General features: G+C 46.3%; 1 protein-coding gene across 1 annotated transcript; it reads right to left on the bottom strand.

The window, feature by feature from the left end:
- Positions 1–143,830: 143,830 nt before the first annotated feature.
- On the bottom strand, positions 143,831–269,345 carry ALDH2 (aldehyde dehydrogenase 2 family member). Its single transcript, XM_063964395.1, has 13 exons — positions 269,136–269,345; positions 245,182–245,286; positions 205,679–205,819; positions 205,106–205,185; positions 201,877–201,988; positions 184,466–184,594; positions 183,462–183,575; positions 163,864–163,966; positions 154,609–154,793; positions 147,352–147,516; positions 146,494–146,651; positions 145,218–145,332; positions 143,831–144,228 (listed from the first exon to the last, which is right to left on the bottom strand). The coding sequence occupies exons 1-13, from the start codon at positions 269,253–269,255 to the stop codon at positions 144,196–144,198; spliced, it is 1,560 nt and encodes a 519-aa protein (XP_063820465.1). The 5' UTR covers positions 269,256–269,345; the 3' UTR covers positions 143,831–144,195.
- Between the last annotated feature and the right edge of the window lie 19,013 nt (positions 269,346–288,358).

The raw sequence follows: 288,358 nt of genomic DNA, 5'->3' as shown, positions 1-288,358 counted from the left end.
TGTCATTACCGTCTCTGTCCCTACTGTCACTCTCTCTCTCCCTGCTGTCACTCTCGTAACTCTCTCCCTGCTGTCACTCTCATCACTCTCTCCCCTTCTGTCACTCTCGTCACTCTCTCTCCCTGTCGTTACTCTCTCTCTCTCCCTGCTGTCACTCTCGTAACTCTTTCCCTGCTGTCACTCTCGTAACTCTCTCCCTGCTGTCACTCTCGTCACTCTCCCTGCTGTCACTCTCATCACTCTCTCTCCCTGTCGTTACTCTCTCTCTCTCCCTGCTGTCACTCTCGTAACTCTCTCCCTGCTGTCACTCTCATCACTCTCTCCCTGCTGTCACTCTCGTCACTCTCCCTGCTGTCACTCTCGTCACTCTCTCTCCCTGTTGTTACTCTCTCTCTCCCTGCTGTCACTGTCGTTACTCTCTCACCCTGTCGTTACTCTCTCTCTCTCCCTGTCGTCACTCTGGCTGTCCCTGCTGTCACAATTTCAGCTCATTCATTGTGCTACAATGTGAATTTCGGCTCATTCAGTGTGCTACAATGTGAATTTCGGCTCATTCAGTGTGCTACAATGTGAGTTTCGGCTCATTCAGTGTGCTACAATGTGAATTTTGGCTCATTCAGTGTGCTACAATGTGAATTTCGGCTCATTCAGTATGCTACAATGTGAGTTTCGGCTCATTCAGTGTGCTACAATGTGAATTTCGGCTCATTCAGTGTGCTAGAATGTGAATTTCGGCTCATTCAGTGTGCTACAATGTGAATTTCGGCTCATTCAGTGTGCTACAATGTGAATTTCGGCTCATTCAGTGTGCTACATTGTGAATTTCGGCTCATTCAGTGTGCTACAATGTAAATTTCGGGTCATTCAGTGTGCTACAATGTGAATTTCGGCTCATTCAGTGTGCTACAATGTGAGTTTCGGCTCATTCAGTGTGCTACAATGTGAGTTTCGGCTCATTCAATGTGCTAGAATGTGAATTTCGGCTCATTCAGTGTGCTAGAATGTGAATTTCGGCTCATTCAGTGTGCTACAATGTGAATTTCGGCTCATTCAGTGTGCTACAATGTGAATTTCGGCTCATTCAGTGTGCTACAAGGTGAATTTTGGCTCATTCAGTGTGCTACAATGTGAATTTCGGGTCATTCTGTGTGCTACAAGGTTAATGTCGGCTCATTCAGTGTGCTACAAGGTGAATTTCGGCTCATTCAGTGTGCTACAATGTGAATTTCGGGTCATTCTGTGTGCTACAAGGTTAATTTCGGCTCATTCAGTGTGCTACAATGTGAATTTCGGCTCATTCAGTGTGCTACAATGTGAGTTTCGGCTCATTCAGTGTGCTACAATGTGAATTTCGGCTCATTCAGTGTGCTACAATGTGAGTTTCGGCTCATTCAGTGTGCTACAATGTGAGTTTCGGCTCATTCAGTGTGCTAGAATGTGAATTTTGGCTCATTCAGTGTGCTAGAATGTGAATTTCGGCTCATTCAGTGTGCTACAATGTGAATTTCAGCTCATTCAGTGTGCTACAATGTGAATTTCGGCTCATTCAGTGTGCTACAATGTGAATTTCAGTTCATTCAGTGTGCTACAATGTGAATTTCGACTCATTCAGTGTGCTACAATGTGAGTTTCGGCTCATTCAGTGTGCTACAATGTGAGTTTCGGCTCATTCAGTGTGCTAGAATGTTTATTTCGGCTCATTCAGTGTGCTAGAATGTGAATTTCGGCTCATTCAGTGTGCTACAAGTGAATGTCAGCTCATTCAGTGTGCTACAATGTGAATTTCGGCTCATTCAGTGTGCTAGAATGTGAAGTTCGGCTCATTCAGTGTGCTACAATGTGAATTTCGGCTCATTCAGTGTGCTACAATGTGAATTTCGGCTCATTCAGTGTGCTACAATGTGAATTTTGGCTCATTCAGTGTGCTACAATGTGAATTTCAGCTCATTCAGTGTGCTACAGAGTGAATTTAGGCTCATTCAGTGTGCTACAATGTGAATTTCGGCTCATTCAGTGTGCTACAATGTGAGTTTCGGCTCATTCAGTGTGCTACAATGTGAGTTTCGGCTCATTCAATGTGCTAGAATGTGAATTTCGGCTCATTCAGTGTGCTAGAATGTGAATTTCGGCTCATTCAGTGTGCTACAATGTGAATTTCGGCTCATTCAGTGTGCTACAAGGTGAATTTCGGCTCATTCAGTGTGCTACAATGTGAATTTCGGGTCATTCTGTGTGCTACAAGGTTAATTTCGGCTCATTCAGTGTGCTACAATGTGAATTTCGGCTCATTCAGTGTGCTACAATGTGAGTTTCGGCTCATTCAGTGTGCTACAATGTGAGTTTCGGCTCATTCAATGTGCTAGAATGTGAGTTTCGGCTCATTCAGTGTGCTAGAATGTGAATTTCGTCTCATTCAATGTGCTAGAATGTGAATTTCGGCTAATTCAGTGTGCTACAATGTGAATTTCGGCTCATTCAGTGTGCTACAATGTGAGTTTCGGCTCATTCAGTGTGCTACAATGTGAGTTTCGGCTCATTCAATGTGCTAGAATGTGAATTTCGGCTCATTCAGTGTGCTAGAATGTGAATTTCGGCTCATTCAGTGTGCTACAATGTGAATTTCGGCTCATTCAGTGTGCTACAAGGTGAATTTCGGCTCATTCAGTGTGCTACAATGTGAATTTCGGGTCATTCTGTGTGCTACAAGGTTAATTTCAGCTCATTCAGTGTGCTACAATGTGAATTTCGGCTCATTCAGTGTGCTACAATGTGAGTTTCGGCTCATTCAGTGTGCTACAATGTGAATTTCGGCTCATTCAGTGTGCTACAATGTGAGTTTCGGCTCATTCAGTGTGCTACAATGTGAGTTTCGGCTCATTCAGTGTGCTAAAATGTGAATTTCGGCTCATTCAGTGTGCTAGAATGTGAATTTCGGCTCATTCAGTGTGCTACAATGTGAATTTCAGCTCATTCAGTGTGCTACAATGTGAATTTCGGCTCATTCAGTGTGCTACAATGTGAATTTCAGCTCATTCAGTGTGCTACAATGTGAATTTCGACTCATTCAGTGTACTACAATGTGAATTTCGGCTCATTCAGTGTGCTACAATGTGAGTTTCGGCTCATTCAGTGTGCTACAATGTGAGTTTCGGCTCATTCAGTGTGCTAGAATGTTTATTTCGGCTCATTCAGTGTGCTAGAATGTGAATTTCGTCTCATTCAGTGTGCTACAAGTGAATGTCAGCTCATTCAGTGTGCTACAATGTGAATTTCGGCTCATTCGGTGTGCTAGAATGTGAAGTTCGGCTCATTCAGTGTGCTACAATGTGAATTTCGGCTCATTCAGTGTGCTACAATGTGAATTTTGGCTCATTCAGTGTGCTACAATGTGAATTTCAGCTCATTCAGTGTGCTACAGAGTGAATTTAGGCTCATTCAGTGTGCTACAATGTGAATTTCGGCTCATTCAGTGTGCTACAATGTGAGTTTCGGCTCATTCAGTGTGCTACAATGTGAGTTTCGGCTCATTCAATGTGCTAGAATGTGAATTTCGGCTCATTCAGTGTGCTAGAATGTGAATTTCGGCTCATTCAGTGTGCTACAATGTGAATTTCGGCTCATTCAGTGTGCTACAAGGTGAATTTCGGCTCATTCAGTGTGCTACAATGTGAATTTCGGGTCATTCTGTGTGCTACAAGGTTAATTTCGGCTCATTCAGTGTGCTACAATGTGAATTTCGGCTCATTCAGTGTGCTACAATGTGAGTTTCGGCTCATTCAGTGTGCTACAATGTGAGTTTCGGCTCATTCAATGTGCTAGAATGTGAGTTTCGGCTCATTCAGTGTGCTAGAATGTGAATTTCGTCTCATTCAATGTGCTAGAATGTGAATTTCGGCTAATTCAGTGTGCTACAATGTGAATTTCGGCTCATTCAGTGTGCTACAATGTGAGTTTCGGCTCATTCAGTGTGCTACAATGTGAGTTTCGGCTCATTCAATGTGCTAGAATGTGAATTTCGGCTCATTCAGTGTGCTAGAATGTGAATTTCGGCTCATTCAGTGTGCTACAATGTGAATTTCGGCTCATTCAGTGTGCTACAAGGTGAATTTCGGCTCATTCAGTGTGCTACAATGTGAATTTCGGGTCATTATGTGTGCTACAAGGTTAATTTCGGCTCATTCAGTGTGCTACAATGTGAATTTCGGCTCATTCAGTGTGCTACAATGTGAGTTTCGGCTCATTCAGTGTGCTACAATGTGAATTTCGGCTCATTCAGTGTGCTACAATGTGAGTTTCGGCTCATTCAGTGTGCTACAATGTGAATTTCAGCTCATTCAGTGTGCTACAGAGTGAATTTAGGCTCATTCAGTGTGCTACAATGTGAATTTCGGCTCATTCAGTGTGCTACAATGTGAGTTTCGGCTCATTCAGTGTGCTACAATGTGAGTTTCGGCTCATTCAATGTGCTAGAATGTGAATTTCGGCTCATTCAGTGTGCTAGAATGTGAATTTCGGCTCATTCAGTGTGCTACAATGTGAATTTCGGCTCATTCAGTGTGCTACAAGGTGAATTTCGGCTCATTCAGTGTGCTACAATGTGAATTTCGGGTCATTCTGTGTGCTACAAGGTTAATTTCGGCTCATTCAGTGTGCTACAATGTGAATTTCGGCTCATTCAGTGTGCTACAATGTGAGTTTCGGCTCATTCAGTGTGCTACAATGTGAGTTTCGGCTCATTCAATGTGCTAGAATGTGAGTTTCGGCTCATTCAGTGTGCTAGAATGTGAATTTCGTCTCATTCAATGTGCTAGAATGTGAATTTCGGCTAATTCAGTGTGCTACAATGTGAATTTCGGCTCATTCAGTGTGCTACAATGTGAGTTTCGGCTCATTCAGTGTGCTACAATGTGAGTTTCGGCTCATTCAATGTGCTAGAATGTGAATTTCGGCTCATTCAGTGTGCTAGAATGTGAATTTCGGCTCATTCAGTGTGCTACAATGTGAATTTCGGCTCATTCAGTGTGCTACAAGGTGAATTTCGGCTCATTCAGTGTGCTACAATGTGAATTTCGGGTCATTATGTGTGCTACAAGGTTAATTTCGGCTCATTCAGTGTGCTACAATGTGAATTTCGGCTCATTCAGTGTGCTACAATGTGAGTTTCGGCTCATTCAGTGTGCTACAATGTGAATTTCGGCTCATTCAGTGTGCTACAATGTGAGTTTCGGCTCATTCAGTGTGCTACAATGTGAGTTTCGGCTCATTCAGTGTGCTAAAATGTGAATTTCGGCTCATTCAGTGTGCTAGAATGTGAATTTCGGCTCATTCAGTGTGCTACAATGTGAATTTCAGCTCATTCAGTGTGCTACAATGTGAATTTCGGCTCATTCAGTGTGCTACAATGTGAATTTCAGCTCATTCAGTGTGCTACAATGTGAATTTCGACTCATTCAGTGTGCTACAATGTGAATTTCGGCTCATTCAGTGTGCTACAATGTGAGTTTCGGCTCATTCAGTGTGCTACAATGTGAGTTTCGGCTCATTCAGTGTGCTAGAATGTTTATTTCGGCTCATTCAGTGTGCTAGAATGTGAATTTCGGCTCATTCAGTGTGCTACAAGTGAATGTCAGCTCATTCAGTATGCTACAATGTGAGTTTCGGCTCATTCAGTGTGCTACAATGTGAATTTCGGCTCATTCAGTGTGCTACAAGTGAATTTCGTCTCATTCAGTGTGCTACAATGTGAATTTTGGCTCATTCAGTGTGCTACAATGTGAATTTCGGCTCATTCAGTGTGCTACAATGTGAATTTCAGCTCATTCAGTGTGCTACAATGTGAATTTCAGCTCATTCAGTGTGCTACAATGTGAATTTTGGCTCATTCATATCACTGACCTGGTTTGGAAGTGTTGTGGACTTGGGGTTTCTTCCGGTGACCGGGAAGAGGAACCACTACTGGGTCGCAGAAGAGAAGGCCGGATGTAGGTCTTCCTCATGCAGGATTCGGACGGCAGGCAGAAGGTACGGGTGGGCGCTTGAAGGACTCCTGAAAGACAAGACTTGTAAATGTGCTGATGAATTGGTGGAGAGTACCAAAAGCTCGCTGTGAGCGGTGTTGTGGTGCTAGAGGCACTGAAATGCAAGAGGTACTGAGGTGTTTTGAAGGCGCTGAGGCGCTTAGAGACGCTGAGGTGCTTGGATGCACAGAGGTGCTGAGGCACGGAGGTGCTGGAGGCACGGAAATGCTGAGGCACGGAGGTGCTGAGGCACGGAGGTGCTGGAGGCACGGAAATGCTGAGGCACGGAGGTGCTGAGGCACGGAGGTGCTGGAGGCACGGAGATGCTGAGGCACGGAGACGCTGAGGCACGGAGATGCTGAGGCACGGAGGTGCTGGAGGCATGGAGATACTGAGGCACGGAGGTGCTGAGGCACGGAGATACTGAGGCACGAAGGTGCTGAGGCACGTAGGTGCTGAGGCACGGAGGTGCTGAGGCACGGAGGTGCTGGAGGCATGGAGATACTGAGGCACGGAAATGCTGAGGCACGGAGGTCTGGAGATCACAGGTACAGCAGTAGTAGCGATGATACTCAGGCGCCGGAGCTCTGCCCGGCGTCTGAATTTGTACTTCCCGCCAGCACCCGATTGGAGAGGCGCTGATGACGTCACCCATCCCCAGTGAGCGTCGGGCGCACCCACGATGTCCTCGCTATGGGCGCCGGACGGAGCGCCGGAAGGCAGAGACTGCCAGCGGGGACGACCGCCCGGGCAGCCAGCAGCCTCGGAGGGACAAGCCCGGCGGCCGCGGCGGTGATATGACAGTACCCCCTCCTCTAGGAGTGGCCCCTGGACACTTTCCTGGTTTCGTAGGATGTCTAGAATGGAAAATCCGGATTAGTCGAGGAGCCGAAACCTCAGAAGCCTTTATCCAACTTCTCTCCTCAGGACCGTACCCTTTCCATTCCACCAGATATTGCAGATTCTTGTGAAGGTAACGAGAGTCTAGAATTGTTTTGATCTCGAAGTCTGTTCCTGTTTCAGCTTCCACTGAGGTGGGGCTAGAGGACTTTGAATGAAAACGATTAAGGACGAGAGGACGAAAAAGAGAAACATGGAAGGCATTTGGAATACGTAGGTGAGAAGGTAAACCCAACTTACAGACCACAGGATTCAGGACTTGTAGCACAGGGTAAGGACCGATGAATCTTGGAGCAAACTTCATAGTGGGTACCTTCAACCGGAGATTACGTGTGGACAGCCATACCCTATCACCAACCTTGTATTGAGGAGTGGCTCGTCGTTTCTTATCAGCGAAGAACTTGTATCGGACAGAAACCTTTTTAAGACTAGCATGAATCCTACACCAAATTTGTCTGAAGTGTAGTAGAGTGGATGTTACAGCTGGAACCTCTTCTGTCGGAAGACTTGGTAACTCCGGAACTCGTGGATGGAACCCATAGTTGACGAAGAACGGAGACTCACCAGTGGAAGAATGAAATGAATGGTTATGGGCAAACTCCGCCCAAGGTAACAACTCCACCCAGTTGTTCTGTGAAGGGGAGATATAAAGGCGAAGGAAAGTCTCTAGATCTTGATTGACTCGTTCCGTTTGTCCATTCGTTTGGGGATGATAAGTGGATGAAAACTTAAGTTTAATCTGTAAGGCCGAGCAGAGGGCTTTCCAAAACCTTGCGGTGAACTGTACCCCTCGATCAGAGACTATTTCCTGAGGTAACCCATGTAACCGGAAATATTCGCGGATGAATAGTAGAGCTAGTTTAGGAGCTGTCGGCAGACCAGTCAATGGAACGAAGTGCGCCATCTTCGAGAAACGGTCGACGATCACCCAGACGGTGTTGCAACCTTTGGAACAGGGCAAGTCAGTGATGAAGTCCATGGAAATGGGAGTCCAGGGTTTCATAGGAATGGGCAGAGGACGAAGCAACCCAGCTGGAGGCAGACGAGGAGATTTATGTTGTGTACACTGTGGACAAGAATTAACGTAATCCTGTACATCCTTCCTCATGGTGTCCCACCAGTAAGATCTTTGCAGAAACTTGTACATCTTCTGGGCGCCAGGATGACCGGAAAACTTGGAGATATGGGCCCACTGTAGTATTCTCGACCGGAATCTAGCTGGTACGGACATTCTTCCAGGAGAAGGAGCTGGAGTAGTTGAAGCAGCAGAGACAGAAATTGGATTTAGAATTAAACTCCGCTCGAAGGAATCATCCTCGTCTGTGGAAATTTGTGAACGGGACAGCGCATCCGCTTTAATATTGAGAGTCCCGGCCCGGTACTTGATAACAAAAGAATATCGAGTAAAGAAAAGTGCCCATCTCGCTTGGCGAGGATTCAAGCATTGTGCGGATTTGATATACAACAAATTTTTGTGATCCGTGTAAATGGTAATCACATGTTTGGCCCCTTCCAAGAGATATCTCCACTCTTCCAAGGCAGATTTAATTGCCAAAAGTTCCTGGTCTCCAATGGTGTAATTTCGTTCGGCCGGAGAGAATTTACGAGAGTGGAAGCCACACGGATGTAATTTCTTATCTGAGGAGTACTGAGAGAGAACGGCCCCAACTCCCACCGAAGATGCGTCAACTTCTAGGAAGAAAGGTTCATCGAAATTTGGTTGTTGGAGAACTGGAGCGGACATGAAAGCTGACTTCAAGTGGGAAAAAGCCTCAATGGCTTCGGAAGGCCACAAACTTGGATTAGAGCCCTTTCTCGTCAAGGCAGTAATGGGCGCAACAATGGTGGAGAAACCCCTAACGAATTTCCTGTAGTAATTCGCAAAGCCCAGGAATCTTTGTATTGCTTTTAAAGAGAGAGGCTGAGTCCAGTCACGAATGGCAGAGAGCTTCTCCGGATCCATGCGAAGCTCCGTCCCCGAGATGATATAACCGAGGAACGGAATTGATGTTACTTCAAAGGTACATTTGGAGAACTTAGCATAGAGATGATTCTCTCGTAAACGGTGGAGCACTTCTTTGACTTGAGTCCTGTGTTCAACAAGATCTTTGGAAAAAATCAGTATGTCATCTAAATATACCACAACACTTTGATATAACATGTCTCGGAAGATTTCGTTGACGAATCCCTGGAAGACAGTAGGAGCATTACTAAGGCCGAACGGCATCATCAGGTATTCGTAATGCCCATCCCGGGTATTGAAGGCGGTCTTCCATTCATCCCCTTCTCGGATGCGTATAAGATTATAAGCTCCCCTCAAGTCGAGTTTGGAGAAAACGCGGGCGCCACGAACCCTATCAAATAATTCTGTGATTAGTGGCAAGGGGTATTTATTCTTGATGGTGATATCGTTTAAACCGCGGTAGTCGATACATGGTCTCAACCCCCCGTCCTTCTTCTTCACGAAAAAGAAGCCCGCTCCAGCAGGGGAGGAAGAGGGGCGAATGAATCCCTTGAGCAGATTGGACTTAATATAGTCCGACATAGCTTGAGTCTCGGGAAGTGACAGAGGATATGTGCGGCCACGGGGTGGCATCTTCCCTGGGATAAGGTCAATAGGGCAGTCCCAAGGCCTATGAGGTGGTAACTGATCAGCCGCCTGTTCCGAAAACACATCCTTGAACCCTTGATACGCCTTCGGAATATGCTCTTCATCCGACTTAGAAGACAAACGGGAGTGAGACAGTTAGCATGACAAAAAGGACTCCAAGACAGAATTTGAGAAGACTTCCAGTCAATGTGGGGATTATGAATTTTGAGCCAAGGCATTCCAAGGACCAGATCGTGATGCATTTCCGGAATCACCAAGAGTTCCAGACATTCTTGATGTAGAGCCCCGACCTGCAGCTTAACTGGCTCCGTGCGCCACGTTATGAGACCCTTGGAAATTCTAGTACCGTTGATAGCCGTCAACGAAATAGGCCGCTTGATAGGCCGTACCTTTAAATCCATGCTTTGGACACAGGAGGAAGAAACGAAATTCCCCGCAGCTCCGGAATCCAACAGGGCCTCGCAAGACTTGGAAACTGAATTGGTGATTAAAGACACAGGAAGCAAACAATCCAAAATAGGAGAAGATTTAGTCGTGACCCCCAACTTGACTCCTCCGGAACAAGCTAGGCCTGCCCGTTTCCCGGACGGGATTTACAAAACTTGAGGAAATGATCTGCGGCTCCACAGTAAAGGCAGAGTTTACCCTCACGACGACGCTGTCGTTCCTCTGGAGACAGTCGGGATCGGTTAACTTGCATGGGTTCGTCCAAGCTGGGCACAGCCGCCGGTCTAGGAGTAGAATGCCGGAGCCTGGGACGATCTGAACGGCTACGTTCTCTTCCACGCTCCTGCATTCGAAGATTCACCTTGACGCAAAGGGAGATCAACTCTTCTAACGGATCAGACAGATCCCTAGTAACCAACTCATCTTTCAGACGGTCAGAAAGACCGTTCCAGAAGGCAGCCCTCAGAGCGTCATTATTCCAGCGAAGTTCAGAGGCAATGGTCTGGAAATGAACCACGTACTGACCCACGGGGCGGGAGCCCTGACGAACACAGAGCAAGTCGGAAGAAGCAGTAGTCATCCTGCCGGGCTCGTCGAAGTTTCTTCAAAAGGACGTGATGAAGTTGGTGTAGTTGGAAACCACGGGATCAGATCGTTCCCATAACGGAGACACCCAATCCAACGCTGACCCTTCAAGCAGGGAAATGATATACGCTACTTTAGAGCGATCCGTAGGGAAATTGTGAGAGAGAAGCTCGAAGTGCACCTCGCACTGATTTAGAAAACCACTGCAATTCTTTGGGTTTCCATTATAGCGGGAGGAGTAGGCAGCTGAAGACGAGACCTGGTACCAGCCGGAGGTTGAGCATTACTGGAAACAGCAACTGGAGCAGTTACGGGAACTGGAACCGGAATTACGGAAGCTAGGGATGCTTGAATTTGATCCAATCGGCCGGACAATTCCTGGAGATATTGCATCACCTGGCCCTGTGTCGCCTCTTGAGTCTGAACTCGGGAAGCCAAACTTTGGATGGCGTTCGACTCTGTGTTCCGATCCCCCGGGTCCATGGGGCCTGAGTATACTATCACTGACCTGGTTTGGAAGTGTTGTGGACTCTGGGTTTCTTCCGGTGACCGGGAAGAGGAACCACTACTGGGTCGCAGAAGAGAAGGCCGGATGTAGGTCTTCCTCATGCAGGATTCGGACGGTAGGCAGAAGGTACGGGTGGGTGCTTGAAGGACTCCTGAAAGACAAGACTTGTAAAGGTGCTGATGAATTGGTGGAGAGTACCAAAAGCTCGCTGTGAGCGGTGTTGTGGTGCTAGAGGCACTGAGGTGCTAGAGGCACTGAAATGCAAGAGGTACTGAGGTGTTTTGAAGGCGCTGAGGCGCTTATAGACGCTGAGGTGCTTGGAGGCACAGAGGTGCTGAGGCATGGAAGTGCTGAGGCACGGAGGTGATGGAGGCACGGAGGTGCTGAGGCACGGAGTTGCTGGAGGCCCGGAGATGCTGAGGCCCGGAGGTGCTGAGGCACGGAGGTGCTGGAGGCACGGAGATGCTGAGGCACGGAGATGCTGAGGCACGGAGGTGCTGGAGGCACGGAGGTGCTGGAGGCATGGAGATACTGAGGCACGGAGGTGCTGAGGCACGGAGATACTGAGGCACGGAGGTGCTGAGGCACGGAGATGCTGAGGCACGGAGGTGCTGAGGCACGGAGGTGCTGAGGCACGGAGGTGCTAATGCACGGAAATGCTGAGGCACGGAGGTGCTGAGGCACGGAGGTGCTGGAAGCACGGAGATACTGAGGCACGGAAATGCTGAGGCACGGAGGTCTGGAGATCACAGGTACAGCAGTAGTAGCGATGATACTCAGGCGCCGGAGCTCTGCCCGGCGTCTGAATTTGTACTTCCCGCCAGCACTCGATTGGAGAGGCGCTGATGACGTCACCCGTCCCCAGTGAGCGTCGGGCGCACCCACGACGTCCTCGCTACGGGCGCCGGATGGAGCACCGGACGGCAGAGACCACCAGCGGGGATGACCGCCCGGGCAGCCAGCAGCCTCGGAGGGACAAGCCCGGCGGCCGCGGCGGTGATATGACAATTCAGTGTGCTACAATGTGAGTTTTGGCTCATTCAGTGTGCTACAATGTGAATTTCGGCTCATTCAGTGTGCTACAATGTGAATTTCGGCTCGTACCGTGTGCTATAATGTGAATTTTGGCTCGTACCGTGTGCTATAAGGTGAAAGGGGCACCAGTACTAGATAGTATAAGGTGTTCTACTACACTGGACATGCCCCCTTTTGGTTGGCCATGCCCCTTTTTGGGGTGACCACGCCCACAAAAGGGGCGCACATCATTGCATCCTTGACTCTTGCATAGCCCCACTTCGAAATTTCCATTTCGACCACTGTGTCGTGTGTGTGTGTGTGTGTGTGTGTGTGTGTGTGTGTGTGTATATGTATATATATATATATATATATATATATATATATATGTGTGTGTGTGTGTGCCTCCCCAGCCAATTACCTCACCGCACATCACTGGTGTGATGCTACTGTAAATATCTGTGGATATCCCCCGAAAATTGGTGTTTTCAGGGAATAAGTTGCAAATATTAAATTATAAATGGGCCCCTTTGTGTCCTTATTAATGTCTGGTTTTGACCCATAGGATAAGCATAGGTGACTGGTCTTGCTGAATTCTACAAGCAAAATACAGGATAGATATCCACTGTACTTGCTCAGGATACAGGACAGATATCCACTCTGGATACAGGATAGATAGCTACGGTAGTTGCTCATGACACATGATAGCATCCTGTCACAACTGAGGGCTGGTGCTGACCAGGGGGAAGCCTCAGTTGTAGGGGCTGAGGTATATGTGTACCTGGGAGGCAGTACAGGGTTCTTGGACATGCAGGGAACCTTTAGAACAAATGCCCGAAGGCGTGACCACGACAACAAGGGAAAGTTCAAAGGTTTTATTAAACACAGTTCAGAGGAATACTGATGACTTGGTACTGGTAATAGGAAACACAGTTCAGAGAAATACTTGGGATCGATGACGGAACACCGATGGTGACTTGGAATCGATGACGGAACACCGATGGTTACTTTGGGATCGTTGGTAAGCTTTGAGTGAAGCTGGGGTTCGCAGATAGAAATGCACTATTGTACTTAGAAGCACAGGTGAAGCATGAAGTGATGCTGGGGAATGGCTGCTGGGAAGCCGGAGTTCAGACACAGGTGAATCAGGGTAGACTGTAGAGGGTTAATCACTGGAGTGTCGGGTTACACTGCAGAGTATAATCACCAGGGAGTCAGGCTGTACTGCAGAGAAAGTCCATGGGAGAACTGCACACTGGAATCACTGAAGACAATTGAAGCACTGACATCTTTCCACCCCAGGAACAGGATATTTATACCTGCTGGGAAGCAGGGATTGGCTGGCTGATTAACCAGAGACCAGAGTGCAGCTGCTGTGTAATCAGGCTGAGAGCAGAGTGCAGCTGATAGGCTGAAAGGTAACATGTGATTAGGAAAACATGGCTGCGCCCATGGTAGCTTTTGGAGGGAAAGATTGTTTGTAACTTGAATGTGAGCTTTAACCATGAAGCTGCCAGAATCACAGTAAAGAGATTTGAAACAATGAGATGCAGCGTGCTGCACACAGACAGTGCAGATGGAATCCAGGCTTGGAACACTGGGACAGTCTCAGGAGGCATTTGGAAGGTAAATAATGATAAGGAATTACCTAGATCGTGACACATCCTCTGTAGTACATGAATACTGAAACATCATTCTATTTTGTGAAACAAAATATTGTGGACTTCTTGAGGTTTTAAAGCGATTTTTTTTTTATTGGGTAATTTTTATTATTTTCAAAACGAAAACAGAAGCTGAATATAGTCACAGTATAATAGCTCATTTGACATACATGAAGTATTGCATAATACAAAGACAATGAAATAACGGGGAAAATAATACATTGGGGGCGGCTTCCAGTACCCAATGGAGCAATTTAATTGTTGATCCATTCATGCGTGAGTACCATGGGGGAACACATTTCTTCTAGCAGCCTACTGAAGCAGCAAGAAGAAATGTGAAAAAAGTCCGGAGTTTGGGCACTCCTGTTAGGGTCTCCTGCCCTGTGCTGCCACGTCGTCATGGCAACCGGGAGACAAGTGCTAGTGGAGTAACCTGAGCGCAGCTGATACTCCGGTTCGGGTCTTTTGCTGTGCAGTGGTTATAGGCTCTGTGCACGGCAGGGGATCCGGTGCTGGTTTTTGTGCTCACAGTCTGTGAGGTCTGAGTGGGGCGTGGACAGCACCTGCTTTATAAGGCCTCTTTTCAGGGTAAGCAGATGCTGCTGAATCTTTGTTGGTTAGTCAGTTCATGAAAGTTAGCCAGTACTGTGTAGCTTTGTATTTGTTTGTTGCTTACTGCAAATAGGCCTGGGGATTTGGTATTACACTCTGCCAATCCAGACCTAGCAGTAAGACTGGAGTCAGTCGTTTAGCTTGCTGGGGTTCTGTTACTACTCTGTGAACTTAGCAAGTTTGCGGCTGTATTCTAAGACTTGCCTGTCTAATCCTGTCTCACTGTGCTAGGTGTCAGGGGTCAGTTTAGTGGCAGTAAGCTAAAACCTGTGCACTGCAAGTGAGAAATAGGATTGTGGAGACTCTCCTTGTGTCTATCATTCCATCTCTGACCAAGGAGTTTACTGCCACACCCGTTGGTAACCCTTTAGGGTTTTGCTGTTGCCCTTAGCAACAGCATTTCAGGTTCTCTACGTATTAAAACACAACATCTTGCTTTTTCCATCTGTGCAGTTCTAATACAAGGGAGATACCCAGTTCCTTAGCCTCTGGGCTTCTCTGTTCACTTTGTGTGTATTTTGTTACCCTATTACCTTCTGTGTACGTTATGTCATATTCCCCAGTTTGTCTGTGAGTCCATTTGTTGTGCATAACAGTTCTGACACCAGTACTTTCCTGCAGGCACTGGTGTGCATAACATATTCAGCAGCCTAATACTCCTGTTGAAATTTTGTGGGAATATGGAGCATACCCCTCAAAATACGTTGCAACAGGTGGTCGATCAGGTGCAGGTCCTGACTCGACAATTTAATGATTTGTCCATTAAAATGCACACCTCCCAGGCTGCTGGCGGAGCTCCCGCAGCAGCAGCACCTGCAGGGGTTAAGGAGCCGAAAGTAAATCTCCCGGATCGTTTTTCTGGAGATCGCTCGCAGTTCTTTTGTTTCAAGGAGAGCTGCAAGCTATACTTCCGGCTTAGGCCTCAGTCTTCTGGGTCGAAGATTCAGCGGGTGGGCATAGTGATTTCCTTGCTACAAGGAGACCCACAGGTCTGGGCATATGGGTTGCAGCCTGACTGTCCGTCGCTTAAAAGTGTTGATGCTTTTTTTACGGCACTGGGCATGTTGTATGATGACCCTGACAAGACGGCCTCAGCCGAGGCTCAGATTTCGATCCTTAAGCAAGGGCGAAGGCCAGTTGAGGTTTACTGTACGGAGTTTCGGAGGTTGGCCCATGATACCCAGTGGAATGACCCAGCCCTGAGACACCAGTACCGAAGAGGTCTTTCTAACCAGATAAAGGACCAACTGGTACAATATCCCTTGCCTGATAGCTTGGATCAGCTCATGCAGTTATCCATCCGGGTGGATAGACGGCTGAGAGAGCGTAGGCTTGAAAGGGAGACTGAGATTTCCTTCCTTCCCAAGGGAACCTCAGACTCTGAGGAATTTTCTGAGGAGCCTATGCAGATTGGGGCTACCCGCCTCTCCTCACGTGAGAAGACGCGGAGGAGACAGCAGGGGTTGTGTTTGTACTGTGGGAATAAAGGTCATGTGGTAGTATCATGCCCAGAAAAGCCGGAAAACTTCAGGGCCTGAGGGTGATGGGAAATATCCTGTCAGGCCAGAAGTCAGAATTTCCCAAGAAGACTTTTATCATTCCGGTGACCTTGAAGATCCTCGGTCAAACTGTCAAGACTGAGGCCTTTGTGGACAGTGGGGCCGACGGGGTTTTTATGGACCGCCAATTCGCCCTGAAACACTCTGTTCCCTTAGTACCCTTGGCATCGGAAATTGAGATTTGTGGGTTAAACGGGGAACCATTATCCCAAGGTAAAATTACCTCTTGCACTAGCCAGATTTCTTTGTTTATTGGAGCCACACACTCTGAAAAATTGTCCTTTTATGTGACTGTCTGTACTTTTGCCCCACTGGTGTTGGGGTTACCCTGGTTAAGGGCCCACAATCCTCAATTTGACTGGGTCTCTGGGGAGATTCTTAGTTGGGGTACTGATTGTTTCAGGAGTTGCTTGAGCCTTCCAGTCAGGCTCTCGCAGCTAAGTTTGCCAGGATTGCCAGGGTGTTATGCAGATTTTGCGGACGTGTTCTCCAAAAAAGTTGCAGAGGTACTACCTCCCCATCGCCCCTATGACTGTGCCATTGATTTGTTGCCAAATGCTAAGCTTCCCAAGAGCAGGTTGTACTCCCTGTCACGTCCTGAGACTCAGGCTATGGCAGAGTACATTCAGGAGAACTTGGCTAAGGGATTTATCAGACCTTCACAGTCTCCAGTTGGGTCGGGGTTCTTCTTCGTGGGTAAAAAGGACGGTTCGTTGCGACCCTGCATCGACTTCAGGGAATTGAACCGTATCACGATTAAAAACTCATACCCACTGCCTCTCATTTCGGTCTTGTTTGACCAGCTTCGTACTGCCACCATTTTTTCTAAGATTGACCTACGCGGTGCGTACAATCTAATCCGAATAAGAGAGGGGGATGAATGGAAGACTGCCTTTAATACCCACTCAGGGCATTATGAATATTTGGTGATGCCTTTTGGGCTCTGTAATGCCCCGGCAGTCTTCCAGGATTTCATGAATGATGTGCTCAGGGAATATTTGGATAGATTCTTAGTTGTATACTTAGATGACATCCTAATCTTCTCCCATTCCCTGGAGGAACATCGGAAGCATGTACGCTTAGTCCTCCAGAAACTCAGAGACCACCGGCTTGGGGCAAAGCTGGAGAAGTGCGAATTTGAAGTTCAGCAAATCGCATTTCTAGGATATATTATCTCCCCAGAAGGTTTCCAAATGGAGGGTTCCAAGGTACAGGCAGTCCTGGATTGGGTGCAGCCCACTAGTTTGAAGGCGCTTCAGCGTTTCCTGGGCTTTGCAAATTTTTATAGACGATTTATCGCTGGATTTTCGTCTATAGTGGCGCCCTTGGTGGCACTCACTAAGAAAGGGGCGGATGTTGCTCACTGGTCTTGTGAGGCTAAAGCGGCTTTTGCCCGTCTCAAAAGGGCATTTGTTTCGGCCAAGGTGCTGCGACACCCAGATCCAGAGCGTCCTTTTGTGGTGGAGGTGGATGCCTCTGAGATGGGTATTGGGGCAGTGCTTTCTCAGATGGGAGTGTCTGATAATCGCCTTCATCCCTGTGCTTACTTTTCCCGTAAATTTTCGCCTGCCGAGATGAATTATGACGTGGGTAACCGGGAATTGTTGGCTATTAAGGATGCACTCGAGGAGTGGAGACACTGGCTTGAGGGGGCTAAGTTTGTGGTCTCAATTCTCACTGACCATAAGAATCTGGCATATTTAGAGTCAGCGAAGCGTCTCAATGCCAGGCAGGCACGATGGGCTTTGTTTTTTGCTCGCTTTAATTTTTTGATAACATATCGCCCTGGGTCAAAAAACATCAAGGCTGATGCGCTCTCGCGGAGTTTTGCTCCAATCCAGGAGACCACCGAGGAGCCGTTGCCCATTGTTTCCCCATCATGTATTAAAGTGGGCATTACCCAGGACCTCTTATCATTAGTCCTTAGAGCACAGGAGCAGGCTCCTCCAGACCTTCCGGTAGGTCTTTTGTTTGTGCCTCCTAGGTTAAGACAGCGAGTGTTCCTGGAATTCCATGCCAAGAAGTCGGCAGGTCACCCGGGTATTGCCAGAACTCGGGAGTTGCTATCTAGGGCGGTGTGGTGGCCCTCGGTGGCTAAGGATGTGGATCAGTGGGTTCGGGCATGTGACATCTGTGCCCGAAATAAGACTCCTAGAGGGGTTCCTGTTGGCCCATTACATCCACTCTCTATCCCATCTAAGCCATGGACCCACATTTCAATGGATTTTGTGGTGGACTTGCCCAAATCCTCGGGGATGACAGCCATCTGGGTTGTCGTTGACAGGTTTTCGAAGATGGCGCACTTCGTTCCACTGGTTGGGCTGCCATCAGCCAGACGCCTGTCTGAATTATTTATGCTGCATGTTGTGCGTCTCCACGGGTTGCCACTTGATGTGGTCTCTGACCGCGGATCCCAGTTTGTGGCCAAATTCTGGAGGGCATTTTGTTCCGATCTCCAGATTTCTGTCAGCTTGTCGTCAGGCTACCATCCGCAGTCTAATGGGCAGACTGAAAGGGTGAACCAGTCCTTGGAGCAGTTCCTCAGGTGTTATGTCTCCAAGTGTCAGACTGACTGGGTTGCTCATCTGTCCATGGCGGAGTTTGCCTATAACAACGCGGCTCACTCTGCTACAGGGATCTCTCCCTTCCTTTGTGTGTATGGGCATCATCCTAAGGCCAATTCTTTTGACCCCCTGGACTCCACGCCTGGTGGTTCCTCTGTGGTTTCGGTCCTTAGAGGTATTTGGCGGAAAGTGAAGAAAGCCCTTGTGTCTGTGTCATTAGTGACCAAAAGGGTTTTTGATAAGCGGAAAAGACCCTGCAGCTTCAAATTAGGAGACTTCGTCTGGTTGTCTACCAAGAATTTGAAGTTGAGACAGCCATCTCATAAGTTAGGGCCCCGGTTCATCGGCCCTTATAAGATCACCAGGGTTATCAATCCGGTGGCATTTCAGTTAGATCTGCCCCGTTCTTTGGGTATCAATAAAACATTTCATTGTTCCCTTTTAAAACGGGCGATTAGTAATCCTTCTTCCAGTGGAAGACCTTCCCCTCTTCTGATACGTGGCCAGAGGGAGTTTGTTGTTGAAAGGATTCTTGACTCCAAGGTGGTTCGGGGTCGGCTGTCATTTTTGGTGCACTGGAAGGGGTATGGCCCGGAGGAGCGGTCGTGGGTGCGCAGTTGTGATCTTCATGCCCCCAGACTGATACGCTCTTTCTTCTCGCAGTTCCCCGATAAACCCGGTGGTAGGGGTTCTTTGACCCCTCGTCAGAGGGGGGGTACTGTTAGGGTCTCCTGCCCTGTGCTGCCACGTCGTCATGGCAACCGGGAGACAAGTGCTAGTGGAGTAACCTGAGCGCAGCTGATACTCCGGTTCGGGTCTTTTGCTGTGCAGTGGTTATAGGCTCTGTGCACGGCAGGGGATCCGGTGCTGGTTTTTGTGCTCACAGTCTGTGAGGTCTGAGTGGGGCGTGGACAGCACCTGCTTTATAAGGCCTCTTTTCAGGGTAAGCAGATGCTGCTGAATCTTTGTTGGTTAGTCAGTTCATGAAAGTTAGCCAGTACTGTGTAGCTTTGTATTTGTTTGTTGCTTACTGCAAATAGGCCTGGGGATTTGGTATTACACTCTGCCAATCCAGACCTAGCAGTAAGACTGGAGTCAGTCGTTTAGCTTGCTGGGGTTCTGTTACTACTCTGTGAACTTAGCAAGTTTGCGGCTGTATTCTAAGACTTGCCTGTCTAATCCTGTCTCACTGTGCTAGGTGTCAGGGGTCAGTTTAGTGGCAGTAAGCTAAAACCTGTGCACTGCAAGTGAGAAATAGGATTGTGGAGACTCTCCTTGTGTCTATCATTCCATCTCTGACCAAGGAGTTTACTGCCACACCCGTTGGTAACCCTTTAGGGTTTTGCTGTTGCCCTTAGCAACAGCATTTCAGGTTCTCTACGTATTAAAACACAACATCTTGCTTTTTCCATCTGTGCAGTTCTAATACAAGGGAGATACCCAGTTCCTTAGCCTCTGGGCTTCTCTGTTCACTTTGTGTGTATTTTGTTACCCTATTACCTTCTGTGTACGTTATGTCATATTCCCCAGTTTGTCTGTGAGTCCATTTGTTGTGCATAACAGTTCTGACACCAGTACTTTCCTGCAGGCACTGGTGTGCATAACAACTCCCTAACTAGGACTTTAGACAAGTTTAGTCACTATATGTGGCCAAGTCTGGTGTTATAGCGATTCTTCATTGGATCCTAAACTTTGTATCTCAATACAACTATTCAAACTGCTCATTTTGTGACAGTAGTACACATTGTATTTGTTTTTGTTTATTCATTTCATAAGTTATATAGACCTTATGAAAAAGTAGAGCACAACATTTTAAGAAAACACAAGGATACAAAAAAAAAAACCATCTACGGAATGTATAGTACAGGTTGAGTATCCCATATCCAAATATTCCGAAATACGGAATATTCCGAAATACGGACGTTTTTGAATGAGAGTGAGATAGTGAAACCTTTGTTTTTTGATGACTCAATGTACACAAACTTTGTTTAATAGACAAAGTTATTTAAAATATTGTATTAAATGACCTTCAGGCTGTGTGTATAAGGTGTATATGAAACATAAATGAATTGTGTGAATGTAGACACACTTTGTATAATGCACAAAGTTATAAAAAATATTGTCTATAATTACCTTCAGGCTGTGTGTATAAGGTGTATATGTAACATAAATACATTCTGTGCTTAGATTTAGGTCCCATCACCATGATATCTCATTATGGTATGCAATTATTCCAAAATACGGAAAAATCTGATATCCAAAATACGTCTGGTCCCAAGCATTTTGGATAAGGGATACTCAACCTGTATTCACTTTAATGTTTGTTTTATTTGATTATATATCTGTACATGGTCTCCATATACTGCCTGTTACTGTGCCATTTTTTTCATACCTTGTTACTTTTCTATTGCTTTTTGGGGGTGTGGTGAAACCCTCTTTTGAATAAAAGTCACTCACCACAGGCTGCTCTGTGTACATTTTGGGAATCTCTACCCCCTTTTTTTTACTTATTTTGTATTTGTGGCCAAGCCCCGTCTATTTTGGCCCAACGAGTGCAATAATTAATGGGCGCCTGGAATAATTGAATTGCTCCATAGGGTACTCATTAATTGTAGCGGCACTCAAAAGAATTGAATTCCCCCTTTAAATCTCAAATATGGCATACATATTGGATTTCAAATAAACTCAAATACAATATACGCAAAGAACAATATAAATGATAGAACTACAGATGGGTCCATGTTTATCTTGACCTTTAATAGGATTAATTGAGACTGGGCAGTCGGACTTAATCCCCTGCTGTAATGATTTAATCCCCTGCTGTATTGTACTCTGTATTGTATTGTATTGCAGCTGAGAACAATAGATGAAGGGTTTATGTTAGTAAACCATGTTGTGCCTACGCTCAGCAAACTAGCCAAAATAACCGTGGACACATCTGTATATAAGCCACACCAGTAAGCAGTGTCTAAAACAGGAAATCCAGGAAACATAGAGAAAGATCCCAGTTAGAAGAGCATCATGGAAATGTGGGCAGAGATGAGGCCAACCCTGGGCATATGATTTAGAGAACCTAGATTGCAGCCATCTTCTCCAAATGCTGTCAAATTTGGTCTCAGCGTTTGAAGGAATATATAAATATTTTTCATGGTTGAGAGTGACATTGACCAGAGACCCAAGTATTGGAGTCAGGGCCAGAAGATGCCATCCAGGAGTGAGCTACACAAACCTTTGCCAGGGTACAAAGATTACAGGTTTTACAGATGTAAGAGGAATATGCCTACACTTTTTTACAAATAACACCCACAACATTATTATACCTCCTGTTGACAGAGGTTATTTTTCTTTCACTTTTACTTGAGGTACTTAAAGGGTGCATGACACAATACTGAGATGATTTCAAAATACAAAGTAAGCTCAGCTTTTTTTTAATCAAAACATTATAAATCAGTGAGACATAGCAAAGCGTGGACGTGACTTCAAAACTACATCTTCATAAGCTATAATAAGACATAACATACATGGCAGAGCCTATCCTTGTGGCAATAAATGAGTAGCAATCCAATGTGTGGGGCCCAGGCAGGATTATACATACTGGTATGGGGTATATGTTGGCGTATTTTGGCACAAGTTATATCATTATGGCATAGCCACCTTTTCTTATTGAGCGTGCACATACATTCTTCTAATCCATGGTGGAACAATAGCATGTAAATACCAAGGAAGATAGCTCTTACGCCACCAGACAACCAATCAGCATTGCAGTTGTTAATAGATCATTTCAGATGCAAGCATGAGGGCAGCATTTCCTCTTTGTGTTGTTAGTCATGTGTCTATGAAACAGGACAAACATCACATTAATGATTTACACTTGTGTCCAAAATCAGACTTTGGAGTTTTAATGGTCCTATGTACAGTGTCGGACTGGGGCATGGAGGGCCCACCAGGGCATTGCGGTGGTAGGGACCCTTGTTTAGATGCTTGGCCAACCATTAGCTAGTACATTGTCTGGACCCCTTGATAGTAAATACTGCTAGCGCATTCATGATAATGTACCAGATTAATAACAATGCACTGTAGAAAATACACCATGTAGTCCTGTGCAGTATAATGTAACATATGTATAATATATGATTCAAGTGCGCAGTCTGGAACCTGTTTCCTAGAAAAAACGGATGCCCCCCACTGGCCTGTACCCCCCAGGCCAGTCTAATCCTGTCTATGGATACATCTCTGTTTGCCAGATTTTATAAAGATCATGTTATGCTGACTGAATTTTTGGCATATATGAGTTTTAAGGCCCATCCATAAAAGGTATGAGTTTCATGTTTTACATATAATCTTATACATTTGAACTCTGTGAAACTTAAAAGCTTATTTCTTGTATTCGTATCATATTCCATGCATTATAAAGCTATGAAGATGATGATATCACTTCCAGTTGTTCTGTGTAGCTTTATGTTCTCTGCTCTTTAGCTATAATTAACATATACAGTGCATGATAAATATAAAGTGTCAAAGTCAGAAAAATATCATGCTACACGTTGCCATATATTCACCTCATGCGCGTGCCTGCTGCACGTGCACATTCTCTCCCGTGCGTGCGGATATACGCAGCCGCGTGATGGCGCTTCGGCCATGCGCTCGAGCGCGTGGTATGTGCATTTACGGTAGAGTTTGTGTGCGTCTAGCGGGCGACTCAATCGTTTAATAATAGAACCAAATAGCATGTTTTATAGATAATGTTCCCCTTAATAATGACTGTAAGTTTGGTTAATGTAAATGGTCGCTGGACAGAGGAATTCCTCTTTGTATGGTACGAAGGGTCAGACAGGGTTTGAACAGCTGTGTCTGGTACCTAACTAAAGAACATTTTAATAGCAACAATCCGGTGTTGGTTAGGTAAAGATTAATCGCTCCTGCGTATAGTTATGGCCATTAGTAGATTCTGGACATTTCATATATTTGCGATTCATTACCCATGCGGCGGGAATCTTCAGATTCCCTCCCACTTGAGCAGTTTGATATAGTCACAGCCCACCTGTTCAAACTAACCTATGACCTTTTGTTATGATGCGAGGAGACATTCCTGTGTCCAATGAACAATGAGATTATAGGTCCCTTTGTAGTATACTGTACTCAGTGTATATAAGATCAGCCAGCCTGGGCAGCTCTCTCTCACTCCACAAACGGTTTTCATATTGACTAACTCGGAGCTGGTACCAGGCTGCGCAGCGATCGTTCCCAGTGTGTGTGAGTAATTCTCTGCGAACCAACTTATTCTCTGTGTGTATTGGCCATTCCCTTTCTCTCTGTTATAGTATAAGTTTGTGACGCTATTGTATATTTTCTGTCTAGATATTCTGTTAGAATTATATGTTAGTCTGTAGTGTATGACTTGTGAACTGTTTACCTTTTTCGATATAACTTAAAAGCTTGTTAGTAAAGGTGTTGGATCCTTAGCACGGTATCGTGTGTTCATTACATTGCAGTGGGTGATAGGAGCGTCTCGATCGCTCAAACAGCTTTAGTGTTAATCAGGTTAAGCAGCGTTATATCGCTACAGTGTTTCAGTACAAGGTTTACAGTATAAGAGTATCATTTCTGTGTGTTACATACAAGGTTTACTGATTGTCATCTTGTGAGCGTCTGCGCCGCTCGTGATCTCCTCGTGGTCTCGAGCGTCCGCTACGCTGGTAGCGTAGCATTACGGTAGTCGCTCGCCTATAGCGTGCTCGACACCACGCATTAAGCTGTGAGCGAGCGTGCCGCATGTGCGTCTCGATCACGGCCGAGCGTATGCTACGCTAAGTGCGTACCCTTACGGTACCCCATACGCCAATTGCGTACTGTGTCTCTTACCCATTATTGCGAAGGTTATAAGGTAATCAAATCAGCATTATCAAAAGTCTGCTGTCTGATAATTCTTTATATTGACTTTCAGCAGTTTAAGAAAGAAAGAAAGAAAGAGAGAAGAAAGAAAGAAAGAAAGAGAGAAAGAGAGAAAGAGAGAAAGAAAGAAAGAAAGAAAGAAAGAAAGAAAGAAAGAAAGAAAGAGAAAGAAGTAAGTGAGGGTGGAATATCACAAATAAGTAAGTAACGTTTACTGAGATGGATAAGTCAGTTCATAATATTACAAGAATTTAAAACAGCAGTTTAGACCAATTCATAGTAGCCTACCCTCCTGCATTCTGCAGGAGACTCCCTGAAATAGCAGCAGCAATCTCCGTCACTCCCTGAATAGACCAGCAGTCTCCCTGATTACACCTTACCCCCCATTATGCAGCTGTTACCTTCTTGGGCGAAAAAATAAATCAGAGATACATACATTCAAAGGAGTTCATCAGTGCCATTTCCCTGCATTGGTTATAAGGCACAATGGGGCAGATGTATTAACCTGGAGACGGCATGAGGAAGTGATAAACCAGTGATCTGTGCAAGGTGACAAAGGCACCAGCCAATCAGATCCTAACTGTTAATTTACATATTGGAGCTGATTGGCTGGTGCCTTTATCACCTTGCACATATCACTGGTATATCACTTCCTTATGCCTTCTCCAGGTTAATACATCTTGATCAATGGTCCCTATGGCTACATGCATTTGTGAATAAGGTTCGTGGCCACTTACAGTATATGGAACCTGAAGTAAAACACAACACACAAACAAATCCTGAAAAATATCAGTGTCTTTTCTTCAACAAGTAGATCTTACTAACTTTGTGGCTCATTTACATTTGGATGTAAGTCATTTTTATCACATGCCTCTCATATGTAGCAGTACACGTCCGCACTGATAGGTGTTACTTTCATAATCTCCCTGAAATGCTTTTTCAAAAGTAGGCAAGTATATACCAAATAGACCAAAACAAGTGTTCAATGACATATAGGAGTATCTCAGTCCATAGGACAGGGAAGAAGGGATTATCATACATCTTAATGCAGGTATAACTTCAGGCTTCACCCACAGATCCCAGTAGAAAGCAGTCTATGAATTGCTCATAATGTGAATTCAGGTAATATATACATAGTTAGAGCCCATCAAGTTCAAGAGCAATTGGCTTATAAGGAAATAATTAAACGTTTACTTTTGCTTTATGTCTGGTTTAAACATTAGCAATATTAAACAGAATTTGCTATGTCTGACATGACGTAATGGATGTTACTTTGGTATGTTTAACTGTCATATCGAACAGCTGTTCAAGCAACCAGTATTAATTCCAGCAATATGTGCATTGATTACATGTGTTCTAGAACTAAGGCCCAGATTTATCAAGCCTTGGAGAGTGATAAATTGCATGGTAATAAAGTACCAACCAACCAGCTCCTAACTGCCATGCTACAGGCTGGGTTTGAAAAATGTCAGTTAGGAGCTGATTGTTTGGTACTTTATCACCGTGCAATTTATCACTCTCCAAGGATTGATAAATCTGGGCCTAAATGTAGAACTTTCCAAGTATAAACAAACCCACATTGCTGTCTTCAGTACAAAAGTGCTATGCCACTTCAACATCATCATCATCATTATCATCAATGTGAGCTCTCAGTGACAAGTCAAAGTTTACTTCTTACATGAATTACAATCCTATCACATCTATAATCAGTGGATAACATGGGGCCTGGAGAGCTAAAACTAAACTCAAACAGAGGCTGACGCGGTTTACTGGTCTGCGCTTATAGCGTCAGGATCATTGTTCCAGTTTTCCACACATGTGGGTGGCCAAATTGGATGAGTTCCCGTTGTTTAATGCTCGGAACAGCAGCTTGCTATCTCTGGCTTCAATACTGCATAATATTGTGTTACTTCATACAGTAGAAATTCTATGTAGCCCTTAATACAGCCTCATCCCTTCACATGTACACACTAATAGGTGATGAGGGAACATAATAATGCCTATTTCCTGTTCTGGAGCTTTGTATGGAAATATAAACTGTGATTATTATTATTATTATTGGTTAGTGACAACCAGTAAAGTGTATGTAGATGTCAATCAGGCACTAGTATAGCCAATACCAACTTGTGTCAAGTTAGCCCTGATTTGTAGAAATAAGAATAGAGTGTGGTAGGCAGGACATGAAACTGTCTTATTGTCCCACATGCCACCCTCTCTCATGCTAGCTACTAGCTGTCTGCTGTACACTGCACTGTCCCGCAACAAAAAATCTTATTTAAGAAACATTCTGCATCCAATACCTGTTCTCATACTGCCAACATATGTTGCACTATAACAGCTAATTTAAACAATTTCTACTACATTGCAACATTTGCCACAGAAAGAAAGAGCCTGATGCTTAAATTAATCAGGTTACTATTGAGCATGTTTTAAATGGGGTTGAAAAGTGGCCATCTTCTGACCCTACTAACAATTTAATGACTTCAGTGGTGGCACTGGTGGAGCTGCTGGGAGGAGTCTCATCTAATACACTTGTGGCTGTATTGCACATGGATGTTGCATTCTGCACTTATGGGGTCATTCCGAGTTGATCACTCGCTATCTATTTTTCTCTAACGTCCTAAGTGGATGCTGGGGACTCCGTAAGGACCATGGGGAATAGCGGCTCCGCAGGAGACTGGGCACAAAGTAAAAAGCTTTAGGACTACCTGGTGTGCACTGGCTCCTCCCCCTATGACCCTCCTCCAAGCCTCAGTTAGGATACTGTGCCCGGACGAGCGTACACAATAAGGAAGGATTTTGAATCCCGGGTAAGACTCAAACCAGCCACACCAATCACACCGTACAACTTGTGATCTGAACCCAGTTAACAGCATGATAACAAAGGAGCCTCTGAAAAGATGGCTCACAACAATAATAACCCGATTTTTGTAACAATAACTATGTACAAGTATTGCAGACAATCCGCACTTGGGATGGGCGCCCAGCATCCACTACGGACTATGAGAAATAGAATTATCGGTAAGTAAATTCTTATTTTGTGCCCGAAACGAGAAGGGTGCAATCTAGGTGGCTCTCCTGAGCTGCTTAGAGAAAAAGTTTAAAGTAGGTTTTTTACTTTCAGTGAGACCTGCTGGCAACAGGCTCACTGCATCGAGGGACTAAGGGGAGAAGAAGCGAACTCACCTGCGTGCAGAGTGGATTGGGCTTCTTAGGCTACTGGACATTAGCTCCAGAGGGACGATCACAGGCCCAGCCATGGATGGGTCCCGGAGCCGCGCCGCCGTCCCCCTTACAGAGCCAGAAGACTGAAGAGTCCGGAAAATCGGCGGCAGAAGACGTCCTGTCTTCATTAAGGTAGCGCACAGCACCGCAGCTGTGCGCCATTGCTCTCAGCACACTTCACACTCCGGTCACTGAGGGTGCAGGGCGCTGGGGGGGGCGCCCTGAGACGCAATAGAAATACCTTTTTTTTGGCTAAAAATACATCACATATAGCTCCTGGGCTATATGGATGTATTTAACCCCTGCCTAAATTACAATAAAAAAGCGGGAGAAAGGCCGCCGTAAAGGGGGCGGAGCCTATCTCCTCAGCACACTGGCGCCATTTTTTCCTCACAGCTCCGTTGGAGGAAGGCTCCCTGACTCTCCCCTGCAGTCCTGCACTACAGAAACAGGGTAAAACAAGAGAGGGGGGGCATAAAATTGGCATATAAAGATATACAGCAGCTATATTAGGGAAAAACACTTATATAAGGTTATCCCTGTATATATATAGCGCTCTGGTGTGTGCTGGCAAACTCTCCCTCTGTCTCCCCAAAGGGCTAGTGGGGTCCTGTCCTCTATCAGAGCATTCCCTGTGTGTGTGCGGTGTGTCGGTACGTTGTGTCGACATGTATGAGGAGGAAAATGGTGTGGAGGCGGAGCAATTGCCTGTGTTAGTGATGTCACCCTCTAGGGAGTCGACACCTGACTGGATGATCTTATGGAAAGAATTACGTGATAGTGTCAGCACTTTACAAAAGTCTGTTGACGACATGAGACAGCCGGATAATCAGTTAATACAGGCGTCTCAAACACCGTCAGGGGCTCTAAAGCGCCCGTTACATCAGGTCGATACAGACACAGACACGGACACTGACTCCAGTGTCGACGGTGAAGAAACAAACGTATTTTCCAGTAGGGCTACACGTTACATGATCACGGCAATGAAGGAGGTTTTGAACATTTCTGATACTACAAGTACCACAAAAAAGGGTATTATGTGGGGTGTGAAAAAACTACCCGTAGTTTTTCCTGAATCAGATGAATTAAATGAGGTGTGATGAAGCGTGGGTTTCCCCCGATAAAAAACTGCTAATTTCTAAAAAATTATTGGCATTATACCCTTTCCCGCCAGAGGTTAGGGCGCGCTGGGAAACACCCCCTAGGGTGGATAAGGCGCTCACACGCTTATCAAAACAAGTGGCGTTACCGTCTCCTGATACGGCCGCCCTCAAGGAACCAGCTGATAGGAAGCTGGAAAATGTCCTAAAAAGTATATACACACATACTGGTATTATACTGCGACCAGCAATCGCCTCAGCCTGGATGTGCAGTGCTGGGGTGGCTTGGTCGGATTCCCTGACTGAAAATATTGATACCCTGGACAGGGACAATATATTATTGACTATAGAGCGTTTAAAAGATGCGTTTCTATATATGCGAGATGCACAGAGGGATATTTGCACTCTGGCATCAAGAGTAAGTGCGATGTCCATTTCTGCCAGAAGAGGATTATGGACGCGACAGTGGTCAGGGGATGCGGATTCCAAACGGCATATGGAAGTATTGCCGTATAAAGGGGAGGAGTTATTTGGGGTCGGTCTATCGGACTTGGTGACCACGGCAACGGCCGGGAAATCCACCTTTCTACCCCAAGTCACCTCGCAGCAGAAAAAGATACCGTCTTCTCAGGCTCAGTCCTTTCGTCCCCATAAGGGCAAGCGGGCAAAAGGCCACTCATATCTGCCCCGGGGCAGAGGAAGGGGAAAAAGACTGCAGCAGACAGCCTCTTCCCACGAACAGAAGCCCTCCCCCGCTTCTGCCAAGTCCTCAGCATGACGCTGGGGCCTTACAAGCGGACTCAGGCACGGTGGGGGCCCGTCTCAAGATTTTCAGCGCGCAGTGGGCTCACTCGCAAGTGGACCCCTGGATCCTGCAGGTAGTATCTCAGGGGTACAAATTGGAATTCGAGACGTCTCCCCCTCGCCGGTTCCTGAAGTCTGCTTTACCAACGTCTCCCCCCGACAGGGAGGCGATATTGGAAGCCATTCACAAGCTGTATTCCCAGCAGGTGATAATCAAGGTACCCCTCCTACAACAGGGAAAGGGGTATTATTCCACGCTGTTTGTGGTACCGAAGCCGGACGGCTCAGTGAGACCCATTTTAAATCTGAAATCCTTGAACACTTACATAAGAAGGTTCAAGTTCAAGATGGAGTCACTCAGAGCAGTGATAGCGAACCTGGAAGAAGGGGACTATATGGTGTCTCTGGACATCAAGGATGCTTACCTCCATGTCCCAATTTGCCCTTCTCACCAAGGGTACCTCAGGTTTGTGGTACAGAACTGTCATTATCAGTTTCAGACGCTGCCGTTTGGATTGTCCACGGCACCCCGGGTCTTTACCAAGGTAATGGCCGAAATGATGATTCTTCTTCGAAGAAAAGGCGTCTTAATTATCCCTTACTTGGATGATCTCCTGATAAGGGCAAGGTCCAGAGAACAGTTAGAGGTCGGAGTAGCACTATCTCAAATAGTACTACGACAGCACGGTTGGATTCTAAATATTCCAAAATCGCAGCTGATTCCGACGACACGTCTGCTGTTCCTAGGGTTGATTCTGGACACAGTACAGAAAAAGGTGTTTCTCCCGGAGGAGAAAGCCAGGGAGTTATCCGACCTAGTCAGGAACCTCCTAAGACCAGGCCAGGTGTCAGTGCATCAATGCACAAAGGTCCTGGGAAATATGGTGGCTTCTTACGAAGCGATTCCATTCGGCAGATTCCACGCAAGAACTTTTCAGTGGGATCTGCTGGACAAATGGTCCGGATCGCATCTTCAAATGCATCAGCGGATAACCCTGTCTGGAAGGACAAGGGTGTCTCTCCTGTGGTGGTTACAGAGTGCTCATCTCCTAGAGGGCCGCAGATTCGGCATTCAGGATTGGGTCCTGGTGACCACGGATGCCAGCCTGAGAGGCTGGGGAGCAGTCACACAGGGAAGAAATTTCCAGGGCTTGTGGTCAAGCATGGAAACGTCACTTCACATAAATATCCTGGAACTAAGGGCCATTTACAATGCCCTAAGTCAGGCAAGGCCTCTGCTTAAGGGTCAGTCGGTGTTGATCCAGTCGGACAACATCACGGCAGTCGCCCACGTAAACAGACAGGGCGGCACAAGAAGCAGGAGGGCAATAACGGAAGTTGCAAGGATTCTTCGCTGGGCGGAAAATCATGTGATAGCACTGTCAGCAGTGTTCATTCCGGGAGTGGACAACTGGGAAGCAGACTTCCTCAGCAGACACGATCTCCACCCGGGGGAGTGGGGACTTCACCCAGAAGTCTTCCACATGATTGTGAACCGTTGGGAAAAACCAAAGGTGGACATGATGGCGTCCCGCCTCAACAAAAAACTGGACAGATATTGCGCCAGGTCAAGGGACCCTCAGGCAATAGCTGTGGACGCTCTGGTAACACCGTGGGTGTACCGATCAGTGTATGTGTTCCCTCCTCTGCCTCTCATACCCAAGGTATTGAGAATCATAAGAAGGAGAGGAGTAAAGACTATACTCGTGGCTCCGGATTGGCCAAGAAGGACTTGGTACCCGGAACTTCAAGAGATGCTCACGGAAGACCCGTGGCCTCTACCTCTAAGAAAGGACCTGCTCCAGCAGGGACCATGTCTGTTTCAAGACTTACCGCGGCTGCGTTTGACGGCATGGCGGTTGAACGCCGGATCCTGAAGGAAAAAGGCATTCCGGATGAAGTCATCCCTACCCTGATCAAAGCCAGGAAGGATGTAACTGTGCAACATTATCACCGTATTTGGCGTAAATATGTTGCGTGGTGTGAGGCCAGGAAGGCCCCTACAGAGGAATTTCAACTGGGTCGTTTCCTGCATTTCCTGCAAACAGGACTGTCTATGGGCCTAAAATTAGGGTCCATTAAGGTTCAAATTTCGGCCCTGTCAATATTCTTCCAAAAAGAACTAGCTTCAGTTCCTGAAGTTCAGACGTTTGTCAAGGGGGTACTGCATATACAGCCTCCTTTTGTGCCTCCAGTGGCACCTTGGGATCTCAATGTAGTTTTGGGATTCCTAAAATCACATTGGTTTGAACCACTCACCACTGTGGACTTAAAATATCTCACATGGAAAGTGGTAATGATGTTAGCCCTGGCTTCAGCCAGGCGTGTATCAGAATTGGCGGCTTTATCCTATAAAAGCCCTTACCTAATTTTTCATACGGATAGGGCAGAATTGAGGACTCGGCCTCAATTTCTTCCTAAGGTGGTTTCAGCATTTCACTTAAACCAGCCTATTGTGGTGCCTGCGGCTACTAGGGACTTGGAGGATTCCAAGTTGCTAGACGTAGTCAGGGCCCTGAAAATATATGTTTCCAGGACGGCTGGAGTCAGAAAATCTGACTCGCTGTTTATCCTGTATGCACCCAACAAGCTGGGTGCTCCTGCTTCTAAGCAGACGATTGCTCGTTGGATTTGTAGTACAATTCAGCTTGCACATTCTGTGGCAGGCCTGCCACAGCCAAAATCTGTAAAAGCCCATTCCACACGGAAAGTGGGCTCATCTTGGGCGGCTGCCCGAGGGGTCTCGGCTTTACAACTTTGCCGAGCAGCTACTTGGTCAGGGGCAAACACGTTTGCTAAATTCTACAAATTTGATACCCTGGCTGAGGAGGACCTGGAGTTCTCTCATTCGGTGCTGCAGAGTCATCCGCACTCTCCCGCCCGTTTGGGAGCTTTGGTATAATCCCCATGGTCCTTACGGAGTCCCCAGCATCCACTTAGGACGTTAGAGAAAATAAGAATTTACTTACCGATAATTCTATTTCTCATAGTCCGTAGTGGATGCTGGGCGCCCATCCCAAGTGCGGATTGTCTGCAATACTTGTACATAGTTATTGTTACAAAAATCGGGTTATTATTGTTGTGAGCCATCTTTTCAGAGGCTCCTTTGTTATCATGCTGTTAACTGGGTTCAGATCACAAGTTGTACGGTGTGATTGGTGTGGCTGGTTTGAGTCTTACCCGGGATTCAAAATCCTTCCTTATTGTGTACGCTCGTCCGGGCACAGTATCCTAACTGAGGCTTGGAGGAGGGTCATAGGGGGAGGAGCCAGTGCACACCAGGTAGTCCTAAAGCTTTTTACTTTGTGCCCAGTCTCCTGCGGAGCCGCTATTCCCCATGGTCCTTACGGAGTCCCCAGCATCCACTACGGACTATGAGAAATAGAATTATCGGTAAGTAAATTCTTATTTTTGCAATCAGATAGTCGCCGCCTATGGGGGAGTGTATTTTCGCAATGCAAGTGTGCGAACGCTTGTGCAGCTGAGCGGTACAAATTTTTTTTGTGCATTTCTGAGTAGGTCTGAACTTACTCGGCCGCTGTGATCACTTCAGCCTGTCCGGTCCCGGAATTGACGTCAGACACTCACCCTGCAAACGTTTGGACACGCCTATGTTTTTCCAACCACTCCCTGAAAATGGTCAGTTGACACCCATAAACGCCTTCTACCTGTCAATCTTCTTGCGATCGGCTGTGCGAATGGATTCTTCGTTAAATCCATCGCCCAGCACCGATCCGCTTTGTACTCGTACAACGCGCCTGCGCATTGCGGTGCATACGCACGTGCAGTTTTGCCGAGTTTTTACCTGATCGCAGCGCTACAAAAAAATAGCTAGCGTGCGATCAGGTCGGAATGACCCCCTTAGACCATCTTTATTTCTATCACATTTCTCTTATACAGTATGTCAAGGACCCTGATTTGCCATTCTATCACTATACTTTTATATGTATATTTTATACTAATATATGTTGAAGCTACAGTATGGGGGACATTTTGAAAACTAGAACACAGCAAACTGTGGTGTTGAATAAAAACCAGTCAGTTGTTTGCATTTATTTTCTAAACTGCACAACAAAAAGTAACAACTAGCACCTGATTGGTTGATAGGTTTCCTATGCATCGATTTGACCAGCAGTTATCCATGTTGTGTATCTTACATAACTGTACTATAGGGGAATTGAAAGTGGTGTGTCATAGCAACATATTTCATACTTTTGGATTTTTTTATTAATTAGTGATTAGCATAAGACCCTCCATCATTTTTTAAATTTTGTTCTAGCTGACTCACAATTGGATAACACATGGACATTTCAGAATGAGAAAGAGACGAGTGCCAAGGGTCTCATCAATGACGTATGTCCACATTTTACTTTTGTTTCCTCTCCTCAGAATACTTAAATCTTATGTAAAGAAGCATTATTATTTACTGCTTTTACCTGCTGCTAAAAATAACAGTTTTTAATGTCGGAAATTGTGTGCTATTTTATTTAGTGTTTATTTTATATTAACAGTCAATACATCAGAAGTGCTTTTAGAGGGGGTTTAAGCAGTATCACAACCTGGCACCAGTTTACGATAATATATATATTTAGTCAGGTACATAGAAGTAATTATGCTATTAATCAGAAACATTTGTAATCAGTATTGTTGTGATGATACAAGGCTTGAAAACAACTGTGTAGCCCTGTTTAGTATGCAGTACTATAGAAGGCTAAAGTTATCCAATGAGTCATCTTGTTGGCTTACAAATAAATAATGACACCAATTAATCTCCTGGTACCTGATGCGTAGGTTAAATGACTGGCACATATTTGTGCATTAGGTGTTTAACTCTGCACTCCCTTTACTATGCAGTGCTGTACATTAGTCATGTCTTTGTTTTACAATGAGCATTCCATCATTAGTGTCCTCAGCTACAGGTAGCAATTGGGCAAAACCATGTTGCACTGCAGGTGGGGCAGATGTAACATGTGCAGAGACATTTAGAGCTGGATGGGTTATATTGATTCTGTGCATGGTAAAGACTGGCTACTATATTTTTACACTGCAATTTAGATTTCAGTTTGAACACACCCCACCCAAATCTAACTCTTTCTGCAAATGTTACATCTGTCCCCCTGCAGTGCAATATGGTTTTTCCCAATTGCTAACTTTTTTGGTTTGCTAACAACTCTGAATAACCCCCGTAGTGCAGAGTACAGCACTTCTTGAAGAAGCTGCAGACCTCTCGTTACACAGGGATCATTAAATGTAATCCTGCACTTTTCCTAAGATTGACAGATAAGCTACTAACCATTTTTTCTTCTTGTATATGCAATATTTGTTATGTTTAAAATCAAGTTTATGTTTTTAAGTAATATAATTCTTTCTAGATATTCCTTATTTACTTTTATGTATTACTTTTTTTTTTTTTTTATGTGAGCATTGAAGAAACCTGCAGTGGAGGATTCCTTACTACTATCAGTGTATATAAGTGATGTATACTATAAGCTATTGCATTTCTTATTTTTGGTACGCTGCCATTTTTGCTGCACTCTGCACTTTATATTTGGTACGCAGTTGTTCCACACATTAAGGACTTGTCTCTATTTAATTTTAAAATGACTAAATAATTGTAGTTCCACCTTGTGCTCTAATCCTTGGAATCTGATATCATCAGCAAGAACATCTTCCATTCCCTTTGAGGTTTGGGACAACCATTATTCCAGATGCATTAAGCTGATTCACAGTTTAATTTTGTACACATATTTATTTATTTTTGTTGCATCACAACTATTTATTCCCTGTACTGCATATGTATACACAGGGCCAGTGCTACGGTGTTCTGCACCCACCTGAAAACCTATACATTTGCACCCTCCCATACTTTATATAGGGACAGCACACTTTTGGAGTGCACTGAAAAAAAGGGTGTGTGATCTCATAAGGAAGGGGCGTTGCCACACAATAGTACCGCCATTTCAAAATATGCCACACAGTAGAACAATCTTATTCACATTACACCGCACGTAGTAGTGCTGCTTGTACACATAATGACCACAGTAGTATTGCCACTTATACACATAATGACCCTAGCAGTAGTGCCCCTTATACATATAATGCCTCAGTAGTAGTGCCGCTTATACACATAATGCCCCCAGTCAGGGGCAAATGCAGGATTTCTAGAGGGAGGGTTCCAAATGCAATCCACAATATCTCACTCTGCGTAACATTGGAGCAAGTACAGGAATCTGGTGAAGCTGTAGAAGAACATAGTACAGACTCAAAACATATTTGTCTTTTTATACGCTGTATAGTGTATGGAATACACTATTAATAATTAACACTATAGATGGTCTATTGCATGGGTCTTCAACCTGCGTCCCTCCAGCTGCTGTGGAACTACACATCCCAGCATACCCTGCCTCAGTTTTAGCATGCCTTAATAGGAAAACTGTGGCAGGGTATGCTGGGATCTGTAGTTCCACAGCAGCTGGAGGGCCGCAGGTTGAAGACCCATGCAATAGACTATCTATGGTGTTTATTATTAATACATAAGTAGTCAGGGAAAAGTTAACCATCCCAAAGAAATAAAAATAAATAAGTAAACATAATAGAACCAGTACGAGACAGAACTGCACTTTCTAAGCACACATTCCCACCTCATGGTAAGGCACCTGTCTCTTCTTCCTGGCAGCTACTCTCTGGTCCAGTGCACTGATTGAGCTCAGGCACGCACGCACGCACGCACGCACACACACACACACACACACACACACACACACACACTTGGTAGAAGAAGCTGCCACCACTCTGTCCCTTAAACTGCATGTTGTGCTGGCTGCTCTAGTAATCGTATTATATATTATTGCTACTGTGGTTATAATTTGAGCTGCTGGCCAGGTGGAGGGGGGTTTCCAGGCAACTTACCTAACAAAGTCTGGCTGACCAGATCTGTAGCAACTCATCCTCCTCAGTAACAGCCTGGTCCTGTGTAGCTCCAACCCTCATTCCTCTGTAGCTCCACCACCTTTTCAGGTCCTGCACACTGCCGCTTTCACAGGGGTAGGAGGATGCTTAAAGCTGCCGGTGCCACTGCCTGTGATAGCTGCCCAGATGTTACTTAACTGCTGCCACCGATGTTAATTTATTTATTTATTAACAGTTTCTTATATAGCGCAGCATATTCTGTTGCGCTTTACAATTAGAACAACAGTAATAAAACAAAACTGAGTAAAAACAGACAGACATAGAGGTAGGAAGGCCCTGCTTGCAAACTTACAATCTATAGGGAAATAGGCATTGATACACAAGGATAGATGCTACCTATTGCATATTAGCCCACCAGATTGCTAGGTTCTTAATGGGTTGTATGATATGATCACCCAGCAATGTTAGCCAAGGGTCAGGAGGGTGTGAGAGTAAAGAAAGACAAGATATGTGAGGTTATGTGTACTGTACAAAGAGGATGTAATTAGACAGGGAAGCACTGGAGGTTATGTGGGTGAGTCTGGAATTTGATAGGTTTGTCTGAAGAGGTGAGTTTTCAGGGAACGTTCAAAGGTTTGGAGACTAGAGGTGAGTCTTATTGTGTGTGGGAGGGCATTCCACAGAGTGGGTGAAGCCCGGATAAAGTCCTGTAATTTTGAGTGTAAACAAGTGATACGTGTGGATGAGAGACGCAGATCTTGTGCAGAGCGGAGAGGTCGGGTAGGGAGATATTTTGAGATGGTGCAGTTTGGTTAATAGCCTTGTATGTAAGTAAAAGTACTTTATATTTAATACGGTAGAATACCGGTAACCAATGGAGGGACTGACAGAGCGGATCTGCAGACAATGAACGTCTAGTGAGGAAGATTAGCCTCGCAGCTGCATTCAAAATGGATTGTAGTGGTGAGAACCTATGTTTGGGAAGACCAGTCAGGAGACTATTACAATAATCAATGCAGGAGATAATGAGAGTAAGGATTAGAGTTTTTGCTGTGTCTTGTGTAAGATATGGTCATATTTTGGATATGTTTCTTAGATGTATGTAACATGATCTTGAGACAGATTGAATGTGGGGAACAAAGTACAGTTCAGAGTCAGGAATGACACCTAGGCAGCGAGCTTGTGGGGTAGGTATGATTGCGGAGTTATCAACAGTGATAGAGATATCAGGTTGGTAACTACTATTGGCCGGTGGAAATATAATTAATTCTGGTTTGGAAATATTAAGTTGAGGTGACGAGATGTCATCCAAGATGAAGTGGCAGATGATAATGGCAAATCTGTGGAGGAGAGGTAGATTTGAGTATCATCTGCATACAGATGGTACTGAAATCCGAAAGAGTTGATTAGTTTGCCAAGAGATGTGGTATAGATAGATAAAAGCAGAGGACCTAAGACTGAGCCTTGCGGTACTCCAACTGAGAGAGGTAGCAAAGAGGAGGTGGAATCCGAGAAACGAACACTGAAGGAGTGATTAGATACTGTAAGTAGGATGAGAAACAAGAAAGAGCTGTGTCCTGAAGACCTAGGGATTGTAGTGTTTGTGAGAAGAGGGTGGTCAACAGTGTCAAAAGCAGCAGAGAGATCAAGGAGAATAAGTAGTGAGTAATGGCCTTTAGATTTAGCAGTGACCAAATCATTCACTACCTTAGTCAGTGCTGTTTCTATGGAGTGTTGGGCATGAAATCCTGACTGAAGTGGGTCCAATAAGCTGTGTGAGTTAAGAAAGTGTGTGAGGCGAGTGTAGGCAAGTCTCTCAAGTAGGGTAAGGTGAAGTAAGACCAGATGTCGTGCGCTTATAAGATTAATGAAAAAAGGGGTACTTTCCTCACAAGTCTTCTGCTAAATACTTCATATAAATAGGATCCATATGTGGGGAAAAAAACAGAATTCCAAATATAGTGTAGTATATTCTAAATTTGAAAAATAAGTATATACGGATGATGTCAATAAAAATAGATGGGGGATTACCAGAACTAAGTGCAATACAAGCCACGATATATGCCTTTCAAAAGTATTCCGCAGCTAGGATGATCGTGTATCAATCCCCTCACAGGTCCTCTGTCGTCAACCGTTACCACAAACGCTCCCCAGAAACGAAATTCATATAGGGAAAACAGAATTCCAGATATAGTGTAGTAGGTTCAGAGAAAAGTAATTTTAATATATACAAATAAAAATTGCCAATACATAAAAGGTAATAGATGGAGAATTACCACAAATAATAATAAAATCAGCGTTGAATAATGAGTCTCACTGGAAAGAATACAGCTCAAATATCCCCTGATATAAAAAGGTAAAGTTGGAGGTTTACCGGATTTTCAAGAAATATGTGCCTTTGATGTTACGAGGAAGCTGGCTCCGGAACCCGTCTCCCAAAGTGACACACAGTTCCGTCCGTCCGGTGAAGCTCTTTGCCACACAAGTTTCTCCTGTCATGCAGTGCCGACCGGTTTCGGGATCTCTCCCTTCATCAAGGCTGTATGACAGGAGTTATGCTAAGTCTGGGCTATTTATGCTCTGTATGTAAATCACTTCCGGGTCAACAAGGTCACCTTGTTGATGTAAATCACTTCCGGGTCAACAAGGTCACCTTGTTGTATGTAAATCACTTCCGGGTCAACAAGGTCACCTATATATTCTTACATCAAGTTTTCCCTCCACAGATTCAAAATTGTTGTGTAGTCTAAACATAGCAGCTTTGCATAATAAAAACTATAAAACACAACCTATCTAAACTCAACTTTTAGTGCGAGGACCTAGCCTCCATATTTCCGTACTTCCGATACACAAAATTTTAATAATACTGGGGATCTCATAATTTTATGTTAATATCACGTTGGTGGTACTCGTGGATTATTTACTTAAAAAAATAGATAGGTATGGGAGCGGCCGCGTGCTTCCGGTCCATGGAACGCACCGCGGACCGCATCCCAGCTTTGACTCGTGCACTTCCTGTGTCGCGGCCGCGTGCATCCAGTCCATGGAACGCACGTGGACCGCATGACGGTCTACTTTAGATTATCTCCCTCCGCTGTGTGGTCGCGTGCTTCCAGGATATGGAACGCACAGCAGACCACGTCTTGACTTCCTGCTTTTGAGACGTCCATATACACCCAGTTTGACCTTGTTGACCCGGAAGTGATTTACATACAACAAGGTGACCTTGTTGACCCGGATGTGATTTACATACAGAGCATAAATAGCCCAGACTTAGCATAGCTCCTGTCATACAGCCTTGATGAAGGGAGAGATCCCGAAACCGGTCGGCACTGCATGGCAGGAGAAACTTGTGTGGCAAAGAGCTTCACCGGACGGACGGAACTGTGTGTCACTTTGGGAGACAGGTTCCGGAGCCAGCTTCCTCGTAACATCAAAGGCACATATTTCTTGAAAATCCGGTAAACCTCCAACTTTACCTTTTTATATCAGGGGATATTTGAGCTGTATTCTTTCCAGTGAGACTCATTATTCAACGCTGATTTTATTATTATTTGTGGTAATTCTCCATCTATTACCTTTTATGTATTGGCAATTTTTATTTGTATATATTAAAATTACTTTTCTCTGAACCTACTACACTATATCTGGAATTCTGTTTTCCCTATATGAATTTCGTTTCTGGGGAGCGTTTGTGGTAAAGGTTGACGACAGAGGACCTGTGAGGGGATTGACACACGATCATCCTAGCTGCGGAATACTTTTGAAAGGCATATATCGTGGCTTGTATTGCACTTAGTTCTGGTAATCCCCCATCTATTTTCATTGACATCATCCGTATATACTCATTTTTCAAATTTAGAATATACTACACTATATTTGGAATTCTGTTTTTTTCCCCACATATGGATCCTATTTATATGAAGTATTTAGCAGAAGACTTGTGAGGAAAGTACCCCTTTTTTAATTAATATTATAAGCGCACGACATCTGGTCTTACTTCACCTTACCCATTTTATCCTTGGTATTGGGGAAACCTTTTAGACCAGCCTGTGTGCAGCTGATTTTTTGTTGGCACCAAGGTACTTTTCTGTTATCCAAGCCTCTCAAGTAGCTTGAAGGGGCATTGGAGTTGAGAGATGGGACGATAGTTAGAGAGAGTTAGGGTCAGAGTTTTGTTTTTTCAGAATGGGAGTAATCAGTGCATGCTTGTACAGAGAAGGAAAGATACCAGTAGAAAGAGAGAGATTACAGATTTTAGTTAAGGTTGGGATGAGCACAGCAGACAGAGCTTTACTAATTTGTGACGGTATAGAGTCAAGAGGACAGGTAGAAGAGTAGGCAGATGAGAAGAATGCAATTACTTCATCTTCATTTGTGGGATCAAATGAAGAGAAGGTGTTAGAGAGTTCAGGAAGGGAATTGAGCAGGTCACTGGCTGTGGAAGAGCATACCATTTCATTTTGGATATTATCAATCTTGTCATTGAAATAGGAAGCAAGATCTTGCGCACTGATAGTGGTTGGTGGTTTGGGTGAGGGAGGGAGGGACAAGAAGTGATTTAAATGTATTAAAAAGTCGCTTGGGGTTAGAGGCTTGAGCAGAGATGAGAGATTGGAAATATGTTTGTTAGGCAGTGTCCAGAGCATTACGATAAGAGTGGTACACTGTCTAATATGTGAGAAAGTCACTTGAACTAGGAAATTTACGCCACTGGCGTACTTTACGTGAGAGTTGTTGTAGGTGTGTAGTGTATTTAGAGTGCCACGGTTGACATCTAAGTCTACGTGGAGTGTGATGGGTAGCCTGAGCCACTTCATCGAGTGCTGTTTCTAGAGTTTGGTTAAGGTGTGATACAGCAGTCTCAGGAGAGGTGAATGTAGAAGTTGGGGAGAGCAGTGATTGCAGTGAGGTAGATAGTTGTTGAAAATTAATAGCGTTAATGTTTCTGCAGGTTAGAGGAGCCTTGGTAGACTTCAGGGAGATTGAGTTTGAAGTAATGGAGAAGAGAATGCAGGTAATAAGATTGCGATCTGAGAAAGATATTAATGGATAAGTCTTGACAAATATCTTATTCTTGACCAAAATGTCGACATTATGTACATTGCCTGTGCAGCTACTGATGAATAAATTGGGTTGGATTGTTACCCAGTCTGGTGAGTGCCCTTATCTTTGCTTAATGTGAATGATAGAGGATATGTATGAAGCAGAAGCAGATATCGTTTTGTGTCTTATATAAATTAAACAAACCACACAGGTTTTTCTCCTCACAAGAAACCTTAAGCTTCTCACCTACCTATGAAGTCCAGATGATCATGTTTTGCCCTAAACTTCTAATTGGGTCAGGAGCATTTCAACAGAGGAGGGGGCCCGTGTGCACCTCCAGGTGGGCTCCCTCCTCTGTACAGTGCTGTGGACGCCGGCATTGTGCCAGAGTCTACTGCCCATGCGCAGGTCTCCGGAAACATGGCGCCCACCATGATCCAGAGACCAATTTAGCAACCTTGCATGCATGGCGGGCATTTTGGTTGCAATTTTTGCCGCGACCGCAGCACCCGACGCTGGACTCCGGAAAGAAAAGTATTAAAATGGGTGCAGTGTGTGCGGTGTGGGCACCCCCCTGGACTCAGGGGCCCATGTGCCCAACCCACATTGCACCCATTATAGAAACGCCAATGAATTGGGTATATTTGACACCATGTAGCTGCACTACAGTGGGAAAATTAATTATTAAAACAAGTAGGCACTTTTGTGATACGTATCCAAAGCACTCCTTAAATGAGGTATGCAGTAGTGAAACTAAGTCCAAAAATAAAGTTTAATACATAATTTGAGCATTTGCAAACCATCATACAAATGTACTGAGGTCTAGCTCGCTTAGAGGTTTAGATTGAAAAACATTCATAATATCAGTGATGAATAGACACTGTGGACCAGCAAGAGACATACATCCTATATGATAATAGTAATGCAGAAATCTCAGTTACATACAGCACGTTTGCAAAGATATAGTAAGACACCAATTACAGCAAGGTGTCTCTGCTCTGGTGGCCCTACGCTACATGATAATATACCACCTACTTTGGGTTATACATGTATGTATTTCTAAATTGAGAGCCAACACACCTGGGTGTACACCAAGATGGCGCTACAAGGATAATTTAAAAATAGTGTTTAGTTTTACATATTTTTTATAAGCAGATTTCTGATTATTTAAAAAAAAATCTTATGACTCCAAAAGTTATTATATACCTTTTTTTCTCTTAATATTTTTCTGCTGATTTTATTTGTAATTTTTATTATTGATTTTTATAGTACAAAGAATCCCTGTATTTTTTTTATCCTGTCTATAATTATTTGTCTATTTTACAATCAGTATATGGTTCACTTTTTAGAGATATAGTAGTGTTTGTATCAACATATATTTCAATATTGACACCATTGGTCGCTTACACCCCTATCCATTTATATATATGCTCAACGAGTCTCCTGTTAGTGAAAACATCCGTAAAAAAGACACTGGGAGGGTGCACAGAATTGGAGTGTTTGATTTATTGCTAGATAGTAAAAAATTAACTAAAAGTACTATTTATTACTATTAACTGTATTCATTGTCTCGTTATTATTCATTGTATTGTTTGTCTAAAACCAATGCCTATATTCTTCAGACTGTTATAAGGGTTCTGAACCTGAACTCCTGTATCATATACCAACACACAATATAGTTAGACCAAAGGCAACACAGGATAAATTACTATAAAAATAAAAAAAAGTATTAAACGATACAGATTTATTACCATGCGCATCTTACCCTTACAGTTTATTAGCCTACGTATTTCGTCTTGTAACGCAACTTCATCAGGAGCATATCTTACAAGTGATACAAAATTTTGAAATTATGATTTATCAAAAAAGGTGAGTCAAACTGGTTGTCCACCAGGCGGATTAGAACTTAATAGCATATCGAGGAAACATTGCACCTTAAAAGATGTATGCAATTGCAAATAAAAAGTCTATGGATGAATCAGAATGATGACCACCAAGCAAGCAAAATTATTGATGTCCACTAAATCCAATAGGATGGTCTGTGCCTCTGTCTATTCGCACAGATCATTGTTATACAGACCAGTGTCCTTTTAGGTTTCTATGGGGCTGCTAAACTGTCAGATCTCTGAAGATGGCGTTAGCTCATAGTTGCCTATGGGCTACTCTTTTGCAGATTTCATTGTTTCTGTTGGCCCCCACAGTAAGCATCAGAGCCTGTGTCCTGGTAAGAGAAAGATAATAAATTCTAGTAAAAATGTACATTTTCACTACGAGAATTTAGTCAATACAGGTTGAGTATCCCTTATCCAAAACGCTTGGGACCGGAAGAATTTTGGATATCGGATTTTTCCGTATTTTGGAATAATTGCATACCATCATGAGATATCATGGTGATGGGACCTAAGTCTAAGCACAGAATGCACTTATGTTTCATATACACCTTATACACACAGCCTGAAGGTCATTTTAGCCAATATTTTTAATAACTTTGTGCATTAAACAAAGTTTGTGGACATTGAGCTTCAGAAAACAAAGGTTTCACTATCTCACTCTCACGAAAAAAATCCGTAATTCGGAATATTCCGTATTTCGGAATATTTGGATATGGGATACTTAACCTGTACTATCATATTCACTCAGCATTTCAAATGTAACTATGATAAAAGGTGCCCCGTAGTATTGATATCTTTATGATTTTATTTGTTTTCTAATTATATGTTTTGAGAATCTGAACAGAGTCTGCAGCACTGGAACATGACTCTTTATGTGAGCAATCACCAGGACAGTAGGAAGGATGAAAAGAAACTGGTAGAACAGGAGCTAAAGAAAGTTCAGCATCAATTTAGGAATGTTGAAGTAATGAGAAGGACTTCTAATGAAATGTTTCAACATTTAATCCTGCATCAACAATAGTGCCTCATACTGTGTAACTCACCAGTGCAGCTTTAAAGGGGCGTAGCCAGAACATTGTGGGCCCAAAGCAACATTTTGAAGGAGCCCCTGTCCCAGTGCTTCTAAAGTGACACCTCTGTGCAGCAGTTGTTAATTTTATGCCCCATAGTAGTGCCCTAGTTCATTTTCTGAACCACATTAGTGTATTGGTTACGGTTAAGCTCCATAGTAGTGCCCTAGTTTATTTTATGCCCCATAGTAGCGCCCTAGATTATTTTATGAACCATAGTAGTGCCCTAGTTCACATTATGCCATATTGTAGGGCTGCCAATACACATTATGCAACACAGCATCCCCAGTTCACATTATAAAATACAGTGCCCCCAGTTCATATTGTGCCACAATACAGTGCCCCAGTTCATATTATATAACATTATAGTATCCTCCAGTTCATTTTATACCACATTATAATGAGCAGGTCCAGGGACATAGACAGATATATTGTAAGCCCCATGGCAAAAGATTGTAAGGGCCCCTAGGTAGCACCCAATGGTAAAAAATGTATAAAACACATGTAACTTTGACAGGGAAGGTGGGACCCTCACAGCTCTGGGCCCCATAGCAGTTGCACTCCCTGCACCTATGGTAGCTATGCTCTTGCAGCTTTATAGTAAAACATTTCTCTAATTATGTAGGCAACATTTATATTCCATTCATGCTACATAGGAAGGTGAAATGTCAATATTGTCTAGGCTAGGGTTAGGCTCTAGAAGGAGGGTTAGGGGTAGAGATTAGGGTTATGGATAGAGGAAATATACTTACCTGAGGGCCTAACCTTAAAGGCACAGTCACATTGCTGCTGGGACCTGGAAGACACAGCTGAAGACACTGCAGTTGCCTAGAGAAGGTAAGTCGCCGCTGGGCAACAAGGGATGGTATGTTGACATTCTAAAATGTCGACATTTCATCAGAGACTACATGGTAAATGTCAACATGTCCAACGGCGACATTTGAACTATATGCTTGTCTCTTTCTGGAACCACATTCATTATCATCACTCTCACCATGCCAATACATACGGTATAAAATTATAAAATTACAATTCATCTTAATAAATGGGCATATTTCTTTTTGCTATACTTAAACTGATGTCAGGTTTAGGGCTGTATATTACCAGGCTAGTCTATAAAATTTAGACATAGTGCCAATGTATTTAATAGGCAGAAAAACAACAGTGATAGTAAAGCAAGTATTATTTTCCACAAACAGATGGCAGCAATAGTTGGAATCATGGAACATTTTTTTAAATACATCACTATAAGGCAGTTTAATAATATTGCATATTTTAAAAAGCAACTGAAAACTTAGAATTTTGACCACCAACCCATCAATTTTAATGTACACTGATGTAGCCCCAACATAACTTTGGTGTGGGCCCCTTCACCTACCTCTCCAAGCATTGTGTAGTGGTATTAGTATGTCTTGCCTATATCCAGGGCCAGATTAACAATGGGGCGGATGGATCTACAAGTCCAGGCCTCCACATAAAGATAGGCCCATCATCATGACAGTATGATAACAAGCCGTCTAGCTGGCCACACGGTTGTCCATAAATCATAAGTGTTAAAATTGTATTTCTAGTTTTCTCACAAAATTATGCAATTTATCTATGTTTATGTATTTTGTGAGACAGTGGGTTTGATAGTGTAGGGGTGTACACACCCACATGGCGATGACCACACCCACACAGCACTGACCACAACCACACTGCACTGGTTACACCCACATGGAACTGACCACACCCACACAGCACTGGTCACAGCTCCTCCCCTTCTCAGTATAGGCCTGGAAAACATTTTCAGCCCCAGGCCCATGTGGTCCTTCATCCTGCCCTACCTATATCTTTTCTATGTACATTTTTCTTTGGTCTCTATTTATTGTACTGTACTTTTGAACTTCAATACAAATATATATACTGTATATACAGTTGTGCTCATAAGTTTACATACCCTAGCAGAATTGTGATTTCCTGGCCATTTGTCAGAGAATATGAATGATAACTCACAAACTTTTCTTTCACTCATGGTTAGTGGTTGGGTGAAGCCATTTATTGGCAAACAACTGTGTTTACTCTTTTTAAATAATAATGACAACAGAAACTACCCAAATGACCCTGATCAAAAGTTTACATACCCCAGTTCTTAATACCGTGTATTGCCCCCTTTAACATCAATGACAGCTTGAAGTCTTTTGTGGTAGTTGTGGATGAGGCTCTTTATTTTCTCAGATGGTAAAGCTGCCCATTCTTCTTGGCAAAAAGCCTCCAGTTCCTGTAAATTCTTGGGCTGTCTTGTTGGAACGTCCAAGTATGTCCCATGCGCAAATTCCGGGCTGATGAGTGCAAATTTTCCTCCAGTATTTTCTGATAACATGCTGCATTCATCTTGCCATCAATTTTTAACAACTTTCCAGTACCTTTGTAGCTCACACATCCCCAAAACATCAGTAATCCACCTCAGTGTTTCACAGTAGGAATGGTGTACCTTTCATCATAGGCCTTGTTAACTCCTCTCCAAATGTAACGTTTATGGTTGTGGCCAAAAAGTTCAATTTTGGTCTCATCACTCCAAAGGACTTTGTTCCAGAAGTTTTGAGGCTTGTCTCTGTGCTGTTTGGAGTATTGTAAGCGGGATGCTTTGTGGCATTTGTGTAGTAATGGCTTTCTTCTGGCGACTCGATCATGCAGCCCATTTTTCTTCAAATGCCTCCTTATTGTGCATCTTGAAACAACCACACCACTTTTTTTCCAAAGAGTCCTGTATTTCAGCTGAAGTTATTTGTGGATTTTTCTTTGCATCCCGAACAATTTTCCTGGCAGTTGTGGCTGAAATTTTTGTTGGTCTACCTGACCGTGATTTAGTTTCCACAGAATCCCTCATTTTCCACTTCTTAATTAGAGTTTGAACACTGCTGATTGGCATTCTCAATTGCTTGGATATCTTTTTATATCCCTTTCCTGTTTTATACAGTTCAATTACCTTTTCCCGCAGATCCTTTGACAATTCTTTTGCTTTCCCCATGACTCAGAATCCAGACACGTCAGTGTAGCACTGGATGAAAGATGCAAGGGTCTTTCAGGAGTCCAGAAACTCACTGACCTTTTATACACACACACTGATTACAAGCAAACAGATCACAGGTGAGGATGGTTACCTTTAGTAGCCATTCAAACCCGTTTGTGTCAACTTGTGTGCATGTTATCAGGCCAAAATCTCCAGGGTATGTAAACTGTTGATCAGGGTCATTTGGGTAGTTTCTGTTGTCATTATGATTTAAAAAGAGTAAACACAGTTGTTTGAAAATAAATGGCTTCACCCAACCACTAACCATGAGTGAAAGAAAAGTTTGTGAGTTATCATTCATATTCTCTGACAAATGGCCAGAAAATCACAAATTCTGCTAGGGTATGTAAACTTATGAGCACAACTGTATATGTGTATGTATGTATATATATATATATATATATATAAACTGCTAAAAGTGAGTCCTGTTTCTTAGGTACTATAGCCTGATAATCCCACTTATGTATATTTTATGGATATTTTGTTGCTGACAAAATATCTGATTCCCCTTAGTCTCCAACAAAACCTGCATAGATACAGCATATTATAAAACATGTAACTATGCATGTACACTATCGGTATGGTTCAGCAGTGTGTGTGCTCTCTCTCTCTCTCTCTCTCTCTCTCTCACACACACACACACACACACACACACACACACTTTAGACATGCAGGGATGTATTACAAGGGATAACATCTGCAGTTGTGCTGACTACCAGTAGATACTCACTGAATGCCATGTGTTTATGGTGCATTTGGACAAGCATCATGGGCAATAAGTGGGTCACAGGGCGATTAGCACAGAACAGAAGATTAGGGTGTGTTAGATATCAAATGTCCTTACACTGAATGCAACAAATAAATCATTTTACAAGCAGAGGCATAGGCAAATGAGGTCAAATATTCTGTCTAAGCATATTAGCTGTTTCTAAAGCCCTGGTACACTTCATATTCACTTATGACTCATGCACACATCGCTTTACATTCCAGCGTTCTCATTGTAAGCACAGCATCATGTTCTCTTGCCATGAAAACAGAAGCAGAGCCTAATTTCTAGAATTAACCCTGCATCGTTGGTAGAACTAACGGGGAGTAAGCATGAGTGGAGGTCCTGTACAAATAATTTCCCTAATAGGACCATTAAACCTAGAAAATGAATTGCCTTATTTAAATGAGTTAAAAGTAATATTCCCAAATCATGTCAAGAACTGATCAGCACAATCAAGTTTTCGTTGGTAACCATATTAAGAATAAATAAAAATATCTTTCATCGGGAGGCAATTAATCCCAACAGCCGGTAATGCTGCCAGCCGGAATACCAGTTCATGACACCGATAGAGCGGGAATAGATCGTGTGGTGAGCGTAGTTAGCCACCAGGCCCGCAAGAGGACTCGTACCGCTTGCCCCGTTGACGGCATTCTGGCGGACAGATTGCCGCTGTCGGGATACTGACAGCCGGCATCCCGTCTGCTGGGAATATATATGTATTCCCTTTCATAGACCCCTAATGGCTGATAGTGGGCAAGAATGTACAATGTTGCATAAAAGCGTATATTACGCTTTATAAACTTTTATGCATTGTATTTATTTATTTATTTTACTTTAATGTTAGTTGATTTACATAATAGTTTATTTTAGATCTGTATATCATATGCTACTGTCTTACTATATTTACTCCAACTCGGGGCATATTAATATTTTCTTTGGCATTCTTTTTCTTAATTTATGCTGCCGCTGTTTGTCATTTGTTGACGTACTGACGTGCCATATTGTTGTAGCTAACTTTTAGAGTTTGTTCTTTTGATCTGTAAATGAATAAAAATGATTTGCACTAAACGTGTATGCACTTATTAGTAATTGTTACACACTTCCTTAACTGGTGTGATTCCAGTAGTTAGCCTGTGTTTTTAAAGTTGCAATTTTTGAAATGGCAAATTTAGGTTGGTTTTCCTTTTAAATTATTGCTTTAAAAATTAGCTAACTCGCCGGATTCACGCCGGTGCCTGCATGTCGCAGGCTATTACAGAAGACATAATGTGTTCATTTAGAAAAGCATACTGTATTGCGTGCATCTAAAGATGGACCGCTCATATTAGTTTGCTGATATTAGACAGCTCATAAAAACTCTCTATAAATAATAAAGATGATGCTCTTTAAAATAAAACTTGGGGGTTTTATTAAATCCCAGGTGGCCATTTCTATATATTTAATCTGAGCACATTTTTTATCTGTTTGAACGGCTCTTATGCATTTGTTGCATAATAAGACAGTTCTAATAGTGAATTTGGCAATGAAAATATAAATATAGTAAGTGTGTGCTCTAAAAGCTCCACTTTAGTGCGGTTTGGTGGCTTTTCCCAAAATCAATTGGTTCCAAAATAGGGACAGATGGAGACGGTTATATAAGAAGGCCTTTGTCTTAAAGTGCATCAGTATTGTATATAATAATGGGAAAAATAAACCTAATTTGACTACAAGAGGGGTAATGGGTGGGGATAAGGCTACTGGGATGCTATGTGTGATAAGTGGTCATGCCAATGGTATATCTGCAATGGGTGCAGGGTGTGCAGTGCACAGAGGTCACTGACCCACAATGCACAGCCGGCACCCATTTCTTCAATACTTAACTCTCTGGAGTCCCACGTCGGTAGCATTACACAAATCATTGGGAAAATGGTGTCGCAGACATTTTCCTGGTATTTTACGCATGCACAGTGGGTTATTCTCCAAGAAAATGGCCACTGCGTCAACACTAGTGCCACAGTAGACACTAGTGCAGTGCTAGAGTCTACTAGTGTTCAGCGCTTCTGGCTAGAGATGAGGGGGCCTGGCTAGAGACTGCATTTAGCAAAAAGCTCTTCCTGGGGCATGTGCTCCTAAAAGAATCCATCTCAGCACAGAGCTGGAAGCTGAGTGATAGCTCAGCCATACTGCACCGTCAGCCTGCGTGTGCATCAGTGGGGGCAGATGGAAATGGAGTTGAAGGATCCCTCCTTTGTAAAATCGGTGATGGAGTAGCCCATACTAGTAAATCTGACAGCTTAGTATCCCTAGAGAAACCTATAGGGGCTGTTCTAAAGGGACAGCAGCAGATATCAGAGATTCCTGCTGAAATTCCTCCTTCTCGAATCCTTAATTCCTTTATATTTGCCCCACCTCCTACCCTGAAAATATGTGTTTTCCAGGGATATCCCATAAATAATGTTGAATAAATATGCCCCAAAATGAGAACATTGAGCAATTGTGTTTCCAAAAGATCAATTTTCACTTTGATTATCAGAGGATACTAAAAAACAAAATTTCACCAGCAGAAGACTGCCGTACACCAAGCTAGTGGTTCCCAAACTTTTTTGAGTCACGGAGCCATAGATTATCAGAATTTTTTTCATGGCACCCCTAGGCCAAAATTTTCTTACTGAGAAAATTTTAAAGAAATATTAAATTAAGTAAATTGTGTTTATATGTCATCCTTAGGTTCAGTTATGTGGTGAGGGACAAGATTTGCTTCTGTTTGTCCACATAGTTTATGATTAGAAGCCACCAGCACTAGTTTTGCCTATTACATTGACCATAAATAATTTTAATTGGTCCTGAACCACCAATCCAAGGCACCCCTGCAAGTGTCCCGAGGCACCCCAGGGTGCCATGGCACACAGTTTGAGAACCACTGCACCAAGCAACAAAACCTTCAGTTTTCTAATGTGAGCATAGGTGAGTGACTTCTATTCCATCAGAGGCAATGGCTTACAAGCAGTATTTTGGAGTAATAATCTACATTCTTTAAAAAAATAGTTTTTCATTATATAAATTACATCTCACCCCAGGGGGGTTTTAAGAGAGGGGGGGACCTACATACAGGCTCCATTGCGGGCCCCCTCTCCTCCGGCAGCTAGTAGACTCTGGCATAAAGCCAGAGTCTACTGCGCATGTGCAGGTCTCTAATCAGTGCGCATGCGCAAATCACTCAGAAATGGCCTGCAGTGCGGGCCAAGTGATTTGTTCCTGCACTGCAGGGCCACCGCCGTGGAACTCCAGAGAGATCAATATAATATATGGGTGCAGTGTGTGTGGTGTGGCACCCCCAGAACCTAGGGGCCTGTGTGCACCACACACACTACACCCATTATAGAAATGCCTATGTCTCACCCTAAGCTAATGTGTTTGCTAAATTAATTATGTGACTAACATTAATATTAGCCAAAAGCATTTTATACTTTTGGCTAAATTATTATCCTAATAATTTATAATATATATGTACATGTTCAGTTGTAAGTAGTCCACACATGCTCTCAAGGTTTAAACAGGTGAAATGTTCTCTCAAATGATATATACAAACACAGGGTGGAGTTAATGGCATAAGGGAAGGGAAGAACAACTCATTGTTGCTAGTAAAAGCAGTAATGAATCATCAGATTAAAGCCTAAAATGTTCTAAACAAAAAAAAAAAAAAATTTTTAAATCTCAATCCAGTCTGAAAAAAGGAGAGAAATGAAAAACTCAAAGGCATAGAACCTAAAGAACGTGTTCACTGAGGACCACGTAGCCGCCTTGCACAATTGTTCTGCGGACGTGCCACGGTGGACCGCCCAAGAAGGTCCAACAGACCGACTAGAATGGGCTTTAATAGCAGCAGGAGCTGGGAGTCCAGCCTGCGCATAAACTTGTGCAATAACCTTTCTAATCCATCTGGCCAAGGTTTGCTTATTCGCAGGCCAGACACACTTGTGAAAACCAAACAAGACAAAAAGGGAGTGATGCTTCAAGAGCCACGCCGTCAAAGCTAGTCTGACCAGGTCCGGGTTAAGACAAGGGCCCTGTACGAGAAGGTCTGCGTGCTGAGGAAGTAAAAGGGGACACTCTGTCGATAGACCTTGCTGGTCTGAGAACCAGTGCCATCTGGGCCACGCTGGAGCGACGAGAAGTAGTATTCCTCCTTTTTGTTTGAACTTCCGCAGGACCCTATGCAGGAGGGACACTGGAGGGAACACGTAGGGCAGCCGAAAGTTCCATGGAATTGTTAGTGCATCCACGAACGCTGCTTGAGGATCACTGGGCCTTGATCTGAAGACCGGAACCTTGTGATTGTGTCGAGACACCATCAGGTCTACATCTGGTAGGCCCCACTTGTCCACTAGGAGTTGAAAGACTTCCGGATGAAGACTCTGCTCTCTGGCGTGCACATCCTAGCGACTGAGGAAGTCCGCTTCCCAGTTTAGAACGCCTGGAGTGAACACTGCCAATTTTGCTGGCAGATGGCGGTCCGTCCAATGTAGCCATGCAGCTTCAAGTTCCGCCTTGATGGTTTATGCATGCTACCATGGTGGCATTGTCTGACCGTACTTGAACCGGCCTATTCTGTACCAGAGGCAGGGCGAGAGTCAATGCATTGAACACCATCCGCAACTCCGGTATGTTTATTGAGAGGAGTGATTCCTCCTTAGTCCATCGACCCTGAAAAGAGTGTTGTTTCAAAACCGCACCCCATCCCCTCAGACTGGTGTCCATTGTCAGCAGGACCCAGTCAGGGATCCAAAAGGGATGGCCCCTGCTCAATTGCTGGTCCTGGAGCCATCAGGAGAGTGACAGACGAACCTCCGGAGTCATATGAGATCTGATCCGATGAGGTAGGCTGTCCCACTTGGAAAGAATTAGCCTCTGCAGAGGGCGGGAATGAAATTGAGCGTACTCTACCATGTCGAATACCGACACCATCAGGCCAAGTACTTGCATCGCCAAGTGTGTCGACACTCTGGGGTGACAAAGGAAGCACCTTCTCCTGTCCTGAAGCTTCAGGACTTTTTCTTGAGACAGAAAGAGTCGCTGACTGTGTGTGTCCAGGAGTGACCCTAGGTGCACCATGCTCTGAGCTGGGACCAACGAGGATTTCTTCCAATTGATGAGCCACCCGTGGGCTTGTAGGAGGCTTACCGTCAGTTGCAGATTACTGAGGAGGACATCGTGGAAGTTTGCCAGAATCAGCAAGTCGTCCAGATACGGCAGGATTCTGACTCCCTGGTGACAGAGATGGGCTGTCATTATGGCCATGACCTTGGTTAAGATCCAAGGAGCCATAGCCAGTCCAAATGGCAGAGCCTGGAACCGATAGTGGAGGTCGCCAATAGCAAACCACAGATACTGCTGATGCGACATGGCAATAGGTATATGTCAGGGCCGAGTGTTTTTGTGAATCCATTAACCCTGGACCAATCAAAGGTGTGGGTGCGGTTGTATGATGAAAGCAGGGAGGACGAAGAAAGTTCTGTTTCATGTATTTATTAAAGGCAGCAATTCCAGTAAGGAGTTAAATGACAATTATTAGTCACCATATATATACTGACGTATTGCAATGAATGGTATAATGATAAGCAGGAACAGTCTTAAAGATGCATTGAAGAAATGTTCATACAACTGAATTTAAACAGGCTTGTGAAGAATTGTCCAAATGAAGCAATGACTGGTGCCAAACTGTAAGGAGTGTTAACTGGATATTGCAGACATAAATTAATAAACTGTAGAGACTTGTACTGAAGCTTAAAGGTTAAACTTGAAGGCTGTGAAGAATTGTCCTTGATTGCAGCAACAATGAAAATACAATACTGAATAGAATACTTGTAAATCGTGAAGAAGCACTGTGAAACTGCAGCAGACGATAATGGTGAAGAATGAGTTAAACTGAGAGCTGATTAAATGAGCACCTGAGTTTAGTAGAATCTTCCAAAGGCTGTGTGATTGAAGCAGGCAGACAGGGTAACCTCTCACAAGACTCTGGAAATCCACTTGTTTGCCACTGGCAGAGCAATTGACTGACAGCACAGCAGGGAGCTGGTGGATCGGAGGCGATATATGGACCATATCTGGACCACTGGAATCACACGGAAAACCACAGAGAGAGCACAGAGCTAGGGTACCGAGTAGCTACAACAAAGCACTGGCTCAGAATAACATAATCCCAGCCTACTTAAAGGAAGCACAGGCACAGGATTGGCTAACACTTACCCACAGGTGCTCTCAGGTGCTCATTTGGTCTCCAACATGGCCGCCCCCTATACTGCAACCACTCATCGGTGCCTTTGGCCATTTGGTCCCCGCACTCCCGGCTCCCAGAACCTGCATCACCTCTGCCGCTGACCACACCACATCCCCACATGGCCGCATAGAACCGCAAGCAACTGCGTCGGCAACGGACAGACCCCAGAACCCACAGAGGTGAGTGATCGGTTCGTGATAGTGCCCCCCCTTTAAGGGTGGACCCCGGACACCTTTGAGCTTTATCAGGATTCTTGGAATAGAATTTTTATACCAGTCTTGGAGCATGAACATCTTCGGCAAAAACCCAGGACCTCTCCTCTGGACCATAACCCTTCCAATCAACCAGAAACTGCAGACGTCCATATCGACAACGTGAGTCCACAAGCTCCTTAACCTCAAATTCCTCATCCTGCAAAGAGTGAACTATAGGAGGTTTGGACAGGGCAGTACGAAACTTATTGAGAATCAAAGGTTTCAACAACGATGTATGAAAGGTGTTAGGAATTTTCAAAGAAGGTGGCAACTTGACTTTGTATGACACAGGATTGAGTTGAAGCACTTGATCTGCTGCTGGAACCTCTTGAGCTGGCAACCGATGGAACTCTGGCACACGAGGATGAAAACCAAAGTTAGTATAAAACGGCATAGATTCTGAAGACGAATGAAAGAGATTATTATGAGCAAATTCTGCCAATGGAATGTAGTCAATCCAATCATCCTGTGAGGAAGATATGTATAACCGGAGAAAGGTTTCAAGATCTTGATTTACTCTCTCAGTTTGTCCATCTGTCTGGGGATAATATGCCGAAGAAAAATTCTACTTAATGTTTAAAGATGGACAAAGCGACCTCCAAAACTTGGCTACAAACTGTGTTCCCCGATCAGAGATGATCTCTTGAGGAAGGCCATGCAACTTAAAGATCTCAGAAATGAACAATCTGGCTAGTGAAGGGGCTGATGGTAATCCAGTTAATGGAATGAAATGTGCCATTTTTGAAAATCGATCCACTATCACCCAAATGGTATTCCACCCTTTTGATGGAGGTAAATCGGTTACGAAATCCATTAAGATATGAGTTAACGGTTGTTTGGGTATAGATAACGGATTTAACAAACCAGGAGGAGAAGCCCTTGGACTCTTATGTTGGGCACATTTAGGACATGCTGCTATAAACTCTTGAACATTGGCTTTGAGATGTGGCCACCAGTAAGACTGTTGAATAAAGTTGAGAGTCTTTAGGACCTCAGGATGACCCATGAAAGATGAAGAGTGAGCCCAAGTAAGTAGTCGTTTTCGAAGGTTTGTGGCGACAAAGGTTTTGCCAGGCGGAGGAATTGGGACCGGAGAAGTTCGGTCGTTAGAAAGGACGTAGGACTCCCAATGGCTTGATACGTGGTAGCATCATTTGATTCAGAAGAATTGAAAGACCGAGAAAGGGCATCTGCTTTTTTGTTTTGAGACCCTGGACGATAGGTGAGCTTAAAATTAAATTGGGTGAAGAAAAGAGCCCATCGAGCTTGTTATGGATTCAAACACTGAGCCGACTGCAGATACAGAAGATTCTTATGATCAGTATATACTGTAATGGGGTGTTGTGCTCCCTCTAAAAGGTATCTCCACTCCTCAAATGCCAATTTAATGGCAAATAATTCCTGCTCCCCAATTGCATAATTATGTTCGGCCGGTAAGAATTTACGGGAGAAATATCCACAGGGATGGACTTTTTTGTCTTCAAAGACTTGTGACAACACAGCTCCCACTGCTTCCATAGATGCGTCTACCTCCACTAGAAAGGGACGGTTCAAATCCGGCTGTCGAAGAATGGGGGCTGACACAAAGGCTTGCTTTAAATCGGCGAAGGCTCTGATTGCTTCAGAAGACCAGTTCGTAGGATTTGCTCCCTTGCAAGTCAGGGCTGTAATGGGAGCAGCCAACATAGAGTAATTCTTAATGCATTTCCTATAAAATTAGCAAAGCCAAGGAATCGCTGAATCCCCTTGAGAGTTGTAGGAGTGGACCGCTCTCGGATAGCTTGTACCTTTACAGGATCCATACATAGCTCTGATCCGGAAATAATGTAACCAAGGAACGGTATAGAAGATACTTCAAATGTACACTTCTCCAACTTACAATATAGTCGATTTTTTCTCAGGCGGGTCAGTACCTCTTTAACTTGGTGATGGTGAGACTTCAGATCCTGGGAGAATATTAAGATATCATCCAAGTATACTACTAAACACTTGTAGAGAAGATCTCAAAAAAGTTAATTCACATAGCTTTGGAAAACTGCAAGAGCATTGCAAAGACCAAAAGGCATTACAAGGTATTCGTAATGCCCATCCCGGGTATTAAAGGCAGTCTTCCATTCGTCCCCTGCACGGATGCGGATTAAATTGTAGGCTCCACGAAGATCTAATTTTGTAAACACAGTAGCTCCCTTTACCCGGTCAAATAATTCTGGAATTAATGGCAATGGGTACTTGTTCTTCACAGTGATCTCATTAAGTCTGCGATAATCTGTGCATGGTCGTAAACCACCGTCTTTATTCTTAACGAAGAAGAATCCGGCTCCTGCAGGTGAGGAAGATGGTCTAATAAATCCTTTGGTTAAATGCACTTGTATATAATCAGACATAGCTTGAGTCTCTGGGATGGACAGCGGATAAATTGGCCCCCTAGGAGGTGTTTTGCCTGGCCTCAAAACGATTGGGCAGTCCCATTCACAATGATGGGGTAAGGAGTCTGCCGCTTGTTTACTGAAGACATCCACAAAAGATTGATAGACTGAAGGTAACTCGGGAAGACTGACTGACTGGAGGGGTATAATTGAAGCTAAACAGTCCTTGGTACAAGATTCACCCCACAAAATAATTTCCATGGTTTGCCAGTTGAATTGTGGATTATGTTTCTGCAGCCAAGGTAATCCAAGTATCACATCATGAGAGGCTTTGGGAAACACGAGGAAGGAAATATATTCGGAATGGAGCACACCAACTTTCATCTTGAGACATACGGTTCGATGAGTAATTATACCGTCTGGAATATGAATTCCATCCACTGCTGTAACAGCAACTGCTACTTCCAGAGGCACAGTTTCAACTTTAGATCATATGACAAAGGATGAGGTGATGAAGTTCTCGGCTGCACCGGAATCTAGGAGAGCTGAAACTTTAACTGTAGAACTCGGAGATTCTAAATGAATAGGCAAAGTTGGCTCTTTCCCGGAACGTGATTCCAAGGTAACTCCTAGCTTAATCTCTCTTGAATAAGCTAGGAGCGAGAGTTTCTCGGCCGGAATTTGCAAGACTTAACGAAATGTTTGGAGGACCCGCAGTACATGCAGAGGTTACCCTGTCAACGACTAATTCGTTCCACCTCTGTGAGGCGAGAGCGCCTGATCTGCATAGGTTCTTCTGTCGTTACAGGAGACTGAGATTGTTGAGGTCTAGGACGATAGCACGGAGTAGATCGATTTGCCTTGGATTTCTCTAAACATCGCTCTCTGTAGCGTATATCAAGTTTATTACAGATAGAAATTAATTCATCCAGCTTAGTTGGCACATCACGAATGGTTAAATCATCCTTGATTCTTTCTGAGAGTCCATTCCAAAATGCTGCAACCAGGGCCTCCTCCTTCCAGTTTAACTCTGAAGACAACGTGCGAAACTGAATAATATATTGACTAACAGGACATAAACCTTGACGTAGACGGAGAATCTCCAAAGATGCAGAGGTGGTTCTAATTGGTTCATCGAAGATTTTCCAGAAGGATGATACAAACTCTTTATAATTAGAGAGAATAGGATCTCCCCTCTCCGATAGTGGCAACGCCTACTCCAAGGCCTGACCGGACAGGAGGGCAATAATATATGCAATCTTAGAACGGGCTGATGGAAAACTAGCAGACAACAGTCCGAACTGGATCTCGCATTGGTTCAGAAATCCTCTGCAAAGCTTTGGGGTTTCATCAAACTTACTTGGCAAAGGTAACTGCAGACGAGACATAGGCACCATCACTGGAGAAACCGTCTTGGGAGCTGAGACAACCGGAGCTGGAACTTGAACTTGTGGTGTCTTTATAGCCTTATGAAGAGCCTCCAAATGATCTGCCATAGTTTACATAAACTGAACTATTTGTGTTTGTATGGACTCCTGATTTTCCAGTCGGGAAAGGATGTTTGCCGTAGCACCGCATCCTGCGAATTGGTCACCCGACGGATCCATGTGGCCAGTGCTTACTGCATACCTTCCAACATGACCCTCTCCAGGAGGGTAGATGCCCTGAGGAAGGATTGGCTTATCCGAAACGCGTTGGCACCAGTGTTTTTAACCTTGGGTGGTAAGGTTTTCCTACACCTATAATTCTATTTTAAGGATCATTGATTGGAGGGATTTTAAAATTCCCCCTTTTTGCACCATTGGGAGGTATTTCTCCTGTTTGTCTCCTAGGGGAGTATTGGAGGAAAAACCCAGGCTGCCTTTTGGTGGGATTCCATTTGTTTTTGTTGTTTATTTTTATTGTGCTGCTATATGGTTACGGTGTTTTATTTGGAATAAATTTTTTAAATACTACCATTTTTTGATGGACTTTCTGATATCCACCTCATAAATATTTGAGGATCACTTGTTCTGAGGAAAGACGTGACGGTTCTACAGGAGGGGTCCAAGGAAGGATACGTTGGAAAGAAACCTTTCAAGGAATATAGGGCCTGACTCTAAGGTGAGCGTCACGTTGAAGGGGGAGGGTAATCCCTTGTTGTGTGAATAGAAAGTGATATGAGAAGATCTGAATAAAGAAACCTTTCAAGGCACATAGGGCTCTGTATTAAGGTGAGCGTCCGTACTAAGGGAGAGAGTAATCTCATATGAAACTAGAGGTGGTGTGAAAGAAACCTTTTGATGTACGTTCCCCGTTAAGAGGAGGTCAGTCCAGAGGTGCGAACCTGTTGGAAGAGTTTACTGTCTGAACATCAAAGAAGTACCTGAGGAGCTTTTGGCTATATTGTAGCGCTTGTGAACTACTCCACAGTGTTGTACCATATATATACTGACCTATTGCAATGAATGGTATAATGATAAGCAGGAACAGTCTTAAAGATGCATTGAAGAAATCAGTAGCGGATCTTGCCACGGGCAAGCAGGACTTTTGCCCGGGGCGCCGCCTTCCGGAGGGCGCCGCACCATGGCAAGATCCGCTACTGTGCCCCCCGCTGTGTCCCGCTGTGTCCCCCGCTGTGTCCCCCGCTGTGAAGGGAATCAGACGCTACGCCTCTAGTTTCCCTTCGTGGAGAGGACCTTTGCTGTGCAGTGCGTGATGATGTCATTACGCACCGCACAGCATTGTGGGACTGACACAGATGCTAGGGGTCATATTTGACTTCTAGTGTCTGTGTATGCTGTGCTATGGGAGAGATGTCATGACGTCTCTCACATAGATCCGAGGAGAGGAGCGGCACTGGTGGAGGTCTGCAGCAGTCAGGAATCAGGAGCGGGGATTGTAAGTATTATTTTTGTGTGTGTAAGTGGCGCTACTCTACAGGGGGCACAAATGGGGGCACAACTCTACAGGGGGCATAACTGACCATGCCCCCTGTATGAGGCCACGCCCCTATGTTCTGCCCGGGGTGCCAAAAGAGCTAGAACCGGACCTGGAAGAAATGTTCATACAACTGAGTTTACAACATGCTTGTGAAGAATTGTCCAAATGAAGCAATGACTGGTGCCAAACTGTAAGGAGTGTTAACTGGATATTGCAGACATAAATGAATAATTGTAGAGACTTGTACTGAAGCTTAAAGGTTAAACTGGAAGGCTGTGAAGAATTGTCCTTGATTGCAGCAACAATGAAAATACAATACTGAATAGAATACTTGTAAATCATGAAGAAGCACTGTGAAACTGCAGCAGATGATAATGGTGAAGAATGAGTTAAACTGAGAGCTGATAAAACGAGCACCTGAGTTTAGTAGAATCTTCCAAAGGCTGTGTGATTGAAGCAGACAGACAGGGTAACCTCTCACTAGACTCTGGAAATCCACTTGTTTGCCACTGGGAGAGCGATTGACTGACAGCACAGCAGGGAGCTGGTGGATCTTTTGCAGTGAAGGCTGCAGGCAGACCTCTGGGAGCGGAGGCGATATCTAGACCACTGGAATCACACGGAAAACCACAGACAGAGCACAGAGCTAGGGTACCGAGTAGCTACAACAAAGCACTGGCTCAGAATAACATAATCCCAGCCTACTTAAGGGAGCACAAGCACGGGATTGGCTAACACTTACCCACAGGTGTTTCACAAGTGCTCTCAGGTGCTCATTTGGTCTCCAACATGGCCGCCCCCTATACTGCAGACACCTCAGCGGTGCCTTTGGCCATTTGGTTCCCGCACTCCCGGCTCCCAGAACCTGCATCACCTCTGCTGCTGACCACGCCGCATCCCCACACGGCTGCACAGCACCGCGAGCAACCGCGCCGGAAACAGATGGATCCCAGAACCCGCAGAGGGGAGTGATCGGTTTGTGACTGTATATGCAGGTACGCATCCTGTATATCCAGGGATACCATATAGTCTCCGGGTTCCATAGCCAGTACAATTGAGCACAGTGTTTCCATACGGAACTTGGACACTCTCACAAACTTGTTCAGTGATTTGAGGTTGAGTATAGGCCGGAAAGACTCATTGGGTTTCAGAACTAGAAACAGGGTAGAGTAGTAACCTCTGCCTTTGTGGGACAGAGGTACCAGCACTACCACTCCTGTATTCAGGAGGGAACTCACAACCTTTTGCAGAGCTTGCGCCTTTAACAGATCCGAAGAGATAACTGTGGTGCAAAACTGGTGAGGGGGACATCTCTTGAATGAGACTGGGTACCCGTGAGAGACAACTTCCCGCACCCATGCATCTGAAGTGGTCTTTAACCAGACCTAGGTGAACTGCAGAAGTCTGCCTCACACCCTGAGGTTCCCCAGGGGGAGGCCCGCCCCATCATGAGACAGGCTTGTCTTGTTTAGCAGCAGGCTGATGGGCCACCCAGGATTGTTTAGCCTTGGGCTTTGTGGTTTTGGGAGCATGAGTATGCCTGTCCTTTTGCTTTCCCTTGAGGCCAAAAGGAACGAAAAGTGGTACCTTTTGCCTTCTGTGCAGAAGGATTAGTATTTGGGAGAAAAGCAGTCTTAGCAGCTGCTAACTCAGACACAATTTTATTAAGGTCTTCCCCAAACAAAATGTCCCCTTTAAAGGGGAGTACCTCCAAGGTCTTTTTGGAGTCTTGGTCCACCTTCCATGACCTCAACCACAGAATACGGCGAGCCAGGACAGACGTAGTCGACGCCTTGACTGCCAACACATCCGCCTCAGAGGACGCCTCCTGAATGTAATAGGTGGCAGTGGTAATGTGAGACAGGTATTGTCTAGCATTGTCAGATATATCCTCGGGCAGCTCTTCCTCTAATGCCTGAACCCATGCTTCAATACCTTTTGCAGCCCAAGAGGCTGCAATAGTGGGTCTATGTACAGCACCTGCAAGGGAGTAAATAGAATTCAGGCATCCCTCCACACGCTTATCTGCCGGTTCCTTCAGTGAAGTGACAGTGGTGACAGGCAGAGTGGATGACACCACTAGGCGGGTGACATGAGAATTCACCGGCGGTGGATTTTCCCACTTGTTACATAACTCTGCAGGGAGAGGATAGCGATCCAAGGCCCGTTTAGACAGAGGGAACTTATTCCCTGGATTAGACAAGGGTTCCTGCCTGATGTCCACCAAATTGTCAGAATGGGGTAATAGATTTTTAACCACCTTCTTCCGTTTAAACATATCAGTTTTCTTAGACACAGTAGTGGAATCCTCATCATCAGTGATTTGTAGGATTTGCTTAATAGCAACCACCAGGGCAGGGACATCAATTTGCAATGGAGAATCCTCATCAGAAACACCTGATTCAGTGTCTGACAGGACAGTATGCTCCCCCTCCTCTTCCGATGAAACATGTGAGAGATTTGTGGATTGTGAGGAGGAAGCAGCCTGCTTAGATGACACAGAGACACATGAGTGACCTGGAGTCGATTTTTGTCTGACCAAGGATTGATTTAATTGCTGCAACTGGTTAGACAAATTTTACGCCCAAGGCGGATTAACCATAGGGACAATTTGTGGCTGTAGTGGCACAGGCGGTCCGATAGGGGGAGTAAGGCATTCCACCAGAGTACCTAGTAGGTTTGTGTACTCAACCCAGAAGGGCTCCTGATTGGTTACAGGAGCTGTGGACTGACTGGGAGATGTAAGACACATAGTACCAGGGACGTGCAGTCAGGGGAGGCAGGGGAGGCAGTGCCTCCCCTGTCATTAATGATTAAAATAATGCAAAGAAGATACTTATGACACATATACTGTTTCATAAGTATCTGCTTTAGTCTGTGTTTTATTTTAATAATTCTACCCTATAAAAAACTGTTTTAAATGTGTTCGGAGGCACCGTTCTCTGTGCCTCCCGCCGTCAGTGAGAAAGATCCAAAAGCGGGGGGCGGGGCCAAGCATGGGACAGTGAAAGCCAATTGAAAAAAGCCCTATAAGCGGCACCTACTAGCAGTGCCACTTTGACAGGGGCGTGATTTCAGCTCATATGAAAGCACGCCCCTGTCACTGAAGAAGATAGGATTGGGCAGTGGGAGGTCCGGCCTGATCATTACTCCTGGACCTGGTATGAGGCTGAGACGAGTTTAGGAGGGTGCCGCAGCGCTGCCCGACATATCCTGCCGCAGTGAGTGTCTACTGGTGTCCCCACTGCTATCACAGCCTGTATACAGACGGAGCGCACAGACCCCTGTGTTTCTCCTTCCTCCTGGTGTCTCCTTGTTTCACGCTGCCGGCGCCTGTGTGTTCTCCAGTCCCTCCTTCACCCTAGTGTCCCCACTGCCAGGAGCGCTTAACAGTCCCCTATGTTCTGTTTTCTCTCCCCCCCCCCCCCCCTTCCCTGTGTGACCCAGCAGACGGCGCGCAGACTACTTTTTTTTTTTGTTCAGAGACGGAGACAACCTTATCTCCGTCTCTGTACCAACTGCGCACCCACACCCCATTGCTGCTGCCCGGCGGTTCAGCTGTTAGCGCTAGGTGGCTTTCATATCCATACCACCTGACGCGGAGCGCAGGCAGCTGAATCGCCAGTGGCCGTGCAGCACGCCGCAAGCACTCCATGACAGCTGAACATAGACACAACCCAGCCCTGACAGTGAGGAGGAAGAGGTTCTGCGCCGCCAAGACATGCCAGCAGTCATGGAAGAGATCCTGACGCAGCAGCAGTCTGCATGTAAAGTATGGGGGAAAGGAAGGGAGGGGGGGGGGGTGCGTGTGCATGCCCTGTGTTTTTATAACGTGTGTGTGTACTTTGTATGTATGTATGCCCTGTGTTTTGTTATTGCCGCCACCTCCCACATACACCTATTTTAACATATTACTTATTGGATTATTAGTAGTAACATGCAGGCCACACTGACACTTTGCTGCTGTAAATTAATGTCCCCCTGAGGCTGTGAGCGGCGCCACCGGTGTGGGCGCTTGCTGCTCTCTCCTCCTCTGCAGGCGCTCTGCTGTTAATGCCCCCCCCCCCCTGAGGCTGTGGGCGGTGCTGTTGGTGCGGGGCAGGCACTCGCTGCTATCTCATCCTCTCCTCTGATGTCATTGTCAGTTCGATTTGCTACAGTGGCGAATTGACAGCAGAGAAGAGGAGAGAGTGGCGAACGCCGCCACAGCCACTGCGGCTCACAGCCTCAGGGGGACATTAACAGCAGAGGAGGAGAGAGCAGAGCAGCGAGCGGCGCCGCTCACAGCCAGGCGGACATTATCACTAATTTATCAGGAACCAGGGCTGCGCTGCCAGGAGTTGCCAGTGGGATATCAGCTAGACTAATGGGGGGGGGGGTGGAAATTAGCATGCCGCCCCCAGCAGGTGCCCAGTGGGAAATCTGGCTCTGGGGACCTTATAAGGCAGATACAGACTGCTGCTGCTGGGTCTGCCTAGTGGGATGAGAAGGCCTCTATGGCAGGAGGATTACTGCAGCAATGGACAGTCACAGAGCTGAGAAATCGGTGGGGAGACCGCAGGGAGGGATCTGAAAAGATCCCTCACCTGCACAAGCTGTCGCATCAGTGACGGCGGCAGTAACTGGCAATGGCTTGGGGGTAATAGCGGGCATCAGCACGGCGGCGGTATGGGTCATCGGCGGGACTCAGCAAACATTATGGCTGCAGTGCCTCACCAGCTACTGACTTCACCGCACGCCACTGACACAGACCATCATTCAAAACTTTCCCCTCTAGTAAATCCTTGGCGCATGCTCTGCATGATGCATGAGCGTCCACCGACTTACTGTCCTCCTTGTTAGACATTGTACACAAATGCAACAACAGAGCGCTTTAGTACGATAAAGCCAGAGTACAATACCTGCGCATAAATCCGTTAGTATGTGACTGAATACACAGTACACAGCACCTGCAAATAAATCCAGTATTATTTGACTGAGTACGCAGTAAAATACACGTAATGGGTAAATACTGTGACGCACTATATATATATATCTGGGAAACACTGAAAGTGAAACCACACAGCAGATACAGACACACACAGTCACAGGCAAAACAGATAATTATTATGACAATAAAACTTTACTGGGCTAGTATATGTACAGATATATATATATATATATATATATATATATATATATATATATATATAAAACACAGCGCGGTCCTAGACCAGAGGTATATATGAGAATACTCGTACAATATATCCTGTAATAGGTACACTCCTTTTTAACTAATGCGGTCTGTATAAAGACATGTAGGATACTCAAGTGTTTGTAAAGTCACAGCGCTGTATACAGGCGGCTTTACAAAGGAGACCTTGCCCTGCAGTCCCGGAGACCATCCGCAGCTATGCTTAGAAGATGGTGCCCAGCGTCTCAGTCAGGGATTGAGGGAGAGTGTGAGGCATCTCCAGGGCAGTAAAATCCGCAGTAGATGGCGCCCTGGGCCGGGGGAGGGGCTACAGGTCAAGCGTCGGCTCCCCTATGCTGGTCCTCACCGCCGGTACTACGGTGTCTTATTATATGCCCTGGTGGTCTAGTGGGGTTCCTGCTTGGTGACAGTGTCCATGCCAGTGTCGCGGTCCATCTCCCTAGACCGCAACAGGAATGCGATTTAATGGCATGTCCCGCCTGGGGGACCCTCTTACCTCCTCCCCGTTGCAGCCATGCGATCCAGGAGAGCATCTGCGACCATGTGCCCTAAAGCCAGAGCGTCTCCGCCGCAAGTACCAGGGAACAGGCTGCGGGAGTATGTGACTCCGCTTGGGAGGTGATGGAGCCGCAGCACAGAATGTTACACTGACATATCAGTGCTGCAGCCCTTGAAGTCTTCATAGAAAGCTTTTCAGGGCTGCCCAGTGCAGCACCAGGGCCGCTTCTACCCCTTGTGGCGCCCAGTGCGAGAGTTTCCACTGGCGCCCCCCCCCCCTCTCCGTGGCAAAACAGTTAGTGTGCGGGGGCGTGGCTTCATAGGGGAGGGGCGTGGCCAGTTATGCTCACAGTAGCTGTGCCCCCCAGTTGATTTGCCCCCTCTTTATTTGCCCCCAGTAGTTGTGCCCCCTCTTTATTTGCTCCCAGTATTTGTGCCTCCTCTTTATTTGCCCCCAGTAGTTGTGCCCCCTCTTTATTTGCACCTCCTCTTTATTTGCCCCCAGTAGTTGTGTCCCCAGTATTTGTGCCTCCTCTTTATTTGCCCCCAGTAATTGTGCCCTCTCTTTATTTGCCCCCAGTATTTGTGCCTCCTCTTTATTTGCCCCCAGTTGTTGTGCCCCCTCTTTATTTGCCCCCTGTCGCTGTGCCCCCGCTTACAAACACACACACACACACACACAAAATAATAAAAACAATACTTACCACTGCCCCGCTCCTGCTTCTTCTGCTGCTGCTGCTCCGTCAGTCTGGCCGCCCGCTCCTCTCTATGGGAGAGACGTCAATGACGTCTCTCCCATAGCGCCGCACAGACACTAGAGGTCAATAACGACCTCTAGTGTCTGTGCCTGGAGCCGGCTGCAGCGGACGCCCACACAGCCCACGGCGTCTGCTGCAGCCGTGGAGCGGGGAGCTGAGTGCGGGCAGGCGGCGGTGCCTCCGGGGTGACTGCGGCCGCGCCCCCAGGCCGCAGCGCCCCGGGCAAAGGCACTGCTTGCCCGCACCAAGGACCGCTCCTGTGCAGCACCCCTGTTAAGTGACCTGCTGCTGCTCGAAACTGGGCTCCAGTGCCTGGAGGCGGGGTTTATAGAGGAGGCCCCAATGCATCCATGGACAGCCTAAACCTTTAGCCTGTTAGTGTCTCTGGATCAAGATCACTTTACACCCCAAGATGTTTCCCTGTGGAACACAATGTACCCTGCTGCAGAAATTAAGTTTGTGAGTGCCCACAAATGTCAACATTTGTATATTTTTCACATTTTCAAACCCTTTTGAAATAAAAAACTACATGAGATAAAATATATATTTGAAGAACTGTATTCTGCTTTAATGTCTCATTTATTACACAGAGGTGCAATGGAAAAAAAATTGTGATGCAGTTCAGTTTTTTAGGCATTCTGCATTCTAAAAAATAAGCTTAGAATTGAATAGGCAATGGGAATTTCAGTTTCATTTGCTCACAGGCAACTGGTACATCTAGGATAAGTGGTATATAGTGGAAGTAGAGGAGATAAATATATATATTTTTTAATAATAGACAAATCACTAATTCACAGGAAGCATATGATTCCCCAGTGGCCAAACTGAATGCCCTTTCTGCCATAGAAATGTTCTTGTCTTATAAATCATTATAATTAAATTGCTGGTTAGAACATAGTTACAAACAATGACTACATTATAGAACTGCAGCAGAGAACATGAAATACTTGTGTGCTTGATATCTGCCTCAAAACATATATTTGCCAAAGAGAACTACAGTAGTAACTAGTAGTGACCTAAGGGGAGATGTATCAAGTCTTGGAGGGAAATGAGGTGAAGAAGTTGCCCACATCAACCATCGGCTTCTGGGGGTAATTCTGAGTTGATCGCAGCAGGACATTTTTTATCAGTTGGCCAAAACCATGGCCCTCATTCCGAGTTGTTCGCTCAGTAATTTTCTTCGCATCGCAGCAATTTTCCGCTAATTGCGCATGCGCAATGTTCGCACTGCGACTGCGCCAAGTAAATTTGCTAAGAAGTTTGGTATTTTACTCACGGCATTACAAGGTTTTTTCTTCGTTCTGGTGATCGGAGTGTGATTGACAGGAAGTGGGTGTTTCTGGGCAGAAACTGGCCGTTTTATGGGTGTGTGTGAAAAAACGCTGCAGTTTCTGGGAAAAACGCGGGAGTGGCTGGAGAAACGGGGGAGTGTCTGGGCGAACGCTGGGTGTGTTTGTGACGTCAAACCAGGAACGACAAGCACTGAACTGATTGTACTGGAAGAGTAAGTCTCGAGCTACTCAGAAACAGCACAGAAAAATCTTTTCGCAATATTGCGAATACTTCGTTCGCAATTCTGCTAAGATACACTCCCAGAGGGCGGCGGCTTAGCGTGTGTAATGCTGCGAAAAGCGGCTAGCGAGCAAACAACTCGGAATGAGGGCCCATATGCACTGCAGGGGGGGCAGATATAACATTTGCAGAGAGAGTTAGATTTGGGTGGGTTATATTGTTTCTGTGCAGGGTAAATACTGGCTGCTTTATTTTTACACTGCAATTTAGATTGCAGATTGAACACACCACACCCAAATCTATCTCTCTCTGCACATGTTATATCTGCCTCCCCTGCAGTGCACATGGATTTGCCCAAATACTAAAAAATTTCCTGCTGCGATCAGCTTGTGTTAGGATCTCCTGCTCTGTGCTGCCACGTCGCCATGGCAACCGGGAGGCAAGTGTTGGCGAAGTAACCTGAGCGCAGCTGATACTCCGGTCCGGGTTTTTACTGTGTAGTGGTTACAGGCTCTGTGCACGGCAGGGAATCCAGCGCTGGTTTTGTGCTCACAGTCTGTGAGGTCTGAGTGGGGCGTGGACAGCACCTGCTATATAAACCATCCTCTCAGGCTAGGCAAATGCTGCTGAATCTTTGTTTGTTAGTCAGTTCCAGAGAGTTAGCTAGTACTGTGTGACTTTGTATTTACTTGTTGCTTACTGCGAATAGGCCTTGGGATTCGGTACTTCATTCTGCCAATCCGGACCTAGCAGTAAGACTGGAGTCAGTTGTTTGACCTGCTGGGGTTCTTTTGCTATTCTGTGAACCCAGCAGGTTTGCGGCTGTACTCTCAGACCTGCTTGCTTAATCCTCCCTCACTGTGCAGGGCGTCCAGGTGTCAGTTTAGTGGCAGTAAGCTGAACCTGTGCCCTGCAAGTGGGGGTTAGGATTGTGGATACTCTCCTTGTGTCTATATTTCTATCTCTGACCAAGGAGTTTATTCCCACACCCGTTGGTAACCCTTTGGGGTTTTTTCTGTTGCTCTTAGCAACATCATTTCAGGTGCTCCACATGTTAAATCACAACACCTCGCTTCATTGTCCGCTCTATTCCATCTGAGTATTCCTGACACTAGGGAGACACCCAATTCATGAGCCTTTGGGCTTCTCCGTTCACTTTGTGTTTATTAGTTATTCCATCACCTCCTGTGTATGTTATGTTATACTGTCTGTGAGTTCGTTTGCTTCGCTTCCCTCTCTGTTCATACACCGGTATACTCCTGTTAGCACTGGTGTGCGTAACATATTCAGCAGCCCTACTCCTGTTGAAATTTTGTGGGAATATGGAGCATACCCCTCAAAATACTTTGCAACGGGGCGTGGTCTGGGGTCTGAAGGAGGCAGACGTGTTGGAATAGAGCTCCTTAGACCCATAGCCCAAATTAACTATCCCCCTTGTGTCTACGCCTACTAGGCCACCCCACTTCTTCTGCTGCCCTCCTGGTGCCCCCCAGCTGAGACCCCTGAGGTACCGCGGAATCGGGGAGCAGTTTTAACTGCTCCCGCGGATTGCGGCCTGCGGGGTCGGAAGAAGCCGGGGCCTCGATTTTAGCAGTAGGCCGGGGACGGCTCCGGGACCCGCTGATCGGGCCGCGAACATCAAAAAAGAACTTCAAACACCCACCTGCCGCCGGCCGCTTGCTGCGGCTAGTCGTTTTCTCCCTGCCTCCGGCTTCCACAGTGACAGGGACCCGGCAACTCGGCAGACGGGAGGAGGACGGAGGACGCCCGGCGGCCATCTTGGATTCAGTGAAAGGCACTGTACTGTGCTTTCACTGCAGCTGCAACTCCGTGCAGAAAAGAAATAAGGGAGACCCACAAAGCTGGGCCATATAGGCTTGCCCACACTACAAAATACTACAAAAACAATCATAGTTCTACCCCCACCCATCTATCCATCCATCCATCCATCCACCTATCCATTTAATTACTCTTTATAATTGCTGGCTGACTCCTTAAGCGGTGGCCTGGGGTCCTGTATATACACCCCGATCGAGATATATCAGAGGCACCACCATTACAAGTGAAAATATGGGCCCCTAGCCTCGTGCATGCCTGCCTGATGCCACCCTAAGACCACGAGGGGGGTTCTTGCACGATGACGGCCCTCATACTACATAATACCGAGGAAATGTGAAAGTGTAATTCTAATCTGCTCTATCTAAAGACCGATCATCGGTTCATCGGCCCTTTTAAGATCACCAGGGTTATCAATCCGGTGGCATTTCAGTTAGATCAATAAAACATTTCATTGTTCCCTTTTAAAACTGGCGGTTAGTAATCCTTCTTCCAGTGGAAGACCTTCTCCTCTTCTGATACGGGGTCAGAGGGAGTTTGTGGTTGAAAGGATTCTTGACTCCAAGATGGTTCGGGGTCGGCTGTCATTTTTGGTGCACTGGAAGGGGTATGGCCCGGAGGAGCGGTCGTGGGTGCGCAGTTGTGATCTTCATGCCCCCAGACTGATACGCTCTTTCTTCTCGCAGTTCCCCGATAAACCCGGTGGTAGGGGTTCTTTGACCCCTCGTCAGAGGGGGGGTACTGTTAGGATCTCCTGCTCTGTGCTGCCACGTCGCCATGGCAACCGGGAGGCAAGTGTTAGCGAAGTAACCTGAGCGCAGCTGATACTCCGGTCCGGGTTTTTACTGTGTAGTGGTTACAGGCTCTGTTATACTCCTGTTAGCACTGGTGTGCGTAACAGCTTGGAATTACCCCCTCTGTCGTTTCAAGACTGTGCTACATAAATGACAGTTAGAAGCTGACTGATTGGTTGTTTTGGGCAACGAATCCACTTTATCTCTCTCCAAGGCTTAATACATCTGCCCCATTCGGAGAACCATGAGTCAACGTCTGGACTATCGGGTACTTTTATGTCCATGTTCTGCAATTTATAGATTTCTACTAGAATTATTTTTGTCCCTACTACATTCCATCCAAATGAAAGTGTATATTGTATGTCACCTAAACAAAATGATGACATTAACAACCATTTTAATTGATGAATTCATTAGGAACTAATGACATCACCAAAGTAGTGATATCACTATAAGGAAGATTCATGAATGAAAACTTGGAGAGAGAGAGAGAGATAAAGTAGCAACCAATCATTGACAGCAGCTGACTGGTTAGTACTTTAACCTCGCCACTTTATCTGATTATCTCTCTGAAAGTTTTCAAGCGGTACCATATTAAATGGCAGAAAAATGTATGCACATTGTTATCATGAGCAGTCCTTAACACGTTTCCCCGCTTTGACTAATGTTCAGCAGCTTCCTCAGCAGCTTCCTCAGAAGGCGGGGAAACGCATTAAGGACTGCTCAGGCCAGCGCTGCTGTCCCTTCTGAGGATGACTTACGTGTACAAGGATTGGGGATAACTCCGGATAAGGCTGCATCATCTTCGCTAAAGCACTAACAGCCAGGAGACCCAAAACCTGGCCATCTGGATCAGAGGAACCAGCTACACTGGCGTATCTATAATGGGTGCAGTGTGTGCAGTGTACACGGGCCCCTTGGTCCAGAGGGGGCCCACACCGCAAACACTGCACCCATTTCTTCTATACTCACCTTTCCGGCGTCTATTGGTGACTGTGTGTGGGTCCCCTGCTTTCCCGTAGCCATCACCACCGCTGCTAGCGCACTGAGCGCTAGAGACTCTGGCACAGTGCATGCGCAGGACTCCGGAAAAATGGTGCAGCAGGTATTTTTTCAGAGTCCTGCGCATGCACTGTACACTCTGGCACTGTGCCAGAGTCTCGGTGCTGAGAGCGCTGACAGTGGCTGTGACGGCTACATGAGAGGAGGGGGCCCACACACGAAGTCTGCACACGGGTCCCCTCCTCTCTAGAAACGCCTCTGCCCAGCTATATGCCTGTTTGTTCCTTAAAGGAAGTTTAAAGTTTCTGGCCAGGACTCAAAAACTACAACAGGTAATATTACTCTAAAATTAACATCAGAGACAGTTTGTTCCTCTAATTACTACCAGACGAAACATGTTATTGCTACTCACCTGGACTGTCTAACACTGCTTGCTTAGTGACAGAATACCAATATAAATCTATGTATACATGTATATGTAACACTATGTATAGACACCGGCCGGCTACAGTATTTTATATATTATTACCATACAATATTGTGTTTGATAATAATGCAAAAAATATTTTTTAATGTTCTGATCTGTCAGCGCTGTCTTTTTCTGAAATATTCAGGGGTTTTTTAACTGAGGGTTGATGGTGTCTCTCTGAGAAGGCTGCAGACAGGTCCGTTTATCTAATTGTAGGCAGCAGCGCTGAGTATCCCATCCACTATTGATACACTTGCAAACAAGGGCTGGCTTAGGGTGTAACACAGAAACCGTATGGCCCATCTAGGCTGCCCGTTAGGGTATTAGGGTTAGGGATTGGGTTATGGTATTAGGATAGGATATTGCAGTTGGTTTATCAGTTTAGCTTAAGGTATTAGCGTTAGGGTTTATGATTAGGTAGAGGTTTGGGGTTAGGTTAGGGTCAGAGGTTAGTGTATTAGGGCCAGGGATAGGGTATTAGGGTTAATGTTTGGGGTGAGTAGGCAACACACAATGGTGCAGATGTATTAAGCCTCAGAGAGAGACAAAGCACCAATCACCTCTAGGATGGAGGTAAAGTGGACGGAGATAAAGTACCAGTCAGTCAGCTCCTAACTCTCTTTCTCTTACGTCCTAGAGGATGCTGGGGACTCCGTAAGGACCATGGGGTATAGACGGGCTCCACAGGAGATAGGGCACCTAAAAAGAACTTTGACTATGGGTGTGCACTGGCTCCTCCCTCTATGCCCCTCCTCCAGACCTCAGTTAGATCTTGTGCCCAGAGGAGAAAGGGTACAATGCAGAGAGCTCTCCAGAGTTTTCTGTTTTAAAGAATTTTGTTAGGTTTTTTATTTTCAGGGAGTCCTGTTGGCAACAGGCTCCCTGCATCGTGGGACTGAGGAGAGAGAAACAGAGCTGGCTTGTCAAGTTGGCCACTGTTTCTAAGGCTACTGGACACCATTAGCTTCAGAGGGAGTCGGAACACAGGTCTCACCTGGGGTTCGTCCCGGAGCCGCGCCGCCGCCGTCCTCCTCACAGATGCCGAAGATAGAAGCCAGGTGAGTATGAGAAGGCAAGAAGACATCAGGCGGCAGAAGACATTAGATTTTCATGAGGTAAGCATGCAGCGGTAAGCTGCGCGCCATTGCTCCCAGTACACACACACAAGCAGGCACTGAAGGGTACAGGGCGCAGGGGGGGGGGGGGCGCCCTGCGCAGCAATATTCCTCTTTTTGTGGCAATATAAGCAGGATTAGGCTGTGGCACAGTAAATCCACAAATCCCCCGCCATTTTTTTATATAAGTTTACTGGGACCGAAGCCCGTCGTCAGGTGGGCGGAGCTTGATCCTCAGCACTAACCAGCGCCATTTTCTCCACAGAAACTGCACGAGGAAAAGCTGGCTCCCTGATCTCTCCCCTGCTGAACCTTCACAGGCTGGAAAAAAGAGGAGGGGGGCACTTTGGACGCAGTGAGTGGGAATTGTGATGAGCGGATTCGGTTTTACTCGGTTGTACTCGGTTCTCAAAACCGAATCTTATTGGCTATCCAAAACACGTGACATCAGTGAGCCAATAAGATTCGGTTTTGAGAACCGAGTAAAACCGATAAGGCTATATATATAAAAAGCGCTATCTGGTATATATATTCCAGTGTTTTTAAGAGATGAGCGGGTTCGGATTTAACGCCAGAATTAACGCCAGTTCGGTTTTATCCGGATTTTTTCTATTGGCTATCCAAAACACGTGACACCCGTGAGCCAATAAGATGCCGTTTTGAGAACCGAGTAAATCCAAGTAAAACCGAGTAAAACCGAACCCGCTCATCTCTAGGACTGGCATACTCTCTCTCTGTCTCTCTTAAGGGCCTGGTTGGGGTTTTGTCCTCTTATAGGTTTATCCCTGTGTGTGTGGGGTGTCGGTACGTGTGTGTCGACATGTCTGAGGCGGAAGGCTTCTCCAAGGAGGAGGTGGAGCAAATGAGTGGTGTGTCCCCGTCGGTTGTGCCGACTCCGGGTTGGATGGACATGTTGCATATGTTGAATGCAAGTGTGGCATCTTTACATAAAAGGCTTGATAAGGCTGAATTAGGGGGGACATCAGGGGGTCAATCCTCGGATTGGACCGACTCACAGGGCCCGTCGGGGTCTCAAAAGCGTCCCTTAACACAAGACACTACTACCGACACGGATTCTGACTCCAGTGTCGACTACGACGAAGTAAAAATGCACCCGAGGGTGAATAAAACCATTCAGTGTATGATTGTGGCAATAAGGGATGTGTTACATATTGAGGATGAACCCTTGGTCCCCGACACAAGGTTACACATGTTTAAGGAAAAGAAACAGATTATTAATTTTCCCACATCTCATGAATTAAATGATTTCTTTGGAAAAGCTTGGGAGACTCCGGAAAAGAGACCGCAGATCCCCAAAAGTATTTATATGGCATACCCCTTCCCTAAGCAGGACAGGGAGATTTGGGAATCATCCCCCACTGTCGACAAGGCCCTGACGCGCTTGTCCAAGAAAGTGGCGCTACCGTCTCCTGACACAGCGGCCCTTAAGGACCCTGCAGATCGCAGGCAAGAAACTACCTTAAAGTGTATTTATTCTCATATGGGTGCTGTGCTAAGACCGACAATTGCGTTGGCATGGGTGTGTAGCGCAATTGCAGCTTGGACAGATGAGCTGACAGATCACTTTGATAATATGGATAAGGATACTATATTCTTAACTCTAGCCCATATAAAAGACGCAGTATTATTTATGAGGGATGCTCAAAGGGACATTGGATTGCTGGCTTCTAGGGCCAATGCCATGTCTATCTCAGCGAGAAGATCCTTATGGACTCGCCAATGGACGGGTGATGCGGATTCCATAAAACATATGGAAGTACTACCCTATAAGGGTGATGTATTGTTTGGGGGTGGGCTGACGGACCTGGTTTCCACAGCTACAGCGGGTAAATCAAATTTTTTACCATATATTCCCCAACAGCAAAAGAAAGTAACACCCTATCAGATGCAGTCCTTTCGGTCGCACAAGTCCAAAAGAAGTCGGGGATCCTCTTTCCTCGTCAGAGGTAAGGGCAGAGGCAAAAGAGCACCTGCTTCGGCAGGTGCCCAGGAACAAAAGTCCTCCCCGGCTGCTCCAAAACCCACAGCATGACGCTGGGGCTCCCCCGAGGGAGTCCGCACCGGTGGGGGCACGTCTTCGACTTTCAGTCAGGCCTGGGTCAGATCAGACCTGAATCCCTGGGTGTTGGAAATAGTTTCCCAGGGGTACAAACTGGAATTCGACGAGGTGCCCCCGCGCCGATTTTTCAAATCGGCCCTACCAGCTTCCACATCAGAAAGGGATGTAGTGTTAGCTGCAATTCAAACGCTGTGTATACATCAAGTGATAATCAAGGTTCCCCTGCACCAGCAGGGAAGAGGTTACTACTCAACCCTATTTGTGGTCCCGAAACCGGACGGTTCGGTCAGACCTATTTTGAATCTGAAATCCCTAAACCTGTACATAAAAAGATTCAAATTCAAAATGGAATCACTCAGAGCGATAATAGCCAACATGGAGGAGGGGGAGTTTATGGTGTCTCTGGACATAAAGGATGCGTACCTTCATGTCCCCATATATGCCCCCCATCAGGAATACCTGAGATTCGCTGTACAGGATTGTCATTACCAATTTCAGACGTTGCCGTTTGGACTTTCCACGGCCCCGAGGATTTTCACCAAGATAATGGCGGAAATGATGGTGGGCCTGCGCAAGCATGGAGTCACAATTATCCCATACTTGGACGATCTCCTGATAAAAGCGAGATCAAGGGAGAAATTGCTGAGCAGTGTGGCACTCTCTCTGAGAGTGCTCCAGCAACATGTTTGGATTCTAAATCTACCGAAGTCACAGTTGATTCCGACAACTCGACTACCGTTCCTAGGTATGATACTGGATACGGAACAAATGAAGGTCTTCCTCCCAATAGCCCAGGACATCCAGAACATGGTCAGAGACCTGCTAAAACCGAAAAGGGTGTCAGTTCACCAATGCACTCGAGTTCTGGGAAAAATGGTGGCGGCCTACGAGGCCATTCCCTTCGGAAGGTTCCATGCAAGGACTTTTCAATTGGACCTTCTGGACAAGTGGTCCGGGTCCCATCTGCACTTACATCGGAAAATAACTCTGTCCCCAGGGGCCAGAGTGTCTCTCCTGTGGTGGTTGCAAAGTGCTCACCTGCTGGAGGGTCGCCGGTTCGGAATTCAGGACTGGATCCTGGTTACCACGGACGCGAGCCTCCGAGGATGGGGAGCGGTCACACAGGGAAAAAAATTTCAGGGACTTTGGTCAGACCAGGAGTCCTGTCTACACATCAATGTGTTGGAACTCAGGGCCATTTACAACGGCCTTCGACAAGCGGAGAGTCTTCTTCGAAACCTACCGGTTCTGATTCAATCAGACAATGTCACAGCAGTGGCTCATGTGAACTGCCAAGGCGGGACAAGAAGCAGAGTCGCGATGGCGGAAGCCACCAGGATTCTTCGCTGGGCGGAAAATCATGTAAGCGCTCTGTCGGCTGTCTTCATTCCGGGAGTGGACAACTGGGAAGCAGACTTCCTCAGCAGACACGATCTCCATCCAGGAGAGTGGGGACTTCATCAAGAAGTCTTTACAGACATAACACGTCTTTGGGGAACTCCTCAAATAGACATGATGGCGTCACGCCTCAACAAAAAGCTTCGGAGGTATTGTGCCAGGTCTCGGGACCCTCAGGCAGTGGCAGTAGACGCTCTGATAACACCGTGGGTGTTCAAATCGGTCTACGTGTTTCCTCCTCTTCCTCTCATCACAAAAGTGTTGAGGATCATAAGGCAAAGAAGAGTACAGACGATACTCGTTGTCCCAGACTGGCCTCGAAGGGCCTGGTACTCAGATCTACAAGAGATGCTTACAGGAGATCCCTGGCCTCTTCCTCTGAGGGAAGACCTGTTGCAACAGGGGCCCTGTGTATTTCAGGACTTACCGCGGTTACGTTTGACGGCATGGCGGTTGAACGCCGAATCCTAGCGAAAAAGGGGATTCCGGAAGAGGTCATCCCTACTTTAATAAAGGCTAGGAAGGAGGTGACGGTTAAGCATTATCACCGTATCTGGCGAAAGTATGTGGCTTGGTGTGAGACCAAGAATGCACCTACGGAAGATTTTCATCTGGGTCGTTTACTCCACTTCCTACAGACAGGACTGGATATGGGCCTGAAATTAGGCTCTGTTAAGGTTCAGATTTCGGCCCTCTCGATTTTCTTTCAGAAGGAATTGGCTTCTTTTCCAGAAGTCCAGACGTTTGTAAAGGGAGTGCTACACATCCAGCCTCCTTTTGTGCCTCCAGTGGCACCGTGGGACCTCAACGTGGTGTTGCAGTTCCTAAAATCACACTGGTTTGAACCACTTAACAAGGTTGAGTTGAAATTTCTTACTTGGAAGGTGGTCATGTTGTTGGCCTTGGCATCAGCAAGGCGAGTATCAGAATTGGCGGCTTTGTCACACAAAAGCCCCTACTTGATTTTTCATGTGGATCGAGCTGAATTGAGGACACGTCCTCAATTTTTGCCTAAGGTGGTTTCTTCATTCCATGTGAATCAACCTATTGTGGTGCCTGTGGCTACAAGTGACCTGGAGGATTCCAGATCCCTGGACGTAGTCAGGGCCTTAAAGATTTATGTAGCCAGGACGGCTACAATTAGGAAAACAGAGGCTCTGTTTGTCCTGTATGCGGCCAATAAGATTGGCGCACCTGCTTCAAAGCAGACTATTGCTCGCTGGATCTGTAATACGATTCAGCAGGCTCACTCTACGGCTGGATTGCCGGTACCAAATTCGGTTAAGGCCCATTCCACTAGGAAGGTGGGCTCTTCTTGGGCGGCTGCCCGAGGCGTCTCGGCATTACAACTTTGCCGAGCGGCGACTTGGTCAGGGTCAAACACTTTTGCTAAATTCTACAAGTTTGATACCCTGGCTGATGAGGACCTAGTGTTTGCTCAGTCGGTGCTGCAGAGTCATACGCACTCTCCCGCCCGATTGGATGCTTTGGTATAAACCCCATGGTCCTTACGGAGTCCCCAGCATCCTCTAGGACGTAAGAGAAAATAAGATTTTAAACCTACCGGTAAATCTATTTCTCCTAGTCCGTAGAGGATGCTGGGCGTCCGTCCCAGTGCGGAAACTCTGCAAGACTTGTATATAGTTGTTGCTTACATAAGGGTTATGTTACAGTTGAAATCGGTCTTGGACCGTTACTTTTGTTGTTCATACGGTTAACTGGTTATGTATGATCCAGGTTACATGGTATGATCGGTGTGGGCTGGTATGAATCTTGACCTTGGATTTCTAAATCCTGCCTTGTATTGTCCATCTCCTCTAGGCACAGTTCTCTAACTGAGGTCTGGAGGAGGGGCATAGAGGGAGGAGCCAGTGCACACCCATAGTCAAAGTTCTTTTTAGGTGCCCTATCTCCTGCGGAGCCCGTCTATACCCCATGGTCCTTACGGAGTCCCCAGCATCCTCTACGGACTAGGAGAAATAGATTTACAGGTAGGTTTAAAATCTTATTTTTTCAAACACATCACTTTATCTCCATCCAAGGCTTGGTAAATAGACCCCACAGTCTGTAACATGACTGTTAGGAGCTGACCAGCTAGCACCTAATCTCTCCCCACTCCATCACTTCCCAAGGCCCAGTACATCTACTACCTCAATGTATTAACAAGCCAGTGCCATACGGGGTAGATATTACAGATACACACAATGGGGGGAATTCAAATCTTATCGCACCCCCCAATCTCCCATCTAAACATCTAAAGTGACGGGAGATAGAGGGGTGATATTCAGATGCCCCCCATTATTGCACTAATCACGCCCATTACAATCGGGTTTAGGCGCGCAAAGCACCTAAACCTGACTAAAATAATAGGTGCGCTTGTGCCCAAACGGGTCTCTTTACGCGCATTTCATTTCGCTACCCCCGGGAAAGCTGAAATTAACTTGTCGCACCTAGAATGCTGCCGGGTGGGCGCAATCACGGCCGAGAGGGGGGGACATTTGAATCCAGCCCACTGTCTTAGTAAGCCAATGTTATGCAGGGTAGGCTACTATAGGTACACACAATGGGTGGTATTCAATTGTTTGTGCTAATGGATGTGAGTGCCCAGGCTCCTATTAATTATTGTGCTTGTTGTGCCCAAGTGCACTGGGATTAGTCACATTAAGTAGCTAAACCCATGCAAAATACTAGACATGCTGAATTTGGGTGCCCAACAGCCCAACTTCAAGAGAGTGTGAGCAGAAATAATGGCCACCTGCAGCACTCGCGCCCATTGGTAAAAACAATTGCATATCACCCTATGTGTCAGTAAGCCAGTGTCATGAAGAGTAGGCTGCTAAAGTTACACACAATGTGTCAGTAAGCCAGTGCCATACAGAGTAAAAGTTACACTGATGGATAGAGTGCAGTGATTCACTCCAGCATTCCGAACTGTTATTAAATAACACACATATAATATTTATTTAGCTGAAAGAATCAACTTTAATTATAACTGTCTCTTTATCCCTATAGTCAGTAGATATATATTTGTTTAGACTGGAGGATCTCTAGTCTTACACTATAGATTAAGTGAGTCAGTATAGCCAATCAGCATTCAGCATCCAGCATCTATCTATTATATGGCTTGCAGGTAACTGTACTATCTAGCTCAACTGACTAACCATCACTCACACCCACTGACTAACCGTCACTCACACCCACTGACTAACCGTCACTCACACACAGTAACATATCACTGTTACCATAACAATACACAGCGGGCAGTCTACCAATACATGTGTCACTGTTATGGATTTATAAAGGCTGCACATGACCAGAAGAGGCATCAGCTCTGATCTTCTGAGCATAGAGGGTGCCCTGGGAGGCTGGAGCAGCATTGCCAGGCCCCTACCCAAACTTTATTATGGTGCTTAGCAATGCCTAATCCACCTTACAGTATTCAGACATGTGATATTAGTCCAAACTAAGCTCCATTCACTTTGGTTAAAAAACAGTATTGCCCCTTTCATGGTGTGTGGATTGCGGCAAATGGGATATATACTATTCTGCCCCTTCTTACTCCTACATAAAAATCATACAAATATTTGCTTGTATGGTGGCTGGTATTGTCTGTGCGATGACATCATAATGGTCCTATGATTAAGTGGTAAGCCAGAGCAACACACTATGGTTTATTCTGTTGCCTGGGCCAAGTGGTTATCTGCCATCAAATTCTATGGGGGAATCCAAATCTTATCGAACTCCCTATCTCCCGTCTAAAGTGACAAGAGATAGAGGGGCGATATTCAAATGGCCCCCGTTATCATGCTGATCGCGTTACAGTTGGGTTTAGGCGCGCAAAGCACCTAAACCGTACGGATGATGTAATGGTTAGCATTAATGCCTCACACACTGAGGTCATGGGTTCAATTCCCACCATGGCCCTAACTGTGTGGAGTTTATATATTCTCCCCGTACTTGCGTGGGTTTCCTCCGGGTACTCCGGTTTCCTCCCACAATCCCAAAATATACTGGTAGGTTAATTGGCTCCCAACAAAAATTAACCCTAGCGTGAATGTGTCTGTGTGTACATGTGATAGGGAATATAGATTGTAAACTCCACTGGGGCAGGGATTGATGTGAATGGACAATTATTCTATGTAAAGCCCTGTGGAATATGTGTGCGCTATATAAATAACTGGTAATAAATAAATAAATAATAATAAATAAACCCAACTAACGTAATAGGCGCGATCATGAAAATACCAATTTGGGTACCCAAATGGGTCTCTTTACGTGCATTTCAGCTCGCAACCCCCGGGAATAGGACGATGTCCACACCCCAACTGCTGGACATCATCCTATCCCTCATGAGGGACACTCACCTCCATTTTGTTCCCCGTGTGCCTTGAATGGTTTATTTTTCAGCGTCACCACCTGGGTTTCATCAGGATTCCGGATATTATCCACCACCGCAGTTATTGAAATGAACAATGTGGGTCGTGATAACAGTTTTATCCAAAAAAGGCCATTTATTCCAAAAAATATAAAAAGATTACAACCTTTAAAAACACAAAATTAAAAACAACCCCTAAAAGTTTGTTGGTTTATTCTACCATATACCCATAGGAAGCCGGTTCTTATAAGACATAGGTCCTCATTTAGGGTAAAAAAAAGGTGAAAAACTTATGACCAGGGGCCCAATTAGTACCAACGCGTTTTCGGATATAGCTATCCTTCCTCAGAGCATATGCATATGCCATGAGGAAGGAGAGCTATATCCGAAACAGGTTGGCATAAATGTCCTTTTTTTGGACAAAACTTTTATCACGACCCACATTGTTCATTTCAATAACTGCGGTGGTGGATAATGGTGGTCATTCCCAGTTGATCGCTGGCTAGCTGTTTTTAGCAGCCGTGCAAACGCTAAGCCGCCGCCCTCTGAGAGTGTATCTTAGCTTAGCAGAAGTGCGATCGAAAGGATCGCAGAGCGGCTACAAAAAAAAATTGTGCAGTTTCAGAGTAGCTCCAGACCTACTCAGCACTTGCGATCACTTCAGACTGTTCAGTTCCAGATTTGACATCACAAACAGGCCCTGCGTTCGGCCAGTCACGCCTGCGTTTTTCCTGGCATGCCTGCGTTTTTTCGAACACTCCCTGAAAACGGTCAGATAACACCCAGAAATGCCCTCTTCCTGTCAATCACTCTGCGGCCAGCAGTGCGACAGAAAAGCTTTGCTAGACCATGTGTAAAACTGCATCGGCCGTTGTGAATATACGTCGCGCGTGCGCATTGCGCTGCATACGCATGCGTATAAGTGCCATTTTTTTGCTTCATCGCTGTGCAGCGAACATTTTCTACTAGCGATTAACTCGGAATGACCACCAATATCCGGAATCCTGATGAAACCCGGGTGGTGATGCTGAAAAAGAAACCTTAGTTTGCTCACAGCGCCTATTCACGATTGACAGAGGGAGAGGGGGCATGCCAGCAGCTCATAGAGCGCTGGCCATGGCCCCTCACTGACGAAAACAGGGTGTGGCTTGCGATCACGGACCCTCCGCAAAGCCACGCCCCTTGCCCATAGGCCACGCCCCTTTCCGCGCCGCAATGTCCCTCTTTCAAGTTCTTAAATGTTGGGAGATATGACTAAGCTAAAAGGTAATTTATCATTATTTATGCCAGTTCTCAGTGGTCACAAATCGTAGGCATTATATGAGCTGAAATTTTTTTTCTAGTCCAGTGGGTTCAACATGCAGCCCTCCAGCCACTGCATAACCGCATATCCCAGCATGCCTTGCCACAGTGCTGCTATTAGGGAAAGCTAAAACTGCAGCAGGGCATGTTGGGATGTGCAGCCCCACAACAGCCCGAGAGCTGCACATTGAACTTCTCTGTTAATCTATCAAATTCTCACCTCATGTACCCATATGCCTGTACCTCACCTCATGTACCCAAAAACCCCACACGGTACGTGTGCTCTTTAATACTCTCGGGTGGTATAATTGCATCTTGCAATGCATTTTTGGGAGTTCATATTGTGACCACATTGCATTGCAAATTTGGTTGTTGATAAATGGGCCCCTTAGACTTTATTATAAGTAGATCACTTCTTGTGAGGACAGCCTAAGGGGATGGTGATGGTGGAAGTCTGTCTAGATGGGATGTTGCATATAACTGAACTTAACTATTTACAGTTTCTGTTCATCTTTATTTAAGGTGAGGCTGAAGGATGTGCCCCAACTGCCACCAGAGAGGCATGAGTCCCTGGCATCCCTGGGTAAGCATGAGCCCCTGGCGCCCCTGGAGAGGCATGAGCCCCTGGCACCTCTGGTCAAGGCAGATGCCCCTTACACCCAGGGCAAAACAGACACACTCTTCCACCCTGGCCAAGACAGGTGCCCCTGCCACCCCATCAAGATAGGTGCCCCCACCACCCCGGGCAAGACAGATGCCCCTGCCACTATGGGCAAGACAGATTCCCTCACCATAGACATGCAACCCCACCACCATCAAAGAGGCATGTGCCCCACCACCACCATCAGAGAGTCATGCACCCCCACCACCACCATCAGGGAGGCATGCACCCCCACCACTGGAGAGGCATGCACCCCCACCACCACCATCAGAGAGGCATGCACCCCCACCACCACCATCGGAGAGGCATGCGTCCCCGCCATCACCGTTGGAGACGCATGAGTCCCCACCATCACCATCGGAGACGCATGCGTCCCATCATCACCATCGGAGAGGTGCTTGAAGACATAATGAATTATTTACAAATGCTATGTTTTTTTATTAACATTATATAATAATACTACACTCTTTCTCTGTTTCCCCCCCCCAATTGGATTGTCTATATGCTGAATAAATTTTTGGGAGCTACTGTGCCATTGGAAGCATCATTAAATGGGTCAGATAAGCATATATTCATTATTACTCAGCATGGGCACACATTGATTTAATATTGGAAATTAAGACGCATTTTGGGGGTTATAGGTAACCAGCCTTATAACTGATAGCCAGTTTTGTGATCTTAAAACCAATTACACAGCCCCCATGGTGTGCGTTCATATAATTATGCCATTGCTGTATTTTTATGTCAGACTTAAACATGTCTCAGTAAGGTTCTACAAGTTGGGCTGCCACCTGAATAAATTGGATAACGTCTTCATGCACACTGAAGGTAAACACATTAAACTGAATGACAAGACTTAGTTTACAGCCCTGAACCATTTCCTATTTTCCAGAAAATAAAAGAAACAACCTACAAACTGCTTTGTGTGGCTCACTTCACATTAAAATATACAGTACAAGGTGTCATGGGTACAAACTGTTTATTTACCACAGTCCTTTCACTGCACATTTTACCCTGGCTACTAAGAGGGCACATACAGTGTCCTTCAGGTGCAAAGTCTGTACTTTTCTGTTATGTATAAGGACCACAGTGCAGAGCCGGATTAAGGGGGGGTGGGGGTGGGGGGTGGCCTGGGGGTATGTACCCTGGGCTCCCCTTTCTAAAAGGGCCCCCCTGTCGCCAGCCACAGATCGGATCTCTGTAACAGATCCGATCTGCAGCACTGGGCTCCCGGACACCACGCGTCTCCCCGTAGGTTGCCCTGCAACCTAACAGCGCTGGCGTTTCATGAAGTAAGGGACAGCTGAGCGACGGCTCAGCTGTCCAATGGGGAGAAGTAGTAGCAGCCTGCGGCTCAGTCACTGGCTGAGGGGTTGCATGGGGGAGCGAGCTGTAGCTGCTCTCCTGTCTCACCAGCAGCCTGCCAGCAGCAGATCAAAAAAGTAAGTTTGTTTGTTTTTTTGTTTTTTTTACCTGCTGCTGTGTTAAATTGTCATTTTTCGCTTTGTGTGTGTGTGTGCGTGTAATGTGTGGGTGTGTTTGTGTATGTATAGGTGTATGTATATATACACATATATATATATATGTGTGTGTGTGTATATATATATATATATGTGTGTGTGTGTGTATGTGTGTGTGTATATATATGTGTGTGTGTGTGTGTGTGTGTGTGTGTGTGTGTGTGTGTGTAAACATATACTGTATATGCAGGTGTATGTATGTATATAGTATCCCAATGGTGCAGCACTCCTGGCGGCTAAGTAATACCACTGTTTTAGGCATAAGTTTGGCAACGTTTCAGTGTTCTTTATTCGTGTGGCACTTTCTTCAAGACCTGATGAAAGTGCCACACTAATAAAGGGCACTGAAACGTTGCCAAACTTATGCCTAAAACAGTGGTATTACTTAGACGCCAGGAGTGCTGCACCATTGGGACAATTGTGGATTTATTTGTGCGGCCACCCAGCGGGCAACCGCTGCTGCATTGTTCATGCAGGAGGAAAGCCAGACATCATGCCTTTTGAGATATATATATATATATATATAAACTGGGGTAGACCTAATGAAAGCGCTAAGTATGGAGCTCAACCTCAAGGCGTACTCCCTGTTAGATGGAGTACAAAAGTGCAGGTAAAAGAAAAGGGGGTGTCTTAAGGGAGCTTAATCAAGGTATTATCTTCCAGCATTTGACCACAGTTCACTTAAAAAACTCCAATTTATTTGTATAAAAGTGTTAGACAGTGAATCACATTGAATAACAAATGGCTGACATATTTAAAATACAGACATCAGATATAAAACAATATAATGCGGACAGTTTGTTAATCTGAAGATGTTCCCTTAATTAATACATATCCGATGCTCTCATATCCGAACCAAAACCCAACGCGTTTCGTCCAACTGGACTTCATCAGGGGCTCATTATCAACAAGGTCGGAAGAACATAAAAGAATGGATGACCGATATATGATCGAATTTATCCCTCAAAAAAAATCAATAAAAACGCTTGCAGTAATGGATGTAATGAAAAGTGTGCTGAATTCACAGCTAAAATGAATGTGCCAACTCAGTGAGGCAAACAATAACACTATAGTGCTGAATTCACTACAAGCCACAATGTCGTTCATGCAGATAATGTGTACATGTGTAGAGAGAGTAAGATTTTGGGTGGGTTATTTTGTTTCTGTGCAGGGTAAATACTGGCTGCTTTATTTTTACACTGCAAATTAGATTGCAGATTGAACTCACCACACCCAAATCTCTCTCTCTCTGCACATGTTATATCTGCCTCCCCTGCAGTGCACATGGTTTTGCCCAATTGCTAACAAAAATCCTGCTGCGATCAACTTGGAATTGCCCCCATAGAGTGCTCCCACCCAGGAAGCACAAAATATGTTAAAATACCCACGAAGACTAATATTGCATTTCACTGTTTTAGATGCATGCCCATCACAGGTAGAGGAAATTATCTCAAAGATACCTGGTTCCCTATGAACTTAGAATGGACAAGACACTGGATTGATGGCTGGGATAGTCCCAGTAGAGATATAACACACATAGAATTTTTGTTTAGGGGAACAGACCGATTAGGGAATCATTCCCCGTAGTGCACAATCCAGATGTCAAACTTTGTAAAATCTTCTTTGTTACTAAACTCTGTGAGTTGTCTTCAAAGTTTCCTCTTCATCTCTGACGTTCACCGACAAGATTACAGCTCAATTGTCACATGCCTACTCGGTCTTTTCAGAGGTCTGCCCAAACCCAGTATATCTCACCAGCATCACTGTGCCTGGCCATGCACAAAGGGTGGAGAGTGGAAATACTGGTGAAGGGAGACTGTGCATAGATACCGATAGACATGATGGTGTGACAGCCTGATGGTGAACACAAATCTGACAAATTTTCTTTTTATTATTTCCTCTCTCTCTTTTTCACTTTCCACGGATGGTTTACTTCACACAACTGATAATACACAACAGTTAAACACATTGTAATGCAAGATTTATGTTCCCTACAGAAAGGTCGCTGTCTCGGAGAGAACATCGTATCACTGGAGTGTCTGTTCCGGGAAGGCTGAGAGGCAGGACTGTTGTCACGGCACCTGAGCGCGGAGAACAACAAGACCAGAGGCGGTTGTCGCACCAGTTTTTTTTTTTCCTTTTTATTATTTTCTCCATCTCCCACTACCCTCCTTTCCTCCCCCTTCTTGTTTCCTTTCTCTTCCCTTAACAAGATGGACTTACCCCAAGAGACTGCGTTCCGGGTGTTCCTGTTAACCCTGTTGTTGACTAGAACAGTCTGTTTCGGTGAGAGTCCCAGAGAGGTCGAGAAAGGATCTGGAATGGGTTCTGATGGCAAGGACGGATTTGTAGAATTCCAAGAGCAACACATCACTCGAGCAAAGGAGAGTATCAGAAAACGATCTGGTAGTCAGGGAGCTCGGAGGCACTGTGAAGGGTTATTGGCTGAGGAAAATTTCATTTGTAAAAATTGTGAGAACATAGTTGAGGATGGGTGCATCCAGAGATGTCAGTGCATGGACCGTCATCCATTGAGTGATTACCACTCACTAGTGGGTAAGGTCTTAAACCAAACAGAATGCTGGGTGTGCTCACAAGTACCTCAAGGTCAGAGCAAGTCAGGATTAGTACCGTACCCTTTAGCAATAGATTAGGTACTCGAATTACGGGGTGGGAGACCGGTGGACAAGAAATTTAATATTTCTAGGCCCCCTAGTTTGAAGCTCCACCAGTATCATGTAGATAGATCCTTGATATGCTTCAACATTTCCAATTACCGAAAACCAGGAAATTGGGAGGTGACATGGAATAACCAAACCATGGCATTTTCGCACAGAGCTGATAAGATACCCATAGACTCTGAACTTATACGCCAAATAGCCAACAGTGGAAGGTATTTTCGGTATAGGTATACTCAAGGAAGCAAGACCATGCAGGTTGGAGAAGTATCACCAGGGTACTGTGCTCATATTGTACAGCCTGATACTTGTACTGAACAGATGAGAGAGTTAGGGATAGGATTTTTCACTTGGAAAGTTTGTAATATGGTAATGTCATATTCTGTCACATATGTTCTCCCCGATGATGCCTATTTCATATGTGGGAGGAAGGCGTATAAGTGGCTTGCCCCAAACTCAGAGGGATTGTGTTACATTGGAAGAGTGTTGCCAGAGGTCATGACCATAACCCATGATAAGATGAAAGATGTTCACCGCAGTGCTCAGGCTCCTTATACTCATACTCATTATAAACACATCGTCAAGAGACACCTCATAGATAGGACAGAGCACGTAGCCTCTGATTTGATCCACGAATCCACCGGGTTTCAATTACTTCTCGCATTAGACATCACCCGTACTGCCAGAGGAATTATAAATTATAGGTACATCCATGCGCTAGCGAACTTGATAGATAATATCACTGAGATGTATGATGACACCTTCAGGTATACAGGAAGGGAGTTGCAAGCTTACAAAACGGAACTGATCCAGCACAGGATGGTCCTCAATTATATCACAACCGTGACGGGTGGGTACTGTGTCACTTTGGCAACTCAATATGGTGTGAAATGCTGCACGTATATTACAAACAGCACTGACGACCCCACAGAGATCATCGATCAAAAGATGGACGATATCTTGCAGTTGAAGTGGGAGTTCCGAAGGAGACACAACCTTACCCTGACTGCTGTGAGTAATGAACTGACCGGCTGGGTCTCATGGTTGAACACACGCAATTGGTTCTCAGGTTTAGGAGAATGGGCTCAAAATGTTATTATGAGTGTAGGGAAGTTTCTCCTTTGTATCCTGGGAGTCGTCATAATTATTGGTTTGATATTTAAGTGTGTTCGAATTTTAATGCGGCGCAAGCACGGCACAAAATTGATGAGTCTAAGGAGCGGGGGCATTGTTACAGCAGCAGATTTATTTTACGACCCATCCATAGAAACAATGTTATGATAAGGATTGCAAATGAATTCCATGGCCAGTTTCATTCATCTGTTTTTCCTTTGTTTCCCCCTCAGCAAAAATACACCCATCCGGAAAAGACTTCGATCAACACCCAAGAATGATTACGAAAATGTCATGTGAATGTATTTTAGATATGTGTCTTATCTTCATCTCTACAACCTTCAGTTAGTGACACACATAATCGACAGGTGATATCCACATATATTAGCACTCACATATGTTCCCCCTCCATGTATCATCAACTAAATGTGCACCCCATTTGTTGGAACAAGAAACCGAAAAGAGCTCGGTAGTGTTTGTTGGCCCACTTACAGACCCTTAATACGGGATAAGAAGGATTTAATGTATACTTCGCAATACCTCAAAGGTTATTTAGAACATATACGGCACGATGATACATGCCCCTCAGACATGGAGTCATACATACATGCTTTTACTATCTCAATAGGTCATACATTTCCCTCCTACACCTCTCCTCCCACCATCCAATCACCTGTAGATATTGTACTGTATATATTTTTCTGTTTAGTGTTTAGATAAGTGGCAGTTATTGTTGACTGCCAAAGGGTGGACTGTCAAAGTCGAAAAATATTGTAATGCATACATCATGTACTAACCACACACACATGCCCGCTGCGTGTGAACTTGTTCCGCCGTGCGTGCACATATCCGCAATTTGCGTATGATCGCTCCCGCGGCCCTGCGCGTGGTGTGGGTATTTACGGCAGAGTTTGTGAGCGCATAGAGGGTTATCAAAACATTACATATCTAACCCAAATAGTGCACTTTGTACACATAGCTCCCCTGCACCACATCAGCAAGTATCAACAGTTTAAATCAGGCATTCCCAACCCCGGTCCTCAAGGCACACCAACAGTGCAGGTTTTAGTGATATCCAGGCTGCAGCACAGATGGTTAAATCAAAATACCTGAGCTACTAATTAAGTCACCTGTGCTGAAGCCTGGATATCACTAAAACCTGCACTGTTGGTGTGCCTTGAGGACCGTGGTTGGGAATGCCTGGTTTAAATGATTCCAGGACTAAGGGATTCACCTTTGCATGATAGGAAGGGACAGACTAAGGTTATAAGGTGATGTCTAGTATCCAGCTGTAGGGTATTTTGAGGGTAACATTCCAGTGTTGGTTAGAGAAAGATTGCATGTTCCTGCGTATAGTTATGTGCAGAAGTAGAATATAGATATAAACTGTATTTACTGTATATTATGTATGCGGCGGGAATCCAGAGGATACCACCCACAAGAGCAGTTGGGAAAGACATCGCCCACCTTTTCAAATCAACCTATGACCTCTCCTGTAATGTAAAGATGCATCTCTGTGTCCAATGAACAAAGGGATTACAGTAACCATTGTATTGTTTATGGAAGTTGTGTATAAAAAGCCTGTTGCTGCCTGGCCGGTCAGAAGACTCTGAACGCTATCTACCTGATGAGCGGAGGACTGGTCCAGATTGCGCAAGCGAACATTCTCACGTATGTACATTGACTGTAGCCATTATTCTGTTGTAGATTTATCTTGTTAGCCTTGTAGTGTATAACTTGTACTGTTATCCCCTTTCAAATAATCCACTGTGGTGCTAGAACCCAGCGGTTAACTACAAATCGGTGTGGTGTCCTCATTTCCCTGCTAGGTTTTAAAGTGTATTTAACTGTATAAGGTTTAAGAGTGTATTGATAAGGTGTGTACGCACAGCGGGTACTTTATACCTTCAGCGCTGCGTAAGGTTTAAGGTGTAACATCATTACAGTGCTTTGCGGCACAAGGATTAGAGTGTAAGAATAACTTTGCATTGCATTACGAATAAGGCTTAAAGTTTATCAAGTGTGTGCGCGCGCTGTGCGTTCTTTGTACACCCAGCGCAGCGTGTGTACGCTAAGTACGTACACGGTACGGGACTCTGTACGCAAATAGCGTGCGAAGTGCGTAGCGTGTGTATTAAAGGTACGGCCGCAGCGGCTCCATGCTAAAAGTGTATTTAGAGGTATAGCTTTATGTTTTAAGATAATATCGACATTGGGGGTCATTCCGAGTTGTTCGCTCGGTAAATTTTTTCGCATTGCAGCGATTTTCCGCTTAGTGCGCATGCGCAATGTCCACAGTGCGACTGCGCCAAGTAAATTTACTATGCAGTTAGGTTTTTTACTCACGGTTTTTTCTTCGTTCTGGTGATCGTAATGTGATTGACAGGAAGTGGGTGTTACTGAGCGGAAACTGCCCGTTTTATGGGTGTGTGCGAAAAAACGCTACCGTTTCTGGGAAAAACGCGGGAGTGGCTGGAGAAACGGAGGAGTGTCTGGGCGAACGCTGGGTGTGTTTATGACGTCAAACCAGGAACGACAAGCACTGAACTGATCGCAGATGCCGAGTAAGTCTCGAGCTACTCAGAAACTGCACAGAGATGTCTTTTCGCTATATTGCGAATCTTTCGTTCGCAATTTTAAGAAGCTAAGATTCACTCCCAGTAGGCGGCGGCTTAGCGTGTGTAAAGCTGCTAAAAGCAGCTTGCGAGCGAACAACTCGGAATGAGGGCCATTATCAGAGGATTGTTCTCACTCCTTTTCTTCTTACTATTCTCAACACCTTGGGTATGAGAGGAAGAGGAGGAAATACATAGATGGACCGGAACACCCACGGTGTCACGAGGGCGTCTACTGCTACTGCCTGAGGGTCTCTGGACCTGGCGCAATACCTCTGTAGCTTTTTGTTGAGTCAGGACGCCATCATGTCTATCTGTGGCAGTTCCCACCGACTCACAATCTGTGCGAAGACTTCTGGATGAAGTCCCCACTCTCCCGGGTGTAGGTCGTGTCTGTTGAGGAAGTCTGCTTCCCAGTTGTCCACTCCCGGAATGAACACTGCTGACAGTGCGCTTACATGATTCTCCGCCCAGCGTAGAATCCTGGTAGCTTCCGCCATTGCCGCTCCGCTCCTTGTGCCGCCTTGGCGGTTTACATGAGCCACTGCGGTGATGTTGTCTGACTGGATCAGAACTGGTTGATCGCGAATTAAGGCCTCCGCTTGACGTAGGGCGTTGTATATGGCCCTTAGTTCCAGAATGTTGATGTGCAGACAAGTCTCTTGACTTGACCAAAGACCCTGGAAATTTCTTCCCTGTGTGACTGCTCCCCAACCTCGGAGGCTTGCGTCCATGGTCACCAGGATCCAATCCTGAATGCCGAATCTGCGGCCCTCAAGAAGGTGAGCACTCTGCAGCCACCACAGGAGCGACACCCTGGCCCTGGGGGACAGGGTGATCAACCGATGCATCTGTAGATGTGATCCGGACCACTTGTCCAACAGATCTCATTGGAAAGTCCTCACATGGAACCTGCCAAAGGGAATGGCCTCGTATGAGGCCACCATCTTTCCCAGGACTCGAGTGCAATGATGCACGGACACCTGTCTTGATTTCAAAAGGTTCCTGACCAGAGTCTTAAGTTCCTGGGCTTTTTCTATCGGAAGATAAACCCTTTTCTGGGTCGTATCCAGAATCATGCCCAAGAAAGGCAGACGAGTCGTAGGAACCATCTGCGACTTTGGGATATTGAGACTCCAGCCGTGTTGTTGTAACACATTCAGTGAAAGAGATACGCTGTTCAGCAACTGCTCTCTTGATCTCGCTTTTATGAGGAGATCGTCCAAGTACGGGATAATTGTGACACCCTGCTTGCGCAGGAGCACCATAATTTCCGCCATTACCTTGGTGAAAATCCTCGGAGCCGTTGAGAGACCACACGGCAATGTCTGAAATTGGTAATGACAGTCCTGTACCGCAAATCTTAGGTACGCTTGATGAGGTGGATAAATGGGGACATGAAGGTACGCATCCTTTATGTCCAGTGACACCATAAAATCCCCCCCTTCCAGGCTGGCGATGACCGTTCTTAGCGATTCCATCTTGAACTTGAACCTCTTCAAGTATAGGTTCAGAGATTTTAAATTCAATATGGGTCTGAACGAACCGTCCGGTTTCGGAACCACAAACATGGTCGAATAATAACCCCTTCCCTGTTGAAGGAGGGGAACTGCATTTAACACTATCTCCCTCTCTAGGGGGGAAGACGGTAGGGCCGATTTGAAAAACCGGCGAGGAGGCACCTCTTCGAATTCCAGCTTGTAACCCTGAGACACAATTTCTATTGCCCAGGGATTCACCTGGGAGTGAACCCACATGTGGCTGAAATTCCGAAGACGCGCCCCCACTGGCCCCGACTCCGCCAGTGGAGCCCCAGCGTCATGCGGTGGATTTTGCAGAGGCCGGGGAGGACTTCTGTTCCTGTGAACTAGCTGCTTCTTTCCTCTGCCCCTCCCTCTGGCAAGAAAGAACGCACCTCAGACTTTCTTGTTTCTTTGTGAACGAAAGGACTGCATTTGATAATGCGGTGCTCTCTTAGGCTGTGAGGGAACATAAGGCAAAAAAATTTGACTTTCCAGCCGTAGCTGTGGAGACCAGGTCCGAGGGACCTTCACCGAACAATTCCTCACCCCTGTAAGGTAAAACCTCCATATGTCGTTTTGAGTCGGCATCACCTGTCCATTGCCGAGTCCACAGGACCCTTCTGGCAGAAATCGACATAGCGTTTATTCTAGAACCCAGCAGACTAATGTCTCTTTGAGCAACTCTCATATAAAGGACAGCGTCTTTAATATGCCCCAGTGTCAATAAAACAGTATCCCTATCTAGGGTATCAAACTCCTCTGATAAGGTATCCGTCCATGCCGCTACTGCACTACAGACCCAGGCCGACGCGATTGCCGGTCTGAGCAAGGTACCTGAATGTGTATAAATGGACTTCAGGGTACCCTCCTGTTTGCGATCAGCAGCATCCTTGAGGGTAGCCGTATCCTGGGACGGCAGGGCTACCTTTTTGGATAAGCGTGTTAAAGCTTTGTCCACCCTAGGGGAGGATTCCCATCGTAACCTGTCCGTTGGCGGGAAAGGATAAGCCATAAGAATCCGTTTGGAAATCTGCAGTTTTTTATCTGGAGATTCCCAAGCTTTTTCACATAACTTATTCAGTTCGTGTGAGGGGGGAAAAGTTACCTCAGGTTTCTTTCCCTTATACATATAAACCCTTGTGTCAGGGACAGGGGTTTCCTCTGTGATGTGCAAAACCTCCTTAATTGCTATAATCATATATCGGAGTGATTTAGCCAACTTTGGCTGTTACTTTGCATCATCGTAATCGACACTGGAGTCAGAATCCATGTCGGTATCTGTCAACAATTTGGGATAGTGGGCGCTTATGAGACCCCGACGGTCCCTGCGACATAGGATCAGGCACGGGTTGAGACCCTGCCTGTCCCAATGCATCAGCCTTGTCTAATCTTTTATGCAAGGAATTTACATTATCATTTAAAACCTTCCACATATCCATCCAATCAGGTGTCGGCGCCGTCCGCGGAGACACCACATTCATTTGCTCCCGCTCTTCTCCCACATAGCCTTCCACATCAGACATGTCGACACAAGCGTACCGACACACCACACACACAGGGAATGTCCTTTCTGAAGACAGTTCCCCCACGAGGCCCTTTGGAGAGACTGAGAGAGAGAGTATGCCAGCACACACCCCAGCGCTATATAACCCAGGAATAACACAGTGACTTAATGTTAACCCAGTAGCTGCTGTTTGTTTATATACTTTTTTGTGCCTAATTATGTGCCCCCCCTCTCTTTTCAACCCTCTTCTACCGTGTATCACCAGGGGAGAGCCTGGGGAACTTCCTCTCAGCGTGCTGTGGAGAAAAAATGGCGCTGGTGAGTGCTGAGGGAGAAGCCCCGCCCCCTCGGCGGCGGGCTTCTGTCCCGCTTAAATTTTATTTCTTTGTCGGGGGCTCCTACATATATACAGTGCCCAGCTGTATATATGTGTTCATTTGCCAGAATGAGGTCCCAAATGCTGCCCAGGGCGCCCCCCCCCCCTGCGCCCTGCACCCTAACAGTGACCGGAGTATGTGTAGGTGTGTGGAGCAATGGCGCACAGCTGCAGTGCTGTGCGTTACCTCCAGTGAAGATCACGAAGTCTTCTGCCGTCTGTGAAGTCTTCTTGCTTCTCATACTCACCCGGCTTCAGTCTTCCGGCTCTGCGAGGGGGACAGCGGCGCGGCTCTGGGACGGACAGCGAGGGTGAGATCCTGCGTACCGATCCCTCTGGAGCTAATGGTGTCCAGTAGCCTAAGAAGCAGGACCTAGCTTCAGAGAGTAGGGCTGCTTCTCTCTCCTCAGTCCCACGATGCAGGGAGTCTGTTGCCAGCAGAGCTCCCTGAAAATAAAAAACCTAACAAAAAACTTTCTATCAGCAAACTCAGGAGAGCTCACTGAAAAGCACCTAGCTCCTCTGGGCACAGAATCAAACTGGAGGAGGGGCAGAGAGGGAGGAGCCAGTGCACACCAGGAACTAAATTCTTTCTTAAAGTGCCCATGTCTCCTGTGGAGCCCGTCTCTCCCCATGGTCCTTACGGAGTCCCCAGCATCCTCTAGGACGTTAGAGAAATGCAGGTGCACACTCCAAGCACCAAGAACACGGACAGTGAAAACAACTTTGATAAACTCTTACAATTAACACGAAGTACAAATGAAGTTCCCATCACAAATTTTACTAAAAATGTGGGTTTCTCTCACATATCAGAAAATGAAATGTAACCATCATTAATCTGAATTTCCTACTCAAAACCACCTAATTAGTTCACAATCCAACACGATATTCCAGAATTCAGAAAAGTACCAATATTATTGACACCTCCTTATTTGGTTATTGAGGCTTACTGCCAGATGTTTATTAAGTTAATATTTATTAACCAATATTTATTTAAACTCAGAGGAATTTTGTACTTGGATCACCAATCATGCTGCTAACAGTATTTGGCAAAATTGGTTTTGAGATGACAAAATTGCCTTTTTGTAATGTTTTGTACACAGTTATTGTTGATCACTTAGGGGGGTATTCAGTTAGCTCCAGTAATCTAGGAGTTGTTGAATTCGCCCCCTGCCTATTCAATAGAGGGCCGTTTTTGCCCGTTTTGAAGGCATTTTTGCCAATGCCTTTTCACTTTTTTTTAGTGAAAAGGCTTTGGCGAAAAATGCCTCAGAATCATCAAAAACGGCCGCGTTTTCACTGATGCAGGTGAGAAAACATGTGGATTCGCCAATCCACATGTTTTTCGCTCCTGCTGCAATTTCACCTAGGTGAAAAAACGACCCTGCGATTGAATAGGGCGAATCCCCATTCATCCTAAACATAGCACAAAAATCTAATTTTTTCACCTAGCAGAACCCCCCCCCCCCCCCAGACCTAATTGAATACCCCCCTTAGATTTTTCACTTCAAATGGATGGGTGTATTATAAAAAAGTGCTTTTAATACAGGTCTTTTTGTTATGTGATCTTGTCTGGATTTGGACATATTTGAGGTTAAGTCCCCCAAAACCAGTGTGTACAGGGCTTAAAGTGGTACTGGAGAGGTGGTGCCACTCATTTACCCAGCCACAGTAGTAGTGCCCCTTACACATAATTCCCACAGTTGTAGTGCCCCTTACACCTAATGCCCACAATAGTAGTGCCCCTTACACATAATTCCCACAGTAGTGCCGCTTATATACAGATTGCCCACAGTAGTGCACCTTATACACGTCTCTGCCTCTGTCACTCCAGCAGCTCATCACCTGTGTCCCTCCAGCAGCTTCCCCACTTCTCTTTTCCCTCCAGCCCTCTCTCATCTTGTATTCAAAATGCACAGAGCCTGCTCCTTTTCTTGGCTCCTCTTCACTTCAGCAGCGGTGATGGCATGACATCACATACACTGTGCTGGAAAATGATGCCACTTGGACCTGATGAGATTAATGCTGTCCAACAGACACAGCGTGTGCGAGTGCCAGGAGGAGTGAGCTGTAAATGGAGAAAGACCATGGAGCCACCAGGACCTGAGGACGGTGGAGGTGACTGCAGCTTATCAGTAACACTAGCACTGTGTGCATTTTATTATCTTTTATTAAAAAAATTATACTTAAACCACATCTACTATCTGTGCTAATCACCTGTGATGTAATAAAGTTTCAAAGTTGAAATATTTACTTATTCACAGGAACATGTGGAGCAATAAATGTGATACTAGGCAATTATCTAAAAAGAAATACAACCAAACATTGTTCTCCCTACCTTATTTTACTTCGATGGTCATCAGGCAAAATACCCCTGGACTGGAGGATGCAGCAGCAGATCACACAAGCATGCAGGAGGCGTCTATTAACCACTTGCCTGGCTCTGTTGTATGTGAAGTGACCATCCAGCAAAATACCCCTGGATTGGAGGATGCAGCAGCGGATCACAAAAGCATGCAGGAGGCATCTATTAACCACTTGCCTGGCTCTGTTACATGTGAAGTGACCATCCAGCAAAATACCCCTGGATTGGAGGATACAGCAGCGGATCACACAAGCATGTAGGAGGCGTCTATTAACCACTTGCCTGGCTCTGTTGCATGTGAAGTGACCATCCAGCAAAATACCCCTGGATTGGAGGATGCAGCAGCGGATCACACAAGCATGCAGGAAGTGTCTATTAAGCACTTGCCTGGCTCTGTTGCATGTGATGTGACTGGAGCCAGGAGTACGTAACCTGGCCAGGTCACATCATATGCGACGTGCTGCCTCGCTGCGTGTCTGGCTTTTAGATTTAAAAATGAGATATCATCTGCTTTCTGGACACCAGCCCTTGTATCAGCTATCCCCTTACTTTTCTATGGGGATAGTATTTAACAATGGCGTCATCCCATTAACTGCAATGGGACAGCCCTGCTGGAGAGTGCTCCTACAATCCTTCTGGTGGCCTGCAGGATATCCTGGTGTGCATCATGGGATTTCCACATTGCACATGCACAACTGGAAACCTGCACATGCGCAGACGCCACCTAGTGTTCAAAGATGGACGTAAATGGTGTATACAATCACATTACATCAGAATGCAGTTAAAACACCACCTGTCAGGATCCCGGCATTCAGAACACCGACATCGAATCCTGACATCCTGTGAAATACCATCGGACAGAATCCCAATCTCCACAGGGTATTCCCACTCGGTTGGTGAAGCGAGCCACCAGGCCCCAAGCGTGCCGAGCGCAGCAAGCCTGCGAGAGGACTTAATGTCTCTCTGCCGGGATTCCGACAGATGGGATGCCACGGTCTGTATACTGACAGCCGTCATCCCATCTGTCAGTAACACATACCAATTCCATTACATCTTACTGATCACTGGGACTCTTACTGGAGCCCTTTTCACAGTGATTTCAATGAATACAGAATCCTTATTGTCGCGATATGGATTCTTACCATATGGAGGCTTGACGCTTGTTATAATATGCTCCTTTGAGAGTATAAGAATGAAATCAGTTATACAACATGGAACATACTGTACTTGCAGCTAAACTATGCACTAGTGTGCAGTGTATATATATAGCAGGATAATGGATTCTACTTTCTATTAGTATAGGATAGAGATTCACAAGAAGAAAAGTCCCTGTATTGGGCACACGCGGACAAATATACTTACTTAAAGTCAAATATCTGTTACGATAGATGACCACTAATTTTAAAATATAACTTTTATTATTATTACTTAAGACATTAGCGAAATATAGTGCATGTGAATTGTGATTAACGTGAATGAATTTATGTGAATAAATTTAATAAAGTGAATTAAAAAGCTTCGCCACTGTAATGATGTATTTCTTCACTGTCTCCAATGTTTTAAACAGTGTTTGAGTGTTAGTAACAACTATAGTTGCCAGATGTCTTGCAATGATACATTTGTATCCAGGAGTAAACAACTCCTACATGTGACTTAATAATACCACCACTTATGTAATTTTGACTTCGTATTTACAGTGTGCGCATCACTGACTATATTTTGCGATAATTAAATGGTGGGCCACAATATCTAGTTGCCTCCTCTGAATAGTGTATTGATTGCTTTGCTGCTAGCGGGATAATATCCCTGTGCCTCTGTCCTAAATGATTATATGATACTTTGTGTGTTATTTTCTCCTTGAAATGCCCTTATAGCTGTCTGACAGAAAATTCTCAGACAGATGGGGCTGGAAATTATTCTCTATACATGTGTATCTTTGATAATAGTCTTTACTATATGGGAGTGGGTCCTATATCGACATCACTTGCACATATGTTTATTATGCATTTACCATACAGTCACTGTTTTTTTATGATTTTACTCAACATCTGTTATGCACATGTGTAGTTTGTTGAACAATTTTTACCAAATACTTGTCCTTAATGTTCAAGCAATTGTGTCTTTAATATCACAGCCAAAGTGCTCATAAGGCAATCACCCCTATATATTATGACATTTCCTTATATCCCATTTACCACTTTCATAATAGGGCAGTTAGTTATTCAATATTGTATGCAGTGCATATGTTTCTAATAATAGATAGTGCCTGTTAATTCATCCACACTATAGCTGGGATTACTATGTGTCCCCTCTATAGTCTGCCACTACTACATAAAGTGTTGTCGGGCCGGCACAGTGGGATTTTATAAACTTTTTTCCAGTGCAGTGAAGACGTCAGTTCCTTCCCGCAGTGTATATCAGCGGGAGCAAGTGACAATATAGTGTCCCCTTAATATTTGGCTGTTTTTGTATTAAGTATTAGGGTCAGCACACTGAGACCTTAATAGAAAGTCCCAGTGTAGCAATGCCCTCAATTCCTTCCCACACGGTATGTCTGCAGGAAGCCGCTAGCCGCGGCTCTCCCGTATGAGACCACCCGTGTGGCTAAGTATACTGTGTAGCGGCCGTCTCCCGTGTAATCAGCACACAGGGGAACCCGCAGCAGCAGCACTGATTCTAGCCACGTGGCCAGGTATACTATGTAGCGGTCGTCTCCCGTGCAATTGTGAAGGGGATTGCAACCTTCCCCTCCACGGAGCGACGGGCGGCGGAGCGACGAGCGGCGACTCGGCGGGCGGTTTCCAGTCTGGAGGGGCTTGCATCCGAAAGGATTCAAGCCCCTCCAATCCCAGCGGCGCATTTCAAACGGCGCGCCAAGCGCGAGCCAATCAGGGCTCGCGCCTTGGCCGCCAATCAGGGCTCGCCGCGTCATAGCTCCGCCCGCTCCCGGCGCCATATAAGAGGCGCTGCGGAGCGGGAACAGTCAGTCGGACGGCGGACGGGAACAGAAGAGGAAGAAGAGCTCCAGCGAAGAGAGACGGCGGCCGAGCAGCGGAAGAAGACGGCGGCCGAGCAGCGGAAGAAGACGTCGGCGGAGCAGAAGACATCGGCAGTGCGGAAGAAGACGTCGGCGGAGTCACGCAGGAAGACAGAAGACGGCGACCAGCGGCGGAAGTCCGGCGGAGAGTGCTGCAGCGTGTGGAGAGCAAAAGAGCTAACGAAGCTCCCCGCTGCAGCCTCTCCCTCCGCGACAGGTAGGCGGCCTTGGGCTACCTCTACCTACCTATAATCCTCCCTAGAGCACCAGGGACAGGCACTAGGCCTGCGGGCAGAGTCAGGCCCTGTCGGCCTGTGCGCACGTTAGGCGGGCTCCGGCCTGTGCCCACTCCAGGCCTCCGGCCTGTGCCCACTCCAGGCCTCCGGCCTGTGCCCACTCCAGGCCTCCGGCCTGTGCCCACTCCAGGCCTCCGGCCTGTGCCCACTCCAGGCCTCCGGCCTGTGCCCACTCCAGGCCCCCGGCCTGTGCCCACTCCAGGCCCCCGGCCTGTGCCCACTCCAGGCCTCCGGCCTGTGCCCACTCCAGGCCTCCGGCCTGTGCCCTCACTCCAGGCTTCGGCCTGTGCCCTCACTCCAGGCTTCGGCCTGTGCCCTCACTCCAGGCTTCGGCCTGTGCCCTCACTCCAGGCTTCGGCCTGTGCCCTCACTCCAGGCTTCGGCCTGCGCCCCTCATTCAGGCTCCTGCCTGCGCCCCTCATTCAGGCTCCTGCCTGCGCCCCTCCGGCTGGAAGTGGGCTGTGTAGCAGCTCTTGAGGGGTCAGTGGCTGTTGTTTGTAGCAGACCGGCCCCACGCGGTGTATGACCCAGGGGATTGGAAGTGTGGAGTAACGTTCCCGTCCCACACGTCGCCATCCCCCGGTCATCGGAAGTGGGCCACCGTCTGTTCCAGACCCCCGTCCTTCATTGTGAGCCAAAGGCACCGGCTGGTGTCCAACATCCGGAAGGTAGGACTGGTAAATCGGGGTATACTGTTAGGCCGGGGAATTGTTCCACTGACTTGCCGGGTAGTGAACATGTTAATTGGTCCAGTCTCCGTTTGATTGGGGTAGAACCAGTAGCCTCCAGTTGTTTAAGTTAGTTTGTTAGGCAGGCGTAGTTGGCTGTATTGTTGTTAGCCGTAGAGTAGCCTGCAGGTAGGGAGGTTGTTCTTCTTGTCCCAACAGGAGCGGAGAGGTGCGACAATCAAGGTGACCCGCAAGTTGGAAGTGAGTATCACCCTGTGTCTGTCTGTCTGTCATCCCCCCTGTATACCGGTCCGGAGGGTTTGCTCGCGGACGCGAGGACCCCCTCTCACCACACAACGTGCGAGAGTGCGAGTGTGTGAGAATTGGGTAGCTGAGGCCTATTGGCCAGTGATGACCTTCCGCCCAGCCGGTGAAGGTCGCGGCTACCCCTGACGTGTCCCGTACTCTAGGCGGAGGTCGGGCGTACGTCTCAACCGACATATTCCTCTCTTTCCAGACCCCCGTCGTCCGCGGTGAGGTGGTGTCCGCCCCGAGGAGTGGTCTCGAGAGTGAAGTCTCTGACGCGTCTGGATATCGTCTGTGGCGGCGTTGCACAGGTGGGTGGAGTGACGACACCTGCACAGCAGCAGGCGGTACATCCTTGTTAGCCGCTCACACTTGGCGTAGTCGGCAGGATGGACGGAGATCGGTCACTACCCACGGCCGAGAAGCCGTGGACAGATGCGCCGAAACCACGCACTCGGAGAGGCTCGACTGCCAGCTCCACTGATGTGGTGGCGAGGGGAACGGACGACGAGCGACGGAGGTCATCGCGTCGACTCAACGTCGGACCAGCCCTCGCCCACCTACCCCGTTACGACGGTCGCAATATGACCTTAGAGGACTGGAAGGCCCGACTAGAGGCGACATTCCTCATCTATCGGGTGCCCGACGACCTGCAGGTGCCCCTCGCCCTGAATTCTCTGGAAGGCGAGGCTCGTAGGACGATTCTCTTGCGGCCCGACGATGAACGCGAGGAGCTGGAGGAGATCTATAATATCCTGGGGGATATTTATGGCGACACCTCTTCGGCGGGGACCCTCCGGCAGCGTCTGTTTGGCCGGTTCCAGAGGGAGGATGAGTCCATCCCCCAGTATGCAAACGCGCTCCAAGAGATGATGGGAGAAGTGCGTCGGAAAGACCCCGATGGGTTTGGGGCGCTCACCAACACCAGCCAAATATTGCGGGACCAGTTCGCCATGGGACTCCGGAACGTGCCCCTGAGGCAGGTGATGCTGGATAAGATATCCCAGGATGACACCCTGACCTTCCATCAGGTGGAGATCGACGCCGTAGCCAGGGACCGCAATGCCAATTACGGGCCACACGCCGTTTTTCCCCAGTGGGTACAGCCGATCTCCGCGCCCGTGGCTAGCCGGGAGACCAATCCCTTAGAGACCTGCGTGCAAGACCTGAAAGAGGCCTTCCTTCGGGTGACTAAGGAAATGAGGGAAGAGGTCTCCCAGCTGAGGGAGGAAGTGTACCGGCGTGACCAGCGGGGCACGGAGTCCCGTGAGCGGGACACCAGGCGGCCCCGTGGGCGAGGCGCGGAACCGGACGGCCGTCCGGGAGAGGGCCGGGGCCCTCGTTGTTACCGATGCCATCGGTATGGGCATATTGCGCGGACCTGTACCGAAGCAATCCCGGAGGCACAGTTAAACTGACCTCCCTCGCGGTAACGGGACCACCCGTGGGGGGGAGCGATGGGGAGAGATCAGCCATTAACGAACAGGCTGAATTGGTAGGAGAGTGTCCCGTGGTAGTCAGCCGCCTCGGTGGGAAAGAGCAGTCTTGCCTGTTGGATACCGGCTCTCAAGTATCCACCATTTCCGAGGCCTGTTTCCTTGAACATTACGCCCATCTTAAAAGTGAGGTGTCCGAGAGCTTCATTACCCTCACGGCAGCTAATAACCTACCCATTCCCGTGGTGGGGGTGGTGTGGATGGAGATGGTAGTTTGTGGCCGAGAGCTGGGTAGGAAGGGGCTGCTGGTAGTCAGCAGCCCGGGGCTGAGCCATGGCCCAGTGATCCTCGGGATGAATGTACTCCGACATCTCGACCAGCTCTTGTTCCAGGAAAATGGGCCACAATATTGGAAGAACCTGGGAGTCCGGCGCCCCGTCCAGCAGGCACTCCAACAAGTGGGACGACGGGGGACCAGGGCCCTAGGGGCAATCGATGAGCACCTGGGTCTTTTGAAGGTCGGTCACCACCAGCGCCTGGAGTTGCCACCTCGCCAAGAAGTCCTGATCCCTCTGGAAGTACGGACTCATCAGAGCCTAAATGGCATGGAGGTGATGGTAGAGCCCACTGATGCGCTGAGGGTGGGGTCTGGAGTGATGGTGGCACGGACCGTGTCGGTGGTGACCGGGGGAAAGGTCTCCGTCCGCTTTTGCAATCTCACCGATCAGCTTTGCCGAGTCCCGGCTGGGACAGTCATCGCTCAGGTGGTGGCGATTCACGAGGATAGCGTTCAGGGTATGCGAAAGCTCTCCCTACAGCCAGAGGCTTCCGAGGCATGGGCATTATCTGTTCAAGTGGAGGAGCAGGAGGGGCCCTGCCCCGAGTGGAACGGCACCATGATCCGTACGCAGATGGACGTGTCGCTGGAAGAGTGTGCGGCCGGGGACGTAGCCAAGCTGGACCAGATGCTCTGGAACCGTCAGAAGGTGTTCTCCCGGCATGAGGAAGACTTCGGGTATACGGAGGACCTGCAGCATGAGATCCGCACCGGAGACGCCCCCCCGGTTCGGGAGCGGTATCGGCCGATACCGCCCCGGTTGTACCAGGAAGTAAAGAGCATGTTGCGTCAGATGCTGGACAACCACGTGATCCAGGAGAGCAAAAGTCCCTGGGCTGCACCCATAGTCTTAGTCCGGAAGAAGGACGGGACTATCCGGTTCTGTGTGGACTACCGGAAGCTGAACAGTTGCACCGTCCGGGACGCTTACCCTCTCCCTAGGATCGAGGAGTCCCTAGCTGCACTGGGCAATGCGAAGTTTTTTTCGACCCTGGACCTGGCCAGTGGATACTGGCAAGTGCCGGTGGCCCCCCAGGATAGGGAGAAGACCGCATTCGTCACTCCCATGGGGTTGTTCGAATTCTGCCGCATGCCGTTTGGGTTAAACAATGCACCCGCCACATTCCAGCGGATGATGGAACGGTGCTTGGGAGACTTGAACTTTGAAGCCTTGCTGATTTACTTGGACGACATCATTGTGTTCGCCCCGACCTTGGAGGAACACTTTGCTCGACTCGACCTGGTTCTTCAGCGGTTGGAAGCATACGGCCTGAAGCTCAAGCCCCGGAAGTGCCACCTGTTGAAATCCAGCTTGGAGTACCTCGGGCATGTAGTGTCACGTGATGGGGTGTACCCAACCCCCAGCAAAGTGGCGGCCGTCCAGGAATGGAAGGTGCCCACCACCGTCACGGAATTGCGGGCATTTCTGGGCTTGGTGGGGTACTACCGGCGCTTCATCAAGGATTTCGCCCGGATCGCGGAACCCCTACATGCCTTGCTTCGGGGGATTGCGACCACTAAGAAAGCTGCCCTGGAGACTTGGGGAGAAGCGCAGAACCTGGCCTTTGACCAACTGAAAGGAAGTCTCACGGAAGCTCCAGTGTTGGGGTACGCAGACTTCGAGAAGCCCTTCGTCCTATACACGGATGGGAGTCTACAGGGGTTGGGCGCGGTCTTGGCCCAGGTCCAGGATGGGCAGGAGCGGGTGATTGCTTACGGCAGTCGTAGCCTGCGAGAGACCGAAAGGAACCCAGACAACTACAGTTCCTTCAAGTTGGAGCTACTGGCAGTGGTGTGGGCCGTGACCGAGAAGTTTGCGGAGTACTTGACCGCCACCCACGTGGATATTTTCACGGATAACAACCCCTTGGCGTACCTGGAGACCGCCAAGTTGGGTGCCTTGGAGCAACGATGGGTGGCCAGGTTGGCCAAGTTCTCCTACAAAATCCGCTATCGACCGGGGAAGAGTAATGCCAACGCAGATGCCCTGTCTCGTTTTCCGGTGGAAACCCCCGAACCTGGTGGGGAAGAAGAGGACTGCGGCGAAGAAATGCCGGATCTCACTCGTGTGCGGCAGGCCACGGCCGGAGGGTTGTACCGACAAAACGCCCAGACTGCCTTGCTTAGGTACACGGAGATGGACTGGGCACAGGAACAGCAGGCTGATGAGGATTTGGACCTCGTTCGACAGTGGGTACAGAGGGGTCATGTGCCATCCCGCCAAGAGCAGGATGGATTGACCGGGTTCTGTAGGAAGGTGGTACGTCGTTGGGACCATTTGCGGGTCTGCGCTGGTACCTTGCGGAGACGCTGCTACTTGGAACAGGAAATGCGTACTGTGGAGCAGATGGTCGTGCCAGAAGCCCGGGTGCGGTCGCTGGTGGAAGAGGCGCACGAGCAAGGGGCCCATTTGGGGCCCTATAAGACATACCATTGGTTGAGACGCCAATATTTCGCCCCCCGGCTGCAAGCGGTCGTGGACCAGGTGTGTCGTGAGTGCAGGCGGTGTGCGGTAGTTAAACCACCGGAACAACACGTGCCCATCCAGACGATCCGGACCAGTCGGCCACTGGAGATGCTGATGATCGACTACGTGTTGGTCGGGGAATCTGTAAGTGGGCACCAGTATGCCTTGGTAATGACTGACCACTTCACTAAATTCACGGTAGTGGTTCCCACCCGAAACCAGACCGCAGAGTCGGCAACACGAGCGATCGTCGAACATTTCATTCGGCAGTACGGTTGTCCTGAGCGGATCCATTCGGACCAGGGTGCCTGTTTCCAGGGGCAGCTGATGGAGCGCCTCTGCCAGCTTTATGGCGTTCAAAAGTCCCGCACGACACCTTACCATCCGCAGGGGAATGGCGCCTGCGAGAGATTCAACCGGACTCTGCTGCAGATGCTCCGCGTGTTGGAGCGTGCCGAGAAGCAGCGATGGCCCGAACGTGTTCAGGAGCTGGTCTGGACTTACAACAACAGAGTTCACCACACCACGGGATTTTCACCTTTTTTCTTGTTGTTCGGCCGACCCGGACGGGAGGCACACGACTTACAACTGTCCGGGACTGAGGAGGTAACGCCCCTCGCCCCTGCCGAATGGGTCGAGGACCATCGCCTACGTCTGAAGGCGGCGCACGAGTTGGCTGGGAGGCTGATCGCAGACCACCAGCATCCACCTGTGAGGTCCCACGAGCCTGGGTCGTTGGCCGTGGGCCAGCGAGTGTTGGTGCGAGAGGTTCGCCCAGGGGGGAAATTGTCTGAACGGTGGGAAGTTACCCCATACCTTGTTCGCCGTCGCTTGGACCCAGGTGGACCAGTGTATCAAGTAGAGTCTACCGATGGGACGGGGCGCCTGCGCACGCTACATCGGAGTAAACTGCGACCTTGTCCGTTCCCAGATCCGGTGAGCAGGGCTGAGTCCCCTGTAGCGGAGGACGGGTTAGGGGCCCCTATCGGGGAAGCTCTGACCCCTCTGTCAGACGAGGAATGGTGGTTGCCGGTTGAGGAGAATCAGCCGGAGGAGGCATCAGAGCCTCAAACCCCAGCCGAAGTAGTGGCCTCTCCCCTGCCAAGACGCTCTCTGCGTTCAAATAGGGGCGTCCCGGGCCCTCGCTACGCGGATCCGAACTTTGTATGGTCGGATTCTTGCTTTGCGGGGACCACAAAGGACAAAGGGGGGGGAAATGTGAAGGGGATTGCAACCTTCCCCTCCACGGAGCGACGGGCGGCGGAGCGACGAGCGGCGACTCGGCGGGCGGTTTCCAGTCTGGAGGGGCTTGCATCCGAAAGGATTCAAGCCCCTCCAATCCCAGCGGCGCATTTCAAACGGCGCGCCAAGCGCGAGCCAATCAGGGCTCGCGCCTTGGCCGCCAATCAGGGCTCGCCGCGTCATAGCTCCGCCCGCTCCCGGCGCCATATAAGAGGCGCTGCGGAGCGGGAACAGTCAGTCGGACGGCGGACGGGAACAGAAGAGGAAGAAGAGCTCCAGCGAAGAGAGACGGCGGCCGAGCAGCGGAAGAAGACGGCGGCCGAGCAGCGGAAGAAGACGTCGGCGGAGCAGAAGACATCGGCAGTGCGGAAGAAGACGTCGGCGGAGTCACGCAGGAAGACAGAAGACGGCGACCAGCGGCGGAAGTCCGGCGGAGAGTGCTGCAGCGTGTGGAGAGCAAAAGAGCTAACGAAGCTCCCCGCTGCAGCCTCTCCCTCCGCGACAGGTAGGCGGCCTTGGGCTACCTCTACCTACCTATAATCCTCCCTAGAGCACCAGGGACAGGCACTAGGCCTGCGGGCAGAGTCAGGCCCTGTCGGCCTGTGCGCACGTTAGGCGGGCTCCGGCCTGTGCCCACTCCAGGCCTCCGGCCTGTGCCCACTCCAGGCCTCCGGCCTGTGCCCACTCCAGGCCTCCGGCCTGTGCCCACTCCAGGCCTCCGGCCTGTGCCCACTCCAGGCCTCCGGCCTGTGCCCACTCCAGGCCCCCGGCCTGTGCCCACTCCAGGCCCCCGGCCTGTGCCCACTCCAGGCCTCCGGCCTGTGCCCACTCCAGGCCTCCGGCCTGTGCCCTCACTCCAGGCTTCGGCCTGTGCCCTCACTCCAGGCTTCGGCCTGTGCCCTCACTCCAGGCTTCGGCCTGTGCCCTCACTCCAGGCTTCGGCCTGTGCCCTCACTCCAGGCTTCGGCCTGCGCCCCTCATTCAGGCTCCTGCCTGCGCCCCTCATTCAGGCTCCTGCCTGCGCCCCTCCGGCTGGAAGTGGGCTGTGTAGCAGCTCTTGAGGGGTCAGTGGCTGTTGTTTGTAGCAGACCGGCCCCACGCGGTGTATGACCCAGGGGATTGGAAGTGTGGAGTAACGTTCCCGTCCCACACGTCGCCATCCCCCGGTCATCGGAAGTGGGCCACCGTCTGTTCCAGACCCCCGTCCTTCATTGTGAGCCAAAGGCACCGGCTGGTGTCCAACATCCGGAAGGTAGGACTGGTAAATCGGGGTATACTGTTAGGCCGGGGAATTGTTCCACTGACTTGCCGGGTAGTGAACATGTTAATTGGTCCAGTCTCCGTTTGATTGGGGTAGAACCAGTAGCCTCCAGTTGTTTAAGTTAGTTTGTTAGGCAGGCGTAGTTGGCTGTATTGTTGTTAGCCGTAGAGTAGCCTGCAGGTAGGGAGGTTGTTCTTCTTGTCCCAACAGGAGCGGAGAGGTGCGACAATCAAGGTGACCCGCAAGTTGGAAGTGAGTATCACCCTGTGTCTGTCTGTCTGTCATCCCCCCTGTATACCGGTCCGGAGGGTTTGCTCGCGGACGCGAGGACCCCCTCTCACCACACAACGTGCGAGAGTGCGAGTGTGTGAGAATTGGGTAGCTGAGGCCTATTGGCCAGTGATGACCTTCCGCCCAGCCGGTGAAGGTCGCGGCTACCCCTGACGTGTCCCGTACTCTAGGCGGAGGTCGGGCGTACGTCTCAACCGACATATTCCTCTCTTTCCAGACCCCCGTCGTCCGCGGTGAGGTGGTGTCCGCCCCGAGGAGTGGTCTCGAGAGTGAAGTCTCTGACGCGTCTGGATATCGTCTGTGGCGGCGTTGCACAGGTGGGTGGAGTGACGACACCTGCACAGCAGCAGGCGGTACATCCTTGTTAGCCGCTCACACAATCAGCACATAGGGGGACCCGCTGCAGCAGCACTAATTTTAGCCGTGTGGCTAAGTACAGTATACAGCGGCCGTCTCCCGTGCAATCAGCACACAGGGGGACCCGCTGCAGCAGCACTAATTTTAGCCGTGTGGCTAAGTACAGTATACAGCGGCCGTCTCCCGTGCAATCAGCACACAGGGGGACCCGCTGCAGCAGCACTAATTTTAGTACATACTGTACTTGCAGCTAAACTATGCACTAGTGTGCAGTGTATATATATAGCAGGATAATGGATTCTACTTTCTATTAGTATAGGATGTAAATGTATGGGTGCAGTATGTGCTGCCAATACAGTTTACTCTTGCTATGCAGGGAAACCAAGGCTGACAATTACAATTTTTATTATCTTAAAAAAATTCCTCTTAACAGAGTTAGTCAAAAGCATATGTCTTATAATAATCCTGTTTTGTAACGTTTAACAAAAAAAATGCAAGTATGCCTATAATTGCTGCAGAGCAATACTAATGTATTGTTCGCTATACCTGATTGAGTATGACCAGGATGCTAAAAATAAACAGCAAAAGAAAATAAAAGGTGGGAATGCCTCTGTCATGTAAATAATAAAGCCAGCAGGAACCAGGTTAGCATCATAGGGCATGGAAAAATTATTTTATTCTATGAACTGCATCGCATTACACTTATGCAGCTTCAAACTGGTTGATGATGCTAAAACTAGATTACATACCTTTTAATGTAACAGTGTAAGTAATGACTATAAAGATAGTGTGAACTGCAGTGCTGTGCTAGATCCTCTGGCAGGGTAGGGGTTAACAGAATACAGGCTTGTCCTTTTCATGCTGACAGAGAGGTGGGTAGGAGGGAAGGGCAGCTGTCGCTTGTGGGTGACTGTGTGCTGCTTTCTAGAGACATCACAGAAAAACGCGCCCACTCAATTTAACTGTGAGCCAATAGCATGATTCACGCTGTATGCAAGAACTATTTTGGGGACCTGTTTGAAGCAGAGTATCACCCATCCTCATGGATCAGCTAAACACAAGTTGATTTTTTATAACTGCATTATTTTAGCCTTATTTTAAAGCATTTTCCACAGCTTTGTACAATCAGTATTATGTTTTATCGTCCTAAAAATAGTACCACTTTCAGACCAAAATCCTAGGTCCGAATCAGGATCATCAACATGGTTTCAGACCCTTTCACACCGAGGCAAGGACACACGATTTAGGCCTGATGCTGCAGAGGCAACTCGAGTCCTGTGTAGACGGTATGGGTCGTCAGGTCGATACAACTTAGGTCGACAGGCATTAGGTTGACATGGGCATTAGGTCAACATGTACTAGGTCGACAGGTCAAAAGGTCAACATAAGTGTTTAACTTTTTGGACTTTTTCATACTTTATGATCTACGTGGACTACAATTGGGAATGGTAACCTTGCCGAACCGCGAGCCATGCGAGGGGACGCGGTGCACTAATTGGGGGTCCCCGTCACTTTACCAGAAAACGACACAAAAAAAAAGTCCAAAAACTCATGTCGACCTTTTCATCTGCCGACCTAGTACATGTCGACATAATACCCGTGTCGACATGCAGTGGCCGACCTAAGTAGAGTCGACCCAACGACCCCTATCCGTGTAGACCTGGGTTAATATTACACAGGCCTTAACCCGGCTTTTCGCATTTCCCACTTGCTTGTAAACATACAGTAGATCCAACTCTGGAAATAGTTCCTTTTATAATTGCTCTCCACAGAATGAGCTGCTGTTGTTCTACTTTGGTCTTCACCAAGTAATTATTCTTACTATCAGCATTAGACTGTTATGAAATATAAACAGAACCAGTGTGGGGCTGAAGTTCTTGTATATATTTAAAAAGTTTATCTAATCCTTAAAGTTGGTTTGGCATAATCACATAAGGTTATTTGTGTATACTGCCGTAGGGAGTCCGTGCTCTGGTGCAATTGCCGACCGGCTGCTAGTGCTTCCTATGTGCAGTGTTTACCTGGAGGATAAATGTTATTTGCGGCCGCCAACGTTTATTCCACTTAGGGGCTATGCATTATTAGAGGAGAATAACAATGTGTCCGGATAGAGACTCCGGTCAGCAGCGTGTCTGTACAGTGTTCGATAAAACTCTTTAGATTAATGTGCTGCTAGCCATTTAAACAGCGTGTCCACCTGGCAATAAACTTTCCTGTATGGCTTAGCAATGTACAATGACGCGTTTCCCCCACCTCTGTCTCGTATCAGCGGCTTCATCAGATTGGTGTGCCCCATATTTGCATTGTGTAATAGCCAGCCTACTTAGCACATCTGGATGGGTCCTCTTGGGGATTGGGGTGGGGGTGTGCACACTTCCTGATGTTTCAATTTTAGAAAATCACAGAGTTTAGAGTAAGTTTAATAATTAAAATAAAAACTGTAGTTTGTCTATTGGGTTATCATCGAAGTAAAATTCTTTTTAAGCATTTGGTTTTTGCTTGTTCACAGAAGAGTATAATCTGAGTTCTTTGTTTGAGCCAGTCAATCACCAAGCCCCTTGTTAAATCACATTTATGGCAAAGGAAGGATGTGGGAGTTCTGCTATAAAAGTACCAAGCCTTTCTCCCCATATATCATGTTATGCAACTGTGGTTGTCATGGTAACCTCATAACTCTAAACAAACTGTAAATTCGCAACATGATACAAATCCCTAAGGAAAATTACATAACTCCATATGTCAGGTAAATAGTTTGATTCATGTTAAAGAAATGTGTAACTTATTAAACGTGGATTTAACATTTAGTGCAATTCTGTAACAATTGACATATTTTACTTTTCTTGATATACTGTATGACATTAAGCAATATATTTACCTGTTTGTTCTGTCCTCTTGCTTTGTTTGCTCATTGCACTTTGTGGGATGCTGCTTCATTGAATGTGAGTAAACAGACATTTATTAAAATCAATGTCTAAATAAATCAATACCTAGCTACGGAAGGTTCTGAGTGGCTGATGCTTTCTGCTCCACTTCGGATTCCAGCGCTTGCCAACCCATGAAATAATGAAACAGGAGACGTTTGTTGTAGAAATTAGGTCACACAATTTTTTTTTTTAAGAATTAAGCAATGTAAACAGAAGAGAAAATTAGGCTATGCAAATATTTTGGCGGAAACTAGCTCTAAATCTGGCAGAGGGGCAGGTTCCTGTCTAGGGGTGAGATTTATCAAAGCTTGGAGAAAGAAAGTGGCGAGAGATAAATTAGGCTACCAACCAATTTTTCAAACACAGTGATTGGTTGGTACTTTCTCTCCAAGCTTTGATAAATGTAGCCTAAGGGGTCTATTCAATTGATGTTGGATCCTTTCCGACAGAAAGGATCAGACATTTCAGTATTTAATTTGCGTCCAAATCCGACAGGGCTAAAACCGGTCAGATTTGGCCGACAAAACACTTGGATCCGAGGCTAACCCGCCAATCCACGCGTTTTCCGACAAGTCAGAATTTCGGTCTTGTCAGATAAATGGCACTTTGATTGAATAGGTCGAATCTGGATTCGACCTTAAATTGTCGGAAACTGCTGTTTTTCCGACAAGTCGGGAATTCTGGCTTGAATTGAAGACTCCTATGTCTGCACCCATTGTGATACATGTGACCTTGACAAGTTCTCACTGATACCCTCACGTGGGATGTTCTATTTTTGTTTTTATAAAGCCAGCTGTAGTGACCTCTTTTGCCTACAATTGTGCCATTTTTCATGGTTGGCTGTAGAACTTACTAAATGTTATATGAGGCAGCAGGGCCGGTGCAAGATCTCTCTGCACCCTAGGCAAAACTTCAGCCCAGCGCCCCCTAACGTACAAACACCCTCAACCTCCCACAGGTGGCCACTAGGGTGGGCAGGGGTGAATTGCATCATTATATATATAAAGTATATTGTAACAAAGTCACCAAATTTTGCTTTCACTTTGAAAGTCCTTGAGTGCCATCTATTTATGTATACACTCTAGCCAGCATGTTAGGGATCATATAGAACAATGAGGCCAATTTCACATTTTTTAATATGTATATTCTATATATGTATATATACTGTGTGTATATATACATATATATATATACATACTGTATATGGGGTCTGGGGATATTTAATTGGGGTTGGGTTTGGAATGCCGACCAACTTATGCGAGCGCCAGGTCTCCCGTCCCCAACCTTTGTTTGCAAATGCAAACCACCCATTGGGCTGTAAGATCTGTACTGTCTGCGGACCCCCAAAACCCCCATGGCTTACTTACCTTAAGTTGTTTTCTTGATTACCTTCAGCATTGGCAGTATTCCCCTTTGAGGATGACAGCAGCATTACAGCGACGCCTCTGGTTCCAGACATGTAGTCAGGTGCTGCTTGCTGCTGGAGATCCAGAGGTCTAGAGGAGGTGCATCAGGGCCATGAGAAGCGGCTGTGTGGGCGCCCCTCGGGAGTCATAGATACATCCGCCTTCACATGACTTGATGTTACATGTGTAGGCATGAAGGATGCGCTGAGGCACTATGTGGTACAGCCTGATAGTGGTGGCTGCACCTGATTAGACCGGCAGCAGCATGCCAGCGCAGTGTAAAAGGAGGAGGCCGCATACAGTTTCAGTTTTCTGCTAGATGAAGTCAGTGGCGCCCTCCAGGGCCCGGCGCCCCTAGGCAGCCGCCTAAAGCTGCCTAGTGGTAGAGCCGGCCCTGTGAGGCAGGGATGTGCAGTGAGGTAAATAGCTTAGGAGGCACAGGCAAATACCATAGCCAGATTGCCACACAATATATGAACTTAAAGCTGGGTACACACTGGAGCGATGTCACTTCAAAACGCCATTTTGGAGCAACATATCGCTTACATCTCTCAGTGAGTATCCAGGACTGTGCACGCTCCAGTCACATATTATAGATCAGACCTGGCCAACATGTGGCTCTCCAGATGTTGTGAAACGAACCATCCCAGCATGCCTTGCCACAGTTTTAGCATTCCCTAATAGCAAAACTGTGGCAAAGCATGATGGGACTTGTAGTTTTACAACAGCTGGAGAGCCACAGGTTGGCCAGGCCTGTTATAGATGCTTGGTTTGATGTGCTGCACGTCAAACCAAGCGTCTGTCGCTAGCATCCTGTGTTATGTTATACATGGTCATTTATGTCCTTCATTAAAGTTACCCCAGTGTGTAGGGGCAATTCGGGCTGAATTCGTTCCTATGTCAGAAAAACCTCCATCGCACCAGTGTGTACCCAGCTTTAGGGTTCAGGTGGGCATTATACACAGGTGCAGCAGTACATACTGCTGGAAATTTGCCGAGATTTGATCACAGATGTGTGGAGAAGGTCGGCAGGGAGGCTCTGCCTCACCTGTCAGACTTTTTACTCCACAGTTTTGACTCTAGGTATTTATAATATATTCTTTGTATTTTTCATATACTTTATATAGTGAAAACTCTGGCGTATACTGGAGTATGACAGGAAAGGCTCGGCCCCACCTCACTGAACGCCACTGATATGAGGCCATTTTGTCAAGAAGTTGATGCCACGTTAATACTGAGCAATGGGGAAGAAATACGTTTTTTCATGAGACTGCTTTTATTTTATTTCTACATAAACACTGTGCTGGTGAAATTTTTGAAAATATTTTAGTTATATATGATGTTTGCAACGCAGTATAAGTATGGCTGTATAAAAGCCTATAAATCACACTACTGTGTGCTTGTTTGTGCTAGAAATGTGAACATATTTTTCTTCATATTATAATTAACCTGGTCTAGAGGCTATACATTTAGATAATAAGCTAGTAACCGGTCTCGATGATCAGACTGATTCATGTTTGCAAGTACAGCATAAACAAAAATTTAAAAAAAGCAAGTAACTTTGTGTCTGGAACAAACCATGTTGCCATGCAAGGGGAGCAAATACATTTATATATTTTTTTTGTGTGCAGGGTGTGCCTGCTTTTGGATGTAACCTACAAATGTTATCTGAATTGTAATGCAAAAATAAAGCTTTCAGTTTGAACACACCCTACCCAAATCTAACTCTTTCTGCAGGTTACGTTTGCCTCACCTGCAGTGCAACATGGTTTTGCCCACTTGCTAGGTTTTTTTTTTTAGATTTACTTGCAAACATGATTCAGGCCCTATGTTACTGTGTCCTGCCTACAGCTTGTCTATGACAGACCTGGCTAACCTGTGGCTCTCCAGCTGTTGTGAAACTATAGCTGCCCTGCCACAGGTTTAGCATTCCCCAATAGCAAAACTGTGGCTGGGCATGCTGGGACTTGTAGTTTTAAAGCAGCTGGAGAGCTACGGGTTGGCCAGGCCTGGTCTAGGATAAAATTGTTAATTTGCAGTCTGAATGTGAACAAATTCATAAAGTTAGAGATTGTCCTCATGTGTAATCATTACCACATATTGCAGTAAGCAGCGGTGTTAACTGTTGCTTTACTAACAGGAAGGGTGTATCCTTAATGTGTTGCAGTCTCCCTGCCAGATAGGTTGCCTGCTTCAATCTTATACCATATAATAATCTTATATGTCACCCAAACAAAAGTGGAGTATAATGTATGACTATATAAAATACATTCATACCGGATGATGAGAATTACGGTTGATGGCATAATGCTCCAATGCAGAGCCAGCCCTAGGCATAAGCAAACGCCTAGGGCATTCGGAATGCCTAGGGGCACAAGCAGCTTCTGCTAATTAAAATGATATGCGTCGGGGGCGTGGCTTAGCTGTGTGAGGGGATAGAAGTGCTGGGCCCGAGCTCCTGCGTGAAACCCACTAATTCACCCATCTCAGCCTCTTCGCCTGTTCCATGAACCCCATCGTTTGACCACTGTAGCTCCCCTGCACTGGGTGGGTGGGTCTGCGGAGCCGGCGGGTACCCCCTGTGCCCGTGCGGGTTGCGGCCTTCCTACCTAGTTGGAGCTGGGGACTCGCGCCGGGCGCTGACCCCAACCGGAAGTGACGCGGCGGGGCCTTTCCAGCACCATCGGATGGCAACGAGCCGGCCCCTGCCTCCCTTGAAGCTCCCTCCACTTGCCTGGGACCTGACCGCCGGGTACGTCAGCCCAACTACCCGTCACGGCACCCGCTGTGTGTATCCGTACGGCGGGAGAGTACACGGCTGCGCCCTCGGCGCCAGACGCTGCCATCTGCCTCCGCTCTTCAGTGACTTACCGTGCGGGGGGGCGCTGGCACTGCCGGGACAATCACCACTGCCACCAATGCACCAGACCGGAAACCAGGTACATGCAATATTCAGACACAGGACGTGAGTCTGACGGCGCCATCTTGCACACTGGCAAAGGGCACACATAGAAATCTCCTGCTGTGCAGTGCATTTTTGGCCCCTACTCTCCAGGCTTTCCAGGCTTAACTGTCTCCCAGCATACCCCACGTTCCTTTAGGATACTATTTTATTCTCCCACCTCGTGGTAGCTATTATACTATTCTACAGGGGACTTTAAGATTTCACTGGCGAGACCCTTATTTCTGGAGGGCGCACTGAACGACCCGGCCGCTCCCTCTGAGAGTTATCCTTCCGGGCATCACTAATAGCCCAGACCAACGGCTCTCCCTGAACCAGTAACCCTGCAACCACACCAGTGGGTCCCAGAGATACCCCGGAGCAAAGTGGCATAGGCCCTGGTGCACTCCCTCCCCCCATCGCACCCACCAGAACGCACACAAGCAGTGTGCAATAGATGAAGGCGGCCATTTTGGGTCTCGTGGAAATCGCTGACCCGGCTGCCTGAGGGATCCCTGGCTTCTCACAGCACCCCACTGTGCTCACCTGCCAGCCCCTTGGATCCCATACTGCTGGCTGACAGCTCCCCTCAACTCAACACAACACAGATACGTGAAACGGAACCCCACCTCACCACCGCAGAGGCCGCGATTCCCTGCTCCCCTGGCTGAAATTCTATACTGTCTGGAGCCTCTTGCCCCCTTAGAGGATATATTTCCCACCATGGAAAAATACGTGGCCAAAACGCTCCGTACGAATAAGAATTCTCAAAACAAAAATAAATCAACGGCCAAAGAGAGGGAACTCAGCCCTATTCTGCAGGGGTCTCCATCCTCACCAGGCAGGCGAATCACTGACGACATGGTGCCTGCTGACGTCCATGCTAGTCCATCCTCAACACAGAGGGCCAGAGAAATATCAGACATCATATCACCTTTACTGGACGCAAAATTAGCACCCCTAATGGAGGCAATTACGTCAGCAGCAGCTCAACTGACCCAACACACCCAACGCCTGGTTGAGGCCGAAGACCGAATATCTACCTTGGAAGATGATTATCAAACGATTCAATCCCAACAACAAACACACGACAACACCCTAATGGCCATGACCGATAAGATCGAAGATTTAGAAAATCGGAATCGCCGGAACAACTTACGCCTGATTGGTCTTCCAGAATCCGTCAGGCAGGCAGACCTACTGGACTTGGTTACTCGCTGGCTCCCCACGACCCTTGACCTGCCCCCCTCCCCCACCTCTTACCTGGTAGAACGAGCCCACCGCATTGGCCCCGACAGGCAGTCTTCACAATCCTCTCAGTCACGTCCTAGACCAGTCATTTTTAAGCTACTAAATTACCTTGACAAAGTGAAGATCATGGAAGCCTACCGCAAACGCTCTGACCTACGATATGAGGAATCCAAGCTTCTCCTGTTCCAGGACTTCTCCTTTCAAGTTTCGACGCAACGACGGTAATTCTCCCCTGTATGCAAGGAACTCTATGCTAAAAACATCAGATTTGCTCTCCTATACCTGGCAAAACTGAGAATCCTCCATGCCGGCAAACCTCATTTCTTCGACACACCAGATTCTGCTCGGAACTTTCTCAAGTCTCTGTCTTCATCACAGTCTAACTCTCGAATGGATGATGCTGATTGACTCTCCTAGACTTAAGTATCTTTCTATGTTATTCTATCTTTTCCTCTTTTCTAATGGATAGCACATGGTTGATTGTTGCTATATGGTTATTACACACAGGGTTAAATGGGAATTCTCCACACCTGCTGCAGATGCAGGCATGGTGGGGCTCCTTTATTCAATTTATTCAATTTTTCCTATCACCCTTTTTCCCCTCCCCTTTTTCTAATCAAACTAGAGTTTCTGTTACAGTTGGACGGTTATTATTACTGTCTTCTTGGGTTCAAAAATGTAAAAAATGTTATGACTGGTGGCCTATGCTACATTGGCTATCGTTTTCTTTTTGCATTGCATTGTTTAGTTACTGTATGTATACTCTAACTCCGTTAGTTTGCCCGACACATTATTCTTGTCCTCCCCTTGCGTGCTGGGACGGGGGATTGGACTTTCGCTTGTGGCTTCTCCTTCTGCGTTCCGCTAGACTGGGTATTGGATAATGCCAGCCCCTAGGGACGCTGAGGCCTCTACGGATGGCTCAAAGACGTCTCTTAAATTGGTCTCGTGGAACGTAGAGGGCCTGAACACACCAATCAAGAGGAAACAGATTTTGACCCACCTCAAAAAATTTCATCCTGACATAGCATTTCTGCAGGAGACGCACTGGCGTCTCAATAACCCCAATACACTTAGAGATACCTGGGTTGGGGACTTCAGAAGCGCTTCCTATACTACTAAAGCACGGGGAGTACTTCTTTTGTTTCGTAGATCTTTGAATTATAAGATCAAGGATGACTGGGTAGACCCTGAGGGCAGGTTTTTGTTTCTAAAGATGGAGATCGAAGGAGAGCTTTTTACTCTAGCATGTATTTACGCCCCTACAGGACCGAATGATTCCTTTTTCTCAGATATCTTTGTTAAATTACAGGACTGGATGGAGGGAGTCTTGATTGTAGGGGGAGACCTTAATATTGTGATGGACCTGCTACTAGATGTATCTGGTGGCCCCAGACAGTTGAACTGCAATAGATCCATGCCACCCTCCCTGTCCCTAATGCAGGACTCTTTACAACTTCTGGACCCATGGAGATTTCTCCACCCTGACTCTAGGGAGTATTCCTTCTTCTCACACCCCCATAAAATATTCTCCAGATTGGATTACTGGCTCATACCTGCCTCTTCAATACATAGAATAATAGACTCCACCATAGCTAGTATACTCATATCCGACCACGCCCCTATCACCCTGACAATAACGTTAAACACACCCCGACAATACTCCTATGTCTGGCGATTCCCTGAATACCTTGCCCATTCTGAGGACTTCAAACTCTTTTTGTCACAATCATATCTCAATTATACACATGATAACTCAGCACATATCAATGACGTAAATCTTTTCTGGCAGGCTTCTAAACCCGTTCTTAGAGGGCAGATTATTTCATATGTTGCCACCAGAAAAAGGCAACTTCGGGAAAGGATGGCAGAGGCATCCCTCCAGGTTGCCTCGGCCTATTCCCAACTGTTGGCTGACCCATCTGAGACTAACAGGAAATTATATAAAGACACCAAATTCATACATGATACCCTCTGTGCTGAACAGGCCAAGCTATTCCTCTCCTTCCAATCTAACAAATATTTTCGCTGGGGCAATCGCCCAGGGAAGTTATTGGCAAACATGGTAAAAACTCATGCAACACCAAAACATATCTCCTCAATTAGAGACACAGGCGGACCCCCCTCAGTGACACAGGAACAGATTAGCGACACTTTTCTGGCTTTCTTTGAGAAATTATACACCGCACCACCCGACCACCCTACTGCTGGCATGGACTTTTTGACACAGGCTAATCTCCCTACGCTTTCTGAGAGCGATAGAGAATTCCTTACCAACCCCGTTACTACAGAGGAATTGGAATCGACCATCAAATCCCTAGCAAATGGGAAAGCCCCAGGCCCCGACGGTATGTCGGCGGCCTATTATAAGCTACTTCTCCCACATTTAAGTGAACACCTTAGGCAATTGTATAATGCGCTCTTGACGGGACACCCTGCCCCGACAGGCTTTAATACGGCCCGAGTCATAGTCCTCCCTAAACCTAATAGGGACCATACTTTAGTTTCATCCTACCGGCCAATCTCACTGCTAAACCAGGATTTTAAAATATTCACAAAGATTCTTGCTACCCGTCTCCAAGTGACTCTACCCAAACTGCTACATCCTGCTCAGACAGGATTCATGCGTAATAGACACTCAGTACATAATGTTCGCTCATTGCTGGCAGCTATGTATAAAACACATGACTCATTGGAGCAGGACAATATGGTATTGAGCTGTGATGCAGACAAAGCCTTTGACAGAGTATCTTGGGCCCACATAGACAGAATACTTAGACTTCAAAATTTTGGTCCTGATTTTATCAAGGTATTTCACATCATCTACCAAACGCCCCAAGCCTTTTTGACGGTAAATGGTCACAACTCGAGACTATTCTCCTTATATCGAGGTACCAGACAGGGATGCCCCTTATCCCCCCTCTTATTTAATTTGGCCTTGGACCCCCTCCTTCGCCATTTCTGTAGAGAAAACAGATGGCACGGTATAAAACTGGCTAATCATGAAATTAAATTCTCAGCATTTGCAGATGACATTTTACTTTACTTCAGCAACCCCCGACAAGCAATACCGCACCTACTTGACATTCTAGACTCATTTGAACTAGTCTCTGGCTTTAAAATGAATCACTCCAAAACAGAAGCCTTGGCCTTCTTTCCCTCAATGAAAACAGGCTGGGGAGACGCGTTCCCATTTCACTGGGCCACAAACAATTGTATTACTTACCTAGGATTTTTATTCCCTGATCACCCATCCAAGCTATACTCACTTAATTTCCCCCCACTATTTACTAGGACATATGCAGACTTTGCCAGATGGACCCACCTTCCTCTCACATACACTGGCAGGAGTCACTTGTATAAAATGATAAGCTTCCCCCGCTTCCTTTATGTATTACAGATGCTCCCGCTGATTCCGCCCAAACACATGCTAGCTCAATTGGACAAAGCACTGTCCAAATTTATTTGGGCGGATAAACACCCTAGATTCTCACTATTAAAATTACGCCAACACCGTTCTCTTGGGGGCTTAAATTTACCATGCCTTCACTCGTATGCCTTGGCAGCCAACTACAGGATCGCTTTGGACTGGATTGGCGGTCGAGACATATATGCCAACACACATCTGGAACAATCTTTTACTCCCTCTCAGACCTTGGTGTCCTTGCTACATACCACCCCTACTTCCATACCGCACTGTGTGGCAGACAATATACTTATCTCCTCTACCTGTGTTGCCTGGCGACAGATTCGCTCACGACTAAAAATATCTCAATATATATCACTGCTCCTACCTCTCTGGGGTAACCCAGACTTCAAGCCTCACACTATCTCCCCCATATTTCAGACTTGGTATGATGGAGGCCTAAAATACATTCATCATTTTCTACATACCGAAACTCTGACCTTACTTACTCACTCCCAACTTATAGCACGTTTTCCATCCTTACGAATCCCATTTTTTTCCTTCCTTCAAGCATGTAGTTATGTACAAAAGGTCACATCTTTGTTATCTATACAAGATACCTCCCATACCCTGGACAAAACATTACGACTCACCCTAAATAGTAATTTTCCCACAGCGCTCATATACACACACTCCCGCACTCTATTAAACGTGGATTCCGGCTCAGTGGGCCTCCTAAAATGGAAACTGGAATTCCCAGATCTCACTATGAAACTGATTCTGGAGGCCAACACCTACTTAGATAAAACACTAAACTCAGTTTCATACTCAGAAATGCACCAGAAAATTCTACATAGAGCATATGTCACCCCCAAGCTACGATATCTCATCGGAGCAGCCCCCTCATCTCACTGTTTCAAGTGCACTGCTCCAGAAGCAGACCTTGTACACTGTCTGTGGTCATGCCCCAAGTACACTTTGGCAGGCACTCCAATCATACATCACGACCGACTTACAGTTACAATTTACTATCACTAAGACATGGGCATTCTGGGGCATATTCCCGAAAACACCCACCACCGGCCTGTCCAATGGACAACGTATTTTATTAATTAAACTGGCGGCTGCTACCAAAAAGACGATCCTTTCACAATGGATCTCCACTGATCCCATCCCCATCTCACTATTACACCCTAGGATCTCTCATCTATTCCATCTAGACTGGACCAATACTGCTTTACAGAAAGACAAACTGACCGAGAAATACTTCCATATATGGCTACCTTATGTCCGGACCCTCCCCCAGGTTACAAAGGAGGCCCTACGGAAATGTTTCAAAGACACTAAATGGTACTTGCTAGAGACCCTGGATTCCGTAGCCCCCTTTTGAACTCAAGGCTCTAAGCCGCTTCCATGTGCCAGCTAGATCTCTTACAGTTTTGATATTGGTATACATCCTCTACTGTTCCAACACTATTATTACCTAGGGCTTACACGGAGTATAATTATAATTATTGTTATTAAATGTATATGCTACAATGGTTATGTAATGCATGCTGTAACATTTTGTTCTATTTACCTCACCGGTCAATAAAAACTTTTGAAAAAAAAAAAAATGATATGCGTCATGCCTATATTCTGTGTGTGACTGCAACTGTATCTGCATACGAAATGCTATGTTACAGTGTATTCCCGGAAATCACTGTAACATAGCATTCCGTATGCAGGTACAGCCACAGTCGCACACAGAATATATGCATGCCATATATACTTTTAATTAGTAGAAGCTGCTTGTGCATCCTAGTTACACAGCAATGCAAATAAGATACATTTTAGTCAAAAAAGGCACCCAACGTTAGCAGAGCTGGTCGGGAGCTGCCAGCTGACCCACTCCATGCATCTCCTGCTGTAGGGCATATTGAGGCAAGATGTACTGTATGATAACACGTGTATCCAAGCAGAGGTCACAGTGTTAGCAGCTGTGTGAGTGCTGTGTGCAGGTGGGCTGGTTGTGCAATTGACATGTGTAAGGGGCACTATGTGATTCATGTGTATAAGTGCATTAATAATGTGCAGCATGCAGTATGTGTAAGGGGCAATGGGGGTCATTCAGAGTTTATCGTAGCTGTGCTAAATTTAGCACAGCTACGATCATGTTCCCAGACATGTGAAGGGACGGCCAGCACAGGGCTAGCCCGTCCCGTATGTCTGTCCGGCACCCCTTCCCCCGCACAAGTACAAAAGCATCGCACTGCGTTTTGTACTTGTTGAGTAACTCACGGCCAGCGCAGCTCCTGCGGCTGACCGGGGGTTGCTCGTCGCTTCCCCTGGTCGCAGCGGCTGCGTGTGACGTCACGCAGTGGCTGTGGCCCACCCCCCACATGGCCCGGCCACACCTGCGTTGGCCGGACCGCGCTTGCAAAATGGTGGCCAAACACCACCGTGCTGCCCCCTCCCACCCAGCAACTGCCTCTGCCTGTCAATCAGGCAGAGGCGATCGCTAGGGAACGATGGCCTTCGGCTGTCCAGCATGCAGCGGCACAGTTCCGGCCCGATCACTGCGAATTGCAGCGTGCAATCGGGTCGGAATGACCCCCAATATGTGTGTCATTATGTGTATAAGGTCATTAATAATGTTGCGGCATATGTTTAAGGGACATTATGTGTATAAGGTCATTAATAATGTTTGGCATATGTGTATAAGGGCATTAATAATGTGTAGCATATGTGTAAGGGACATTATGTGTATAAGGGCATTACTAAAGCGTGGCACATGTGTAAGGGACATTGTGTTTAAGGGCATTAATAATGTGCGCCATGTAGGGGGGCGTGGCTTCGCGGACATGGAGTAGCTGCTTCTGATCGGCGCTCTCCGTCTACACTATCCTGTATAACATCTCCTGATCTCCCACCTACACCCTGTGAGGCATCTAAGCGTGGGGGAACTAGCCCTGCCTGCGGTGATTCTACCCCTGGCTGTGTACGGCGGCTGTAGCGGCCGCACGAACCCGACGAGTGCTGCTGGCATCGCTGCGCGGGAAGGAGCCGGCGCCATCACGAGAGGGAGACGCCGGAACTACAGCTGAGACTCGCACGCAGGACGACGCCGGGACCAGCAGAAGACAGAGTCAGCGGCTCGGAGGGGTAAGCTTAACACTATGATTGGGCCCTGCTGTGCCCCCTCCTGAGCTCCCATCCTGCTGCCGTTAGAGCCCGTGCCCGACGAGCGGAGCGTGACCGAAGGCCGCTGGAAGGGGAGGAGAGCCTCGTGTCCATGTTAGGCCGCGAGGTGCCCTGGCCCCAATAACTCCCGGCTCAGTCGTGACTGCCTTGATCCCCTGCTGGAACCCGCACCCCATAAAGCCTGCAGTGTGGACGACAGCGGGAGGCGCCGCCATTTTACATATACTGTGCCTATGTACCCTTGAGGTGCGGCCGCCTGTCCCCTCCTGGCCGGAGTCTGATCTGGTACATGCCCTGCAACACAGTGCCTGTGTACCATCAAAGCGTGGATGCCTGCTTCCCTGTGACCGGAGCCTGATCTGATATTTACCCTGCGATACAGTGCCTGTGTACCTTTGCAGCATGGCTGCCTGCTCCCTTCTGACCGGAGTCTGATCTGATATATACCCTGCAATACAGTGCCTGTACACCCATAAAGCATGGTTGCCTGCTCCCCTCTGACCAGAGACTGATCTGTTATATACCCTGCAATATAACGTCTGCACACCTGTAAAGTGTGGCTGCCTGCTTCCTTCTGCCCGGAGACTGATCTGGTATATACCCTGCAATACGGTACCTGTGTGCCTCTGAAGTGGGGCTGCCTGCTCACTTCTGACCGGAGTCTGACCCGATATATACCCTGCAATATATCTTAGCTACTTTATTCTATACTATTGACTTTTGCCTAAGTGCTTCCCTTTACAACATAATGGTGAAACCGCAGCAGTCTACCGCTGCTAAGCTAGAGAAATATTCCCGGTCAACTAATCCTACCCGCAAAGAGGTGACCCCTGACCGCACCTCCTCTCCTCCGCCTGAATCCCCGCGGAGCTCGGCCACCCCGGACGCTCCTTCTGATGCTGCCCTGCAGAAGGTTCTGGAAGCCGTAGTGGCTAGTGAGGCTAGGTTGGCGGATAAAATTGGTCAAGTTCAATCTGATCTATCTATTATACATCATGACCTTCAGAAGGTCCGGGAACGGGTAGGAGAAGTGGAGGCTCGCACTTCCTCCCTTGAGGACTCAGTGAAGCCACTGGGAACCAAGATTATTAATATTACTACCCAAATGACGGATGTACAACACAAACTGCTGGATATGGAGGGGCGTTTAAGAAGATGCAACGTGCGATTCGTGGGTCTCCCGGAGCGTGAGGAAGGCCAGGCTCCTGAAAAATTTGTGGAAAAATGGCTCACGGACAACTACGGGATGGAATCCTTCTCACCTTTTTTCACCGTGGAAAGAGCCCACCGGGTCCCCTTCCACCCTCCCCCACCTGGGGCGCCTCCCCGCACCTTGATAGCTAAGCTCCTCAACTACCGTGACAGGGATGCTCTACTGAGGCTGAATCGTATTAAGGGTCCACTGATGTGGAATGGCTCCCGTGTATCCGTATTCCCTGACTTCGCGGTGGAAGTCCAAAAGAATAGGGCCCAATTTACCCCGGTTAAGAGACGTCTTCGAGAACTCAACATATCCTATGCCATGTTGTTCCCTTCTAAATTGAGAGTCGTGGTGGATGGTGAGGCGAAATTCTTTACAACCCCTCGGGAGGCCTCTGCGTGGCTGGACACTGCTAGGCCGGCTAGACGGGCATTGGCAGATGATTAAAGAGGACGCATGCTCACTCTTCTGCTATGAACGCTCTCTTCTACACCTGGACGTTCACTCCTGTCTGCAGCTTATGAGGGAGCTGGGGGGGTACATGCTGTAACTGTGGCACCTATACTTATCACTGCCTTGTAACATTACTGTGCTCGGGAGCTCAGAGTGGGCTTCATAAAGCGCCCCCTTAATAATGGATAGCTGGGAGGGGATGATCGGGGAGTCTGCCTTGAAAGGGTAGACTCCATACTGATTTACTTAGGAGAGTTTTGGAGTGGGGGACAGCCTAAAAGTTGTGCTTCATGCCATGATGCAGTGCCACATGGACTGTTTCTGTGGGGGAGAAATTTTTTCTTGTTTAAGTGGGAGGATGCCTTAAATGTACGGAGGGCGCTGAGCCATGTCTAGTCGCCACTGTATTTTTTGCCTACCGGTTTTCTACTGAATAGTTAGGATTTTAGAGAGTTTTTTTTTTTTTTTTTCCTTTGTAGACGGGGGGGTGGGGATAATTTCTTGTTGTAGGGATCCAAGTATGCCAATGTTCGGGGTGGTATACAGGGAGGGGGGTGTGGGACTCAGGGGTAAAGGTTTCTCAAGGTCTGGGATGATACCTGGGGGATTAGCCTTTAGGATTATTATGCAACTGCTGAACTGTTTTTGTTTTCTCTCCTTAACTGTATTGTGGTATGTGGAAAATGTGTATTGCCATGTTATTGGAAGTGCAATGTGGTGCTTGTTGGATGATGTGTGGGCTGACAGAGTCTTAATTACTCGGTATACAGCGGTCCAATGACAAATAACTTAGTTAAATTTCTCTCCTGGAACGTACGGGGCCTCAACGACAAGGTTAAAAGGACGCTGGTCCTTAGACAGATCAAACAGTTAGGGGTGGACATTGTATGCCTGATGGAGACTCACCTAGTTGGGGCTAGAGTTCTATCGTTAAAGAAACCATGGGTGGGTTGGTCCTATCATTCAACCCATACCTCTTCCTCTCGGGGAGTCTCCATCTTGATCAAGAAGCATGTCCCGTTCGTGATAGAGCAGGTACAGACTGACCCATGGGGTAGGTCGGTTTTTATTAAGTGCCAGATTCATGCAATATCACTTGTGCTGATAGCACTCTATATACCACCTCCATACTCCCCGGAAATCCTTAAAAAGGCTGCAGAGTTTTTGGCCTTGTTTCCTGATGCTCCCGTCATTAGCCTGGGGGACTATAACAACACCCTAGATCCGATCCTAGATAGACTTACGGCTGCTGGGACACCTACCGGATGTGGTGGTGGTTCATTTAGAGCACTGGTGGAGGGCATGGGGCTGGTCGATGTGTGGCGTCAAAGACACCCTGGTACTAAACAATATTCTTGCTTCTCACTTACACACTCTGCTTTTTCCAGAATAGATCTTGCTCTGATTTCTCCTGAATTGCTACCACGGGTGCGCTCGGTGCAGCTCGAAACCAGGGGGATCTCCGACCATTCTCCGGTCTCCCTGGTTCTCGATATGGGAGGGTTGAGAGGTCAGGCATTTTGGAAGCTAAACCCTTTCTGGCTTACTAGGCTGGATGCTGATGAGACGCTGGAGGGGCAGTGGGCGGAATTTCTGCAGTTTAATGAGGGTACTGCTCCTCTATCTATACTCTGGGACGCATTCAAGTCCCATCTACGGGGCACCCTTATACGGGCGGTTTCGATTTTGAAGAAATCATATAGGGAAAAAGAGGCTGCTTTGGAGGCTTCCTGTAGATCCCTGGAACTTGCCTACCTGACTGATAATCTGTCTTCCTCTAAGGAGGCTTGGTTGAGAGCACAGAGGGAATGGACCGACTGCCTGACTGACAAAGCTAAGTACAGTCTACTCTTTACTAAACATTAACTTTATGCTATGGGTGACAGACCGGGCAGTTTCCTCGCCAGACTGGCACGTACTGAGCAACCGTCTAATACTGTGATTAGCCTTATAGATCGTGACGGCATCGTATATGACCATACCCCAGACATAGTCAACCAATTTCTTGACTACTATATTCATTTGTATAATACTAGATTGACCTGCACGGAGGAAGATCTCATGTCATACCTTAACGCTGTCCCTCTGCCGTCACTGACCCCTGATGCGCGAGAATTCCTCGATTCCCCGATCTCTCTAGCCGAGGTGGAAAGGGCCATACAGTCCTTCCCTGGTGGTAAAGCGCCGGGGTTGGATGGTATACCAGCAGAATTCTACAAAAAGCACAGGGAATTCTGCGCGCCTAGATTGCTGGCTCTTTATGAGGGAATGTTTGGGGAGGGAAAGGTACCAGAATCTATGTCTGAGGCACTGATTATTGTTTTGCTGAAGCCCGATAAGGACCCCACCAGAGTGGAATCTTATCGGCCCATATCCCTGCTACCTACTGATATCAAAATCCTAGCTAAAATACTGGCGGTTAGACTTAACTCTGTTATAGCCCAGCTGGTTCATGATGATCAGACCGGGTTCATGCCTGGGAAATCTACGCTAATCAATCTTAGGAGACTGTTTACTCATCTGCAGGTCCCTCATGGGGATGACCACTCCTCGATTATTGTTTCACTGGACGCTGCTAAAGCGCTCGACTCTGTGGAGTGGAAGTTCCTCTGGGGGACCATGGAGAAATTTGGGATAGGTCCTGACTTTATAAAATGGGTCAAATTGTTGTACTCGAGTCCTACGGCTAGAGTATCGATTAATGGCTTTGTCTCCTCCTCATTCCCACTGCAGAGGGGGACCAGGCAGGGCTGCCCCCTGTCCCCTGCCCTATTCGCACTGGTGGTAGAACCGTTGGCGTGTCTCATTAGAAGCGCTGCTACTATACCCGGTTTTAAAATTGGCCCGAGAGAGGACAAAATAGCTTTGTACGCAGATGACATATTGCTTTTTGTCTCCAATTACTCTGTCACCATGCCTATAATCCTTACTATAATTAATGACTTTGGGGTATACTCGGGCCTTTTGATTAACTGGGATAAATCATGTATAATGCCATTCAGGGGTCGGTGTCCAGAAACTCCTAAAATATCCCTCCCACTTCAGTGGGTGGAGGCCTTTAAGTACTTGGGAATTTGGATATCTAACGACCCGTCCCGATATATAAACCTTAATGTACAACCCCAATTGGACTATCTGAAATCACGGATAGCGGTCTGGGGTAGGCTCCCGTTGACTGTCATCGGAAGAATTAGTCTAATTAAAATGACGGCACAACCTAAGTTATTGTATATACTGCAACACTCCCCGATTTATATCCCTCAAGCGATATTTAAACACATGGATAGTTACATATCCTCCATAATATGGTCTAGCAAGAGAGTACGGATTAAATTAAACACCCTGACGCGGGATAGGGACTCTGGGGGTATGGCGGTGCCATCTTTTAGACTGTACTATTGGGCCACTCAACTAGTACATATTTATGACTGGCTTAAAGACAAATCTGGGCTGGATCTTCCTTCTCTGGTGGTGTCGACATTGGCTCCTGGGCTCACTCCATTGAACTGCTTGCTATCTGGCAATAACAACTTAATTGGCTTACCAATATTTAAGCAGGCAGTGATGATTTGGAAGCAAGCTGGTATTCTGCTTTTGAGTGAGGGCTGGGATCCGGATGCCCCATTAGATGGCACCATTGGGTTTAAGGAACTGAGGGGTCTGAGGATCCGTGATGTATGGGGCAGATGGGGTATATATGTTATTGGGCAGTTATACTCTGGGAATGTGTTTAAATCCTTTTCGCAACTACAATCAGACTATCCAATTCCCCATACTTATTTTTATAGATATTTACAGTTGCGACATGCCTGCTCTGCTCAGTTCCCTGACAGCTCAATTCAGCTGCCGCAGTCCCCTGTTAGGCTAATGTTGCAATCCCTGGATGGCTCTCACCTCACGTCCCAGATATATTCTAACCTGATCACCTCGCAGCATCCGACTGACATGCCACTCCTTCGTTTAAAATGGGAGGCAGACTTGGGGGTCCTTGTCCCAGGATGCTTGGGATGCTGCTCTGAGTGGTCCTCGCACCTCCTCCACTTCAGCGAGATTTCAACAGATTCAACTATTCATACTCCACAGAGTGTACATTACCCCTATGCGCTTGCTTCAAATGGGGGGTAGGGGGGATTCCAAGTGCCCTAAATGTGGCTCGATGGAGGGCACGCTCTGGCATCTATTATGGGATTGTCCTATGGTTAAGGTGTTCTGGAATGAGGTTATTCGGGTTATGATTGACACCGGGATACCCTTGGACGTATGCACGCCTGCTGTATGTCTGCTAGCGGCTTTTGATGACGATGCCCTTGATAAAAATATGCAACGATACATTGCCAACCTCTGTATGCTGGCCAAGGTCTGCATAGCCAGACTATGGATGTCCACTAGCGGTCCTTGCACCGCAGCCTGGATATCCCTTACTAACGAGGTTGTCAAACACGAAAGGTATGTGTATATGAGTAGACGTGCTGAAACAAAATATTATTGTATTTGGGAAAGGTGGTTAAACTCACCATATATACACCGATAGTTGTGGGACCGAGTTTGGATGTTGGTGGCTGAATGGGGTTATTAACTAAATACCGATTGAAGTGTTTCTAAATTAGTGAATCTGTCAAGCCGGCGCACTCTGGTATGCACCTATACACAAGAACCACACGAGTTGCTAAATTCTTCCACATATAGTTGTTTATTTGCCTTACTTATATGTACAATCTCTTGGAAATTACCAAATGCAATTCTATTGTTATGCTCTACAACAGTTGCTGGGGAGGGTCTGTAGTTTGTTGTAATTGTACTTGAATGTTATGTAAAAATTTCAATAAAAACTTTTGAATTTAAAAAAAAAAAAATAATGTGCGCCATGTGTGTCAGGGGCATTATGTGTATAAGGGCATTAATAAAGGTTGGCATAATGTATAAGGTGCATTATGTTTATACAGACATTATTAATGTGTGTCATATGTGTAGGGGGCATTACTGTGTTGTATTGTGTATAAAGGCATTACTAATATGTGGTATGTGTAAAAGGTGCTCTGCCGTGTGGCGTAAACGTATAGAAAGGGCACCTACTGTGTGGTCTATTGTGAATGCAGAGCAATATGGTGTGGTGTAATGTGAATAAGGGGCACTACTGTGAGGAGTAATGTATATAAGGTAAAGTGGTACTACTGTGTAATGTAATGTGAATAAATTACATTATTGCATGATATAATGTGAATAAAGTTGCACTACTGTGTGGCGTAATTTGAAATAAGGGTACTATTATGTGGCCCTTCCCAGCAAGAACATGCCCCATTTTGGGCTAGGCACTGAATGTATGCACTGTTCCTATTTAAAATATAGGGAGTAGGAACACCAAAATGAGGACTGCAATGGGTGAGTGGTAATGGTGCTGGGAAATGGGTGCAGGGTCAGAGGTGGAACTAGCAGCGGTGCTAGGGGGCACCAGCAAAAATCTAGCCTAGGGAATCATATTGGTTAGGGCTGACTGCTCCACTGACACTGATAGGTGATACACTGATATTTGCAGCACGTTCCTTATACTTTTCTGCTAGTAACAAAATAAATGTTACGGGAGAAATTCTGATCATTCAGGTTTTGGAACGGTCTGGACACACTGAAGAAGGTCAAATTCGTTTCGCCACATAATTTTTTTTTTTTTTCTAGTGGGTTTGGTAGAAATGTTTACTGCAATATAAATACATGGGTTTTCCGGAATGGGAAAGGGGAGGAAAGCACTGAGAAAAACCTACGATCAACCAGGGTTTTCTTCATGCAAAGATTAACTGTAATCTTATAGCCAAGGGCCTAAGAATCTGAAGACAAAGACCAACAATCACAAAGGTTCAGTGGCGTCACAAGGGGGGTGTGGCCCACACCCAGGTGTCACCTACCGAGGGGCGACACCAAAATGCTGGCTCCTGCTCAGTGACAGGAGCTGGGTGCTGCACTGTGACATTATGTGCACCACTCAGCTCCTGTCACTGTGTAGGAGCCAGCACTACCCGGGGGCAGCCTACACCTCTCTAACCCCCAGGCATGTAAAAAACGGGGGTCCGTACACAAAGCCACACCCCCTTCCCGCAGCACTGCACCAGGCGTCACTGTGGTGGCACCTCTGCAAAAGGTTTTCACCAGAAACATTTTAAAAGAACAAAATTGAGTTGCCATAATATTAGAGGGATTGCAGACATGAAATGGTTTCTGAGGATTTTCTTGGTCATTGACAGAAGAGCATTAGCCCTGGTGTTTTTAAAATTAGTGAGAAGGGATAGGATTCCACCAAACTGAGAAACCAATTGGGTCTGTCAATGAATCAACCTGTGCGTTGATTGAAGGTATTGGAGTTTTTTTTTTTTTTTTTATTAGGCAGATGAGATGCAATACAGTTAAAGGCGGTAGCAGTGTGTCACAGCATTCTTACAGAGTCATCAAGATACATTTAACATCCCATTGGGGGCGATCAAGAACTGAAAGGAGCAAATTCCTGTGAACCTATATTCTATCTAAACAAAATTTAGACTCATCAATTTTCAAAATAGAAGTAGTATAGCAATAGAGAGAAAAGCAGAGGAAGAAAAAAATAGGATTTTAATACCTACCGGTAAATCCTTTTCTTAGTCCGTAGAGGATGCTGGGGACTCCAAAAGGACCATGGGGTATAGACGGGATACGCAGGAGACATGGGCACTTTAAGACTTTAATGGGCGTGAACTGGCTCCTCCCTCTATGCCCCTCCTCCAGACCTCAGTTATAGGAACTGTGCCCAGAGGAGACGGACATTTCGAGGAAAAGGATTTTGTTAAACTAAGGGTGAGATACATACCAGCTCACACCATAACACACCGTACAACATGGCATTTAACTAAAACCAGGTAACAGCGTGAACCAAAGAGATCAGCAACAGGCTGACCTTAACCGAAACACAACCTTTGTGTAACACAAGCAATAACCATTAACAAGTACTGCAGAAAAAAGTCTGCACTGGGACGGGCGCCCAGCATCCTCTACGGACTAAGAGAAAAGGATTTACCAGTAGGTATTAAAATCCTATTTTCTCCAACGTCCTAGAGGATGCTGGGGACTCCAAAAGGACCATGGGGTTTATACCAAAGCTCCAGACCGGGCGGGAGAGTGCGGATGACTCTGCAGCACCGACTGCAAACATGAGGTCCTCATCAGCTAGGGTATCAAACTTGTAGAATTTTGCAAAAGCGTTTGAACCCGACCAAGTAGCTGCTCGACAAAGTTGTAACGCCGAGACACCCAGGGCAGCCGCCCAAGAGGAGCCCACCCTCCTAGTGGAATGGGCCTTCACCAATTTCGGTAACGGCAATCCAGCCGTAGAATGAACATGCTGAATCGTATTACAGATCCAGCGTGCAATAGTCTGTTTAGAAGCAGGAGCCCCAACCTTGTTGGAAGCATACAGGACAAACAGCGTCTCTGTTTTCCTAATACAAGCCGTTCTGGCTACATACATTTTCAAAGCTCTGACCACATCGAGAGACTTTGACTCAGCCAAGGCTTCAGTAGCCACAGGTACCACAAATAGGTTGGTTCATGTGAAACGAAGAAACCACCTTTGGGAGAAATTGTTGACGAGTCCTCAACTCCACTCTATCTACACGGAAAACCAAGTAGGGGCTTTTGTGAGACAAAGCCGCCAACTCTGACACCCGCCTTGTGGACGCCAAGGCCAATAGCATGACCACTTTCCAAGTGAGAAATTTCAACTCAACCTTTTGTAAAGGTTCAAACCAATGCGACGTAAGGAACTGTAACACCACATTAAGGTCCCATGGTGCCACTGGGGGCACAAATGGAGGCTGGATGTGCAGCACGCCCTTCACAAAAGTCTGTACTTCTGGAAGCGAGGCCAATTCCTTTTGAAAGAAATTAGACAAGGCCGAGATCTGCACTTTAATGGAGCCTAACTTAAGGCCTGCATCCACACCAGCTTGCAAAAAATGGAGAAAACGACCCAGCTGAAATTCTTCTGTAGGCGCCTTCTTGGATTCGCACCAAGACACACATTTTCTCCAAATACGGTGGTAATGCTTCGCCGTTATCTCCTTTCTAGCTTTCAGTAGAGTGGGGATGATCTCTCCGGGAATACACTTTCAAGCTAGGATTTGGCGTTCAACCGCCATGCCATCAAATGCAGCCGCAGTAAGTCTTGGAACACGAACGGCCCCTGCTGTAATAGATCCTCTCTTAGAGGAAGAGGCCAGGGATCTCCTATGAGTAATTCCTGAAGATCCGGATACCAAGCCCTCCGTGGCCAATCTGGAACAATGAGTATCGCCTGAACCCTTGTTCTTCTTATGATCCTTATCACCTTTGGGAGAGAGGAAGTGGAGGGAACACATAGACCGACTGAAACACCCACGGTGTCACTAGAGCGTCCACAGCTACTGAGGGTCCCTCGACCTGGAACAATATGTCTGAAGCTTCTTGTTGAGGTGAGACGCCATCATGTCTATTTCAGGAATTCCCCAATGACCTGTCACTTCTGCAAAGACCTCTTGATGAAGACCCCACTCTCCTGGATGGAGATCGTGTCTGCTGAGGAAGTCTGCTTCCCAGTTGTCCACGCCTGGAATGAAGACCGCTGACAGAGCGCTTGCATGTTTTCCGCCCAGCGAAGAATCTTTGTGGCCTCCGCCATCGCCGCTCTGCTCCTTGTTTCGCCTCGGGGGTTTATGTGCGCCACCGCTGTTATGTTGTCTGACTGAATCAGGATGGGTAGGCCGCGCAGCAGATGTTCCGCTTGTAGAAGGCCGTTGTAGATGGCCCTTGATTCCAGAATGTTTATGTGTAGACAAGCTTCTTGGCTTGACCATTTTCCCTGGAAATTTACCCCCTGTGTGACTGCTCCCCAACCTCGGAGACTCGCATCCGTGGTCACCAAGATCCAATCCTGGATCCCGAACCTGCGACCCTCTAGAAGGTGAGAAAGTTGGAGCCACCACAGGAGAGAAATCCTGGCCCTGGGGGACAGGCTTATCTTCCGGTGCATGTGTAGATGGGACCCGGACCACTTGTTCAACAGGTCCCACTGAAAAGTTATTGCATGAAGCCAAACTGAATGGCCTCATAGGCCGCCACCATTTTCCCCAGCACTCGAGTGCATTGATGAATCGACACTCTTGCCAGTTTCAGAAGCTTCTTGACCATGTTCTGGAGTGCCAGAGCTTTTTCCAACGGGAGAAAAATTCTCTGTAGTTCCGTGTCCAGAATCATGCCCAAAAACGACAGCCGTATCGTCGGAATCAACTGCGACTTTGGCAAATTTAGGAGCCAGCCATGTTGTTGCAGAACTGTCAGGGAGAGCGCAACGTTTTTTAGCAACTGCTCCTGTGACCTCGCCTTTATCAGGAGATCGACCAAGTACGGGATAATTGTGACCCCTCGTTTGCGCAGGAGTACCATCATTTCCACCATTATCTTGGTGAAAATCCTCGGGGCCGTGGAAAGACCAAACGGCAACGTCTGAAATTGGTAGTGACAATCCTGAACAGCAAACCTCAGGTACGCCTGATGTGGAGGATATATGGGGACATGTAGGTAAGCATCCTTTATGTCTACTGACACCATAAAATCCCCCCCCCCCCTCCAGACTGGAGATCACTGCTCAGAGAGATTCCATCTTGAATTTGAATCTTTTTAAATACAGATTGAGGGATTTTAAGTTCAGAATCGGTCTGACCGAGCCATCCGGTTTCGGGACCACGAACAGGGTTGAATAAAACCCTTCCCCCCGCTGTAACGGGGGTACCGCGACAATGACTTGCTGCCGACAAAGCTTTTGTATTGCCACACACACTACCTCTCTTTCTGGAAGAGAAGCTGGTAAAGCCGATTTGAAAAATCGGTGCGGAGGCACGTCTTGAAACTCCAATTTGTATCCTTGGGTCACAATTTCCAGCACCCAAGGATCTAGGCCCGAGTGAACCCAGACCTGACTGAAGAGCTGAAGACGCGCCCCCACCGGTGCAGACTCCCGCAGCGGAGCCCCAGCGTCATGCAGTGGATTTGGCAGAAGCCGGGGAGGACTTCTGCTCCTGGGAGCTTGCCACAGCCGGCGATCTTTTTCATTTTCTCTTACCTCTGGCAGCAAGGAAAGAGGACCCTCGTCCTTTCCTGAATTGATGAGACCGAAAGGACTGCATCTGATATTGAGGGGTTTTCTTTTGCTGTGGAGGGACAAAAGGCAAAAAGGACGACTTACCCGTGGTAGCTGTAGAAACCAGGTCCGCGAGGCCTTCACCAAACAAAACTTCACCTTTGAAGGGTAGAGCCTCCATAGCCTTTATAGAATCAGCATCACCATTCCATTGATGCGTCCACAACGCCCTCCTAGCCGAGATTGCCATGGCATTGGCCCTTGAAGCCAAGAGGCCAATGTCTCTCGCAGCGTCCTTTAGATAGACTGCCGCGTCCCTGGTCTGACCCAGCGTCAAAAGCACGCTTTCCCTATCCTGGGTGTCTATTTCAGATGACAAGTGATCTGCCCACTTTTCAATAGCGCTACTCACCCATGCCGAAGCCACGGCCGGCCTGAGCAGCGTACCCGTAGTGACATAAATAGACTTCAAGGTAGTTTCCTGCTTACGATCGGCAGTGCTGCCGTGTCCGGGGACGGTAGCGCCACCTTCTTGGACAAACGCGTCAGGGCTTTGTCCACCGTAGGGGAGGATTCCCACCGTTATCTATCCACGGAGGGAACGCCATAGAAATCCTCCTGGGAATCAGTAGTCTCTTGTCAGGAGATTCCCAAGCTTTTTCAAAAAGAGCGTTCAGTTCATGAGAGGGAGGAAACGTTACCTCAGGTTTCTTACCCTTAAACATACAGACCCTTGTCTCAGGAGCAGCGGGGTCTTCCGTGATATGTAACACTTCTTTTATTGCTACAATCATGTACGGAATACTCTTAGCCACCTTAGGATGTAACTTGGCATCATTATAGTCGACACTGGAGTCGGAATCCGTGTCTGCTATCTGGGTAAATGAACGTTTCTGGGACCCTGAGGGGGTCTGAGATTGTGACAAAACATCTCCCATGGATTGTCTCCATGCTTGGTTCTGAGCCTCAAATTTGTCCAACCTCTTGTGCAACAAAGCCACACTTGTATTTAAAACACTCCACATCTCTACCCAATCAGCAGTCGGCGGTGCCGACGGAGTCACTCCCTCATTCTGTTCAGCCCCCACCACAGCCTCCTCCTGGGAAGAGCATTCAGCCTCAGACATGTCGACACATGCGTACCGACACCCACAAACACACTGGACTATAGGGGACAGACCCACAGTAAGGCCCTTCAGAGAGACAGAGAGGGAGTTTGCCAGCTCACACCCAGCGCCTCACCGGTCTGAAAGAATTAAATAATGCCCCAAACCTATAAGCGCTTTTATATAACAGTAATCAACACCAAATTGCTGTGCCCCCCCTTGTTTTTTGCACCCTGTTACTTGTGACAGCAGTGAAGGGCCAGGATCAGCGTCTCTGCAGCAAGCTGTGGAGATAAAATGGCGCTGATTAGAGCTGGAGGACGAAGCCCCGCCCCCTCAATGGCGCGCTTGTGTCCCGCTTTTCTTTATACTGGCGGGGGTCTGTATACAGTGCCTATGCACTGTATACCACCTTGCCAGTCTCAGAGGTTTTATTGCTGCCCAGGGCGCCCCCCCTGCACCCATGTAGTGCCGTTTGTGTGTGTGTGGGAGCAATGGATGGCGCGCAGCGCGGTACCTCAAGGAAGAACTGAAGTCTTCTTGCTTCTGCTACTCACCCGGCTTCGTACTTCAGGCTCTGTGAGGGGGACGGTGGCCCGGCTCCGGGAACGAACAGCTAGGCTATACCAAGTGATCAGACACTCTGGAGATAATGGTGTCCAGTGGCCTAAGAAGCAGAGCCTTTGAACTCACAGAAGTAGGTCTGCTTCTCTCCCCTCAGTCCCACGAAGCAGGGAGCCTGTTGCCAGCAGTGCTCCCTGAAAATAATAAACCTAACAAAAGTCTATTTTAGAGAAACTCTGTAGAGCTCCCCTAGTGTGTGACCAGTCTCCTCTGGGCACAGAATCTAACTGAGGTCTGGAGGAGGGGCATAGAGGGAGGAGCCAGTTCACACTCATTAAAGTCTTAAAGTGCCCATGTCTCCTGCGGATCCCTTCTATACCCCATGGTCCTTTTGGAGTCCCCAGCATCCTCTAGGACGTAGGAGAAAGAAGAGAGGAGGAACAGGGACTTAAGCTCAAAAGCCAAAGGAGGGGGAGAAGAGTAGTAAAATATCGGATGGTGGGGGGAGGGATGACTCGGCCGGCCCCGTCCAGGGGGAAAGAGCCGAAAAAACGTTGTGTGGTAACGTACACTGTTTAAAGGTTACGATAGAACCGGGCCCAATTAGTAGAAAGGTCTTGAAAAAGGACGTCCATGGTTCCCAGGTCCTAAGAAAGGCCTCAGAAGAGCCCTTTAAAATACTAGTGATATCTTCCATAGTATAGATGTGCCATATCTTCCCTATAATTTCTCCCAGAGTGGGAACCTTGGTGGATTTCCAGGACGATGCTATGGCACATCTAGCTGCCAGGACCATATGGGTGAATAATTTAGTCTGACATTGCGAGGCCCCGGGCAATGACACAGAGAGAAGGAAGTGCTTGGGGCACATGGGGATGGAAATCCCCAAGATCGAATTAAATAGGGATCCCAGTTCCCTCCAAAGGGGGGAGTAATCTAGGGCATTTCCACCAGATATGCAATAACATTCCATCCATTGTTTTACATCTCCAACAGAGGGGAGATAATTCTGGAAACATCTTAGCAAGTTGGGTGGGAACATAATACCATCTATAAAAGAGCTTATACGCATTTTCCTTCGCACGAACACAAATGGAGCTAGATGCTAGGCTAGTGTAGATATCCGACCACTCCTCAGAATCTAACGTTTCCCCCAGATCTAATTCCCATGCCCTTTCATGAGGTTCCTTATCTAATTGTTCGGGGGGCACCAATGATTTATAGATAGTGGAGATAAGTCCTTTAGCATGGTCCGTGCGCATTGCAAGAACTTCCAAAGAAGTTAACGGCCTATGATTAAGTTGTGTAAGGAGCGTGGGGTGGAAATGTCGGATCTGTAGGTATTGAAAGAAGAGTGTATGAGGCAAAGCAAATTTAGATTGGAGATCTTCAAAGGATGGGAACAGTGAGTCTGTGGCCAAATCATTTAGTAGCTTAACCCCCTCCTCCCACCAATGTGATAAGGCATTAGGGTGACAGCCTGGCTGGAACAAGGGGTTATCAAATAACGGGATTAAAGGGCTAGGAAGCAGCGCCAAATGGAATTTGAGGTTAGCCAAGTCCCAGACGTCTAAGGAATGGGAGATTACTGGGTGAGATTTTGCGGAGCGAGGGCGTGTTAAACAGGGGAGCCATAACAAGGAAGAAATATAGTTCAAATTAAGGGAGTCGGTTTCAATTGAGACCCAGACCATCTCAGTTTATGGAGTATTCCATTGGATACATTGTGCCAGTTTGGCCGCTATATAATAGGCCTTAAAGTCCGGGACGCCTAGGCCGCCCTCTGAGGTGTTTTTGTAGTGTTACACGTTTCACTCTGGGTTTCTTTTTGGAGCAGATAAATTGGGACGTGGCGTGCTGCAGGTTTTTAAAGACCTATGGCGGCACCCGAACAGGAAGAGTTTGGAACAAATAGAGGAGTGTGGGCAAAAGGTTCATTTTAACGGCGTTGATACGGCCGATCCAAGAGATATAATGGCTTCCCCAGTTTTCAAGGTCTCTTTGAAGGTGGGTGAGTAGTTTGGGGAAATTGACCTGAAAAAGGTGAGAAGAATTTTTGGTTATAGCAACTCCCAGGTACGCAAGTTGCCTTGTATTCCAACGAAAATTAAATCTGTGTGTCAGACTCTCTTTCATGCTTTGCGGGATATAAAAAAGTCTAAGACCTCATTCTTATCAGTATTAATTTTATAGCCAGAGTGTGCTCCAAACTCCTCTATTTCTCGAAAAAGATGGGGCAAAGAATGTATAGGATAGGAAATTGTAAGCAACACGTCGTCTGCATACAATGCAATTTTGTGCTCAACAGCACCTACCTTTATCCCTTCAATAAGTGGGTTGGCTCGGATCCGCGCAGCGAGGGGTTCTATAGAGAGGGCGATTATTAGTGGGGAGAGCGGACAACCCTGCCGCGTGCTATTAGCAATTCGGAAAGACGGAGACATCACTCCATTGGCAAGTACAGCCGCCCTGGGATTACTATATAATGCTGATACTCCTTGAAAGAAGTGGCCTGTAATCCCCACCTGCTGAAACGTGTGAAACATAAATGGCCATTGAATCCGATCGAATGCCTTTTCTGCCTCTAACCCCAGGACCAGATCCGGCATCTTTTGTCTGTATTTTGTGTATCAGATCAACCGTTCTACGCGTGTTATCTAAGGCTTGACGCCCAGGTATGAAACCGACCTGGTCCGGATGGATCAACTGAGGAAGAAGGGGCCCCAGACTATTTGCCAATAATTTTGCATAGATCTTGATATAAACATTTAAAAGCTATATGGGCCTATAATTAGCAACCAGCTCCGGATCCCGACCAGGTTTTGGGATAACAACTATACTTGCCAAAGAAGTCAAGACATCAAAAGATGCACCATGCAATATATTGTTAAAGAATCTTGTAAGAAAGGGAGTGAGTACCGCCGCACACTTTTTATAGTATTGGGGGGAAAAACCATCCGGGCCTGGGGCAGCTGACGCTTTGAGGTTCTTAATGGCACTAAGAAATTCTATATCCGTAAAGTCAGCGTTTAAGTCCAATAGGTGTTGGTCAGAGACACGAGGGAGTAATATGTTAGTGAAAAGAAAAAAAGAAAAAAAAAAAAGGAGGATAGAGGAGGAGTGTCCTGTGGTTCACGCTTTGGGGGTAGTAGGGAGATTGTAGAGTTTTTCATAGTAGGTTTGAAATTCTCGAACAATTGTCTCTGGGTCATATGTGGTGGTCCCTGTGTGTTGAGACCTCAGTTTGTTAATTAAGTTCGAGGCCTTTTTTCCCCCCAAAGCTTATTAGCTAAAACAGAATCGGCTTTGTCTGCCTTATCGTAATATTTCTGTTGAAGCCGTCGTAAAATGAAGGCCGATCTGCGAGATAATACAGTGTTAAGTCTGCCTCTTAGAGTGTTTATTTGAGAGAGCAAGGTAGGGGAGGGGCGCAGTTGATGTTCAATTAATAGTGACGATATTTCGGTTTCTAAAGAAGAGATTTCACATTGGGTCTGCTTCAGACTGTGAGATGCCGCACTGATGAGCTTACCTCTAATCGTGGCTTTATGAGCCTCCCAGATAATACTGTTAGCAATCTCATCAGATACGTTGATCTCAAAATATTCCGATATAGCAGATCTAACGTCCTGGAGAGTAGAAGGATCCAGCAGTAGAGCAGTAGGCTATCGTCCAACCTCCAGGACCCAGACCTACCACTGGAGTTAAAGAGATTAAACAGGAGAATAGTTCCCGAGTGGTCTGTCCACGAGATGGGTTTTTATACCTGCATAGGTAACAGTCGGCGCTAGGGAGCGAGAAACTAGTATCATATCAATTCTAGCATAGATTTGGTAGGGAGCCGAATAGTGGGTATAGTCTTTAGCCATGGAATTTTTAAGGTGCCAGGAATCTAGCAACATCATCCTATTCATACCATCTCCCAGGACCTGCGCCGTTCGTAGTACTTAGGGGGAATGTTTAATCTGTGTGGGAGCCTTTTTATCAAGGGATGGATCTAAAACTGCATTAAAATCCCCACCAATTAGTACATGACCTTGCGAGAACCGTTCAATTTGTCTAAATATACTGCGGAAGAAGCGTCCTTGAAGGTATTGGAGTTTTATTTGGAAAGTGAAAATGGTAACGAAGACAAGATTCACAGACAAAAGTTAGAAAGTCACCAACAGATTAGTAATTGGATAAATCTCTGTAGATGAACATTTCCTGGAAGAAATAGCTTTGTGGTTTATTTTTCTATAACTTTTTTGGACAGGGAAACTGGCCAAGTCCATTAGAAGAAACAACAACTTCTACTGAAAAAAGTTGCATAGAAGTCTGAGTAGAAAATTACACTTTTCAAAAATAGAGAGCTGCCAGGCAGTCCGGAAATGTTGCTACTTTTTGGGGCTGTAATAGGAATGCTTTTTACTTTTAATTAATTGGTGGCCATAAGATGAGCTAGTGAAGGAAATCAGATTAGTTCAAACAGGCAGCTGTATGGTGTGTGGTAGTGAAATATCTACACTTGTAATAAGGACAGTCAGTGGACTCGCTAACATGTCAGTAGGCTAAGAGGGGTATGCAATTACCTCAGTTTTTTACGCCTAGGCGAAAAATCCCCAAAAACAAACAAAACCTGGAGCTTTTTGTTAGTTTTAGAGTGAATGGGGATTCACCCTATGCAATAGCAGGGCCTGGTTTTCACCTAGACGAAAAATGCGGCAGAGGTGGAAAACACGTGTTTTGGCAAATCCACGTGTTTTCCGTCGATAAAACGCAGGCCATTTTTGCCAATTGAGGCATTTTTTGTCAGTGCCTTTTCACTAAAAAATAAATAAATAAAAAAAGTCAGATTATGTTTCAAAAGAGACTGGTTTATTGGTTTCCATAGTACCACACTTCCATCTACTGGCACTTTCTGTTATTGCATGTGCAACTTTATCAGACACAAAATTTGAGCTTTCAATTCCATGTTTACTTTAGGTTTGGTCATTTTTTTAGATCTCGGTTTTCACTAAAAGTCTGGATTCATTTAGATTTAATACTTAACGCGCAAAGAACATGTCTTGTAGACTCAGACTTTTACACCTTGAGGTATTCAATCACAAGCCCTTTTCCCCACTCGGCAAATCCACAGCTAACACAAGATAACCCACAGATTTCCCGGGAAAAGCACTCAGCGTTTTAGGTAACACATTCACAGCGGCTGTAATAAGAGCAGAAAGCTCTAATTACCGCTGTTTTCTGTGCCAGCCTCCTGATGCTCGAACAGAAATCAGCATTAAAAGCAGTCTGCAGGATGCACCTGAATAGCCTCGCGCACTGCTACAAGCCTGCAGTAAGTAGCACGCCTAATAGAATCCAGCTCTAGTTACAAATTCTAGTTTAAGTACTAAATCTTAATAAATCTTTTCATGTGGCACAGAGGTCCTCTTTGCTGATTTTAGGCGGATAAATGCTAGTTATACTAAATAAAACTGTAACGGGAACAATCTCTTCTATATCACCACCCTGCTTGAAACCCAACACTATGGTACAGAACTAGGTAGAAACATTTTATCCTGGAAAACGTAAAAGGAATAATAGTGTAAATGGGTAGTTGCTTAGGGTTCTATTTACAAAGCAGCCAGCTTCTTATTACTAAGTGGCCAGCTTGGTACATGATGTGCCCTGCTCAGACAGCGGCATCACAGAAATAGGTCCCTCATAAAAGACATCCCTGTTATAATTACTGTAGATTAAACATTTGTTCTAAGATTTTAAAACACAAAGGCCTGCAAGATTACTAAAAGCACACACACTACACATCAGAGCTGCTATGCCATAAGAAAATGGAGTTGAAGTTAGAAGGATTTAAAACATAGTATTAATTGCTAATGAGACCATAACTTTTAAATACTTCATGGCATCTTTGCCACAACCCCACATATCATATATAACTGAAATATTTTCAAGACCGTGGCTAGTGATTGGTCCTCCTGCCAACACCAGATCTGCCAAAGACCTGGAAGAAAGCACTATGGATAGGAAGAAGGGCACCTTTGGAACAAAAATGTAGTTCTTCAACTTAGGTGGCATTGCAACTTTCACTTCCAACTCCAGATATGGGACTCATATAAACAACAAGAACGGAAAGCGTACTGTGACAGACAGCACAAATCCCACATGGTTGTAAACTGTGGCTGAAGGAAATCCAGGCCAGGCATTTTGTTTGGCAGCGTTGAGAAGCAGCTAATTGCAGGTACCTGTCAGTTTCCGGTAAAAGGGAGACAGAAGGAAAAATGCTCCTGATGGTGGACAAGCTGCCCAGGTGATAGGCCAGGGGGTGGCAACTGTTAGGGGTCCTGGACTTTAGGGTACACTGAAGAACTTGTGTTTTTGCATTTTGAAGACTAAACTCTGCTTTGCTGTAACGGACCTGTAAATCCTGCACCAACTTGTGTAACAGCCTGTGGTTGAAAATGAACTTATCTTGGATTTTTCTCCAGTCTATGTGATTCCTGTCACAGTACCCATATGAGACCCATTTTCTCAGCTAAGTCTGTAATGTACAGCATTGCTCATGTAACATTTGTTAAAGTGTTACTCTTCATTGTTTCGAGCTAGAAATAAAATTACAAACCCTCAAATGCAGGAGTTTTCTACTACATTTTACTCATTTTAAAAAGGTCCTCAGACCACACTTCCTTCCACACCTTAAATACAAGTCTCCCAAGCAGGCAATCAATTACAGAAGCTGTAGCAGCATCTACCTAAATTATACTGCCATTTCTTAAAACGCCAACTTAGATATTGTTTTATCTTTAAATCAAGAAAATACTGTAGACTGTTTTCACAGAAAAATAATTCCCAACCAGTGTTATGAAACTAACTTTATTGTAACAGGAAGGTACAAAGACTGTAGTGAATTACAAGAAATGTGCCAACTTGTATAAAAGATTATGACAGCCTACTAGCTTTGTATTTCAGTATATTGCCATGAGTTTGTAAAGGACACCCAAGCAAACTACTAAAAATGGATGGCAATCTAACACAAGGCTTTATTTAACTTAACTTAAGTGCAAGCATGACAGGAATAGATTATTCTAGTAAAGCCAGCAATTGCAGAAAAAAGTGTTTAACTTTTAATAAAAGACAGAGCTGAAAGAAGTCTTCGTCAACGTCACATTCCTAAGTTCTAAAACTTGAAAATCAATGAGAACCTTCAGAGTCCTGGAGTCTTTTACGAATTCTTCTGTGGAATTTTAATGGTCACCTGCAAAAACAACATACATGTTAGATATTACAGGTACATCCCCAGGTAGAACACTATATGCCAGAGGTTCCTAAGCTACTATGGTGAGATCTCCTGTGCAGCCCAGAGCAGCTGTCAAAATCCATAGCTGCAGTTGTTGGAACGGTCAGTGCCACTGACCATTCATACATTGCCTGGCATAGCCGCGCCAATGACAGAGGAGCATAGAGCCCCTGTAATATTGCACACATCGCTGCAATCATACATGGGGAGAATCTGTATCAATGCACATAGCATGCACCGATAACACTTCTCCCCCATGATGGAGGATCATAAATCTACCCCCGAGTTTGGGAACCACTGCTATAGGCCTAATTCGTTCGTAATTCCGTCCACTCCCAGCCATCGGAAGTCCTATAGGAACATCTGTCTGTAATCTGAGTCAGATGCGTCAGACATCCGTCTGCGAGTGCAGCCATCATCCCCAGTAATGGCACTTCCACCTACCCCATGCTTGGCGTGCGCTCTGCATTCAGCTCAGAATAGATCTGACTGCATGCCCTTGACACGCACACACCTCTTACATGTGTACATCCAGTCTATTTGTCTCACAGCAATGCCCATTCAGCAGTCATTAAGAAGTGACTGAGATGCATACAACTATCGCCCGTAGCTGATCTAATCTGCGTATGTATGACGTGGAGCATGCACAGCTTCCTAAAAAGATGTGAGATGCGGCTGCATTCTAATTTCAGGCAAGTCAGGCCCTTTATATCAGTCGCACTGTGCAGCCTTAGCTTTGTATCTTTGGAACATCACACTAGGGCACAATGCTGACATTTTTTCTTCTCTATATTTCATATGCCGATCTGGATTCCCTTTAAAATGAATAAATGGAGGACTCAACACAAGAAACACACAAAAGCCAAACCAGCACAATAAGAACCTGGTAACTTCCTGTTAATGCAGCAAGATCCTTATTCTGATTATTAGACATTTACGGGACTCACATTTTTCACTTCTGTGTACGCCTCTAATCCATATTCTCCCAGTTCTCTCCCTGTGCCGGAGGCTTTGTAGCCCCCAAATGGTGCTTGAGCTCCAAAGACATCATAACAGTTGATCCTGAAAAGTACCAGACAGACTTCAGTTTAATGGGTCTGGGGTAAAATGGTTATGAAGCCAATTTTCACATCAGCAACAGTTAAATTTCAAAATAACCTTGTATTAGACTGGAGAAGATCAAAGTTCAAATTAGAAACATTTCAATGTGATCTTATTGTACAATGTTCTATAGGAACTTTCAAAGAGCCACCTTTATAATGCACAGTAACAAAAGGCGCCACCAGTTGTAATAAACCATTCTCTGTGAAATCTAAAACCCAAATAAGTGGGAAATATTTGCAAGATCGCTATTTGTTACAGAAGAGATTCTATTGCATCTAAAGCATGTTCTGATGGACAAGCGGCAGTAAATACAACTGGACTGTCCGGAAGTATCAACCTCCAAGCTAACAACCTCCATGATAAGGTGTGTACACACGGGTAAGATCTTTTCTTCCGATTCTGACTATATAGTCAGAATCGGAAGAAAAGATAGTGCAGATCGCAAGGTGACAGTCACCTTGCGATCCCGATCCGATGCGGTCGGCATCGGCCGAAAAAATAGGCTGTGCAGGCAAGTCAATCCTGACTATCTCTATAGAAGAGATAGTCAGGATTGACACTTAGGCAAAATCGCACAGAACCAGGATCGCAAGCACACTCCTTATGTGCTTGCGATACTGGCTAAGTGCCGACCCGGCCCCCCGTCGCACAGTGAGAATCGGATAAGTCCGAATCTCACCGTGTGTACACGGCCTTAGACTATCTGAAACAGAACACAGATTTTTTATTTAAACCCCACAATGCTAAATGAATTAAACAGTTATTGCACCTCCAGTTACTTATATAGTGACATCACCACCTCTTTTTGTAAATGCATGACCACTTAACAAACATCCTATTTTAATGGTGTAATTTGGGAATTATAGCAATATGCATGTGTATGGTATAAACAACCATGTTGTGGGGTGGGTTCTGAGGCTAGTAACACCCACAGCACACCTCTTATCCCCCCAATCCTGCTTTACAAACCAGAGCAGCAACAGGTGTTTCACACTCATCACAGCAAGCACCCTCAATGCTGTACAGCAGATGTTTCACCAGGTAACAGAAAAACATTTTCCCAGCAGAACTTCAGTAACAAAGTTGTATTGAAAAGGGTTCTCTGTGTGGACAACTTACCAAACTGTTCCAGCCCGCAGTGCTTGGGACACGTAGTTTGCTTTATCAATATCCTTTGTAAAAACAGCAGCTGCCAGACCATACATTGAGCTGTTGGCTCTCTCAATAACATCCTCAATTGTCTTGAATTTTAAAATCTGCATCACTGGTCCAAAGATCTATGGGGAAGTAAGGAGGATGAGAGGGGGGAGTTTGAGGACAGTTAATGCAGACTTATATGAAAATGGTAAGAGGAAGAAAAAAAAAAAAGGGGGAAAAGCCACATCTGTGACGTTTCCTCCTAAATTATACACTGTAGACCCAAAAGTGTCCATTGTGCATTCTAACGTGTTTGCTTAGTTTTATACACTCTTGTGGTCTGTATCTAAAGTAATCTAGTTCTCAAAAAAAACTCTCTTCAGTGGGATGAGGACTGTATGCAGAGGTCTGGTAACTATCACTACGGTTTTGAAATTCCTACGAATGGCATTAACAGAGTTGGAAGATTTGCCTACATAAATGTTTTTCCAGATAAAATCCCTTACAGGCAGATTCAAGTAGCCATGGAAGCTGCCAGAACACGCATTTACTACAAAAGGCAGATTGTGTTAACAGCGTACGGAGAAACGAGCAGAATCTGCCGAGCACAATAAGTGTATAAACGCACAACGATAGCTGTGAATAATTGAATTCGTCCCTTAATACCGAACAGTGCTACATGGCAGTCTGTACATATTAAAAGTGCACTAAAAACCATGTCATAAATGTTTTTAATAGGTGAAATGAAGAAATGTAGTTCCCCATGTAATACAGGGTGTCTTACGCACAGCAGCACGCCGTTTCCAATACGGAAGGAGGTTTCACCACAGTAGCACATACCTCCTCTCTAGCAATGGTCATGTTGTCAGTCACATCTCCAAACACTGTGGGCTGAATAAAGTAACCACGGTCAGCAGCAGGATTTCCACCACACAACAACTTGGCGCCCTCTTGTTTCCCAGATTTGATGTAGCCCAGGATCTTTTTATACTGCTCCTCGTCCACCTGAAACAGTTGAGTTCTTGTTTCATTAGATATTAGAACAGAATCATCATACAAACAAATCATTACTGTAACATCTGGAAATGAGGGAAAGCAAAAGTAAAATTTTGGGTGCTGGTACCCAAGTGAGACTACTAAAGTCAATGGGAGTTGACGTCTACTGGCTCTATAGTGTAATATTAATTTTGGAGTCAAACATGTCACATTCAGATATCCATGTGCAAGTTACCAATTAATCCCCATGTTCTAATAGAATTTTAAAAATATATACAGAAAAAAATCCAAGCAGCACACTTCACAAGTCCAGTAAAAGGAGTGCAAGGCACATAATATTGTAATATAGAAAAAGAATAAGCCAGCACATCCAAATAATGCAAAAATAGAGAAAAGGTTTATATGACCATAAAGTGCAAAAAAGTTCTTACAGCATAAGGAGGCAAAATGGTAGCAAGTGCAATGACATATACTCATCATATCATAGAGAAAAGGCACAGCCTCATCATATGCTGCCCGTTCGTCTGGGTCAACAGCCGTTTCGGTGCTGGTGTTGCATCAAGGACCACACAAAGACTGAACACACAAACACCCTATTTAAACACGTCCACTAATACACCAATAGAGCTCACCTGTTACCTCGCACGTACGCAGTGTACCAGTGTTCACAAAGACACAGGGGCGGATGTGACGTCACATTGTCATGGTAACCATGACAACGCTACAGTCTGCCGGTATTCCCGGAAGTTTGGGAGCAGATGTGACGTCACGTAGTCTTGGCAACCCGTACGTGACAGGAACATCACACGGGCTGCGTACTGCCAAAGCAGGAACACAAAGCCAATGGAGACCCCGTTAATGGTGCCATGACAACCAGTAAACATAGCGGGCAGGGCAAAACATAAATAAATAAGATTTTACTCACCGGTAAATCTATTTCTCGTAGTCCGTAGTGGATGCTGGGGACTCCGTAAGGACCATGGGGAATAGACGGGCTCCGCAGGAGACAGGGCACTCTAAGAAAGAATTAGGACTACTGGTGTGCACTGGCTCCTCCCTCTATGTCCCTCCTCCAGACCTCAGTTAAGGAAACTGTGCCCGGAAGAGCTGACATTACAAGGAAAGGATTTTGGAATCCAGGGTAAGACTCCTACCAGCCACACCGTATAACTTGTGATATATACCCAGTTAACAGTATGAACAACAACAGAGCATCAAACAAACGGATGCCAACATAACATAACCCTTAATTAAGCAATAACTATATACAAGCATTGCAGAAGAAGTCCGCACTTGGGACGGGCACCCAGCATCCACTACGGACTACGAGAAATAGATTTACCGGGGAGTAAAATCTTATTTTCTCTAACGTCCTAGTGGATGCTGGGGACTCCGTAAGGACCATGGGGATTATACCAAAGCTCCTAAACGGGCGGGAGAGTGCGGATGACTCTGCAGCACCGATTGAGCAAACAGGAGGTCCTCCTCAGCCAGGGTATCAAACTTATAGAACTTTGCAAAGGTGTTTGACCCCGACCAAGTAGCTGCTCGGCACAACTGCAATGCCGAGACCCCTCGGGCAGCCGCCCAAGAAGAGCCCACCTTCCTTGTGGAATGGGCTTTTACCGATTTTGGATGCGGCAATCCAGCCGCAGAATGAGCCTGCTGAATCGTGTTACAGATCCAGCGAGCAATAGTTTGCTTTGAAGCAGGAGCACCCAACTTGTTGGATGCATACAGGACAAACAGCGAGTCAGTTTTCCTGACTCCAGACGTTCTGGTTACATAAATCTTCAAAGCCCTGACTACATCTATTAACTTGGAATCCTCCAAGTCATGAGTAGCCGCAGGTACCACAATAGGTTGGTTCAAATGGAAAGATGACACCACTTTCGGCAGAAATTGCGGACGAGTCCGTAATTCTGCTCTATCCATATGGAAAACCAGATAAGGGCTTTTACATGACAAAGCCGCCAATTCTGACACCCGCCTAGCCGAAGCTAAGGCCAATAGCATGACCACTTTCCACATGAGATACTTTAGCTCCACGGTCTTAAGTGGCTCAAACCAGTGAGATTTCAGGAAACTCAACACCACGTTAAGATCCCAAGGTGCCACTGGTGGCACAAAAGGGGGCTGAATATGCAGCACTCCCTTTACAAACGTCTGAACTTCAGGAAGAGAAGCCAGTTCCTTTTGACCTGGCGCAATACCTTTGTAGCTTTTTGTTGAGACGGGATGCCATCATGTCCACCTGTGGCAGTTCCCATCGATTTGTAATCTGAGTGAAGACTTCTTGATGAAGTCCCCACTCTCCCAGGTGGAGGTCGTGCCTGCTGAGGAAGTCTGCTTCCCAGTTGTCCACTCCCGGAATGAACACTGCTGACGGTGCTTGCGCGTGATTCTCCACCCAACGAAGAATTCTGGTGGCTTCTGCCATCGCCACCCTGCTTTTTGTGCCGCCCTGGCGGTTTACATGAGCCACTGCGGTGATGTTGTCTGACTGAATCAGCACCGGTTGGTTGCGAAGCAGAGGCTCCGCTTGACTCAGGGCGTTGTATATGGCCCTTAGTTCCAGGATATTGATGTGCAGACAAGTCTCCTGACTTGACCACAGCCCTTGGATGTTTCTTCCCTGAGTGACTGCCCCCCATCCTTGGAAACTTGCATCTGTGGTCACCAGGACCCAGTCCTGTATGCCGAACCTGCGGCCCTCGAGAAGGTGAGCACTCTGCAGCCACCACAGAAGAGACACCCTGGCCCTGGGGGATAGGGTGATCAGCCGATGCATCTGAAGATGCGATCCGGACCACTTGTCCAACAGATCCCATTGAAAGGTCCTCGCATGGAACCTGCCGAAGGGAATGGCTTCGTATGACGCCACCATCTTTCCCAGGACTCGCGTGCATTGATGCACCGACACCTGTTTTGGTTTTAAGAGGTCTCTGACCAGAGTCACGAGCTCCTGAGCCTTCTCCGCCGGTAGAAACACCTTCTTCTGGTCCGTGTCCAGAATCATGCCCAGGAAGGGCAGACGCGTCGTAGGAATCAGCTGCGACTTTGGAATATTCAGAATCCAGCCGTGCTGTTGCAACACTTCCTGAGAGTGTGCTACGCTGATCAGCAACTGCTCTCTGGACCTCGCCTTTATGAGGAGATCGTCCAAGTATGGGATAATTGTGACTCCTTGCTTTTGCAGGAGCACCATCATTTCCGCCATTACCTTGAGAAATATTCTTGGTGCCGTGGACAGACCAAACGGCAACGTCTGGAATTGGTAATGACTGTCCTGTACCACAAATCTGAGGTAGTCCTGATGAGGTGGATAAATGGGGACATGCAGGTAAGCATCCTTTATGTCCAGAGACACCATAAAATCCCCCTCTTCCAGGCTTGCAATGACCGCTCTGAGCGATTCCATCTTGAACTTGAACCTTTTCAGGTAAATGCTCAGGGATTTTAAATTCAATATGGGTCTGACCGAACCGTCCGGTTTCGGTACCACAAACATTGTGGAATAGTAACCCCTTCCCTGTTGAAGGAGGGGAACCTTTACCACCACCTGCTGGAGATATATAATTTGTGAATTGCCGCTAACACTACCTCCCTTTCTATGAGGGAGGCTGGCAGGTCCAATTTTAGGTAACGGTGAGGGGGCATCACTTCGAATTCCAGCTTTTATCCCTGAGACACAATCTGTATAGCCCAGGGATCCACCTGTGAGCGAACCCAATGGTGGCTGAAATTTCGGAGACGCGCCCCCACCGCTCCCGGCTCCACCTGTGGAGCCCCAGCGTCATGCGGTGGATTTAGTGGAAGCCGGGGAGGACTTCTGTTCCCGGGAACTAGCTGTATTGTGCAGCTTTTTTCCTCTACCCCTGCCTCTGGCAAGAAAGGACGCACCTCTGACTTTCTTGCCTTTTTGTGATCGAAAGGACTGCATTTGGTAATACGGTGCTTTCTTAGGCTGTGAGGGAATTTATGGCAAAAAATTTTACTTCCCAGCCGTAGCTGTGGAAACTAGGTCCGAGAGACTGTCCCCAAACAATTCCTCACCCTTATAAGGTAAAACCTCCATGTGCTTTTTTGAGTCGGCATCACCTGGTCCATTGCCGAGTCCACAGGACCCTTCTGGCAGAAATCGACATTGCATTTATTCTAGAGCCCAGTAGGCAAATGTCCCTCTGGGCATCCCTCATATATAGGACAGCGTCTTTTATATGCCCCAGGGTCATATAAACAGACTTCAGGATACCTTCCTGCTTCCTATCCGCAGGATCCTTTAGGGAGGCCGTATCCTGTGACGGCAGGGCCACCTTCTTAGATAAGCGTGTCAAAGCTTTGTCTACCCTAGGGGAGGATTCCCAGCGTATCCTGTCCGTTGGCGGGAAAGGATACGCCATAAGTAACCTTTTGGGAATCTGCACTTTCCTATCAGGAGAATCCCAAGCTTTTTCACATAACTCATTTAACTCATGTGAAGGGGGAAAAGTCACTTCTTGCCTTTTTTTCCCCAAACATATAAACCCTCTTGTCAGGGACAGGGTTTACCTCTGAAATGTGCAATACATCCTTCATTGCTATAATCATGTAGCGGATGGCTTTAGCCACTTTAGGCTGCAACTTTGCATCATCGCCCTCGACACTGGAGTCAGAATCCGTGTCGATATCAACAATTTGGGATAGTGGGCGCTTCTGAGACCCTGACGGCCTCTGCGCTGTAGGATCAGGCATTGGTTGAGACCCTGACTGTCCCAAGGCTTCAGCTTTATCCAACCTTTTATGCAAGGAGTTCACATTATCATTTAACACCTTCCACATATCCATCCAATCAGGTGTCGGCGCCGTCAGCGGAGACACCACATTCAACTGCACCTGCTCTGCTTCCACATAGCCTTCCTCGTCAAACATGTCGACACAATCATACCGACACCACACACACAGGGGATGCTCTATTTGAGGACAGAACCCCCACAAGGCCTTTTGGAGAGACAGAGAGAGAGTATGCCAGCACACATCCCAGCACTATATGACCCAGGAATCACACAGTAACTTAGTGTTTACCCAGTAGCTGCTGTATTAGTGAATTTGCGCTACATTTATGTGCCCCCCCTCTCTTTTCACCCTCTTTCTACCGTGATTCTGCAGGGGAGAGCCTGGGGAGCTTCCTCTCAGCGGAGCTGTAGAGAGAAAATGGCGCTGGTGAGTGCTGAGGAAGAAACCCCGCCCCCTCAGCGGTGGGCTTCTGTCCCACGATTTTGTGAAAAATAATGGCGGGGGCTCATGCATATATACAGTGCCCAGCTGTATATATGCTCTATTTTGCCAGGAGGTACTCAATTGCTGCCCAGGGCGCCCCCCCCCTGCGCCCTGCACCCTACAGTGACCGGAGTGTGTGGGTTAGTGTGGGAGCAATGGCGCACAGCTGCAGTGCTGTGCGCTACCTCATATGAAGACAGGAGTCTTCTGCCGCCGATTTTGAGGTCTTCTTGCTTCACTCGCCGGCTTCTGTCTTCTGGCTCTGCGAGGGGGACGGCGGCGCGGCTCCGGGAACGGACGACCAAGGGTGAGTTCCTGTGTTCGATCCCTCTGGAGCTAATGGTGTCCAGTAACCTAAGAAGCACAACCTATCCGCAGTTAGTAGGTTTGCTTCTCTCCCCTCAGTCCCACGTAGCAGAGAGTCTGTTGCCAGCAGATCTCTCTGAAAATAAAAAACCTAACAAAATACTTTCTTATTAGCAAGCTCAGGAGAGCTCACTAAAATGCACCCAGCTCCATCCGGGCACAGATTCTAACTGAGGTCTGGAGGAGGGACATAGAGGGAGGAGCCAGTGCACACCAGTAGTCCTAATTCTTTCTTAGAGTGCCCTGTCTCCTGCGGAGCCAGTCTATTCCCAATGGTCCTTACGGAGTCCCCAGCATCCACTAGGACGTTAGAGAAAAAAAATTGAAGCCTGTTATAAACACTGCTATAAATTTCAAATATAACAGCGCTATATAAAAAAAACCAAAAAACCCCCCCACAAACTATAGAGACTCCAAAAGGGAAAATAGACCAGTGAATCACAGGTGGGTACCCGGTATAGTAGCAGACATGTTAAATAGTTAAAACCTATATACATTAAAAAACAATAGTACCACACAAGAAGAATCAAACTGGTTACTGCTGGAATTCCAAATTAACCTTATATACAATAAGAAAAACAAATTTCATAATATAGAACAGTTTACAAACTTTTTTTTTTTTTAGATATTGACCGTCATTAAGGCTACTGGGGCAACTGAATTTAGCCGATTGATCCAATAGCATTCTTTCTGTAACAATAGTCTATAGAGATCACCACCACGCCTTAGTGGTACAATATGATCAATAGGCGTATAACCAAAGTCCTTTATAGTATGTTTTGCAGAGGCAACATGTTTAGCTACTGGAGGGGTATTTTCATCAACAGTTAAGACAGCCTTTTTGATAGAAGACCGACGCATGGCAATTCTCTCTCTCAGGGTACGTATAGTTTTCCCCACATAAACGAGATTGCATGGGCACTTAAATTATACCATATAGCAGCTATCACAGTTCAAATGATGGCGATATAATGCAGTGTCCCTTTCTTAGGATCAGTAAACGTCTCTCCAACATGAAGGAATTGACAATTCACACAAGCGCAGCACCTGAGCGAGCCATTTTTAGGCGAGAACCAGTTTTTTATCCTAACTGGACCTATGTCAGACTTGCCAATGATCTTTTAAATTACTGCTCCTTTTATAGCAGAATATGGAGCTTTCTTTGCAAAAAGACCCCATTACACTGTCCTGCTGGAGTATATGCCAATGTCGCAATATCACCTCACGTATATGTCCAGATGCAAATGAAAAAGTAGAGGAAACAATCATGCGTTCTTTGTTAATCCACTCCTTACTACATAATGCGTCTACGTGCTTTATGGTCATACATTTGTTAATTGCCTCTTTAATTTCATCCTGTGAATAGCCTCGCTGTATAAATCTTTCACCCATCTCTTCAAATGTCTTGGGTAACTCCTTCAAAATATAAATACGATGAAATAGGGTCAGTGTAAGACCTAACAGCTAATACCTCACCTGAGGTCCTTGCTCAGTTTTGAAGTCAAAGGGGTTTCCAACAATTCTGCTCTTGGCTCGGTGAACACTTTTCTCCACAAATTGGTTGTAGATATCTTCCTGAACATAGGTGCGGGAGCCAGCACAGCAGCACTGTCCTTGGTTAAAGAACAGAGCAAAATGGGCCTGCTCCACTGCCCAGTCCACTGCATATAACAAGAAGAAACAGAGTAAAACAAGCTGCGGACAAAAATCGTAGCCAACAGCCAGACTGGTTTCACCTAAAGAACCAACCTATTTATTCAGTCTAATAAGCGCATCAATACCGCCCTTTGAGTTCCCTAGTGACCATTAGCAAATACATGCTGGGAATACATTTATTTCTTTAGACTACCTAAGTAATGGCAGATAGACTGATCTTTAATAAAAATACATTGGCACAGAAATCATTATTTTACCTAAATGTGTGCCAAATGGTAACACCAAATAAAGTCAGGCTCTAAGTCTATGGGCACCAGAAACAGAATGGATTATGAAATTGGTTATATATGTAATACAGCAGGTGCGGCAGAATTAGAAGTACGGGGGAGATGTGATTTGAGATTGTAGGACAACATATCTGAAATACACCTGCAACCAGCCATTGACTGTATTTCACCTAGTGCCCAAAATATCTCATGCAAGATTTGACTGAACAATCAGGTACACAACATGGCCACATCTATGTGGGCAACCTAACATCACACCCGTATGTGCCAAAACCATGGGTATTAATATGGGTGTGGATCATAGGGTTGACAGTAACTAGGTCGACAACTGAAATAGGTTGACATGGTCATTGGGTCAACATGGAAAAGGTCGACGTGGAAAAAGGTCGACATGAGTTTATATTTTTTGGGTGTTTTCTTCATAAAGTGACCGGGAACCCCAATTAGTGCGCAGTGTCCACATGCATGGCTTGCGGCTCCGCTACCGCTGTGCTCAGCACAGGTTACTATTCACAATAGTAGTCCACGTGGATTGTCAAGTCTGAAAAGGTAAAAAAAAAATGTAAACAAAATGAAAAACTCATGTCGACCTTTTCATGTGCCAACATTTGCAAGTCGACCTAGTGACCATGTGGACCTAATGACTATGTCGACCAATAGTGGTTGACCTAATGAGTTGATACCATTAATATTGCATGGTTTCCTCTTTTGTTGCTATAACAGCCTCCAGTCTTATGCAAAGGATGTATACTAGTTATCATACATGGCTGCAGAGATAGGCAACCAGCCAGCCAGCAACAAGAACATTAGCGAGATTGGCCACGACATTAAGCAATAAGGACTGTCTCATAGTTAGCATTCCAGTTCAATGCAAAGGTGTTCAATAGAGTTGAGGTTAGGAGGCTATGGGAGTAATTCAGTAACAACACAAGGGGGTTTGGGTACTGTGCTATAGTTAAAGGAATAGGTTGATCCTGGACAATGCAGCTGAAGGAGGCGGGGCTACTACCTTGCTCCGCTATAGAGAACACAACAACATGTAAAAGATTTTTTCCCAGCGCAAAGAACCAGAATGTGGAGAGATATATAGAAAATTCATTAAGGAGAATAAACACTTTATTTTAAATTTCTTACTCCTTTATTTTTTTTAATTAAAAAAGGTCAGGAACCGTAAAGTATATGGTGTGACTACCTATTACCGGTAAACAAGGACACAACACACACAAACGTGTAACATATAAGAATTGAGGTAAAAGTTCTTATACCCCACAGTAATGTGGTGGTCTCCAGTACATAAAAATCACTGCGGATAATGGAAATAGATGGGACGCGCTTAATCCCTCTATCTAAAGTCAATCACAAATGATATTTTTTCCAAGGATTATACTTAGTGGGCACACTTGGGACTATGTTGAAATATACCGACACCGTTGACAATGGGGTCTCCACATTGTCCGTTTAGTGCATCTGCACAGCCGCTGATATTATGTTTAAAAACAGTCCCTTTGTAATGCGGGGATACCTTACAGTCTTAGATGATATCCAAATGGCGTCCCCAATAAAGAGAACTCACTGGCTGTGAGGTTCCCAAAGCCACTGAAAGAGATCCGGATTCCGCCGGCGGAAATCCCGTGCACGCTGCTCGTAGCGTTACAAAGCGTTGCTCGGGATCGATGTTATCTGCACTCGACGCGTTTCGCTTGCAAGGGCTTCGTCAGGATTGCAGAATCCTGACAAAGCCCTTACAGGCGAAACGCGTGCACGAGTTTTTAAACATAATATCAGCGGCTGTGTAGATGCACTAAACAGTGAATGTGGAGACCCCATTGACAACGGTGTCGGTATATTTCAACATAGCCCCAAGTGTGCCCACTAAGTATAATCCTTGGAAAAAATTTAATTTGTGATTGACTTTATTTAGATAGAGGGAGTAAGCCGCGGACCGGCGCGTCCCATCTATTTCCATTATCCGCAGTGATTTTTATGTACTGGAGACCAACACATTATTGTGGGGTATAAGAACTTTTACCTCAATTCTTATATGTTACACGTTTGTGTGTTGTGTCCTTGTTTACCGGTAATAGGTAGTCACACCATATACTTTACGGTTCCTGACCTTTTTTAAATTAAAAAAAATAAAGGAGTAAGAAATTTAAAATAAAGTGTTTATTCTCCTTAATGAATTTTCTATACATCTCTCTTTAAATTCTGGTTCTTTGCGCTGGGAAAATATCTTTTACATGTTATGGGGGTATTTCAGACCTGATCGTAGAAGCAAATTTGTTATCAGTTGGGCAAAACCATGTGCAGAGACCATTAGATTTGGGTGGGTTATTTTGTTTCTGTGCAGAGTAAATACTGCCTGCTTTACTTTTACACTGCAATTTAGATTTCACTTTTACATACCTCCCAACATGACCCTCTCCAGGAGGGACAGAATGCTCTGCTCCTGGACTTCCCTCTTAATTTAGGATTGCCATCACCTGTGATGAAACACTTTTCTTATCCATTACCCTGTTCGAAACAGGTGTCTGTAATCATAAATTAAGAGAAAAGTCCAGGAGCAGAGCATTGTGTCCCTCCTGGAGATGGTCATGTTGGGAGGTATGGTTTTAACACAGCCCACCCAAATCTAACACTCTCTGCACAGGTTACATCTGCCCACCCTGCAGTGCACATGGTTTTGCCCAACTGCTAACAAATTTGCTGCTACGATCAGGTCTGAATTAACCTCCATATTCTCACACAAAAAAAACAACATTTTTTGATGGCCCTCACTTTTTGTGCACAGTGGCATTGTCCTACTGAAACAGGAAAAGACATTACTCAAACTGTAGCCGCAAAGGTGTTGGCACACAAGTCTCTATAACATCACTGTAGAGCGGCAGGAGAGGAAGAGAAGTCTAGCTGCAGAGTTGAGAACAGGTTGGAAGGGAGAAAGATGGGAGTGTGGGAAGGTCAGTTCAGTTCTGGCCTTTGCCTAAGGTGTAAGATTTGATTTACTATCCCAACACAAAGGTCAATTACGCTAACACAATGATTGTAAAAGGTAATATTATTATAGAGTGATTTGTTTTTCCTCCAAGTAAAATAATTGTTGTGGTAGACTTACCGTTGATAACACTATTTCTCCTAAGTCCACAGGATAACATTGGGATGTGAGGTAGTGACCGTGTATTGGCACCAAACGATCAAAACTTTCAGCCTCCCAGCATGCAACGGGCCTGTCCATATATCCCTGCCTCCTGGCTCAGGTAAAGCAGTTATTGTTTCAAAGCTCAAGGCAGGAGCATCATAGAGAGCCCTAATAAGGCGAGAAGAACACATGCACTCTTCCGTACAAGAAGGAAGAGGCTAGTTAGTGAAAGGATCCTCAAATCAGGTGCGTCAGGGTGGGATCCCTGTCGACTTAGGAGAAATAGCGTTATCAACGGTAAGTCTACCATAACGATTATTTTTCCGGCAGGGTCCACAGGTTATCCACAGGATAACATTGGGATGTCCCAAAGCAATTTAGTGGTGGGGACGCTCCTGACTGGACAGGAGAATCCTTTGCCCGAATTCAGCATCCTGAGAGGCAAAGGTATCAAAGGCATAATGTCTAATGAATGTGTTAATAGAAGACCATGTGGCTGCCTTACATATCTGTTCCACTGAAGCACCAAGTTGTGCTGCCCATGATGAACCTACCTTACGAGTAGAGTGAGCAGAGACATTAGCCGGAACAGGGAGATCAGCTTGAGTATATGATTCTGAAATCGTCATCCGAAGCCATCTTGCCAGTGTCTGCTCATCGGCAAGCCAACCTCTCTTGTGAAATCCTTAGAGAACAAAGAGTATCTGTTTTTCTGATGGCACTGGTACGATCCACGAAGATCCTTAATGCACGGACTACGTCCAATGATGTAGAAAGATCTCCCGAAGAAAGGTCCGGCCCCAGGAAGGCCGGGACTACAATTTTTGTTAAGGTGGAAACTAGACACCACCTTAGGAAGATACCCAGATTTGGTTCTGAGAACTGCTCTAAACGGATTTAAAAAAAAAAAAAAAAAAAAAAAAAAATCAGAAAAAGGGCGACAAATTCCCTAAATGTAAAACTCTCCTAGCTGAAACAATAGCCCGTAGAAAGAGAACTTTAACCGTCAACCATTTAAGATCCACTTGTTTTAGTGGTTCAAATGGTGCAACCTAAAAGGGCCTTCAGGACTAACCTTAAATCCCAAGGCACTGTAGGAGGAGCAAAAGGAGGTTGAATGTGCAGCATTCCCTGGAAAAAAGTGCACACATCCTGTAGGTTAGCAATTTTCTTTTGCAACCATACAGTCAATGCTGACACTTGCACTCTCAAGGAAGCCACCCGTAGACCTTCGTCCATTCCTGTCTGAAGGAATGCTAAGGCCAAGAAACTCTGAACGACAACCTAGGGTCAAATTTCCGTTCACTGCACCATTGAATATAGGCTTGCCATATTTGGTGATAAATGCGAGCTGAGGAAGGTTTCCTTGCTCTGAGCATTGTTTGAATTACCTGCTGTGAGAATCCTCTTGCTTACAGGATGGAAGTCTTAAGAGCCACGCCGTCAAAGACAGTCGATCCAGGTGCTTGTGATAGCAAGGACCCTGAGACAGTAGATCTATACAGAGGGAGTAGGAATGGAGCATCCATCGACATCCTCTGCAGATCTGTGTACCAATGTCTTCTGGGCCAAGACGGAGCTATTAGTACCACGGAGCCCTTTCCTTGTTTTAACTTTCGCATTACCCTGGGTAACAGGGCGACTGGTGGAAACATAGGCCAGACGAAAATCCCATCTCACTGACAAGGCATCCACAAAGATTGCTTTGGGATCCTTTGTTCTTGACCTGTATGCGGGAACTTTGTTGTTCTGACAGGACGCCATGAGATCTATCTCCGATAACCCCCACTTGTCTACCAGAATTTGGAGGAGCTCAGGGTGTAAAACCCATTTGTTTGCATGAATGGCATGTCGACTGAGAAAATCCACTTCCCAGTTTAGGACTCCCGGAATGAACACCGCGGACATGGCTGGATGATGAAGTTCTGCCCACTTTAACGTGCGGCTTGCCTCATTCATTGCATTCTGGCTGCGAGTTTCTCCCTGATGGCTGAGGTACGCTACTGCCGTTGCATTGTTCGAGCGGATTTGTACTGTTTCCCCTGAAGGATGTCCTTTGCCTGAATAAGTGCCATATATATATGGCCAGAAGTCTGGCATCCGTTGTCAATTTCCCAATCTGATATCCAAAAAAAGAGTCTCCCTCTGTCCAGATGGGATGTCTGTAGCCACCAGGCTAATGACATCCTTACTGTCAGAGGAAGGACCATAGTCTGCATTCTTATTGTCTGACGAAAACCATTCCATTTGGAAAGGATCAGACGTTCCAGAGGCCTCGAATGAAACCGAGCATACTCCACCATGTCGAATGTCGACACCATCAACCCCATCACACGAATTGCAGCGTGAATGGATACCCTTTGACTGTGTAGCAACTCCTGAATCCTTGACAGAATTTTGGATATTTTGTTCAGAGGTAGAATTACTCTGAAGACCTGAATCCAGCACAGCCCCCAAATGAGTCACCTGTTGTAACTGGGAACATGTAGGTAAACATCCTGGATATCCAGGGATATCATAAAATCCTCTGGCTCCATGGCCAAAATAATGGAACGTAAAGTCTCCATATGAAACCGTGGCACCCAAATGTACTTGTTCAGCACTTTGAGACCGAGTATGGGCCAGAACGACCCATTTGGCTTCTGGACTAAAAACAGTTGGAATAAAAACCTTGTCCTTGCTGCGCAGGAGGAACTGGATTATCACTCCTGACTGAAGCAACTTCTGAATGGCCTCTTGCAAAGCACTGGCCTTCGTTTCCACTGAAGACGGGCTGGTACAAAAAAAAACCTTTGAGGAGGGTGTTGCTTGAAAGCAAACGCATAACCGTGAGATATCGCTTCTTGCACCCAAGCATCTGTGGTAGATTGCTACCAGATCTGTGCAAACTGAAGAAGTCAGCCTCTCACCCTGGGGTATCCCCCAGGTGAAGGCCCGCACCATCAGGCTGATGGCTTATCTTCTGATTTTGAAGACTGTCCTCTGGTAGGCCCAATGCTTTTTAGTCTTACCAGACTTGTCAGATTGAGATTGTTTGCCATAACCCTTTCCTTTTCATAGAGTCCGAAAGGGCAGAAAAGCTGGAAATCTAGGCTTGGATTTGTGTGTGGAAGGAATCTTTACTTTCTTGGAATCTGCTTCTAATTCCAAAATACTGTTTAATTCTTTATTAAAAAGAATCTGCACTAAAAGGACAAAGACTCCAGAACCTCCTTGGATTCTGAGTCAGCTTTCCATGTTCGAAGCCAAACCTGTCTGCGAGCTGCTACTGCTAAGGCCGAGAGGCAATTGTACCCATATCCAAAAGCTGCTTCTTCCATAAAAACAGCCGCCTGTTTGATATGTGCAATATGGGAATTTTGCTCTCTAGATGCCATTGAAAGATCATCCTCCAATACATCAGCCCAGGCTGCCACTGCTTTTGCCATCCAGGCTGAAGCCATGGCTGGTCTTATGATTGCCCCAGACAAAGAAAATGGTTTTTAGAAAACCATCTATTTTCCTATCCGTGACATCAATTAATAATGTTGAAGGCAGAGGTAATGTAGATTTTCATACCAATCGAATGACATGCGTATCTACTTTGGGAGCCACCTCCCTTTTTAAACAGTCCCCAGCGGGAAAAGGATAATGGGAATTCCATTTCTTTGGAATCCTAAACTTCTTACTGGGCATAACCCCGGCCTCCTGCATCATTTCCGTCAGCTGATCTGACCCAGAAAACTTTTTTGGGACGATTAAACACAGGTGTCTTAGATTTTAACAAAGGCTCTGCTGCCTCCTCTAAGGATAGAATGGCTTTCATAGCACTATTTAGCTCAGGTATATCCACTGAGCTGAGGCTCATCCTCAGACGAGTCCTCATCTATACGTGTAGACTAAAGATGTTGTTTCATGTCTGTGATTTACTTAACACCAGCCTTTCAGCCTGCTTTGTTGAGAGGCTGCCAATTCCTGTGCTGGATGTGATAAACCCCAGGTGGAATGTTACATGTAAGTGTTAATAGGGTAACCTATCCCTGGTATAGGAGCTGGCATTATCCGCTCAGCTATACTTGATAATGTTTGTGCAAAAGTAGCCCATGGGGGTTCAACTTGAACCTGTGCCTGCCTCGGATTATTTAAGAGACTTTGGTGAACGCAAAAACAATTTGCACATAATCAATTTTGAACCAGATCCTGAGTGGTTAACCCAGCTTTACAAGACAAACATGACACGAGTGTTGGTGCTGCTGTTAAGAGTGTATCCTCCTCACCCTTGCCTCTCTTAGACATGACAAAAATCACACCCTTGTACCAGTGTTACTATAGTATTTTGTGACTGCAATCACTTTAAAATTCTGTTAAATTTTGTTAAAGTGACATACAATCCGATCCCTCCCTGCTCTGCACCAGCACGGAGGATCGGAATATACAGAAGACTGACAGAATTATTAGTAAACACAGCAATCACACTAGCAATCAGTCACAGGTTATACATTAATATAACAAGCAATATGAGCACATAATCAACTACAGATACATTTCAGGTATGTAGGAGAAACATATTACTACATTAACTTATACAGTTTAAAATGTATTCAGTCGCACAGCGAAAGAAACAGCAGTAATAGTTTACAGACTCCTATGCATCAGGCACTTATCCAACTATTTGTACTCAAAGGTGGATAGAGACTTAGCTTCCAGGATCAATCAATACGTTAGTGAACGCCGAGTGGATCCAGACGCTACTAGCGTACACAATCGCCCCATGAACCTACAGTGAACATAGTCGCCCAAGTGAACAACGACGCACCGCCTATGCTGTGACTGGATCCTTTTAGATACACAGCGTCTTAGACAGAAGCGGGAACTCAGTTCATGGCAGGAAGCTCGGAGAAAACTAGTCATGAACCGGAGGGAGGGGCGACCAAGGGAGAGAGTCTTACTCCCCACTGCTGACATCAAACCTAGGGATTGCAGCCTCATACTACCCCTGGAGCCTATGATCCCTGAGGCCTAGTGCTAGTGCACCTGAGGTGGCAGCCGCGTCAGACACTGTTCGGTAGTCTCCATCCCGAAGCAGTGCGGCTGTGTTTCGCATTTCCCCTACTAAGCGGAACCGATGCCTTACCTTCTACCCGTGCTCCGGCCACAGCCTGGTAACGTCTGCTGGACTTGCTAGAACATCCTACACAGACCCCTGCAGAAAAAGCACTGTACACGTGGGTAAGCGTCGTCGCGACCCGGCAGGGAGTTGTTTGAGCAACTCTAAGGTATGTATAATTCGCTTTTTAGAAAGATTGCTCAAAAGAGAGTAAGACTATAAAAATAAAATAAAAAGCTTATGGCTGCTAAAAACCAGCAGCCCATTGACCATGGTCCGGCTCCTGCCGCACTAAACAAAAAACTGATTTGCCTGAGCCAGGTGGTGTGAATATTGATCGTTTGATGCCAATCCGCTGTCGCCACCTCATATCCCAACGCTATCCTGTGGATAACCTGTGGACCCTGCCGGGGAAAAAGTATTCATATAAAACTTGCAGGTCTGAACACTCCTATATCTGAATACATAATTATCAAGAAAACATTGTGCATCTCTTCCAAGAATCATGGAATGACATGTACAGTAATTAAATGCTAATGATTCCTGGACACGTGTTGCTTACTTACAGTCAGCATCAGAAAGTATGATGTTAGGGCTCTTTCCACCAAGTTCCAGAGTGACTTTCTTCAAGTTACTTTTGCCAGCTGCCTGTTGGATTAATCTGCCCACCTGTAGCAAAGAATATACGCAAAAGTTTTCTTTAGAAATGCTGATCTACAACCCCACAGTATGCCCTGCAAGTCACCCATAGAGCAGCTAGCTGACACACATAGGAAATGTACACGACATAGATTAGCTTAGATACATGCTGCTTTCTAAATTTACCTTTACTAGAATGCCACATCTAAAACTAGTTCAATATAGGCATAAATTTCATGTGCTTCCAAATATATAAAGAGTGTTCTTACAACTGTAGTCACGTGATTGCTAGTTGACTCAATGCAGTGGCTTTGTCCTGACCATTCCTATGGTTTCCAATTGCTGTTGCCGATATGACATCAGCATTTAGCTCTGGGAGCATCAGAACAAGAGAGGCCTACAACAAAAGCTGCCCAAAGACCCACCATAAAAACATGGAGCATACTGTAGATTGGTTTGTTCAAGCCGACAAGCAAGATCTGCCCTGTACTGGAGGCACAAGCATCACTGAGGGGGTACGACCTGCACCTGGGTGGCACACTCAGAGGGTGACACCAAAATGCCGCTCCTCAGTGACTGGGAGCCAGGTGGTGCACTGACACATTATCTGTAGCGTCTGGCTCCTGTCAGGAGGAGCCAGTAGTACAGGCAAGATCTCCGGGGGCAATCCTGGAGTTGCCGCAGGCGCCCCCCCCCCCACCCCAAGTGATGAAAATGGGGGCATGCTGCAAGGCCACGCTCCTTTTCAGACACGTGCACAGAGGGTTCTATTTTGTGCACCGGGTCACATCTCTGACCAGAAGCAACAGTTAAGAAAGATTTTTGTAGAGTCAAACACTCTAGCTGGACTGATTCTGAGTCAGGCTCATCCGCAGCTACCTTTCTGTCTGCCCATTGCAGCCTGCTTACTACTCTATGGTAATGCCAGAATGCGCCTTTGTACAGTAAAAATCTGTGCCACTGCATGTGGAAGCCAATCCAGTCCACTGGACCTGATTCAGATGTAGACGGATGAGCAATCGCTGCTGCTTACATGGTAATGCTGCATGAGGCATCACACCTCCTGCATGCATTACTGATCTTAGCTGCGTACTAGGATCATCTGCGACACTATCGACTGGTTGCATAACCCATGGAGTCGTGCAAGCCAGCCGCCGGCTGTTTCCACCGTTTTGAGAAACTGAGGCTGTTGCCACCCCCTCCTCGCCCCCAAATTGCATCAGACTGTCAGCCACTGACAATCCTATGCCGTAGTGCAAGACGTCGCAGACCCGTACTGCGCATGAGCAGTATGTGTTGGCGCATGTGCAAAGTACCCAACAACAGTACTTTGCTTCTGCGTCAGGACCTGATTCAGGCCCACTGTTATGTCTGAGGATAGCTGTGGCACCAGTGTCTGGACTTCCTCCAGCCTCATGCCGGGTAGAAAAGATCCACCTGAAACACATCCGTCCACACACGGAGAATGAGCACAAAGTGGCTGACACTTCCACGACACAGAAGAGTTCTGTTACACTGCATGGTTGTCAACCAGTTATCTCCAAGAAATGCTAATTCCCTGAATAGTGTGATCCGCTGATCGACTGGCCAATCCATACGGACTAGGAATCTCCGTCCATGTATGGATGCCTGATCTGGCGCGTATCTAAGATCCGTGCGCATAAGCAACTTGCATGCAACTCAGAATCAACCCCTCAGATGTTCCATACAGGCTTCCAGACCAGACGTGTGAAAGTATGTAAAAGATCTAAACCATCTATAATAACGTCATGTGCCACACATTTATTCATTATTTTGAACAGATAATGTAAATGGGGATGCGAGTTTAAGTCAGAAAAAAAAACATTAAATTGGCATATCCATTTACGTATCACTGGGTTACCCTACTGAATATTTAAGCAGCACAGAAGACATGGCATAGGCTTCTTATTGGTGCCAGTTTATCTATAAAGGTTTACAAGTCTGGGGCCTAGTCCAGCCACAGAAGTTACATATAGCTATAGGCAACAGTACATCCTGTAAAATTATAATTGCCTAAAACAGAACTCTCATCAGATTCATTCTCTGCTAATTATGGCTATGAAGCTAGCTGTAAGAATCTCCAGTATTACACATTTGTGAGGACATAAGTTTTAGGAGGAGTAGTCCGTAAAATCCCATGCAGTGGTGGGGAACAGCAGGAACTGAAAAAAATGGGGATGTTTAACATTCAGATATAGGATAACATTTGATATGATTTTACATTTTAAAAACATTAGTATATGTGGGGATAATCATGATCTTGTACTTTAGCTGCTGTACACAGAACTGACTATTCTAGCAGGTCTCTTTTTTCAATACTTTGAAACCGTTTCAAAAATCATTAAAATGTCCCTATTGTCCAGCAATTCTAATCTAGATAAAAGCCCCACTACAGATGTATTCATGTACATTATATCGTATTATCATCTTATTAGCAAAAATATGCCGTTAATGATCTCTAGTACATTTTTACTGGTATTTGTTTGCATTCAAGATCACCAAAAACATACTTGTATAAAATAAGATTTTACTTACCGGTAAATCTATTTCTCGTAGTCCGTAGAGGATGCTGGGACTCCGTAAGGACCATGGGGAATAGACAGGCTCCGCAGGAGATAGGGCACTTTAAGAAAGCTTTGGACTCTGGGTGTGCACTGGCTCCTCCCTCTATGCCCCTCCTCCAGACCTCAGTTAGGGAAACTGTGCCCAGAGGAGATGGACAGTACGAGGAAGGATTTTTGTAAATCTAAGGGCGAGATTCATACCAGCCACACCAATCGCACCATGTAACTTGTGATAAACTTACCCAGTTAACAGTATGAACAACAACATAGCCACGGTTCCACCGAAAAACTATAACATAACCCTTATGTAAGCAATAACTATATACAAGTCTTGCAGAAGAAGTCCGCACTTGGGACGAGCGCCCAGCATCCTCTACGGACTACAAGAAATAGATTTACCGGTAAGTAAAATCTTATTTTCTCTAACGTCCTTGAGGATGCTGGGACTCCGTAAGGACCATGAGGATTATACCAAAGCTCCCAAACGGGCGGGAGATTGCGGATGACTCTGCAGCACCGATTGAGCAAACAGGAGGTCCTCCTCAGCCAGGGTATCAAACTTATAGAACTTTGCAAAGGTGTTTGTCCCCGACCAAGTAGCTGCTCGGCACAACTGTAATGGCGAGACCCCTCGGGCAGCCGCCCAAGAAGAGCCCACTTTCCTAGTGGAGTGGGCCTTAACCGATTTCGGTAACGGCAATCCTGCCGTAGAATGCGCCTGCTGAATCGTGTTACAGATCCAGCGAGCAATAGCCTGCTTTGAAGCAGGAGCGCCAACCTTGTTGGCCGCATAGAGAACGAACAAAGCTTCAGTCTTCCTGATTCTAGCCGTTCTGGTCACATAAATCTTCAAAGCCCTGACTACATCCAGGGACTCGGAATCCTCCAAGTCCCGTGTAGCCACAGGCACGACAATAGGTTGGTTCACATGAAAAGAGGAGACCACTTTTGGCAGAAAGTGAGGGCGAGTCCTCAACTCTGCCCTATCCACGTGAAAAACCAAGTATGGGCTTTTGTGTGATAAAGCCGCCAATTCGGAAACACGTCTTGCCGAAGCGAACGCCAACAACATGACCACTTTCCACGTGAGGTATTTCAACTCCACAGTTTTGAGTGGTTCAAACCAAGGTGACTTGAGGAAACGTAACACCACGTTAAGATCCCAAGGCGCCACCGGAGGCACAAAGGGAGGCGGAATATGCAGCACTACCTTCACAAAGGTCTGTACTTCAGGAATAGAGGCCAATTCTCTTTGAAAGAAAATGGATAATGCCGAAATCTGGACCTTTATGGACCCTAATTTTAGGCCCAAAGTCACTCCTGTTTGAAGGAAGTGAAGTAGACGGCCCAAATGGAACTCCTCCGTAGAAGCAGCTCTGGCCTCACACCAAGAAACATATTTCCGCCATATACGGTGATAATGTTTTAACGTCCCGTCTTTCCTAGCCTTGATCAGGGTAGGAATGACTTCCTCCGGAATCCCTTTTTCCGCTAGGGGTCGGCATTCAACCGCCATGCCATCAAACGCAGCCGCGGTAAGTCTTGGAACAGACAGGGCCCCTGCCGCAGCAGGTCCTGCCTTAGAGGAAGAGGCCACGGATCCCCTGCGAGCAACTCTTGCAGCTCCGGATACCAAGTCCTCCGTGGCCAATCCGGAACAATGAGTATTGTTCGGACCCTGCTTCTTCGTATTATTCTCAACACCTTGGGTATGAGAGGAAGAGGAGGAAACACATAGACCGATCTGAAAACCCAAGGTGTCACCAGAGCGTCTACCGCTACCGCCTGAGGGTCCTTTGACCTGGCGCAATACCGCGTCGATTTGAGGCAGTCCCCAACGATCCGTGATCTGTGCGAAGACTTCTTGATGAAGTCCCCACTCTCCCGGATGCAGGTCGTGCCTGCTGAGGAAGTCCGCCTCCCAGTTGTCCACCCCCGGGATGAATACCGCTGACAGCGCGCTTACATGGCCTTCCGCCCAGCGTAGAATCCTGGTCGCTTCTGCCATGGCCATTCTGCTCCTTGTTCCGCCTTGGCGGTTTATATGAGCCACTGCCGTGACATTGTTTGACTGAATCAGAACCGGTTTTCTCCGAAGCAATTCCTCCACTTAACGCAGGGCGTTGTATATGGCCCTCAACTCCAGGACGTTGATGTGGAGACAAGACTCTAGGCTTGACCAGAGACCTTGGAAATTTCTTCCCAGTATCACTGCTCCCCAGCCTCGGAGGCTTGCGTCCGTGGTCACCAGGACCCAGTCCTGAATGCCGAACCTGCGACCTTCTAGTAGGTGAGCACTGTTCAGCCACCACAGGAGAGATACCCTGGTCCTGGGAGACAGGGTGATCCTTTGATGCATTTGTAAATGGGACCCGGACCACTTGTCCAAGAGGTCCCATTGAAAAGTCCTCGCATGGAACCTGCCGAAAGGGATGGCCTCGTAGGAAGCCACCATCTTCCCCAGGACCCGCGTGCAATGATGCACTGAAACCTTTTTTGGTTTTAATAGGTTACTGACCATGGCTATGAACTCCTGAACCTTTTCGATCGGTAGAAAAACCTTTTTCTGGTCTGTGTCTAGAATCAGCCCCAAAAAGGTCAGACGCGTTGTAGGGACTAGCTGGGACTTCGGTATATTGAGAATCCAGCCGTGTATCTGCAACGTCTTCATGGACAGAGACACGCTGTCCAGCAACCTCTCCCGAGATCTCGCCTTTATGAGGAGATCGTCCAAGTATGGGATAATTGTGACCCCCTGCCTGCGCAGGAGCACCATCATTTCCGCCATTACCTTGGTGAAAATTCTCGGGGCCGTGGAAAGCCCAAACGGCAACGTCTGAAATTGGTAGCAACAGTCCTGCACTGCAAATCTCAGGAACGCCTGATGCGGGGGGAATATCGGAACATGAAGGTAAGCATCCTTTATGTCCAGGGACACCATCCAATCCCCCCCCCCCCTCCAGGCTGGCGATGACCGCCCTGAGTGATTCCATTTTGAACCTCTTCAAGTACAGGTTCAGAGATTTCAGGTTTAAAATGGGTCTGACCGAACCGTCCGGTTTCGGGACCACAAACAGGTTTGAGTAATATCCCTCTCCTTGCTGGAGATGAGGAACTGTGACAATCACCTGTTGAATATACAATTTTTGGATTGCTGCCAACACTAGCTCCCTCTCTGACGGGGAAGCCGGCAGAGCCGATATGAAAAATCGTCGAGGAGGCAAGTATTGGAATTCTAGCCTGTATCCCTGAGAAACAATCTCTAATGCCTAGTGATCCACCTGCGAGTAAACCCAGACGTGGCTGAAAAATCGAAGACGAGCCCCCACCAGATCTGCCTCCCCTCGGAAAGCCCCAGCGTCATGCGGTGGACTTTGCAGACGCAGGGGAGGACTTCTGCTCTTGGGAACTAGCTGTGTGCAGCTTTTTTCCCCTGCCTTTCCCTCTGGCAGCAAAGGATGATCCACGTACCTTCTTGTTTTTATTGGAACGAAAGGACTGCATTTGATAATGAGGTGCCTTTATTGTATGCTGCGGGGGGACATAAGGTAAGAAATTTGACTTACCAGCCGTAGCGACAAGATCCGAGAGGCCGTCTCCAAACAACTCCACCCCTTTGTAAGGCAAGGACTCCATATGCCGCTTTGAATCGGCATCTCCCGTCCACTGTCGGGTCCACAAGAGCCGCCTAGCAGAAATAGACATAGCATTTATTCTGGAGCTTAATAAACAAATGTCTCTCTGAGCATCCCTCATATACAAGGCAGCATCTCTGATATGCTCTATGGTCATTTGAATGGCGTCCCTATCTAAGGTGTCAATTTCCGTAGATAAGGAATCTGCCCATGCCACAACCGCACTACAAACCCAGGCCGACGCCATAGCCGGTCGAGCAATAGTACCGGAATGATTGTAAATGTGCTTTAAGGTAATTTCCTGCTTGCAATCAGCAGGTTCCTTGAGGGAAGCCGTATCCTGAGAATGCAGTGCCACCTTTTTGGACAAACGTGTCAGCGCCTTGTCAACTTTTGGCGAAGATTCCCAGCGTATCCTATCAGTTTGTGGAAAAGGATACGCCATGAGAATCCTTTTGGGAACTTGTGGTCTCCTATCCGGAGATTCCCAAGCCTTTTCGCACAAGTCACTTATTTCAAATGAGGAAGGAAAAGTGACTTCAGGCTTTTTCCCTTTATACATGTGTACCCTCGTGTCAGGGACAGGGGGTTCCTCAGTAATATGCAAAACCTCTTTAATGGCAATAATCATGTACCGTATACCCTTAGCCACCTTTGGCTGTAATTTTGCATCTTCATAGTCGACACTAGAGTCAGTATCTGTGTCATCGATCTGGGATATGGTGCGCTTCTGAGACCCTGAAGGACCTGGCGCCCCAGGGACAGGCATGGACTGGCTACCTGACTGATCCCTAGCTTCTGCCTTGTCTAATCTTTTATGCAATAGATTGACATTTGCATTCAAGACATTCAGCATATCCACCCATTCCGGTGTCGGCGTTGACCTCCCCCTCCACATTAAGCGAGCCTTCCTCGTCAAACATGTCGACACACGCGTACCGACACTTCACACACACACACAGGGAACCCCTTTCCTGAAGACAGTATCCCTGTCAAGGCCCTTTGGAGAGACAGAGAGAGAGTATGCCAGCACACACCCCAGCGCAATAACCCTGGAGACCAACACAAAATGTTTTTCCCCAGCAGCGCTGTATAATATGTAAACCGCCAATGATGTGCCCCCCCCCTCTCTTTTAAGCACCCTTTCACCATGTGTAAGCAGGGGAGAGTCCGGGGAGCTTCCTCTCAGCAGTGCTGTGGAGAGAAAATGGCGCTGGTGAGTGCTGAGGGAGAAGCCCCGCCCCCTCGGCGGCGGGCTTCTGTCCCGCTCAAACTTTGTAAAATATGGCGGGGGCTCTTTTATATACATGTACAGAGCCCACCTGTACATGTATATAGTCTTTTTGCCATGCAGAGGTTTATATTGCTGCCCAGGGCGCCCCCCATGCGCCCTGCACCCTTACAGTGACCGGAGTATGTGAGGTGTATGGGAGCAATGACGCACAGCTGCAGTGCTGTGTGTTACCTCAGTGAAGCTGAAGGCTTCTGCCGCCTGACTACTTCTGTCTTCTGTACTTCTAGCTCTGTGAGGAGAACGGTGGTGCGGCTCCGGGGGTGGACGCCCAGTAAGAACCTGCGTTCACCCCCTCTGGGAGCTAATGGTGTCCAGTAGCCGAGGAAGCAGAGCCCATCTTTGACAAGAAGGTCTGCTCCTCTCTCCTCAGTCCCTCGATGCAGGGAGCCTGTTGCCAGCAGTGCTCCCTGTGAAAAAGTAGTAAAAGGTAGAAGAAAAAAAAATCCAAACAAAAATGCTTCTAGGCAGAGAACTCTGGAGAGCTCTCTGCAGTGCACCCATCTTGCTCTGGGCACAGTGTAAAACTGAGGTCTGGATGAGGGGCATAGAGGGAGGAGCCAGTGCACCCCCAGAGTCCAAAGCTTTCTTAAAGTGCCCTATCTCCTGCAGAGCCCGTCTATTCCCCATGGTCCTTACGGAGTCCCAGCATCCTCAAGGACGTTAGAGAAAATGCATGCGTGTTCCATTTTCATGCATATGCCCCCCCCCCCCTTTTTTTTTTACTTTTTTTTTATTGTATTTTAAAACACAAGATACATACAGTAGTACATAAGATTCAAGATAAAATCACAATAGCTAATGTGTATAGCAATAAGATCAGTAGGATCATGACAAGATATCAAACTCATGCCCCAATATTCATCATACAGAAACACTGATGAGCACGATCTGCTGACACATTTTGAACTACAGTTTCATATGTTGCTGAAGAAGGATGTAGACAGAATATAAAGTTGTACCAACACAACATGCACATACGACGTAGCAAGATAAAAACAAAACACGAGACAAGACAGGGAAAAGGGAAAAAGAAGGGGGGGGGGGTTTCCCATTTGGCTGGATGCTAAAAAGTTTAAAACAAAAAAAAAATCAAACAGCCAAGAAACCTATAATCCCGCATGTTGTGTATTTGTCTGAATCAAGGATAAAGTAAATAAACATGAAGACCACACCCAATTCCTCCTCAGAATATCACTGGGCATTGATGCTACAATAGTACACCAGACAATAGAACAGTATATAACAGAAAGTGTCTCCAATCATTCAGAGCAGTGATTGTTTGCGAAGATACCGTGTTATGGAATCAAATATCTTCATAATATCAGTTTGTAAGGAGGTATTTAGGAGGCTAATATAGGCTCCCCATCTCTTGTAGAAAAAAAGTTTCTTACCAGTTACTATGTCAGGAAACCCTGAAAGTCTATCAAAATAGAGAATGCCTAGCAAGTGGTTTTGAACATCAGAGAGACAGGGGGATACTGGTTTCGTCCACTTTAAGAGAGCCTTCTTCACCATAGTTAAGATAATTGTGAGGAATGGGAACAGGTCAGAAACCCATTTATCAAAATTGCAAAAAGGTAATAGGTATAACATGAAATAGGAGTTGTACTTTGGTGACCTCTCTTATAAGCCCCATAACCTAAGTCGAGAATCAAGCCACCTTTCTATGTTCACAGAAACAAACAGCAGCTCTAGGCTGTTTGCATTTTGGACATAGTCCTTCCTCCTCAGTTAAGGGCCGTATTGACGGGGAGATTTCCCCAGAGATGTGCGCTGAACGGTCTAGCACAGACCGCTCAGCACACATCTCTCCCCCCGCTCAGCACAGTGCGATGTGCTGAGCGAGGGGGGGACGGACACGGGGGGCCGCTCATTTCACCCAGCGGTGAAATGAACGACCTGATAGATTGGCCTGCATGCAGACGCAATCTAGCACCGGCGATAATGACGCGTGGGACCGTGCATCACAGTCGCCAGCACCCCAAATCTAGTCAGATTGCTTAGAAATTAGCTGAAGATCGCTCCGTGTGTACCCCCCTTTACAAGATGACCTCTCTGTGCAGGTGAAATATACACTCTATTGACTTCCTGTAGGGTAGTACAATACAAGTACTTTAAAAAGGTACTGGTATAATGTCTGAGAAGAAAATCTGATGAATCCTGGCCCGCTATATAAAAGGAGCCCAGGCTTTAAATGTATTTGACTACACCCTAAACATATCTATTTGTTAATTCAGAATAAAGGAACCTAATTTTCTAGGGTTTAGTCTTAACAAGATGGAGTAATAGCTAATAGATGTGATGCTGAAGTGAATGTCCTAGCATTCCTGCAAAGTTGTAAGTACACGAAGAAGTCTGTTCTGGGTATACCAAACCTCTCTTGTAATTGCTGAAAGGAGTAGAGTTCTCCTCCCGAGTGAGCTTTTGATATGCTGTATGGTGTTTCCTGCCTTGCCATAAAAAGGGTATGAATTTTTGTCTAAGATTATGCTTATCTGATGCGGTCGTCCTAATGTAGAGAATCTGCATGAGATAAGTTATCTTAGGGTAAAGAATGGATTTTATAACAGTATTCCTACCAAGGAGTGATGGCAGTAGATGCTGCCATTGCTGGATAAGTTTGTCTATCAACACAAAATCCTTAAGAAAATTTTCTGCATATAGCTCACCCAGTGATCGCGTTATAAATACTCCCCAAATATTAAAATTTTTATCCTGCACCACGTTGAAGGATGAGAAGATAGCAGATCACCGCATTTTATTCTTGCTACTCCCAAGAGGTAATACTTCTGACTTATCAAAGTTTATTTTGTACCATGCAAATGAACTAAACATAGAAATGATAGATAATATACCGTATATACTCGAGTATAAAGCAGACTTTTTCAGCACTTTTTTTTGTGCTGAAAAAGCCACCTCGGCTTATACTCGAGTCAGCGTTAGGAGGGACACGGAGAGCACAGCGCGCGACTCTCCTGTGTCCCTCCTGCATCTCCGGCGGCAGCGGCGTGTGTGTGTTAAAGGAAGTGCACGAACCGGCACTTCCTTTAACACACGCCGCTGCCGGAGACGCAGGAGGGACACAGGAGAGCCACGCGCTGTGCTCTCCGTGTCCCTCCTTCAGAAGACAGTGCGGGAGCGACGGAGGGTAAGTATCTAGCACTGTGGGGCATATCGGGCACACCTGGCACTGTGGGGCACACCTGGCACTGTGGGGCACACCTGGCACTGTGGGGCACACCTGGCACTGTGAGGTCTGTGTACAGGTAGAGCTGCATTTCCCACCCTAGGCTTATACTCGAGTCAATAAGTTTTCCCAGGTTTTTGTGGTAAAATTAGGTGCCTCGTCTTATATTCGGGTCGACTTATACTCGAGTATATACGGTAGCTTGAGAGATCAAAAACACGTCGTTGGCAAAAAGAGTAAGCCTTGCCTCGTCCCTCTTTGGGAGTGGACAGCAATTAGTCAACCAAAATTTGGTTATAAGGGTTGTGATACATCATTTTTATAATAGTCAAATAGGTCTCCGGGAATCTGAACCTCCAGAGTCTCAAATACAGTAGATGACCATATCAAACGCTTTTTTTCGTCAAGGGATAAAAAGGACCTCCGGAACTGAACACCCAGAAAACCCTGAGTTTTTATCAAGGTCAATACCTTGTGAACATTTGTAACAGAATGGCGACCCCACCCTGTTTGGACTGTGAACTACTGAATGAATGAATGAATGAATGAATGAATACAAAATTTTAAACAATCCGCCAAAAGGTTTGTGAAAATGTTATCAGACTGAATTAAGTAAAGAAATGGGCCTGTAAGAAGTCAGTGAAGTGAAATTCCCGCTGGGTTTCGGTAACCATAGCAGCATTAAAGTGTAAATAAGAGTCAGTATCTGTGTTAATTTATCCCTTAGTAACCTATAAAAAAAAAAAAAAAACTCGGCACTAATCCCATCAGGGTCGTGAGCCTTAGGAGTTTAAGGTTTTAATGGCTTTACCACAAATCACCTCTCAGCAGGTGGAGGCACTTCTGGTCTCCATCACTGATGCCGAGGTGGAGAAGGTAACAGAGTCCCAAAAATAGGAATTTAGTACCTACCGGTAATTCCTTTACTAGTAGTCCATAGTGGATACTGGAGAAAAGTACTTTGAGTACCGTAGGGTATAGATCCGGTCCATTGGAGCCTGGGCACTTTAAGAATTTAAAAGTGTGCTGGCTCCTCCCCTCTATGCCCCTCCTGGCAGACTCAGTCTAGAAACTGCCCGAGGAGATAGACATACGGACATAACATGTAAAGCTCACAGACCGAGAGAATAACACAGTGCAGTGACAACACAGACAGTGACCCCAGACCGTTCTACTGGATTGACACAGAGAATCAAGCAGATGCACGCCCGAGCAGAGGAGAGCAACGCTAAACCTATGAGAATAACAACGTTAACCAACATGGAACAGGGGCAGCAACAGCAGACCCAACCAAGAACACTTACAACCTAGTAAGCAGGAAAAAACGAAGCACTGAGGTGGGCGCCCAGTATCCACGGACTACGAGAAAAGGAATTACCAGTAGGTACTAAATTCCTATTTTCTCTAACATCCTAGTGGATACTGATGAAAAGTACTTTCAGTATCGTGGGGAAGTCCCAAAGCTCCCAGAATGGGTGGGAGAGTGCAGAGCCTGACCAAACTGAAAGTCATCCTTGGCTAAGGTGTCGAACCTGTAGAACTTATCAAATGTGTTTGAACCAGACCAAAGTAGCTGCACGGCACAACTGTAGGGCCGAGACACCCCGAGCAGCTGCCCAGGAAGAACCCACAGACTTTGTTGAGTGGCATGTACAGAACTCGGCAGCGGCAAATCCGAAGAATAGGCTTGTTGAGTGGTCAACTGAAGCCAACGAGCAATGTACTGCTTAGAAGCAGGGCATCCAACTTTGGTAGCGTCATAAAGGACAAACAGCGAGTCAGACTTCCTGTGACGAGCAGCACTCTTGACGTAAAACCTCAAAGCACTAACCACATCCAAGGACTTTGGAGCAACCGACGTATCCGACAGTACCGGAACCACAATCGGTTGATTAACGTGAAAGGCCAAAACCACCTTCGGCAAAAACTGCGGGTGAGTCCTGAGCTCTGCCCTATCCTCATGAAATATCAAATATGGGCTCTTACAAGATAAGGCCCCCCCCAATTCAGACACATGCCTAGCCGAAGCGAAGATCAGTAACTTCCAAGTAAGATACTTCAATTCTACCCTATGTAAAGGGCTCGAACCAATCCGTCTGGAGAAAGGCCAAGACCACATTAAGATCCCACGGAGCTGTGGGAGGAACAAAAAAGGTGCCTGGATACGAAGAACACCTTTCAGGAAGGTCTGTACTTCCGGAAACACCACAAGTTGTTTCTGGAAGTAGATGGAGAGAGAGCCGAAATCTGCATCTTGATGGAACCTAACCTTAGGCCCAAATACACGCCTGCTTGCAGGAAGAGCAGAAAATGACCTAGTTGAACTCCGCAGGACAATATTTTCTACTCTCACACAGGAAACATATGTCTTCCAGATACGGTGGTAATGTTTGCACGTGACCCCCTTACGGGCCTGCACCATTGTTGAAATAACCTTGGAAGGGAGACCTTTTCTGGCTAGAATCTCCTTCTCAATCTCCACGCCGTTAAACATAGCTGCAGTAAGGTTGGATAGATGAACGGTCCTTGTTGAAGAAGGTCCTCCCGGAGCGGCAGAGGCCAGGGTTCTTCCAGAGACAGGGTCAGGAGGTCTGCATACCAGGCTCTTCGAGGCCAATTTGGGGAAACGAGAATTGCCTGAATGTTTTCCCTTTTGAGTCTTTTTAGAACTCTGGGAATGAGAGAGGGATTGGAGGAAACGGATACACAAACTGGTAAGTCCACTGTGCAGTCAGGATGTCCACTGCCACTGCTTGTGAATCCCTTGTCCTGGAACAGTTCCAATGTAGCTTCTTGTTGAGACGAGAAGCCATCAGGTCTATCTGTGGACAGCCCAATAGGCGAACCAGTTGTTGAAACACCTGATGATGGACTCTTTCTCCCAGATGGAGGTCGTGCCTCCTGAGGAAATCTGCTTCCCAGTTGTCCACTCCTGGAATGAATATCGCGGAGATGTCCTTTGCGTTGGCTTCCGCCCAATGGAGTATCCTGGACAACTCCCGTATTGCGGCCCTGCTTTTTGTTCCACCTTGTCGGTCTATGTACGTCACCGCCGTGGTGTTGTCCGACTGCACCTGGATGGCTTGGTTGCAAAGATGATAGGAGGCTTGTAGAAGCGCATTGTAAATTGGCCAGAGTTCCAGAATATTTATCGTGAGTGTAGTTTCCCGACTCGACCACTTCCCCTGGAACTGGGCCCCCTGGGTCACAGAACCCTAACCTCGGAGGTTGGCATCAGTCGTCAGCAAAGTCCAAGACTGCAAACTGAAACTTCCACCCTCCACAAGGTGAGGTACCTGAAGCCACCATAACCAGTAAATCCGTGCTTTTGGTGACAGAATTACACTCTGATTCATGTGCAGGTGAGACCCCGAGCACTTGTCCAGGAGGTCCAGTTGGAATGGACGTGCATGAAACCTGCCGTACTGGATTGCCTCATATGAGGCCACCATCTTACCCAGTAGGAGGATGCAAAAGATGAACAGAGACCTTGCGAGGCCAGAGCATAGACTGAATAGTCAGGGCCCTGTAAAGTGGAAGGAACCCCTTCTGCGATACCATGTCCAGTATCATTCCCAGGAACTGAATACTTTGAGACAGTTCCAGGTAAGACTTCTGCAAATTTAGGATCCATCCATGATCCATAAGCAGGCGAGTGCGATGCTGTGTAGCAGACGTTCCCTGGACACTGCCTTTATCAGGAGGAGATCGTCTAAGTAGGGGACTATGTTGACTCCCATCCTGCGCAATTGCAGCATCATTTCAGTCATGACTTTTGTGAACACCCTCGGAGCTGTGGACAGACCGAAGGGCAAGGCCTGAAACTTTAAGTGGTGGGCCATCATGGCAAACCGGAGGAAAGCCTGATGAGGAGGCCATATTGGGATATGCAGGCAAGCGTCCTTGATGTCCAGATATACTAGGAACTCCCCCTCCTCCAGACCGGAGATCATTCTGTAAATGGAAGATTTTCCACACCTTTCTTGGAGGCAGCATCCGCTGACCAAGTGCGCAGCCACAGGGCCCTACGGACAGAGACCGCCATAGCTGTGGTACACCCACTGATAAGACAATTCCTTAATTGCCTCACTGATAAAACTCGCAGCATCCTGGATATGATGCAGTAGAGTAAAGATCTCCTCCTGAGGGATAAAGCAGCTTCCACATGCAGCCTAGCAGCAGCAGGAAATGGCGCCCTCTGTGCCTCTGGTCCTGCTCTCCGGGAAGACCCATCCCTTCAGTGGCACGCGGGCCCTGCTATGATTATACTGGCAAATTGTGTTAGATATATAACCAAAGGAAGTTTAATAACCCCCCTAACTGTGCTGCCAGTGTTAGGTCCACAGTGGGCACCGCAGCCCATGACAGACGTGACCTTTTGCCGCCACACATCACCGGGAATCCGCTAGCCGGGACCCCGGTGTAAACAGTCACCGCACCTTTGGCATCTGCTTCGGCATTTGTTAAGGGGTGGCGGCATGCTGCTAGTGTGTGCACACACACTGCGGTGTGTGAAACAGCACCTCAGGCGCTCAGTGTCCTGTCAGCGGGATTACGAATCCATTAACAGTCAGGAGGTTGGTTCGGTCCCCCCCCCCCTAAGTTCCACGATGCAGGTAGACTGGTTGCCAACCAGTACTGCCTGAAAATAAACTAAAATAAATTCTGAAGAAAACTCTTGGAGCTTCCAACAATGCACCCGGCTCCTTGGGCACATTTTCTAAACTGAGTCTGCTAGGACGGGCATAGAGGGGAGCAGCCAGCATAGACTATTAAATTCTTAAAGTGCCCAGGCTCCAATGGACCCGATCTATACCCCCACGGTACTGAAAGTACTTTTACGAAGAATCCACTAGGACGTTAAAGAAATTAGATTTTATTCTCCATTGAAAAGGGGTCCTGCACATACAAAGTAGAACAGAAAGATTTGAATGTCGAAATCCTTAAACGAACAACACCTACCCCATCCTTTAGTGCTACTATGGTAGTCGAAGAACACTGCCTCAGAGCAAACGAGATAACATTTTACCCGATTTGTTCCCAAACCTATAAAATGTATATATTGACGACATAAGTCCGTTCAGCCGCGATCTGAGATATTATCGCATTAAACTGAACCTTGTTCTGAAAGTATTTGGCTTTATTTTCCGGAGTGGGGTCCTGAAAAAATAATAATCTGAAGGCTGTAGAAAAGGAGGTGTTTTTTGCTTTAAGAAACTCTACAGAATGAGAAGCGTTATGCACTCTTATAAAATGATAGGTCCTTTCAAGACCGATTTTGCCACCTGACAAAATAAGTTGGGCCAGATTCGTGTTCAGCATTAGTGCACAAATAATTCTGCTAAACTGATCGCATAAAGGAGCGGAAATTGCGGAAGAGGACAAATAAATTGGAAAATCTTCAATGTTTATAGGAGCCTTGAGCTGTATGTTATTTATCATAAGCCAAATCACAGCATGATCAGATAGGACGGTTGGGTCTCTTCACCTTAGAAGTAATTGGAGAAAATGGTGGTATATAAAATAATCCAACCATGAGACAACCCATGTGCTGCCGAGACACATGGACACATATGTATGAGCAGGTAGAAGGGTTCCTATATTTCCAGACATCACTGAGATGTAGCTGGTCACATATATATGAAGGCAGGATGTGGGGCCACAGTGTTGAAATCTTCCCCAAGTATAATATTGGAATCTATAGGCTTATATAATTTTTTTTACCAAAGTAATAAAAAAGGGTCTACAGTAAGTTGGTGCATAAATTGAACACAAATACATTATACAGGCATCAAGATACACGTAATAGTTTTGAGAATTGCGATAGAACAATACTGCACATCACATATGAAGAGCTCAAACTAAGCCTCAACATCAATACACGGAGCCAGTCATTCAAATATTAATGACTGTACAAACTGAAAGTGCAGTAAATTAGACCCCCCCACCAGGATCACGTTCACCATAAACATGAAGTCACATAACTGAGGTGGCGTTCAGGTGGGGTATAACCCATACATTTCTGCAGCATAATATCAAGCCAGAATACAATAAAGTCAAGCTAACTTAACTGCAGACAAAACTTTAATATAGAACATTCAGTAGAAATTAAGCCCACATTAGTCCTGATCTGACAAAACCAATTCCGTGGCGGATGTGTCTGCTTCCGCAAGCTCCACCTGAATGTACGCTTTAGCATCAGCTACAGAGAGAAAGTCTTTGAAGCCATGTTCTGAAAAGATTCTCATCCGTGCTGGAAAGGGTTGTAGTATGGTTTGCCGGCGGTCGGGGTCCCGGCGACCAGCATACCGGCGCCAGAATACCGACCGCCGGCATACCAACAGCTGGGCGAGCGCAAATGAGCCCCTGGCGCGCTATGCTATCTATTCTCCCTCCAGGGGGGTCGTGGACCCCCAAGAGGGAGGAAAGATGTCGGTATTCCGTCGCCGGTATGCTGGTCGCCGGTACCCCGACTGCCAGCAACCTTAAGACCACCCCTGGAAAGATGAGTGCAGAGTGTCTTTTGGATTTCACTAAATCAGAGAAAACTGGAGCAAAATCTCACCTATTCTTAGACACCTCTGCGGTAGTCTTGAAACAATAAAAGACTATGCAAGTCTCAGGTTACTGGAGCTTTTTCCGGAAGGCTCTCCACAGCTCTTCTTTGTGGGCATAGGCAGACAACGAAAAATAACCGCACTAGGGCGCGTGTTTGCAGATCCTCGAAAGGGCCCCAAATCAGTGAGCTTTTTCAATTATTAAAGAGCCTGCGCCCCCAGCTCCTATGGAGCACACTGGATCTGCAGAAGCTGGGACTAAGATGGCTGTTGCACGAGGGAGCGCCTGGTGTGCAGAGCAGTCACACTCTCCCTGTAAGCTGTCCCCAGCTGAGACCGCAGGAACAGGGCAACCGTAGGGGGAGGTATGGTCAGCCGCTTGCTAGGACTCACTAGCTGTGCGCAGCAGATGGGACTCCCAAAACCAGGCTCCGGAGGTCCATGGCCGGCTCTCCATCAAACTTTAGACCTCTGCCCAGCGAGAGTCAGCAGTCCTCAATGCACGGGAATGCTTGGAGCTCCCTGCAACGTTGCATCGGTCACTTCAGGGCTGTGTGCCCAGCGTCACTGTGGCAGTGCAGGTGTCAGAGATGGTAAATGCGCATAAAAGGAGGTTTTTGCGATGGGCAGGCAGAAGCTCCACAGAGATGCGTCTTCCTCCACTGCCAGTCAGGCCAAGCCGCCCCCCCATGTGCCCCTTTTTAATGCATATTAAATATTTTTAACAAAGTTAAAAATAACATGCACTGGATATGCATGTGGAGGATGCAGAGAGTCTTTAGAAATGACTTATTTAAACTGGAAACATGGGCTTCAAAATTGAGAATGAGGTTCAATATAGACAAATGTAAGGTAATGCACTTCGGTAGCTAGAACAAGAACACTACCTATATACTAAACGGGGAGAAACTAGGGGATTCTGTACTGGAAAAAGATGTAGGCATTCACATAGATAAACGGAACAGTAGTACCCAAAGTAGAAATGCAGCAAAAAAAGGCAAACAAGGTATTAACATGCATTAAGCAGGGAATTGATGCAAGGGATGAGAGTATTATACTCCCATTATCTAAATCACTAGTGAGGCCCCATCTCGAATACTGTGCACAATTATGGGCACCATACAACAAAAAGGATATCGTGGAACTAGAAAAGGTTCAGAGACGGGGAAACAAATTGATTAAGGGGATGGAGACGCTAGAATATGAGGAGAGGCATGTGTATACTGGAAAAAAGGAGATTAAGAGGGGTCATGATTAACATTTACAAATATATAAGGGGTCAATACTCAGAGCTAGCGGGGTAATTGTTTTTGGTAAGATCATCAAAAAGGACACGTGGCCATCTGCTTAGGTTAGAGGGGAGGAGATTTCGCACACAGAGACTGAAAGGTTTCTTCACAGGTAAGGACAATACGTATTTGGAATTCCCTGCCTGCGAGAGTAGTAACGGCAGACTCCGTAATTACTTTTAAGAATGTGCTAGATAAATTCCTAATGGATAAGGATACACAGGGTTATGGTGGGTGAATCATGTACTATAGTAGTAATAAAGAAAAAAAAAAAAAAGAAGGAGTATTTTAGTTTACGGCTAAACATTCACCACAGTTACAAATGGTCTTTTTTTCAACCTCAGAAACGATGTCACTATGTTACATGTACAGATACTGTATAGTTTCAGATGTGCTAAAACAGGACAAATGCATTTATTTAAACAAAACAGCAGGAGGAGAAAAAACGACTACAATATAAGTGCCAACACAGGTATGAAGTTACTTGGAACAGTGACTTTCAGTGTCAGATTTGTTTGTATGGTTAAGGATATGTACCATTCACTTGCTTTATTTGGCTAAATGAAGTACCTAATCTGTTCTATGCTGTAGAGAAGGAGAATTTAACATGCAGCCCTTCAGCTGCTGTAGAACTGCACGTCCCAGCATACCCTGCCACAGTTTTGCTACTAAAGGCAAGATAAAATGAGAAGGGCATGCTGTGATGTGTAGTTCCACAGCAACTGAAGAGCCACATGTTGCTTGGGACAGCAGAGGACATTGAAGAAAACTGTTCCATGGTTACATGCAGAAAAACCTTGTTGGACATAGCAGCTGTAAGTGTCTGTTCCAGTACAATTTAGAAGAATACAGCATTAGAAACCTGATTGGTTGCTATGAACATCTCCTTTTATACAGATACCCGTAAATCAGTTTCCTGTAAATGCCATCCATTGGCCTATGTGGTAGGACCATTACATAATGAGAATTGATGCTTACCTCTGTAGAACCAGTGAAAGCAACTTTATCCACATCCATGTGAGAAGAGAGGGCAGCACCTGCTGTGGGACCCATTCCAGTAATGATATTAACAACGCCTGGTGGGAAGCCAGCCTGGAAACAGAAGATTATGTTACTCAGACGCTGGGCTGGCTACAGCAAATATTAAGAGCCATTTGTATATTCCCTAAAAGCAATTATTTACAAGCATTGCACCATACTATGCAGAAAACATCAGCAGGACTAAGGCACGAAGTTCATTATAGAAACCAAAGACCACAAAACCCTTATCAAATGCATGCTTTTGCTACTTGTTCCTTTCCCATGGACAAGCATAATTTTCCCATGCTGTAAACTACTGCAGCAAGAAAACTGGTTCATCCCCTACACCAGATCAGACCTTGCAACACGTAGTGCTGTATTTGGAGACCCTTCTAAAAACATATACGGACCAATCTTTTTAAGCATTGGGTATTTTTGCCCATTAGGTTTATGCAGATTTTATGTGTCATTGAGCAAATAGCTTAGAAAGTCAATAGTCATTAGGACACCAGGACTCACAGAATCCAGGAATGTCCTGCATTACAGACAGCTTGTGCAATCTGGTTGTAGGCCATTTAGTGTCATCATCATTGGAGAGTGAGACCGGACTAGAGCCAAACCAAGCCAAGTACAAGGTGAATAAATCCCACGTTCACATGACATTTAAGGTCATTGTATTCTTTAGAACTTCATAGCGCATCAGAAAATAGTTCCATACAAGGTGTTGAAGGGTAATAAAAGGTCTTAAAGGATCTTATAGAAATTCAACTGTTCAGATTTTGACTCTTATGAGCAATGTATACCCAGTATCGCTAGAAATATATTTAAAATATCCAATTAAGTCCACTGAATCTAAAATAAAAATAAAAATATACATAGGACATACAGGTCATGGATTTGAGGCAGGGACAAGAGAAAAACGCCACACAACATACATGAGTGTAAGGGAAAATGAACTGTACCTCTTTCACCAAGCTGGCAATATGCAGGGCGGTGAGAGGTGTCTGTTCAGCCACCTTCATAACAATCACATTTCCAGTAGCCAGGGCAGGACCAAACTTCCATGCCAACATCAGAAGAGGGAAGTTCCACTGTAAGAAACCAGAATATGGACTCAGCTCTACCAGCTTACCATGAAAACAAGGAAAAGACGAGATGCGTATGTATGTATGTATGTATGTATGTATGTATGTATGTATGTATGTATGTATGTATCACTGGAAGAATAGATTTTTGATTATATTTCTTGCAATAAATAAATATTTCTGGTTGTGTATTTCATTGTAATGCCCTCTAGACTAAATGAAAACACCATTTGCAGCATAATACCGAGATACTGTCTCAGAAGGGATTATTCTTTTGATATTTATTACATCAAAAACGTTCCTTCTATTGCATAGAATAATTGGTTCTAAACATTTGGCTGCAACACTTAATTTGCCATCTTTTCAGTATCTCACGGTACTAATGTTTCTACTACCGGGTGACAGAATAATTGGTTGTTAGTATTTTGCTGCGGTGTATCTAGCAGCATATATCTAGGGTACCTCATGTAGTATTTGTTTTTTACATCTTATTTTATTTTCTGTGTGAGGTTAGTCTCCTAAATTCAATTAGTCACAGTGCACATATTTATTATCCTCTAATTTTAGGCACCAAATTACCTTAATTATCTACTAATGAATTAATAGAAGTCTGAAAGAATATCAACCAAATCTAAATAATATATAGGAAAAACAAAAAAACAAACAAAACATGACATGTAGATTGATAGCATTTTCCATAATAACTACAGAAAATACAGGATCATACATACTAAGTTATCAGAATAAACAAAAGATCTCTGCAATACATTTCTAATAGTATCAAAAGGAATAATGGAAAGAATAAATCTGGGTGATTACATCATATGTATTAGCACGATCAATCATTCCCCAAATCTAGCTGTAAAGGTGGGTACACACGAACATTTTGGCTAAGTTAAGATATCGTACACTATTTCCCTGAGCAAACAAAATAGTGCATAGACATGGTAAGATATAGCATAAGATTCAGCTTAAAATACAGCAGCATAAGATATGGCTTCTAACTTTACTGTGATAACACAAATTGGATACAACATTGTACGTTACCATACACATAGTACACTATCTAGTGCATATTGTACCATCTAGCCAAAATTGAGCAGTGTGTTCATCCAATATAGAACATGGGATCCGACCCACGGGAGCGTGCAGCGCACTATGGGAAGTAATTCAGAACTGATCACTGGGCTGCGTTGTTTGCTGCCCTGCAATCAGACAATCACCGCCTACAGGGGGAGGGGAAAAGCACTGTGCAAGTGTGCGATCGCTTCTGTAGCAGAGCTGCACAAATATCAGTTAGTGCAGTCTCTGCGCAGCCCAGGACTTACTTAGCCGCTGCGATGGAATCCTGCTGATTGGGGCCGGAGCTGATGTCAGACACCCTCCCTGAAAATGCCTGAGCCCACCTGCATTTTTCTGGCCGCTCCTGGAAAACGGTCAGTTGACACCCACAAACGGCCACTTCCTGTCAATCATCTTGCAATCGCCCGTGTGTTCGGATTTTTCGCTCCATCCCGTCGCTAGGCGTTGATGCCTGTTGCGCCAGCGCACTGCGGCTCAAATGCATGCAAAGCTCAGATCTGATCGCGCTGTGCGAAAATGCTCAGCAGCGATCAGATCTGAATTACCCCCTATATCGCATACAATGCAGTGCATACACACAGTGCAATAAAATGCACTAGACAGATATAGTGCAAAAAAAAATAAAAAATAAAAAATCGCACCATGGGGGTAATTCCAAGTTGATCGCAGTTGGGCAAAACCATGTGCACTGCAGGGGAGGCAGATATAACATGTGCAGAAAGAGTTAGATTTGGGTGGGTTATTTTATTTCTGTGCAGGGTAAATACTGTCTGCTTTATTTTTACACTGCAAATTAGATTGCAGATTGAACACACCACACCCAAATCTAACTCTCTCTGCACATGTTACATCTGCCTCCCCTGCAGTGCACATGGTTTTGCCTAACTGCTAAAAAATGTCCTGCTGCGATCAATTTGGAATTACCCCCCATGTGTTCTCAGCTTTAGACTGTGAAAGAATAGCTGCAGCAACGTGTCTTCATCTAGCAACTGTACATCTGCCAGGGAAAACAAATGTTACACTACCTGGGAATTGATACATGAACCCTGTGAGATACCTTGGGAGAGTTTATCAAAGCTTGGAGAAATATCAAATTGTGAGAGAAATTAAAAAAATTAAAATTAAATATAAGCCTCTGTCATTTTTTTCAAACACAGCTTGTAAAAGGAGTTAGAAGCTGACTGGTTGCTACTTTATCTCTCTCCAGGCTCTGCTAAACCTCCTCCATTGTATCTAATACCAAATGCAAAATTCTGACAATTTTAAATAACAATGTTCTAAAAGCTGTGGGGAAAGATAAACATTTAAACTATAATGGTGACAAATTATATGAGCGCACACAGAACATATTACAGCACTCCTATACATTTTCGACAAAGTGTTGCAATTTCCTGATCCCCTGACGCCTGGGTCAATGAATATTCAAAAAGCTTAAAAATCTTGATTTCCCTGAAAACAGTCAGGTTCAGCAAATCCAGGATTTTCAACATTAAGAATATTCCTAATTCCTCAATGGATCACCAATAATCAATGGCCACTGATTGGCAGAGTCCGTCAGGTTGGTGAAACGGCGGGTAGATGTATGGGGGCCTTTAACCAAGTGTTTTTTTTTTTTTTAAACAAAACGTCCAACAAACTAGAATTATTATTCAAATAGCAACAGAAGTTTCATTAAACTGATTGAAATTAACATTCAGAAATGATCTACTAATGAATTGAAGCCCGGCGACATGTTAACCAAATATTAATATATAGAACCACCCCCAAAAAAATCTAAAATAAAGATAAAACATGACAAAGTAAAATGGATTTTAAGTAATCCATAAGGGATACTGGGAAGACTTAGTACGATGGGGTATAGACGGAGTCCAAAGGAGCCGGTGCACTTTAAATTTCTTCACTGGGTGTGCTGGCTCCTCCCCTCTATGCCCCCTTCTACAGGCAGTTATAGGTAAAACAGTGGCCGAAGGAGAAAGGACATACAGTATATGACAGAAGGAACAGGACAACTAAGAGTGGTGAGATTTAACACCAGCACACCACAAACATATAACAACCAGCAACGGCTGGTAATAACAACAGCAACAGCTGAACAGGTAACCACACAACACAGAACCTGCAGAAAAGTCAACGCACTGATGCTGGCGCCCAATATCCCTTATGGACTACGAGGAAAGGATTTACCGGTAGGTAATTAAAATCCTATTTTCTCTAGCATCCATAAGGGATATTGGGGAGACTTAGTACGATGGGGACATCCTAAAGCTTCCAGAACGGGCGGGAATGTGCGGAGACTGCCGCAGCACCGCCTGCCCAAACTGGGTATCCTCTTTGGCCAGGGTATCAAACATGTAGAACTTCACAAAGGTGTTAGTCTCTGACCAGGTAGCAGCTCGGCATACAGGTAGTTGCAAGGCAGAGACTCCTCGGGCAGCCGCCCAGGAAGAGCCCACAGATCTTGTAGAGTGGGCTTTCAGAGACTTAGGAACAGGTAAGGCTGCCGATACATAGGATTGTTGGATAGTAAGCCTAAGCCAACGAGCAATGGACTGCTTTGAAGCAGGACAACCCTTCTCCTGTGCATCATAAACAGGGCCGGTTCAAGGGCGCTCTGCGCCCCGGGCAGGAAAAGGGGTGTGGTCTAATACAGGGGGCGTGGTCAATTACGCCCCCTGTACATTGCTAGCGCCGCTTGAATGCTGTGCGGTGCGCGATGACGTCATCGCGCACCGATCAGCAAAGTTACTCTCCACGAAGGGAAACTAGACGCTATGCGTCTAGTTCCCTTCACAGGAGGCGGACGGGGACGGCAGCGGGCAGCGGAGGCGGACGGGGGACACAGCGGGCAGCAGTGGCGGATCTTGCCATGGTGCGGCGCCCTCCGGATGGCGCCAGCGCCCTCCGGAAGGCGGCGCCCCGGGCAAAAGTCCTGCTTGCCCGTGGCAAGATCCGCTACTGATCATAAAGCATGAACAAGGAATCAATCTTTCTGATCTGAGCCATCCGCTTGACATAGATCTTCAGGGCTCGCACCACATCAAATGCCTCCGGAGGAGCAGAAGCGTCAGAACTGGATGGAACCACAATAGGTTGATTCAGGTGAAATGCCAAGACAACCTTTGGCAGGAACTGCTGCCTAGTCCTGAGCTCCGCTCTGTCCTGAGCTCCGCTCTGTCCTCGTAAAAGACCAAGTATGGACTTTTACATGATAAGGCCCCCAATTCTGAGACACGCCTAGCAGAAGCCAGGGCCAGTAACATTACTGTCTTCCACATGAGGTACTTGTCTTCTACCGTCATCAGAGGCTTAAACCAGGAGGACTGTAGAAATTCCAACACCACATTCAAAATCCCAGGGTGCCGTAGGCGGCACAAAAAGGAGGTTGTATGTGGAGTACATCTTGCAAGAAGGTCTGAAGTTATGGAAACAATTTCTTCTGGAAGAAAAAGGAGAGCTGAAATCCGGACCTTAATGGAACCCAGACGCAAGCCCTTATCCACACCAGCCTGCAGGAAACGTCCCAAGTGGAACTCTGCAGGTGGATAGGTACGTTCCTCGTACCAAGAGACATATCTTCTCCACATACGATAGTGTTTTGACGTCGGAGGAAGACAGATGCACACTCTTAGCACTAAGAACACTGATAGTAAAAATAACTTCAATAAACCCTCGCAATTAACATGGAATATAATTGAAGTTCTTAGCACACATTTGCGCAAATATGCGGGCCCATGTACCGCGGCCAGGTGACTTCATCACATGGGTCCCTAACATTCCTAATACTATCACAGTCTCTAAATTTATTCAGGACTTACCTCTAAATAGGGCCTTATCAATGTGTGATCTGAAATGTAAGTACCCAGCTAATTAAAACACCTGAGGGTGAAAGGGAGGAGTGCCAATACCAGAGGAAGGAAGCCTTGCCTTCCAGTGTACAATATATACACAAATATAGTGGAAAGGAAGATGGGGGGGGGGGGGGGACCTGGACTGCAAGTGTTTTGACGTCACAGGTTTCCTGGCCTGAACCATGGTAGCAACAACCTTTTTGGAAAGGCCCTTGTGAGCTAGGATGTTTCGCTCAACCTCCATGCCGTCAAACGAAGTAGCCGTAAGTCCGGGTAGACGAACGGTCCCTGTTGAAAAAGATCACTTCTTAGTGGTAGAGGCCAAGGGTATTCGACGGACAAGTCCAGAAGATCCGCGTACCACGCCCTCCGAGGCCAATCCGGGGCAATCAGAATTGCCTGGACTCCCTGATTTCTGATTCGCTTGAGCACCCTTGGAGCAATGGAATCGGAGGAAACAAGTAGACCAGCCGGTAAGGCCAAGGCGACGTCAGTGCGTCCACTGCCCTCGCCTGAGGGTCTCTGGTTCGAGAGCAATACCAGCGAAGCTTCTTGTTGAGACGGGAAGCCATTAAGCCATCTTGGATGACATCTCGCCACCTCAAACTTAATATTTCCAAAATAGAATTAATTATATTTCCACCAGCCAATAGTAGTTTCCAACCTGATATCTCTATCACTGTTGAGAACTCGGCAATCATCCCTACCCAAGCTGGCTGCCTAGGTGTCAATCTCGACTCTGAACGGTCCTTTGTTTCCCACATTCAATCTGTCTCAAGATCACGTTACATACATCTAAGAAACATATCCAAAATACGACCATATCTTACACAAGACACAGCAAAAACTCTAATCCATGCTCTCATTATCTCCCGCACTGATTATTGTAATAGTCTCCTGGCTCTCACCACCACAATCCATTGTGAATGCAGCTGCGAGACTAATCATCCTCGCTAGAGGTTCATCGTCTGCAGATCCGCTCTGTCAGTCCCTCCATTGGTTACCGGTATTCTACCGTATTAAATATAAAAAAACTTTTCTCTTACGTCCTAGAGGATGCTGGGGACTCTGTAAGGACCATGGGGTATAGACGGGCTCCGCAGAAGACATGGGCACTCTAAGACTTTAGATAGGTGTGAACTGGCTCCTCCCTCTATGCCCCTCCTCCAGACCTCAGTTAGATCCTGTGCCCAGAGGAGACTGGATGCACTGCAGGGGAGCTTCTCTGAGTTTCTCTGAAAAGACTTTTGTTAGGTTTTTTATTTTCAGGGAGCACTGCTGGCAACAGGCTCCCTGCTTTGTGGTAATCAGTAAGGGACAAGGGGAAAGGGAAAAACTTCTGCACTAGTCAAAGGTTAATTAATGTACTTTTTAATATGATACATACCCCATTAATAAATATATTGTAGTTTTAATTCGCAATCATATGTTGGGGGTGCTGCCATAGACAATAAGATTAAGGACAAAAGAGAGGATAGAGAAGATTGTCTCTTGGTTGGCGCACAAAGAAAAGAAGAAATTGATCAATCTAAAATATAACTTTTAATATTAGTCTATTAAAATGATGTGAAATATAAAAGGAAAAATATTTACTAATAAAAGATACTGTATCTATTAAAAATTGTATTCACTGTGTGTCATTTATTGTGTTCCCATTTATGGTGGTGTTGTTGTTTAAAGGACCTGGGCCACTTGTGTCACTATTCCCAGTGCGGCTGTGTAAATGAGGGTCCGACAAATTACTGCAATTCTTAATAACCTCAGGATTCTATAACCTCTAAGGTATGGATCATAGTTGGTCCTTAATTCCCTATTATCATAGAAATTCCTTATATTTCTGTCTGATCCTAATGTTGTTGCCCAAGTATGATGCTGGCATGAGCTGCCGTTGGTCAGTACTAAGTTCTCAACCTATCAGTTATTCATAATAAAAAGTAGGACAGTTGGCAATATAATGAATTAATCCATGCAAATCCCCTGTCTACGTTACTATGATAATTTGTTTATTAAGGAGGAATCACACTATAACGTATTGAGCCATACAATGTTGCGGTTCTATTATTTGATGCCGCAACACTGTCGCTGGTTATATAGAGTTAAATCTTTCAAATCCCCTATCCACGTTACGGTGATAAATTTATTTACTGAAAGAGACCACATTGTAACATATTGAGCCATACAATGTTGCGGTTCTGTTATCCAATGCCGCAACACTGTAGCTGCTTGTATAGTTAGGTCTCGTCTGTTACAGGAAAGCTCACAAACGGAATAGAGCAGGCTAGTTTACGTGGTGAGCTCAAATAATCAGCTTCACAAGCGTATCATTAATGTCATTGAGTGTGGCTAATTACCATATACACATTAACTATTAGAAATGTATGTTTGCATGACATGCTGCCTTTAAGTCAATTGCTACAGTTGACTATGTGTTGGTCCTACTATAATAATCTTAATGAGTAACCACTAGTACGTATTGTAAATCACAGCCCAATTATCACAGTATTTTAATGCCAGACATCATAATTTATGGCAAAAAGCTTTTAAATCTTTTATTGCACCACTGGGTTAACAATCTCATGCAGTATCTCTATTATTCTGAAAGTGGTCAGCTAAATGTAATTGCGGGAGTCTATCGTAGAGTGTGTTTGTTTTTATCTGTACTATGTAGCTCAAAAAATATAGTTAGCTCCGTAATTAGATCCTGTCCTAAACACTTTCTAGGGCATAGGATCAGGTGCTGCTGCCGGACTGGTTTGAGCAAAGTAACTAATGAGTGCAGACGGATCACCTTAACATAGATTCTCTCATTAAGCTAATCAACTTGATAGGATTGCGGGAATTAATCATAAAAGATATTCACATGCAGCTACTGATTTACACACATACAATTAATTCACGTGTCTTATCTATATGTAGTGCGTTGTATTTGCGTGATTGATTCCTCATGTGAATTTTTCCTAAAAAATAGGAATGAGGGACCGCTGAAACTTGTGCACAGAATTTTGTCTCAATTAGCATATCCATATAACAGCTTCTGATGCGTGTGTACCATGTATTACATTGGTTCACATGAGCTCATATTAAACTTCACATATTCAGAGGCCTATACCGCAGATGTTATACAGAGGATCGTAGGACTTTGGGTACTTTATGCTATGTTATTTATAGTCCCAATTAGTTATAACGCCTCATAAAATCTGGTAAGATCCGGCACCTTACAGTGAATATGGTCAAGCCAGGAGGCTTGTCTACACATCAATGTGCTGGAATTAAGGGCCATATACAACGGCCTGCTACCCTGGCTGATGAGGACCTCATGTTTGCTCAATCGGTGCTGCAGAGTCATCCGCACTCTCCCGCCCGGTCTAGAGCTGTGGTATAATTCCCCATGGTCCTTACGGAGTCCCCAGCATCCTCTAGGATGTAAGAGAAAATAAGACTTTAAACCTACCGGTAAATCTTTTTCTCCTAGTCCGTAGAGGATGCTGGGCGCCCGTCCCAGTGCGGACAATTTCTGCAAGGCTTGTATATAGTTGTTGCTTACATAAGGGTTATGTTACAGTTGTGATCAGTCTCTGGCTGATGCAGTTTTATTCATACCGTTAACTGGTTTGGTATATTCCATGTTGTACGGTGTGTATGGTGTGGGCTGGTATGTATCTCGCCCTTAGATTAACAAAAATCCTTTCCTCGTACTGTCCATCTCCTCTGGGCACACTTCTTTAACTGAGGTCTGGAGGAGGGGCATAAAGGGAGGAGCCAGTGCACACCCATCTAAAGTCTTAGAGTGCCCATGTCTCCTGCGGAGCACGTTTATACCCCATGGTCCTTACGGAGTCCCCAGCATCCTCTACGGACTAGGAGAAAAAGATTTACCGGTAGGTTTAAAATCTTATTTTACTCACATACAAGGCTATTAACCAAACTGAACCAACATAAATCTCTTCACTTATCTCAAAATATCTCCCTACCCGACCTCTCCGCTCTGCACAAGATCTACATGTCTCATCCACACGTATTACTTGTGCAGACTCAAAATTACAGGACTTTATCCGGACTTCTCCCACTCTGTGGAATGCCCTCCCACGCACAATAAGACTCGCCTCTAGTCTCCAAACGTTTAAACGTTCCCTGAAAACTCACCTCTTCAGACAAGCCTATCAAATTCCAGACCCACCCACATAACCTTCAGTGTTTCGTTATCTAATTACATCCTCTCTGTACAGTATACATAACATCACATATTTTGTCTCTCTTTACTCTCACACCCTCCTGACACTTGGCCAACATTGCAGGGTGTCATCATACAACCCATTAAGAACCTAGCAATCTGGTGGACCATTATGCAATAGATAGCATCTATCCTTGTGTATCTATGCCTATTTCCCTATAGATTGTAAGCTTGCGAGCAGGGCCTTCCTACCTCTATGTCTGTCTGTTTTTACCCAGTTTTGTTCTATTACTGTTGTTCTAATTGTAAAGCGCAACGGAATATGCTGCGCTGTAAGAAAAACTGTATATAAATAAATAAATAAATAAATAAATAAATAAATAAAATAAATAAATAGCAGCCCCACTGGGGGGTGATCTGCTGAAACACCTGAGGGTGGAGTCCGCACTCTCCCAGGTGGAGGTCGTGACGACTGATGAAGTCCGCTACCCAGTTGTCCACTCTCGGAATGAAGATTGCCGACATTGCTGTTGCATTTCTTTCCGCCCAGAGGAGTAGCTTTGACACTTCTCGCATGCAGGCTCTGCTTTTTGTCTCTCCTTGTCGATTGATGCACGCCACTGCTGTGGCGTTGTCCGACTGAACTTGGATTGCTTGATTCGCGAGCAGTGGAGAGGCCTGAAGCAGAGCACTGTAGATCGTCCGAAGTCCCAGAATGTTGATCGGAAGGAGGTCTTCGTGGGCTGACCACCTGCCCTGGAACTGCACCCCTTGGGTGACAGCACCACATCCTCGCATCCGTCGTGAGGGTCCAATCCTGAATACCGAAACTCCGGCCTTCCAAGAGATTGGAGGACTGCAGCCACCACAGGAGGGAAATCCTGGCCTGAGGTGACAGCCGAATCATCCGGTGCATCTGTAGATGTGATCCAGACCACTTGCTCAGGAGATCTAATTGAAATGTTCTGGTATGAAACCTCCCATATTGGATTGCCTCGTAGGAGGCGACCATCTATCCCAACAATCTGATCCAAAGATGGATGGATACACGATACTAGCACACCCCTAGCTGCACAGTCCCAGTGAGGCTGACAGCTAATTAGATCACAGTAACACGAATAATTTTTTAGTGTACAATAGAGACTCTCCCCCCTTTGCTACACCCTGTACCAGTATTCCAGCGTGTCTTGTGAGGCAGGAAGCGCTGTGGGTGCGCGCTGTCTGTGGCTGCATTAAGAAGAGGAAGGTGCCAAAATGCCTCTGGTCCCTTCCTGAGGTAGCTCCGCCCCATTGAATAGCGCCGGAGCTACAGTGATTTTTTAATACTGGTAATGTCTCCCGTTTGCTTAAAAACATCACACAAGTGCTAGTTCAAGCTGTTTGAAGTCAGTCTACACGGGGGGCTCTAGCGTGTCCCCCCATTCAGCCGCACCTTGAACCAGGGAACTCACCTAGCAGGGCCCCCGGTTTGTACCCCCCTTAGTCGTCACCTTCAGGCATATGTTAGGGGTCTGCGGCGTGCTGCGGCTGTGACAGCCAAGGCGCAGTGCCCCGCTGAACAACCCCCCCTCAGGACAGTGGTCTTGCAGCGGGGAAGCGGCTCTGCACCTGGCAAGGCTGGTGACCGATCCCACTCCTCCCCCTAACTCCCACAGTGCAGGTATACTGTTGCCCAAACAGTATACCGAAAATAACCAACATTTAAAAGAAAATTGGTGAAAACTCTCTGGAGCTGCAGAGATGTGCATCCTCTCCTGAGGGCACTTATTTCTAAACTGCCTGTGGGAGGGGGCATAGAGGGGAGGAGCCAGCACACCCAGTGAAGAAATTTAAAGTGCACTGGCTCCTTTGGACCCCGTCTATAGCCCATGAGTATCTACCAGTGCAGACTTTGTCTGGTTATAAATTTGGGTATGGGTCATTAGGATGACCACACTTAGGTCGACAGTCATTAGGTCGACATGGTAAAGGGTCGACATGAGTTTGACTGTTTTTGGTGTTGTTTTCTTCGTAAAGTGACAGAGAACCCCAATTAATGCACAGTGTCACCTCGCATGGCTCGCTTCGCCGGCCATGCTTCAGGCAAGGTGCTTCGCTGCGCTCGGCACAGGTTACCGTTCACAATTGTAGTCCACGTGGATTGTAAAGTATGAAAAAGTATGTGAAAAACTCATGTCTGCCTTTTTCCATGTCAGCCTATTGACCATGTCGACCAATAGTGGTTGACCTAATGACTGTCGACATAAGTGCTATCGACCTAGTGACTGTATCCCATAAATCTAAATTAAGAAGAATTTGGAATTTACTAAACATGCCTTATAACTCTTCTGTAAATAACAAAATATTTCAACACATTATTGCAAAAAAAAAAAAGAATTTACTCACCGGTAATTCTATTTCTCGTAGTCCGTAGTGGATGCTGGGAACTCCGTAAGGACCATGGGGAATAGACGGGCTCCGCAGGAGACTGGGCACTCTAAAGAAAAGATTAGGTACTATCTGGTGTGCACTGGCTCCTCCCTCTATGCCCCTCCTCCAGACCTCAGTTAGGGAAATTGTGCCCGGAAGAGCAGACATTACAAGGAAAGGAAATTTTGAATCCAGGGTAAGACTCATACCAGCCACACCGTACAACTTGTGATAACCTTACCCAGTTAACAGTATGAACAACAACTGAGCCTCACTCAACGGATGGCTCATAACAATAAACCTTAGTTAAGCAATAACTTTATACACGTATTGCAGAAAGTCCGCACTTGGGACGGGCGCCCAGCATCCACTACGGACTACGAGAAATAGATTTACCGGTGAGTAAATTCTTATTTTCTCTGACGTCCTAGTGGATGCTGGGAACTCCGTAAGGACCATGGGGATTATACCAAAGCTCCCAAACGGGCGGGAGAGTGCGGATGACTCTGCAGCACCGAATGAGCAAACACAAGGTCCTCCTTAGCCAGGGTATCAAACTTGTAGAACTTTGCAAATGAACCCGACCAAGTAGCCGCTCGGCAAAGCTGTAAAGCCGAGACCCCTCGGGCAGCCGCCCAAGAAGAGGCCACCTTCCTTGTGGAATGGGCTTTTACTGATTTTGGATGCGGCAAATCAGCCGCAGAATGAGCCTGCTGAATCGTGCTACAGATCCAGCGAGCAATAGTTTGCTTTGAAGCAGGAGCACCCAGCTTGTTGGGGGCATGCAAGATAAACAGCGAGTCAGTCTTCCTGACTCCAGCCGTTCTGAAAACATATGTTCAAAGCCCTGACTACGTCCAGCAACTTGGAGTCCTCCAAGTCCCGAGTAGCCGCAGGCACCACAATAGGTTGGTTCAAATGAAACGAGGACACCACCTTTGGGAGAAATTGGGGACGAGTCCTCAATTCTGCCCTGTCCATATGGAAGATCAGATAAGGGCTTTTACATGACAAAGCCGCCAATTCCGACACACGCCTAGCCGATGCTAAGGCCAACAGCATGACCACTTTCCACGTGAGATACTTCAGTTCCACGGTCTTAAGTGGCTCAAACCAGTGGGATTTCAGGAAATCCAACACAACGTTAAGATCCCAGGGTGCCACTGGTGGCACAAAAGGGGGCTGAATATGCAGCACTCCCTTAACAAATGTCTGAACCTCAGGCAGTGAAGCCAGTTCTTTTTGAAAGAAAATGGATAGGGCCGAAATCTGGACCTTTATGGACCCCAATTTCAGGCCCATAGTCACCCCTGACTGTAGGAAGTGCAGGAAACGACCCAGTTGGAATTCCTCTGTAGGGGCCTTCCTGGCCTCACACCAAGCAACATATTTTCGCCATATACGGTGATAATGCTTTGCGGTCACGTCTTTCCTAGCCTTTATCAGCGTAGGAATAACTTCACCCGGAATGCCTTTTTCCGCTAGGATCCGGCGTTCAACCGCCATGCCGTCAAATGCAGCCGCGATAAGTCTTGGAACAGACAGGGCCCTTGTTGCAGCAGGTCCTGTCTGAGAGGCAGAGGCCATGGGTCCTCTGTGCGCATTTCTTGCAGTTCCGGGTACCAAGTCCTTAATGGCCAGTCCGGAACAATGAGTATTGTTCTTATTCCACTCTCTTACTATTCTCAGTACTTTTGGTATGAGAGGAAGAGGAGGAAACACATATACCAACTGGTACACCCACGGTGTCACTAGGGCGTCCACAGCTATCGCCTGAGGGTCCCTTGACCTGGCGCAATATCTTTTTAGCTTTTTGTTGAGGCGGGACGCCATCATGTCCACCTGTGGCAGTTCCCATCGGTTTGCAATCAGTTGGAAGACTTCTTGATGAAGTCCCCACTCTCCCGGGTGGAGGTCGTGTCTGCTGAGGAAGTCTGCTTCCCAGTTGTCCACTCCCGGAATGAACACTGCTAACCGTGCTTGCACGTGATTCTCCGCCCATCGAAGAATCTTTGTGGCTTCCGCCATTGCCATCCTGCTTCTTGTGCCGCCCTGGCGGTTTACATGGGCGACCGCCGTGATGTTGTCCGACTGAATCAGCACTGGCCGGTTTTGAAGCAGGGGCTGTGCTTGACTCAGGGCGTTGTAAATGGCCCTTAATTCCAGTTTATTTATGTGTAGAGAAGTCTCCAGACTTGACCACAGCCCTTGGAAGTTTCTTCCCTGAGTGACTGCCCCCCATCCTCGGAGGCTTGCATCCGTGGTCACCAGGACCCAGTCCTGTATGCCGAACCTGCGGCCCTCGAGAAGGCGAGCACTCTGCAGCCACCACAGAAGAGACACCCTGGCCCTTGGGGACAGGGTGATCAGCCGATGCATCTGAAGATGCGACCCGGACCACTTGTCCAACAGATCCCACTGAAAGATCCTCGCATGGAACCTGCTGAAGGGAATGGCTTTGTATGAAGCCACCATCTTTCCCAGGACTCGCGTGCAGTGATGCACCGATACCTGTTTTGGTTTCAGGAGGTCCCTGACCAGAGATGCTAATTCCTGGGCCTTCTCCACCAGGAGAAACACCTTCTTCTGTTCTGTGTCCAGAATCATGCCCAGGAAAAGCAGACGCGTCGTAGGAATCAGCTGCGACTTTGGAACATTCAGAATCCAGCCGTGCTGTTGCAACACTTCCTGAGAGAGTGCTACGCTGATCAACAACTGCTCCCTGGACCTCGCCTTTATGAGGAGATCGTCCAAGTACGGGATAATTATAACTCCCTTCTGCCGAAGGAGTATCATCATTTCGGCCATTACCTTGGTAAATATTCTCGGTGCTGTGGACAGGCAAAACGGCAACGTCTGGAACTGGTAATGACAGTCCTGTACCACAAATCTGAGGTACTCCTGGTGAGGTGGGTAAATGGGGACATGCAAGTAAGCATCTTTGATGTCCAGCGACACCATAAAATCCCCCTCTTCCCCCTCTCCGCGATTCCATTTTGAACTTGAATTTCTTTATATAAGTGTTCAAGGACTTTAAATTCAGAATGGGTCTCACCGAACCGTCAGGTTTCGGTACCACAAACATTGTGGAATAGTAACCCCTTCCCTGTTGAAGGAGGGGGACCCTGACAATCACTTGCTGGAGGTACAGCTTGTGAATTGCCGCCAGCACTACCTCCCTTTCCATGGGGGAAGCTGGCAAGGCTGATTTGAGGTAACGGCGCGGGGGGGGGGAGTCGCTTCGAACTCCAGCTTGTATCCCTGAGATACAATTTGTATAGCCCAGAGATCCACCTGTGAGCGAACCCACTGGCTGCTGAAGTTTCGGAGACGCGCCCCCCACCGCACCTGGCTCCGCCTGTGGAGCCCCAACGTCATGCGGTGGACTTAGTGGAAGCAGGGGAGGACTTTTGTTCCTTCTTACCTCTACCCCTGCCTCTGGCAAGAAAGGATGCACCCCTGACCCTCTTTCCTTTTTGGGAACGAAAGGACTGCATTTGATAATCCGGTGCTTTCTTAGGCTGTGAGGAAACCTGAGGCAAAAAAGTGGACTTTCCAGCTGTCGCTGTAGACACGAGGTCCGACAGACCGTCCCCAAACAATTCCTCACCCTTATAAGGCAAAACCTCCATGTGTTTTTTAGAATCAGCATCTCCTGTCCATTGCCGAGTCCATAAGACCCTCCTGGCAGAAATGGACATAGCATTAATTCTAGAGCCCAGCAGGCAAATGTCCCTCTGAGCATCTCGCATATATAAGACGACGTCTTTGATATGGCCCAGGGTTAGCAAAACAGTATCTCTGTCGAGGGAATCTATGTTGTCTAACAGAGTATCTGTCCACGCTGCTACAGCACTACACATCCAGGCTGAAGCAATAGCAGGTCTCAGTAGAGTACCAGAGTGTGTATACACTGACTTCAGGATAGCTTCCTGCTTTCTATCCGCAGGCTCCTTTAGGGCGGCCGTATCCTGAGACGGCAGGGCCACCTTTTTAGATAAGCGTGTCAGCGCCTTGTCCACCCTAGGGGATGTTTCCCAACGTAACCTGTCCGTTGGCAGGAAAGGGTACGCCATCAGTAACCTCTTAGAAATCACTAATTTCTTATCAGGGGAACTCCACGCTTCTTCACACAATTCATTTAATTCATCAGATGGGGGAAAAGTCACTGGCTGCTTTTTCTCCCCAAACATATAAACCCTCTTGGTATTAACCGGGTTACTCTCAGAAATGTGTAATACATCTTTCATTGCAATAATCATGTATCGGATGGCCTTGGTCATTTTAGACTGTAAATGTGCCTCATCATCGTCGACACTGGAGTCGGACTCCGTGTCAACATCTGTGTCAACCATCTGAGATAGAGGGCGTTTATGAGCCCCTGACGGTTTCTGAGTCGCCTGGGCAGGCGCGGGCAGAGACCCCGGCTGTCCCAAGGCTGCAGCGTCATCAAACCTTTTATGTAAGGAGTTTACATTGTCATTTAAGACCTTCCACATATCCATCCAATCAGGTGTCGGCCCCGACGGGGGCGATACCACACTTATCTTCCCTTGCTCCGCCTCCACATAACCTTCCTCATCAAACATGTCGACACAGCCGTACCGACACACCGCACACACACAGGGAATGCTCAGACTGAAGACAGGACCCCACAAAGTCCTTTGGGGAGACAGAGAGAGAGTATGCCAGCACACACCACAGCGCTATATAACACAGGGATTTTCACTGCTAATAAGTGATATACCCAATAGCTGCTTTTTTTGTATTCTTTGCGCCTAAATTTATGTGCCCCCCCCTCTCTTTTTAACCCGTCTTGTACCTGGATACTGCAGGGGAAAGCCTGGGGAGCTGCTTCCAGCGGAGCTGTGAAGAAAAAATGGCGCTGGTGTGCTGAGGAAGGCGGCCCCGCCCCCTCAGTGGTGGGCTTCTGTCCCGCTTTCAGTGTAAAAAAATGGCGGGGGTTTTTACATATATACAGTGCTAGACTGTATATATGTATTTTTATGCCAAAGGTACTTCAATTGCAGCCCAGGGCGCGCCCCCCCCCCCCCCCCCCCCCAGCACCCTGCACCCTACAGTAACCGGAGTGTGTAAGTGTGCTGGGAGCAATGGCGCACAGCTGCGGTGCTGTGCGCTACCTTAATGAAGACAGGAGTCATCAGCCGCCGATTTCGTCATCTTCTAGCTTCTGTTCTTCTGGCTCTGCAAGGGGGATTGCGGCGCGGCTCCGGACGATCGAGGACAGGTGCCTGTGTTCGAACCCTCTGGAGCTAATGGTGTCCAGTAGCCTAAGAAGCACAAGCTAGCTGCAAGCAGGTAGGTTTGCTTCGCTCCCCTTAGTCCCACGTAGCAGTGAGTCTGTTGCCAGCAGAAGCTCACTGAAAATAAAAAACCTAATAAATACTTTTACTAGTAAGCTCAGGAGAGCCCACTAGGAGCACCCAGCTCTGGCCGGGCACAGATTCTAACTGAGGTCTGGAGGAGGGGCAAAGAGGGAGGAGCCAGTGCACACCAGATAGTGCCTAATCTTTTCTTTAGAGTGCCCAGTCTCCTGCGGAGCCCGTCTATTCCCCATGGTCCTTACGGAGTTCCCAGCATCCACTAGGACGTCAGAGAAAAAAATTATAGAAAAATAGAATATGAAAAAAACAAACACAAACAAAAACTGTTGAATTATTAAATGTATTTATCATTATTAAAAATAAAAATAGGGAAAACAAGTTAGGGAATTTTAACTTTTGCTACTTGGCATAAGACATAATTCTGTGACATACCGGTATAATCTGTGCACAGACGCCAACTGGTTCATGCCTTGTGTAAGTAAAGTAATCTCCATCGATTGGGATGGTTTTTCCATGCCACTTATCCGCCCATCCAGCGTAATATCTGGGGAACAGTACAAAAATTAACAAATCAGGATCGGACATCTTTTGAAGAGATTACACTTTAGAGACATGGGGTTGTGGACTATAAAATATACTTTCCCTTAAATGCTTTTAGTGTATTCAAAAGAATGTGGGTGATATCCAATTAGCCCCGGTAATTTACTGGGGCTAATTGTCCCGCCAGGGGCTATCCAATTACCCCCGATAAGCCAGCACGAGCGGTGGCTTATCGGGGGTTACCCGACGCTGCAGCGGGTGCTGGCTCCTAGTGCAGCGCGCCATCTGCCCATCAGACATACAGGAACGGCGCCGCACGCAGACCCCCAGCAGCAGTCATCCGGCGGCTTCCCCCAGCCAGCGGCCACACAGCATCGCGTCATCAGCAGGAGGACAGGGACGCTGCAGATTTTACCGGTCATGCGAAAATGGGGATGTTTCTACCGAAAACACACAGGTTTCACTGAACCTGTGTGTTTTCGGGAGAAAGGGCTTTTTTTTTTTTTTTTTTTGCAGGTGATCAATCTGGATAGCCTGTAAAAAATAAAAAATTGGTGCAATATCGGGGGGGGAAAAATTGCGAAACCCGATGTTTTACCGGGGCTAATAGGATATCCCCCTGTGTGAGAAAGGGTGAGCTTGGTCTCTTGGACCAGATCATGCATCTGCTGTAAGTGACATCCTCCAGGACACTGCTATTTTATAGCCTGTATACATAACATAGGAACTGCTAGATGCTATGTAAACTTGCATGTACTGTAGCAGACAGTGTATGAACACCGTTCGTGTCACGCTAAGAAAGCGCAGTATTGGAGCGGAACTCGGCCCATAGCGATTATTTGTCCTTATTCAGGGATGTACGCTGCTGTGTCTTCAGCTTCTAGAAGATAATACCTGGAATCTGATGGGTTGCTATGAGCAACATCCCATCTTAAATAAATAGAACTCTGATCTTAGTAAATTTACTCCATAGTTCCCTCAACTACTGAATTCAGTGGTGAGCGCAATGCTGATGTTTGGGTAGCTGAGTAATTTGTTTTCCGTACTCTGAATGTGTCTGTCGCACACACGGCAATTAATTAGCGCATGTTGCTCAGACGTGGGCGTCTCTGTATATTTCCCTGCAGCAGCGTCTTTACCATATTTTTGATGACACACTGCGGGCAAAAACTCTGCTGCAAATGTAACTAGGTCCACCTCTGTATCAGGCACATAGTACTTAAGGGAGACTGAGCTAGCAGTTGTTGAATATATATAATACTAGTTCCTAATTGAAACCATTGTGGGTGGTATCCAATTAGGCACGATAAAATATAAGTTTTTCTCGATTTTTCATTTTTTTCCCCTTCAGGCTATCCAATTAGATTACCCTTAAAAAAATAAGAACTTTCTAACGAAAACACACAGGTTCAGTGAAACCTGTGCGTTTTCACAGCTGTAGCCTCGTCTTCACATGAGCATCGAGCTGCTTTCGGGTGAAACTAAATCCCTGATATGCCGCAACTTGTGCTGGCTTATTGGGGATAATTGGATAGCCCCCTATGTATTGGTACTTCAGTTATTAAAAAGTAGTAATAATTGAATACATGATATTAGCATGTGGGCTGATTATACTTAAAATAGTTTAACAAATTAACAGATCCTACAATGACTTTTGTTGCTAGAAGCTTGCAATGGTCACCAGTCATAAGAGCCCAGAAATCTGCCAATTGTATGTACTGCTCACTGTTAGAGCAGTTATTGTAGGTCTGGAATAAACAGAGTCTGCCTCAAACAATCCTACAATTCACACTACAACTGTCCACTTATTGTGTATACTTATTGGATTTAAGCTGGGAACACACCTATATAATCCATGGCCCAAACACCTGATATTGGATGAATGGGCCTACGATTGTAAAGGTGTGTATGCACATCCAGTGTATGAGCATTAGACAATAATGGGCTTGTAACGCCCCTGCCATGTCCAGGACCTGGGAGGGGAAAGAGGGGGTTGTGCTGCATCTCATGTGCTGTTTAATATTTGTTGGCTCCACCTCCTGCACCCACAGAACCCCGGACACACTACGGTATTTCTAGCACAGTGTGTACAGGGCTTGCAGTGGGATCACAGCACTCGGCTGATCATGCGTGTTTATCGATGAGGTGTGTACCCAGCTTCGGCCACCACCACATGAAGTCTTTAGTTTTATTTCCTCCCGGGGTACTCTTCCCCTTCTATTTGTGAAAATATCAGTAAAATGGAGTTCTGTTAGTCATATAGTCTGCTGTATATTGTACTAGCAATTTCTGTATGCCTGTCATAAGAAATAATGAAAGGCAAATAGTGTGATTTGAATGCATCCTAGGTATATTAATCAGACAATCTTGTCTGGCTATCACACTTCAGTGGTCATCTATTTTGAGACCAAATATCTGACCCACTCATCTCCGCTTGCGCTGTCAGCTCCCCAACTTCCGCCACACTTAGGACAGACTCTGACTTAGAAGTAAGGCATAAAAAACTAAAAGCAAGTAACCGTGTACCTGGGCAAAACCATGTTGCACTGCAGGGGGTGGGGGGTGGGGCAGATATAACATGTGCAGAGAGATTTAGCTTTGGGTGGGGTGCGATCAAACTGAAATCTAAATTGCAGTGTCAAAATAAAGCAACATTTGTGGCTACATCCAAAAGTAGTCAGTATTTACCCTGCACAGAATAGAAATGTAACTACTTCCCTTGCATGGCAACATGGTTTGTTCCAGATACAAAGTTACTTGTTTTTTTTTTGCTTTACATCCAAAATCAGAAAATGGCGCTTGTACCCTTTTCCCAAGTCCTTACTCCTTCTGCCCCGTTTCAACTTAGAATACACTGCAGCAGCTCCAAGTATAGGAAATTATGGTTTGACCAATATAATCAGATATTAACTATTTACTATCATCAACTGATCTGATGTATGTATAATTGTATATGTTCAGTATATAAAGGAGTAGTAAATAGAAGAGACCACCAAGAATTTGCTTCTACTTAAACCATAATAAATGTTCTTGTATACAGCAGATTGAGGATGCACACACTACTGGAAGGACTAGGAATAACATTGGATTGCTGGGACACTTTTTGGGGGGCCAGTCTTACCTCAAACATTTTATTACAAGATCCAGATCCACTGCATAGGAAATTGTATAGGGCTTTCCATTGTCCAGGGTTTCTAGATTCTAAGAAAAACACTTAGATCAGGAAGGTCTTCTTTTAGTAAATAAGAATAATAAGTTATATTTAATTGACTGTTAGACCACAGGGTTAACTTCCTATACAGCTCTCCTAATGTGCTAGTCTATCGAGTGTACAGTAACATGTGTCACTGCCGTCTCTGTGCTGCATCACTATGCTATCCATCTATTTCCTGGCAGCTCTCATACTACTTTCAGGAAGCAGCAACAGAAACCTTGAGTATATGAGAAACAGCAACAAATACACTCTTTGATTTATTAATTCGATTATTGTACCATTTGGGTGTCAGAGCCGCTGGTGACCCCTAAATGAAAGGGGCAGTAAGTTTGTAAGAGGTTCAAAATAAATCTGACAATGAGGTCAACAGAGGTCAAGGTTATGTTGACCACGTGACCTACCAAGTGCGCCGATCACGAGTTCCCCAAGCAAACCCTAGCATGATGGCCAAGAATGATCATTCCATGCATATCTACTTACAGCCAGAATAGTCCTGTCCCGCTCAATAAGGTCAGCCAGTCTATTAAGCAAGACACCCCTATGAGAGGCATCAATTCTCCTCCATGGTGATCCCAGCTTAAAAGCATCTCTTGCCGCTTTCACCGCCTTGTCAACATCAGCCTATAAAAAGAACAGTTACAGATTAACACTAGGACAATGCTGCAAGAAGGCAGGATACAAACCTGAATGCAGATCACTTGCAGGGACATTCACATGAGCAGGCAATATTGAGAATTATAATTCCACGCACAATACAATGCAATTCATGGTTTCTAAGTGACACCTTTTGTAGCAACATTATTTACTATAGGTAGTTTTGCCAAGCGCAGTCATGTGGCATGTTATTGTTTAGTAATATGTTCCTTACATGGAGGACAAATGCACTATGATCTCTCCAACCGTATAACAGCAGCATTATACTTTTTACAAGTGTGATAAACTGGTTTCAAAGAAAAATGGTTCTGTAACATACACTCGCGCCAATAAAGCCGTCATTTAGCATATTGGACCTTCAAAGGAGACAGTCCATTAATAAAAATTTTTTTATTCCACTAAACAATTTTAATTAAGCTGCAAGAAGAGTGTTGTAGACAGGACATTCACCCTTCACCTCCAGTCACAACAAATACAGTGAATGACCTAGCTTCTCCTACACCTATCATACAGTCCACCATACGCAACCCATCATGCGGTGTTCAGATGCACCCCAGACAGTGTCACCTATACCCATCACTAGACCAAAGTTGTGGCTGGACTGATCTTTGTAAAACCCTCTCCTGCTGCTCCACTCCCACAGTCACTATATTGTCTGAATGTCACAGAAATCAATATAAAATAGTTCTACTTACAACATAAGGCTAGCAACCAGACTACACCACAAATTACTTTGGATCTCAAAATATCTCCCAACTCAACCCCTCTACTCTGCATAAGACTGTCTCTCATCCACACTCATTACCTGCTCCCATTCTTGGTTATAGGAGTTTTTGACCTCCTTTGCATGGCCGTAACTGGGGTAGGACAAACGGTGCCTCACACACCACGCTATTATCATGTGGGAGCACCATCTGCACTTACCCTGATTGGCCGGCTGTGTATGCATTGCCAGGGAAAGGTGCAGCGCTGTCCGCTGTGTAGGTTACAGCAAGCAATGCTGCGTAAGTCATCGTGCGGACCGCCCCGTGGTGCAGGGAGAGTAGTGTATTGACGGGTGCCGGAGCTACAGCGCTGTTATGAGCTGTGAGTTTAATGTATGTGGACAGGGGAGCAGGAGCTAGCTGGACATACAGACACACTCACTCACTCTTGGGCCTCTTCCTGGCGTAATGTGCATAAGAGACTCTGCTTGGCATAACATTTATAAGGGCTCTACCTGCCATAATGTGTATAATGATCTTTACTGTGGCGTAACGTTTATAAGGGGTACAACCGTGTGGTGTAATGTGACTAATGGACACTACTGTGCGGTGTAATGTGACCTGGTACTATTCTGTGACTATGCCCCTTCCCCATAAAGCCACACCCTATATTTTTTGCGCACAACTTCGTCACACTCTGAACCTATTTTAAAAAGGTGTGTGTCCCCCAAAACCTTCAATTGTTCACTGAAAACTTACCTCTTCAGGCATCTTATAATATTTCAGAACCACCTACAAAACCTCCATAGATTATTGTACTAATTACCTCCTCTCTACACAACTTACGTTCTCTTTTTACAGGTCACACAATCTACTGTCCCCAGGATAACATTGCTGTGCGAGTGAATCTTAAGGCCCATACACACTGGGCGATTTTGAGTTCAAAGAAGCTCACATTTACCGTTTTGGAGGTACTTTGAGCCCAAAATCTCCTAGTGTGTATGGCCGGGCGATGAGCGGTGATGCGCGCTCCCGCATCATCGCCAGTGCCGCCAGCCTGTTTTAGTGAACCACTTTCCACAGTATCCTACTGTTGAAAGTGGTTCACCGCCGTGAAATTTGCTGGGCCGGGTGAAAATCGCTCAGTGTGTATGCACTGTGCGATTTTCCCGCCAGCGATTTTCACATCTCCCTGTATACATACTGGGCAAAAACGCCCAGTGTGTATGTACCATTAGAACCCACCGAGAACTATTGCAATCTGTCTGGAGCATTTATCCTCAAATATCAAATTCCTGTTCGCCGAAAGTGTGCAAACTAGCAAGCAGGGTCCACCACTTTGTTAGCCTATTACCCAGCCTTGTTTTAGGTTAATACATAAATAAAATAAGACTGTAATGTTGCCAGTTTATGTTAAGGCAGTGAAGTGCCTGTTTTTGTTTTATTACAGTGCAGGCAGTGGGACCTACAGGTATATTTTATGTTGTGCATTTAAACAGACTTGCACCATTTCCTAATTTAAAGACATGATTTTTATGCATTATCCGTGCATATGCCAGAGTACCTCTGCACTTGGGATTACACATCGCTGCCTCCCTGGTTAAGGTCAAAATTAAATAGGACGTCCAAGTGATTATGAAATCAGTAATTTCACTTTATCAGGAAAAGTTTTAAACCAATGTTTGCAAGAGTAACAGTAGTCTCGGAGGTTAAGGTTTCTATAATCTCCACTAAATGACGCAAGAATATGCTGTATTGTATTGTATTGAATAATAGTTATTCAGGCTTAATAACTATGAGGTATATTTTATTGTGAGTTTTGCAGAACAAATTACCTTTACTATCCAAATAAGTCTTCCTACTAACACAGCAAGAAAAACCCTGATAAAAAGCCATGTAACGACACTAATACATTATAAATGGAGTGGAGTTTATTAGCATACATGGACACAGGGTAATTTAAGCCCTTTGATTAGATGTCCAATTGGCTTAGCTGAAGCCTTTGTTAATTAGAACTAGTATATGTGAGCATTCAGTTATGGGGCAGTTGTCAGAGTTTAGAAATTTCCGAAGTTTGGAAATTACAAAGTTAGGAAATTTTAAAAAGAACAGTTAAACCAACAGTTGAACAAACATTGAAAAACAGTGGAAAGCAGGTAAATCTACCATTTAACTAACATTTTCCATAAACACTTTCCCATCTATACTTTTCGCTTTAAAAACACCATGCTCCACAAACTGTTTTTCCTCATAGCTCTTCATGGTATCCTCCATAAAATGACATCGTCCTTCACTATTCCTGTTATGTATCGCTCTGTACACATTGCAGCCTCATTAATCCACTCCCCTCTTATCAACACTCATGAGCTTTTAACCTATCTATGTACACTGTCACATCCTCAACCTGTCACCATACGAAACTATCAGACACCTCCCCCAACTATACCTGTCTCTCTCCTCTCCTGCTTCTACTAGCTGGTGACATATCCCCAAATCCAGGTCCCATCCACATACCACGCTCACATTCAGCTAATTCACAACGGAATATAAAACCAACAAACCTTATCAACATCACATGTCTCCCATCTACCTCCATGTCACTAAAATGTGCTTTATAGATTGCACGCTCTGTTTGCAACAAATTAACAGCTATTCATGACCTTTTCATAGCAAAAAAATTCAATATGCTAGCCATAACAGAAACACAATCAGACACTGCCTCCCCTGCAGCACTGTCACATGGTGGCCTCCACTTCACACACCCCCCCAGACCTGGTAACATTAAAGGAGGTGGTGTTGGAATATTACTGTCCAAATCTTACACGCACATCGTTTTACCACCTGTTCCCTCACTCACATTTACATCCTTTGCAGTACAGTCTATTAGGATATTCACCCCTTTCTCTCTGCGTGTTGCAGCTATCCATCGCCCACCTGGGCAACCCAAGAAGTTTCTGGAAGATTTTTCTGCTTGGCTCCCTCACTTTCTATCCTCTGACATCTCCACCATCATTATGGGCGATTTCAATCTCTCTATTGACAGTCCACAATCTCCCCATGCCTCTAAACTACTCTCTCTAACCTCCTCTCTTGGCCTCTCCCAATGGACTGACTCCCCTACTCATCAGGAGGGCCACAGCCTTGATCTTGTATTCACCAGACTATGCTCTGTTTCTGAACTCACTAACACTCCTTTCCCTCTCTCAGATCACAACCTTATCACCTGCATGCTCTCCTCAATTACTTCAAACTCAATGTCCATAAAGTCTACAAGGATACCTCTTACCCACAGAAATATTAACGCTATTAATTTTCAACAACTATCTACCTTTCTGCAACCACTGCTCTCACCAATTTCTACATTCACCTCTCCAGAGACTGCTGTGTCACACCTTAACCAAACTATAGAAACAGCACTTGATGAAGTGGCTCCAGCTACCCATCACACTCCACGTAGACTTAGATGTCAACCGTGGCACTCTAAATACAACTCTCCCGTAAAGTTGAACGCCAGTGGCGTAAATCTCGTAGTTCAAGTGACTTTCGCACATATAAGACCACCTACCACTCTTATCGTAATGCTCTGGACACTGCCAAACAAACATATTTTCAATCTCTCATCTCTGCTCAAGCCTCTAACCCCAAGCGACTTTTTAATACATTTAAATCACTTCTTGTCCCTCCCTCACCTAACCCACCAGCCACTGTCAGTGCACAAGATCTTGCTTTCTATTTCAAGGACAAGATTGACAAGATCCGAAATGAAATGGTATGCTCTTCCACAGCAAGTGACCTGCTCAATTCCCTGCCTGAAACCTCTAACACCTTCTCTTCCTTTGATCCTACAAATGAAGATGAAGTATCTGCACTTTTTTCATCTGCCTACTCTAATACCTCTCCCCTTGACTCTATACCCTCACAAATTAGTAAAGCTCTGTCTACTGTGCTCATCCCAGCCTTAACGAAAATCTGTAATCTCTCCCTGTCTACTGGTATCTTTCCTTCTCTATACAAGCATGCAGTGATTACTCCCATTCTGAAAAAACAAAACTCTGACCCGAACTCTAACTATCGTCCCATCTCTCAGCTCCCATGCCCCTCCAAGCTACCTGAGAGACTAGCCTACACTCGCCTCACACACTTTCTCAACTCACACAGCCTACTGGACCCACTTCAGTCAGGATTTCGTGCCCAACACTCCACAGAGACAGCACTGACTAAGGTAGTGAATGATTTGGTCACTGCTAAATCTAAAGGACATTACTCTCTACTTATTCTCCTTGATCTCTCTGCTGCTTTTGACACTGTTGACCACTCTCTTCTCATACAAACACTACAATCCCTAGGTATTCAGGACACCGCCCTTTCTTGGTTCTCATCCTACCTATCTAATCGCTCCTTCAGTGTTCGTTTCTCCGATTCCACCTCTCCTTCGCTACCTCTCTCAGTTGGAGTACCGCAAGGCTCAGTCCTAGGTCCTCTGCTTTTCTCTATCTATACCACATCTCTTGGCAAACTAAATCAACTTTTTCGGATTTCAGGACCATCTGTATGCGGATGATACTCAAATCTACCTACCCTCCCCTGATTTGTCACCATCTGTATTGGGCCGTGTCACTGAATGCCTTTCTGCCATTTCATCTTGGATGACATCTCGCCACCTCAAACTTATAATTAATTCTGTTTTGGAAATATTATTTCCACCAGCCAATAGTAGTTTCCAACCTGATATCTCTATCACTATTGAGAACTCGGCAATCATCCCTACCCCACAAGCTCGCTGCCTAGGTGTCATTCTTGACTCTGAACTGTCCTTTGTTACCCACATTCAATCTGTCTCAAGACCATGTTACATACATCTAAGAAACATATCCAAAATACGACCATATCTTACACAAGACACAGCAAAAACTCTAATCCATGCTCTCATTATCTCCCGCATTGATTATTGTAATAGTCTCCTGACCGGTCTTCTCAAACATAGGCTCTCACCACTACAATCCATTTTGAATGCAGCTGCGAGGCTAATCTTCCTTGCCAGACGTTCATCGTCTGCAGATCCGCTCTGTCAGTCCCTCCATTGGTTACCGGTATTCTACCGTATTAAATATAAAATACTTTTACTTACATACAAGGCTATTACCCAAACTGCACCAACATACATCTCTTCACTCATCTCAAAATATCTCCCTACCCGACCTCTCCGCTCTGCACAAGATCTACGTCACTCATCCACACGCATCGCTTGTTCACACTCAAAATTACAGGACTTTATCCGGGCTTCACCCACTCTGTGGAATGCCCTCCCATGCACAGTAAGACTCGCCTCTAGTCTCCAAACCTTTAAATGTTCCCTGAAAACTCACCTCTTCAGACAAGCCTATCAAAATTCCAGACCCACCCACATAACCTTCAGTGCTTCCCTATCTAATTACATCCTCTGTAGAGTATTCATAACATCACATATCTTGTCTTTCTTTACTCTCACACTCTCCTGACACTTGGCCAACTTTGTGGGGTATCATACAACCCATTAAGAACCTAGCAATCTGGTGGACCATTATGCAATAGGTAGCATCTATCCTTGTGTATCTATGCCTATTTCCCTATAGATTGCAAGCTTGCGAGCAGGGCCTTCCTACCTCTATATGTTTGTTTTTACCCAGTTTTGTTCTATTACTGTTGTTCTAATTGTAAAGCGCAACGGAATATGCTGCGCTATATAAGAAACTGTTAATAAATAAAATATTTTCTGTAAATCTCCCATCAACAGTAAATCAGACAGTAGTTGTTAGGAATATAATTAATAGCTAGAGCAGTGGTGGGAAAAACAGGGCCTGGATGCAGCTGGCAATGTTACTGTGACAGGCTCGCTGGCTCTCACCTCCTTGCAATGTGCAGGCAACCCACTGAGGATTTCAAGCACCCAGCAGCATAAATGAGTGTACGAGACCGGAACTCCTCTGAGCCATAAGCACTCCGAACTCCCCCATCACACACCGACTGCTAAACTGGAAATAGCTGATGCTGCCTGCAGGCAGTGCAGCTCTCCAGCAGGCAAGATAAAGCCTATCACATGTAGGGGGGAGATGTACTAAGCCTTGGGGAGTAATATTCACAGGGAGCAGAGAGGCTGGCAGCATGGCCAGCAGCTCACAGAGCATGCCCCCAGGATGATGAAAACAGGGGCCTGGCTCACGATCGCAGCATTCCCACAAAGCCACGCCCCCCTCTGCCTTAGGCGCGCTGTAATGTCCCTCCTTGACTATTGACAATTTTGGGAGGTATGCCGTTAGGAGCTTATTGGTTGGCACTTTATCTCTCTCCACTTTATCACTCTTCAAGGCTCAGTGGATCTGCCCTGTAGTATAGTATGGTCTATCCTGATGTATTGAACTTTTGTTTTATACAAAATGTCCTCATGTATTTTACATTACTAATATTTATTAATTTGCAAGGGCGAAAATAAAAGCAGTTGAATTTCCCCTGTAGCTCCACTCCTCCCACTCCTGTATAGCCCAGACAATGATGGCTTCCGGTTGTATTCACCCAATGTCTTTTACCTGGGGGATGATCCTTTGTAACTGCTAGTCTTCTTTTAACAGGTTTGCAAAACTGTACCTGCAGGAATGCAAACTTCTACTCACTTGTGCTGTTCTGTAAAGAGTACTCTCTAATGGAGACAATGCCAGTGCAGTGTGCATCTACTTGTAGACTAATCCTTCTCCATTGTCTTCCTAACAGAACTAGCAGTTCTTCTCTGGACCTCAGATTAACACGTCTTTTGATCTCCACTCCAAAAGAGGTACTTGAGCCATCTGGACACAGGATGCTTCTGCGAGTGGGAGCATTTTAGTCTTTCTAATCTGTATACCCACAATGATCATTCATAAGTAGGCATTAGCAAAGACACATCTTTCTCTTCTCGCTACTGTGGAGTACACTCCTCCTCACTAGCTGGCTGTATAGACAAAAACAGAAGGTTTTATCATCTATATCACCAGGTAAACAACAGTAGTCCAAACCGCTGATTTCTGTGGGACCAAAAGGCACAGAAAAAAACGGGATTTATATACCTACCGGTAAATCCTTTTCTCGTAGTCCGTAGAGGATGCTGGGGTCCATTTAGTACCATGGACTATAGACGGGTCCTTGGGAGCCTTTGGCACTAAGACTTTAAATGTGTGGGCTGGCTCCTCCCTCTATGCCCCTCCTCCAGACCTCAGTATAGAAACTGTGCACAAGAAGACAAACAACTTCGAGAGAAGGATATTACACAGATAGTGGCGACATTCACACCAGCTCACACAAAATTAATAACCATGCCAATCAACATGTAACATAACCAAACATGCCAACAAGCATGAAACCAATACTGCAACTGCTGAAACATTAGTGAACAAGTAACAATGCAGGAAAAAGGAGCACTGGGCAGGAGCCCAGCATCCTCTACGGACTACGAGAAAAGGATTTACCTGTAGGTATATAAATCCCGTTTTCTCTAACGTCCTAGAGGATGCTGGGGTCCATTTAGTACCATGGGGATATACCAAAAGCTCCCAGTATGGGCGGGAGGGTATGGATGTTCCTGTAGAAATGACTGACCAAACTGAAGGTCATCAGAGGGCAAGGTATCAAACTTGTAGAACAGAGGTTCTCAAACTCGGTCCTCGGGGGTCCACACACTGCATGTTTTGCAGGTCTCCTCACAGAATCGCAAGTGAAATAATTAGCTCCACCTGTGGACCTTTTAAAATGTGTCAGTGAGTAATTAATACACCTGTGCACCTGCTGGGTTACCTGCAAAACATGCACTGTGTGGGCTCCCGAGGACCGAGTTTGAGAACATATGTTGTAGAACTTAGCAAACATGTTAGACTCTGACCAAGTTGCAGCTTGGCAAAGCTGAATAGCCGAGACACCCCGGGCAGCCGCCCAGGAAGAACCCACCTTACGAGTAGAGTGGGCCATAACAGAAGTAGGAACCGGCAAGCCTGCTGTAGAATAAGCATGCTGAATCGTACATCTGATCCAGCGAGCAATAGTCTGCTTAGAAGCAGGACACCGAATCTTATTGGGATCATAAAGAACGAACAATGCTTCCTTTTTCCTGAGACGAGCAGGACTCGTCACATATATCTTCAAAGCCTGGGCCACATCCAAAGACTTTGAAAAAAACTAAGGTGTCAGTAGGCACTGGCACCACTATCGGTTGGTTGATATGGAAAGCAGACACAACCTTTGGAAGAAATTGCTGACGAGTTCAAAGTTCAGCCCTATCTTCATGAAAGATCAAATAGGGACTCTTATGAGACAAAGCCTCCAACTCAGACACCCGCCGTGCAGAAGCCAAGGCAAACAGCGTGACCACCTTAAATGTAAGAAACTTTAAATCTGCTTCTTGTAAAGGTTCGAACCACTCCGATTGCAGGAACTGCAACACCACATTAAGATCCCATGGTGCCGTAGGAGGCACAAAGGGTGGTTGGATGTGCAGAACACCTTTCAGGAATGTCTGAACCTTCGGTATAGCAGCCAATTGTTTCTTGAAAAAAAAAAATAAAATAAAAAAATGGACAAGGCCGAAATCTGGAACTTGACAGAACCCAAACATAAGCCTACATCGACACTAGCATGGAGAAAAAGAAGAAAACTACCAAGTTGAAACTCCACGGTAGCAAACTTCTTGGATTCATACCAAGACACATATTTCCTCAAAATGCGATGGTAACGCTTAGACGTTACTCCCTTCCTAGCCTGGATAAGTGTGGGAATGACCTTGCTTGGAATGCCTTTACAAACTAGGATCTGGCGTTAAACCGCCATGCCGTCAAACATAGCCACAGTAAGTCTTGATAAACAAACGGCCCCTGCAGAAGCAGGTCCTCGCGAAGAGGAAGAGGCCAAAGCTCTCCTAGAAGCAACTCCAGAAGATCCGGATACCAAGCTCACCTTGGCCAGTCTGGGGCAATGAGGATCGCCTGAACTCTTGTTCTCTTTATCAGTTTAAAAAGTTTTGGAATTAGTGGAAGCGGAGGGAACACATACACTGACTGGGACACCCAGGGAGTTACCAGGGCGTCCACTGCCACAGCTTGTGGGTCTCTCTACCTGGAACAATACCTCCGATGCTTCGTGTTGAGACGAGACGCCATCATGTCTATCTGAAGAACGCCCCAAAGGCTTGTTACCTCTGAACACCTCCTGATGGAGGCACCATTCTCCTGGATAGAGATCGTGTCTGCTGAGGAAGTCTGCTTCCCAGTTGTCCACTCCTCAGAATGAAGATTGCTGACAATGCTTTTGCATGTTTTATCTGCCCAGAGGAGAATCCTCGACAACTCTGCCATTGCCGCTCTGCTTTTCGTTCTGCCTTGACGGTTTATGTAAGCCACCGCTGTTACATTGTCCAACTGGACCTGAATGGCTTGATCTTGCAGAAGATGCGCCGCTTGTAGAAGGCCGTTGTAAATTGCTCTCAACTCCACAATGTTTATGTGAAGAATTTCCTCTTGACTTGACCATCTTCCTTAGAAGCTTTACCCTTGCGCGACTGCTCCCCAACCTCGGAGACTTGCATCTGTGGTCAATAGGATCCAGTTTTGTATTCCGAACCTGTGGCTCTCAAGTAGGCGAGGTCTTTGCAGCCACCAAAGGAGCAAAATTCTGGCTTTTGGCGAGAGGCTTATCCGGTGATGCATGTGTAGATGCGAGCGGGACCACTTGTCCAGTAGATCTAACTGGAAGAACCTGGCATGGAACCGACCGAATTGTAAAGCTTCGTACGAGGCTACCATCTTTCCCAGCAGGTGGATGCATTGAAGAACCGATACCCGGGGTGGTTTCAAAACTTCCCGGACCATTAACAGCAGCTTCCCTAAAAATAAAAAAGCCTTAGAAATATCTTTACCAGTAAAACTCAGTAGAGCTTCACTAGCTGCGTCCGGTTCGACCGGGCACAATTTCTAAACTGAGGTCTGGAGGAGGGGCATAGAGGGAAGAGCCAGCTCACACATTTAAAGTCTTAAAGTGCCGAAGGCTCCCAAGGACCAGTCTATACCCCATGGTACTAAATGGACCCCAGCATCCTCTAGGACGTTAGAGAAATAATATTGCAATCGTTTAACATCTATGCTGCAGTTCAAACACAGCGTACATAGAGTAAAGGAAATATGAGGGGAATTATGTGAGGGCAAGGGGTGTTTCTGTGGGTGTGACGTGTATATGTGTGTCGGGAGGGCGGCATTTAGTACCATAAATCCAACGTCTCTAGTTCTTCTCAAGACCAGCATTAAAATCTTGGAGCGTCTCCCCTGATTATTGCACAGCAATGACTAATGCACATATAATTTATGTGGAGGAGTCTGATGGCATGAAAAGGGGTGTGTTCAGGGGTGTGAGTTCATAAAACAGGCATGTGGGAGGAGCCTGTTGACCAGTGGTGCAAGTAGAAAAAATGTTTTACGGGTACTGTGTGCACGCGCGCCAAAAAATGGGTGTGGCCAAATGCCACATGGGGCGTGGCCAATGAAAATGGGGGCCCTCCCTCTGCTGCTCCCCTCACATCAGCGGCGGCGCGGTGGTGAGCAGCAGAGGGAGGGAGGGACGGGGAGCGGCGGCCCGTCGGTGTGGGTAAATTCTCAAGGGTACGCCGTACCCGCACACTTGCACCGCTGCTGTTGACATTAAAGGGGCATGAGGATGGAATATTCTGTGTGCAGCCCTTCAAAACGTTTGATGGCTCTACCTCCAGCTAATCCTGGATTAGTAGTTCTTTAAATAGACCATAAAATAAAGTTAGCTGACGGGATGCTTTTGTGATCTGTTCACCTAGACCAGATGGAAGACACTGACAAAGCAGATTATGGGTAAGCAGAGACACCTGCTTGTGAAGGCTGAACTTAGAAGAGTCACCATCCATCACAGTGCCAGCTTAGGATACTGCAGCGCACTACCTGCAAATCCCACAGTAATAGCATTAAAAAGTTTAACATTTTAATATATCCAATTACAATAATCCATGATTGTGTCAAAGACAGAGTGGCCAATTAGAAATACTGACGAAGAACTCCTCAATTGGACAGTAAAAGGTTATTTGATTTTGCAAAGAGACTGGGTATCTCCGAAAAGTTCATTTTACTTCTTCTACCACAACACTACCATGAACTAAGATATATATATTATATTTTATTTATTTAATAGCTATATGTTAATTTGATCACTTTTAAACACATGACCTGCGGCCAGAGATATGTAGTGCACTAAAGTGTAGGATATTTTTATTATCTGCAATATAGTTGGGTTTGGCATGTCACAAATAAAATGTAAACAGTGTGGGAAGCTAAACTGTCTACTGCTAGCGGTTTACATTTACAGTCATCCACCATCATGTGTGGTCAATGTCATTAATTTACCAACTATTATCAACCTTTACCACTTCCATATTCACTTTTATTCTCAACCTATATTCAAAACCCTTCTTATCCATGGCTTGATCACACAGCCCCACTATAGCATGGAATCACATCACTGTGGGGCCCTTACCATTTGTCTATTAATCTTAAATTTGGGTTTTTTAATTACTGTGTGTCTCTCCAAGTGTAAAGCACTATAGAACAATGATTAGGCAGCGTTTCTCAACCTTAGTCATTACAGTCCCGGTTTTAAGGATCTCCATGCTTGAGTCCAGATGGTTAAATACAATTGACTGAGCTACTTATTAAGTCACCTGAGCTCATGCATGGATATTATCAAAAACAACTGAATAGTCACAGTTTTATTATATAGCAACAACCTTAAATTTTTTTATTTTTTTTAAAACTATATGACTATCACATGTAATGAGAAATAATTTGCACAACATTATATGGACTTTGGGACAGAGCCAATGTTCCTAAACACATTCAGTATATGTGATGCTTATAAACTGCTAATGAAGACTTCTTTCTTTCCAAGACTATCTGCTTCCACTGAATGCAAAATTCCAGCCTCTCAACTTTATTTATATTTCTGTAATGTTGGCTTAGAGCAGAGGTTCTCAAACTCGGTCCTCGGGGGCCCACACAGTGCATGTTTTGCAGGTCTCCTCACAGAATCGCAAGTGAAATAATTAGCTCCACCTGTGGACCTTTTAAAATGTGTCAGTGAGTAATTAATACACCTGTGCACCTGCTGGGTTACCTGCAAAACATGCACTGTGTGGGCTCCCGAGGACCGAGTTTGAGAACCTCTGGCTTAGAGTAAATTTCAGAACATTATGAAAACGATAGTAACATTTTTTTTTTTTTTATATTTTAGTACCAATTATGTTAATACATAATATTGTTCAAAGCTTGGAAGCAGAAAAATTGTTAAAAAATAAAGCACTATTCAGCTTCTAACTCTCATGTTACAGGCAGTGTTGGAAAAATGTCAGGGCTATTTCACACACTCAGGTTTTGTCCGGACGGTAAAAATACGGACAAAAGTGTCCATTTTTTTACCGGCTGGCAGAGAGAGACAGACACACACACAAACTGCCTTCAGCCGTGCTTACTGCTGTGAGCATGTGCGGCAGGAGCAGCAAACGCCACTGTGTGTGACAGCATTATATATATATATATATATATATATATATATATATATATATATATATATATATATATATATATATATATATATATATATATATATATATATACATACATATACATATATACACACACACACACACTGCCTTCAGGGACGGCACGGCCATGGCCCGGCAGCCGGGTATTTCAGTGGATAGATGCAGCTGCAAACTGGCAACCGTGACCGTGCTATCTGAAAGCCCCCAATACCAACAATACTTAAATAAAAAAAATAAAAAAACACACACGGGGAAAAAAAAAAACAAAACAAAAAAAAAAAACCAGATGGCTTTTTACCGTCCGGTCAAAACCGTAGTGTGTGAAATAGTCCTTAGGAGTAGATTGGTTAGTGCTTTATCCTTTTTTCATTTTCTCTCTCTCCATGCTTTGATAAATACACCCCTCACCCTCCCCCAACAGCTTACAGTAGTGCCTACAGCAGTTTTAAAGAAAAACTTGCTATAAAAAGCCTAAAGAAAATTAAAGATTAAGTAAGTCTGACCAAGGAGGATGAAGGACAAGACCCCAGTAAGTTACTCCAGTTAGGACAGTGAACACAAGGAGATGCTGCAATGGGAAAAGGAGCACAACACTGTAGGATTTCGAATTGTCTGATCTAGTGAACCCTAATTTTTTTTTTTATTACCTACCGGTAAATCCTTTTCACGTAGTCCGTAGAGGATACTGAGGATCCTTTTAGTACCATGGGGTATAGACGTGTCCACTAGGAGCCATGGGCACTTTAAGAATTTGATAGTGTGTACTGGCTGCTCCCTCTATGCCCTCCCACCAGACTCAGTCTAAGAAACTGTGCCCGAGGAGACGGACATACTTTGAGAGAAGGATAGATAAGGAAAGTGGTGAGATTATGAGCCAGCACATATAATAGGAAAGCCATGCTAACCAAACTTGAAATATGAACAGCAACAGCTGAACAAACCAGAATACTTAACCAAGTAACAGTGCAGAAAGAACGAACGAAGCACCAGGTGGGCGCCCAGTATCCTCTACGGACTACGAGAAGAGGATTTACCGGTAGGTAATTAAAAAAAATCCTATTTTTTACGCCCTAGAGGATACTGGGGGTCCATTTAGTACCATGGGGAAGTAACAAAGCTCCCAAACTGGGTGGGAGAGTGCTGAGGTTCCTGCAGAACCGATTGACCAAACTGAAGGTCCTCAGAGGCCAAAATATCGAACTTATAAAACTTTGCGAACGTGTTACAACCTGACCAAGTAGCTGCTCTGCAGAGCTGTAAAGCAGAGACACCCCAGGCAGCCGCCCAGGAAGAACCCACCGACGTAGTCAAGTGGGCCTGTACAGATATTGGAACCGGCAGTCCTGCCGTGAAATAAGCAAGCTGGATCGTGAACTGGATACAGAGTGCAATAGACTGCTTTGAAGCGGGACACCCAATTTTATTGGGATCATAGAGAACGAACAGCGAGTCGGATTTTCTGTGACGAGCTGTTCTCTTCACATACACCTTCAGAACACCTTTTAAGAACGTCTGGACCTCAGGGAGAGAAGCCAATTGTTTCTGAAAGAAAAACCAAAATCTGGACTTTAATGGAACCTAGGCGTAGGCCCACATTCACTCCTGACTGCAGATAAAAGCAGGAGACGCCCCGGATGAAATTCCACCGCAGAATATTGTCTGGTCTCACACCAAGAGACATACTTCTTCCATATACGGTGATAATGTTTAGACGTTACCCCATTCCTGGCTTGGATTATAGGCGGGAGGAGCTTGTAAGGAATCCCTGTCCTGGCTAGGATCAGCCGTTCAACCTCCATGCCGTTAAACGTAGCCGTGGTAAGCCCTGATAGACAAACGGGCCATGTTGCAGAAGAGGCAGAGACCACGGATCTTCGAGGAGCATCTCCAGGAGGTCTGCGTACCAGGCCCTTCTTGGCCAGTCCGGAACAATGAGTATTGCTTGAACCTTTTCACTTCTTATTCTTTTTAGAATTCTTGGGATCAGAGGAAGTGGGGGAAACACGTACACCATCTGGTAGACCCACGGAGTTGTCAGAGCATCTACCGCCACTGCCTGTGGGTCTCTCGACCTGGAACAATACCGCTTGAGCTTCTCGTTGAGACAAGAGGCCATCATGTCGATTTGTGGATATCCCCACCGACGTGTCAAGCACCTGAACACCTCCAGGTGAAGGCTCCACTCCCCCGGGTGCAGGTCGTGTCTGCTGAGGAAGTCTGCTTCCCAGTTGTCTACTCCCAGAATGAAAACCACCGACCCCACCACGGCTTTTTTTTTTTCACCCAGAGGAGAATTCTTGACACCTCTGACACTGCTGCTCTGCTCTTCGTTCCGTGCTGTCAGTTTATGTACGTTACTGCCATTACATTGTCCGACTGGACTTGAATGGCCTGATTCCGAAGTGGAGATGAGGCCTGCAGAAGGGCGTTGTAAATAGCCCCGAGTTCCAGGATGTTTATTGGAAGGACGACTTCCTGACTTGACCATCTTCCTTGAAACTGCACCCCAAACTCTGAGGCTTGCGTCCGTGGTTAGCAGAATCAAATTCTGAATCCCGAACCTCCAACCCTCGACGAGGTGAGAAGTCTGTAGCCACCAGATAAGGGAGATCCTGGCTCTAGGCGACAGACTCTGGTGCATGAGAAGATGCGAACCGGACCATTTGACCAATAGATCTCGCATGAATCCTTCCATACTGAAGTGCCTCGTAAGAGGCCACCATTTTCCCCAGTAGGCGAATGCACAGATGCACCAAGATCCGGGTTGACTTAAGGACAGCCCGAACCATCGACTGTATTTCCCATAGCCTTCTCCACGGGAAGGAACACTAAAATTCTGTGTCCAGTATCATTCCAAGAAAGGAAAGCCTCTGCGTCTGTTCCAGGTGAGATTTTAGGAAGTTCAGAATCCACCTGTAATCCAGGAGTAGTTTAGTTGAGAGGCGAATACTGGCCATCAACCGCTCCCTGGACGGTTCCTTTATCAGAAGGTCGTTCAGGGATGGAATTACGTTCACTCCGTTTGCAGAGTAGAAACATCATCTCTGCTATCACCTTGGTAAACACTCTCGGTGCCGTGGAGAGACCAAATGGTAGGAACTGGAACTGCTAGTGGCAGTCCTGCAGTGTAAACCGTAAATAAGCCTGATGAGGCAGCCAGATCGGAATGTGCAGGTACGTATCCTTGATATCCAGAGACACTAGGAATTCCCCTTCCTCCAGACCTGAGATTTCCGCTTTCAGAGACTCCATTTTGAATTTGATCACTCGTAAGTACGGGTTCAATGACTTGATGATTAATCTGAACAGGTGCTAATTGTATAGGTAACGGATATCCCTATATAAGAGCTGTATGAACCCAGCATTAATACCTTTGACAAAGTTGCCAAGTGCCAGCAAAACGCGTACGAGTGCCAGCCTCTGACCCAGATACCAAAAGGTTACCTCACAGGACGCCTTGCAGTTACTCCATCCTTGGAGGTTTCCAGTCGAATAACGTGGACATTAATAAAGGGAGAACCACCAATTTCTTGCGTAGGATCGGAAACATTCATTGGACTCTCGCTAGGTGGGATACCCGGCTGAATCCACGAGGAAAATCGGTAATTATTTACCACAGAGACTGGAAGTCCATTAAATATCTGCATATTACAGAAGGATCCTGTTAATGTGACAAGTCACAAGGACACTTATGGCATAATATGTGCCTAAACAAGTAACATTGGGGCAGATGTATTAACCTGGAGAAGGCATAAGGAAGTGATAAACCAGTGATGAGTGCAAGGTGATAACGCACCAGCCAATCAGCTCCAATATGTAAATTAACAGTTAGGAGCCAGACAAACAGGTGGGGCATGCGAATAGTTCCCTCAGGAGCGGTTGGAGCGTCGTCCCCCCCACCCCCACAAAGCAGGCAGGCTGGTGCCAACGAAGCCCCGGGCGGGCACCCAGTATCCTCTACGGACTACGAGAAAAGGATTTACTGGTAGGTAATTAAAATACTATTTTCTCTTACGTCCTAGGGGATACTGTGGTCCATTTAGTACCATGGGGATGTACCAAAGCTCCCAAACTGGGTGGGAGAGTGCGGAGGTTCCTGCAGAACTGATTGACCAAACTGAAGGTCCTCAGAGGCCAAAGTATCGAACTTGTAGAACTTAGCAAACGTGTTCGAACCTTACCAAGTAGCCGCTCGGCAGAGCTGTAAAGCCGATACACCGGGGGCAGCCGCCCAGGAAGAATCCACCAACCTAGTAGAGTGGGCCTGTACAGATTTTGGACACAGTAAACCTGCCGTGAAATAAGCATGCTGAATAGTAAGCCTGATCCAGCGTTCAATGGACTGCTTTGAAGCAGGACACCCAATTTTATTAGGATCATAAAAAACAAACAGTGAGTCAGATTTTCTGTGACTAGCTGTTCGCTTTACATACACCTTCAAAGCCCTCACAACATCCAAAGATTTTGAAGTAGCAGAGGTGTCGGTGACAATCGAAACCACAATAGGTTGGTTGATGTGAAATGCGGACACTACTTTAGGAAGAAATTGCTGACGAGTTCGGAGTTCAGCCCTGTCCTCATGTAAAATTAAGTAGGGACTTTTGTGAGACAAAGCCCCCAGCTCCGACACACGTCTTGCTGAAGCCAAGGCCAACAGTGTGAGGGTATTCCACGAAAGATATTTTACGCCCACCTCCTGTAACGGTTCAAACCAGTCCGATTGGAGGAACTGCAGCACCACTCTGAGATCCCAAGGTGCCGTGGTAGGCACAAAGGGAGGTTGGGTGTGCAGAACACCTTTCAAGAACGTCTGGACCTCAGGGGAGAGAAGCCAATTGCTTCTGAAAGAAAATGTACAAGGACGAAATCTGGACTTTTATGGAGTCCAGACGCAGGCCCACATCCACGCCTGCCTGCAGAAAAAGCAGGAAACGTCCCAGATGAAATTCCACCGCAGAATAATTTCTGCTCTCACACCAAGAGACGTATTTCTCCCAAATACGATGATAATGTTTAGACGTTATCCCCTTCCTGGCTTGGATCATAGTCGGGATAACCTTGTGAGGGATCCCTCTCCTGGCTAGAATCAGCTGTTCAACTTCCATGACGTCAAACGTAGCCGCGGCAAGTCCTGAAAGATGAACGGGCCCTGTTGCAGAAGATACTCGCGAAGAGGTAGACGCCACGTATCTTCGAGAAGCATCTCCAGAAGGTCCGCGTACCAGGCCCTTCTTGGCCAGTCCGGAGCAATGAATATTGCTTGAACCCTTTCTATTTTTATGCTCTTCAGAATTTTTGGCATCAGAGAAAGGAGGAAAAACGTACACCATCTGATAGACCCATGGAGTCGTCAAGGCATCCACCGTCACTGCCTGTGGGTCTCTCGACCTGGAACAATACCGCTTGAGCTTCTTGTTGAGCCGAAAGGCCATCATGTCGTGGATATCCCCATCGACTTGTCAAGCACCTGACCACGTCCAGGTGAAGGCCCCACTCCCCCAGGGTGCAGGTCGTGTCTGCTGAGGAAGTCTGCTTCCCAATTGTCTACTCCCGGCATGAAGACCACTGACAACACCACAGCATTTCTTTCTGCCCAGAGGAGAATTCTTAACACCTCTGACATTGCTGCTCCGCTGTTCGTTCCACCCTATCGGTTTATGTGCGTCACTGCAGTCACATTGTCCGACTGGACCTGAATGCCCCGATCTTGAAGATGTGAGGCCTGCAGAAGGGCGTTGTATATGGCCCAGAGTTCCAGAATGTTGATTGGAAGGATGACTTCCTGACTTGACCATCTTCCTTAAAACTGCACCCCCTGAGGGACTGCTCCCAAACCTCTGAGGCTTGTGTCTGTGGTTAACAGAATCCAGTTCTGAATTCTGAACCTCTGGCCCTCGACAAGGTGAGAAGACTGTAGCCACCACAGAGAAGGGAAGAGAAAGAGAGGGGGGGGGGGGGGGGGGGGGGGGGGGAGGAGAGAAGGGAAGAGAAAGAGGGGGGGGGGGGGGGAGAAGGGTAGAGAAAGAGGGGGGGGGGAGAGAAGGGAAGAGAAAGAGGGAGGAAGAGAAGAGAGGAAGGGAAGGGGGAGGAAAGGAAGGGAAGATGGAGGAAGGGAAGATGGAGGAAGGGAAAAGAAAAGAGAAGAGGGAGGAAGGGAAGAGAAGAGGGAGGAAGGGAAGAGAAGAGAAGAGGAGGGAAGAAAGGAAGGGGGAGGAAGGGAAAAGAGAAGAGAAGAGGGAGGAAGGGAAAAGAGAAGAGAAGAGGGAGGAAGGGAAAAGAGAAGAGAAGAGGGAGGAAGGGAAAAGAGAAGAGAAGAGGGAGGAAGAGAAGAGGGAGGAAGGGAAAAGAGAAGAGAAGAGGGAGGAAGGGAAAAGAGAAGAGGGAGGAAGAGAAGAGGGAGGAAGGGAAAAGAGAAGAGAAGAGGGAGGAAGGGAAAAGAGAAGAGGGAGGAAGAGAAGAGGGAGGAAGGGAAAAGAGAAGAGAAGAGGGAGGAAGGGAAAAGAGAAGAGAAGAGGGAGGAAGAGAAGAGGGAGGAAGGGAAAAGAGAAGAGAAGAGGGAGGAAGGGAAAAGAGAAGAGGGAGGAAGAGAAGAGGGAGGAAGGGAAAAGAGAAGAGGGAGGAAGAGAAGAGGGAGGAAGGGAAAAGAGAAGAGGGAGGAAGAGAAGAGGGAGGAAGGGAAAAGAGAAGGGAAGAGAAGAGGGAGGAAGGGAAGAGAAGAGGGAGGAAGGGAAGAGAAGAGGGAGGAAGGGAAGAGAAGAGGGAGGAAGGGAAGAGAAGAGAAGAGAAGAGGGAAGAAAGGAAGGGGGAGGAAGGGAAAAGAGAAGAGAAGAGGGAGGAAGGGAAAAGAGAAGAGAAGAGGGAGGAAGGGAAAAGAGAAGAGAAGAGAAGAGAAGAGGGAGGAAGAGAAGAGGGAGGAAGGGAAAAGAGAAGAGAAGAGGGAGGAAGGGAAAAGAGAAGAGGGAGGAAGAGAAGAGGGAGGAAGAGAAGAGGGAGGAAGGGAGGAAGAGAAGAGGGAGGAAGGGAAAAGAGAAGAGGGAGGAAGAGAAGAGGGAGGAAGAGAAGAGGGAGGAAGGGAAAAGAAGAGGGAGGAAGGAAAAAGAGAAGAGAAGAGGGAGGAAGGGAAAAGAGAAGAGAAGAGAAGAGAAGAGAAGAGGGAGGAAGGGAAAAGAGAAGAGAAGAGGGAGGAAGGGAAAAGAGAAGAGAAGAGAAGAGAAGAGGGAGGAAGGGAAAAGAGAAGAGAAGAGGGAGGAAGGGAAAAGAGAAGAGAAGAGGGAGGAAGAGAAGAGGGAGGAAGGGAAAAGAGAAGAGAAGAGGGAGGAAGGGAAAAGAGAAGAGAAGAGGGAGGAAGAGAAGAGGGAGGAAAAGAAAAGAAGAGGGAGGAAGGGAAAAGAGAAGAGAAGAGGGAGGAAGAGAAGAGGGAGGAAGAGAAGAGGGAGGAAGGGAAAAGAGAAGAGAAGAGGGAGGAAGGGAAAAGAGAAGAGAAGAGGGAGGAAGGGAAAAGAGAAGAGGGAGGAAGAGAAGAGAAGAGGGAGGAAGAGAAGAGAAGAGAAGAGGGAGGAAGAGAAGAGAAGAGAAGAGGGAGGAAGAGAAGAGAAGAGGGAGGAAGGGAAGAGAAGAGGGAGGAAGGGAAGAGAAGAGGGAGGAAGGGAAGAGAAGAGGGAGGAAGGGAAGAGAAGAGGGAGGAAGGGAAGAGAAGAGGGAGGAAGGGAAGAGAAGAGGGAGGAAGGGAAGAGAAGAGGGAGGAAGGGAAGAGAAGAGAAGAGGGAGGAAGGGAAGGAAAAAGAAGAGAAGAGAGAAAAAAAAAAAGAGGAAGGGAAGAGAAAAGAGAAAAGAGAGGAAGAGAAAAGAGAGGAAGAGAAGAGATCCGTTTCCGGTGCACAAAGGTTTAAAAAAAATATAGACTTTTATTGTATCCTTAAAATTATCAGGAAATTGTCGGATGAAATAGTAGGACATTTCCTGATTAATGTATCCTTAAAATTAAAGTCATTTTTAAACCTTTCTCCTCTTCTCTCTCTTCCTTTTTCTGCACCGGGAACAGGCAATACAATTTTTCGTGACAGCCTAGAGACTGATGCATCCACTATCGGTGGATTTTCCCAGGGAAAAGATGAGAGTAACCTTTTAGGGATCTGAAGTTTCTTATCAGTATTAACCCATGGTTCTTCAAACAGGGTATTCAATTCCTTTGACGCAGGAAAAGTGACTGAGGACTTCTTTTTTACATTAAAATAAGAGTCCTCACACTCATCTGACACCTTATCAGGAATATGCAGAACATCTCCGATAGCCTCTATTAGAGCCTCTATTCCCTGTGACAGAGTAGCATCCCCCCCTCCAAATCCACCTCACCCTCCTCCAAGTCTGACCCATCAGCGGCAGATTGCAGGATATGGGCCAGAGATCGCTTTTGCGGACAAATGGGAGGGGATTGAGAAGCTGTTCATAAACTCATCCACAGTCTGTTTTAAGTATTGCGTCTGTCTCATTGTGGGACAATTTTGTAGAAAGAGTGGAGATCATTCCTTTAAGAGAATTAACCCACTCCAGTTCAGCCCCGATATTCTGTGAACCCTGAGTATCCAGTAGTGAGCCCCCTGGTGAAGAGAAACTCTGCGGTACAAGAAACACATTCTTTGCCTGACATAATGTAAATGTGACAGCACACACACACACACAGGAAAAGGTTAAGCACAAGTAACCCACAAAGAGCCCTTCAGGGAGAAAGAGTTGTTTGGAGCCAGCCCCCACCGCGCCCTTGCCGCTAATGCCAAGGTTAGTCGGGTTGCAGACTAAGTACCCTGATAGGGAACTTAGTACACTAATAGTCGCTCCCCCCTGCTATGACCTCCTGGTATGGCTGAGGTAATTTGGAGTCACTCCGGAGGAGCTGCGCATCCCTGTCAGGCAGCGTCTGTGTCCACTGCAGAGGGAAAATGGCGCTGGTGAGCTGCTGGATCCTCATAGTGCAGCCCCGCCCCTTCAATGGCGCACGGTCTTCCCGCTTTTTGTATACTGACTGAGGTAATGTATGTGCTTAAAATGGAGCAGAACTGTTTTAAGGCTGGGTTTGCCAGTTTGGGTACTGTGTACAGTGTACAGAGACGCAGTCATGTACTGTGCCTGGAGATGCATTCCGCCCCGTTTAGAAGCTGTGCGTCTCTGTACCCTTGTGCCACCATAATGGCCTTGCCCCGCTAACCGGGACGCCGGCTCAGTACTCCCCACTCTTCATTGTTCTGGCTCTGTTAGGGGTGGCGGCATGCTGTGGGAATGTACGCTCGCCATGGTGGGGCTTGCAAATAGTTCCCTCGGGAGCTCAGTGTCCTGTCAACAGGGGAACGGGACCATTAACCCTTCAAGGAGGTTGGGCCTTTCTCCCCCCCCCCCCCCCCCCCTCCTAGGTCCCACGAAGCAGGCAGGCTGGTGCCATCCAGTTCTGCCTGAAAATAACAAACTCAGAAAATAAATGCAGAAAACTCATCAAAAGCTTCCAGTGACGTGACCGGCTCCTCCGGGCACATTTTCTAAACAGAGTCTGGTAGGAGGGGCATAGAGGGAGGAGACAGCGCACACTATCAAATTCTTAAAGTGTCCATGCATCCTAGTGGGCCAGTCTATACCCATGGTACTAAATGGATTCCCAGTATCCCCTAGGGCGTAAGAGAGAGCTTTTCTAAGCATTGATGTATATGCCCCAAAATAAAAGTGGCACAGCCACTGACCACTACAGAGGTGTCCTCATAAATCTAGGCTGCTAGTGAGTCGTGCAGAGTGGTGAAGTGTGGATAGCATAGTTTGTGCCTTATTTGCATGACAGGCACTGGTCATAGGCTAGATATAGTATTAATGGCACTATACGGGAAACGGGATCAGTATGTGATCCCGGAGGACATTATACCACCGTTGGGATCCCTGTCATTAGAATGCCGGCAAGGGGGGCGAATGCAACAAAGCCACTTGCAGGTTCTGTTCTCCCTCTATGGGTGTCATGGACACCCACAGAGGGGGAATCACCTACCTCGCCGGTATTTTGGTGGCGGTATGGTGCCCTTGGTGGGATCCCGGCGTCTGTGTATTATGTTGATCGGACACCCTGGAAACTATTGAGGAGGAAAGGGAACTAGGAGTCATTATTTCAGGTTGACTTTAAGCAGGTAAGCAATGTAACAAATTGTAGGTTTCTATTATTCTGTAAAATGTGAAGCATTTCTACTAACACAGAAAAACAGTCTACATTACAAGTACCTTATATAACCCCATTACAAAGAATACAGAATGCTGTTACACAAGGTTACATTTCTTTGCTAGGAAATGCTGCCAAGGAATTGCAAAACACTTTTTGCCACATGCAGCAGTCACTGAAATCCAAACTGTTGAAAACCTGGCCTGGCACACATTGGAGGCCTGGTCTGGCATAGTACATGCCAAGGGACAAGGAGCTCTCTTGCACGCACACACACACTTTATCAAAAACAAATAAAACAAATTATGTAACGTATTGCTCCAGAGACTCCATTTCTAGCAATTGTCAGCATGACTCTGCACTAGATCTCGGGATAACAGATTGTCTGGAGGACAGACACTTTAGAAATAAGCAAGCAGTGGAAGATAAATGTTTTTCCAAAACATTACAAAGTAAAATTATAGCTACCAAGATTCCTCAATGTGTGGTAATCAGATCACGCATGTGCTTGTTATAAGAAAGCAAGATATATACCTTGAAAAAGGGGCTACGAGCCGCGAAACGTCGGACATGCGTTTCTTACCAAATGCTTGAATACAACACGATTTGTTGACACACGACCCAGAGTGCCGCTGTTTCTTTCTCCTCTATGCACTTTATCTGACCGAGGGCACCCGGGCAGCGTTTCTAAAATATTACGGAGTGCCGGACTACCCCACAGTATGCATGTATAGAATAAATATATGAGATAGATAGACAGCATACGGAAAGTATTCACAGCGCTTCACTTTTTCCATATTGTTATGTTACAGCCTTATTCCAAAATGGAATAAATGTATAGCTAAAGTGGAGACTGATAAAGAGTGATAAAAGTGCCAGCTAACCAGCTCCTGTCATTTCTTGGTATCTGATTGATCAAATTAAGTTTAGACCGTATCTCGTGTGGAAACGCTACAGCGAAATTAGACAGACCCAGAACTCCAGGGTACCCACTCCTCAGTAAGGTAAAGGGTCCGCATACTACACAATCTAATACAGTACTCTTTTAGGCCCTTGCTCCCCAACACAAACTGTGTGATATTAACATGCTGGGTGAGGCCTCCGTGCAGTAAGAGCAATATACAGTGCATCCGGAAAGTATTCACAGCGCTTCACTTTTTCCACATTTTGTTATCTTACAGCCTTATTCCAAAATGGAATCAATTATTTAATTTCGCCTCAAAATTGTACACACAATACCCCATAACGACAACGTGAAAAAAAGTTGAGATTTTTACAAATTTATTAGAAATAAAAATAAAAATAAGGAATCACATGTACATAAGTATTCACAGCTTTTGCCATGAAGCTCAAAATTGAGCTCGGGTGCATCCTGTTCCCACTGATCATCCTTGAGATGTTCCTACAGCTTAATTGGAATCCGCCCGTGGTAAATTCAGTTGATTGAACATGATTTGGAAAGGCGCACACCTCTCAAAAAAAACTTTTTTTCACGTTGTCACTACGGGGTATTGTGTGTAAAATTTTGAGGGGAAAAGTAACATTAAATGTGGAAAAAGTGAAGCGCTGTGAATACTTTCCGGATGCACTGTAGACTACAAGTTATATAGCTATCAGAGAGATGACACAGGTGTCTGTCTTGAAAGCTGGAACCCCTTACTTGCAGGATTCCCAGGTATGTGTCCCCCGTCACACCTAATGGACGGCCCAGATTGAGGAGATATTTAAGGTCTGTAAATCCTCAGAAAATGGGTATTTAAGGATTGTATTGCAAAAATGCATAACTTATAATGACCATACACACTACCAGGAAAGAACTCCAAGCTACTGTACGGTTCAGACAAAAGCAGTTCTACAGTTATGTGAGCCGTCATAAAGACAAAGTACAGATGGCAGGATTGTGTGTGTAAGCACTGGAAAAACTTGTTTGTATAGTTTAGCAATAGGGTAGAGCAAATGCAGCACAACCTAGAGAATATTTACCCAGAACGGCGTATAGATCTGCCTCTTTATCCTAAACCTTACTGCATGTGAAAGATCACTCCACCTCTGCATTCACTGTCATATTAGACAGTTACCATAAATGTAGGGCCCTTCATCGGAGCGCGTAAGCCCGAAAGTGATGGGTTTAGTTGCACAAAGTGGCTACACCTGCCAAAAGGGGATGGCGACTATACCCACTCTGGTTCCACCCCCACCCCCCCTTGCATTCTGCGGCATTCCCCACTGCCTGTCACCTAGCCCCAACCCGTCAAAATATACGTTAAGGTAAGAACTTACCGTTGATAACGTGATTTCTCTTATGACCACAGGTATCCACAGGATAACATTGGAATATTGTCGAGCGACAGCGAAAATGGCACCAACACGGTCACGAGCTTTCTGGCCTCCCAGGATGCATTGGGGCCTTCACCATATAGTGCCGCCCACTGACACAGGCAGATCAGTTCTTTCCACAGCGATTTTAGGCAGGAACACCAGGCAGAGACCTGTTTAGGCGATAAGAACACACATGCACACCCTTCCATACAAGAAGGAAGAGGTTTTAGTGATAGTCTAGATCCTCAAATCAGATGCGTCAGGGTGGAATCCCTGTGGATACCTGTGGACATAAGAGAAATCACGTTATCAACGGTAAGTTCTTACCATAACGTATATTTCTCTGGCTGGGTCCACAGGATTATCCACAGGATAACATTGGGATTCCCAAAGCCATTTTAGTGGTGGGGACGCTCCTGATTGCACAGGAGGACCTTTTCCCCGAAGTCTGCGTCATGAGGCAAAAGTATCCAAGGCATAATGTCTAATGAATGTGTTTATGGAAGACCATGTGGCTTCCCTACATATCTGTTCTGCTGAAGCACCCTGTTGTGCTGCCCAAGAAGGACCTACCTTACGTGTAGAGTGTGCAGAGACATTAGCCGGAATAGGGAGATCTGCATGAGAATAAGCTTCTGATATTACCATTCGGAGCAGTCTCGCCAGCGTCTGTTTACTAGCAGGCCATCCTCTTCTATGAAATCCGTAGAGGATGAAGAGAGAATCTGTTTTCCTGATGGCACTAGTACGATCTATGTAGATTCTTAAAGCCCGGACCACGTCCGGCGACGCTTCTCCCGCAGATAGTCCAGATTCCTGAAAAGCTGGGACTACAATCTCTTCATTCAGGTGAAACTTTGATACCACCTTTGAAAGATAGCTAGATCTCGTTCGGAGAACTGCTCTGTCTGGAAAAAAAAAAAAAAAAAAAAAAAACACTTAGGAAAGGAGACTTACATGATAATGCTCCTAAATCCGACACTCTTCTGGCTGACGCCATTGCCAGTAAAAAAAGAACTTTAACCGTTAACCACTTAAATTTCTCCAGGGTCCTCTGTTTGAACCACTTGAGAGAGCAGATCTTAAGAACTAAATTCAAATCCCAGGGGGCTGCAGGAGGAACAAATGTAGGTTGAATATTTACTACTCCTTGAAAAAATGTACGTATATCCTGTAAATCAGCAATCTTCTGCTGAAACCATACAGTTAACGCTGAAACTTGAACCCTCAAGGAAGCAATTTTCAACCCTTTATCCAATCCTGCCTGAAGGAAATCCAAAATCCTAGCTACTTTAAAAGATCTCGGATTGAAATTTTTTCCAGTACACCAGTGAATATAGGCTTGCCATACTCTATGATACACACGGGCCGAAGAAGGCTTTCTTGCTCTAAGCATAGTTTGGATTACTTGTTTCGAAAAACCTTTAGCCTCTAAGATAGAGGTTTCAACAGCCACGCCGTCAAAGACAGGCGATCCAGATGACTGTGACAACAAGGACTCTGCATTAACAGATCTGGACGTTGAGGGAGCAGTATCGGTGCTTCCATGGACACTCTCAACAGATCTGTGTACCAATGCCTTCTTTGCCAAGCTGGAGCTATTAGAATGGATTGCTCCTTTTGCCTATTTTATCTTTCTCACTACTCTGGGTAACAGAGATATTGGCGGGAACAGATACGCCAGCTGAAACCTCCATTCTACTGACAGTGCGTCTACAAGGACCGCTCCTGGGTCCCTTGTTCTCGATCCATACCTTGGAACTTTGTTGTTCAGACGAGACGCCATAAGGTCTATCTCTGGTAGACCCCATCTGTTCACCAGTGTCTGAAACACTTCTGGGTGTAGTGCCCATTCGGTTTCCTGAATGGTGTGCAGACTGCGAAAGTCCGCTTCCCAGTTTAGTACACCCGGGACAAATACTGCCGACAATGCCGGGAGATGGAGTTCTGCCCATTTTAGAATGGGAGTTACTTCCTCCATCAATCTCTTGCTGCGAGTTCCTCCTTGATTGAAGTATGCTACTACCGTCGCATTGTCTGAGCGGATCTGGACTGGTCTTCCTTGTAGATTGTCCTTTGCCTGAACCAGAGCCAAGTAAATGGCTCTTATTTCTAACAGATTTATTGGCAAGCGACTTTCCCTTGCGGTCCATTTTCCTTGGAACCATAGGCTTCCGAGTACCGCCCCCCAGCCCTGCAGGCTGGCATCTGTTGTCAGGACTTGCCACTCTTTTCCAAAAGGGTCTCCCCTTGTTTAAATGGTCTGTCTGTAGCCACCACGCTAGAGACCTTTTTACGTTTACTGGAATCTTTATCATCTGCTTCTTTATCGTCTGATGATTTCCGTTCCATTTGGTCAGGTGCTGCAACGGTCTGGAGTGGAACTGCGCATATTGCACCATGTCGAAGGTTGATACCATCAGACCCAACAGTCGCATTGCTGCATGGACTGACATTGTCTGGGCTTGCAATGCTTCCTGAGCCATGACCTGCACCATGACTATCTTTTTCTCTGGTAAGAGAACCTTCTGTAGGTTTGAATCCGATATGGCTCCCAAATGAACCATCCGCTGTGACGGATTCAGGGACGACTTTTCCCAATTTATGAGCCACCCGTGTCTCTGTAAACAAACTATCGTCTGTTGAAGATGGCTCAACAGTAAATCTTGCGACTGTGCTAAGATTAACAGGTCGTCCAGGTATGGGAATATTCTTATCCCCTGTTTGCGCAGACAAGCTGCCATAACCACCATGATCTTGGTAAATACCCTGGGTGCTGTAGCTAGCCCGAAATGCAGAGCTTGGAACTGGAAATGTTCCTGGAGGATGGCAAACCTGAGGTAACACTGATGTGACAGTGCTATAGGCACATGTAAGTAAGCATCCCGTACATCCAGAGATACCATGTAATCTCCCGGTTCCATAGCCAACATTATGGAGCGTAACGTCTCCATGTGGAACTTCGGGATCCATATGTATTTGTTCAACATTTTCAGATTTAGAATTGGTCGATATGACCCATTTGGCTTCTGGATTAGAAATAGATTGGAGTAAAACCCCTGTCCCCTTTGTGATGGAGGTATTGGGACAATCACACCTGACTGCAGTAATTTTTGGACTGCTTCTTGCAGGGCATTGGCCTTCGACTCTATACGAGACGGGCTGGTGCAAAAAAATCTTTGAGGAGGCTGCCTCCTGAATGGGAACCCATACCCCTGAGATACTACCTTCTGCACCCAAGCATCTGCTGTGGACTGTTGCCATATGTGTGCAAAATGAAGGAGTCGGCCCCCAACCCTGGAATCCTCCAGGCGGAGGCCAGTCTCTTCAGGCTGGATGGTTTCTGTTCAGGCTTGGAAGCTGGCTTTTTGCTAGCCCACTGCTTCCTACCCCTGGTTTTGTACTGGGGTTGCTTAGGCTCCTCCTTAGCTTTCGCTTTGCAAACGAAATGAGCGAAATTTTAAACCCTTGGACTTAGGGTTATAAGCAGCCGGAAATCTGACCTTTTTCGATTCAGCCTCTGATTCTAGGATATCCGATAAAGGTTTTCCAAATAATATATTACTGACAAAAGGCAATGCTTCCAATTCTTTCTTGGATTCCGCATCTGCCTTCCAGGTACGTAGCCAAACTGCTCTGCGAGCGACTACTGTCAAGGCTGAAGCTTTAGAAGCAACTGTACCTACATCAATTGCTGCTTCTTCCAAATACTGGGCAGATTGTCTTTAACGGCAAAAACGATCCTCTTGCTCCCTAGTAGGAGAAGGGATGTCATTCTCTAGTTCCTCTATCCATTCGCCCATTGCCTTTGCTACCCAGGCCGAAGCCATAGCAGGTCTTACCACTGCTCCTACTAGAGAAAAAATATTTTTCAAAAGGCTCTCTACCCTTCTGTCTGTGACATCATTCAATGAGGTAGATGACAGTGGTAAAGCAGATTTATGCACTAGTCGCAGAACATGTGCATCTACTTTTGGAGGAACTTCTCTTTTCGAACAATCCACAGCAGGAAATGGATAATAAGAATCCCATCTCTTAAGAATCTTATACTTTTTACTGGACGCTGCCCAAGACTCATCCATCATTTCTGTCAGCTCATCTGATGCTGGGAATTCAGCTTTCACTGATTTTGTTCGTTTAAATACAGGTGCTTTAGCTTTAAACACTGTCTTGGCTGGCTCTTCCAACGAGAGAACAACCTTCACAGCATTAATAAGTTCAGCTACATCATCTGAACTAAAGCTTTGCGACTGAACATCATGCAGAGTTGAATCTATTGTATCATCATCATCCGATGTATCATCTTGTGTAGTCTGCCACACAGACGTATCTGTCTTAGTCTTACCTGTCCCTTGGTTGCTTGTAGAGGATACTGGAACCAAACCATAGGAAGGGAGCTGCATATATGGGTTCATAGTGTAACCTAACCCTTGAGGTGGTGTTACCGGAGTTAACCTGTCCGTTATTGAAGATAGAGTCTTTGCGAACATATTCCATGGTGGCTCTGTTGGTGGTTAAACCAACTCATGTTTTTTACTTCGCTGAAAAGCGAAACAGTTTGCACACAAACCCTCATAAGTGACCAATTGATTCATATCAATTACCCCTGACTTACAAGATAAGCATGTTAGGGCTGTAGGAGTGCTTGATAAATTCTCCTCATCACTTTTGCCGCTCACAGACATGGTATTAAATCTGTTATTGACTACACAATTTTGTGACTGAAAATCACCCTATGTGTCAGTATATAGAGGTGAGATCAATCTGACCACAGTGCACCTGATTTGAGGGTCAGAACAGGACTGACATTACACAGAAAAGTCAGCACACATACTAGCAGTCAGTCACATGTTAATGCATTAGACATTGCCATATGAGAATACAACCTCCATAACAACTTATACACAAGTAGGAAAATTGTACTTCTGTTTTAAACTGGTTCTTTTTTCAACATAGCATGCAGAAAACACAGTAATATACAGGTCTCATATGCAATAGGTACTAAAAATTAACAATGCATACTAAGAAGTAGAGAGAATTTTTAGTACTGTATACCCTGCCTCCGTAGAGCGGGATACAGGGAGACTCGCCACACTTCCATATCCAAGCAAATACGCTCGTAAGACGCTGAGTGGATTCAGACGCTACTGGTGTACACTGCCGCTCTTAATAACGGATACCGGACACGGACGCTCACCAACGGACACGGACGCTGAGCGACTTCCACGTGTATGCAGACGCTAAGGCCTGAGACTCGGTCTGGGCGGGTTTATCTCCAGTGTACACAACCGCAGCGTCTAAGCTGCGACCGAGTACCCTTGTGGTAGCGTCTGAGCCGGAACTGAGGTCATTAAGTTCATGAAACGAGACACCCGCGGGAACTGGCCATGAACTCGGAGGAGGGACGGCCAGGAGAGCATCTGAATCCCCCTGTTGACTTAAACTCCCCGGATCGCGGCCTCTACCTAGTCCTGCCGCCTATGCTCCCCGGAGTGTAGCGCTGTCGCACTCTAGATGTTCGGCGCATCAACACACTGTTTGTAGACTCACCGTCTCCCCATGCTCTGGCCACAGCCTGGTTACGTCTACTGGACCTGCTAGAACATCGGACACAGACGCCCGTCGAGACGGCACTGATAACCGAAGGTAAGAGTTGTTGCAACCCGGTGGGGAGTTGTTGGAGCGACTCTTTCTAGAATGTGTTTAAGACGCTGTTAAGATAAGTCGCTCAAAAATCCATATAGTAAGTCTATAAAAATAAAATAATAAAAATAATAAAAGCTTGAGGCTGCTCTCACAGCAGCCCTTGTGACCATGCGGCTTCCTGCCGCACCAAGCAAAAAAACTGATTTGACTGTGTCAGTGGGCGGGACTATATGGTGAAACTGATTTGACTGTGTCAGTGGGCGGGACTATATGGTGAAGGCCCCAATGCATCCTGGGAGGCCAGAAAGCTCGTGACCGTTTTGGTGCCATTTTCGTTGTCGCTCGACAATATCCCAATGTTATCCTGTGGATAATCCTGTGGACCCAGCCAGAGAAAGTACTAATTTGTGCAACCAAAGTGCCGATTTGCAACACACATTTCAGCCTGCACCTTGGAAATCTGTCTTCTCCCTTTGGTTACAACGCAAAAAAAAGACTAAAAAGACTAGGGGGGGGGGGGGGGGGGGGGTCGTCATTCCGACCCGATTGCTCGCTGCAGTTTATCGCGATAAACTGCAGCGATCGGGTCAGAACTGCGCCGGCGCATGCCGTCATTCCCTAGCGATCGCCTCTGCCTGAGGCAGAGGTGGTCGCTGGGCAGGAGGGGGCGGCATGGCGACCACAGGTGATATCTGCCCCACTCTGCAGTGCACATGGTTTTGCCCAACTGCGATCAACTCTGAATTGCCCCCAATTTCATTTGTCTGGGAGTTCCAGAGAATTCAATGGACATTGTTAGCAACATTGTATTGTTTGCATGTCATCTAGTGTGTAGCCAACTTTAAGATATAACAGTTGCTAAATACTATAGACGCCAGCATCATTGATAAACCTCTCATTAGTAGGTCCAAGAGTCTATCCCCGGAGGACTATTGTATACTCCGGCTTTTAAGACGTGCATACAAAGCCCAGTTGACAGAGGACACTTAATTTACTTTTTCATTCAGATGCCCAATTGTAACCCCTCCCCTAATATTCTAATAGGAGATCTTTAATTATCTCGATAAGGGGTGGTTACTTATATCTCTGCCTCCACCCAAGCTGATTGTTTTGGGCTTGCCTGGGTAAGCCTTTCTCTAGTGATGAATAGTAATTGCAAAATCAGTCTGTCTCATAAATGTATATATGTGCACATTCTTTACAATATTATACCTGTTCTTCTGTTTGCTTTCCAGGATCTCCGGATGGAATTTTCAAATCACATTACATATGGTAAGTATAAGTAAATGTATTTATTCATCACAAAGGTATTTAAAAAGTTAAAAGCAAATATATTTTACTAGCATAGTAAGACAAATTACATTTACTATCCTATCCCACTAATTCCCCTTAAGAACCTATACAAGATACTTAGCATGCAATACAAAAATTACCTTCGTTAAGCAACACCGTTAGGTGTTAGAGTGCCTCGGGTACTCTTGATATGATAATGCACTTTAAGGGCCCATATAACTTATAAAAGAAACAATAATTGATACTAAACATTTAACATCACACTTTAGTAATAATATTCTCCTTTCCTTTCGCAGTCTGTGGGAGAAGTGCTGGTCTCAATACAGAATGCTACTGTAGCAATTGCTGTCAAATATATTGCAATATATTGCCACTTATGTTTCTCTTTTGTCTGTTGTTATTTTTTTTACCTATCTTTTCCTCTGGTGTAGTGAACATCAGTAATAGATTAGTTCCTCCTTTACTATATAAGCAATAAAAAAAGTGTGGATGTAGCTGAACAATTCTATAATGAACTCCTTAGAAATATGGAAATTCTTATCTCTGGCAGCGATGTTCCTTTATCAACTGCATGCCTTAGTATTCCCGGTCATTAGTGTCCTCTCTATCCTGATGCAGCTTAAATGTAACCTGTCTCTTAGGTAAGGCAATATCTTGGTTAAAGACACTAAGGGGTATATGCAATTAGCGGCGAATCGCGGCAAATTATCGGCCGTTTTTCAATTCGACAGTGTAATTTCGGCAAGTGGGTGCCGAAATTGACCATATGCAATAAAAAACGGATTCGACAGTCCCGCTGCCGAAAAACGGCCGATTTGACGGATTTGTTCCGTTTTTGTAAAAACGGGAAAAAAACTTGGAAAAAAATGGCGTGGGGTCCCCCCTCCAAAGCATAACCAGCCTCGGGCTCTTCGAGCTGGTACTGGTTCTAAAAATCCGGGGGGAAAAAATGGACAGGGGATCCCCCGTATTTTTAAAACCAGCACCGGGCTCTGCGCCTGGTGCAAAAAAAATACGGGGGACAAAAAAAGTAGGGGTCCCCCGTATTTTTTACACCAGCATCGGGCTCCACTAGCTGGACAGATAATGCCACAGCCGGGGGTCACTTTTATACAGCGCCCTGCGGCCGTGGCATTAAATATCCAACTAGTCACCCCTAGCCGGGGTACCCTGGGGGAGTGGGGACCCCTTCAATCAAGGGGTCCCCCCCCAGCCACCCAAGGGCCAGGGGTGAAGCCCGAGAGGCTGTCCCCCCCCATCCAAGGGCTGCGGATGGGAGGCTGATAGCCTTGAGAAAATGTAAAGAATATTGTTTTTTCCTGTAGTACTACAAGTCCCAGCAAGCCTCCCCCGCAAGCTGGTACTTGGAGAACCACAAGTACCAGCATGCGGGAGAAAAACAGGCCCGCTGGTACCTGTAGTACTACTGGAAAAAAAATACCCAAATAAAAACAGGAGACACACACCTTGAGAGTAAAACTTTATTGCACAGCTGCCGACACACACATACTTACCTATGTTGACCCGCCGACTGCCACGTCTCCTGATCCGACGATCCGGGGTACCTGTGAATAAAATTATACTCACCTCAATCCAGTGTCCAGATATAAATCCCCGAATGCCGGGACACCACGTGACTGCTGTCACCGAGGTCCCTTCAGCCAATCAGGAAGCGCAACTTCGTTGCACTCACCTGATTGGCTGTATGCGCGTGTGACCTCAGACAGCACATCGCAAAGCCTCTCCATTATACTCAATGGTGGGAACTTTGCGGGTAGCAGTGGGGTTACCCGCGGTCAGCCGCTGACCGCGGGTGACCCCACCGCTACCCGCAAAGTTCCCACCATTGAGTATAATGGAGAGGCTTTGCGAGGCGCTGTCTGACAGCTCAGACGTGCAGCCAATCAGCAGAGTGCCAGGACGTTGCACTCGCTGATTGGCAGAAGGGACCTTGGTGACAGCAGTCACGTGGGGTCCCGGCATTCGGGGAAAGGGGTCCCATGTGTAAACATGGGACCCCGTTCAGTGCGTGGTCCGGGTAAATGCGGTTTGTTTTTTTGCCAAGTACGTGGATTTATATGTGGACACTGGATTGAGGTGAGTATAATTTTATTCACAGGTACCCCGGATCGTCGGATCAGGAGACGTGGCAGTCGGCGGGTCAACATAGGTAAGTATGTGTGTGTCGGCAGGTGTGCAATAAAGTTTTACTCTCAAGGTGTGTGTCTCCTGTTTTTATTTGGGTATTTTTTGTACTACTACTACTACTACTAATACTACTAATACTACTAATACTACAATATTCTTTACATTTTCTCAAGGCTATCAGCCTCCCATCCGCAGCCCTTGGATGGGGGGGGGGGGGGGACAGCCTCGGACTTCACCCCTGGCCCTTGGGTGGCTGGGGGGGGGACCCCTTGATTGAAGGGGTACCCACTCCCCCAGGGTACCCCGGCCAGGGGTGACTAGTTGGATATTTAATGCCACGGCCGCAGGGCGCTGTATAAAAGTGACCCCCGGCTGTGGCATTATCTGTCCAGCTAGTGGAGCCCGATGCTGGTGTAAAAAATATGGGGGACCCCTACTCTTTTTGTCCCCCGTATTTTTTGCACCAGCACCAGGCGCAGAGCCCGGTGCTGGTTTTAAAAATACGGGGGATCCCCTGTCCATTTTTCCCCCGGATTTTTAGAACCAGGACCGGCTCGAAGAGCCCGAGGCTGATTATGCCTTGGAGGGGGGACCCCACGCCATTTTTTTTCGGGATTTTACCATTCCATTTAAAAAAAAAAAAAACAACAAAATAAAAATATTTTTAAAAATATATAAATAATACTTGTGCCTCCCAAAAAGACAAACCAAGTACCTAATCCCTTCTAATATAAATAGATATGCTATTACCAATAAAAAAAACATGTTTTTAAAATTTTTTATTAGATTCACCCACCAAAGTGTGGCGGATTGAAAATGACGAATTTACTGTCTAAAAGCACTGTTGTCGAATTTCCAAACTTCAATTGAATATACTTTTGTCGAATTGCTGCATTTGTACCATTGCAGAAAAGTCGAATTTGACAAAAGTCGAATTTCAAAAAGTCGAATTTTGAAAGTCCGTTTTTTTTGACGGAAAGTACTGAATTGCATTGTCGATTTTTATTTTTATTTTGCGAAAAAGTCCAGTTTTTCGACAATTTCGGGAATTCGACCGCAATTGCATATACCCCTAAATGGAATATACTGTGGATCTCCGTTAATTTGCATACTCCAGCCCTTAACTACCAGTCTCTTCGCAATTACATACAATATGGCGGGTTCTTTTGGACAATAAACTCCTCCGTACGAGTAATGTAGAGCTCTCTCTTTACTATATATTAACTGACTTTGCCTTTATCCACTTTGTATGCACTGAAACTGTGACTTAGGTTTCTGTCCCTAATATTCCCCTGGACAATTTATGCAGCCTCTTTCCAGCGCTTAAACACTGCTTTATTGCTGACAACTGGGAGTGCCATAGTTATTTGTGCAGGCTAATGTGATCTGTTCCTTTCCTGTGACAAATAAATGTATATTGCTGCTGGTATATGGTGTAGGTAGCAGATTAGATGCACTAACACCTCCGCTCCCCAGTGCAGCAGTAACGACTCTCCAACTCTCCTTCTCTCAGCAGCTAACAGCTCTTTCCTATGGCTTCACGAATATATATTATATATATATATATATATATATATATATATATATATATATATATATATATATATATATATATATATATATATATATATATATATATATATATATATATATATATATATATATATTACACATATGGCACAATTAGATCAATGCACTGTGAGTTAGTGCGTAAGCTTAAGTGGTATGCCATCAATTGGTGCTAGCATTTGTTCAATGTCCCAGCAATATAACATACAATATCCTTAGTTCAGATCCTGCTAACACTCTTTGAACTCTATAATATAGTCAATGGTTACAGGAGACTACTTTCTGACATATTGGAATAAAACGCCTTTTACGCTCCTCTCCCTGAAATAATGCAGGATATATATTAATGTAACTCACTCCGGTTAATTAATATATATATATATATATATATATATATTATATATATATATATATATATATATATATATATATATATATATAACAACAGCCCGGCACTCCCTTGATATGGAGAGTTGAACAATGCCCCGGTGCCCTCAGAAAGTATGCACATCAAATAGAAACAGAAGGACTGCGGCACTCAGGGACGTCATGAGAAAATAGCTGTATTAAGTACGATACATCATGGCATCGACGTTTCGGGGATTTTAACCCCTTCCTCAAGATGCGGTAGAAACGTTTCTACCGCATCTTGAGGAAGGGGTTAAAATCCCCGAAACGTCGATGCCATGATGTATCGTACTTAATACAGCTATTTTCTCATGACGTCCCTGAGTGCCGCAGTCCTTCTGTTTCTATTTGATAGATATATATATATATATATCCCCTGCTCAATTAATGCTGCCTAGCACTGTTGTTCATAGCCTTTGTATAAGAGTTACTGGATATATGATAGTTACTTATACTTCGTGATGCTAGGCTAAGGTGTGAGTGAGGTGCATGATAATTTTCACTCACGCTTCAGTTGTACTGCTGCTGAAATGACCGCTCCGACTCCTGCCAGATAAGTGTCGCTCTCTCTCTGCCTGTGCATGCATCAGCTTCAGGCCACTCTGCTTCTTGTGAGGAGAGACCCAGCCAGCGTCAGCGTTGCTATGGTGCTCTGCCGGAGCTTCTCTCTGCCTCTTCCGCTGCTGGCGTCGGCTGTTTCTATGGTGCTGGCCGGAGCTTCACTGCCTCTTCCGGCCTCAGCGTCACCATTGCTATGGCGCTGACCGGAGCTTCCCTCAGCCTTCTTCCGCTGCTGCTCCCGGCACCAGCAGGCCACCGCAAGCACCCCGCCAGACCACGCCGTCCTCTCCTGCTGCCTGGATGACCCGGCAAGGCACCACAGCAGCGCAGCACCTCTGCGATCTCTGCTGCCGCTTCCGGAGGGCAGCTGGCAGGTACCCCCGATTCCGCTCTCCGCTTCTCCGGCCGCCCTGTTCTAGCCGCACTCTCCGTTGCCTTTTGCCGGCTGTGCTCCCTAGGCTCTCTGGCCGCCGCCCAGCTCTCAGCAGCGCCAGAGGCTCAGGTGCCAGCTCTACAAAGGGGGATCAGCAGACTGCTGTGCCGACGGGGAGCGCTTTTTATATTCTCCCAGTTAGTGGCACGCGGCCCTTCAGCCTCTCGTGGCCCCCCTTGTTTTCCCGCTCTGCCCGCGTGAACCCTGGCTCTATGAGCGCGGGGACACTCTGGAAGCTTCCCCAGCTTCTTCCATAGTGCCCAATGTAATGCATTTTAACCCCTTCAGCGCTGCTAAAAGGAGTCTGTTCCTTTATATTATTGTACCACAGTTCCTACCTCCCTATATTTACACTATATTATACATCTTTTACCACACAAATTAATAAATCCATATACATACATGAATACACCATTATATATTGAATACAAAATATATATATATACACACACACACACACTTTATACATGGCTACACTATATATTCCCTGTGTACAGTCTGTAAGTTCCAAGCTGCAGCAAGGACAAGATATAGGCCCAGATTTATCAAGCCTTAAAGAGTAATAAATAGCACAGTGATAAAGCACCAGCCAATCAGCTCCTTACTGCCATGTTACAGGGTGTTTTGTAAAATGACAGATGCCGCTTGGTTGGTACTTTATCACCGTGCTATTTATTACTCTCCAAGGCTTGCTAAATCTGGGCAATAGTTTCATAGCAGCGGAGCTAATGAAGTAGTTATTCACTGTTTTGCCGGATCAGCCTTTTTCCTCTGTGCTACTACAGCCAAGACTGGAGCTTCATTCTATTACTGTAACATGGCCTAAAAGACTTAAATATATATCCATATACTGTATATACCGATGCCTTCTCAACAGGTTAACGGACATAACTACAGCTAGTGCTTCCTTCTATGCACATTGTACAGTTGTTAAAAATGTATTAACAGAGGTGAACGAGGTTATGGTGATGTTATTTGCACGCATATTTTAAGAACTCATTACATAAACATTTGTGTACATGCCTAAAGGTATAGATCCGTATCACTGATCCAGGAAATTTTGCACTGTTCCTGCAAAAGATGTCGTCGGGACACGTCGTTCCAGAATAATTTTTGTATTATTTTCCTTGTACAAATTATTGTGAAAGAAGCGACAAGTGAATCTAATTATAACCAGCTGGTGATCGTAAGTTTAGGAAATTTGTAAAAAGTTAATAATCTTCTTTAATAAACCAATTCTCTGTTTAGACAAATTCTTTGAACAACTCTATGCCTGGACTCATCCCCTTTACCGCTCTGATGATCTGCATCTAGCACAACGATCCAGACCACCAGGTAAAAGAGAGCATAGCGACCTTGCATCTGTAAGTTACCAACTTACCTGGGTTTTACAGAATGCCATCAAGGAGCTTATCCTCTGGTAAAGCCTATAATGACCAGTGGTTTAGCACTTACCTTTTCACCCTCTGCAACATGGCAGATGACCTCTCCAGTGGAAGGGTTAATAGTGGGGAAGGTCTTCTTGCCGACTGCATCTTGCCATTCGTTGTTTATGAACAGCTGTAGAGATGGAGAGAGTGCAACGGTTACTGTAAGCTGTAAAAGACTAGAGACGCAGGGGTATATTTAAACTACTAAGAATTAAGTGGTGGTGTTGCCCATACAAACCAGATTCTAATGCGCATCCTAATAAATTGTACAGAATTTGATTGGTTGCTATGGGCAACACCACCGCTTTTCCTTTTTAGAAGATTAAGTATAGCTACCCCATAGACAAGAAAATCTCCTGACAGCATGGTACATTCACACAAGCCATCCTTTAACTAGATAGTGCATCTTGTTATTAAACAGTATACCAGTCAATAATACATTCACACTTTGATTACAGCAGGTTTGTTGACAAAATGTTCAGATAGTGGGGTCACAATCGCTTGTAATCACAGCAGAAGGAGCAACGGTGCTTTCAGAGTCTCCAATACTTAATTCCAACTAAAAGTCAATGGCCAAGAGACACGTGACACCACTGAAGGCTCCAAAAATCTGGAATTCTGCAGTCACGCAAAATACAAAAATAAAAATAAAAGTCTAAAACAAAAAACACAAAAATTATAAGAAATGAATTGCTTTAAACTAGGCATAGGCAAGAATATTGATAAAAGGGAGAACTTTGTCCCCTTGCAACACAGGACAAGCCTGACTCCAGCCAGTGGAACAGGAACTGATCCATTAGGGCCACCAAAGCTTGGCGATACTCACCCGATACTGTACCTGTATATCTAAATGTAATCTGTGCTTTGAGCTACTGTACAAAACATGAAGAATTTGCTTGCTTACCACAACTGATAAAAACTACCTGATTGGACAACACTCAATTCAGTTGTAACAAAGATTAGATAAATGGTGTACGTGTCCCCCCAAAAGATTCGGTATGATTGGCCGATGGACAGAATGCTGGCTGTCAGAATCCCAACAGCGGCATCCCGCCAGTCGGTGTCACGACAGAGTCCACTCGTGGGCTCACTGCGCTTGCCACAGGTCTTATTCCCACGCGGGTGGTGGTGTGGACCCACCACCCGACTGGGAATACCAGGTTTAGGTCAGGATTCTGACCACAGGTGGTATATTAACCGCATCCCTCCCCAAAAGACAATAAGAGTTGTTCAGTATAACAGCTACCAAAATCATTTTGAAAAGTCAAATGGTTACCGATTTCATGCCACAGACCTTGCAGATCATTACTAACGCCCCCTACACACTCGACGATGCGCCGCCGAGCTGCCCGACGGAAGGAAGGGGGGTGGGGGGAGGTGACAGGGAGAATGAAGTTTCTTCACTCCCCCCGTCATCCGGCTCCATAGCACTGCATGCTAATACGGATGAGATTGTCCATATTGGCCTCCATGCATAAGCAACTTGGCACCAACGACGCACGAGCGCGGGTCCGCGTATCGTTCATCGGTGGTGCCTACACACTGAATGAAATGAACGAGTTCTCGTTCATTAATGAACAATAACGTTCATATAGTTCAATAAAATCTATTAGTGTGTAGGGCCCATAACATCAGAACTGGCAGTTTGCACATAACTATAAGCTGTATTTGCTTTGTATAAATTTCAACAGCTACACTACTATACGCTGGTATATGTACACTACTGTATCGTGATGCTGACCAGGAACTCAGACAGCGGACGGAACGGCGACGCTGGAATCCCGACACCCCTATCGTAAGTATGCAGGGACTGTCAGCGTTATCCCATGTGGGGGGGGGGGGGGGTGAGGGGTGTTAGGCACGCCCGGGAAGGGTTGCGGTCAGGCACCACCGGTGGAGGGGTATACTTGCCTACCCCATCAGGATTCCGTAGTCAGGTCTTCTGACCGCCAAGATCCCGAACGCCGGTAAATCATATCACACCCACTCTACCCTGACATCCTAAAAAGTCTTGGCAATGGTAGAATCCAGGTTTCAGCTCCAAATTTAAAATGCACTAATATTAAATGCATAGCCCAGCACTTTATGAACATAATACATTTAAAGGTCACAAAGCCGCCTCTACTTAAATATGTTGCAATGCAATTACTCCTAGTGTAGCAAAGCTGCTCCTTGTTTTACAGAAGTGTGAACAGATATGCAAATCAAATTGGCAGCATCTGCACAGTATACAAATACTCCTTGCAAAATCACTTATGGAACACAGATCTGCTACAGGATAATATTGGGTACTTTAAAGTGATTTTGTACTTGCATTAAAAAAAAAAAAAAATAAGTATTTATAGGCAATGCAAAAGCCAGACATACAAATGTGACACCTGCAATAAAGACAGTCCTTGTGTATTGATAATCCACATATCTAGACACAGACTGATATTTGTAAGGCAGCTCCAACGACCGTGAAGCGGACAACAGCAACATGCTCCTAAACCAAGGAAAACAGACAAAAAATATCTTTCAGTTGTTCAAATCAAACCTATTTAACCAACTTGTCTAAAAAACAGACTGTCATTTGCTTCAATCCATTACCAGACTTTAATTCCAACCAACTAGTTGGATGAAAGTTGGTCTAGTCCCTGTGTGCCTAGGCACCCTGGCATTCCGCAAAGCTCTTGCAGGTGTGCCTTGGGTTGGTGGTCCAGGACCAAATCAAATTATTTATGATCAAAGTGATTGACAGCACTGGTTTTGCCCATCATAAAACATGTGGACAACTGTACACCATCACATAACGGACCCTAAGGATGACAGGTAGGCACAATTTACATCATTTAATATTTTGTTTCAAAATGTATTAAATAACTTTTATCCTAGGGGTGCCATGAAAAAAAACGCTAATACTCTAGAGCGCCATGTTTTAAGAAACCTTGGGAACCACTGGTCTAGTCACATCTTTCAAAAGACACTACATGGGCTATTTTAAGAACCAGGCAAGCCGTGCGTTCGTACAGGGCGCCTGCAGCCACTGCTTGCCTAGTATTTCATGCGGTTTGGCCATCCGCAGAAAATACTAATGAAAATGTCCCTCTCAAAATGGCTGCAGCCACAGAGGAGGAAGTTTTCAAGGATGCTAGAGGTGGCGGCAGCCATTTAGGGAGGGACGTCACTCCCCTGAAGAGCCTTCTGGGACTGAGTGACGGCTGCAGCATGAAAGCATCTAGAGGGAGGAGGCGGCAGTGGTGTGAAACCCCTGACAACGAGAAGGTAGTGGGGCTGGCAATGGTGAAAGGGGCATTAACTGTGTGGGACATATGGTGCTAGAGGCATCACTATGAGGGGCATATGGTGCAAGGGACATTTACTGTGTGGGGCATATGGTACAAGGGACATTACTGTGTGTCGCATAATATGGTGGAATTTCTATTTTCCTGTATTTGCCAATGTCTGGGGCTGCAGGTTCAAAAACTGGGATGTCAGGTAGCCTTTTACTGCAAGGCCATACCCATTTTAGTGTGACCATGCCCCTTTTGGAAGCACGTGCTGTCACTGACATCTTAAAATGTTTAGGGGGGGGGGGGGGGGGGGGGTGGAACACATTTTTCTATTGTTCACACTGGGAGCCAAATTGTCTAGAAACTGCCTTGGGCACCACTATGCAGCGGAATACATATGATTTACCGGTGGGCGGGATGCCGGCTGTCCATATACAGACACCAGAATGCCGGCAGCGGGGCACATGCAAAGAGTCCCACTGCGGGCTCAGCGGCTCGCTGCAAACAAAAAAAAATTAGATTTTAAACCTACCGGTAAATCTTTTTCTCCTAGTCCGTAGAGGATGCTGGGGACTCCGTAAGGACCATGGGGTATAGACGGGCTCCGCAGGAGACATGGGCATTTTAAGACCTTTTAATGGGCGTGAACTGGCTCCTCCCTCTATGCCCCTCCTCCAGACCTCAGTTATAGGAACTGTGCCCAGGAGACTGACATTTCGAGGAAAGGATTTTGTTAATTAAGGGTGAGATACATACCAGCGCACACCACAACACACCGTACAACCTGGGATATAACTAAACCAGTTAACAGTATGAACAAATAAGATCAGCAACAGCTTGATCTGAACTGCAACACAACCCTTGTGTAGACTTATCAATAATTATGTACAAGTACAGCAGATTTATTCCGCACTGGGACGGGCGCCCAGCATCCTCAACGGCAGTGATGGGGAACCTTTGGCACTCCAGCTGTTGAACTACACATCCCAGCATGCCCTGCTACAGTTTTACTATTTGGCAATGCTAAAACCGTAGGAGGCCAGGGTGGGATGTGTAGTTCAACAACAGCTGGAGTGCCAAAGGTTCCCCATCACTGCTCTACGGACTAGGGGAAAAAGATTTACCGATAGGTTTAAAATCTTATTTTCTCTTACGTCCTAAAGGATGCTGGGGACTCCGTAAGGACCATGGGGTTTATACCAAAGCTCCAGACCGGGCGGGAGAGAGTGCGAATGACTCTGCAGCACCGACTGAGCAAAAGAGAGGTCCTCATCAGCCAGGGTATCAAACTTATAGAATTTTGCAAAAGTGTTTGAACCCGACCAAGTAGCTGCTCGGCAAAGCTGTAACGCAGAGACGCCTCGGGCAGCTGCCCAAGAAGAGCCCACCTTCCTAGTGGAATGGGCCTTTACCGATTTTGGTAACGGCAATCCAGCCGTAGAATGAGCCTGCTTACAGATCCAGCGTGCGATAGTCTGCTTGGAAGCAGGAGCGCCAACCTTTTTGGCTACATATAGGATAAACAGAGCCTCCGTTTTCCTAATACGAGCCGTGCTGGCTACATAGATTTTTAAAGCCCTGACTACATCCAGGTACTTGGAATCCTCCAAGACATCCGTAGCCACCAGCACTACAATAGGTTGGTTCATGTGAAACGACGAAACCACCTTAGGTAGAAATTATGGACGAGTTCTCAATTCCGCTCTATCCACATGGAAAATCAGATAGGGGCTCTTGTAAGACAAGGCCGCCAATTCTGACACCTGCCTTGCAGATGCCAAGGCCAAAAACATGACCCCTTTCCAAGTGAGAAATTTTAACTCAACAGTTTGAAGTGGTTCAAACCAATGTGATTTAAGGAACTGTAACACCACGTTAAGGTCCCACGGTGCCACAAAAGGAGGTTGGATCTGCAGTACTCCCTTCACAAAAGTCTGCACTTCTGGAAGAGAGGCCAATTCCTTCTGAAAAAATATTGATAAGGCCGAAATCTGCACCTTAATGGGGCCTAACTTTAGGCCCATATCCAGCCCTGCTTGTAGAAAATGGAGAAAACGACCCAGCTGAAAAACCTCCGTAGGAGCATTCTTGGATTCACACAAAGACACATACTTCCTCCAGATACGGTGATAATGCTTCGCCGTTACCTCCTTCCTAGCTTTAAGTAGAGTAGGGATGACCTCTCCTGGAATACCTTTCCTAGCTAGGATTTAGTGTTCAACCGCCATGCCATCAAACGTAACCGCGTTAAGTCTTGGAACACACACGGCCCCTGTTGTAACAGGTCCTCTCTTAGAGGAAGAGGCCAAGGATCTTCTGTGAGCATTTCCTGAAGATCTGGATACCAGGCCCTTCGAGGCCAGTCTGGAACAATGAGTATCGTTTGAACTCTTGTTCTTCTTATGATCCTCAATATCTTTGGGATGAGTGGAAGTGGTGGGAACACATAGACCGACTGATACACCCACGGTGTCACTAGTGCGTCTACTGCTATTGCTTGAGGGTCCCTCGACCTGGAACAATACGTCCAAAGCTTTTTGTTGAGGCGTGACGCCATCATGTCTATTTGAGAGAGTCCCCAACCGTTTGTCACTTCTGCAAAGACCTCTTGATGAAGCCCCCACTCTCCTGGATAGAGATAGTGTCTGCTGAGGAAGTCTGCTTCCCAGTTGTCCACTCCCGGGATGAAAACAGCTGACAGCGCTTACATGATTTTCCGCCCAGCGAAGAATCCTGGTGGCCTCCGCCATCGCTGCTCTGCTTCTTGTTCCGCCCTGGAGGTTTACATGCGCCACGGCTGTGATGTTGTCTGACTGGATCAGTACAGGTAGGTTGCGAAGAAGATGCTCCGTCTGTCTCAGGCCGTTGTATATGGCCCTCAACTCCAGCACTTATGTGCAGACAAGCCTCCTGGCTTCACCATATTCGCTGAAATTTTTTTCCTTGTGTGACCGCTCCCCAGCCTCAGAGGCTCGCGTCCGTGGTCACTAGAACCCAATCCTGGATTCCGAACCTGCGACCCTCTAGGAGGTGAGCACTGTGGAGCCACCACAGGAGAGATATCCTGGCCCTGGGGGACAGGCTTATCATCAGATGCATTTGGAGATGGGACCCTGACCATTTGTCCAGTAGGTCCCACTGAAATGTTCTTGCATGGAACCTGCCAAACGGAATGGCCTCGTAGGCCGCCACCATCTTTCCCAGCACCCAAGTGCATTGATGAATCGACACTCTTTTTGGTTTCAGCAGATCCCTGATCATGTTCTGGAGTTCCAGAGCTTTTTGCATTGGGAGAAAAACCCTCTGCCGTTCCGTGTCCAGAATCATGCCCAAAAACGACAGTCGAGTTGTCGGCATCAACTGCGACTAAGGCAAATTTAATAGCCAGCCGTGTTGTTGTAGTACCCTCAGAGAGAGTGCCACGCTTTTCAATAACTGGTCTCTTGATCTCGCCTTTATCAGGAGATCGTCCAAGTACGGGATAATTGAGACACCTTGCTTGCGCAGGAGCACCATCATTTCCGCCATTACCTTGGTGAAAATCCTCGGGGCCGTGGAAAGCCCAAACGGCAACGTCTGAAATTGGTAATGACAATCCTGCACAGCGAATCTCAGGAACGCCTGATGAGGAGGATATATGGGGACATGAAGGTATGCATTCTTTATGTCTAGTGACACCATAAAATCCCCCCCCGTCCAGACTGGAAATCACTGCCCGGAGAGATTCCATCTTGAATTTGAATCTTTTCAAATACAGGTTTAGGGATTTTAGGTTCAGAATTGGTCTGACCGAGCAGTCTGGCTTCGGGACCACAAGTAGAGTTGAACAAAACCCTTTTCCCTGTTGCAACAGGAGAACCATGATAATCACTTGATGTTGACACAGCTTTTGTATCGCAGCTGAAACTATTTCTCTCTCTGGGAGAGAAGCTGGTAAGGCAGATTTGAAAAATCAGTGTGGAGGCACGTCTTCGAACTCCAGTCTGTATCCTTGGGTTACAATTTCTAGCACCCAAGGATCCAAGTTCGAATGAATCCAGACCTGGCTGAAGAGCTGAATACGTACCCCCACCGGTGCGGACTCCCGCAGCGGAGCCCCAGCGTCATGCGGTGGATTTGGTAGAGGCCGGAGAGGACTTCTGCTCCTGGGAACTAGCCGCAGCTGGTGTTCTTTTCCCTCTACCCTTGCCTCTTGAGAGGAAGGATGATCCACGTCCCTTTCTGAATTTATGAGACCGAAAGGACTGCATCTGTTATGGAGGCATTTTCTTTTGCTGTGGAGGAACAAAAGGCAAAAAAGAAAAAAAAAAAAAAAAAAAACTTACCCGCGGTAGCTGTGCAAACCAGGTCCGCGAGGCCGTCCCCAAACAAAAGTTCACCCTTGTAAGGCAAGGCCTCCATAAGCCTCTGGAGTCAGCATCACCAGTCCATTGACGGGTCCACAACGCCCTCCTAGCTGAAACTGTCATGGCATTGGCCCTTGATCCCGAGAGGCCAATATCTCCCTTAGGTATAACGCTGCGTCCTTGATGTGACCCAATGTCAACAATACACTCTCCCTGTCGAGGGTATCCATGTCAGATGACAAGTTATCTGCCCATCCTGCAATCGCGCTACTCACCCATGCCGACGCTACCGCCGGTCTGAGCAGGTTTCCCGTAGTCGCATAAATCGATTTCAAAGTAGTCTCCTGCCTGCGATACGCAGGATCCTTTAGTGTCGCCGTGTCCGGAGACAGTAGGGCCAAATTTTTGGATAAACGCGTTAAAGCCTTATCTACCGTGGGTGATAATTCCCACCGTAATCTGTCCTGTGAGGGGAAAGGATACGCCATAACAATTCTCTTAGGAATCTGCAGTCTTTTGTCTGGAGTTTCCCAAGCTTTTTCAAACAGAGCGTTCAGCTCATGGGATGGGGGAAATGTTACCTCAGGTTTCTTCCCCTTAAACATACAGACCCGTGTGTCATGGACAGAAGGGTCCTCTGTGATATGTAATACATCTTTTATTGCAATAATCATATATTCTCTTGGCCACCCTTGGGTGTAACCGAGCGTCATCATAGTCGACACTGGAGTCGGAATCCGTGTCGGTATCAGTGTCTGCTATCTGGATAAAGGGACGTTTCTGGGACCCTGATGGGTTCTGTGACACATTAATATCCATGGATTGTCTCCATGCCTGGTTCTGGGACTCAGATTTGTCCAACCTTTTATGTAATAAAGCCACACTTGCATTCAAAACATTCCACATGTCTACCCAATCAGCAGCCGACGGAGTCACTATTACATTCTGCTCCGCATCCTCTCTGGAAGAGCCTTCCGCCTCAGACATGTCGACACACACGTACTGACACCCCCACACACACTGGGATATAGGGGACAGACTCACAATAAGGTCCTTTAGAGAGACAGAGAGGGAGTCTGCCAGCTCACACCCAGCGCCACTGCGGTCTGAAATATTAATAGTGTCCCAGACCTGTAAGCGCTTTTTGTTATCACACTAGCACCAAATTAATGTGCCCCCCCTGTTTTGCACCCTGTTACTTGTATACAGCGGTGAAGGGTGTCCGGAAGCAGCGTCTCTGCAGCAAGCTGTGGAGAAAATGGCGCTGGTTAGAGCTGAGGGACTAAGCTCCGCCCCCTCGATGGCACGCTTCGGTCCCGCTAATTTTTATACTGGCGGGGGTCTGTATATACTGCCCATGCAGTATCTATGTGTGCCAGTGAACTTTTGAGGTAATCATTGCTGTCCAGGGCGCCCTGCACCCTTGTTGTGCTGTGTGTGTGGGGGAGCACTGGCGCGCAGCGCGACCGCTGCGCGGTACCTCACGAAGATCTGAAGTCTACTGCCGTCTTCGAAGTCTTCTTGCTTCTCATACTCACCCGGCTTCTATCTTCCGGCTCTGTGAGGACGGCGGCGCGGCTCTGAGACGAACAGCTAGGCGTACCAAGTGTTCCGACCCTCTGGAGCCAATGGTGTCCAGTAGCCTAAGAAGCAGAGCCTATCAGTAAAGTAGGTCTGCTTCTCTCTCCTCAGTCCCACGAAGCAGGGAGCCTGTTGCCAGCAGTGCTCCCTGAAAATAAAAAACCTAACAGTCTTTTTCCAGAGAAACTCAGTAGAACTCCCCTAGTGTGCAACCAGTCTCCTCTGGGCACAGAATCTAACTGAGGTCTGGAGGAGGGGCATAGAGGGAGGAGCCAGTTCACGCCCATTAAAAGGTCTTAAAGTGCCCATGTCTTCTGCAGAGCCTGTCTATACCCCATGGTCCTTACGGAGTTCCCAGTATCCTCTAGGACGTAAGAGAAATCGGGTTTGTTGGCGCTGAACAGTTTTGTGTGGGTTTACACCCTGGGATTAGCAGCCACCTGGTGAGGGGGTAGCCAGCCTCCTCAAACAATAAAACAACTGCAAGCAAATACCAGGCCAGCGCTTAATTCCAATGATGTTCCCAAAAGTATATAAAAAAAAAAAAACACAATTTATTAAACAAACCTAAAAAAATATGAACAATTAAAAAATTGATAGACCAAGATATATTAACCATATCAAGCTGAGGTATATCATACCTCTAATATTGACATTAATACATATATGATGTTATAAATTACACTAATTGTAAAAAGATAGAAGGTCGTCGCTGAAAACTTATATAGAAGAGACTCTCAATTTTGATTAGTCAGTCTCTCGTGCTTAGTTAGCAGCCTACAGTTTATGCAAGAATGAATCCTTCAGTTAGTGTGTTTAGCATCTAAAACCATACATGAATGTATCCTGAATCAGTATGGATTTTATCACAGCTGGAAAATGTCCATCAACTGAATATTCCACTGGGTAGATAAATAATGCAAAGATGTGAAGCTGTATAGTTACTGCTACTCGCTGTATGGTTGTAACTGTCCTTGCTGCACAGTGTTAGTTGTTGAAAGCCGCTCTATATCACCCTGTGCATGGGTAAGACATCTGTCAGCTGCACAATCGAGTGGGGAACCGCTCTCCGTCGTGCAGCACAGTTTAAATGCCCCGAGCCTCCGTACAACACCCCTGGCACAGTTAGAATAGTGCTTTGCAGGACGGGGTGTAAGGCGTTCCCGGTGCAGCAAGGAGCATGAATAGTGCAGTCTCGTCACAGATGAACAATTGCCGGCAAATGCTGGAGGACAATCAGCTGATATGACAGCGGGGTTTTCTTCTTGTGGGCACCATCAGTCTCAACGTCCCCTTCTCTCTGTACCCTGCGCTCGCCACAGGATCTAGTCCCGCTCTGTGGGTGTCGTGGATATCCAAGAGTGGGAATAGTCCTGTTTTGCCAGGATTCCAACTAGCGGCATTGCCGGCTGTTGGGATTCCGGCAGGGGTGTAGCGAGGGTGGCTCCAGTGGAGCGCGAGCTCTGGGCACCAAAAAAAAAAAGTTAGAGGGCGCAGATGGGACACACACTGACTCGGACTCAGAGACTAGGTGAGAAACAGGTCAGGCCAGTGGTGACAGCAGGAGACACTGACATCCAGCACATGCCGGAGCTATGCCCACCCTCTTTATGTCTCACTGTCTGCTTGTAGCTGTGCAGCTGGGTTACTTTTGTCCTGCAGCACCCCTCTCTGCCCCGGCTGCTGCAGCATAACATGTATAAATGGCTCTTCTGTGGTGTAACGTGTATAATAGACTCTACTGTGGCGTAACGGGTGTAAGGGGCTAAACAGTGGTGTAACGTATATAAGCGGCTGTGTGGCGTAACGTGTATAAGGGGCTCTACTGTGGCATAACGTGTATAAACAGCTCTTCTGTGGTGTAACATGTATAAGCATCTCTACTGTGTGGTGTAACATGAATAACGGTCTCTACTGGGTGGTGTAAAGTGATGAACGGAAACTACAGTGCAGTGTAATGTGAATTGGCACTATTCTGTGGTCACACCCCTAACCCCATGAAGCCACGATCCTGTATATTTATTGCATGCCTGCTGCATGCACTGTCCCTATTTTAAACTTGGGGTGCCCAGAAGAAACTTTCGCCCTGACCTCTACAAGGTCTAGAACTGGCCCTGTCAACAATTTAGAATTTTTTTTATATTTTTTATTTTCAAATATAACATGCCACCACATGTTGGCCAGGCTCCCAATTCTGTACAGGGCAGGGGGCACCGAAACATACCCTTGCTCCGGGCACCATGGCACCTAGCTACACCTCTGGATTACGGCATCGGTAACCTGACAGCCGGAAATTGAAAGGATCCCTTATGCAGCTATAGGATTGTTTACTCTCTGCATGAATCAATAACCTGGGCACCCAGGCTATATACTTGCAGCTTGATGATAAAATCGGAAGGCGGTCGTTAGGTCGACAAGCGTTAGAGCAAACATTGGGTCGACATGCTTTACGTCGACATGCATTAGGTCGACATGAGTTCACCTTTTTCATACTTAACGATCCACGTGGACTACAATTGGGAATGGTAACCTGTGCTGAGTGCAGTGGTAGCGCAGCGAGGCACCTTGCCCAAAGCATGGCGAGTGAACGTGGTGCACTAATTGGGGTTTCCTGTCACTTTACGAAGAAAACTACACCAAAAACAGTAAAAAAAAAAAAAAAAAAAAAACTCATGTCAGTCTTTTTCCATGTCAACCTTGTACATGTTGACCTAATGACCATGTCGACCCAATGCACCACACCCTATAAAATCAGTGGAGAGAGATTTTAGATGCAGATTTTTTTTTAGATTACTGCAACCGTCACTAATATTACACAGGTAATATTACTGTAAGCTATTCTCCATCAAAATTGAAGTATAAAACAAAACTAAATACTAGGAGTCAAAGAAGCTTCTACTAATGGTATTTTTTGGAATACAGTCAGACATTTCATAGGGAACTTTATTACGGGTAAAATGTTATTCTTCATTTGTAAGGTGCTATAAATGCTGCATTGTAAAGCATACATAAAATGTGACGTATGCAAATATGGTTTACAAAGACGACACAGAAGTGAGCAGGCCTGCACATACTGTAAGAGGTTACAGAAAGGGGGCAAATGCGGTGCACGTCTAAAAGTGCATATACATTGTAACCCCTCTCTTATTACTCTAATATGATGCTATTACTTATTTCACTAAGGGAGGGTTACTCAGTATCTGTGCCTCCACCCAAGCTGGTTATTGTAAGGCTCGCCTGGGTAAGCCTCCCACCTGCGGTGTATGTGTTAGTGTATTCAAATCAATTATTCATTACATCTTATATTGTACCTTTCTTCTCTTCCAGATTTCCACGATCCAATTCAAGCCACAAATATAAAGGTAAGTAATGTAATTTAATTACAGAATACCACTATAAAACATATATATATATATATATATATATATATATCTACTAATCCTATACATATTAGTTTGCATGCAATACAAAAACTTTCACCTGTTTTCAATTGAGACTGAGTTACCCGGGTACTCTTTAAAACCGATGTGCACAATTGGGGCCCATACCATAAAAAAACATTCCATATATAGAAGGACTCCGTAAACTGACTGTGGTATTTTATTCTTTGTTTTATATGGAACAGGAATTATTTAAGCCTTTGCTGATGATCCCCATTGCAATTGTATTCCAGTGTCATAGGTTTAATTAGCACTACTGTTCCTGGGATATTGTTGTGGTGATTTACTGCTTAAGGATATTTCAGTCCATGAAACACTGTAGCATTAACTTATATTAGTCACAGTATTTTGTTACTTGTGTTTCTCTTTGGGCAACTGAAATTATTATCTCTCTGAAACTTATGTAACAATTCCAGCTGTCTCCTTCACTTAGTGAGATAAGATATTAGTTACAGTCGCAAAGTAATACTGCTCTAACAGCTTTATCCAATTGACATAAATGTATGAATAACATATATATCATTAGATGGACTAATGATAAGCAATGTCTCCTCTTTCATACGAAGTGCAGAATTATACTATCCCATATATGAAATATAGTTAGAGTACCATTCTTTCCGCTTCACTGTAAATTCCGATGGGACACCCTTATATTTATCTAGCATATTACTTCAGTGTTTTGGGTTAACACTAGTCCAACAAATATGTTGTCTTGAAGTATTGTCTTATTCCACTCTGATATTTATATATTTAATGTAATATGCTACCATTACAGTTCTTTTCATATCCAGTCTTTAGAAACATCTAATATTTCCAATCACACCTAATCCGGTATTTCTATTACTCTCTAGGCTCCCTGGAATTTATCCCTAGTAATAGTCTATATAAGACTGTCAATTAGATCCCTTTCATATATATGATATTTCTCCCTCATTGCAGCTATTGCAGGGCTGTAATGACAGTTAAATGTATTCATAAGTGCCATATGCATTTCACTCTATTTATTGGCCAGTCTATGAATCTTTATAGCTATATTAGCTGCCTGAATTGAGATTCCAGCCTATTATGCCCCTCAGTTACTCTTTTGGGCTACTGCAAACTTATTGTTGACTTAGGCCACCGAGAACTGGTATCTGCAGTATGAAAATTACTTAAAGCAGAGTGTCAGCTGGAGTCTATGATGCCCAGTGTGTGTAGACTGCAGAGGGAAGTGTGGTTTTATCTCACTTACACGTCCCTAGTTATGCTGCTGCTGCGGCTGGATGACGCTCCCCCGACTCCTCCCCAGTGAGGTGGTGAGCAATTGAGCTGGGTTGTCCCTTGTGGGAGGCGGAAGATCCAGTCAGCTCCGCCTAGCCTGGATTGCTATGGAGACGTCTCTTCCGTCTTCCTCCGCTCATCGACCATCAGCCCAGCCAGACCGGGAGAGGCCACCGCCTCCTCGAGCAGCGGGCCGTCTCCAGCGGTGTCACCCCAGCTCTGCCTCCACTCCTTTCCCAAGGTATTGCCTGGCGTGGGTAGCGCTACTCAGTCCCTGCGGCGCCGCTGTATGTTCACAGCATACAGCTCTATTAGCGGCCTGCGGGAGATCTGAGCACACACACTAGCCAGGGGAACAGCAGCCAGCCCAGCAGTGTAGGCGAGCTCTGTTTATACCCACGGATAAAGGGACTCGCGCCGCACAGCCGTTCTCCATTGGTCCGCCGTCCCTAGCCACCACCAACCAGTGCCTCCCATCGTCAGCCGCTCGCGGTCAGCCCTGAACCCCGCTCGTGGACAAACTCTTCCCGCCCTGCAGGTTGTTGCTCCGCAGCGCGAGGTAAATGTTAAGGACCCGGTTTGCCGCCTTTTCTGCCCTGCAGGCTATTGCCCATCTTACCATGTCTCGAGCCCACCTTGAAGTACACACAACCACTGCTATATTAAAGAAACTATGGCAGCGGACCACCATCACAATGGATGACACAACTACTCCAATTCATTATACTCATATGAACCTCAGACCTATTGGATTTTACATGAACTACACATTCTAACAATAACTATATATTAATTTAAGGCTAAACAATCAATAATAAACAATATTCATGTTACAACATGGTCAGCCCTTTAGTGGGAGGTATAAGTGGAAGAGGCTCAACTTTTTAATAGAAGTAGTGTTGATAACAGTACATTAAAAAAGTCTGCAATCAGAGTAGTAAGAAAAAAAAACTGTCAAGTCTGAATGCTTAATTAAAGAAAGTACAAAAAAAAAAAAAAAACACACAATGAGACTAAATATTAGTGTTAGGGACAGAAAATTAATCTAGTTGTATAACAAAAGGGACACAACAGCAATTATGACATACTGTAATTTATGTTACATTAGATGGTTTCAGGAAACCACATGACTGAAAAATGCCATACTTGCAGATAGCACTGGCTTCTGTGTCAGGACTGTAAAAGTGAAAACAATTTAGGTGAAAGGTTTCCAACAATGCTGGTATACACTGCAGAGACTGACTCGTATCCCTTTCAGACCGCCAGTAATATCCCAGGTTATTGCACATTAACACACAGCAACCCTGGGACATTGGGGTTGATTCAATTCGGCAACAGTTGAATAGCGCCGGGAATTAGCTCCCGACGCTATTCAATTCAGCTCCAGTTAAGTCGGCGATGGCCCGTTCTCGCCGACTTAACAGGTAGTTTTGTCGGGAGAACGGGCATTCTCTGACTTATCTACCAGCGGCGATGCTGATTCCCGACAGAATCAGCCTCGCGCGGCAGCACTTTCGTCGGGTTTCTTCTCTCATCCCCCGGGGATGAGAAAAGAATTCCCGACAATTGAGGGTCAGTCGACCCCATTGTGCAGCATGAAAGCATCCTGTTGAAATAACATGGTTCCAGCAACCTGGTATTTCAACTCCGGTAGCGACCAGGGATGAACACAGCTTCAACCTGGGCCATGGTGCAGTGTGAATAGTTAAGCCAGGACGATTCATCCGGGACCCATTCACAATATGGGAAGAGCCTGAAGTCATCTCCAAGCGCCACCTCCACATGTGACGCAATCGACCTGTTCGAGGCCACCAGTCTCAAAGTTCTCTCAACCGGGTCACACTCGGGATGTACAAATGCTGGGTGCGACCCGGCATTTGCAGTGTGAAAGGAGTATAAGATGACGTAAAGGAGTAATGCAATACACGTTGAGGCCCAGTTATCAACGAGTGTAAAACGCTTTGTGAATGATGAAACTTGTTGCGTATGATAAATAGTGCTCCAGCCAATCAGCTCTCAACTGGCATTTTTCAAATACATGACAGGAGCTGATTGGCTGGGGCACCAGCATAGGCAATGACATACCTCCCAACATGACCCTCTCCAGGAGGGACAGAATGCTCTGCTTCGGCTCTTTCCTCTTAATAGGGCGGGATGTACTAATGTACATCGCCGCCCATCGCCACGATGCTGATCGCATATGTATTAACATATGCGATCAGCATTGCGGAGGAAAGCTCTTCCGATAAGAGCTGTCCTCTGCGATGCGCAGCGGCAGCCTGACTTCCGGGATTCGGCCCCAGAAGTCAGTCTGCGCATGCGCGGGGTGACGGGGGCGGCCGCAGGGCATGCTGGGAGGGATCCGATCGGATCCCTCACACAGCGCCGCGGAGAGAAGCCCATAGGCTTCTATGGACGTAAGCCAGCAAAAGCTGGCGTATCCTACCGCGGCGCTGTCCTGCCGGCCGGGGGTTAGTACATCAGGAAAATGCGGTAAACAGGGAGTTTACCGCATTTTCCGCTTAGTACATCCCGCCCAATGTATGATTGTCTGCACCTGTATTGAACAGGTTCCTGGATTAGAAAGGTATTTCAGTACAGGTGAAGGCAATCATAAATTAAGAGGGAAGTGCAGGAGCAGAGTGTTCTGTCCCTCCTGGAGAGGGTCATGTTGGGAGGCAAGCAACAAGTTTCATCATTCACGAGTTTTATCACTTGTTTATAAATGAAACCCTATTACCCATTTCACATCTCCAATGCCGAATACCACCCAGGAATTGGAAACTGGTCCTTCCCAGGTGGGATCCGGCATTGGAGCCTCTCTGCTGGCTTCCCGACTCAGTTGGCATAGCAGCAGGGGGCGGAGCCAGCAGCAGGGGTGGAGGCGGCGCTGGGAGAAAAGCTCATCTCCGCGCCACCTCCCCCTATGTAGTGAACGGGTCCCATCGACCCAGGAGTCCGTTTACGCTGCCACTGATCAGGTATTCAACCCAGGAATTCTCCAAGTCCCCTTTCACGTTGCACACTGACACGTGTCGACTCGGCAATAAGCCTGTCGATACCGGGTTATTTTTGCGATGTGAAACGGGTGTATGTCAGTCAAGTTAAAGCCACAACAATATGGCGTGATCTGGATTGCGAGCCTCACTGTACAGCACTACAGAAGGGGCTGACCAGTGACCACGTTACCAAACAGCACAGATGAGGTCAAAGGGGACATCCCTCCCGGGCCCAAAACTTCAGGGGGGCCCCCATCACTTGCTTGGTCCAGTTGATCTCCGCTTTGTTGCCTTCATTACGCTTGCGGCATGTTTCTCTGCCATCACGTCCTTGTCTGACGATCTGCTGCCGCTGAAGAGCCGGGCAGCAGAGCAGCAAACACGGGCTACACTGACTGTGCGAGTCAGGGCTCCTTATAGCAGCTGCCTGCAAGCACTACCTCTGTCCATACCTGCACCCTAAGTGCCTGGATGGCACCCTCACAGCCTCACTGTCAGGGCAGGATGTACTAAAGGGAAAATGCGGTACCGCATTTTCATATGTACTAAGGTCCCACCGCTGGGATTACGCCTCCGGGGGTATCGCCATCTTTTGATGGCAATACCCCATAGAAGCCTATGGGCTTCTTACAGCCTCTGCATCCCGCCGCCGACCTGCGCCGCTCACGACGATCTCTCTACCCCCGGCCCCCCTCCTCCTTTCAGCTGCAGGGGGGAGAAGGAGGATCATGGGGACTCCCTGCACGTCACCTCCCAGGGCTGCCACAAACCTTGTCCTGTGGAACATCACTGATCACAGGACACCCCTGGCATCGCTCTGTGATACTAATCGCATATGTTAGTACATATGCGATTAGTATCATTGCGTTGACCAGCGATGACCCGCGATCAGTGACAGTACATCCCGCCCTCATACTGTATACTATGTCAAAGCAATGCCATATTTTTCTATATAAATGTGTGTATGCTGAGAGATTACACATATATATTTTTTTTTTCACGATGCTGAAGTTAGCTTCTTAATCGGCCAGCTTCTTATTCACTTCTTATTCGAGCTCCAGCTTCTTAATCAGAAAATTTAGTTTTGCAAGGGTTAATGAGTCTTGGGTCACAAATTTTACCCCTGAAATTAACAGAGGGTGGTCACTTGCATGTGACCCATTTGTATTTTGCCTGGCCCAACGCTGGTTTGGGCATGAAATACACTAGCAAAGTGGGCACACACACCATAATTTTACTATTTTGAATAAGTAGCTGTAGTTTTGCAAGGGTTAAACAGTCTTGGGCCACAAATTTGACACCTGAAATCAACAGAGGGTGGTCACTTACATATGACCCACTTGTATTTTGCTTGGCCGAACGCTGTTTTGGGCATGAAATACACTGGCAAAGTGAGTACACGCACCATTTTGTAAATTGCCATTTTGAATAAGTAGCTGTAGTTTTGCAAGGGTTAACTAGTCTTGGGCCACAAATTTGACCCCCAAAAACAACAGAGGGTGGTCACTTGCATGTGACCCACTTGTATTTTGCTTGGCCCAACGATGTTTTGTGCATGAAATACACTGGTAAAGTGGGCACAAACACCATATTTTACCATTTTGAATAAGTAGCTGTAGTTTTGCAAGGGTTAACTAATTTTTTTGTTTGTACATTTTTCCTACCTTATATCTGTCTGTTTTTACCCAGTTTTGTTTTTTCACAGTTGTTTACAATTGTAAAGTTCAACGGAATTTGCTGCGCTATATAAGAATCTGATAATAAGGAGATTTAATTTCAGAACTTAACTTTGTTAAATCTCTTTCTGCGAGGTACACTGGATTCCGCAGGGAACAACATCGGGGTGTAGAGTTGGATATTAATCCGAGGCACCAACAGGCTAAAGCTTTGACTGTTCCCAGGATGCCTTGCACCGCCTCCTCTATAACCCCGCCTGCATGCACAGGAGCTCAGTTTTGTTAACCAGTCCAATGCAGTAGCAGGTAAAAGATACGACAACAGTTAGTAGCCACACAGACCCACATTCTCACAACAGGAGAAGGTACCAGCGGCCAATGCCATACAAACCCAAAGAAGCGAAGTGCGTCAGGGTGGGTGCCCTGTGGAGTCCAGTGTAACTCGCAGAAAGAGATTTAACAAAGGATAAGTTCTTTCCATAAATCTCCTTTTCTGCAGCTGGGTACACTAGTATTCCACAGGGAATAACATTGGGGATGTCCTAAAGCAGTTCCTTATGTGTGGGGATGCAGTGTAGTGGGCACAAGAAACCCGCGTCCAAAGGAAGCATCCAGGGAGGCGGAAGTATCAAAGGCATAGAACCTAATAAACGTGTTCACTTAGGACTACGTAGCCGCCTTGCACAATTTTTCGAGGGAGGCGCCACGGCAGGCCGCCCAAGAAGGTCCAACAGCCCGAGTAGAATGGGCCTTGATAGTTGAGGGAGCTGGAAGACCAGCCTGTACATAAGCTTGTGCAATCACCATTCTAATCCATCTGGCCAAGTTCTGCTTATTAGCAGGCCAGCCACGTTTATGAAAACCAAAAAGAACAAATAGAGAATCCGATCTCCTAAGGGAAGCGGTTCTCTTCACGTAGATACGGAGAGCCCGTACCACATCCAAATACCGCTATTTGGAGGACAAATCAGGAGAGATAAAGGCCGGAACCACAATCTCTTGGCTAAGGTGGAAAGATGATACTACCTTAGGTAAATAACCAGGGCGAGTTCAAATAACCGCACGGTCACAGTGAAAAATCAGAAAGTGTGACCGACATGACAAGGCACCCAAGTTCAAAACCCGTCTAGCAGAGGCAATAGCCAGCAAAAACAAGACCTTAAGCATAAGCCACTTAAGGTCCACAGACTCAAGAGGTTCAAACGTAGCCTCATGCAGGGCATCTAGAACAACAGACAAATCCCAAAGGAGCCACCGAAGGGACATAGGGAGGTTGAATCCTTAGAACACCCTGAGTGAAAGTATGAACGTCAGGCAGAGACGCAATTTTTCCCTGAATCCATATCGACAAGGCTGAAATATAAACCTTGAGGGAGGCCAGACGAAGGCCTAAGTCCAGGCCCTGTTGCAGGAATGACAAAAGTTTTGCAGTACTGAACTTGTATGCATCATAATTCTTAGCAGCAGACCAGGTGAAGTAAGAATTCCAGACTCTATAATAACGCCGAGCCGAAGCTGGTTTACAGGCTTTCAACATCGTTTGAATGACCGCCTCAGAAAAAACTTTGGCACTCAGGACGGAAGCTTCAAGAGCCACGCTGTGAAAGCAATCCTGGTAGACACAGGGGCCCTGAACTAGGAAGTCTGGGCATTGTGGAAGTAGAAGAGGACGCTCTATCGAGAGACCCTGTAGGTCTGAGAAGCAATGTACTCTGGGACATGCTGGAGCGAGTAGAAGTAGGATTCCTCCTTCTTGCTTGAACTTCCTTATTACCCTGGTCAGGAGTGACACCGGAGGGAACACGTACGGCAACCGAAATTTCCATGGAACTGCCAGTGCATCCACGAACGCTGCTTGAGGATCCCTTATTCTTGCTCCGAAGACCGAAACCTTATCATTGTGTCGAGACGCAATCAGGTCTACATCTGGTAGACCCCGCTTGTCTACTAGGAGTTGAAATACTTCAGGATGAAGGCTCCACTCTCTGGCGTGTATGTCCAGACGACTGAGGAAGCCCGCTTTCCAGTTTAGGACCCCCAGAATGAACACTGCTGATATGGCTGGCAGATGGCGTTCCGCCCGGTTCCGGTATGAAAGATAGATAGTGTCTAGTTAGACAGTCAATAGATAGACACCATATGTTAGACAGACATTAGGTCGACAGGGTCAAAAGGTCGACAGGGTCAAAAGGTCTACACAATGTTTTTTTTTTTTCATTTTTGTGGTTTGTGTGGATAGTTTTGTCATCTGGGACCCCCAATTGTAGAAAGGCTTCGCTCGCCACGCTTCGGGCACAGTGGCTCGCTGCGCTCGCCACAAGGTTTATAACCAACTCTATGCCGACATGGATAGAGAAAGTATGAAATAATCCAAAAACATGTTAAATAAAAAAAAACACATTTGTCTATCTTTTTTATGTCGACCATCATCATGTCGACCTTTTGACCATGTCGACCTTTTGACCCTGTCGACCTAATGTCTGTCTAATATATGGTGTCTATTGACTGTCTAACTAGACACTGACTATCTACTAAACGGATAGGGTTCCGCCCAGTGAAGGATCTTTGACACTTCCAACATTGCCATGCGGCTTCGAGTGCCGCCTTGATGGTTTATGTACGCCACTGTGGTAGCATTGTCCAATTGTACTTGAAAAGGCCTGTTCTGTACCAGAGTCAGAGCAAGTTTCAGAGCATTGAACACTGCCCGCAACTCCAGAATATTTATCGGGAGGAGAGATTCCTCCCTGGTCCACCGACCCTGAAGAGAATGTAGTTCCAACACTGCACCCCAACCCCGCAGACTGGCATCCGTCGTCAGAAGGACCCAGTTGGAGATCCAGAAGGGACGACCCCTGCTCAATTGTTGGTCCTGTAGCCACCAGGTCAGTGACAGACGAACCTCTGGAGTCAAGGATATCATGTGAGATCTGATCCGGTGAGGCAGGCTGTCCCACTTGGCAAGGATTAGCTTCTGCAGAGGGCGAGAGTGAAACTTAGCATACTCCACCATGTCCAAAGCCGACACCATGAGGCCTAGTACTTGCATCGCCGAGTGGATCGACACTCGTGGGCAAGAAAGGAAGTATTGTATACTGTCCTGACGCTTCAGGACCTTCTCCTGAGACAAGAACAACCGTTGGTTGAGTGTGTCCAACAATGCCCCCAGGTGCACCATGCTCTGAGCAGGGACCAGGGAGGATTTCTTCCAGTTGATGAGCCACCCGTGGGCTTGCAGAAATTGGACAGTCAGTTCCAGATGATGGAGGAGAACCTCTGGGGCGTTTCCCAGGATAAACAAATCATCCAGACCTGGTGGGATCCTGATACCCTAACGGCGGAGTAGGGCAGTCATAACCGCCATGACCTTGTTGAAGATTTGCGGAGCCGTGGTCAGGCAAAAAGGTAAGGCCTGGAATTGATAATGTAGGTTGCCAATAGCAAACCGCAGGTTTTGTTGATGCGATATGGCAATAGGTATATGTTGTCCATAGATACCATATAGTCCATGGGCTCCAAAGCCAGAACAATAGAGTGAAGGGTTTCCATACGGAACTTGGAAACCTTCACAAAATTGTTCAAAGACTTGAGGTTTAGAATGGGCCGGGAGGATCCATTCAGTTTCGGAACTAGGAACAAAATATGGTGTTTGTGCCCACTTTGCCAGTGTATTTCATGCCCAAAACAGTGTTGGGCAAAGCAAAGTACAAGTGGGCCATATGTAAGTGACCACGCTTTGTTGATTTCAGGTGTCAAATTTGTGGCCCAAGACTAGTTAACCCTTGCAAAACTGCAGCTACTTATTCAAAATGGCAATTTATAAAATGGTGTTTGTGCCCACTTTGCAAGTGTATTTCATGCCCAAAACAGCTTTGAGCCAAGCAAAGTACAAGTGGGTCATATTTAAGTGACCACGCATTGTTGATTTCAGGTGTCACATTTTTGGCCCAAGTCTGGTTAACCCTTGCAAAACTACAGCTACTTATTCAAAATTGTGAATTATGGTGTTTGTGCCCACTTTGCCAGTGTATTTCATGCCCAAAACAGCATTGGGCCAGGCAAAATACAAGTGGGTCACATTCAAGTAACCACCCTCTGTGGTTTTTGGGGGTCAAATTTGTGGCCCGAGACTGGTTAACCCTTGCAAAACTACAGCTACTTATTCAAAATGGTAAATTATGGTGTTTGTGCCCACTTTGCCAGTGTACTACATGCCCAAAACAGCTTTGGGCCAAGCAAAATACAAGTGGTCATATGTAAGTGACCACCCTCTGTTGATTTCAGGTGTCAGATTTGTGGCCCAAGACTGGTTAACCCTTGCAAAACTACAGCTGCTTATTCAAAATGGCAAAATATGGTGTTTGTGCCCACTTTGCCAGTGTATTTCATGCCCAAAACAGCTTTGGGCCAAGCAAAATACAAGTGGGTCATATGTAAGTGACCACCCTCTGTTGATTTCAGGTGTCAAATTTGTGGCCCAAGACTGGTTAACCCTTGCAAAACTACAGCTACTTATTCAAAATGGCAAAATATGCTTTGCCAGTGTATTTCATGCACAAAACAGCGTTGGGCCAGGCAAAATACAAGTGGGTCACATGCAAGTGACCACCCTCTGTTGTTTTTGGGGGTCAAATTTGTGGCCCAAGACTAGTTAACCCTTCCAAAACTACAGATACTTAATCAAAATGGCAATTTATAAAATGGTGTTTGTGCCCACTTTGCCAGTGTATTTCATGCCCAAAACAGCATTGGGCCAGGCAAAATACAAGTGGGTCATATGTAAGGGAACCTACATCCAGGTGTCAAATTTGTTACCCAAGACTCATTAACCCTTTCAAAACTGAATAATCTGATTAAGAAGCTGGAGTTCGAATAAGAAGTGAATAAGAAGCTAGAGCTTGAATAAGAAGCTGGCCGAATAAGAAGCTAACTTCAGCCTCGTTTTTTTTTTACAGCCACTTTATGCTTTATAAGGGTGGGGGGGGGGGGGGGGGGGAGAGAGAGACACACTCAAGGCAGGTTGGGGGCCCCGGGGGGGATTGGTGTATCGGGCCCCAAGATTTCTCTTGCTGGGACACTGACTGACCAATGTCCCATTAGGATTTTCTCCGCACACAGGAGGCAGATGAGGAAGGGTTACAATGTGGGACCTTGCTTGCAGTGTGCGCTGCGCTGTGCAATACTAGCGTGAGCCGTCACTCGCTTCTGCTTCCGAATGTGTGCACTGTGCAGGCGGCCTGACGTTACATGCAGCTGCACTGCCAAATAAACAACTTTAGCGAATTGCAGGCAGCTGTGTCGGAGTGCGCGGACCTCTATACACAGACCGATGCCCCGATCCCCGCACTGCAGCCAGAAATCAGTAGCTGGCGATATAGGGATTTCCAAAATAAGAAAGGCATTACCTGGTTATATTGCACATCTGGCTTAGGGTTGGGGGCAGGGATGGCGGCAGCGGAGAATCTGCTGATCTGCACCCCGAAAGGCGATTTAGAGCACAGGTTTCCCAGCACAGCTCGGAGCATGGTGCAGCGCTGTCACTAACTCGTTCGTCCAGAGCAACTACCTGGCGGCCAAAGCAGCAGCTGCAGGGGATCAACTGGTGTTATCTACTCACACACCCAGAGAGTATAATGCCGGAGGACCCTCCCAGTTGTCACACACACTGCAGCCCCTCCCACATTCCCAATAAGGCCGAGCCCTCATGCATGACCTGCCAGCAGCAGGACGGGGCTAATTAGGCATCGCCCCCAGACTAAATGATAACTGCCTGAAAGGACTGAGCTCTTGGTGTAAAGAAAAGTTTTGATTCATCACCAGTCTTTGTTATACAGTATGTAGAGATGTGCAGCGGACACGTCTCAGGTTTTGGTTTTGGATCTGGATTGGTTTTGACAAAACCACCCTTTTGGGTTTTGGTTTTCGATCTGGATGATTTTTGAAAAAAAACATAAAAACAGCTAAAATCACAGAATTTGGGGGTAATTTTGATCCTATGGTATTATTAAAATCAATGGCATTCAGTTCCACTCATTTCCAGTCTGTTTTGAACACCTCACAATATTGTTCTTAGGCCAAAAGGTTGCACGAGGTCGCTGGATGACTAAGCTAAGCGACCCAAGTGGGCGGCACAAACACCTGGCCCATGTAGGAGTGGCACTGCAGTGGGAGACAGGATGGAAGTTTTAAAAACTAGGCCCCAAAGAGCACATAATGCAAAGAAAAAAAAGGGGCAAGATGGAATTGTCCTTGGGCCCTCCCACCCGTATGTTGTATATACAGGACATGCACACTTTAACAAACCAATCCTTTCAACGTCAGGGTCTGCCACACGACCAGAGGCGTAACTAGCATGGGGCGAGCAGGGTGCGTGCCCTGGCCGCCGTGGCATCCCCAGCAGAGGGGGGCGCCACCAGCACCTGCATGGCCCGCTCGCCCTATGCGCCCACTGCCGCCAGAGCTCTGCACTCCATCGTTGCGATGCTGCTGCTGGCCTCTTCCTGCTGGGAGCGTGCTCCCCTGTGCGAACAGCCCGCTGTTACCTGCCGCCTCAGCCCGCTGGCAGGGGAGGGGGGTGAAAGTCCCGCTCCCCCTGCCAGAAGCAGCTCCCGCTCCGTGCACAATGGCTGCAGCTCCCACTACCGCCCGCACCGCGGCTTCACGCCTCCTGCAAACACGTACACTGCAGCTTCCCCCCTATCTGGGAGCCAGGAGCAAGCCGGACCCGGCAGGTAAGGGGGGAAGTAATGCCTGTTTACCGGCAATGGGGAAAGCTCCTGCTTATTAAAGTCTGCTGCAGTCAATAGAGGTGCATGTCTCTATATCTGCCATCTCACCCTGCCAGTGTCACCTGCTGCCCCCAGATCTTCCCTCACCCCCTAACAGTGTCACGCGCAGCCCCAGATCTACCCTAACCCCCTGCCAGTGTCACCCACTGCCCTCACACCCTGCCAGTGTCACCCCCTGCCAGTGTCACCCGCTGCCCTCACCCCCTGCCAGTGTCACCTGTTGTCCTCACGCCCTGCCAGTGTCACCCACTGCCCTCGCCCCCTGCCAGTGTCACCCGCTGCCCTCACCCCCTGCCAGTGTCACCTGTTGTCCTCACGCCCTGCCAGTGTCACCCACAGCCCCCAGATCTGCCCTCAGCCCATGCCCCTAGATCTTCCCTCACCCTGTATCTAGATCTGCCATCACCCCCTATTCCCAGATCTTCCCTCACCCCCTGCTCCTAAATCTGTCCTTTCCCCATGCCAGTGTCACCCCTGTACCTATATCTGCCCTCACCCCCTGTACCCAGAGGTCTACCCTCACCCCCTGATAGGGTCACCTCCTGTACACTGATCTGCCTTCAACACCTGCCAATGTCTACCCCTACACCCCTGATCTGCCTTCACCCCTGCCAATGTCACCCCTGCACCTATATCTGCCCTCATCTGCTGCCATTGTCGCCCCCTGCACCCAGAGATCTACCCTAACCCCCACCAGAATCACCCCTCTGTACCCAGGGATCTGCCATCTGAGGGACACGGGGATGCTGTGAGACACAAGACAGGAGGCAGGAGTGAGGAGGCAGGAGTGACGGGGCATGATGCAAGAGTGACGGGGCAGGAGGCAGGAGTGAGGGGGCATGATGCAGGAGTGACGGGGCAGGAGGCAGGAGTGAGGGGGCAGGAGGCAGGAGTAACGGAACATGATGCAGGAGTGAGGGGGCAGGAGTGACGGCGATGATGCAGGAGTGACGGGGCAGGGGGCAGGAGTGAAGAGGCAGGAGTGACAGGGCATGATGCAGGAGTGAGGGGGCAGGAGGCAGGAGTGACAGGGCAGGATGCAGGAGTGAGGAGGCAGGAGTGACGGGGCATGATGCAGGAGTGACGAGGCAGGAGTGAGGGGGCATGATGCAGGAGTGAGGGGGCAGGAGGCAGGAGTGACGGGGCATGATGCAGGAGTGACGGGACAGGATGCAGGAGTGACGGGGCAGGATGCAGGAGTGACGGGGTATGATGTAAGAGTGAGGGGGCAGGAGGCAGGAGTGACGGGGCATGATGCAGGAGTGACGGGTAAACGATACTAATGCTTACCATGGCAGTAACAGCGGGGAGGATGGCGCACACCGGGATCCTGCAGCAGGAGAGAAGAACCCCTTCGGAGCGCAGCAGACCACACTGAAAAGGGTGCATCCCCGGACGTGGAGTGTCAGAGTTGGCAGAAGCGCCGCAGCTTGGGGTGAGAAACCGCTGCAACCCTTCCACTGCTAAACTCTGCAATTAGTCAATAAAGGGGGTAGGCTCCCCTCACCACAGTGCCCAGCAGGATTAGTTAATTAAGGGGATAGGATCCCCTCACTCTGTAATGTGAATTTCGGCTCATACCGTGTGCTGTAATGTGAATTTCGGCTCATACCGTGTGCTATAATGTGAATTTCGGCTCATACCGTGTGATATAATGTGAAAGGGGCACCAGTACTATAGTATAAGGGGTCCTACTACACTGAAGGTCACGCCCCTTTTGAGTGATCACGCCCCCTTTTCCGGAGCGGCGCGCGCATAATTGCTACCTTCACTTTTTCATTCTCCCTTCAAAAATTCCACTTCCACCACTGCACCTACATCTATACATACACACCCAGACATCCTTATATACAGTGACATCGGTGGCGTGTGCACATACTTTCCTTTTGTTTTTTTTGTTTTTTTTGGGGGGGGCATTATTGATCTTGCCCTGGGCTCCAAAAACCATAGTTATGCCTCTGCACACGACTGTGGCTGAAATGATTGGTTTGTTTGGGCCCGCACCAAAAAAGAAGCAATTAATCTTAAGTGAAATAAAGCCAGTTTGTGCAAGGGCATCTAAATTGCATCTTTTCTCTAACGTCGTAGTGGATGCTGGGGACTCCGTAAGGACCATGGGGAATAGACGGGCTCCGCAGGAGACAGGGCACTTTAAGAAAGAATTTGGATCCTGGTGTGTTCTGGCTCCTCCCTCTATGTCCCTCCTCCAGACCTCAGTTAGAATCTGTGCCCGGACGAGCTGGGTGTTACTTAGTGAGCTCTCCTGAGCTTGCTAAAAAGAAAGTATTTTGTTAGGTTTTTTATTTTCAGGGAGCTCTGCTGGCAACAGACTCCCTGCAACGTGGGACTGAGGGGAGAGAAGCAGCACTACTCTCTGAAGATAGGTCCTGCTTCTTAGGCTAATGGACACCATTAGCTCCAGAGGGATCGTACACAGGATCGCACCCTTGGTCGTCCGATCCCGGAGCCGCGCCGCCGTCCCCCTCGCAGAGCCAGAAGATAGAAGCCGGTGACAGAAGCAAGAAGACTTCGAAATCGGCGGCAGAAGACTCCAGGCTTCATATGAGGTAGCGCACAGCACTGCAGCTGTGCGCCATTGCTCCCACACTAAACCCACATACTCCGGTCACTGTGGGGTGCAGGGCGCAGGGGGGGGGGCGCCCTGGGCAGCAATCAGAGACCTCTTTGGCAAAAGTTTGCATATATACAGTTGGGCACTGTATATATGTATGAGCCCCCGCCAAAAATTGTACATTAAAGCGGGACAGAAGCCCGCCGTCGAGGGGGCGGGGCTTCTTCCTCAGCACTCACCAGCGCCATGTTTTTTCTCCACAGCACCGCTGAGAGGAAGCTCCCCAGCCTCTCCCCTGCAGTTACACGGTAGAAGAGGGTAAAAAGAGAGGGGGGGCACATAATTAGGTGCAAAAATCAATATAAACAGCAGCTACTGGGTTAACATTAAGTTACTGTGTTATTCCTGGGTTAATAGCGCTGGGGTGTGTGCTGGCATACTCTCTCTCTGTCTCTCCAAAGGGCCTTATGGGGGAATTGTCTTCAGATGAGCATTCCCTGAGTGTGTGGTGTGTCGGTACGTGTGTGTTCGACATGTCTGAGGTAAAAGACTCCCCTAAGGAGGAGATGGAGCAAATGTATGTGTGAGGGTGTCTCCATCGACAACGCAGACACCTGTTTGGATATGTGTAAGTGCTAAGGTGAATTTATTGCACAAAAGATTAGAGAACAGACAGGGAATCTACCCATGTCTGTCCCTATGTCGCAGAGACCTTCAGAGTCTCTCAATGATCACTATCCAAAATAATAGACACTGATATCGACACGGAGTCTGACTCCAGTGTCGACTACGATAATGCAAAGTTGCAGCCAAAATGGCAGGAAAGTATTCAATATATGATTATTGTAATAAAGATGATTTGCATATCACTGATGACTCATCTGTCCCTGACACGAGGGTACACATGTTTAAGGGGAAGAAAGCTGAGGTAAATTTCCCTCCTCTCATGAAGAAAAAGAGCGGGAATCTCCAGACAAGAGACTGCAGCTTCCCACAAAGAATTCTCAGGCAGTATCCTTTCCCTACTAGGGCCAGGATACGATGGGAATCTTCCCCTAGGGTGTCACGTTTGCCCAAAAGGTAGCCCTGACGTAACAGCTATTCTCAGGGATCCTGCAGATAGCGTGCACATTCTGGTACACTACTCAGACCGGCGATTGTGTCGGCATGGGTTTATAGCGCTGTGGCAGCGTGGTCAGGTACCTTATCAGCAGAGATTGAGACCCTAGTATGTATATAGATATACATATGTATATATAGAGATATATATATATATATATATATATATATATTAAAGATGCTGTCTTAAGAGATATGTATATATAAAACATGCCCAAAGAGACATGAGTCTACTGGGTCCTAGAGTCAAAGCTATGTCGATTTCTGCTTGACATGTCCTGTAGAATGTGCAATGGACAGATGATGCCGACTTAAGAGGCATATGGAAGGCTGAGGATTGTGTGGAGAAGGGTTCTCGGACCTGGTCTCCACAGCTATAGCTGGTAATTCTGATATTTTGCCTCATATTCCTGCACAGCCTAGGAAAGCACGACATTATCAAATGCAGCCTTTCGAATAAAGAAACAAGAAAGTCCGAGGTGCGTCCTTTCTTGCCAGAGGCGGGGGCAGAGGAATGAAGCTGCACAACACAGCTAGTTCCCAGGAACAGAAGTCCTCCCCGGCCTCTGCAAAAATCCACCGCATGTCGCTGGGCACAGGCGGAGCTAGGCCCGGTGGGGGCACGCCTTCGTAAGTTCAGCCACAAGTGGGTTCACTCCCTGTTAGATCCCTGGGCAATAGATATTGGGTCTCAGGGATACAAGCTGGACTTTGAGAAGATGCCCTCTCACCGACGGCCCTGCCGGCTTCCCCCCACGAGAGGGAAACAGTGTTAACTGCAATTCACAAATTGTATCTTCAACAGGTGGTGGTCAAGGTTCCCCTCCTTCAACAAGGAGGGGGTTATTATTCGACCATGTTGTAGTCCCGAAACCAGACGGTTCGGTCAGACCCATATTGAATTTAAAATCCCTGAACATATACCTGAAAAGGTTCAAGTTCAAGATGGAATCGCTAAGAACGGTCATTGCAAGCCTGAAAGGGGGAGACTTTATGGTGACTCGGGACAAAAAGGATGCATACCTTCATGTCCCCATTTATCCACCTCATCAGGCGTACCTTAGAATTGCGGTACGGGATTGTCATTACCAATTTCAGACGTTGCCGTTTGGTCTCTCCACGGCCTTGAGAATATTCGCCAAGGTAATGGCGGGAATGATGGTGCTCCTGCGGAAGCAAGGTGTCACTATTATCACGTACTTGGACGATCTCCTCATAAAAGCGAGATCAAGAGAGCAGTTGCTGAACAGCGTATCACTTTCTCTGGAAGTGTAACGGCAACACGGCTGGATTCTATATATTCCAAAGTCGCAGTTGGTTCCTACAGCTCATCTGCCTCTCCTAGGCATGATCCTAGACACAGACCAGAAAAGGGTTTATCTCCCGATAGAGAGAGCTCAGGAGCTCGTGACACTGGTCAGGAATCTATTAAAATCAAAACAGGTGTCAGTGCATCACTGCACTCGAGTCCTGGGAAGGAGGGTGGCATCATACGAGGCCATTCTCTTCGGCAGGTTCCATGTGAGGACCTTCCAATGGGACTTACTGGACAAGTGGTCCGGATCACATCTTCAGATTAATCACCCTATCCCCCAGGGCCAGGGTGTCTCTCCTGTGGTGGCTGCAGAGTGCTCACCTTCTCGAAGGTCGCAGATTCGGCATTCAGGACTGGGTCCTGGTGAACACGGATGCAAGCCTCCGAGGGTGGGGGGCAGTCACACAGGGAAGAAATTTCCAAGGGCTGTGGTCAAGGCAGGAGACTTGCCTTCGCATTAATATCCTGGAACTAAGGGCCATATACAACGCCCTAAGTCAAGCGGAGACCCTGCTTCACGACCAACCAGTTCTGATTCAGTCAGACAATATCACCGCAGTGGCTCATGTAAACCGCCAAGGCGGCACAAGGAGCAGGGTGGCGATGGTAAAAGCCACCAGAATTCTTCGCTGGGCGGAGAATCACGTAAGCGCACTGTCAGCAGTGTTCATTCCGGGAGTGGACAACTGGGAAGCAGACTTCCTCAGTAGGCACGACCTCCACCCGGGAGAGTGGGGACTTCATCAAGAAGTCTTCATGCAGATTGCAAGTCGGTGGGAACTGCCACAGGTGGACATGATGGCATCCCGCCTCAACAAAAAGCTGCAGAGATATTGCGCCAGGTCAAGAGACCCTCAGGCGATAGCTGAGGACGCACTGGTGACACCGTGGGTGTTCCCGTCGGTCTATGTATTTCCTCCTCTTCCTCTTATACCCAAGGTGCTGAGAATCATAAGGAAAAGAGGAGTGAGAACAATGGCCCTCATTCCGAGTTGATCGCAGTGAATCATCGCATCGCAAATGGGCAGAAATCAACAAAACGCGCATGCGCAATTGCGGAAATACGCATGCGCGAGCATAGCGATACGACACTTGTGCAGAAATACTACAAAGAAAACTGCTCGTTACACAGAAACGAAAATGGGGAGTGGCGAAGGCGTGACAGGGGCGCGACTTCGCAATCTGACGACATGGGCGTGAAAGTGGGCGTCTAGTGTGGGAGTATGCAACTAGCAGTAGGCGTGTTTTTGCAGAAATGCGTTTTCGATGTTAAATTTAACATAGCAATTCCTTGCAATCTTGACGCAGCAGCCGAGTAGGTCTGCAGTTACTCTGCATTTGCGAAGTAGTGTTACAAGTGTGTATGCAATAATTAGCAGTTAATTGGAGATGCCATTCATCTGTTGTCCAATTACTTGCTAAACACTGCTCTGCTGAAGTACTGCAAACAGCAATTGTGTGGACACATTACATGTTTATTCTAAGCACCTATGAATCTGTAACGCTGCCAAATAAGGTTTTAATTGTGAGTTAAGTTTTTGGATAAACATTCATGTTAAGTGCATGTTTTAATGTGCTAAATACTACCAAATGCAAACAAGTGAAATTATCAAAACTCCAAAACTACATCAGCAACATCTAAACTACATAAAATGTGACCTTTGTATATCCCAAATATCAGGACCAACATAATGCAGCATACACTTAATTTTTAACTTAAATAAAACTTTTATCTTTGGTTAGAATATCTGACAATGTTTAAAATTATGTCCTGTTGCCCATAGTAAAACAAAACCTGAGTTGTGACTATTTTTATAATATGGACATTAAAGTGTGGTGCAAGGCATACCTGTTGCATTTTTAAAGATGCAATGCTTGTATGTTTTTTCGGATTGTTCCCTTGTTCCCCAAGTGTCTATATGCTTTGCTAAACTTTCCTGGACTAAGATTAACATAATGCATTTACTTTAATAAAGTACACAAACTTTTTTTTTTGTTTTGTTTTATTACTGCTGTAATATATTTAGTGATCCAAACAACATGGCTACAGGTGAGTATCACAGGCAAAGATGGACCAAGCAGCAAGCAGATGCCACTGACACAAATGACATAGCAGAACTCAGTACTAGGGAAACTCCATCTTCTGACAAAATAATAATATTAATGCAAATAAATAATATGGTGTAAACACCCTGCCAGACAAATATATTTGGGGAACTGAGAAAGATTCAGGAGCCAGCACACAAACACAACAATACACAGCACACTAGGAAGAGGAAGATGGCTCTGGTGTACAGGAAAAAAAGCTCACAGGCTACAATATATCAAAACAGAAATAAGACATTTCACTAAGAGGGAGTTAGCCATTCTGGCCACACAAGCCAACACAAAAAAAACATAGAGACAACATGAAAAACATGGGTGCTGCCCATCTGGAGAGACATCACTTTCTTTTTTTTCCCCCCGCCTGATGCTGTTCTTCTTGGCTTGGTCTGCGGAGCGACCTTCGTGTGCCCTGCCCAGTGGGATGTTCTTCCTGGGCAGGGGCAGGGGAGGGAGCAGATGTGGCTGGCTCTCTGCCACTGTGGGCAAGGGAGACAGCGATGGCCTGGAGCCCTTGCAAGATGTTATTTGCAAGGTTTTGGAATGAGGAGGCAAGTTGATCTTGTCCCTGCCTGATCTCTGCCAGACCTTGGCAGAGTTGAGCAACACCTTGCTCCACACTGGTTCTGTGCTCAGTGAGCCGGACAGCTATCTGGCTTACCTCCCGGATCATCCTGTCCTGAAAAGCGTTTAGGCTCTCACCATACCTAGCTATTTCAAGCAGGATCTCCGGGATAGCAGAGGGTTGGGTGGGGGGGCCAGTTGGAACCTGGATAGGTGGGATTTGGGGTCCAACACTGCCAGACACACTATGTCCCTCCACCTCAGCCTCAGCCACATAACCCTCCTGTGACTCTACCTGCTCACCCCCCTGTGCTGTTATGTGCAAAGCAAATAGAAGAATGTGTGGAAAAAGAGTACAAAAAAACAATATGAGACTTTTGAAACAAAAACAATTAAACAATACAAATATGTGTGTAAACTTACCTGGCAAGTCATGTTCCGTCAGTATTTCAGGCAGGTCCGTGTCCATATAAGACACCCCTGTCCCCTCCTCATAACTGACACAGTCCATCGCCATCTCCTCCAACTCTGTATACTCCACAGCGACAGATGGTCCGCCCCCTGTAGCCCTTGAGGCATTCCACTCCGCAGACCTCTTGCCCTTCAGGCGGGATTTGAAGTCTGCCCAACTACATATATTAGGAAAAATAGGGTCAAGGTATATTTAATAAATAAATTCCAGCTTTAATATATAGGACACATGTTCTGCATTTGGTTGCTATAGACATCATATCTAATATATAGGACACATGTTCTGCATTTGGTTGCTATAGCCAACATCACATGTAACTAGCTTTTTAAGAATACTTTGCACAGATAATGGACTGCCAATATACACTTACCGTCGTCTAACTTCCTGTGATGTTCGGACTATAGAGCCGACTTCATTCACAGAATGAGTGATGTCCCTCCAGATTCTATCTTTGGTAGCAGCACCCATGTTTTTTGGTCCTCTATGTATTTTTGACATGGCCTGTGTGACCAAAACACGCAACTCCCTCTTAGTGAATGCGGGCTGCCTTTTTTTTCGCCTTGAAGTAGCCTGTGAGCTTTGATCCTGTTCCTCCTCACCATCTTCCTCGTCACTAGCTGCTTGTGTATGTTGTGGTTGTGTAGCTAATGCTGAATCGCCCTCAGTTTCCCCAGTCTGTCTGTCTGGCAGGGTAACCCCTCCTAACTGCTGGGTATCAGAAGGTGGAATGTCTCTAGTACTGAGTCCTGCTTCTTCAGAATCCGCAAAGGCGGATTCCAGCATTTGCCAACGCAATGCTATTTGTCTTTGTGCCAATGCTGCCTGCTGCCGCTGCACGCGGTCCATCTCTGCTGCCAAATCCTCACAAGTAGCCATGTTGCTAATGACATGTCTGTACGCACAGGTGTGTAGGTATTTATAGCTACGTGCGCAGCGAAAATTCACACAGGTGTAAATTATGCTAATTGTGTGACTGATTGTACTACTTATTTAAGAGCCTTGTTTGCAGCCTGTGTGAGTGGGTGTATGATGTTAAAAACTGCTGTGTTATCTTTGAAAGTGGTCGTCTTTGGTTCAACTTTGCAGTGAGTATTTTTTGCATTGTCTTGCAGACAGATGTCCGTTTATTCGCTTTAAACATTTTGTATAGCGTAGTGCGTTTTTTTGGCTAAGTTTCTTTTGAGAGTATTCCTACATTAGTCAATTATCAAGCCAAGTATGTATGGTGGTGCAATGGAACTGGGTTTATGTATTTTGGAGGATATCTGTTTGATATTTAAATGGTTTAGTATGGCATATGTTTTTATTTCTTACCTGTACTTTACAGTGTTTATGTTATATTGTTCACACAGTTTGTTTGATATCTAAGACTCCTTCTGTGTCTCTTGTAGGTGTGTCTGTTTTGGATTTTGTATCCAGATTTTGATTTAGAGTCGGTTGGCTTATTTTTTGTTCTTTATTCCACTAAATTGGTCACTTAATTGATTGACCAGGTAAGTAGGCTATCCCTGTGTGTGTTGCTATTTGTTGTAATTGTCTATATGATATCTAAGACTCCTTCTGTGTCTCTTGTAGGTGTGTCTATTTTGGATTTTGTATCCAGATTTTGATTTAGAGTCGGTTGTGTCCACCTCATATCCGCAGTCAAGCAAAAACAGGCAGACTTTATCGATCAGCAAAGGGCGGAAAGGTATCCCCTGTATCCGTGTTTGTGGTTGGGGATACAGTAGTGCTGATCGGATGAGCGTCTGCGTCTGCTTCTCTTGGTTTGTAGGGATGCTGGTGGAATCCGGTTCCAGAAGGTAAGAACGTTAAGCTATTGTCTTTTTAAATCTGGTTTTAATTTCTATTTGGTGCCAACTGCACACGCAACACATGTAGCACACGCACACACCTGTACTCTGCATATCTGACCATATAGTTGCGGAACGGGGTTCGAATGAGTCATATCGTGTTTGATTCAGATTGGATTGCTTGTCTGTTTAAATAGTTTTAAAAGTATTTTTAATCGCTCTGCATAGCTTGATTGTTTTATTTTTAACCCAGGCCTAAAATAACTTCAGGGGCTTGGATGGTGATTTTTTTTGTGACAATAGAAGCCGCATGGTCTGCCCTCCATTTTGTGTAACCCTCATGGATGTGGAAGGGGGAGGAGCAACGGCCATTTTGGGAAGGTCAAAATTTTTGTTTTTTTCTGAATGGCTGATTTTCAGTTGACTCAGGAATAATCAGCCATCCCTTGTCAAAAAGAAATCACCATTTATGAGTTTCCAATGCATTTATTTAATCCATATCATAATCAATTATAAATAGTTCAGATAGGGTTTAATGTAAGTTAATAGTAAAATGAATATTTTGATTTAAGAACGATACACAGATAAAACAAAGTTTTGTTTTTGTTTTTTTGGTTTCTTTACCTCCAAGCTTCTAGGATTCTCTGCTTGTTGTAGGATAGCCATTGAAATGCAAATTAACCTGTGTAATTGGTTTTTTTCCCCAGCAGTGAAGAGACTCACCCTCACACACAGTCAAGGGCACATTCATATGCAAATTAGAGAAGTGAATGGGTCTCATAGATGTAATAGTGATTAGTACATAGATGTAATACTATATATGTGTGCTTACAGCAATGTATGCTCTGCAAGATGGCTATCATACTATTGGAAGCATTGATTATTTGTTATGCACACCAGTGCCTGCAGGAAAGTACTAGTGTCAGAACTGTTATGCACTCCAGTGTCTGCAGGAATGTACTGGTGTTTGAACTGTTATGCAAAACAAATGGACTCACAGACAAACTGGGGAATATGACATAACGTACACAGAAGGTGATAGGGTAACAAAATACACACACAGTGAACAGAGAAGCCCAGAGGCTAAGGAACTGGGTATCTCCCTTGTATTAGAACTGCTCAGATGTAAAAAGCAAGATGTTGTGTTTTAATACGTAGAGAGCCCGAAATGCTGTTGCTAAGGGCAACAGCAAAACCCTAAAGGGTTACCAACGGGTGTGGCAGTAAACTCCTTGGTCAGAGATGGAATGATAGACACAAGGAGAGCCTCCACAATCCTGATTCTCACTTGCAGTGCACAGGTTTAAGCTTACTGCCACTAAACTGACCCCTGACACCTAGCACAGTGAGACAGGATTAGACAGGCAAGTGTTAGAATACAGCCGCAAACTTGCTAAGTTCACAGAGTAATAACAGAACCCCAGCAAGCTAAACGACTGACTCCAGTCTTACTGCTAGGTCTGGATTGGCAGAGTGTAATACCAAATCCCCAGGCCTATTTGCAGTAAGCAACAAACAAATACAAAGCTACACAGTACTGGCTAACTTTCATGAACTGACTAACCAACAGAGATTCAGCAGCATCTGCTTACCCTGAAAAGAGGCCTTATAAAGCAGGTGCTGTCCACGCCCCACTCAGACCTCACAGACTGTGAGCACAAAAACCAGCACCGGATCCCCTGCCGTGCACAGAGCCTATAACCACTGCACAGCAAAAGACCCGAACCGGAGTATCAGCTGCGCTCAGGTTACTCCACTAGCACTTGTCTCCCGGTTGCCATGACGACGTGGCAGCACAGGGCAGGAGACCCTAACAGTACCCCCCCTCTGACGAGGGGTCAAAGAACCCCTACCACCGGGTTTATCGGGGAACTGCGAGAAGAAAGAGCGTATCAGTCTGGGGGCATGAAGATCACAACTGCGCACCCACGACCGCTCCTCCGGGCCATACCCCTTCCAGTGCACCAAAAATGACAGCCGACCCCGAACCACCTTGGAGTCAAGAATCCTTTCAACAACAAACTCCCTCTGGCCACGTATCAGAAGAGGGGAAGGTCTTCCACTGGAAGAAGGATTACTAATCGCCCGTTTTAAAAGGGAACAATGAAATGTTTTATTGATACCCAAAGAACGGGGCAGATCTAACTGAAATGCCACCGGATTGATAACCCTGGTGATCTTATAAGGGCCGATGAACCGGGGGCCTAACTTATGAGATGGCTGTCTCAACTTCAAATTCTTGGTAGACAACCAGACGAAGTCTCCTAATTTGAAGCTGCAGGGTCTTTTCCGCTTATCAAAAACCCTTTTGGTCACTAATGACACAGACACAAGGGCTTTCTTCACTTTCCGCCAAATACCTCTAAGGACCGAAACCACAGAGGAACCACCAGGCGTGGAGTCCAGGGGGTCAAAAGAATTGGCCTTAGGATGATGCCCATACACACAAAGGAAGGGAGAGATCCCTGTAGCAGAGTGAGCCGCGTTGTTATAGGCAAACTCCGCCATGGACAGATGAGCAACCCAGTCAGTCTGACACTTGGAGACATAACACCTGAGGAACTGCTCCAAGGACTGGTTCACCCTTTCAGTCTGCCCATTAGACTGCGGATGGTAGCCTGACGACAAGCTGACAGAAATCTGGAGATCGGAACAAAATGCCCTCCAGAATTTGGCCACAAACTGGGATCCGCGGTCAGAGACCACATCAAGTGGCAACCCGTGGAGACGCACAACATGCAGCATAAATAATTCAGACAGGCGTCTGGCTGATGGCAGCCCAACCAGTGGAACGAAGTGCGCCATCTTCCAAAACCTGTCAACGACAACCCAGATGGCTGTCATCCCCGAGGATTTGGGCAAGTCCACCACAAAATCCATTGAAATGTGGGTCCATGGCTTAGATGGGATAGAGAGTGGATGTAATGGGCCAACAGGAACCCCTCTAGGAGTCTTATTTCGGGCACAGATGTCACATGCCCGAACCCACTGATCCATATCCTTAGCCACCGAGGGCCACCACACCGCCCTAGATAGCAACTCCCGAGTTCTGGCAATACCCGGGTGACCTGCCGACTTCTTGGCATGGAATTCCAGGAACACTCGCTGTCTTAACCTAGGAGGCACAAACAAAAGACCTACCGGAAGGTCTGGAGGAGCCTGCTCCTGTGCTCTAAGGACTAATGATAAGAGGTCCTGGGTAATGCCCACTTTAATACATGATGGGGAAACAATGGGCAACGGCTCCTCGGTGGTCTCCTGGATTGGAGCAAAACTCCGCGAGAGCGCATCAGCCTTGATGTTTTTTGACCCAGGGCGATATGTTATCAAAAAATTAAAGCGAGCAAAAAACAAAGCCCATCGTGCCTGCCTGGCATTGAGACGCTTCGCTGACTCTAAATATGCCAGATTCTTATGGTCAGTGAGAATTGAGACCACAAACTTAGCCCCCTCAAGCCAGTGTCTCCACTCCTCGAGTGCATCCTTAATAGCCAACAATTCCCGGTTACCCACGTCATAATTCATCTCGGCAGGCGAAAATTTACGGGAAAAGTAAGCACAGGGATGAAGGCGATTATCAGACACTCCCATCTGAGAAAGCACTGCCCCAATACCCATCTCAGAGGCATCCACCTCCACCACAAAAGGACGCTCTGGATCTGGGTGTCGCAGCACCTTGGCCGAAACAAATGCCCTTTTGAGACGGGCAAAAGCCGCTTTAGCCTCACAAGACCAGTGAGCAACATCCGCCCCTTTCTTAGTGAGTGCCACCAAGGGCGCCACTATAGACGAAAATCCAGCGATAAATCGTCTATAAAAATTCGCAAAGCCCAGGAAACGCTGAAGCGCCTTCAAACTAGTGGGCTGCACCCAATCCAGGACTGCCTGTACCTTGGAACCCTCCATTTGGAAACCTTCTGGGGAGATAATATATCCTAGAAATGCGATTTGCTGAACTTCAAATTCGCACTTCTCCAGCTTCGCCCCAAGCCGGTGGTCTCTGAGTTTCTGGAGGACTAAGCGTACATGCTTCCGATGTTCCTCCAGGGAATGGGAGAAGATTAGGATGTCATCTAAGTATACAACTAAGAATCTATCCAAATATTCCCTGAGCACATCATTCATGAAATCCTGGAAGACTGCCGGGGCATTACAGAGCCCAAAAGGCATCACCAAATATTCATAATGCCCTGAGTGGGTATTAAAGGCAGTCTTCCATTCATCCCCCTCTCTTATTCGGATTAGATTGTACGCACCGCGTAGGTCAATCTTAGAAAAAATGGTGGCAGTACGAAGCTGGTCAAACAAGACCGAAATGAGAGGCAGTGGGTATGAGTTTTTAATCGTGATACGGTTCAATTCCCTGAAGTCGATGCAGGGTCGCAACGAACCGTCCTTTTTACCCACGAAGAAGAACCCCGACCCAACTGGAGACTGTGAAGGTCTGATAAATCCCTTAGCCAAGTTCTCCTGAATGTACTCTGCCATAGCCTGAGTCTCAGGACGTGACAGGGAGTACAACCTGCTCTTGGGAAGCTTAGCATTTGGCAACAAATCAATGGCACAGTCATAGGGGCGATGGGGAGGTAGTACCTCTGCAACTTTTTTGGAGAACACGTCCGCAAAATCTGCATAACACCCTGGCAATCCTGGCAAACTTAGCTGCGAGAGCCTGACTGGAAGGCTCAAGCAACTCCTGAAACAATCAGTACCCCAACTAAGAATCTCCCCAGAGACCCAGTCAAATTGAGGATTGTGGGCCCTTAACCAGGGTAACCCCAACACCAATGGGGCAAAAGTACAGACAGTCACATAAAAGGACAATTTTTCAGAGTGTGTGGCTCCAATAAACAAAGAAATCTGGCTAGTGCAAGAGGTAATTTTACCTTGGGATAATGGTTCCCCGTTTAACCCACAAATCTCAATTTCCGATGCCAAGGGTACTAAGGGAACAGAGTGTTTTAGGGCGAATTGGCGGTCCATAAAAACCCCGTCGGCCCCACTGTCCACAAAGGCCTCAGTCTTGACAGTTTGACCGAGGATCTTCAAGGTCACCGGAATGATAAAAGTCTTCTTGGGAAATTCTGACTTCTGGCCTGACAGGATATTTCCCATCACCCTCAGGCCCTGAAGTTTTCCGGCTTTTCTGGGCATGATACTACCACATGACCTTTATTCCCACAGTACAAACACAACCCCTGCTGTCTCCTCCGCGTCTTCTCACGCGAGGAGAGGCGGGTAGCCCCAATCTGCATAGGCTCCTCAGAAAATTCCTCAGAGTCTGAGGTTCCCTTGGGAAGGAAGGAAATCTCAGTCTCCCTTTCAAGCCTACGCTCTCTCAGCCGTCTATCCACCCGGATGGATAACTGCATGAGCTGATCCAAGCTATCAGGCAAGGGATATTGTACCAGTTGGTCCTTTATCTGGTTAGAAAGACCTCTTCGGTACTGGTGTCTCAGGGCTGGGTCATTCCACTGGGTATCATGGGCCAACCTCCGAAACTCCGTACAGTAAACCTCAACTGGCCTTCGCCCTTGCTTAAGGATCGAAATCTGAGCCTCGGCTGAGGCCGTCTTGTCAGGGTCATCATACAACATGCCCAGTGCCGTAAAAAAAGCATCAACACTTTTAAGCGACGGACAGTCAGGCTGCAACCCATATGCCCAGACCTGTGGGTCTCCTTGTAGCAAGGAAATCACTATGCCCACCCGCTGAATCTCCGACCCAGAAGACTGAGGCCTAAGCCGGAAGTATAGCTTGCAGCTCTCCTTGAAACAAAAGAACTGCGAGCGATCTCCAGAAAAACGATCCGGGAGATTTACTTTCGGCTCCTTAACCCCTGCAGGTGCTGCTGCTGCGGGAGCTCCGCCAGCAGCCTGGGAGGTGTGCATTTTAATGGACAAATCATTAAATTGTCGAGTCAGGACCTGCACCTGATCGACCACCTGTTGCAAGTATTTTGAGGGGTATGCTCCATATTCCCACAAAATTTCAACAGGAGTATTAGGCTGCTGAATATGTTATGCACACCAGTGCCTGCAGGAAAGTACTAGTGTCAGAACTGTTATGCACTCCAGTGTCTGCAGGAATGTACTGGTGTTTGAACTGTTATGCAAAACAAATGGACTCACAGACAAACTGGGGAATATGACATAACGTACACAGAAGGTGATAGGGTAACAAAATACACACACAGTGAACAGAGAAGCCCAGAGGCTAAGGAACTGGGTATCTCCCTTGTATTAGAACTGCTCAGATGTAAAAAGCAAGATGTTGTGTTTTAATACGTAGAGAACCCGAAATGCTGTTGCTAAGGGCAACAGCAAAACCCTAAAGGGTTACCAACGGGTGTGGCAGTAAACTCCTTGGTCAGAGATGGAATGATAGACACAAGGAGAGCCTCCACAATCCTGATTCTCACTTGCAGTGCACAGGTTTAAGCTTACTGCCACTAAACTGACCCCTGACACCTAGCACAGTGAGACAGGATTAGACAGGCAAGTGTTAGAATACAGCCGCAAACTTGCTAAGTTCACAGAGTAATAACAGAACCCCAGCAAGCTAAACGACTGACTCCAGTCTTACTGCTAGGTCTGGATTGGCAGAGTGTAATACCAAATCCCCAGGCCTATTTGCAGTAAGCAACAAACAAATACAAAGCTACACAGTACTGGCTAACTTTCATGAACTGACTAACCAACAGAGATTCAGCAGCATCTGCTTACCCTGAAAAGAGGCCTTATAAAGCAGGTGCTGTCCACGCCCCACTCAGACCTCACAGACTGTGAGCACAAAAACCAGCACCGGATCCCCTGCCGTGCACAGAGCCTATAACCACTGCACAGCAAAAGACCCGAACCGGAGTATCAGCTGCGCTCAGGTTACTCCACTAGCACTTGTCTCCCGGTTGCCATGACGACGTGGCAGCACAGGGCAGGAGACCCTAACATTATTAGATTAATTAAGAATTGTATTGTATCTGTGTATTTTCACCTATCTACCTTCCTGTTTGCCATTTGCATTGATAACGTACTGAGAAAATTTGCTGCTATTCTAGTTAAAAGTAAACAGTAATATTTAAGGGTGTAATTATAAAAAGCACGCACGCAGCATAGCAGATACTGTGTGGTGGTCGGTAAGCGATTATAGCTAAATATCGTTTACATTTATAGAAGTGTGTTATTTGTGTCACTGCGGGCGTATCCAAGCTGTGTACATGTGTCTCTCACCGAGTGCGAGTCAAGCGTACGCGACACAAAAGCGTACACAAGGAGCGTATATTACGCAACTTGCGTACAGATACGCCCACTAGATACAAATCACACAATAACATTGTTTTAGTGTGGGCGGTATAGTAGCCACGTGATAATAGCACAAGTTCTTTCAGTTCCCAAAACTAGTTTTTAAAGGTTCCTTCTATTGCTGCATCTCCTCTGGGATTAACCTGTGTTACCTGAATGCAAGTAATTTTCTGTACAGAAAAAAATCAAAGTATATATGAAGTGATAGAAGCGTGTGTATGAAAGTAAATTTTTCTTTGGGGTGAACCTTGAGAAAATTCGAGATCTCATAGAAGTACACCCGTGAAGTGAACACGTGGTGGCGTGGGAGAAGGCCATCTCACGTTAAAAGTGATTTAAGGTAAAAGGAGCAATTAGTGTTAAAGCAGACCAGAAGGTCGCTAAGTTTAAAAACCCTGACTTAAGAAAGGTCAGAGGCAGTGGGCGCAACCCACAGAGAGGTTGGCGCAAAACCCATATAGGCCCGTGTTAAGAATTAAGCTCCGGCTGAAGGTTTCGCAGCCTAAACATTCGATTCTGCTGGTCGTAAGGCATATAAATAATAGTTATTTATACACAGTGCGACTGTACCGCACGTAATTGTGTGCATTAGTTTGTTACC

Source organism: Pseudophryne corroboree, chromosome 1 (assembly GCF_028390025.1).
Source record: "Pseudophryne corroboree isolate aPseCor3 chromosome 1, aPseCor3.hap2, whole genome shotgun sequence".
Classification (NCBI taxonomy): domain Eukaryota; kingdom Metazoa; phylum Chordata; class Amphibia; order Anura; family Myobatrachidae; genus Pseudophryne; species Pseudophryne corroboree.
Note: the sequence above shows the minus strand (reverse complement) of the source record. Positions and strands in the feature narration are given on the sequence as shown.

Excerpts from the sequence above, each read along its gene's own strand:
- ALDH2 (XM_063964395.1), bottom strand. The coding sequence starts at position 269,255 with ATGCTCCGAGCTGTGCTGGGAAACCTGTGCTCTAAATCGCCTTTCGGG. Across the intron at positions 183,576-184,465 it reads TTGCCAGCTTGGTGAAAGAG|GCTGGCTTCCCACCAGGCGT; the intron begins GTACAGTTCATT and ends TTCTGTTTCCAG. Across the intron at positions 147,517-154,608 it reads AAACTGAGCAAGGACCTCAG|GTGGACGAGGAGCAGTATAA; the intron begins GTGAGGTATTAG and ends CAACTGTTTCAG.